Consider the following 268,059-nt stretch of genomic DNA (forward strand, 5'->3'; position numbering starts at 1 on the left):
CCCCATGCACATATCTAGACAACAACCATCCAACAGAGCAGCATCACAGACATAACAAAATAAACTGTCAACACTACAACACACAACTCAAAACCAGATTATATAATTGATAATAAAAACTCTAATAATAATCAAATGACCAAATGTTTTAGTATAGGGAGACAGGGCCTAGTGAAAAAGGGAGAGGAAGCAACTTTTCACACTGTGAGTTAGATGAGAAAATAGTTTCTACTCTCTTATGCTTTTACGTGTACAATTCAAGATATAATATGTTACAATTCTTCATTAAAATGTCTAAAAACGTCCTGTGTTATAAATTGTATTGACTGGTTCAATGTTCAAACCCAGAGAAATCCACAATTTTATTCAAGGTAACGGGATGTTTACTGGTTGCCTTCTAATTGCATCATATCCACTTTACCTGCGGCTTCGCCCGTCTCTCACTCCAGGGCAAACAACACATGACAAAAGAAAAACACACAGTTAACCATTCAGCTGTTTTTTCCTTCTACTGTTTCTATTGGTCACTTGTAATGGATCATTCATTTCAATTTGCTGCATAATGTGAACAAAACTTTAATACATTTCCTCATATGATTTGTGGTTGAGTCTTGTCAGTTAGATTTTCATCGGCTTTGGAGGTGAAGACATCAACTCCCATGTGTTTTTGTGCAGAGTACCTGTAAGTGTGATATGGTATGGTAATCAGTGAGCTTTATGCAAAGCTGAGCTAAGTGGCTCCAACCGGAGGCTTACATTGATTATACAGCCCTTAGAGCTGTAATCCTCTCATTTAACTTTCAGCTGTAGCACACGTGTCCTACTTAAAGATAACTTGCAAAAAATATGAAGTAACGTGATGAAAGTCACAAAATTCAGCTCAGGTGCAGTTACTATTCATCTTTTGACAGCAGGTTGTTTCTCTTTTAGAAATGTGTAAATGTTGTGTTGCAGACCACGGAACAAACTGAGGTGCATCAGCTGACATCGTGTTGTGCCTGTGTGTTTTTTTTTTTAGATCTCACATCTTACTTTTTTTCTGCCCATTAATCCCCCCCTGCCCTTTTGTAATCTCTCGCAGCCAGCCCGATTTCCTGGCTGAGGAGTGGCAGCTGTTGACATCTACAATGAAATAGATTTGACTCTGATTTGAGAGGGTTGCTTCTTTTTTAACTGTAGGTCACAAGGATGGAGCACAGCTGTCGTATGGTATAGGATCCGGGTTTGCATTTCCTCCAAAATGCCCCCCCGCCTCTGTGCTCCTGACGAACTCTCTCCCATCTAACAAGCAATCAATACCACTAATATGCCATCCCATCTGGCCTCATCCTGTCTGCAGAATGTCTTGCGCTGGGTCAATGGCTGCTCAGGTAGAGGGAGATAAGCCGGCTAAGTGAGCAGGATGAGGCACCAGATCCACACCAGGTGAGGTCGGTTACGTACCTCAGACCTGTACGATGTGGGCTGGTGGGAGGCTAATGGGAAAACCTGACGCTGTGCCCTCCTTAAACCCTCTCAGATCAGAGCACAGCTGGGATGTGAGGGCACAGACGCATGTGCTCTCTGGTAAGAATGAAAAAGACAAAACTGAATATTCAATATATGGTAACTCTACAACCGCTCTTAGACACTGATAAGAGTGTCAATTACTTTCTTCAGTTGCTGGAATTGCCAATCGCCCATTATAAACTTTCTTTTTTTCATAATTGTTCACGTTCCCTAATGGTATAACAGGAGAAGGAGCCAGGCTGGCAGCCAGTGAGCTCTTATCCAGCTCCCAATGCAGAACAAAGTATTGTCGTACACTGCTTCTCATCGTGTCACTGCAGCAGGAGTTGGTCCTGGATGACTCTCTGTAATGAAGCTTCACACCTCTGGATTTCAGAATGTGACTTATCACTGTACGCTGTTGAATTTATGAAGCATCCAGACTTTCTCCATTTGAAAAGATTCCTTGTTACTACAAAAGGATATCCTGGGTGACGGGTTCAATTAGGAGAAAAGGGATTTTTCCCTTCTATAGCAAAAGGACTCGTGCATTAGAGACTTCCGCAGGAAAACTCTAAGATTCCCTTACAACTAACAATGTTTGCCATATTGTTGTCGTACAGAACAGTCATATTTCAAGGCGGTAATATGACCTGAATACTATCATTAGGAAAAAATAATTGCCAACATGAGGCTGCGGTTGTTGCCAATGTCGCCTCACAGCAGAAAGGTTTCTGGTTCAAATCCCTAGCTTGTGTGAGTTTTTATCTTTACACTCTGACTTCCTCGCACAGTCTTAAGACATGCAGATTTGGGTACCTTTGATTAGAGACTTCAAATGTGACCATATGGGTGTAAATGTGTGAGTGAATTGTTGTTTGACTCTATTTGTGTAACCCCCCTCTCGCCCACTGTCAGCTGGGATAATCTCCAGCTCCCTTCACTGCCCTCAAAGGATAAGTGGTATAGAAAATGGATTGATCGATGGATTATTGTTGACAGCACTGTGGGAGAATTGTAACAGGAAACAAACCCGGGTCATTAGATCTCTGTAAATTCAATTGACTTCCACACCAATCCAAGGAGGCATCAATAGTAAGAACATGGGCCAGTCTGTTACAAGTGTAATTACTTTCTCCTCTGTTTGAGCTGGCAGCCTTTAAACAGGGCCGGGGCCTAAACAGTAGCCTGTACAGGACAACTACAGCTCCAGGAGCTTCACACACATTCGGCAGCAGACAACAACAACAAAGAAGGAGGTCGACCGGAGAGTCCTCAGCATCAAAGCAGTTTATCCTGGCGCACAACACTTCTGGATACAAACACACAGAAATTCAATAGTAAAAGAATTCTTTCATAAATCCAGTGACGGTCGCACATGAAATGAAATTATCAAATATAACAATATATTTTCATACTTCTTAAAGAAATAGTGTTACATTTTGGAAATATTGCCTTTTTGATTTCATAAAAGGAAAAGATTCCTACTTCTTTTATGTCTGTGCATTAACTAGGAGGCTGTTAGCATGGGTTAGCATCCTAGACTGTAGAACAATGGCAGCACGGCTCCACTTCCTCCCACTATCCAGCAATGTAGCCAAAATATGCCGGATATGAACTGCCGCCATCTTGTGAAGATGGAGCCAGGGTCTGCGTAGCCGCAGTATTGAGGTCCCACCGATACACACACTACACCAATCATTTGGCCATTTCAAATGTCTTTTCACCCCTTTTTCACAGCACCTTTACATGTGTATAATTTAGCCGCTGATATAAACAGTCTTGACCTTTACATTTGGCAGTTTGCTGGTATTATTTAAAGCGTAGAACCAGCAAAACCAGTGAAACTTCTTTTCTGTTGTGTGTGTGTCGTGTTAGCATGTATGTTAATTAAAAAGTTGTAATTTTTGAACTCATTTATTTGTTTAGGATTTGAAGGATGCAGTTTTATTTCCCTTCCTTCAATCTGCAAAATAACTACAGCTCCAAGAATGCATTCGGGGGGGGGGAAAGCAGGAAGTGACGTGTTGCCATGCTCTGTGGGCCACCACCTGAGGACAGGTTCCTTTGACCTTATATTTTTTTATTTTTTTTTGGATTTTTACTATTTCTGTTTGAACTCTATCGATGGAGGCACAGACACCTATCACCGTATTATTTCTGTCATAGCTTGACATTACTGAAGTTGCAAGGATTGTGACAAACACTGACTAATCATCAGTGCCTTAAAATCACTGAATGAACGTTGTCCCATACAGCAGCAGCTAGGCTCTGCCCAGCTGCACAGATCGGTGTCTATAATGAGGTATAGCATGAACAGTAAGTGGATGTTTCCTGAAATTACATGCATGCTGATGATATTACTGGATCCACAGAAGCGCTGTCTATATTTGTTTCTCAGATCCGTGATGACGCTTTTCTCCGTGAGCTGTCAGGGTGGTTCCCATCACTCGCGGACCTTTGTGTCCATCAGATTGACGGCTGCTTTTGATCAGAGAGGGAGATCACACCCTTCGAGGTTGGATGAACAACAAAGAACAGAGCAGATGTAAGTAATGAAGACAAGGAATGGTGGTGTCACACCAACAGATGATTGCACGGTTTAGATCATCTTCCGAAGGGTCGTTCTGTGAATCTAATGGACTTGAAAACATCGGCAGATGACAGACACAAGTGATTCTTAATTCATTTTTTTTTAAAGCAGCACAGAGATTAGCGCTGGCCCAGGAACCCAAACTATTGAATTTGTGACCTTTAAAATGACGCTGCACTTGTTTTCTTTCATCCCACTGTCTCAAACTGACAAAAGACAATAAAAAGGTTATCAGATGAGGCACAAACAAAGCCAAATACATCAGTAAATAACAAAAGTGGCCTAAGAACAGAAATAGGTTTACTTCTTTTTTTCAGTGATTAAATCAAATGTACTCCTTGCTTCTCCTATTCTTGGGACCTTGGCACAGTTTTAATATTTTACTTCTTTCCTCTTTTTCCACACACAACCTTTTATACTGTATACGACACAGCCAGCTCAGATAATGTTTGTCATTCTTGGACTTTGACACTGAACTAATAATGCGACCCTTCGGACATACGTTGTGACCCTGTGACGTCTCCTGATCCTTAGGTTGAACGAGAGGTCTAGAAAATGTTCTACAGAAAATATAATCTACGTGTAGTAAAGCAAACAAATGTTTGTAAAAAGGATGTTTGTAACTTCAGGGTATTTTAAAGTTAAACTACAAATTTCCATATTTCTAAAGTAGCCACTTGGGGTTAGGATTATCACTATATCCCCTGATAAAACAAGCAGCAGGAATTTTGTCGGAATCCTCTGCCACTGTGGCGTCATGTGACCTTTACATTTCCAGAAAAAAATCTCCCCTAGGGACTGTGCTGTTTAAATGTCACCGGTCTCAGTGTGATCAGAGGTAAAGAAAAGCAAAGTACTGGGTGGAAGTCCTCAGACCACCTGTTGCACTGTCATCATCAGCCACATTTGGATCAGAGAGAAACTAATTATTTACATCCAGGCAACTTCCTCACGGGTTATCTGAAGCTAATTAAACCCTGGATTCAAGAGAATTAACAAACTGAGCAAATACCAACTACAAAACAAGACACAGTCAACAAGTTCAATCATGAATAAAATAATTCATTGTAGCTCTTCTCACAGCAGCATCTCGAATAAAGACTGAAAGCCAAACTAGCAACGTTTTCTCACTGCTCTTAAATCTTTCATGTCCTTTTGTCTCATCTAATCTGCCGCTTGAATTTGATTCAGATGAAATGATAAATCACGTTCAAGCTTTGGAACTTGATCCCATTCCCACAAAGGTATTTTTATATGCTTATAAGGTTTCTGAGCGGCTCACGCCCGACAGTCTAAAATCACAACGTCTTGATCAAATCATGTCATTTGTTTTGTGTGTTTTGGGGTCCATTGTGTTTATATACTATATCCAAGTGAAAGTTTAATTGTCAGGTCATATAGGCAATGTTGTGTTGAAAAAATATACCAAACATGGGCTTGGTATTCATTTCATCGAGGTAAAAAGGCTAAATCAAAAGCATTAACAATAGCCAACATAGCAGGAATCCAAAGGCTAATTGATGCTCAACTCAATTGGTATAAAAAAATGGATGGAGCCATCTGTCCTATCTGACACTATAGTTCTCGCTGCTGTCAAAACACAGTCTTGTATTAGGACCTGATGAGGACTTTGAATGTAATGAGCAGTTCACTGTTCTCTCCCCACCGACCACATGTCTAACTGACAGAGCCAAGCTGGTTTTCAGATTTTCTGATGCTGTGGTTTGATCCAAGCAGAATCAAAAGGCTTTTCGTAGAAAGGATCAAATACACACGGTCAGAGTCAATACACAGATGGTATTTGACTGCAGACTGCTGAGCTCGCTGCATTAACAGCCAAGATCTATGCGCAATGAAAGGTTTCTCTGTGCGAGTGGGGTCAGTGCTCTGTTTGAAAATAACAAGCTCCACGTCATCTCCTGGGTGACTCACAACTACCCCCTCTCCTCCGACTGAGACTTGACTGAGTGACACCAATTTGTTCACGATGCGATTTGGTCATTTCATCATATTAATTGTAATGATCTTTCATTCAGTGTTCTTAGATTATAAAATACTTTACAACAGACAAATGTCATCAGAAAATACAGAGATTTTCGGTTTCCTCAATTAAAATGATTCAAATGCATTTAAACAACATTTCCAAAAACAATCTTCATAAAGATTAAATCAGTTCATCAGACTATTGGCTGTGTATAAAGGGTTAGGGGGTTAGGATGACATGACAGCTCCCCGAAAGTGAAGCCAAATCATTTTGATCGCCCTCTGCTGGCAGGCTGCAGTATAGGCCATAAACCCTTCCTCCTCCATGTTAGCAGATGGGACCCGGACCAAAACCTAAAAAGGAAAATATATCTTTAAGAGGGTTTCTATCATTTTAGTTAATTCAGTGCAAAATTTTCCAGGAAATGAGTGCATGTATCCAAATGGCTGCAAATGACATCAAAAGAGCAAGATGGCGGCACCGTATCTGGGATATTTTGGCTTCATTTTGTACAATGGAAGAAAGTGGAGGTGCGTCATCCATCTTTATTTACAGTCTATGGTTTAGACCCAATAACCTAACAAGCAGGATATTTCTGGTTATGTAAAAAATTAAGCAAATATATAAATAGTGTAAAAACGGTCATTACATTTGTGTTGTATCAGTTGTTAGTCTGTCTCTCAGTAATCTGTGGCTGAGTTAATGAAACTATAAAATATGAATAAATGTATCTGAAAAAAACTCTTTAAATCTGATCACAAATATTTTATTTTATTTTAGTTGAAAGCGCAGTTATTTCCTGAAGCATCTGAACCCTGTGGTTTCTAGCAAATATTGCTTTAAGAAGAGTAAATAACAATGCCCTTGTTCATAATAATAAAAGACAACCAGCTTGAAAGATAAGATGGAATATGAATTTAATTCCACCACCTTTTCCTGTTCAGCAGTCCTTGCCTAAAGGGTAAGCATCACTACTTGTGAATCTACTCTGTGAATCTGACAATGTCCTTGAAAGAAGTGGCAAGAAAATTGCATTATTCTCTTCCACTTTACACTTGGCTTGAAAATATCACCTTAAGTGCCCTGGGAATCTTTTTTCATTTATTATTTTCCAGGTCACGATATCATTCGCAGGTGCTCACCGGCCCAGGCATGTGTCGTTCACTGTGTTTCACCGTAACCAATGAGCTTGAATAATTGGTTTTGAGAAGAGAGAGATCATTCAAAGGAAGAAAAGATGGAAATGCACATGCACATGCCTCTTTTGAGGCAGCTGTTATATATAACATCATATCCAAATACATTCAAAAAGTTGTTCTTTTGGTTTGAAGCTTTCATAGCATCAAAACATCTCCTGACGTCTAAGCTTTGCCTCGAGGTGGAAGCGACAGTGATTTGATTTGGATCATCTGTCAAAAAGAAACTCACCCCTCTGCATCTAAAACCATTTTTATATTTGCATTTTATATCGAGTGTGGCTTTACACTAATTTTAAGCACAGATGACAAGTCTCCACATTTTCATCCTCATCCCTGGCAACCAATATAAGGTATGATATAATACATATATAAATATATATATATTATGTTAATTTCCATAACAAAGGAAGACTCTTGGATGCCCTTGCATATTTGCAAATTAAAAGCCGTCTGCAGTGATGGAAGCTTCGTCGACCCAGTTATCTAATCAAGCTGTAACCTATAAACAAGTCCTGCAGAGGAGGCTGACATCTGTCGGAGAGGAGTCACGCAGATGTTCGATGATTGGCTTTTGCGGAAAGCTCGTATTTCTAAAGCTTTGCTCGCTGCGTCATCACCACATTGTTCTTGTTCCTGAACATGGGGACAAGTCATCGCTGCGATCACACATATTACACCACAGACTTCCTGCAAAGCTCATGCTTTATTTCTGTGCTGCTGCTGCTGACAACAGTTCCCTCTTTTAACACTGGCTCTGATGGATATCTCCTGTCTGTCAGTCTGGTGTAACTCTTCAGAGAGAGCTGGTACTTTTCACTTGATTCGAGATGCAAAATTTAAGAAAAAAATTAAAGAAAAAAGAAGCAGAGGACAGCTGTATGGTATCCCTGTTGGATGATATTGATTTAGCACGGGTTATGCAATTCCTTTCGGGGCTTCCATCATTTGCTCCAGTGTTGATTCTCCTGCTAAAAATGGAGGATGTTCAGACAGTGAACAGATAAGCAATGCAGCAAAGCTCAGAGCAAATTGGATGAAATCACCTGTGAAATCCTGTGAATAAAATGTCTTCCTTTCAATCGGATCTGAGATCTGCAGACATTTATTCCTTTTTATCTGGAAACACTGCCATGGTGATCGGATCAGCTCCTATTTTGATTTGTGGCCATAAGACTTAGCATCTCAATCTTTCCTCAGATAGTTTGCAATAACATGCAATACGTGCATCCTAATTGTTTAGAATTCGAACTAATGCAAAATTCCAGATTATTTCAAAATAATCATGAGAAAGAATCATGAGAAAGAATAGGCATTCAATGAAAACAAAAGAGAAAAGCGCATAGAGGCTTGTGCAGAAATATGAAGCGTAGATAAAGGAAAGAAAAGCCTGTTGGAATGAAAAGGCTCTGACAGCATTAGATTGAAGGTTGAGATGTAACTCAACATTGTAAGGTTTACTATGAATGGTAATTCTCTTGCGGCTACATGTGGTTATCTGTATTTTTTGCAGAGAGGTCAGTGATCACAGGCGTCCTCCCATAAAAGAGAAAACTGTGGTGGAAATTCAATGTTTCGTGAATAAACAGAACGACATCTTCACATACCTTCCTATATGGGCTTATGATTTGAATTATAGCTTACGAGCAATTTGTGTTTAAAGAGGTATTTGACATTTTTCCATCAATGTTAGACCTTACTTGCAAATATAAATGATCTCCTTGGAGTTCTTTCAGCTTAATTATTGTTGGACTGTATTTATTTTAGACTGCAAATGATACGTTTGCATCTTTTGGCTTTTGCGGAAAATGTTTCGTCAGCGTTCTTCCCAATAGAAATGTGCAAACTCAAACAAAACTAGAAACCATCATTGTCTTAATTTCATGACGGGCTTTGCATGAAATTCAAACCAGGTTTTATTCTACTTTCAGAGGATTCAGGCTGCACAGCAAAACTAAAGTATTTGTAATTACTGCCAAAAGAATATTTGAGAATTGTAGCTGCCTTTCTTTGCAGGAGTGGGTCATGTTTTTTTAAAATTGTGTTCAGGGTTAGTTGTTCCAAAAGGCGCTGCATAAAAGCACATCTTAATGTCCCCATACATGATATTACAGTCTTTGATCCAGTTCAGTGAAAAAGGCAGTAAAGTGTAAAAGAGTCTGAGCTCAACAGAGATCAAATGACTACTCTCGACTAATTTATTCAAATGAAATTGGTTTGAAAGAGTAGTTCAATATTTTTGAAAGAGGGGGAAGCTCCAACTGTGCCTGTGTTCAAAGAATAAAAAAAATCTTCTCTCAGCACTTCTAAACCTCAAGTATGAACACCTGAATCTGAGCTATTAACCAAAAACAACTATTTTACAGGGAGCTAGGGAGGGTCCAACGAGAAGTAACAAAATGTCAGCAATTCCTTTAAATAGCCGAACACTGGTAGTTTACCTGGTTACGCACAAACCATTAAGGCTGTTTACTGTCTGCCCAGGTCCAATTTATCTCTTTCTACAAAGATAAAAAAAAACATTTAAAAATAACAGCAAAATTCTGCCGAATTGCATTGGCCATTATTCTGCATGAAATGAATTGGAATCCTTTCAAATATTCTTTCATATACTATATGCTAAGGTTAAACATGAAGCATAAAAACAGTGCATCAACAAAGTGAAAGTTGTTTAATCTGCAGACCGCTTTGTCTTTGGTAGAACAAATCAACTTTAAAGACTGAAGACGAGAGGAGACTTCCAGGAAGCACAAGTCGAAGTGTCAAAAGCAGGAGCCTTTGGTTTCAATTTGAAATCCCTGCTACATCACAAAAGCACAATTTTCCTTTGATTGCACCCAAAGTATTGTGTGTGTGTGTGTGTTTGAGAGAGAGTGAGGGAAGGTTTGACTCTGTTGAGGAAAAAAGAGCTGTTAGAAATTAATTGCTTTTCCCCTGGTTGTGCAGTAATTACCTTGTATTGTAGTGCGTCAGTGTACAGAGCTGTCGCTGCAGTGCACAGCAGTTATTTGCATAACTCCACTTGATCCTGCTTTAAACTTCTGTCCAAAGCAATACACCAGTACATTAATCAAGACTATGTCTCAGACATGAGCATGTGGCTTGTTATTTGAATTTGAAGTTAGTGTGCTACTGCACTCTGTAATTCTGGCCCCTACAAAGAAAAAGCTTCTTCCCAAAACTAACCCAGCAGTGGAAAACCTGAGACTAGAGCAGTGGCTTCAAAAACCAAACCTCTGAATCTATGTGAAAACCACGAACCACAGCAAGAATTCAGTGGATTGATTCACTTTTCGAAGGGGTTACTTAGACAATCCATTACAGCTCAGGCGGAAGAGTGGGTTCTCCACCTACCAGGGGGTAGGTGGAGAACCCCACTCTACACATGGTCCTTGGTTAAGATACTGAACCCCAAATCTGTATGAATGAGTGATAAATGTATGAATATATGTTTGTGAGTATGACTTGTGTAAAGTGCAAAGAGTGGTAGATGAGGCTGAAAAGAGCGCCAAATAAATACAGTCCACTTACCAAAGTCTGTGAGAAGGAGACATACACTAACGTTATACTATTGTACATGTTGTATAAAACCTGATATTGACTATATTGAAAAGTATGTGCCACAAAATATGATATTATACTGTACACATGGAAAATGATGTTGTAAAAAAGGTAAGATTGTACATATTGAAATTACACAGTACAAAATATGATGTTGTACATATTGAAATGTATGTGGTACAAAATATTACGTTGTGATGTGTCCCGAATGAGAAGACCATTCAGAGACAATAATAGCTCAAAACTTGGTGAGAGTGTAAAAGTTCAATCTTGACTTTGTGCACCGTGAAACATTCAAAACTCAAGGTCTTTTGCTTCTTGCAAAGCTTTCTTATCCATTTACTGATGCAGGCCTTGAAATACAGAGGTTCAAAAAGGGATTTGCATTCAGAATGTTGCCCAATGTTTGGCACATGGAACAAATAGAAGAAAATTGCAGGTATCTGTGATCAGGTTCAGCGTTTCCCTCAGGTAATACAGAGAACTCTAAAATGAAAGGTCCTGGTATGTAAGGCAGCTTTTACAGGGGTGCACAGCAGCTGAGCATTTTATATTTGATGACTGTAATTTTCAAAAGAACTCATCTGGCATGACAGGTGGGAGGTTTAATGACTCCTCAAATGGGTAGATGGAGCAGCACCTCGGCTCAGACCATCGGGACACATTGAATTAGTCGGGAGGCTGCTGATCGAAAAATGTTGGCATTCGCCGTTGTCTGGCATACGTCTGGAATAAATTGAGTGCAGTGAACATTAGAAAACTCTCGTGCAAATCAGTTCTCTAAGCAATGCACTGTCAGCGACATCGTTAGCCATATGTGAGACGTGCTTAGCGTTATGTTATTGCTGTTATAACGATATCAGCAGCAGCCGCACCAGTGGCATGGCCATCACACTTAGGCCTCAGTGGGGACACAGTGTTTTTCTTTCTCATATCTTGTTTATATTTGTTTTCGCCTGACTTGCATTTGTAATTTAGCTCTTTCATCTAAATGCAGGCACATGCACAAATAGTACCCACTGTGGATTGAGCTGCAGCTTGGATAAAATAAATAATCGTTGCTATCATTAATGTTGTATTATTGCTATTGTTGTTGTTCCTGGAACTGCTATCTCATAGCAAGAAAGCTCCCATTTATGCCAAGCTATTTTAATGTCAGTCTTTCAGTAATGTGAGAAGGAACTTTCCCCTCTTTGCTTTCTTTATGTGTTTGGGTGTGAGTAACCGGATATTGGCTGCTCTCTGCAGTTGATTTACACGACAATTACAGTTTATTTTCCTGAAACTAAGATTGTACAACCTTTAAAACTTGGTTTATTCTTAAGTCCACTTGTTTATTAGGTTGTTTGGTTGGTTGGTTTGTTGGCTGGTTGTTTTGTTGGCTGTTGGTTGGTTGGTTGGTTGGTTGGTTGGTTGGTTGGTTGGTTGGTTGGCTGATTGGTTGGTTGGTTGTTCGTTGTTTGGCTGGTTGGTTGGTTGATTGGTTGGTTGGTTGGTTGGTTGGTTGGTTGGTTGGTTGGTTGGTTGACTGGTTGTTTGGTTGGTTGGTTGGTTGGTTGGTTAGTAGGCTGGTTGTTTGGTTGGTTGGTTGGTTGGTTGGTTGGTTGGTTGGTTGGTTGGTTGGTTGGTAGGCTGGTTGTTTGGTTGGTTGGTTGGTTGGTTGGTTGGTTAGTAGGTTGGTTGGTTAATTCTTTGATAGTAGTTGTTCAAATTTGCAGCAGCCTATATAAAGGCGGATCCAGAATTACTGTCTCACTTTCTTTAACATTACGTTGTTTTTCTGACTTTCTGAAAGCTCCCATTTATGCCAAGCTATTTTAATGTCAGTCTTTCAGTAAGAGAAAGAACTTTCCCCTCTTTGCTTTCTTTATGTGTTTGGGTGTGAGTAACCAGATATTGGCTGCTCTCTGAAGTTGATTTACACGACAATTACAGTTTATTTTCCTGAAACTAAGATTGTACAACCTTTAAAACTTGTTTTATTCTTAAGTCCACTTGTTTATTAGGTCGTTTGGTTGGTCGGTTTGTTGGCTGTTGGTTGGTTGGTTGGCTGTTGGTAGGTTGGTTGGTTGGTTGGTTGGTTGGTTGGTTGGTTGGTTGGTTGGTTGGTTGGTTGGTTGGTTGGTTGGTTGGTTGGTTGGCTGGTAGGTCTTACTTTCTTTTACATTACGTTGTTTTTCTGACTTTTTTAACAATTTCCCAGAAAATAATTAATGGTTCTTGATAAAAAAAAAAAAAAAATACAAACCATGTCTAGGGGAGTGATATCTATTAGCGTTTGTAATTTGGTGCCACTTGACTGAATAAAAGGGGACTGTTGGGCCTTGGGTGGAAGTCTGAACTCTACCAAGAACCATTCTAGTTGCTCTTTTCATCTTCACATTCTTATGATAAAGTTAATTAATATGAACATCTAAATGTGACACACAGTTGAGCCACTATTTATTATACGTTTCTAAAGTTAAAAGGTAATTTCAAAGAAAGTAAAGAGAAAGAGAAAATCCTGTTATTAACATTTTCTATTCTGGGCTCATATTACAAATCATACGAAGAAAATGAAATGTAGTTTTTGAATAAGATGGATAGCACTCTCAAATGCTCTGCTTTAAAACTGAAAGTAAACAGACAATGTTTTCAATGATCTTCTCCTGCGGCACCTTATGATGGATTTTCTTTGGTTCTGTGAACACCATGAGCCCTTTTACCTCAAGAAACACCAGAATGTTTTGCCTTCGCACAGCAGCGGGAACCACCCTCATCTGAACCCTGACTGATGCATATCCCCTGTTGTGGAGTCAAATTGAAAATGTATTTCTGACTCAGAATTTAATTTGAATAATGAAGCCTTTGGTCCAGATTAACTGTTGTGATGTGCTAATGAACCCCACTTTGATCTAAAATAACTCAGGAAGTCGAAGCGAGCGCTGGACCCATGCATGGAATTCAAACGGTGCTGAACTGCAGAGACTCGAGTCAGGGAGCTCCTTGCAGAGCATGCGCACATGGAACAGATAGAGATACGGGTGAGAGAAAGGAAAGAACAGTGACAGTGGTGGACAATCAAAACTACATTTTCTCTTTGTCTTTAGTCTCACAGCTTCCTTCTTTTTTTTTTCTCTGTTCATCACTCAACCTGAAAATCCTCACAACCCGTCCATTGTATTTCCATTTGGCTGAAAGGCAACACAGTCACATGGGTTGATGGTAAATTTTAGCAGCTGAAATCTGTAATGTTAAAAAAAATTCTCATTACTCAACACTTTCTTATCATAATTTAATGCTATAAATAGATAAATAAATTCTGATTCTGTTTTTTGTTCTTATAAGTACTCATTTAATTTTTCTGATTTAGAAGCAACAGTCAAAAAAAATGATTGGTTGAATTTAACATGGAAACATATTTGGAATGTGAAATTCTTGTTAGTTTACTGTTAAACATGAAATATTCATCAAAGAGCAGCATTCAGTTTCATAGGTTTTATCATATATATATGAGCCCTGTGTGCTGGCTTTGCTGGAAGCAGGGTAATTTTTTTGCCCCTGTGTGTGAATGCGCATAATAAGACACATTAATGTATAGAGCTGATAGGTCAAAATTTGGTTAAACAAAAGTGTTCGGAAAATAGATTTTCCAAGATTGTAATTTAGTGGAGTAATACATTCACTTTTTCACCAATGACATTTGACACACAATCTACAGCCTCTTTAGAAATAATAGATCATTCGATATCATAAATTATACATCATGGTATTATTGACGTATTGGTCTTTACTGTTGAATGTGTGATGTTTGTTTTTAGCATGTTTTTTTATGATATGCATGATTGTAAGGTTGTTGCTAAGGCTGTTGAACAATTTGTTCAGCATTCAATGACAGCCTTTGCTGCACATGTTCGAATGTGTTTCCTCCCACACGCCTGAAGTGTGGTGGACATTCATACTGTTCTGGGTGTAAATGTGGCTGTGAGTCAGTGATTGTTTGTAGGCTGATATCTGTGACGGACTGGTGATCCAGGGTGTTTTCCCTGCATGCATCCAATGTCTACTGATATAAAAACAACAACTGAGCAAATAATTTACCGTGCGGAGAGAAAAACCAACAAATGTCATATGTCATATATATCCTCAAATCTTATAACTGGGGGAAACTAGATCAGGCCAGGGTTGGCATGAGGGTTGCAATAAAAAAATCATCCTAACACTTAATTCTTTTGAACATTATAAGAAACAAATGCAGAAATATTTTCTCTCCAGATTGTTTTTATCTTAAAATTCATCTTAGAATACTTTATTTTGAAGGATATAACACATTTTACAGCAAAAATGTTACCATGTTAAGAATGCAACAGAGAATAATTTACAGATCCTCACATCTACCACTGTTGTGGCAGTGATCTGTACAGTTAACCATCATTGTTTTAGCCTGCAACAGGTCTGTGTGTGTGTCATCTCTTTCTGTCTTTTCTTTTGTCATATCGAGACCAAAACAGGAGGCTATAAAGTAAATTCTGAGCTTCCTGGAAATACCCAAGCAGGACATAGGACCAATATAGATTCCCAAGTATAGTGAGCTTTTCTGAGTCTTCAAGCTTTACTCAGGACAAGTATAGAGAATTCTTCGGTAAGAAAGTATCAATACAAAGCTCGAGGGCAAAACCTTTGTTTATAAATCTTACGTTACTGCTCTTCTACAACCATGAGTTTCTTTAATTTCAACGAGAGAATCTTCCTTGTAATGATGTTACTTGGCTATAATGACATAATATTTATAGACTCAGTCAAAGCTCTATACTCTGTACATTTTTAACTTACTTGTTTAACTATTAATGTGCATGTAAATAGAGCCAAACTGTTTTTGACACATGATTTAACTTCATTTTTAGGTTCTGACAGTTAATGTTTGGTAGAAATGCACAGGAGTTATGGCTCTTTTGAGTTCATGGGTCCAGCGTACAGGAACCCTTGAGCCAAATGGAATCCAGCCATCATTCAACCTTTTTTGATTTACTATCTGTCAAAAGAAGAAAAAAAAGACATTTCCCATGATCCCCAGAGAGATCAAACTCCCAAAGATAATTTTCATCCCTGTCCAAACAGAACATCTTGAGTGAGGCAGATGTATTTACCACATGAATCCCCTGCGACCTTCCCTCTGGGAGGATGCACCCGGACCCCCGCTGAGGTTACATCACTGCCTCTGCTCTATAAACACCTGATGGTCGATAATTCCACCCATGGCTCCGAGTGTAAGGGCAGTTTTTCACGTCTGTTAACAAACATAATCCGAGGCTGCTGGACAGTAAATAATTCTGCTTCTGCAGCTGAGGTGCACCAATCAACTCCCCAATTATCCACAGGCCCTGGCAGACGGAACCATGCTATTTGTGTGCAGCTGGACCCTTTCATTATTTACACTTGAAATGATAATGACATCATGCGTACACAGCTGCAGTATTTTGCATCCGCACGGCACGCGGCTGAGATTGTGTGACAGAATGGATCAGTGGCAGAGGATCCTCCTGCAATATTTACTCGCAAGAGATGGAGGTTTTCTTTCTTGTGGGATTTAATAACAGGGCGGAGATGGGCAGAAAATAGAAAGAGCATTTTTGCAAGAGTGATGCGCGAGTCAGAGCCAAGGAAAGTCCATGGTCGGGATCAGTCAGGAACTCAGACACATCGCTGTGGCCCATATTTCAATTCTGCCTGTGACGCTTCTTCTGGGCTTAAACAGATTTTGTTGAGTTGGGTTTCTGTAAAGTGTCTGGTCTCTGGAGTATAGGGCGACTCCCTTTGAAGAGTCAAAGTGCCAGTAGTTTGTCAAACTGTCCACTTTGTGCAAGAAGAAGATGGGATTACTGGCAACAGGGCTTGGGAATAACAGAGTAGAAGATTTTATTTCATCTGAACAGGTTCAACAAACACAACTCTATACCAGGAAAGCACGTACACTCACAATCATGTCATGTAAACTGCTATACGATCCTACTTGGCCAAACATGTCATCAGGCAGGTCTAGAAATCACAATGACACTGAACACTAATCGCTGCTTGTCTGCTCTTGGACGCTGCTCAATTCCAACAGCGCTGAGCCAGATGTGACTGAAACGTTGACATGCAGTTCCATGAAATAGAGATCATGGCATTTTATGGGTGGTTTCCACGCATCAGGGCCTTTGGCTGAGTGGGTCGACTCACATGATGCTCTGCCCACATAATCTCCTCTTGACATACTGTTGAGTACCAACTATTTTATGGCGTTCCTGGTGTCCCTGGTTAACCTCAGAGTGGGTTAACACTGCTACCTGGCTATTGTTGGAATAATGGGGGGTATATAAATGTTTTTGTAGTTTCTAGCCTTTTGCCAAACGTTCCCATTCAGCACAGCAGCAAATGCAACACCTTTAAAGACACCCTCCCTCTATGTCTATGCACATCAACACGACATGGGCACAGCTTTAATCCCGACAGAAGACATATTCAGTGTAGCTCGTCCAGATTTTGTCCTCGTTGGGATCATTGCTGGTGTAGGCGCAGGTGCCCGTGGAGCTGCAGGCCACCATGTGGAAGCCCGTCTCCGTCAGCTTGTCAAACGCCTGCTCCAGGAAATTATACTTCAGGTAGTAGCGGGACGTGTATCTCTCCGGGGGCCGGTCCGGGTCCCGGCTCTCGTTCAGCGTGTCCCCGAACACCTCCTTGGCCAGGGAGGTCTTCCCGCACACCGTGATGCGCGCCACCCGCCGGAACTTGGCGTCGGTCTGGATGTCCCTCCCGATGGTGTAGGAGCCGCGGTATCCTATCGTGATGTAGCCCGACTTCCTGGAGTCCAGGGACGGGGAGCGCACGGCCCCGGTGATGGACATGGCGCGTAAAGTCTCCATGCCCGGCGCGGAGGAGACGCACAGCTGCGCGCCGCCCTCCTCCGTGTCGCTGTGGGTGGTCTCCTCGCTGATGGAGTTGTCCTTACTCACCCGGGGGCTGAGCCGCTTGGCCAGGTCCCGCAGCTGGAAGAAGTCCGCCTCCCTCTGCAGCCGGCTCTTCTCCGGGAAGTAGTCCGGCAGCACCAGGTTCAGGTCCCGCAGGTAGTCGAGGATGTAGCGGAACAAGAAGCCGTCCCGGTCCAGGAAGAAGCGTCCCTTGCTGTCCCTCGCCAGCTCCTTGGGAGACTTCTTGCTGAACATGTTCCACAGGAGCGAGTCCGGCACGGCGACCAGGGTTCTGTGCCGGGTGACGTACACCTGTCCGCCGACGTTCAGCTCGATGATCTCGGTGAACGGGGAGACGGAGTCCCCGCAGCCGGAGCCGGAGCACTCGGAGTCGGCCAGTGCCATGTCGCTGAGCCGCTGCACTGATGTGGGACCAGCGGAGACTCTGAGCTGCGAGCAGGCTGCGGCTTGTTTATGAAGCCTGGGCTTACTGCGTGCGTGTGTGTGCGTGTGTCTGTGTGCGTGTGCGTGTGTGTGTGCGTGTGTGTGCGTGACGTGTTGACTGTTAAGTTAATGTTTAACTGTTACGTGGCTGAGTTGTCCTGTATGAGCCTCCAACACACACACACACACACACACGCACACGCACATAGGCATCATGCATTCCCTAGACCCTAACCTTTTTTTTTTTTTATAAATCTGTTTATTGAAACATATCATATCATGTTGCATGACCTTTACAAATAGATGCATGGTTGGTTTTTTTTAAGGCAAAAGATTGATCTCAAGTGCTTATTTTGTAATGAGTAGTGATTACAGTAGAAATGTAAGAATTGAGAAAGCACAAGGGGAGAGATAGAGAGAGAGAGAGAGAGAGAGAGAGAGAGAGAGAGAGAAAGAGAGATTTTCAACCATCAAACATACAGCCACCCCTGACACAATCCTGTTCGTCTCATTTGGATGAACTTCATCAACTTTGTGTTATTTTAGTATTAGCATATGAAAGTGCGGAATTTACCTTCTGGATGTTTAGAAGATTGTGCATGTTTGTGTTACTTTATACCAATTGTGCTCCTTGGAATTATAAGAAGTAAAGCTAGTTGTTGACACATTTAACTACATTAAAACATTTACAGTTGAGGATCAAGGCAAAAGATTGATCTCAAGTGCTTATTTTGTAATGCGTAGAAATTACAGTAGAAATGTAAGAATTGAGAAAGCACAAGGTCAAGAAGTACTTTATATAAATATTATAGTAATTGTTGCATGTGCCTGTGCACTGAAGTCCAAATATGGTATCGTCAGCTTCGTTAAAGCCAAGATGGCTCTGGTCAAATTCGAAACACTCGCCTTCAAAACGTCAGCTCACAAACCATTTGGGCCACCACTGAAGTTCACGTAAACAGAGAAGTTAAAAAAGTTAACTAGATAGTAACCGATACCTGATTTAACCTGTTAAAGCAATGGAAAAATAATTATTCTCTGAAATGAAGAAAGAATTTAATAAATTAATGAATAATGCGTTGAAATGACTGGATTGGATAAAAGAAATACGAAAGTAACTGAAGTTGCTGCTGATTTAAGACGTAATTGATGAATGGTTGAAATGTCCATCCTCTGCCATTATGTGTTGTTATAATGTACTTATAGTTCATTTTAATACGAAATATTATAATAATAATAAACTGTTGCATCATGTTGCATGACCTTTACAAATAGATGCATGTTTGGTTTTTTTTACCAAATAAACAAAACATACAAACAAACAAACCAACAAGTAGAAAACATACATAACATTATCCCACCCCCCACCCCAGTTGGTCTTCCCTTTTCAAACAGAATATCTCATCAACACCTTACATTTGTGATGTAAGAGCATAGCTGGACAAAAACAAAAAAAACAAAAAAAAACAGAACACAACAAAACAAAACAGCATAACATAATATGTTGTTCACCCCTACACCGTAGGAGTTGTAGCTACATTGTCAAAATATGAGATAAGAGGTTGCCATGTAGTATAGAATTTCTCAGTTGAACCTCGGAGTGAAAATTAGATTTTTTCAAATTTAAGGAATGACATTAGTTCAGTTTGCCAGGATTGTTCTGCCGGGGGTTTAGGCAGCTTCCAGTGTAGAAGGATACGCCTGCGGGCAATCAGAGAGGCGAATGCTAAGACATTTAATGTCTGCTTACTGAATTCTGAATAATTTGAGGGGACTTGAAAAATAGCAATGAGCGGGCAGGGAGTGATAGCTACACCTAGAACCTCCGACATGATTTTGAAAAAACTCTTCCAGAACCCTGTTAGCTTCGAGCATGACCAGAAAGTATGGGCTAAGTCAGCTGGGACAAAGGCACATCTATTGCAAGCTTCACTACTGCCAGGAAAAATCTTAGACCCTAACCTTAACCCTCACAACCAACTCCCTAAAGCTGAACCTGATTCAAATAATCATTACAATTTTATATCTCTTATTCGAAATAAATCACAATTTGTCTTATCGGGCTTAACAAGGTGCGACGTCCTCTGTTCTTAACCCTCAACAGGAGTAAAGCTACCAATTAACCCTATTAACAATAGGGAACTGCAGAGAGAGCCACATGTGAGGGATCCCTCTCCCAGGGTGGACGTGTAATTGAACACGTCAACTAAATAACAGGCTTTATAACATTGATTAGAAAAAAACAGTTTGTAACATAATGAAAAAGTGTGTCACTGTTTAAAGTATTTGTAAATAAGAGAGCAGTCTTGCTGTAATCATAGTCCACGATCAGCCGCCACCACGATCGTGGACTATGATTACACCACCACTTTAACTCTCAACTTAACCCTTAAACCAAGTCTTAACCCTCAAACAGCCCTTTGAGTTTGTGAGGACCAGACAAAATGTCCTCACAATGTCACAATGTCCTTACAATGATGGTATTGAACCCAAATTGTCCCTCATAGTCAGAACTATGGATACACACACTTTACTAAGCAATGTCCCTTTAAGCTGCTACAGCTGTCAAGTTGTATAGTTCAATTTGTTAAGATGACGGCAGCAAATTAATAACTAAACCTAATTTTAACCCTAACTGTAACAATCAAATGCTTAAACCTCACCTAAACTATAACCTGAGCATAAACCGTATTCTAATGCTAACCCTAAAAGCAAGTTTTAACCCTCAAACAGGCTTTTAACAAAGTGAGGACCGGACAAAATGTCCTCACTTTCCCTTTATGTCCTCACTCTAAATTCTATGGGCAGAATGGCCCTCACAATATAAGTACAAATACACACATGCACATACACAAACACACACTCACAGAGAGGTAGCATCAGTTTCTTCCAGCATCACAAACACCCCCATTTGATTACCTGTAATTTTATTTCATCTTGGCCTTTTCAGTATAGATATAAATCCAGCCTGCTCTTAGGTCTTTACATTATTTACTGAAACAAATCATTTACGAGAGGATTTACCTTTTTCTTCAAATCCCACAGGGACACACACGATCACAAATCATGCAGCTGGTTACAGTTATTCAGCTTTGAGCAGTGGAATGAAAATATGGAAAGAGTGACACCCATTGCAGCTCTGAGGGAAATGCAGCCTGCTTCTTACACATCACAAACACAGACACACACACAAACAGAAAGTGTGTGAGAGAGAGAGAGAGAGAGAGAGAGAGAGAGAGAGAGAGAGAGAGAGAGAGAGAGAGAGAGAGAGAGAGAGAGAGAGAGAGAGAGAGAGAGAGAGAGAGAGAGAGAGAGAGAGAGAGAGAGAGAGAGAGAGAGAGAGAGATTTTCAACCATCAAACATACAAGCCATCCCTGACAAAATCCTGTTCGTCTCATTTGGATGAACTTCAACATCAACTTTGTGTTATTTAAGTATTAGCATATGAAAGTGCGGAATTTACCTTCGGGATGTTTACAAGATTGTGCATGTTTGTGTAACTTTATACCAATTGTGCTCCTTGGAATTATAAGAAGTAAAGCTAGTTGTGAACACATTTAACTACATTAATAAATTTACAGTTGAGGATCAAGGCAAAAGATTGATCTCAAGTGCTTATTTTGTAATGAGTAGAAATTACAGAAGAAATGTAAGAATTGAGAAAGCACAAGGTAAATAAGTACTTTATATAAATATGCACTAAACCTGTCTCCTTGCACTGTGTACCCTGTACAACACTCCGCTCCATATACACTTACTTCACATCATATGTGATATGTGTTCATATAAACCATATTGATATTATATATCACTTTATACAAAAAAATTGTCTTTTGCACACTCTGTCTACATATTCTTACACTCATAGTATATTATATTACCTATTGTATAGTCAAATACTTATATTCATACCTCTACTATATATCATATATTATATCATACTCTCTGTATATTCTTTGTAAACATAAGTCTATATACACATATTTATACATGTGTACATGTTATAATTACTATTATTATATCACTATTACTATTATTATTATATATACTGTTGCTGCCATTATTACTATATACTGCTTTTATATTGGTATAATTACTATCATATATAAATGTATATTATGTTATATTATACACTATATATACTGTAATATTCTTATATACTGTCTAACAATAACATTACCATCATATCATCAGTACTATTAACATCATCCTGCCACTGCACTTTATCTGCCTATTTTATTTTATTTTATCTTGTGCTTCTGTTTTTTATTCTTTCTACCTCAATATTTTTTATTTTATTCTATTGTATTGTATTTTATTGTATTCAAATATACCGGCTGCTATGACAACTTAATTTCCCTTCGGGGATGAATAAAGTACTCTATCTATCTATCTATTACAGTAATTGTTGCATGTGCCTGTGCACTGAAGACCAAATATGGTATTGTCTGCTTCGTTAAAGCCAAGATGGCTCTGGTCAAATTCGAAACTCTCGCCTTCAAAATGTCAGCTCACAAACCATTTGGGCCACCACTGAAGTTCACGTAAACAGAGATGTAAAAAAAGTTAACTAGCTAGTAACCGATACCTGATTTAACCTGTTAAACAATGGAAAAATAATTATTCTCTGAAATGAAGAAAGAATTGAATAAAGTAATGAATAATGCGTTGAAATGCTTGGATTGGATAAAAGAAATACGAAAGTAACTGAAGTTGCTGCTGATTTAAGACGTAATTGATGAATGGTTGAAATGTCCATCTTCTGCCATTATGTGTTGTTATAATGTACTTATAGTTCATTTCAATACGAAATATTATAATAATAATAAACTGTTTGTAAAGTACTTTTCATACAAGAAACATATAAGAATAAAAATATGTGAAAATGTAATTAATTTAAAAGAACAGATTTTAAGTAACATTCAATAGAAAATTTGAAAAAATGCATAAAAACAGTAAAGAAAGAAAGTGATAAAATCATAACTGGCAAGTGCAAAATCTATGCTTTTATGTTTTCTTTTAAAGACATTTACTGGATTAGCCGTCTGATATCTAGCGGCAGTAATTTTTTTGTTATTATTCTTTTAAATGTAACTTTTACATGTTGCTTAAAATCTGTTATCTTAAATGACATACATTTTCACATCTTTTTATTTTATAAACATGAATCTAAAATCCTCAGATTTTCTTTATTCTGTTGTTGGTAAGTTACCTCTTACTATTAACTTTTAGTGTCAGATAATATATGTATATATAATAAAAGGAGGATATTTTGATACCGAAAGATTGTTTCAGTGAAGAGACAGTCATCGCAAATGTTGTGTAACATGAAGAGGTCTTGTGATGACCAGTGTGGGATTTGCTGAAAACTTGTGTAAATACCCTTTTCAGAACTTCCCATTGCAGAAAACTGAAATCCCAAAGTCTCTCGGAGCGAAACAGGATGTGAAAGGTGGCTTAGTTCCTGTCAGGGTTTTTTGTACGATCTGATGTTTTAAACACTTGAACACTCTGAAGTTAAATGTAGATTACATAATCAGACATTTAAAATCTAAACCGGATTTTCCAATACATTGTCTATACCAAGCGGTCAAAAGAAAAGAAAAAAGAAACAAAGAATCAGAGGTGATGACCTGTCATTGTGAAACTTCTCACTTCTCATCGTGGATGTTTGTACACAGTTTGGAAAGTTGGTAGTCCTGCCCTCAGACCGAGTCATGGTATATAAAAGGCATCTGTACATCCAAAATCTGGTACTTGAGGAGATTGTGGAGCTGCCACAATGCTACGCAAGGTATCACACATTTGTCTTTTCTTCTGATACAGATTGTCTCATAGTGTTCCGACATGTTTTAGACAAATACAAGCATCATATTTGAGTTTCTTAGTCTCTGAATTGCAGTTTGGTCTGTGTGAGTTTTTGGACTGACTGGCCCTGCTTCACCTCACCAGGGTATTACAGAGAGCTTTGGAGCTGCCGTCCATTCACTCAGCACCGCCCAGCTGACAGATGGAGTGATTACCAGGAGCAAAAGGATGATTCTGGACACCCTGGGTGTTGGGTTATTAGGAACCAGGACAGCTGTCTTCAACAAGGCTCTCACGCACAGCCAGGTACAGTGAACTGTTTGATTAGTAGAAAATAGAAGTTAGCGACCACAGTTAAATGATTTCTTGGGGCTGGAACGTAGAGTCACACTTAAAACTGCTGGCAGAGGGTAAATAAGATTGATAAGTAAGATTGTTATTCATGTCGGCATTAAAGACATCAGCAAAAATCAATATTGATTCGGTGTGTACATATGCAAAGACACTGTTGGACAGCATTCATCCCACGATGGTTGGAGCCGTCCGTTTAGACAGTCAACACCATGACGGTCCAGAGTTGAGACCAGGAGGCAGAGTTGCAGTCTTACATGCTTCTCTGTGTTTCTATTGGAGCCGTCACCCCCACGGTATCCTATAGAAACTGTGTCTGCCCCCCCCCCCGACCACCTGATTTAATGAAACCAAAAGTAAACAGAAAGGTAATACATTCAAACCTAATAAAAGTTATTTATCAAGAGTCATTTAAATCTTCATAATATCATTCGAGGGCCATACTAAATTGCTGTTTATTATGAATCGATCCCAATTCACGAGGTCTCGATTTGATTTGATTCAATATCTGTTCAGTTGAGGATACTTCATTGTAAAATATACGAATTTTGCTTGGACCTGTACAACTGTGAAAGGAAACCTCTAACTTGGTGCGTTGTTAACAATATGAAAGCAGGCCAGTCACAATAACAACTTTTATTGGACGATAAATTGTCCCAGTAACCATTTCATACAACTGATATGACAATTTTACAGCATAATCCCTCACCCTTTCAAAGAGCATTCAAACTAAATTCTTAAGAGTATTCAGTCTGACATTTGAATTGCATTAAAATATTCTTGATGAATAAGGATATTTAAATATAAATTAAACCTTTCTTTTACATGTTTTCTTCACTCGTCTTATTACACTTTTATCCATGGATGACAATTCATCACCTCTGCCAAGAGGGTTATGTTTTTTGTTGTTTTGTTTGTAAGCAAGATTTCACAAAAACAACTTTGTGGAGGGATGTGGTACTCGTTACATTTTCAGAAAGCCAATCCATGAACTTTTTTTCACTTTCTTTAATATTTAGGGATGGGACAACCTTTTAGCTATTTTACCCAGGAATACATTTGAGGAATTTGTTGAAAGAAAAAAAATATCTAAATTTGGTGCAGCGTGATTGCTTTAAGGAGACATTCAGGTCTTGGGAGAGTTGTGCTCTCTACTGAGGTTCATTCTTGATTCGCTATCTGCCCAGAATTGATTCCTGAAGTTGGTACACTTGTTTTTTCACATCCCTTTTTAATTGCACACTTCCTCAAATTAATTTGTGTGATTGCAGTCATTCATGTCTGAAGAGAGGAGCAGCGTCTGGGGTAAATCCAACATAACTCTGCCTCCCCACTATGCTGCATTTGTCAATGGTATCGCTGTAAGTTTTGTTCAAATGAAAGCATCATGATATACAGACAACAAAGATGTGGTGGGGTGCTGTTTTGACCTGATTAGTGTGACCACAGGTTCACTCCATGGACTTTGACGACACATGGCACCCTGCTACTCATCCCTCGGGAGCCGTGCTGCCTGCGTTGCTGGCCCTGGTGGAGACCCTGCCCTGCCGGACCTCCGGCCTCGAGCTGCTGTTGGCATTCAACGTTGGCATCGAGGTGCAGGGCCGACTCATGAGGTTCTCCAGAGAGGCGCACAACATCCCTGAAAGGTGACATAAAGACCAACACCTACCTCAGGTGGTGTCAAAAATGCAATATTTCAATGTCCCCCAGTAGATGGTGGATTGAACCACATTTTTTGTAGGATATGCACCCTCACTCATAGATGTCAGTTCCTCAAACATGCCTGATTTTTATCACCAAGATCGGTGAATTATTCTCTGAGAACTCAAGAAAGATGCTCTATTTTGCAATATTACAGAAATTGAGAATAAAAATCCTGCACCCCTAATCTGGATGAGCACCAATATTTAATGTTAACTTCCCAAGGTCATGCCCCACCATTCCACAACATGTCATGGGAACTGGTTAAGTGGTTGTTGCATAATCCTGCTGACTAACTAAACAAAAACCACAGATGGCATAAGTCATTATTCAATAAATAACCAAACCCCCAAAAACCACTGTCTACAACTTATTCTACCCAGCCTCAATCAAAGCCTCAGCTGCTATAATAAACTTGGATATATCCTCATAGTTTGCTCATCTTTCTCTCCCAGATTCCACCCCCCCAGTGTTGTTGGGGTGATGGGCAGTGCTGCAGCCTCAGCCAAGCTCCTGGGTCTGTCCCCTGCACAGTGCACTCACGCTCTGGCCATCGCGGCCTCCTCTGCCGGGGCGCCCCTGGCCAACGCTGCCACGCAGACCAAACCCCTCCACATAGGGAACGCAGCTCGCAGAGGCCTGGAGGCCGCTCAGCTGGCCCAGCTTGGACTGGAGGGGAATCCTGCCATCCTGGATCTGGACCGCGGGTTTGGGGTTTACTACAAAGACTACAGTCCCTCAGCGATGCCAGATTCTTCTTCCAGTAGCTTCAAATGGATTCTGGAAGATCAGGACGTGGCCTTCAAGCGCATTCCCGCTCACTTGGGGATGCACTGGGTGGTGGATGCAGCTCTGGCAGCCCGAGGGAAGCTTGTGAGAGCAGACAGGCACTTTGACCTCAGGCAGATCCGGCACATCACACTGCGAGTTCCTCCGTCCAAGTACATCGACTGCTCCTCACCAGCCACGGAGCACCAGGCCAGGCACTCGTTTCAGTTCAACGCCTGCTCCGCCCTGCTGGATAACCAAGTGACGGTTGCCTCCTTCAGCGAGGCTCAAATCAGCCGAACCGCTCTGAAGGAGCTCCTGTCCAGGGTGAGGGTGGAGACGCCTGAGGACAACCGGCCCAGCTTTGACGAGATGTACTGCGAGGTGGAGCTAGAAACAGTCGAGGGGCAGAGTTACACAGCCAGGTGCGATACCTTCTACGGCCACTGGAGGAAGCCACTGAGTCAAAAGGACCTGGTGGATAAGTTTAGAGTGAATGCTTCGTCGGTGTTGTGCACGAAGGGAGTGGAGGGGTTGATCGATGTGATCGGAAACATTGAGCAAGTGAGTGAATGTATGATCCTGGGGTCATATCTGAGGATGACAAGTAGTCCACACGAGCAGTTATACAGCGTAAGGTACATGTGATTGTACTGTATCTAAATTTTGAATAATCCTCGTAATATTTGAAATTCACATATCCTTGTAATTTAAAATCCTTGTAAAAATGTCTGATAAATGTTTTTAACTTGACATGTTTACGTGCACTAAATGTTTTTTCTTCTGTGGTGGAGGACTCTGAAATAAAATCAACTGAAAATGTTGACTTTTTCATTTTATTGCATTTTCTGTACAACACTCTTCCTGCTATTGATTTGCAAATATGTGATTAATACTACTGCTGCTTCAGAATAGAATCCAGTTACACAGAGTTAACAGATCTTTGTCATAGTTATAGATAATCCTGGATGATGTGCACATTTTTTCTACAAACGAGTATCTGGAAGTGCTTCTAATCGAGAGGATGCTTAAGCTTCTTAAAGATCAGCTCAGCAGGCAACCACCTCTTCTTCTTCTAAACTCTCCTTTGAGTTCCAGTCAAGTCAAGCCAGTTTGAGCACGTCCCGCACCATCGACCCGATCCCGTCGAAGATCTCGTGGATGGGAGCGTTGCACATGAAGGCGCAGGTGGTGACCAGCTTGTTCTTCTCGTCCACGTGACTCTCGCCCACGCTCTTGCTCACGTGTTTGCAGCCCAGCTGGTTGATGGCCTCTGCTGTGCCTGTTGTGTCTGGGTACCTGGCGTGAAGAGAGCAGGACCAAATAGTGTTCAGTTACAAAAACTAAGATCTTTGTTGGTTTAAAGAAATGCTTCAGTGAGGCTTTCTCATCTTTAGTTTATCCGAAAATCAACCATCTGGGAATATAGCAACATAACTAAGAAAGCTGTGAGTCTTCAGATTATCAGATAGGACGAGAACAAGTCAAAATATCTGAGAAGTAAAAATCTAAGTTTAACACAGCAAAGATGGACGACTTGACTTCCTCCCAAAAAGTAATCACATCATCGCCCCCTGGTGGCTGGCTGCAGTACAGGCCTTAAACCCTGCCTCCTCCATGTTAGTGGATCACGTGGATGTGGATTAAGTAAAGTAAATGTTTCTCAAAGATGGTTTCTGTCATTTTAGATAGAGCTTTTTTTTGTTGAAAGTTTGGTTGTAAATAGATTGATGATAATATAAAAATGGGTCATAACATCATGAGGGACAGCTGAGACTGACTCGTGATTGGTTGGTTGGCAGCACCGGACCCAAACACTGTGGCTGGATCCCTGATCGCTCTGAACTCAGAAGATCAGGTTTGGTCAGACTCACTTGTCGTCTTTCTCCACACCGACGGTGACCTCACAGCCGGGCAGCACCTTGGCAGCCAGGACAGGCGCGATGCAGCAGAGTCCGATGGGTTTGCCCTCGCCGTGGAACGCCTGCAGCGCCGCCTGGACCTCGTCGTTGACGGAGCAGTCCTTCCCCTGCACCGCCCAGGTACACAGGTTCTTCGCTGCCCCAAAACCACCTGACAAACATCAAAACAGAAGAGGTGAGAATATTCAATACAATCACAGTATAGACAGGAGTGAATTTAGACTGGAAAAGAAATCATATTGCTCGGCCACACCAGGGAAGATAATGGCGTCGTGGTCTTTGACGCTTAGTTTGGCCAGGTCCTGGATGTCTCCCCGAGCCAGGCGTGCGCTCTCCACCAACACGTTCCTCTTCTCCTGGGATGGTTCGCCCTTCAGATGATCCACCACGTGCATCTGCTCAATGTTGGGGGCAAACATCTTCACCTGCAGGAGAAAAAAGACAAAGGTCTAGACTCTCATGTCATCACCAGAAATACATAAACACATAACTCCAAACATGTCCTTCCACCAAATCTGGATTATTATGATGATCTGCACCAAATTTTACAAAAAGTTCTAAAACCCATAAATTTGTTATATCAAGTTGAACATTGTGATAAAAAATATCTGAGTCTGCTCCTTTAACCATATCCACACCAAAATGTAAGGTTTTCTTCCATCACTCCAGTCAGTTTGGTAGAAAGCAGTTCACTACATTTTGTGTAACCCTAATGATAAATAAACATTTTATGGCCATTATGGTCAAGACGAATGTTCACAGGGAGGCATCGTTTTACAACAGACTTAAAAAGGTTCAGTGTGTAAGATTTAGGGGAAAAGATTTATTGGCAGAAATCATTCCAGTGATGTTCTCAATAGTGTGTTTTATCTAAATTGTACAAATTGTTGTTTTCTTTACCCTAGAATAGACCCTTTATATTTAAGTACTTCATATTTACATCGGGAGCGGGTCCTCTCTACGGAGGCCGCCATGTTTTTCAAAGTGGAGAAACTAAAGACCTTGAGTTTTTGTGACAACTGAAGGCTTCTCTTTCATTGCAACATGCAACTATCACCACTAGATGTCACTAAACTCTTCAAACTGAACCTTTAACTACAAGTGAACCTTTACAAGTGTTTACAGCGATGCACAATGGGTTTGTGTGTGTGACAAAAGTCTGTTGATGTTTTGTGTCTTTAAACGATGTAGATGTAATGTGTTTGCTGTAGGGTTCATATTATGTTCTACTGTAGCTGTGCGTTCCACTGGGTCTAACTTCAGTTACTCTGCAGCTTCAGGCCTCTCTGACCTGAAGCTTACACCTGCAGCGTGTTTCTCCAGCTTTAAATCACACACATGCAACAAGTCAAACAACAACAACAACCACAACAACAGGAAACAACAAAACTATGCAGTAGGTTGCATTGAATCAAAGTACAGATAATCTGCTTGTAGAGGGGGTCACACACTCTGTCAGCTCCACACACGCACACACACTCAGCTCCACACGCACACACACTCAGCTCCACACTCAGCTCCACACAGACACACACGCACATACTTACAGTGGCTCCTCCTCTGCTCAGGTGAACCAGAATAGCGGAGGCTTCGTGGATCTCGCTCCCGTCGTAGACGCCACATCCCGCCAGCACCACGGCCACTCGCTTCGCCATGTGTGCGGAGTAATACGCGTGAGAGACGGAGTGAACCGGGCTGAGGGTCCGCAGGTGACGAGCACTGAGCCGCAGCACAGAAAACAGCATGGCGGAGGGACACGGAGAGGACGCCCCCTATCTGCCTCCTTCTTCTTCTGCTGCAGCTTAAACATGTGCACACAGGCGTCTGCGGTGCTGTAGCGCCACGCCGTGGTGTAAAGGTTAGACCGCACAAGCCAAAATAAAATGTAATTAAATTAAAAACTGTTTAAGCAAAATCAAGCCAATTTAACACAATATGACAAAAAGTGCAACTATACTACTTCTTACCAGACAGTTCATATTCTGCACTTCTCTTCAGAAAACTATTATTTGCCGTGATGTACATTTTATATCAAATTAAAAATATATATTTAAGAGATGAAGCCTGTTTTATTTCGTATTCATTTATTTCCCTGTTAGTTTCTTTGCATTTTCACATTTTAGTTTCTTCCGGGACTCGTGTCACGTGATGTCCTGTAATCAACAAAAGCACGTGAACGCTGATGCGGAAGTGAGGGAGAAGTGTCATGGGAAGAGAGTCGGTTGTGTCTGTAGTGAACATGTCGGGGTCGGTTGTGTGTTTGTTGAACCTGCTGCTGTTTCTTCACGTCGGGGCTGAGCTCAGGGACCATGTCCGGCAGCGGTGGCCGGTTCCCTACAGGTACCAGCTCTCCTCCATTACTACATGTTCCTCTGTGTGTGGCGAGAAGTCATGTGACTGCTGGTTCAGAACTGCTCTGGAGACTGAGGATCTTGTTCTTGGAAACTTACTCGATTTATTTTACTGTCCGCGTCAGCAACTCGGTGTAAATCGGCGTCACTTTCATCACTGCCCAATTTTACGTGTTTTACGTTTATTTAAGCTGTTTACCAGACATTTTGATCTGTGTTGTCGAGTAGTAGATATTCAACTGAGTTCAATCTTAACTTATCTACAAACTAAATTAAAGTTATTCAAACTAAAAAAGTTTTTTCTGCAACAAGAGTACCACAGAGGCCATTTGTAATGTTTAGGATGTACTTTCTATAATTATTCTGAAGTTTTACTTATGGAAGAAACAATCAATCATTTAATTCAACTAGTCTGATCTTGTTTAACTTTTTCCACAACAAGAATACTAACGGGGACATTTGTAATACTTTTCTATGGTTTTTAATGAGATATTGTATACTGATTAACACGTTGTCATTATTGAACAAAAAACAAAAATCACGTGACACAATCGTAGAAATTTCATTTGTCATTTTTATTAAATGTGACTCCAGTCCATGATGTGGAGCACAAATACATACAAAAAACAAACAATGGCTGAACAAATGGTACCTAAACAAAGTTCTTTAAAAAGCTGGTGTTCAAATAATGTTGTCTGATTTGTAATAAAAGGAAAAAAATATAAAATAACTGATCAGTCTACTCATCAGGCAAAATGTGGAGTCAAGCTCCAGCTGTCGCCAAAACAAAATCCATTTGATGTATAGACTTTTAATTCAGTTTATTTCAATTCATAAGATAGTACACTTAGTTGTCAGTTTGTTCGGTACATGAGGCAACACCACCAATTCATGTGAACTCTGGGGATTTATCCATTAAATATTTAGAAAGACAGTTTCAGGATTATTGTAAACTAGATTAAATGTTGTTATTGTTATCATAAGGAAACACCTCATGAAAAGAAAAGCCTCTGTATTGGTATAAAACCTGTGGTGTGGCTCATTCCTTATGTCCTCCCCAGACGGTTTGACCGCCGGCCTGCTGCCGACTCCTACTGTGAAGCTCTCTTCCCGTTCTGTCCCACCGGAGACAGCGATGGACGGATTCCCTCCATGAGCGACACTGACGTGATCTCAGTGTACAGACTGCAAACACCTGTGTGGGAATTCAAGTACGGAGATCTGCTGGGGAAGCTTGTAAGTACCTCGATCCTCTTGTGGTCAGACAAGCTGCTGAAAATCATTTCTCTTAAATGACAATCAATATTTCTGCAAATATTATTTTTCTAACACAAACTACAAGAAATACCCTAAATAAACACATCCTGGAAACATCTGTGCAGAAAGAAAGCGCAAAAAACAGAAATGTGCGACTATATTTACAACTGTACACACTTCCTCCTTACATAGAGCCAGTATGTTTCTGATTGGTCCACAGCATATCATGCATGATGCCATCGGGTTCAGCAGCAAAGAGACGGGGGACAACTACACCATGGAGTGGTATGAGCTGTTTCAGCTGGGAAACTGCAGCTTCCCTCACCTGCGACCCGACGTGTTCGCACCTTTCTGGTGCAACCAGGGAGCCGCCTGCTTCTACGGCGGGATCGACGACACACACTGGTCACAGAATGGCACATTGGAGAAGTTAGGAGAAGTAACTGGTGAGGAAATATGAATACGAGTGGATTTGTTTTTGATTCGATTTACGTATGAATCCACAGCTGAAAGTGGTCCCGAAAAAGTGCATAATTTTGTTTTATTTGAGATTAATTTGTTAAAAAACCCCCAGCTGTTGGAGAAATCACTCTCTAGCCTTTTGAAGAATTGAAACCGAAAGAAGGACTATCAATGTAGCATTACAAGCTGAAAATACATCTGACCACTACATGCCGCTACATCAGTCCACTTAAATCCGGTCATTGAACGGAAGTTTAACTGTGGACGGCGATAATAATATTACAAAATATTTCTTTATATTCAAATTATGTTTTTATACTTGAATGATCCCTTTGTCTCAGTACTGCCCCCTGTGGAATATGCTAAATTATCCACAGATCGAGTCTCAATCACTTCATTGTTTGTTTAGCATTTCAGATTATTTAATTTTTTTACTTTTTGGAGACACAATAGCTCAGTTGTCTAATAGCAAGAAGGTTCTAGATTTGATTTTTCTTTGGCATTAAGATGCCCACTTCTCCCAATTGCATTCTGGGAACAGCTACAAGACCTTTCATGATCCGGAAATAAGCAAGTTCAATAGCAAATCGATAGATAAATGGATAATTAGACTTTCAAATGCGAATTCTGGTTCCTTGGTGGTTATACTGACAAAATTTCTCTGGAATCCAGTATTGTGAGTTGTTTAAAATTATAAATTATTAACATACACAAAGTTTTTATTTGTGATTCCTGCTCAATACCTACTGTTTACTAGTTTTCCTTTCTCTCTCCAGGGGGCCAGTTCAATGACATGGCTCAGTGGGTCCAAGATGACAACGAGACCGGGATCTATTACGAGACGTGGACAGTCCGCTCTGACCCTGGACCAAATGCCACCGTGTGGTTCGAGTCTTACGACTGCTCCCAGTTTGTCCACCGCACGTACAGGAAACTCTCTGAGCTTGGAGCCAAACTCTCCAGTCGGTCACAAACCAACTACACCAAGATCTACCTGTACAGCGGAGAGCCCAGTTACCTTGGCAACGACAGCGCCATATTCAGTCAGCCCGCTCTGAAGAACCTGGCAACGGACATCCGTAAATTTTACCACAGGTTCCAGCCGCACCAGTCGTTTATAGACTTCGCCATCAGTCTACTGGAGGCATATAAGAAGGTTGTGCTGGACAAGAGCTTTTACCTTTACTACAACTTTGAGTACTGGCATCTGCCAATGAAACCTCCTTATGTGCAGATTACATATGAAGAGGTGCCTTTGCCTTAACCTACGAATGAATCAGTCTATTAACTGATCATCTGAAGTATTAGGAATAAATAAAAAGCTGAGAAACGGCACATCTTCACATTTGAGAAGCAGAAACCAGTAAATGTCGTTTTAGTTTTTTTGATAGTATTTAAATGATGGATTATTTAAATAATTGTCAACGCTCAAAGTAACATTTTTGATGATTAATGATGTTCATCAGCTGATTTTGCTCAGTTTAAAGTGCCTTCTGCAGTTTTCTTGTTAAGACATATATTCAGTATTTCTCAACGAAATGCAATGTATGTATCCTCGAGGCTTGTTTACTGCCATTTCTTCTTCATAAATCATTTGCAGACCTCATGTTTTGAATGTTTCACACTGTGCCTTCTTCCACACGTTTGTTTGCTGCTGACCCTTCACTTCAATCATCGGTGAAAACGTAATTATTTCTGCACTGTTGTCCAGGAGCTTGAACGCTTTCCTAACTCGCTGCTTAAATACTTTAAATATGTACAGGAAGAAACTCATTTTGACAAGAGGTTTGTAAAAATGGAGAAAAACTATTTCCATATATAGAAAAAGTGCCTGTTATGTACAGAGTGTAATAAATATCACGCTAATCAATCTCTCAGGTGGGACTAAGTCAAAGCTGAGCACATTTCCCAGCAGAGACTCTGAGATGTTTGATAATTATAGACAACTATTGTAGAGTATATGAGGATGTTCACCAACAAAACAAGGACCGTTTCACACATTTAATTTTCTGGTTTTACGGAGAAATAAAACCCTGCAATTATTTTAAATGAACAAGGATTTGTCATATGGTAATCAGGTCCAGTTTTTCATATAAACTTTTTTTTTACTTATTTACACTTGCATTTTATGTAGCATGATATTTTTATTTAATCAAGCTAATTATGTGCACTATGATGTACTTCAGTGTTTGGAAAAGAATGAAATAACAGCTGCAGAGTACATTTAGAAATGTAATTACCGGTATAAGATCACATATCCCAAAAAAATTGTCATTTCAAGACAGGTGACCAGAAAAGCAAAGTGAACAAAACATTTGCCAAACAGAAGCAACACTGAAGGACAGCATTATCAACACCAGTTTATTTATTCCTTACGGGAGGAATTGCAGAACAACTGAGGTGAAAATAACTATTACTGTGAACAGGCGTCTTTATGAAAGAGAAACGAGAAGCGCTATTAAGACACAACCTTAGTTCGAAGCTGCTGCATTAATTATTGTTAAATGCACTGCATAAATTAATAAAAATAATCCGGCGATATGTTACTGTACCGTAAAGATACTAAAGTACACAAGCATAGACAATCAGCACAGGAATCTACTTCAGTGACCAGACACCCATACAATAATAAATGTTAGCAATCCTACAACTTAAGTGTCTCAGTTTGTAGTTTGTGTTACAGTTTAGCTTCATTAAGTGTCTACATGAGAATGATTAATACAAAGGAATGCAGTCTGGCAGAAGCTGTAAAAACCAAAAATCTGGGTTTTTACATAAATCCAAATGGCATACTGCGACGTCCAAAAGTTTGTCCACTAAGTTTGACATGTTTTCAGGTGAACAGTTTGATTCCTGTAACTTTATATTACATTTAGCTAACGCTTTTATCCAAAGTGACTTACAATAAGTGCATTCCACCATGAGGTCTAGTGCTTTTCAGCTGCAAAATAAACTCTTTTATACAAATTCTTACAATTTTGGCCTTCCTCTGCATAGAGTGCAGGATAAAATTCCCTGAATGGAGTATGCTACATCTTTGTTTTAATCTCCATGTATTGATGAATTATGTTAAAACATTGTTTGGTAGTAAAGTCAGAACTTTTAAACCACCTGCCTGCAACAAAGCCACAAAGAAAGAAGTGGAACCAATAGAACCAAATCCTGCTGCTGGTCTGCTTGCTGGTTAAAATGAGTGCTTTCTTTTTATACATCTCAGAAAGTAGAAATGAATTAGAAAAGCAGTATCCTCCTCAATAAATTACACAACCTGACTTCTCTTGAGACAATAGAATGAAAATTATCCATCGAGCAAAGGACAACTTGAACTCTTATAAAAGACACAAGCCATTAAGGAAACATCAAACCCGGACAGAGGGTACATTTCAATTCATAATAATAATCAAACAGCGTTTTATATACACATGCATTTGACTTCCTTCTTAAAGGAAAAGAACATTTGTTTCACTCATCTGACTTGCCAAATCTCTTTCGACTGAAATGGTTTGGATGATATTGGGCAACGGGACCATGAAGAAAACCTGGAGAGACGGTGTTTGTAATGAGAAGGGTGAATACACCAGATCTTCAACAGGCAAATAGCAGAAGATACAAATGAAACCTACATAGGAAATATATTAATTTGATGCACCTGCAAGACAAATTGATTGTCTTTTGCATTCTCGGCGTGCACTGTGAGCAAACAGCTGCAGAGACACGTCCATCTGTTGAATAACTGCAAAGATTCAGACGTGTCTGTGCAGGGTTTGTATTTACAAAGAATAATTTCTCTCTTGCTTCATTTTTCCATCGGTAATTACAGATTTATCACTTCAATATATTGTTCTTGATGTCAAAATCCCAGTACAGCCTCAATAATCAGCATTTAAATCTGGGTCCAACTAAGGCAAATTGATAACAACAATCGTTTCATTGCTTTTCATGTCAAGCAGAAGGACTTGGTTTGTCCTAGTGATTATTTAGTGTTCACGTAAGGTGCTTAGGAAATAAATAAAAATCTATTTTTTCAAGCCAATTGATGTACACAGCTGTAAAAATATATCTGCAATTACTTTAAATAAATAAAGCCATTTGGAGATACTCCAATGGCATATATTGTTACAGACTGCAGAGTAGCTATTGTAGACTGGATTTAGGTAGGCCGAGTGGTAGTGTAACACCAGGCAACTGTGTTCCTTATTGTCCAAATATGTCAGTTTGCAGTTATAAAAATTACTCTTTTTGTCAAAAAGGTCCCCCTGCACTGGTCTGAAGAACATGTGAAGAAGCCGGCTTGTCGAGTGCTGTATTTGCGTTGGCCAAAGCAGGATCCACAGTCTGTTTTCTACTACTTGAGATTGCTGTGGTTATTGCACTTCATGACATTGTGTAGCAGGCGGTTGCTGCACTTTACATGACACAAGGGTTCAGAAGCAAGTCTATGCTCTCCACGATGGCACTAAACATTCCACTGCAGCTGAGCATTTAAAGGCTTTTCAGTGCAAACATGGAGGCCGTGTTCTACACCACACGCTTCACGTACTGAGCTGCTCTGTGGATTTGCTTCACCATGTCGGCATCATGTCTGGGAACCAGACCCGGCCCAGGTGCTTCGAAACCTCCCACTGAATCTCATCCAGGGAGTATTTGTGATCGGGAATCAGCACCTCCTCCATGATGGAGAGCTGGGAGAGTCTCCGGCCGCACATCTTCACGACCTCCACAAAAGCACTGCAGGAGACTTCACACTCCCCCAGGCCGATGGCTGACAGCTGGGTGCAGTGCTTCGCGATGCGGATCAGCTCCTCGTCCAAGGGGCGCAGGCCGTTGGCGCACACCACCAGCTCCACCAGACGGGGGCAGTGGAGGCCCACACGGCCCAAGACGTCCTTGCTGACCGAGCGGCCGAAGTAGAGGTGCGTGACAGGGGTTTCCTCGTTGAAGAAAGGACCAAACTCGTCTTCGTAGAGAAAGAAGTACATGACCAGGTTGAATTTGGGCGAGTGCCGCACCATGGCGTCCCAGCTGCTCTTCTTGATGGTGTGGAAGTTCTGGCCAGGGTTCTCGCTCACCACGTCGATACGCAGGTGTTCCAGGTGGACGTGTTTCTCCGAGGAGAGGGCCAGCAGGAGCTCGTCACTCAGGAGGTGGTAGTTCAGCGCAAGCTCTCTCAGCCCGTGACACTGGTCTGCCACACATAGGATTCCTAAAAATACAGATTGTGGTTTTAAAACACAAACAAACTTTTTTTAAGTCCTAAAAATCTATTGCAATCAGTGACCCAAACCAAAAATCCACTATATTTGCCAGAAGTTGCAGTTGAACCAGCATCATTATCTTAGCTGATTATAAAAAAAAGTTGCAGGAAAAATGCATGCGTGAGGGGGAAACTGGAAAGCAGCATAATAGTTCATTTACAATATATAATGCGATGTCTGCTGATCCACCACGTGAACTAACCACATTGTATGAGAGCAAACAAGAAAATTACACAGAGTGGAAAACACTTAAAGCCTTGTGACTCAAAGTAGGAAATAAAAAACAAATAACCCAGTGTAACGCAGGCATAGATTGAAAATCTTTGGCCACAAAAAATAAAAATCTGGACAAAGCCGCTTCATCTAATGTTGAGCAGTGAACCAGTCGTAGGAGTCTTGACTGTGACTGTACCTGCCGGGGAGACGTGAGGGCAGCTGCTCATCTTCAGCAGTTTCAGGGTTTCACTGTTATTGGCCACCAGCACCTTCAGAGACGGGTCATCGACCGGCGTGTCGTCGATCTTCAGCGAGGAGAGCGACTTGGAGTTGACGAACACCACGGTCAGAGCTGAGATGAAGTGAGACTATGGGAGGGATGAAAAATAATGTGCTGAATTATAAATCACTTAGAGGCTGACGGCACATTTTTAAAAAGTGGCAAGATGAAAACCAGGTCTCTGATTTTCATGGACAAAATGGTTGTTTTAACAATATGGATTTGAAATGAAGATGGCCAAAGCATATATTGCCGATTTTCTGTCCTTTTTTAGGTTGTCTTGATTTTTGGACTGATATCTCTTGAGCATGCAGAGGCTCTGTAGATTTAAAATGTCTAAGAAGTAGAATCTCAAAGACGACGACATGTACAGAATATTGTGAGAAAATTTATACGTGTACACTCTGTGTTAAAAGTTTCAAGCTGTGGTGATAAAAATGCTGCAAGTCATAAAATTACTCATACACACGTGAGACCTTAGTGTGCAGGGCGACAGAATAAGAATGCGAAGTAACATCCTGCGTCCTTATGAGTCTGTGGAACTAATTACAAATTTGTCCTTGGGTGTGCACAAGAACAGACGTTGCTTTTCAGCCCCGTCCTTAGATATTATGAGAATGCTAAAGTGGACTTCCCTTTCAAATCTTAAGAACAAGATACTGTAAAGTATTGGGTTAATAATACCTTTGGAACCTCCATGAAACTTGGTCTGGCTGTAGATATAAGACCCAAGGTCTTCAGTGAGCAGTTCACCAACTGTGAAAGAATGTCACATGCAGCCTCTGCAGACTCTGTACTACTGTCCACCTGGCAAGTACAAACACAGATAGAAAAACATGTGAAGAACATAAAAAAAGAATTTAATCATTCGGATGGTGCTGCCAAGATTCAAGACATTGCTTGTGTTGCATATTTCGTGGCTGCTGCTGTCTCACCTTGAAGCTGACGTACTGCAGGTGGTTGGAGTGCCTCTTTATGATCTGCTTGATGAGGTCTGGATGTGTGGCTTTCAGGTAAGAGCTCGCCGGCTGGTTGAGCTCAAACTCGAAGCATCTCCACAGCTCAGGCATGTGGAACACCTGGTTCCACCGCCGACACACCTGAGAGGCAAACGCCCGGTCCAGCAGCGGAAGGAACCGGAAGATGTGGAGCAGGAGCTCCTGAGGAAGCTGCACCCAGTCGCTCTCTGCCTCGGCCTCTGGACCCTCGGCCTCTGGACCCTCGGCCGCTGGATCCTCGACCCCTGGATCCTCGGCCTCCGGACCCTCGCTCAACTGCTTCCGAACTTTCTTGCTCTCCTCTGGTGGGCTTTTGCTAGGGGAGCCGTTGCTGCCCTCCTCAGCTCCTTTTATCCGCTTCATCCTAAAACATGGAGATGAAACAGCTTGGTAAAATCCAACATGGCAAAACAAGTTGAATACAAGTTTTCGTTATACATAGCCTGATACTATACTCAGTTTCCGTTTTTCTGTTACAGACACCGGTCCTTTCCATAAACATATGCATCTTATATTGAACAATAGATAAACATTAATTCCCCCTAGCAGGGGATTGGAAGGGATGCATTAGTGTTGGCATTTGTATTATTTTTGGCTGGGTTTAGAATTTCTCATAGTGACACAATTCTGTGTTCCCTATGGATGGGGCACTGCCTTACTGGAAAAGAACACTCCCATCAGGACCGACATGTTTCATCATAGACTGGAGGTGATAAGTGGCCCCACATCTCTGCAGACTGGTGCTTAAGGTCCTTGCACCACTGAACCCTCAAATCCTCATTGTAATGAGGGGTTGGTGCACTACAGACCTCCTCTGACATCCCTCTCTGTGTGGATGGAGTGGCTTATTATTGCAGACACAACGTGATCACATCCTGCACTGGCACTCTGAGGGAAGAGTTGCTCTGCTGCTTTTTTCAATACCCATGGCAGGTTTCTCTTTCGCCACGGTTGCTGTTAAACCACCAGTCAGCTGACTAATCTGTGCAGCTGGATCTCTTTTCCTCTGTGACCTCCCGGTGAACCCTCTTCCCCACATGAGCAGATGTTGCGATGTTGTCACTAAGTCAGACTGGAAAGGGCCTTCTGTGCATCATCAGAGGGCATTGTGGGATAATACTCGCTTAGCAGCAGCATGCAGTCACTCTGTGTGGGAGCATCTGCGTTGGATTTGTTCATATAGAAGATTGTGACACCAGGCAACGACTGTACAACTCAGATATGGTGCAAGGGGATTGATTAACACATTAATACGTCACTGGACCAACCAGACTGTCACCATTACTGCCTATGTTTATCTTTATTTGAATATATATATATAGTCTTTTTTTTATACACTTACATCTGCTGTACCATACTATGTTTACAGGCTATGCTTCAGCTATTTATCTTTGAATCTGGATTTATATTGGGCTTCAATACCTACGTGTGTCTTTCAAGCACCTGATACTTAAAACATGTGAATTGACAATATCTCCATTCATATTTCTTTACAGTGAAAGCTCTGTAGTCGTTCTGGTCGCTGGACTTCCATCTCACTGCAGGGAACTTAATGATTGTTGACTCACTTTGAAGATGTTATTCTTATGCTCCTGCGTTTGGCTATTTTGTTTATCTATATGTTTCTATATGTAGGTCGAGGCTATACGAAAGAAGTAGCAGTGTGTGAATTGAGACTAAAAGCAAGGTGGTGGGTTTAAATCAGTGTGAACCGGGTGGGTGGGTGTGCAGCTAGCTTAGTAGCATCGATGTTTGGGTTTCTGCGAATTAGCAGGAAACTGATACTTAAAGAGATACAATAAACACACATCACCGTTAGCTTGATTTGCTCTGTGAGTCAACAACAAACTAGCCTTCGTGCGATAACACAAAAACACATCATACCTTCTTGTTTACGTTAGCAGGAAAATCCGACACCTGGCCGGTTGACGCTGGAAAAGCTCCTCCGCAGCGGCCGGAGAACTAGCATGGGAGCACCGTGACCGGGCCGCCCGTTTGTAAAGCAGTGGCCGACCAAGGAGGCTCGTTTTCCGGGGAAAGAAACTGACAACTCCGCCTCGGCTGACCGACTTCATCCGCCGCACAGCTGCTGCCATAGATATATATATAAAGACTAGATGTCTCGTTCGACGGAGCCGGACGTCACCACGTGGCGGCCATCTTGCCAGAGGTTGCTCGCTCACCCATACCATTGTGTTGGTAGTGGTAAATAACCATAACTTGCCCAATTTTCAACCGATTTTGAAACGGTCTGGTTTGTTATAAACGTCAGAGATGTAGATATGACACTGCATACTTATGAATAATTATGTTATTTTCTTAAAAAATGTAATAATTTATGAAAATTTATGAAAATTGGGCAAGTTATGGTTATTTACCACTACCAACACAATGTTATGGGTGAGTGAGCTGCCTTTGGCAAGATGGCCGCCATGTGGTGACGTCCGGCTCCGTTGGCCGGCAACGCAGACGAGACATCTAGTCTTTATATATATCTATGGCTGCTGCCTCCGAAATGGCGAGATGTTGTTATGCCGGCCGCTATGCATGATGGGAAGATGCAATGTGAAATGGATGTTGGCGAAGATCGTCTCTGTCGGAGATATGAATCACCCGATGCTAAAATAAGAGTCTGCATGTTGTGTTCTGAGGTAAACTTCCTGTTCCAGACTTTGATGAGCACATGTATTTTTGTCTTTATGATGCATCCTGTCTGCTGATCAATGTTATATTAATATTCATTCATAAACTTTAAATGATAAATCAAGAGAACAATCAATGATAATCTATTTTGCATTTTACTCTTTATTTAACTTTTATGTCTTGTATATATATTTGTTTTATATACAGTTATTTCTTTCTTATGTGAAGTACTTAATGTGTTTTTTTTGCTTTATGTTAAATGTATGCACCTTTTTACAATAGAAAATTCCAGGTAGGTGTAAACCTACTTGGCAATAAATCCTTTCTGATTCTGATAATCAATGAAAAGAGAGAAAATACTGAGAAACGCCTGTAATATTTTACCACAGTCGTATGACATAAAGATAAACTAACATTTGTTTTATTTGACAAAAGCCCACATGCCCAAACCATTTTGCCTCAATGATAAGTGCCTAGAAGTGTGTGAATGTCGTCTTGCTCATTTAGGTATAAAAACAATTCCTGAAGTGTCCCCTTTGTGGAGGATGAGGCGAACACAAAATACACCTGAGGGGTCGTGAGATAATAATCAGACTATAAACCATAACAAAAAGTTAAACAACGTGACCCTCAAGTTAATTAAGGCCTACAAATCTAAATACTTTCAGGATAATTACCCTAATGATTATACATAAGTACTAGATCACTTTTCAGTTCAGTTATGCTTAACCTTTGGTAATTGACATCATTAGCTTTATCTAAGGATTTGAAGTATTGAATATTAACTATTATTTACTGAACAGTGCACTGACTCCAAATCCACGGTTCGGTTCAGACCTCGATTTTTCTTCGTTTTGATATTTTTTAAAACCTAAATATCACAAATGTGCTTTTATGTGCATTATATTCATCTTGGCCGAATACAAATAGCCTAACCTTTACTGCAGCTGTGCTTATTCAAAAATGCTTGGATCCAAATAATCATGTGAGGGCGCAGATGTAGCAGTGGGTTGGGGAATCGCATGTTAGGGACATTTGTATCACGGTTTTTGGGAGCATCATTGACACCAAATGCTGGCAGGTGACTAAATGAAAGAAAATGTGTCCTCTCATTAAGAAACCACACAGTGGATACTTCGTGAAACAGAGAACCTGGTTTATTACCATTCAACTCCATCCACCACAGATATTACAGAGCAGATTCACAAGTATTAAGCTTTTTTATATAACAGCAGCTGCTTTTTTTCCACACTCTGTTCCCCGGACCCTCACCCGACCCCCCAGTCCCCCTGCCTCCTACTTGGGGAAAAGCATTACAGGTGCACAATTTGTATTTGGTGTGACGACTGGCCCCCTTAAAATCATTCAGCTGTAATCAGTCTCACTGTGAGGTGTTTTTGTATTACCGTAGGATTTGGTACTTTCTTTTTGCATTATTTTTTTTAACAGAGTTGTAAATGGGATTTACATCCACCATCGTTCACTGCGGGTGCCAGGCTCCTCCTCCTCATTTCTAGACAACATAGGAGATCTGACATTTAGAAGAAGAGGGGGGGAAATTACGACTCTCTACTGTATAAAAATGTACAGTGGCTTTATTGACATACATTCCATAGGTTAAACAGCTGCAAAATAGGAGGCACACCCAGTATTGCACTTCATTAAAAGTTCTGGCTCAAAACATAACCCAGAATATCAAACAAAACTGAAGTGAAGAGTAGCAACTTCGGAATACAGCTATTTTTGAATAGTATCGTTATATACAAGATTAGATAAATCGTACACTACTTTCCGCCCAAATATTTTTAACAGTCTATACTCACCAACTCAGCTTTTTTTGTCCGTCAACCCACGATGCACTTGACAGTGGAGGATACTGTACAAGATTACGAAAAAGGTTTACATACAACAATATTTTAAATTTATAGTTAGGAAGCTGGGAATAGGGCCTGTTCCTTTTTTTAAACCCCACACTGATCCAGTTGCCTTTAAGCAAATTCATTTCATAGTCAATGTTTAATCTTGTATTGTTACACTTCAGGAGGTGTGCAACTTCTATAGAAGCCGAGGGAATACATCGGCCGCATGCAAACACGTCACAAGTTTTTTTCTTTTTTTTTTTTTAAATCTTCTTTTTTTAAATGCTGTTGTTCTTTTTTTCCCCTCCACCATTCATGTCTCTCTGAATTCCAAAGGAGCCACAGCCTGTCTTTGTAGAAGGGCCCGGTTACTGATGTAGGTAGAGGGGCAGACCTGAGGACTCTTGGTGTCGAGCAGAAACCTGGTCCGGTGTCCAGGGGACTCGACGGAGCAAGAGCCAAGCTTTGCGGCTGAGCCTCGGCAGCAGCCAGAAATCACAGTAGACGAACTGGTTCTCAATTTGAAGTCCCGTGTTGTTTAGAAGGTGTGGGCATTCCTGCACACCCCACAGCCCAAGGCGAACTCCTCCCCCGTTGGCGGGTGAACCACATGCAAAGGGCACTCGGTACCTTCCAGCTGTTTGCCTTTAGGGCCTGGGAGAGAAACGACAACAATAATTTTTCAAGTCAATCTGTTATTTGCAATCAGTCATTGTCTTAAAATCATTGTCACAGTCGATTGATAAATACACTCTCTAAGGTCTTTTATCACTTGTAAAATTATCTAAAATACCAACCTCTTCTTAACAATCAAAAATTGTTTTTCTTCCTCCCTGATAAACCTTAGTATTTTGATGTCGTGCTGAGGGAAAATGCAGTTATTTCTACAAACACATTTAATCCGGGGAACATCATATAAAACCACACGACACATTTAGCGAGTGTGTTCTGGTCATGGATATATGGTCTCAGTTATCAGAGCAATGCAATTAGTCTGAATGATTGTATGTCAGTTTGCAAAAACTTTAAAAATTTCCAATATAGTGTGTTTGAGGTCTATTAAATACCTATAATTTATTTGTCCCTAATCATCTTCCTCCTCCTTAATTTACAATGCAAGTAAAGGATTTGATTGAAATCCTTGGATAATGATCATATTACAAACGCTAAAGACACGAAGAGTGCCACATTACTGTGACTTCGGTGTCTGCAAGAGGGTCTGAATGTTCACTGAATTCATATTCAGTTCAGCCACTAGAATCATTGCGTACCTGCAGGACAATGGGGCAGCTCCTCCTTGGGGACACTGGTCATCCTCTGGAAGTCATCGTGGCAGGCGTTGCAGAAGTGTGTGGTGCCAAAGCAGAAGAAAACTGCCACCGAGCAGCAGTACCTGCATTTATACTCCAGGAAGTCTGTGCCGTGCTTCGAGCACATCTGGTGAGAGTAAAAAGGAAACATGGGTTTATATTTTGTTTTATAAAAACACATTGGCACCATTTTAAAGGAAAAGTTAAATTTTTGGGAAACCATTGAACTGTTCCAGCAAGTTGCTCCCAATAAAGTCACGACTCGTCCTTTAATTAGCGAGCTCATTTGACATGTTAACTATCAAGCTTTAGAGATTGTCACTTCTGAACAGAGCCAGGTTAGCTTGGCTCTGTGGCTCTAAGTTTCCAGTCTTTATACTGAGCTAAGATAGTCGCCACTGAATCCAGCTTGTCTCTAAAGTGGCAGTCATCTAATACCCACCTGTGCCCTGGAGACGTCTGAGCAGGCTCCACAGATCAGCTCACTGGGGTCGTAGTCGTCTCCCTGTCCTGCCTCCGCATCACAGCGAGCCTCTCCACCAAAGTAGGCCTGGGGGACAAATAGGATGTGATTAATTCTCTACACAAGAACATCTAACTTGACAGTTTGCATCTTTAGTTCACACGGCACCTTCTTGCACTTGAAACAGACATAGTATGCATATCTGTTCATAGCAAAGCCTGCAGGGTCGCTGTGGAATCGCGCTCCTGGTGTCGTTATTGCCTCACTCTTGTGCAGACCCTCATACTCCAGCCGCATCAGGGCCTTTCTCCTCACATCCTCATAGAGCTCCTTGATGGGGTCGAGCAGGTCCTTGATTACGGAGTGATTGATTTTGTTCTAAAGACAAACAGATGGTCATGTTCATTAGGTTGGTTCTGTTGCGTCACATTATGCGTCAACGTTATTTCACAAAGACGATAGTAAACAAAGACGTCACGGTCTGCGTCACAGTCATCTGAGTCTTTTCAACAAAGAGTGTAAGCAAGCTGAACTCAATCCTCTTTGAGGCGTGGCGGAAAGCGTTTTAAAGCTCTTTGTTGCTGAATCAATCTCTTAAATCAGACGAGCTCAGGTAACATCTTACCTTACAGATGGGACACAACATGAACCCGAACGTGATTCGGGGTCCCAGCCAGCGATTTTCAAGAACACGGCGAGTACACTGAAGGTGGAACACGTGAGTGCAGTCCAGCTGGAAACAGAACAAAGAGTCACAATGTTGAAACAAGGACAAATCGGAATCCAGGGGCGAAACTCTTACATCGAATGGACAGTAGTACCTGTACTGCAGGAGCAGCAGAGAGCGCTTCTGTGAAGCAGATCATACACATGTCGTCTGCGTCCTGCTTCAGGCAGCCGGTGCTCTTGTCACAGCCGTGCAGACATGGGAGGCAGGCCTCTTCGTTTTTAACCCCTCCACAGGGGTGACCACATACATGAGTCTTACAGCACGCCAGTTTAGCGTATTCCTAAAGGAGAACACAAGAGAAACTTGTGTTATTTCTAATTTATATAATATACAATTTACATACACAACTTTACATTGTGCTCTAGTTTTTTCACCCGATACATTATTTGTTACATTCACCAGACTTATTTTTGAGGCAATTCAAATTTCCAAGGTGGTGATGCTTCATTATAAATATTCTCAAGCGATCTTTCCACTCACCAAGAGAAGACCAAAATCTATATTTTTACTTGGGTAAAACATTTTTCTATCTTGATTAAGTACAGATATATATAATCAATCAAAAAAAAATACGATAAAACGAATTAATAATGTAGATTTCTTATTATTGCTCTTTAAGCATGTGTTTCTGTTGTGAGCATTTGTTTACATAAAAAAGTTTTCAATAAAACAACAGTTTTAATAGATACTACAAAGAGGAACAAAGATATGCAGGCAATAAGGTTTAGTTAAGTTTTGTTGTTAAAAGTTGATGTTGCGTACTTGACAATCGGGGTCTGAGCAGACGCTTCCCACTGCAGACAACTCAGTGCCATTCCTCGTTCCACAGAACCTGCAGGCGTCAGAGCTGCTGGAGGCTGGTTTACCTACAAAAATATTAAGATTCATCAGGATAGGTGTACATCTGTTAAAAGTAAGGCTTGAGGGAAATTTGTAGTCCGGAAAGAACATACTTGTTTGAATGATTCTGCAATTTAAGAAAGTTTTTACATTCACAGCGATACGTTAATCATCTCGGTTTCTCTGTTACCTGTGTGCTCTCTGAACTCCACCATAGCCTTCATAGTCTTTGAGTCAGCCAGAGCCATGAGCCAGAAGAGCTTGGTTCTCCCGCAGCCTTCATGCAGATCCACCTTTATGGCCTCCTCTTCCTCCTTGAACACCTGAAAGCAGTCATGAAAGTAAGTTATAATATCAGCCTGATCGTTAATAATCCACATTCCTTCTATAATCCGTTTCACACTATTTATATTCAAGTAAAGCAGACCTGTCTCTGGTGGGAGCGTGTGCGTCGGTGCAGATGGAGGAAGCGGTCACAGTCGGTGCAGAGGTTGCCGCACATGTTACACAGTATAATGGCTGCTGTCTCTCCGTCGTCGTGGTTGTCACACATAGGCTATGGAAAGAAGCAGAGGATGATTATTACTCATTCCTTTGATTATCTATCAATTATTTTCTCACAGAGAAACTCTTGGCCATTCTCACCATCTGCTTCTGCTGTCCGTCTTTGCCCATCCAGCGACCGGAGGACAGTCGATCTACATGGTCCTGGTCCAGCACACACAGTGATGCCAAGGCCAGCCACAGCTAAGAGGAAGAACAGGTACGGATTACCAAATGTATTTATATTTCTAACACAGGAAAATATTCTCGTATGATTAAATCTGTATTCATACCCTTGTGGTGGCGATACAGCGTACAGGAGACCGATGCTCCTCCTCCATTTTAGTCAGCGCTATAATGGTCTCAGCTATAGCATTTTTGGTGACTCTGGACCAAGCATCTGAAAGGTGGCCCTAAAAATCACAAACAACTCTATTAGAAAAACTTTTTTAGCATTAACAACATATTTTACAAAATACAAATGACTAAGATGATAGATCAATAACACCACCATGGACTTACAGCTGCCATGTCTTTAACCAGCTTTATTATGATCTCTGCGATCTGAGGAGGGGTGGAGCCTTTCATCCACCAGTGACTCTCCCCCCTGCGGATGTAGCTGAAGACAACAGGAAAGAACAATGTAAGACTTTTAGAAAATAATGTGACAAACCAAGTGAATTTGTGTTGTGACGACTCTCTGCAGAAACGCACCTTGAGTTGAAGATCATGGGCAGCGTGACGGTGGTGACCCCTTTACCAGCAGCCATGCCAGCCGTGCCAGCGATGGTGGTGCCTTTGGCTTTCAGCTGCACGGTGAGGGCTTTGGCGATGCAACCCAGAAACATGTCAAGGATGCCGAGCTTGTTCCAGTCACCTTTCTCTGTGGAGTGGATGATGTCACTGATGTCTGCCGGCGGCAGAGCCTTCACCCCGATGATGCTGGCCAGTCGCACAGGTGTGACCTCTGGAAGGACCCTTCTGAGCAAAGATGTCACCTGAGAAGAGAAAGAATCGGAGAGTAAACAAGAACTTTTAATTTGGGTTTTGTCAAGTGGTATTTACTTAAATGTATACATAGAAAAAGATCTTATAAAACAAATTCGAACTCCAAAACCACATTAATCATTGTGTAATCATGATCATTTTCTGTCTTCTATGCCAATATAAATTACATTTGTCACAGCTTTTTTAGGATTAAACATATTACCAGCCATCATCTATCAGCATTGAGAATTGAGAATCAAGTAGAACAAATAATTAATCTCATGACAACATCTAAAATAATCCCACTGCTGTAATTTCAAGTTAAATATTTACAGAGACATATTTTTCTTTATTTGACCTCCATAAACTTGTGTGTTTATTGAAAATTGAATATGTGTGCTCATTAGGACACACATCACATCACTCCTGCCAGTCTCATGCTGTTCCACTAATTGACAATAGGTGGCAGTAATGTGCCAATAAATACAGTAACGGGCCATGAAATTCAGGCAATAAGAATGACAGTGATTCGAAATGAATTTAGCTTTGAAAACATTGTGTGTGTGTGTGGTTGCCCACCTGTCTCTGTACACGTGGGGAAGCCGTGTGCAGCAGGGAGAACAGGTCTTGCATGAGTGTCAGCTGCTGAGCGAGGTACTGGCGGCCCACGTTGGAGCCACTCAGAGCCAGGACCATGGACAGCAGCTCAAAGCAGTAGGCGTCTGAGGAGGCATCATCGTCACTGGGCTGAGAGTTGGCGTTCTCTTTGCTGGAGATGGCGTGCTCCCACTCCTCTCTAACACGTGTGGCCTCCATGCGGATGGCCTGGACGATGTGGGCACACACCTGGAGGTGAGAAAACACGTGAGGTTAGAAGAGGGCAGAGGCTAAAGTTATAATTCATCCTGTTGATTGAACAGTGGAACTGCTTGTTTACCTGTTTCTGCAGGTTGGTCAGTTTGCTCCTGCTGAAAATGATTCCCACCATGTGCTCCTTAAGGTCTGCATCAGATGGAGCCTAATAATAGAAATGCAAAGTGTAAAACATTAGGGAAAATGGCCAATAAGCACGTCATTCAGACAGGTCAGTAAAACTATCCGAATTCAGACCTTATCTTCTCCCTCAGGCGACGAAAGCAGATTTTTCTCCTCCTGTTCTGGAGTCGGTTCGGCATCTCCACAGATTAGTTTCCCAAAGACCTAAGGGTACACAATACATTAGCAGGAGCACCAAAAAGGCAATTCCATTTTTAAACAGACAGGTAGTGTGATAGATAAATAACTTGTCAGGTATTTGTTTGACAGACCTGTGAGGTGATGAGGCGGAAAACCCTGAGGGTCTCAGCCTCGCAGTTCTTCTGCTGGGCCATGCTGGCTGAGATCTGTCCAGGAATCTTGATGCTTTCGCCCTCTTTCCAGCCAAGAACCTTCACCTGCCGCACCCTCAGGGTGTTTTCGGGACCTTTCAGTTCCACTTTGATCACATGATGATCTCCTCCAGGGAGCTCACTGGTCACCCAGCCCATGTGACGGGAGTCGAGGTCAACCTGGAGGGAAAAGTCATAAGGTCATTCACAGAGCTCTGTCCCAGTAGTAAATTAACCAAAGTGCATCTTATGAAACAGCTTGATAATAAAATGCACTATTGTTTCTACATCACTTGATTTAATAAGAGTCAATATAATTGAGAAAACAGACAAAGCAGCAGCAGAGGGACACCACTTTGTATTTTGAAAACAGCTTTAATGCTAGTGGCTGAACTTCAAACACTAAACTTAAACAGCATTTATAAAGCACAAATAAAAGAGTCTATACTCCATTCACATGTTCCCGGACTTAACTCACCTGTTTAATTCTGCAGAGGTCCTCTATTGCTTTTCCACACAGGAACGTTACTGCTGTGACTTTGTTCTGTGGAGAGAAAAATAAGAAACCGCATATAAATACATGATCATCATCAAATCCACACTGTTCATTTCTTGTATAGCTGAGAAGTAGTTTTTAAGCCTAAAACACTTCAGTGTCTCCTTACCCCAATGTCCCTGGAGTTGTCCACATGAACAGACACGTTGGAGGCGTTGATGCCTTTCACACAGCTGATGGTGATGCTCTTGGTTTTGTTCTTGTCCTCGTCTCCAGATTCCCAGAAGGTCTCTGTGGAGCCGTCTGTCAGGCTGCCGATCATCGCAGGACGACTGGATGTCTTGATGTCCACCACACTGGTCAGATCCTTCAGACAGGTCACCATGCAGAGATCCTATCATCACACAGGGACAGATTGGCGTCAGAGCAGTGTATGACGGATGGATAACAAAAAGACACAAACTGAAGACACAAATCTGATGTATAATTAATTCGTTTTTGTTTTGAAATAATGTGGTGAGGTGGTTTTCCTACCTGGCTCATTGCTTCGTAGCCTGACTGCACACTGATGTTGAAGCTCTCCTCGCTGTCTCCATCATCCGACTTGGACAAAATATTGTTGATGTGATGGAAAACGTTGCTCTGGTGAAGGAACTGATGGTCCGACTGCTTGAATTTAAGACTCCAGCACCTAAAAAAAAAGCGATCCACAAACGTTAACATTGCTACATAACACAAACAAAACTTTTGTTGCTCAAAATCTGGACAATTTCATTCTAGAAAATTCTACCTAAGTGCCATCTGCTGGAGCGAGCTGCCACTAGGAAGTGACATCATGAGGTCAGAGATGGTCTGAAGAAGGCGGTGGAAAGTGTGAGGGAGAGGATGAGCTGCTTCCCCAGCGATGACAATATCTGACAGAGGGTGTTCACAAACGCCAAGGTCTCTTTCCTGTTGAGCACAGAATGGAGATAATCATTATTAAAAGATACAACAACAAAGCTAAAGGTAATCAGGCATGTTTTTTGACTTTTTACCACTCGTTACCTGTTCCACAATTTCTTTGTTGCCCTTGTTCTCCTCATCTTCCTCATCCTCTGGCTCAAAGGGCGATGGAGTAAGAGATGCTACAAAATGCCAAAGGATGTCGTGCAGAGAAGTGGTCTGGATCACATTGCACAGCAGCCAGTTGAATGCCTGACAAGGACAACAAGAGTAAATCACATCAAGTAGTCGTACACACAGACAATTATATAGTCCAATTAAAAACAAATTTAGTATTTAGTCTACATGATGGAGCTCTGAGCCTGAGACAGATATAGCAGCCCAGATAGCTGTTACTGTACCTCCATGGCAAACACTCTGCAGGCCGATTTCCTCAGTGCATGCCTCATGGCCACCTCCAGGCCCTCCAGGTCATGGTGCTGGATAACAAAAGCCAACACAGGCCACTGGAAGTTCCTCTCCCCCTTACTGAGGGAGCCGTGGGCCGAGATCAGCCGAGAGAGCTCCGGAGACGGGTGCCTAAGCAGGGAGGAGCCCACCTCTGAAAGGGGGGGCAGAGGAAGTCAATGTATCAGATGATGCCATTTAACGCTAAGAGTCAGATATTATTTCTCAAAAGTTATTGATGCTTACCTGCATCACCACTTTGCACCCTGCGTCTGGGCACAGCTTTGACCCGGGCTGGAGAGGGCGAGTGTTGCTTGTCATACTCTGAGGCCACGACTGAGTAAGACCTCTGAAACACCGTACGCTTGGCCGTGTCGGTGTCTGTGATTGGACTGGTCTCGAGACTAATAGAGAGCCAATAGGGACAAAGACAGATACCTACTGTTAAACCTCAAATGCAAATATCTTTACCGATATTAAAATCAGCATCATCTGGAATTTAGTGTTAGCACATGAATGAAGTACAGTTTAAGAAATTAAGGAAATAGCACAATTAAGATGTTTCACCTGGGGGGCATTGATTTCATGTTGTTCTCAGGTTCCTCAAACACATTGGGGCAGGCATCAGGAGTGACTGAAATATAAGGTGCAGGGACAGATGTAGAGCGCAAATACCTCATCTCATCTTGGAAGAGGTTATCATCTTGGTAGGACCCAAAGTTCTCTGTGTGTTGCCTGGGGAATATAAGGAGAGTGACTCAAATCATTACACAATCAAAAGAAATAGTTGTATTTTTTTGCTTACCTATAAAAATCCAGCCTATTATTTACCTGGCTAGTGTCTGCAGGTAGAGGCAGCCCATTTTATTGGGCAGTTCGTCCGACACGCCTTCCTTGAGGCTGGGAAGCAGGTGCGAGTGCAGGGGCCGGGGAGGGTGGTGGCACAGCATGCTGGGTTCGGCCGCACTGCTCAGGGACAGCAGGAACAAAGCGTTTGCCCGAATCACCTGGTGGGCCTCAATTGTGGGCAGAACCCTCGGGGTCTTCACTTGCAGAGGTTTCTTCCTCGACTGCTTCACCTGGCAAAGACCATACAGACGGTGTGAAAAAAAGCAGACAGTGTTTCTAAATAAAATTGATGTGAGAGATTTAAATGCCAAAACCTTGATGCAGCAGTAGGGTACCTTTTCCCTGGCAGCCGTCTGTTTCTCTCTTAGGTACTTTTCACGACAGCGATCGCACACCAGGTACCAGGTGCTGCCTCCTATGCCTCCATCGCCACAGTTCCCGGCCCAACCACCACAGAAGTGGCCAATACTGTTGTAGCCCTGGCCACCTGCATAGCGTCCACACCCTGTCACAGAAACACAAATAAAAAGGCTTATAAAATATTTTCTAAATTTATGCTTTAATTAAATTTGCAGTGTGAAATTGTAATATTTAAATATTATTCAAATGGCTATTGTGCTTATACTTAAACATAAAAGGTTCCTACCTGGATGAGCCTGTCTCATGTGGTAGGTGACAGGATACGGGTGAGATTCCCCACACAGCTCGCAGATGGTGTCTTTCTCCGGTCCACCCATGGCAAGCTGTGCCATCTCTCCAAATAGATTCCCTCTCGGACGCACGTCGGATTTCTCCCTCTTCTTCTTCTCCTTCTTTGACTTTTTATTGTCTTTCTCGTGTTCCTTCTTTTTTAAGATGGCGCTGGACCCTGGGCTGGGGAAGATCATGTTCTGAGTTGCAGCCTTGATGGTGGCCATTGATATGTCCTCCCAGAAGGCAACCAAATGCTGCAACGTTAACGGTAATATCGACTTAACCCTCATAGAGGGATTAGAACTCGTCTCATAGGAAATGGCCTCCCCTTTCCCATCTTCACACTTCTCTGGCAATGGGGGTTCCTTCAACATGGACAGTACCTTGTTTTTGTTGATGCTTCCCATTTTAGAGATGTCAGGGCCGTGTGGAGCAATGTTAAACATGTTAAGTGCAGAGGAAATCTCTAAAGAGTGTCGGTTCTTTAACTTATTTTCCTTCTCCTCAGCAGCCTGTCCTCCCAGGGAGCTGCGGATTGGGGCGTGCTCTTTGGTTAAGTCTGGGTTGAACTTTAGGAAGGATGAGCAGGCCATGGCATCATGGACAATACCTTCGTGCCAAAGGAATGCTGCGAAGACTGCTCGCGCACATTCGGCCACAGAGGGCGACATGGCCTGTTTGGCAGGCTCTGTGACCCTCGATGTGCTCTCACCTTTAAAGAGGGGCCCAGATTTGTCCTTCTTCGGGCGCGTGTGTCGACTGGAGGTTTTGCGACTGACTTTAGGTGAAGAGCGACTCTCAAGTTCTTCTTTCACAGGAGCTTTGCCAATGCTAAAGTGCACCTTACCTGAGCCATCCTCTCCGTTACTGACCTCCACATTCTCATCGTTGCCCTCCTCGTTGGAGAGGAGAGCACTAGAGGTGCAAACCTCCACTACTTCACTGTGGAGGTTCTCTTGGGTCACATGAGGAGAAGGAACACGGTTCTCTGCATTACTGCTAACATCTTGGTTTGGATCTTTAGGAGATAATTTGGGTTTGGGGGAGGTAGATCGGCCTCTAAGTGGCTCTGTAAGTGGAACTTTCTTCTTTCTGAGTGTGTCCGGGTCCAGAGTGTATGAGTCTGATTTGGATCTCTCTCTGGGAGGGTCGAGTCGGGCTTTGGAAGATGGACTCACTTTAGGTGGGAGGTTCTTGTCATGGTGGGTTGAAGATGAGTGCTGGGAGGAGGTATTGGAGGGACTCAACCTGCCTGAGGCGGATACAACTTTTTGTTTGGGAGAAGAGGAGCGAGAGCCAGGGTTTGGGGACTCGGCCCGCAGTCCTGAATTTCTCCCGTCTGCCTTTAGAGCTTGCAGAGTGTTGTGATTGGGCGAATGAGAGCGACTGTGAGAGTCGGACCTCAGTTTGGCCGTGTCTGAGCGCAGGATGAGTGCTTCGCTGGCTGAGAGTCCGCCCTCACCCGTCTTGCTCCTGCTCTGTTCAGATGAACGGCTTCCCCGACTCTCCTGTTTGGGCGAGCGGTTCTCCTGACGGTGTTTGGAGGATGGGGACATGGGTCGTGCACCAGACATCAGGCCTCCTCGTTCACCTATAAGTTGCAAATTTTAACTGTTATACCACAAAACAGTGCAGCATCAGTGGTAAGAGTTTAACCATTTACTGCAACTCTAGATTGCGAAATCAACATCTGAGTGAAAAAAATGTAATGTTAAAAGGATAAGGTCAAGTGAAATGAACGGCAGAAAGACAGATAAGTCCCAAAGGTGGAGGGTGGTGAAAATAACAACTGATTCTGAAAAAAAACGTTTTGCAGTTGGGTTTTTCTGCCAACTTTGTCTATTACCAGACAAACTGATATGGATGAGAATAGCTAGTGAACCATGGAGGAGTTGATGAAAGATGAATTCCAGCCCAGTTCTTGGACCTCTCCGACTAAAATTGGATCAAGCCTTGGTCTTGACCAGAATTCAGGCATCTTGTATAGTAACTGTAAAACCTCCTAAAATTGCCTGAAAGTCAATGAGTAGCATTAAAACTCATGTCAATCGGATACTGACTTCTGTACAGTTTAGAAGGTAAACTAAGCACTAATATTTAATGCTCAAATTTTAATATTCACAAGCTCAAGTACAACAAACTCGTGTTTGGTTCTTTTTCCAGAGTTCCTGCCTACCCTCTGTTCAGTCTGAGGGAGGCATGCATGCTGTGATTACCCACCCTTTTGCCTCAGAGCGAGAGATGAGAGCGCGGTACCATGCCCAGCCACGGACGCACTGCTTTTGTGCATATGCTCACGAGAAGCGAGGCTGCGAGATGAACCATCTACAGCGGAAAACAGTGGAGCAGGTAAACAAACAAGCCATGGAATGCAAGGCCACCGCCAAGAGAAAGAAAGCACAAAGAGGCAATGGTGGTCAAGTCAAGAGGGTGAGATAAAAAAAGGCAAAGAGGACAACACGTTAAAATGAGCGAACAATCAATAGATGGGAAGGGAAACTGATAGACACGAGGAGAGAACACTTAAAGAAGAAAAAATAAATGATAGAACCCTGAGGTGTCATGGAGGAAAAGAAAATTCTCCCTACTAATAGAGGGCAGGAAACATCCTTTGGCACGATGCATTCGGTTTGTCTCGAATTTGAAGAAGACGACAAAGACATTTATAATGCTCTCCAGAACCCAAAACTTTTATTCAACATCCTCAATATGAATAGCTTTCTGGCACAATATTCTGTTATCTTGTGAATTGGTTTAAGGGATTAAAAAAATAAAACCCAAATATTTCCAGTATCTAAATCCAAAATCTTAATATAGTCAGAAAGGCAAATTGTTTACAGTAAATGTAGGCAAAATAGTAATGCTCTGATATCGATGAAATGACCATTTGTTGCCCTACAGTAACAGAATACAGATGATCTCTGCATTATTTCTTGAGAACACGCCTTATCTTGCAATGTTAAATAAAGAAAAGGAAAAATCCAGGATCAACACCTGAATTCCATGGGTTCTTCCCTGACATGTACTGCATCGTCGCACCAAGTTTTATGGTGATCTGTCCAGTAGTTATGTAATGCTGCTACCTAACAAACATATCGAGAGTGTGAATGATACAAGACAACTATGGCATGAAGGTGACAAGTTACCACCAAGATGATTTTTTACTCCATGACATCTCCGTAAGAAACAGAAACAGGTGAAGTAAATCCTACAATAGAGAGAAAATAGCAAGACATAGAAAAGATAGACTGGAAGAAAGAAAGCCCTACAGACTGAAAAAGTAGCACACAGTTTTTTGTGATTCTGTTGTTTGTTTGTGATTCTGTGTTTTTCTATTTGAAATATTCAGTGAGACAGTGAGGGTACGCAAAATTAGCTGTTTTAGATATTAAGTGTAGACGAACAGGCAACTATTCTGTCAGTGAAGCTCTGGGCTGGTTGAAGCAGGAAATGAGGGGTTTAAATTATGAAGGATGCAGATCCAAAGATAAAGCAGCGATGAAGGTAAAGAAGAGGAGGGAAAGGCCCATTGAACAAGAAAGCAAGCATTATAATAAGTATCTCAGCCTTTTACTTCAGCACATGGCAAAAAATATCCATTTTAACAAGAGGATTAGTCTAGTATTGCAGTTTAAAATCTTGTTTTAAAAAAACAAGCCAATATCACCTCACTTGTTTTTTCATAAACAAGATTCAAACATTGAATAATAGACATTTTAACTTGTTATGGATATTTCTGCATCGTGGAACATAACTGCACCGTTATGTTACACACATCGCTACTCGTCCTCCCCAGAAAAAAAACTACGAGCAAATTCAGAAAACAAAATAAAGCTGTGAAGAAAAGGAGCTACACCTGTGCAAGCGAGCGCTGTCAGAAAGCAGGACAGACTTACTCAGAAGCTGTGGTTGTGGCTGAGACAGTTGGGAGGGGGATTGTCCAAACACAAATGGGCTGTGGACAAGGGAGGAGGAGGAGGAGGAGGGAGGTTGAGCGGCTTGCTCAAATACGGAGGAGGAGGGAGCTGCTGAGAGGAAAGGCCCAGACTGAATGGAATTCAGTATGGCACTCAACCGGTCACCTGCAAACATGGAGACAGAGGAAGGGGAAAGACTACAGCTTATACTAGGGTATGAGGTTTCCATAAGGGGGGTGGGGGTCATTCACTGTTAATTTTTCTATCAATGATCCAATCTTCTCCTGTAATATAATAGATCTGCAGAATGGGAGGAGCTAATACAGCTATCCGTTGTTCTGAAAGTTAAAGCTGTGCTCATTTTCTTTGTGGACATCATTAAGTGATGGGCAACTGAAACTCTGCTGGATGGTGGAAAAACAGAAGGTGAGCAGCTATAGGAATTATCTGATTGTTTGATTTTAATCTTAAAAGATAGACGCCTGTGTGTACTTAGAAAAAACTGATAAGGATAGAACTATGACTACTTTGGCAAAAAGCATCCATCACCAAGGACACAATTCATTTGCATGCACTGCTAAAGTGTACGCAACAGAAAATAACTTGAAGAATACTTCTCATTTCATAAGATGTATAAAATTTGTTTACATTTAATTCTTATGTGATTTTAGATAAATCCAGCAGCTATGTTGTGATATCTTATTTATGCTTTTAAAAAAAGCATTCCAAGTTAGCTAAAGCTCTGATATGAACGTCTCTCCAGAGCAATGTCAGCTGTCATATTATTAACCATTTGCTATAATGAACCAATACATAATCTCTTTGAATAACTAAATATGATAGTCATTATACAAAGGTAGTAAATAGTTAAAATATCCAGAAAACTCAAAGAGTTTCTACGCCAACAATCAGGGAGAATATAACGGATAGAAAACGTACAAATAGGACTTCAGAAATAAATCCTTCAAGAACAAGCAGCTCCTCCCATTTCACAACTCCATTTGAGAAAAAGATATATTGAGGGAGGGGTAGAGAGGGGTCTACTCAGATTCTGAAAAATCTCTCTGTGTGACCACACCAGAGGATGCAAAGATACATAGTTACGTACAGGGGGGGAATAAATCAGCACTCTCCATATCCTGTATTTTAGGCTGATGCTGCACGAGTACATCTTCAAATCCAAATGTTTGGGGTTTAAATATGTCCATCTCTCCATGTCAAGTAACCGTTTAGGGTCTGTCTGTTTTAATGGCAGCCACAGTGACACTGAAATTATTAGTCACAATTTTATGTCATAAAAAAAGCAGCAACTGCAATTTTAAAATTAGTTATACGAGTTAGTATTTAACAGCATGTTAGTGTTCTGTGGAGCAAACAGATTCAGGTGTATTTTCATCAACCTGTAGACTGGAGTAAGACCGACACAGATTTAATTTAGTGTCGTAAAACAAAGGGAAAATAAATTGTATCTGGCTTTTATCCAAACGCTTGAAAGGCCAAGTGAAAATGTGGCCTTTAATCCGCGACGGCAAGCACTGTGATGGCAGATGTATTTGGATAACAAACTGTCTCACCAGATCAACCTCCTTTTTCAAGCAAAAGCGAGGAAATTTCAACACAGCGTCAGCACAGTATTCAGGCAGAAAGACAAACAGACATGTTTGGAGCGAGCCAATCTTTGATGGAGTAGCAAAACTGATGAGCTCATTCAAGTGATGTTCCCAGTAATTATGAGTACACAGTGAATGATCAAATGGCTTCTAAGAGATTGATTTCAAGACAACATGAAGTAAAGGGTGAAATCACAGAGACGTGTTCAGGGTGAGTTATCCACCAGTACCCGACTAAACAAAGTCCACAGTCCTCCAGATGAGCGGAAGCACAGTGACTGACTGTCCCATGCACATAGACACAGACATACAGTATGTCTGACACCGACGACATGTTCGGCATGAAATAACGACGGCAGACACAATAGAAAGCATGCATAAATAAAAAGACTGGATAGATCATAGACCAAGGGGCTCGTGTGATTTTCAATAGACTGGGTAGTGTTACGACGTGGACTTAGTTGTGCAATTGAAATGTGATAATGTATGAGAGTGTTTGTGAGAAAAATCTCAGTGAGAAGCATGGTGTGCAGTGAAAGTGTGAGGAACACATCTGTTATGCTAAACCATCGGTTAAAAGCTTTGACACGGCTGATGATATTAAAACTTCAAATGTAAATGAACAGAGTCAAAGGATGTGGTGATGTTAGAGGCAAAGAGAAATGCAGATTGAGATATGTATTTAAAAAACTTCTCGAGTTGACCTCACCTTTGTTGTTGGAGATGCCGTAGTCAAAGCCCTGTGCTCCGTTTGAAGTCGCGGCTCTGTTGAAGGCCTGAACGGAGAAAGGGCTTGGTGGTGGGGTCTGAGCACCGTGCTCAATCAATGCTTGTTCTATAAGAGCAAATAACATCATGTTAACTTGCAAAAACTTCATAAATTGAGGGTAAACATTTTTTTTTAAATGTAGCTTATGAGCAGTGTTGTGAAGAGAGGTCAAGCTGTGGCTTACCGTCGTCATGGCGAAGGTACTGGTTCCCGCCGCGGTCTCTGGACAGTGACCAGGCCTCTCCTTCGTCACTCTCACAGAACTCCACGACACTGTTCTTATCCAGCTGTACCCAGGTCCCCTCCGAGTTGACCACCTGATACACAAACAATGCTCTTTATCTGTACTCACACACACACACATTTAATCACCATGTCTATTAAAAAACTACCATTTTATCAACCCCCAAACACCCATGTTATTACTTTACAGACGAAACCATGACACATATTCATCTGATTGACACATCCACACCAGCAAATCACATGAAATTGATTTTGTGTATCAGTAAAAAACTGATATAAAACTTAGTAAGGTTTAAGACGGGTAAATGCATGTGTTTTTTCCTCAACCTCCCGAAATAGTAACATTTCAAAAACAAACACAGGTGGAAGTATTAGTTTTTGCAGGCTGCAAAGTCTCAGATCCAAACAGGGCATTCAGTACAGGTTCAGAACAACCTAATGAACAGCATGACACACCACAGCAGCCAATGACAGGTAATATCCCAAAAAAAGAGGATAAGCTCCACTCATCACCAGGCCAAACAAAATTTTAGACAGTATATAGATTAAGTATATTGAGAGAATAGTTCAAAGGTGTAAGAAAGATAGAGTCAAGGCACAGAGCGGCTCCAGCATTTTGTGATCAGACTTCCCCAGAGAAGTCCGAGGCAGCTGAATATGACACCCTGAAACTGCAATGGATTTATAGACAAACTGAAATTAGTAAAGTCAGGAGGCACACAGAAATGCAGCAGCCACGAGAGTTAATTAGAACCCACAAAGTGGAAAGATACAGAACAACCACCCACACCCAGAAGCAGCAGATTTATTTAGAAAGACAGATTACGTTCTTAACATCCAAAATCCATTGAGGAAAAAACAGGGAACAAATTACTGAGAATAAAGGCAAATCTACCTACATAAGTACATTACTTGATCTAAACAGACTAATGTATTCATCTCCAGCCACAGAAAACACATTGCATTGTTCGGGGTGAGTGCGTACCTCGCCTATGGCCTTGACCTTGTTGCCAAGTACTAACATTCCAATGGGGATACCCCTAAGGTTCGGACAGCTTCTGATGTTGTGACCAGAGGGGCCGGTCTTCACTACCTTATAAAGCCCCGGGCCGCCGCCCTGCCCTGCCCTGTTCTGCACCCGAATGGGGGCCTCATGGGAAGGGCAGCTGCTCACCTCCTTAACGTTCTCCTCCGATTGGCCCCTGACCTCCTGCAAGAGGTAAGAGCATGGATTAGAAGCAGAGTAACAAATCATCAAAAGGCTGCAGAAATATCAGACCAGGACAAGGCAACTAAAAGTCCTGAATTATAATGATGAAAAGTCACCATTAGAAGTGTAACAGGGTGTCGTAAAAGGGCATGTGTGCTCAGGCAACCATTGCTGTATTCTTTTTATTTTAAATATTTTGAATATTGCAATGTATTTGCCATATCAAGAAATCTAAAATCCAGGGGACCTAGACATATGCCGAATGGTTCTCAAGGTCGTAAATCGACAGTTCAACATTTGAGAAAAGACTATCCTGCCAAAACTTAAGTGAGAAGACTTAAAACACACTTACACCTGTCTGTCAAACTTAGAATAAACACGAGCACACACATTTGTTTAATCTGTAAATAATACGGAGGTAGTTAACTGTGGGGCTATTTCTTGGTTGCGCAATGTTCTTAGGGTTATCGTGATTTTCCAAAAATCTAAAACATTATCCCTGTTAACCCACATCTTTAGATCTGAACGGATAATAAACAAGACAATTGCACAGCAAGCTTTCGGCACTGATAGCCTAAGTTTCTCCCTGTCTGACAAAGCCAACTTAGCTTTCTCTCTTTGTTTCAGTCTTTATACTAAGCAAAGAGACATACTGCTGTATTATTCTTCTCATCTAACTAATATCAAAAAAGCAAATCAGCGTATTTCCGAAAATGTTGAATTTTGCAAAGCTATTTTCCTCTCAAATGATTAAACAATTCTTGTAAATTACTTGAAAACATACATAAACCTCCATCTTCAACCGCTACAAGTAAAAAACCCAAATATCAAGAATGCATGTAAATGTTTCAATTGAAGAAAGTACTCATAGTAATTAGAAAAAATAATTAAATTTCCCATTAAACGATGAATGAATGTAGTTAGCATAACGATACACAACAGACCAATTAAGAACAATGTTCACTTATTTTCTAAGGGGAGGCATGCTATTACACACGATGATACAGGACTATATTAAACAAGCTTTTCAAACAAGGCCTCATGCAACAGACTGGACATTAGTATCTTCAACCCCATGCGACAGACTCTCCAACAATTATTACTCAAAAATCTAAAATGTGAATACTGTTGTAGTCTACAAGAGAAGGGGTCGCTGACATTCAGTACTGTATCATCACTGTACACACAACCATGCAACTGTGGTTCCACCTCTTATGCCTGATTAACACTGTGGTAAAATACTAAAAAAGTCACAAGGGGTTCAAGAGGACAAGTAGCGCAACAAATAGATGATAAGCTATGGGGCAGTCAAGCTATTTATCCCTCGTTCATACAACTCACCTGTTGTGGGAATATAGTTAAGGGGGTCCACGACAAAAGGCCGATATCCCTGACTCCTTGGCTAGCGTTAAAGACAGTCTGAGCAACAGATTGTGAGACAGTCAAGAAACAGTAGACGACCCGAGAATGGAGAGAAAACAGGATGGGGTTGCTCATGTATTTTTTTGGAAGAAAATTTTTGGCCTGGCTCTTGTGGAATTTCCAGGATCAGAGGTTATTTGAGAAAGTGGAGAGGAGAAGACAGAATCTGACTGGTGGTCAGAGAGGCCGGTTAGTTGTGGAGCAGTGATAAAAGAGGCCGCAAGGAACTTCAAATGCATAATAAAATATAGAAAACCCAGTTGCAGAAAAGATTCGAGATTCACTCTAAAAACCACAGGGTCGTTATTTCCAAATCCACGACCAAATCAAATACATTTAAAGAAGAAACTTCCAAAAAAATCCCCTGCTTGGATGATGTAGTGTGTCATGCTGTTCAGACAGAGACCTTACATGGAAGCCTCCTATAGCACCTAAAGCATCCCGATGCAAAGGTGGAACTGTAGAGCAGTAGAGGTACATTTTCCCATTGAAACTTTTCATGGACCAGTTATTGCTTCATGACAGAAAACCACCTGGATATTATCACCTCTTCTTTCTGATACTTTCCTGTGACTGCAATATTCATGTCTTTTTTAATCAAGTCAAATTCCTTATTTGATACTGTTGCATATTATGGCGTTTTTTGTGTCATGAAGCAAAATACAAGAGAAATCCTTCATTAACACATGCTGTAGTGTGCAGGTCTTCATGAGTAGGGAGTGAGAGGCAACACAGAAAAGGAGACTGAACAGTGCAGACTAATGGACTCTACCACACTACATTTCTCTACCTGTCAGTTCCTGCTTAGGGGAACACTTCAGTGCACTAATATACTCCCCCAGGCATGTGAGCATTTACAAGTGTTGTGTCCAACTGAACTAAACACACAATGGTCATGTAATGGTTTCAACCTTCAAACATGAATTAATGCATGCATGCTCCCAGCTGCTGTTCTTCTGAACAGTGGGTTAGTAAAAGGCTCATACTCAGTGTTGCTTCAATAGATGTTTCATGCAGGAGAACACCCCAGTGGTTATAACCTAAGCTCTCGGTCCACCATGCTTTGAAGACATTTGTGGAGTGAGTGCCAAACACAAGCCCTTGAAAACCCATCATCATTAACCAGCAAAGGTAGTCTCTCTGAGCGTTTCCCCAAATGAAGAGCACAGGAGACTCTGCTATCAGTAAACTAAGTCCGACCGCTCAGCAGGCCGCCTTCTACTTACGTCGGCTGGGACCAGTAGGCTCCGGCCCAGGTGCTGGTTAAATGAGAGGCACCAGGCTTCAGTGTACCCATTCATGCTGGGAACATACTTCTTTACTGTTTCATCATTGAGCCTGAGCCATACACCATCATCATTGTGGATCTACGGGAAAACAAGCAACAAGAGCACAGCACAGCCATGCCGTCCTGTTACTGTGGAAGCAGGAAGGACGGCGCTCACTCAGTCAATCACACACACACACAAACACACACACACACACACACACTGAGGATGCAGGAAAGGCCATATTGGAGGACTGTAAAAAGATTTTATAATGTACTAGTAAGTGTTGATATTTTGGCAGCTGTCACAAACAAATAACTGTAAGTTCACTGACGCGCATTACATTTGATTCTTTGTGAAACTGTAGCAGGTCAGAGACGTCAGTGGAGTATATGTGGCACAGGACACGTTTGCATTTAACATTCCTGTATTTAGCGCTGTTCACCTGTGATCAGATCATTCAGTACAGATGTCGACACCAGGTCTGAATGGTATCAGAGTGTCACAAGTGTTGTGACAAAAGGGTGAGAATGCAAATGTTGTGTAGTACTGGTATATGTGTGATAGTTAAATTATTGCTAGAATTTTTATTTTGAATTTAAATGCACCTCATCCATTGGCTGTATGGTGCAGGCATTGAGGCCTTTCCTGAAGCCTCAGAACACTTTGCAAGACTATGAAGCAACATAAGGTAAGAGCAACAAATGTATAAGCTTTGAGAGAAAGTGTTATCAACACAGAAAGATGGAATAACATAATACACAGCTAAGAAAATTATTTGTACCTTATAAACTAGACAATTGATTGTGATAGTTATTACTTATTTATTTAAAGAAGAAAAACCACAGAAATAGAATAAAAGTGGATAGTGCTCCATCTAAGTCTACTGTATTCTACCTGGTCTAGAGTCAATTACCTCGTCAATGAAAGTGATGGTGCCATTGACATGCACTATGCCTATCTGTTCACTCTGCAGGGAGGGGTGACTACGCACACGCAGGCCTGCGCTGTCCTTGGACACAAATTTTCGGACCTGAGAGAGGCAGAGGGGAGATGGAGACCGTGAGCGGCAGGAGCAAAGAATAGTAAGGTTTAAAAAAGAAAAAAGACAAGAAGTGCAGCAGGAGGAGAAAGAAGAGGAAGCAGGACAAGTTGACAGTGGGAGAGTGCGTGCATTAACCCACACAGAGTTTGTTGTTGCGTAGTGCGCTCATACACACAGCAAAAGATGAGGAAACTTTAGCTGCTTGATTTTCAGTAGCACCAGCGATATAAACTGGTGCATTGAAAACCATAGAGCATACGTTAAGAAGGAATATATCCAGGGTAGATTTAAAGCGTTTTCAGATGTTGTTGCTTGTTTCCCCATTAGGGAAAGCGTGTTTTACAAAATGATGATGCACACGATATGCTGAACATTAGCTTGATGCTAATTAGCCCTTTGCATGTGTGATTTCAAAAGTAACTTCCAACCACTAATCTGAATACATGGCAATAATTTCTGCAGACTTTTTTATTGCCCTAGAACAGGTTCGACAACCCGCTGCCCCACTCACTCGCTCAGAGAGACACGCAGTGAGATCAGAGCTCGTTCACGTGAAGCAGCCGGTCAGTGACTTTGTGGAAGAACAGTGAAAACACAGCTTATCTGGTCACAGCTGCTCAGTGATCCGAGCAGAAGCTGCAGTTTGTTTGTATCTCACTTTAACTAATAAACACTCATCACTAGTTATCAGGACCTGATCACTACATGAAGTAAATTTCAGTTTGTATGATTCGCTCCAGAGTTTAAGAGACTGCATTTAAACATTATGAAAAATGAATCGTCAACATTTTGTGCTCGGTACAACACGAGACTTGACGCTCACAGTCAGCGAGAGACACACATACATAACACCATCGATTAATATCTAATAACATGATCGTACGTTTGTCATCTAAATCATCCCAATAAAAAAATGGAACAATTGAGCATGAACTACTTCATTTTTGGAACCGTGAACGTGAACTAGTTCATTTTCTTCTGCATGAACTGAACTTTGAACTAGTTCAAGTGTGAACTGGCACAACAGAGTATTACTATATATAAAACTTTATTAGCTGTGTTATCAAATATGTTTTGCGGCTCCATACTACTTTTATTTGGTGGGGGAGGGGGAAAAAAGGCTCTTTTGATCGTAAAGGTTGCTGACCCCTGCCCTACAAGGACGATCACCATATGTGATCAGAGAGTTTAAGTGTGTTTGAGTCTTGTGGTCTCTGTTCCTGTGACACCTGCCAATGAGAAATAGGTCAAACAGGAGGTATCCAGGAAATAAAGCATCTTTTACAGAATCTCCTCAAGTTACGAAGGGAAATTATTAAGATGCATGTCTCTTTTCCTTGCTAAATGTCTGACTTTCTTCACTGGTTTATGTTAGATCCCCACCATCTTGTATGAGACCGATATCCTACCTCCAGACTACATTGCTTTCTGTGGACTAGCTTTTGTTTGGCTCTTCCAACTAGCAAAAAAAGGAGGTGAAAACAACTTAAAGCTGCACAGAGGTGCAGACGGAAATGTTGAAACTCAGTGCAATTAGAAATGGCAATGTAACAATCCTTTTGCACTAATGGAACTGCATTATTTAATTATTATATTGATAGTTCTTGTTAAATGTGGCATTTACGGAAAGAGTTTTGTTAAAGGTAACGGGTACAAGGGAGGACAAACTGTTTCTGGTCTGTTGAGTTGTATATGATGGGTGAGTGCAAGCACACGTGCATTTTATCTGTGTATTTATGTTCATGCTCCTGTTGGTAAAGAAAAAGCTCACCTTGCTAGGCTGAGGTTCGGCCTTCGGTTTCACCATCTGAGTTCCAGGGGGTATCATTCCTTTGGGAGGATCTTTGACTTCGACCTCCATACCAGCATCTATACAAAAAGATAATTTACAGTGCATGGGGTCTTTGTAAAAGATGTAATCTTGTTCAAATAAAGGCTATTTCTAACAGACTTTTACATTTCCTTACCTATTTCAATGCCGTCAATGGTGACGTGGATTGTGTAGAGGCCTACTGCTCCTGGAGTCCAGTTGGCGCTGTAGGTTCCATCAGTGTTGGCACGAATCAGCATGTTCTCACTGGGTCTGTGTAAGGAAATGATCAGTAAGTACAGACTGTAACTCGCTGGTCAGTGAGTTTTGTTTCTGCATAACCTCACCTACCTCTTTGGAGTGGGGGAAGCAAAACGCAGCTCCTCAAAAGAGTAGTTTTCATACGCCTAAAAGAGACACAGCACAACTATAAGGCTAATAAATGAAACCATGTTAGCACCACAAAAAGCCGAACAATATTTGGCAATTTCACAGTTACGGAAGTAATTTTTGGTGAGAACTCATTACTTGCTTTACAAAGACTCATTGTGTTTGGCTTCTTTAATGTTATCTGACAGTAAATTAGCCATTCCCAACTATGTCTTTACTTAGTGAGTTTAATGTTTTGTTTTATTTTTCTTGGCCAATTTACTTAATTTTCCATAAATTGTTTTTCTTTTACTAGATGATTTGTATTAACGGATAAAATATCCTTCCTATTGAAAGGTTCAGTGGTGCAAATGTTTATGCTAATAACATATTTTTTGCTTATTTGACAAGAATAAATTGTTTACATCTTCAGGACTGCAATTCCATTTCCTATAGGTAACTACTCCCCCCCCTTGGAGAATCTGCAACCAACTAAATGTAAACAAGTGACTTTGTGAGCCATTACACAAGGCTGACCTTCATCATGGTAATGGCAATGTATCGAGCTTCTTTCACGATCATGGGCTCGTACGTAGCCTCCAGCTTTGGCATTGGTAGACCTCCAAAGGTAAGGTCAGGACCAGAGGACGAAGGGGAGGAGCTTCCAGGTAGCCGCTGCAGCTTCTTCACATTCTCGGGATGCATTGACTTTTTTTGTGAAACGGGTACAGCCTTCACCTCCACCTGGACATGAGACCAAGGAAAAGCTAAATCAAAAAGGTGCAACACCTTTGAATTGCAAATAACAATTTTTACAATCTTGATTTGACTTTACAGACAAAATTATACAGTCAGTTCATTTCAGGTAGACGCAGAAAAGCCAAAGGAGCTATCCCGACCTTCATGTTGGGAACATGCACCACATCTCCATACTGGTCTTTTGTCTGTACGACCACGGTGGTTGGCCAACCACAGCGTATGTCATCTTTGTTCAGGATCAGAGAAGTTTTCTGAGGGTCTGCGTAAGAGTCTGGCTGCAGCCACCTACATGTGACGAAATAAGAAAGGGAGAGAGGCAGGGACGGAAATGACTGGAATTTCTAAAGCAGAGGAATCGCCAAATCAAAACCTAATCTATATCAAGCAATTTGCAATGAAGAGACAGCCAGAGCTCCAGCAGGCTGGTCACAAAATCTCACCTGGCCAGACGTCCTCCACTTGAGGTCTGTAAACAGGTGATGAAGTCCTCAAGGAAAGAGTGCTCGTTGGTTTGGAGGTGAAGGGGCAGGTTCCCCTCCAGGGCCTCCAGGATGGTTGGGGAGTGAGACAAGGCCAGACCCTTTCCAAGGATCCCTGAGTGAGACTTACACACCTGGTGAAAGGGGCAAAGGAAATAACAATGAGATATAGTGCTCTTTTCACAAGACAAAAACAAGTCTTAAAGAAAATCCCTGAATTTAACAGATAACATACCTGTAATGATGCTTCCTCTAGAATCTCAAGATCCTCCTCCAATTCATTGCCTTAAAAATATTTAAAAAACAGAGGTTTGTTTTACTCAAGATGTCGCACAAGATTAATCTGCTCCCAGCAGTGAGTAGGGCAAGCAAATTCTATTATCCACAGTTTCCCATACCTATAGGGAGGGCCAGGTCTTTCTTCATCAGGGCTGCAGCACAAACGCTGCCCAGGTAGGCCAACTCCTTCTCTAGTTGGATAATACCCTCTTCAGGACCAGTGTTGAATTCATATCCCACTGCCACACACTTGAAGCCGTAGAAGCAAGCCTTCTCATCTTTAACATAATCTGAGGCCGTTTCCAGTGAGAACAAAACTTCATTTCCTGAAGTTGGGAGAAAAGAAAATAATGGATGAAAAGAGAGGTTGGTAGAGATCTGTAAGCAGCTACTGGTAAACTAATGGCTGCCTGTTGTGACAGGTGGCACACCAAAGCACCATTAAGCAGATTAAAACACTCATGAGAACCATTAAGATCAATGAACAACCAACTGGGCTTCAAGAATAACCGTTGAGTGTGGAACCATGTCTATAATTAATTGCTGCTTATTTATGCTTAATCGTGCAACATCATTAATACTGTAAGTGCTGTCAAAATTAACAAATAGTGCCACTACCATAATAAACAATATATGTTGGCCTGCTTATCCTATTACAGATTTCTGGTCACTACTGTACAGGCAACTTTGGGAATTTCCTGTTCCTCAATTTGCCCAGTAACACATCATCCCGTTTATGATTAATGTTTGACTGCTTTCAGCTTCAAGTCTAGCAAGCACCTAAAATGACAACTGATGAAGGCATTATTTTATATATAAGACATTAAAAGAAGAAAGCAAATTTGTGATGTGCAATTATCTGTCTTCCAAAGGTAACTTTCTTGATTTTAAAGTCTTCAAAATTGGCAAACAACTGTGCTTCATATTAACATTTCTATATTAACTTGAAGTAAAATTTGGTAGACATATTATTGCATTTCACTATTCTACTACTGAGTTGTAGCGCATGTCTTTGTTTTTGCAACCATTTCATCATAACATTTTAAGCTGCGTGTCCAATAAAAGTTGACCAGCCAAGCTATTCATACCTGGCAGCACAAGGACAGTTGTTGGCCAGCCTGTGGAGCCTGAGAACTTCTTCAGCTCAGTCCAGGTGTTGATGGTGTCATGTATCAGAGGTTTGCCGCCTACACCGGCCAGGTGGAGGGTTCGGCTGGGGATGAGCAGGCGTAGGACGTCCTCTGGCTGTGCAGTGCCACATTGAGGATCAAACTCAATGGTGGTCCAACGGACGCAGTCTGGGAATGATACCTGAGGGAAGGTGAGAGAGAACAAGATTCATTTTAACTTAAATTGTATGCATGTCTCTGGTTTTTTTTTAAATTGTAGTAGTAGTAGTAGTAACCATCTTACTCTGTATTGTGTTACACCTGCTTGCTTGTAAGGGTGATCACTCTCCATTACTGAGTAGTGGTTTGAGGTTGTACATGCTGACAGGCCTTGCTCAGGCTGGTTTCCTGTCGTGCTGTCTGTTGATTGGTTGGGATTGAAAGTGGGTGGTGCGTATTTTTGGTTGAGGGCCGATACGGCAGGCAACAGCTCCTGAACCAGTCCAAAGACCTCTACAGCAGCCTGGTTGAAGAAGAGGAGTGGTTTTATTACGAAGCCAGCAATATTCCATTCAGGACTAGAAGACAAAGGGTTTGCTTTGACCTCTTACCTTAGGTACAGATGCTGCCACAGGGCCAATGTAGGCCAGGATAAGGGGCAGGAGCATGGAGAACAGGCTGGAGGAACTTAATAACTCAGGAATGTCCTCCACTGTAGAGAGCAAAGGACAAAGATAAAACTGAAGAGAGGCTGAACATATCTGATCTAAATTCAAACAAAGAATTACCAGTGGCTTTCTACAACAGGTGCAGGTTTGCTGTGCTCACCATCAACAGCAAATGCTCTATGAAGCAGGTCCTTTGCAGCTCTGACCACAGCACTGACAACAGATAGGGATCTGCTGCAGTTCTTATCCTCCTCATTGGCTTTGCTCAGCAGCTGAGACTGCAGGTCCCCATCATACTCACTCCTTCCACCAGAAAAACAAATTGGAGTCAGAAAAAACACTTCAAGTTGAAACATTACAAAAAGCTTCATAATCATCAATAAAAAAAGAGTTTTAAATGGATACCTGTAGTAGAGAATCTGTGGGATCTGTCCTCTGGTCTGATTGGTCCCATTGCTACTCAAGCTGCAGGTGCTGAAGGTGAAGGCCACACCGTCCGAGCACTGGACCGTGGTCATACCTCCGTCCCCATTAGCTGTCCTACTGCCATAGTTTCGCAACCGTACAGCATACTTTACCCCTTCCTGCAACACAATAAATTCATCAGTGATAGTTTGCATTTAGAACAAACCAGAATCAGCAGCTGCAGTAACAGCTGGGTATCAACACAAAACCATGTATTTTCTAACAGCGTATATACCTTGAGTGGCACAGCCTTGTCCAAGCGAATCTCAGCAATATCACTGGGAGAGTCATCGGTGCTGTAGGTGCCCTTCACCAGCTCAAGAGATGTCCACCTGTGAGAATGTGCCGAGTCCCCTGGATGCTCTGTTTGAGCCTGAAGGAACAAAACAATGAGGTAAACGTGTTGATGACATGTCAAATATAAATAATTGTTTACCTCATAATCTTTCCCAATCACTTACATCATCAGCCAACACCTCTAGTTCATACTCATGGATGCCCCCTCCTCCGTACACACAGACGCCCACCAGCACAATGCCTGGCTTGTCCACTGTCAGACAGATGGCATCCGGCGAACCGTTCCCCGTATTCCAACTCCGGCCCTGGCTCGTTTTCGTGAAGCGGTTGGGAGACGCTTTCACAGAGTGGAGTGAGTTCAGTCCATCAACCTTAAGAGCATGAACATATAGCCCAGGTTATTATATAAACATAAAAGGCAGGAAGGATCTTTTTATTAAAAACAAACAATGAACTTCTGAACATAAAAGCATTTTCTGTATCTGTTTAACCATCAGCTTACACTTTTAAGACTATTATATATACCACCAGGTGGCAATAGTGAGGGCAAAGCATAAAACTAATACATTTCAAATAATACTTTAGATCAAAAGATCTCATAGATGTCTGTATAATGACTGTTACCTAACTGTGAAGGCCAGCAATGTTTTATATTTATAGACCAAGACAGTGCAGAGAGAAAATGGATAGTCTGTAAAAAATGATATGAACTGAAAAAAGACCATCTCATATTTGGCCTGTGGTAGTTAAAATAAACTACTTCTATTTATATCGGCCTGCCGACTAAAGAGAGCCAGACAGAGCCGCAGAGGGACTTATCTGGGTGCTTTTGGGAGGAAGACTTGTTTCCCTGACAACAGACTGAGGGGCACAACAGTGATGTCAAGGGCTGTCGTAGAATGACCGTTACTATGACAACCAGAGCTAAAGAGTGTTGATTGCAGCATACGGATATGCATGTGAGCTGGCGGATTGATGATAATAACAAAAGGAGTGTGAAATAGGCAGAATGACAGACGTCGGTCCCACCCTTTGAATGACTCAGTATATTATAAAAACAAAACCCTTTCTGTTCGGTTTTGTAGTGATAGAAGACAGCACTTCGCCCAAAGAAAGACCTGTCACTGTGAAAAATTACTTCAGTAAGGACAGAGTGAAGGGGAAGAAGTAAGATGATAAGAGTAAGAGTGATTAAGAGGGTATGGCATGAGGAAATAAAGAGAGAAAAAATGTGGAGAGACATGTAGTCTAGTTGATGGATAGTATCTACAGCTCTTCAAGCTGTATAACAACTTTGACTTCAACAGAACGGGAAGTGGATGCGATTATGACGCAGGCTGTATGCAAAAATAAAAAAGATGTGACACCAACAACTCTGATCCATCCAAATAACAAAGGGCATTCATTGTGAATATCCAGGACAAAAACAAGTGAGTTTATTTTTAAAAAGCCTATCAGAACTTGGATTTATGTTTGCTCAGCCATGTCCCACGTCTCAATACATATGCCTTATGTATGTGTTTGTTTGGGGCATCTGAGTGTTGTTACCTCAGAGCCAAGGGCAGAGGCCGTGAGCTCCGAGACGATGGAGGCCAGCAGACCACAGGTGTTGGAGACAAGGTGTGGAGAGAAGAGCTCCACCTCCTTCCTCAAACTCTTCCTCACTGGCAACACCACAATCACCAACATCTTCTCCAGTACCTCTCGAAAACTGGTCATGCCCATCAGGTTCTCCTCCGTCTGTAGGAGCAAAAAGATATTCAAAGTTTTTCACATGCAAACAGTATACCACATAGTTCCAGCAATAATACCAACCACCATTTTGAAATGAAGATACCTGAAGTACATTTATGACATGGACCACTCACATGGCTTAGCTTCTCCATATGTGCCACCAGCAGGGGGAAGCGGTGAGCGAGTGCAGAGTCGTTCTCTGTGCTGACTTGTTTGACGAGTGAACGCAGCAGCACTTCTCCATCATACGCGATGGGCAGGATGGACGTCAGCTTGACGGAGGTGTTGCATAGAGCTGACATTACGGCTGCCAGCAGACGACTGCTGGATGTGCGGAAGTTTGCTTCGGCAATGTCCTGAAATAAAAGGGGAACAAAATCGAAATGCTTATACTTATCGTTTTTTACTTTTCGGATGTTCTTCCATCAACCAAGGAAATACTTTCATGGATGTATGATTTTCAGGCTTAGGAAAGTTGAAGTAGATATGAATATCGTACCTGGTCGAGGCAGTTGAGCAGGTCACAGAGGCATGCCCACTGCAGAGCCGGGGTCGGGTAGAAGGAGTGGAAGCAGGCAGTGAAGGTGTTGTGACACTCCTGAAGCACAGCTTCCAGCAGGGTAAGAGGCTGAGACAAGTAGCCCTCGGGGTCATTGTCCAGCTTGGTCAGGCAGTTGTCCATGCCTTCTGACAGGATCTTCTTCAGCAGGCTGCGAGTCTTTCCCACGCACTCTGCCAGCTTGCTCGACTCCTCCACCACAGCTTTGGTGCTTGCTGGAAATCAAACAACAGTCAAACAACAAAATCTTTCAAAAGATGCCCTCTATGATTTCATTGAAATGTTCTCTGTGAAATAAAAAAGATGTTACTATTTTATGTGCATGAAATATAAACACAGGAAAAAGAAACTAGAATGTGACATTATCTAAATATGGTTGTTGTCTTTCATTCAGAAAGATCTTCTTGACTCTATAGGAAAATATCCTATACATGCATATTTTTAATTCAAAGCCCCACTGTGGTTCTTTTTGCAAAGATCACACCACTATGAAGACATTTAAACAATAATTTCAGGTTCTCTGTGTTCCTACCCGCAATAGGGAAGATCTCACAGATGTAGACCCTGAGCAGGCGAAGGCAGCATGTGCCAACGAAGCGCAGTCTCTCTAGGTCCAGCAGGGTGGCTGTGTACTGGAAGCCCTTCAGCCCTCGCAGCTCCTCCACACCCAAAACTAGGGTGGTCCAGCTCCAGTGAAGGACACTCAGCAGAGACTCAAAACACTCCTGCAAAGAGATGGAAGAAGACAGTTATACAAAATGATCTGTTCAGACCCAGGGTGAAACAGATAAGAGGCATGACACATGAAACCATGGAGACGGTACTCACTACGGACACTGTGCGAGCAAATGAGCGTTTCAGGATATGGACTGGTTCACTGGTCTGCTGTTTCCCTTTCGATGCATTGCCATCATTAGAAGGAAGCCTAATCGTAAAATATAAAAGAATATTTTGATAAATAATTAGTTGACAAGTCTCTAAACAGAAGCTTTCATTTGGTAAGAAAGTGTGAGGATCTTTACTAGCCTGTAAAGTAGCTGAGGTATTTGACCCGCGTTAACATCGGTACCGTTGTTTGACTTCTTGGAGCTTTTGAACTGAAAGACAACGCTGTAGAGGGGAAAAACAATCAATGGCTTTGACCAAAATTCAAACATTATTAAAATGTGATCAAATGACAGTAGGTTTACCCATCATCAGAAGTAATGGTAGCCTGTCCGTGCGAGCCACAGTCACTGCTGGGACCAGACACTCGGGCCCAGGCCACATACCACCAGCCAAGCTGCAGCAGCACGGGCTCGTCAAACATCATGGCATATTTCTCCCTAGGAGTAAAAACACCATCATTTATAGCAATCAAATATAAAGACTGTATCGTTCCATATTTTTCTCCTTATGTTAATACTTGTGAGAACAGAAGGGAAACATAAACGGTACCTGGCAGCACAGTCATAAGCCAGGACGTCTGTCTCAGCCAGCAGATCACCATCTGTCTCATGGTCACCCCCATCAGGTCCCAGCTCAAAAAGCTGCACAAGAAGAATGAGTCAATATATTTTAAAAGCATGTGTATTATCCTCCAGTGGTAATTAATACATGTCTTTTGCAATTAAATTTTTCTAGCTTTGGGAACTGAATAGGGTCCAGAAACTTAATGTTTCTGAGGAAGCTCTGACAATCAACTGACAAACCAGTTGAACTTGCTTTAATTTAGCATAAAAATACATTCAAAAGACCAAGATGGAAACTGAACAAGGGCTTAAAATCCAATAGAACTTTGTGCCACAGAACCGCTCACCTTGATCTTGGCAGTGTACTCCCCTCGACCCCCAAACAGCCCCAGCCCACCCAGCAGGATGTCAGCATCAGCACAAAAGCGAATGGCCTCCACTGAGTGAGCAGAGTAACCCCAACCACCGCCGTGACCTATAACATCACACATGGGATCAATAGGATCAATTAAAAAGGAACAGAATCTTCAGGGTATGTTGTTCATCTACAATGACAATTTAAATGCAGGTTTTTGACTTACAGTAATCAAATCAAAGCTTACTGTAACCAGAAGCATCTCCCAGTATGCTGTATCATGCATCGCTCATGTATTCTGAGAGAAGCCACTTACTCTCAAAGCGGTTCACCACACTGTAGTCTTCCTTGGAGTAGACCTTCATCACTGCCTGGGTCTCTTCCTCTGCGCTGGCTACACCCATCTTTAGCTCCTGCATGGCTGCCAACGTATCAAGGCAACCTAAATGGACAACGCAGTATATTTATTAGCGTTAAATGTGGATAGTAATGAAAAGCTCATAACGTACTGTAATTACTCCTGCAAGCAGAATGTATACCTGTATGTCTGGGTATTATCTAAGAGATATCAACTTTTCCCCCCAAACTGATTGAAAACTAGTTCTAGATGCCCAAATGAATGGCATGTGCAGAGGATTACCAAGGATGTGCAGGGCTCCGTGAGAGCGTGTGGTAGTTGCATTTGATCCTGATGGCAAAGCCAGCTCTGGACTGAGGATGCTGCAGCGAGCCTGTAGATCTGTGGCAGAGGGCATCCTGGCATCAGCTATCACTGCGTTGTAGCACCACATCTCTTTTGAGGCTGGCAAGAATCTGGGAGGACACAGGGATAGCACACAGAGGGGGTTAAAAAATCAGTACATTACAGTATGTGTTACAGAACTATTCCCAGAAATGTATCCCTGGACTGACCTCCATATGACATCGTACACAGGATCCAGACACAGGCCAAATCCCTGCAGGTCCTCCTGCTCTGAGTCATTGAAGGTTCGGCAGCTTCCATCCATTTTGTTGATAAGCAAGCATTTAAATGGAGCTGGCTCAGTCAAAGAGGAGGGCACGAGTCCAATGATGTGTTTGCTGGCAAAGATCTCTGAAGTAGCCAGGACATGGGAGTTGATAAGAGCCTCATCGATCCGTAGGAACGTCTGGTCTCCACTGGCGCCAATCCAGGTGGCCTTTCGTCCATATTTGGCACCGATGTTGGGCATGGGGGATGGCTTGGCATTCCAGTAGGGCATGTCTAGGATAGGCCGGCCAAGCTGCCCTTTCTGGACAAGAAGAAGACATTTACATCTCAAGTGTAACCTCCAATTTGTATGAACAAGGAAGTTTGGGATTTTAAAGAATTGCTCTTTCATTGAGGAACATCATTTGTCTTACCGAGAAGCTTCCAAATGTGAAGACCTGTCCATCCATGAGGAGAACGGCAGTGTGGTTACTCCCTGCTGTCACCTGGACGCTCGGACCCGGAAGAGACTGCACCAGAGTTGGGGAACCCCTGGCGGATAGAAAAGTGCAGTTTAAATGTTTGTGGTTATAATGCGATTTCCAAAATCTGTGACAATTTGGTTGAATTTACTATATTTGTAAATGGGAATGAAACACTGCATTTTATTTTCTCCAATTGACAATTATATATATCATGATTAATTAATGTAATTCCAATAGGAATTGCATTAAAGTCCAAAAAAATCAACATAGGCTGTACCTGGAGTTGACATCTCCATGTCCAAGCTGCCCATGTTGTCCATAACCGAATGTGTAGACGTCTCCATTTTCCATCAACACCACTGTAAAGCAGCATAATCAAGACTCTAATTACTCATGATTACTTTCCCCACTTTCTTTACCTCAACGTCAGACCACTCATGTTAAATGTTTTTCCATGTAACATTTTCCTTTAAGTAAGGTAGACTGGAAGTACCTGACCTGAAGTAGCAAGAGAAAGTGAACGTACCTGAGTGGTGAAAACCGCAGCTGACCTGTACAGCTCGTAGCTCGCTGTCGAACCTCACTGCCCCCGGGGGGTAGGTGGTGATTTTGCTGGCGTCTTTCTCTCCTCGCTCGCTGCTACCATCTATAAGGCAAACACTCACGTCAGCACATTTGAGGAGAGAGAGAGGTGTTTAGTAGCGACTTCAGACCGCTGAGGTTGATGTCTCTGCACAGTCCTGGAAAAGGGGAGCTGGAGGGAAAAGAAGACTCAAAAGAAAAAGTAGGGAGAAAAGGGAAGTGCATGCCAAAATAGGGAGGAGGGGACAACACCTCTTTAACATAGAGGCTTTTGGCAACCAGAACCATTAAAACAAATATTTTTGCAAATGATTTCTTATCTTTTAAACATTTCACTGTATTTATTGAGTGAGGAAATCTGGTTTACCTAGAGCCCTGTGTAAGAGGTCAAAGTTGTGGTGTGGTAGTGGCAGAAGTTGGACAGAGACCCATGCATTACTTTTAACATAATGACTGTCAATAATTTTGGGACCAGGAACCAGCTCATTGTGGTGTCCCTCTGTAACTGAGGCCCGCCGGATCAGAAAACAGCTTGGTTTTAATACTTGAACTTTCCAATTAATGTGGAATAAATGCTTCAGGAACATCTGCATTGTAGGTGGGGGGATTAGAACATCCATTCCTCTTCATAAGTGGAACACCATGAAGAAGGATGCTCAGGGGAGGTACCACAAATCATCAAGCCTTACAGCTGAGCATCAACCACAACGGAAGAAGTTATTCAGCAAAGTAGGACAGCCTCAGTTTCTTAACTAACATAAAGGGGGAAACCCTTCTGCTCGGAAATATAATACCCTTGTGACGTCGATCTTTCCTATTTAAAAGAGTGACATGAAAACAAGCCATTTATCACAAACAAAAGAGTTTCTATTTGATAAGGCTTTCAAATTGTGCAGGTTCAGGGGGCGGTCAACAAGGGCACACTTTCATGAAAGCTAGTCCCCAAATACCAGCCCCAACCAATGACATCCAACTCAAGTGTCAGAGCAACCTGCGTTAGTAAGAAAATAGGCTTTTGTGCAGTGATAAGTACTCTTGGTGTTTCTTTGACCTTTAATATTTTACAAATTAATATTTTAACTGAAGCTTATATGCCTCTTAAAACTGATAACATTCATTGGACAGTTTATCATTGCGTGTCCTCCGTCCTGATCCCTTTAGAAAGGTAAGAAAAATACACCTACACAACCATTTTTTGCCACATTTTCCAAAGCACAAAAGAGGCTGAGACTCCAAGGCCAAAACAAACAAAACAAAAGAAAAATTTATAAGAATAAAAGGATGACCCTGTACTGTCCTTTCTGCTCAATATTTGAATAATTAATGCAGCTATTATTCAAATCATATTGGTTGATACTTATTTCTCCAGTGAGTTTAAACTTGCACTAACTTGTCTGAAGGTCAAGGGCCTGAAAAGCTTAATATTAGATCCACAGATGTCTGCTTACTTCTTACTGCGTCGTGTTTGTCAACTTGTTATTTATCAAAGTTTTTCTCTCTCCAGTGCTTCTGTTTGGTTTGCTTGTATGCTGTAGCTGTAGTCACAAAGTGACAAATCAGCTGCTATGGGAGTGATGGCAAATCCAGTTAGACAAGGACGTTGGTTTATATTTAGGTCTGTACAACAGCAGTGGGCAGAGCAGGCATCCTACTCTGAGGATAAGAGCTGTAAAACCAGAAATCAGCCCAAATCTTAATTTTACATTGGTTCTCTTCAACATGAAGAGTATAGCACAACTTAAAATAATCAATAATCAAACACAAAAGGGAACCAGCCTTTTAAAAGAGACTGGACTTTACCCTTGCCTAAAAGCCCAGTAATTTCTCCACTGTGAGTCACAGTGAGTCCTTCTTGCTAAAAGGCTACAATTGTTTGTTACCATGAAACCTGGTGAAGACACAAGAGTCCTGCACTCAGAGAGTGAGAGAGGAGGTGGGCGGGACAGCCAGATTGGGAGATGAGTCAAGTGGGTGTCTCTGCACCCGTTGAGTTAGTGAAGACCGTAGTACCTTTGTGCTTGTCCCGTTTATGCCTTAGTGCCTGAAGGGGTCTTATTCTGGCTAGGGCCTGCTCACGCTGGTTCATAAAAATGGGACCAGGAAAAACAAGGGGGCCTGGGGGAGAAAGAAACTTTCACATGCATGCACAATGCTCACAAATGGGAAAGAACACATGAAAAAATACTTCACCACAACTATTCACACACACTGAAAAATTATAAAAAGACACAAGCAAGGGGAAAGTCACCAAGGCACAACACCCAAGCTCAGAGCCCTTGAGAGTTATCTGAAACTAAGCAGGAGGGTATAATGTTAGCTTCACCCTCTTCTCTAAGTCCCACTTCCCTGTGCCTATGTTAAATGGTCTACCCTAGAAAAAGTAACCTTTTTAAGCCAATAAAAAACGCAAAGCCCTTCCCTTCACAATCATATTCCGTCTAGCCCTGCTCCATACCTCTGCCCTCCTCCAGCCTGTGCCGGCGGTTGATCCTCTGCCGTTTCTCCTCCTGGCGGATCTGAATGTGTTCCTCAATGTTCACTCCTGGGGGGGGAGGGACAGGCACAGCTGAAAACACAAAAGGCCCCGGGTACAGGCAGCCCAGACAGGATGCAGGAGTAGGAGGCGGAAAGATGGAGCAGAACAAAACAAGACACACATCAATGAAAGATGGAGAGAGGTGATGGAGAAGCAATGACTCTGCACAGCACAACAACAAAATGAAGGCCAGGCAAAGGCAGGTGCGCAAAAATACTACATCCAAGCAAATGCAACAGACAGGGTGATATTTGCAGCATAAGCAGCAACCTGGCACAGCTCAGGACAGATAGCTTACACAAGACGCGTTCTCAAGACAGTCAATTATTTTGATCAATTATATAGAATCAAAGATACCGCAAACCACCAACAAATATCCACTAGAGTCTGACTGATGAGTTTTCTGGGGGCTGAGGCTTGATTCCAATTATGGGGTGTAAAATATTTCCTATACTGATATATATAAATATATATAAATATATTATAATTAAGAAATTGGCAATTATTCCTAAGATGTTATCAAACCCTTATGACAAAAATGTACTTGAGGGTATAAATGTTACAGTTTAACCATAAACTTTACATAAATATCAATATATATAAAGAAAACACCAACACAACCAAATATAGAGCTTGAATTGATCAAATAAACATACTTGTTTTTTTTTTTACATAAATTGTAAACATAAATCTCTTCTCAGCAAACATAAGCTACATAACAAATACGTCTGTACAAGGCGCATATCTACCGTTTTTATTAATCGAATGATAAATCGATCGGGCTTCAATGTCATCACCATGAATGTATGCAATGGGTACATGTAGATTCCAACATGCTTACGACTTTCAGAATTTGTAGTTTTGAACTAAATGTAAGCAACAGAAGTGGTGATACAGATGAGATGTAAATGGTCCATGAATGACAGAGAAAAAGAGGGGGAACATGAAGTCATTAGAAAGCTTTTCTACCTAGCAGCAGGTCCAGTGGAATCATCTCCTTCACAGCATCAAAGATGCCTCTCTGTCTTGCCTCCTGACCATCGAGCTCCCGGGCACAGGCCTTGCAGCAGCCACACGCTGAGCAGCCAGACTCTCCAGACCCACAGCCACAGATACTGGTTGATGAAGAAACAATGTTATCCTCAACTCAGATAAACATTTTTGATTCTACTACAACGTGTGTGTGTCTCCTCTTACCCTCCTGGTACTCTGTCTGGCCGACCACTGCTGACACAGCTGGCACCATAGCCAGTGCAGTCTCCACATACTGTGCAGACCATGCATTGGTCCAACTTCCACTTGTGCATGCCCGGCTGGCACATCATACTCTTCTCTTCCTTCTCCTCCAGCTCATCCTCCAGGTCTTCATCCATGGCTGTGGCCATGCTCTCCACACCAAACGCTACACAGAGCATACACACCAACATGTAAGGCAGGAGAATGAATGTACTACAGAGTCAATATACAATACTAAAGTGTAAGATAAAATATATTGTGTATTGTAATGTGTAATTGTTTATTTTTATTATCTCACCTTTCCCTGTCTGGCTCATAGATCCAGTGTCTCTGCCACATTGGCCCTTGTTGTTCACACCAAATGTCCACACCTCACCGATCTTGGTCAGGACACACGTATGGGCTTTTCCCATGGCAACCTGAGTTACAAAGTGACCTTTCAGGTCTGTCACCTGGCCTGTGGAGCGGAAAGAGTGGGTTTAGAATAGAGATATATTTATAGTCAAATAAATTGTTTATTCTTAGAACAGTATTCCTCAGAAAAACTCCCAGAATCGTAGCATTTTTAAATGTCCCAGTCAACTTACAGGTACTGTCACTGTAAATGGCATCTTTGCCAAACATGTAGAGCTCTCCATCCTTGGTGACAATACTGCTGCTGCCATTGTTACACCCTGTATACACTGCCGTCTTGGTCTCTAGTTTGATCATCTTCTTGGGCTTGTACGGCTTGGGCTGTCTGCGACTTTTAGCTGCAGAGGAAAATAGCAAACATCAACTATAGACCTTCAGCTGAGATAATTTTGATTCTGTGTTTACTGAAGGTTGAGCCAACTGTTGAATTTTTGTAGACAGTTTAAAGTTGTCTTACTGGACTCTCCATCCTCTCCCTTGCTGGCAGAGCCTGTGAAGAACACACTTCCGTCCTCAGCCACTAGCAGAGCATGAGAACCATCATGGCCAACTGAGAATTGAATTATCTTGGGAGACTTTGTAACAGGCAGTTCCACCCATTTTCCTGCTGACGGACCACCCTGCTTTATACCCAGGCTCTGGTACTTTCCTGTGTAGTAGACCTGTGAGAAGAGGAAAGACAGTCAAACACAGTGAAAGAGAGGAAACCGATCAAATGAAAATGAAAAAATATTTATATTAGACGCCATTATTGAGGAGAAGAGAATGTATGACTGATGTGACGTGACCAAGGTTGAGCAGACAACCCTGGGCAAATATAATACAACATATTTACGTTTGCGTTAATAACTTAATAACAGAGCATCATTCGAACTAAGTTACATGTAATCATTAACCAATGTTTGTATAGTTTAGTATAAATGTAGTATGCTATAATAACCAGGATCTGTTAGCCATCTCTAATGAGGTCCTGGTGTTTTTAATGCACTGCAGACCCATTTATTTGTTTTACTCATTCAGAGGCAGCTTGTGATGATACATGTATAATGGCTGCTGCTACTGTGGGCGAGATCATTTTTATTACTCAAATCTTCTGACACAAAACATTGCATGCAGACAGATCGGGAGCTCTTTTGATGTTTTAAGTGGTATCACATGCTTGGCACAATGTCCAGCCCAAGTGATGAGTGACCTTTGTGCCAAGACACAAGTCAGCTGCTCCTATTTTTACCCAACCAGTCGCTCTGGGTTAGGGTAATCTGTAGATAGAGTGCTCTATGAGATTAGGCCTCAACACAGACACAGAAATGTACAACAGGCGACGACACTGCGCTGCTATCTACAAAAGAAGCATGCTGCACCACACCTTAAGTAAAGAGACAAACAACCACACCCGCTACACACCCCAACAACATACATATTTAGCATTCTCTTGTGCGTGAGACTGTTCGCGTAAAAATGTGAAATATCTTCTTCAACATAGCAATGCCTCCCAACAATGATTGGCCCTACTTTGCTTGATAACCAGGAATATAAAGATCCCAATAGTCAATAGTAACAGTTTAAGTAATATAAACTACTAGCCTGGGTGCCAGACGAACTTAGCCCCGCCCACAACATTTGTTGTTCGGGAAGTTCGGTCTGGAGTCGCTCCGTTGGGGAGAAACTATGGCCGATCAGGAGCTGATCGGACCAATCAAATCGTCAGGGCGGGCTTTATACGATGATTGACAGATGATCTACAGTGACGTAATCAACCACGTCACCAGAGAGCGCTGCCTGCAGAGCTGAGATGTGTCAATGCTGCCATCGAGTCTGTCCCAGCAGACATCGACAGCGCATTCATTTTGAAAGAGGAACAGAGGAACGTGATCAAGGCATTTGTAGATCGAAAAGATGTTTTCGCCGTCCTCCTACGTGATTCATAAAAAGTTTAATTTATAAGCTGGCCCCGATGCTGCGGCCACACAAGCAGTCATATAAATAAAAAGAGAGTGGGGGGGGGGGACGGACATGTATCGTCCTCTTGTAATTATGCTTTGCTAGAAATCGGTATTAGGAAAATATGTTGAAAACAAATTTTGGTATTTCGTAGGGAAAGCAGCATATAACAAGTAAAATATAACTTTACTCATTACTTTATTACATTCATATACAAACCACTACAGTGAACGTGAATACAATATTAAAATTGTATTCATTTTTTTTATTGCCTTTTTTATTCACGTCTCTCTCATTCTGTCCTGCCTGCTACTGTAACAACTGAATTGCCAAGGTGTGTGGATCAATAAAGTTTTATCTTATCTTAACCACACATGAATATGAGAAGGGCTAAGATGAAATTCCATCACAAAAATCTGACTACAACCAATTATCTACAGATGCTCTGAACAAAGAGTTAATTTGTATAATGGGCTTCGTGTGGCCAGTGTAGAAGGAACATAAATCATTTGGACCTTTCCCCCAGGTTCACTCTCTAAATTTCCCGGCAAGTCATTAGCAAGAGAGAAGTTGTTAAGAGCTCAGCAGTTGAACTCGTTCCAACATTAAGCAGTTAAGGCACACCACCACCACAGAAGAGTTTTCGTCTCACCTTTCCTGAGGCAGTTTTCATCAGAGCGAACTCCCTGCCTGCTCCAAGCAACGCTGCCTCTTCATCAAAGCCGGTGCCTGAGAGAACAACATACTATTTAGGGCCAAATACACAAGGAGACAAGGTTACAAAGTACTTTTTTTTATTCCTCTGGGTTTTGAGCAACTTCTGACAAATGTGCAACCTTGTAGACACACATACAGTATGTAGTAGCAGGTGTAAAGAGAACATATGGGAATCACTTTCCACAAGCTCCTACAGATTATAGCATATTTAATATCACTTACTGATGATGTGCAGATCCTTCTCTAGGTCAAAGAGAGAGATGCCACAGGCGTGCAGACATTTCCTTGCCAGCTTCAGCTGCAGTTCCTGCTGCAGGGCCGGGTCTAAGCTCATAGTATAGATCCGCACCACAAAACCATCCTGCGGGAGTCAGGGCCGAGAGGAGGAATCACCGTTAAGTGTCAGGACTCTACATTACATTACGTCACAGTGTGGTATTAAGAGTCCATCTGATTGATGACAAACATATCCCTGCTTCAGCTGACTGAATGCCACAATCAAAATAAATGAACGAACGGTTCAGAATTATTTGTACATTTATTTTATGTATTGCCTAAAGAAAGAAAATCAACACCACTTAAATAGAAGCACAAAAAATATGAATATTAAGTGTACTGCCATGAGAGTGACATTGATAAATATGTGTATATATAACACAGATGTGAAGATAGCAAGAAAGCTAATAAGCAAATTTATCAAAATCACGTCATTTTCCAATATTTTGCTCAGGGGACATAGACGTGATTGTTTGGACATCAAATCATTTGTGTAACTGGTGTTAAAGTGTGCATTTTGGTGCAGTGGGAAATTAGGCATGTTGTCCTGGATGCTGTTTGGATTAACACATGGATTACAACCATAATGGATTATGGCATGGATACATTTATCAGCAGGAGGTCAGTCTACTGAGGATGTGTCAGTCATTTTTGTTATTTAGTAGTTAAAACCTAGGCCATGTCAGTATTAATAGTATATCCATATATCTTAAAACACCATGGAGGGTGTGACATCTAGCCACAGCCCACAAACTCAATGTAGGTCACATAACAAATGATACAGCTGCAGGAGATGCAGGTTAGACATACTACAGGGGACGTGGATGAAAAGTGACATGAACAGGACGGGAACAGAGTTTAGAAAGGACGACAACAGGAATTTAATATTAGGATGAGGGGTAGTGTGTGGATGATCTGGTTTCCACTGTGCGATAATGATGACCGGCTCATCTATATAGTGCTACGACTCCTGCTGAGCAGAGCACATGTGGCACTCAAATCATTAAGTAAGCGCCTCTATCCTTGCGTGTTACCTTCATCCTCATCATCCTCTTCCTCCTTTCCCCCACATCTGCTATTGCTGGCTGACCAGTAAAATACATACAGCTTCTGAGGACCCCACCCCCCTTGATTAACCAGGAAGCTGCTGTCCAGGAGGGAGGCTGGAGTGACAGCAAATGTGTCTATTTCTCATCTTCCCCCTCCCCCACCCACTATACAGGGTGCTTATGCTGATGACTACTGCTTGTGAGATTAAGCTCTCTGGAGAAGGGCCACATATGGTACCACTGCCTTCACTGCCACACCCACATATGCATAACTTATATACACTCATACAGAGCTGCAAACTGTGTGGCACAGCTGGTCATCATGAGGGTCCCTAAAGTGAGGCTGGGGCCTCTACATCTGAGGAGGTGACAGAACAATTTATTTTATTTAAACTAACAAAAGATTCGGAAAATGGAACATCTGCACAAGATTGAAACATTGATTGTACTGATGCATATAAATAAATTATCACTTGGAAATGTTGTTATTAATACCTCTTTAACAACAACATTTGCAGGAATATTGATGATAAAAAGGCAATTGACTCTTTTCCCATTGCCAGTACAAGAGTTTCTCTTCCCTTTCTGCGTCACGTTCAACACCACAAACGCACTGAAAACTGAGACACTCTCTCACCTCTCTGTTTGCCAAATTAGCGCGTTCACCTGGGTGTCATATTTTCATTACTGGCGCTCAGAGACATTTCGACAGCATTTGAGTGGATGCTGATTGTATCCATTCCAATTGCAGACATAGACCAGATGTGCGTGTTAGTGGGTTTTGTGACCAGTGGAAAAGGGGCTTAAGTTAGTAGGACAACAGCTGACATTACTATGTGGCATTTGCTCTGTCAGACCATAACTTAGCCCCTGTGATAAAGCAAGTCAGTGGTTTCTGTTATGCATCAAGAGGAACTCTGAAGTCTGCCCCTAATGAAAGTGATTCAATTATTTCACATTTCAGTCTTGTTTTTTTAAAGAGCTTTAGCTGGAATATTTAACTTACATCTTTGCAAGCAGCGATCTGGTTGATGTACTCTCCATCTGTGAAGATGATGTTCTGCCCGTCTGAGTGTTGCCCTGAGAGCACCACAAAAAGTATTTCAATATTTAGTTAGTTAATATTTTGATGATCAACCCCCATGAGGTGTTTTTTTTGTGTGTCTTCTCAGCACCTGGCATGGTGACAGTCCCCTCATGCTCCAAGGTCTCTGGGTTGATCTTGAGGGCCGACATACTGTTGTTACTTGTGTCCTGATACAACAAGTATCCCTAAATAGACAACACAGTCATTACTACTTATCTGCAATCAGAAAGGAAAATTCATAACATAATATTTACTTATACTTGTGTAAGTGACAGTGTAGCGTATGTACTAACTTGGATAGACTGTCAATAATGGTTAAGATGAGTGTGTATTCAAACAAGTTGGATATTTAAAAAGTATTGTACGTCTTGAGAAAAGAAGTTTTCAAATGAAGTGTATGTGGGGAGCATCTTAATGACAGCTCCACTACCTACCTGAGCAAAGCCAAGCCATGATCTCTTCTCCTTCCGATTCCTGATTCGGGATGTGGAGTTGTACACGTGGCCCTGTAAGGCATCGTTAACACATGAGCAGACGATCACAAACACGGAAAAACTTTTAAGAAAAATCTGTGTCATAAACCTCTTCAAAGCCAGAAAAATGGCTACAATAAATAATAAACTCCTAAAATTAATATTATAGAATGCTGAGTTCATCTTAATCTGTAAGGGGCATATAATGTACATACTCTTAGCTACTGATTGCTCTTTGTTGCACACATCAGACAACTGTGTAAATGAAAAGGAGAGTATCTTTTCAACCCATAAAGAAACACCCTATTTATCGGAAAAAGTCTTAACACCAAATTTATAGATAAATATAGTTTTACTAAACATTGCAAATATGCTGCTGTACGTGTTACATACCCTGACAGTGCCACTGTATCCAGAGCCCACTTTGTACAGTCCATCTTTGCAGAGCAAGTACAGAAAGGAGCCGTCGGTCTGCAGAAGACAGCGCTCATCCTCGTCGATGGACACCTCTTTCAGCACCCACTTGTTCATCAGGGCCGCGCGTTTGATGCCGTTCCCAAACCAGTCTTGAATTTGGATCTTTCCCACCAGGACAGCCTGTACGCTTCTCTGTAGCGCGTTCAGTATGGTGGGCACCTGGTAAGATTCAGGAAGAAAAAGAGGGTGGTGAGGGTGATTTAATTTAATTTAATTTGCTTATTTAGTCTGTCTGCACAAGGTGGAAACAGACACAGGGAAGTGTCTCTGTTGCTGATTGAATGAAAAAGTACAAAAAATATAACTGGGACTATAGTAAGTGTGGATTTGCATTTTCTCGCCATTCACACACACATGCACATAAACACAAACACACGTAAGCCCCCGCTTCCCTTCAGCTTGCCTGCCATTGTGATGAATCACAGTCCATTCACTATCTGAAAAGTGATGAAATGGGAGGAAAGGAAAAAAAAAACACATCTGTGGGGGATAAAATGTGTGAATAAACACCCCTCTGCAACCCTGGTCAAGTATTGGACTTGCAGGTAAATGTGACACATTTGCACTGATAAACAGAACTGAAATAAGTAGTTACTGTTCTCCCAACATTTTACAACAGCTGTTTTGATATAAGGCAGAAGCAAAGAGGAATAAACAAAGTAGAGAGAGAAGACAAACTAGAGATCCAAGCAAACAGAAGATCAGCTAATTGGCGGAAGAATGCAGGCAGGGTAACATAATCAAACAGAAGAATCAGAGAGGCTTGGCCTTTTCCCGAAACTTAATTTGTGCTGTCCAGACACTGCTCTGAGTCTCTCACTCCACAAAGGAAATGCTTAGAGGAGCCAGAGGTTACTACATCCACCCAAAAGCTTCTTTGGTGGTCTGATGCACTGCTACTTATCTGGCAGAAATACATGGATAAATAATAAAAAGGTCGAGATCTCTTGGTGGAGGACGTGGTTAAGAAAACATACCAGGTCAAATTCAACCAATATGAGAAAATAATGTCTTTTCAATTTTTGCAGGCATCAGGACCACCTGGAATTCCCTTGTGTTTGTTTAGTCTGAAACAGTCTGAACAGGTGATCAGTACAAAGAATAGATGATGACACCTGATTATGCAAAGTTATTTGTGCCAGTAAAGCCTCACATAACAAAATACACTGACTGACTCTTGTGTCTTATTACCTCTGCCAAGGAGGTTTTGTTTTCATTATCTGTCAGCATGGTTACTCAAGAACTACTTGACCGATTTCCATTAAATGCTGTATAGGGGTGGGGCATAACATGGCAAGATAGTGGGTTAGCCTTAGTAGAGATATGTGCTCTCCTAGCACCCCCAGTTCTATTTGAGTTTTTCATATGAATTTTGAGAGTTGTGTAAAGAACAAATAAAATAGTGCAGTCTGATTTGCTTGATGTAAACTGGTGAATTACCTGTATCGTCTGACAGGCATGGCTGCCGTTGTTGGTGAGGATGGCAGACACAGCCTGCAAGATTTTACCGGTGTCTCCCCAGGCCACCACCAGACTGAAGAGGCAGGCGCAGGACAGGGCAGTGATGGCCTGTCCTGTCGGGTCATTGGGCCCTGTGCTCCGGACTGTGGTTTCCAACAAAAGCTGGAAAAGAGACTCTGAGGAAGCATACAAGGGGAGGAGAGTTTAGAGATATGTGCAGAGAAAAACAAAAATATGACCGTGATTCAGGCAGAACAAAAACATAGATATGCACCTAATAAAACTCTTTTTGTTATACATTTTCAGCCTTACCTAGCACATCAGGAGGCTCAGTCTGAAAGCCCTCAGGCTGTTGTCCCTGTAGCATGTCCAACAAAGCTTGCAGGCTGCGCAGGCACAGTGAGGGGTGAGAGAACCGGGTCTCTTTTATCAGTTCAAATACCCCACACAGGCCAATGCCAATGATCTGCAGAAACAAACATAGACAAAAAGCAGATTGCTATGAGCTACTGAACCCCATGCTAACATTCCCCAACCAATATCGAGCTAGACTAGCTGTGATACTACTTTATGGAGTATATGAAGACTAAACATGCTGACGTTGTGCAGAGAAGAAGATGTATGGCAGGACTATAATGAAATGGAACTGCTTAACAGCAGCTTGGAGTGGATGTTTTCTTTGAAAAGCCTGATCTCATCCTGCTACACTAGAGCAGCCTCCATTTATCTAGGGGCTGGTAGTGCAGTTACTAACACCGACTTCAGCATTCACCATTAACTTTGTTTACAATGAGAGACCCACTTGAGTGTGTGGAGAGGGGAGGTAGTCAAAGCAGTTTGGCCTAGAAAAGGATGCCGTTCTCTCTCTCTCTCTCTCTCTCTCTCTCTCTCTCTCTCTCTCTCTCTCTCTCTCTCTCTCTCTCTCTCTCTCTCTCTCTCTCTCTCTCTCTCTCTCTCTCTCTCTCTCTCTCTCTCTCTCTCTCTCTCTCTCTCTCTCTCTCTCTCTCTCTCTCTCTCTCTCTCTCTCTCTCTCTCTCTCTCTCTCTCTCTCTCTCTCTCTCTCTCTCTCTCTCTCTCTCTCTCTCTCTCTCTCTCTCTCTCTCTCTCTCTCTCTCTCTCTCTCTCTCTCTGTATGTCTTGTTATTGAATCAAATAATGATCCAATGTTCTCTCCAGTCTCAGTAAAGAACTTGTTGTGTAACAGTAAAAAATAAAGCTTAGCATGAGCGTGTAAGTACAACACATTTAAATAATGTTGTTGTGTCAAATAACACACACAAGATCCTAAACACATTGATCGATATGTAATTAAGCAGGAATGAGAATGAAATCCCCTTAAATATAGTGTAATCAGCAGTTGTTTTAATTTGACTTTCAATTAGGAGGATAAAACTGAACAGACTTCCTTATTCACTCTGATGACCTAAGTCCTTCTCAGCATTTACCTGATATTACCAAAATATTCAGAGGGCAGACAATGCAACTTAGAATCAACATACAATTCTCTAAAAATCTAAAAAAATATTCAAAAACTGGGCTGTCATTCTATATACATCATTTATTGTTCCCCTGCTGCCTCAAATATGCCTCATTTAGACAACACGACTTTCAAAGTTGTCAGATCGCTGTGCCGTTCACAATACATGACTTGCTGTCTTGTGTTTGGGAGTCTTGCAGTCGTTGTCATACTGTATCACAGACTGGCAACTGGGGGTCACACACAGAAATCTAGACAGCGCTGTGTCTTCGAGCCTCCGGAATCATGTCTTTGAGGACTTCGTACATAGAGTTTGGCCTCTGCCAATCGAGCACCAATTTGGCTCTGATATGGGACATATCAGTGGTGTGACTTGGATGACACCACCGATCATAAAAGTCCACCAGAAATTGCTAAGCTAGCGGACGTTAGCATTTCTCGACAGTCACTGAATGCACCTTGTAGGAAGATATCGGAGGACATTTAGGCTTAAAACACGATGTAAATTATGCTGTTTCAAGTCGAATATAAATGTTTTTTCTGTTGTTTGTTTACGTCTGAAGAAAAGACCCTATTATCTTCAGTTATATTGGATTCAGCTGCTACTCTGTTTAACCCTGAAACTCCAGAAGTGTTTTTTGTGGACTCAAACACCTCGTCCACCCCTCCATCAGCATGGGCTTGAGAAGATAATGAGTGAAGTATCATTTTTGGGTGAACTATTCCCTTAACTTTACTGCTCTTATTTGAGCTCGACAAAATCATTTGACACTTTGCTTTTCAGATGCTTTAGTGTTGTAATTTCACTGTTCATTGTGGCTTGATAGTTGTTTCCATTTTAAGTTATCAAAGAAGACATCAATAGCAAAGTTTACTGACATATTAATAAGGATACCTAAGGTACGTGTCAAACTGCAAATTTAAGTCTGGCAGCCACTTTTAGAAGAGATCTTTACAGATAAATATTTTTAATTTTGGTCCCACAATTAAAGGATGGTTCACAATAAAAATAAAGAGACTGCCCTGATCCAGCAGTTGCTGAGCAGAGGGCAGAGTTGGAGGAAATAGTGCAGGACTAGCTGTATTCCTCCAACATAGGAGTTTCAGACCTCAGGCAAAGTGTAAATTATCACAACATTAAAAGTGATGAGCCCTACATACAAACCCCAGGGGATAAAGGATTGGTGCAACCGTCAGATAAAGAGCACAGGCTGGCTCACCCCTTGAAGCCAAGCGCTGCTACCACCATGTAAGCAGCCAATGCTACCCTGTGCTTGCTCATACCTTTGGCAGCTTGATGATTGGCTCGCGGTACTCCTCTTCCTCCTCGCTGTCTGAGTCGCCACTCTGCGCCGAGCTCCTGGAGGCCAGCGCGAGGGAGGCCTCTCTCTGCTGCCAGTCCAGCACACAGTGCCGCACATTGCAGTAGACATTGAATGCAGATGGGTTGCTGTGCAGCTTGATGTCCGGCACACAGAGGGCTCCATCTATACTCTCGGCCTGTGGAAAAAAACAGGAAGTGGAGGTAGTCAGCAAGGTCAATAAAAACCTTTTTCTTATTGACCACAAGTACTGATAGTCAATACAGCAAACCCCCAATGTCAATTCTTTATGAGCAGGCCTATTTATGAAGAGGATGAAAGCCTAAGGTTGATCCTTGACAAGTCACCTTTCTGGATTTTTTAATTGTTTTGTTGAAACATAATTTGTAACATTGCCTTCAAGAAACAATCATAAAATATATAAAATAAAACATTAAAACATGACAGATCATTTTTGAAGAAAATGTAAATACATTTTAAGATATCTCCAAGGTGTGGGCAATTTTTGGGGAAATAATTGGAGCTTTCAGTGACAGAAGCAGCTATTTTTGGTCTCGACCAAAACTGTCAAATTTTTTGCTATAATACACAATGTCAAACAGACTGGCTGGTAGTTAGTAAAATTGATTAGTGTCCAGAATTTTAATGAGTCATGCTGTTACTTAAGAAGCAATGATGATAACGATCATGATTCTCCTGACCAAAGCAGATGCCAACTGACCACAAAAGGTGCAGCATTTCTGATCTGGCTTTGCGAGGCCCATCCTAAAACTATATTTATTTTGTTATGTAATACATTTTTTGGTGATTTTGGAGTCAGTACAGTGAACTGTGAGATATTTGTGATATTGAGTCAAGCTGAATTAGGTATAAATGAGCTGGAAAGCCATCCGGGAAAATGTACATTAAAACCGTTACAGAAAAGCTCAAACGCTTACGTACAAATAATCATTATGATTACAGGAAGTACACTCCACAGAGAAACTTGATAAACTAACTAATTGATAAGCTTTTCCCTATCAGGCCACACAAGGCCTTTTTTAACTACAGCCCTGGGGCAACCTCTAGAGAACCGTATTGATCGATTGTGCCTCCCTTTCAGTGCTGCGCTTTTGGCATCACAATCATCAGAGAGTGATGTCATCTATTTGGGGGAGAGGGGTTATTCATTCTCAACTCAAACCACCAGGGAGGATATTAGCTTCCCTCTCATCTAACAGTGCAGTCTACCGCTCTCTTGCTTGCTGTTAATGTAGCATTTGTGACAAAGTGATTGTACAGCATTCACAGAGGAGCGGATTTCCCTGAAAGAGCACTTAAATCTAAAATGTAGAAATGCTTTATAAACCCAAAGCAGCAATAGAGTACAGACCAAAGTACTAAGATAGGAAGATCAGTCATTTTTATCCGACACATACCGGGGGGGGGGGGCCTACTAAGATCCTATGTGCTTGGTTTTTTCAATATTTTGGTTTTATCCATTTTTTGAAAGCATTTAAAGCTAAAATCCGTAGTCGATTTTTACGTGTGTTCAAATAAATAATCACTGAGCTGCTGTGGAATGACCTCAGGAGAGCATTTCAGAGCAGACATCCTGAGAATATGGATGAGCTGACGAGGTTCTGTGAGGAGGAACGGTACAAAATTGCTATTAGCTGCAGAAGGAGCTTGGTTGAGGTTTTTGCTGCCAAGAGGTTTTGACCAGTAACTAAATCCAAGTCTTCATTTGCTTTTTCCACCAGCACTGACGGTTTAAGGAATGTATTCAGTAAAGAAACAGAACATTGCCGTTACACAACTGTTTGTGCTTTATTAAGTTCAGACTAATGTGTTTGTCAATACTTCTTATTTAGATCATCAGATTGCATTTTATGACCCAGTTAATTCAGAAAACTACATAATTGCACAGAGTTCAATTTCTTTTCTTACTACTGCTCATCTGATCGTTTCTTTTGTGTTTCTGCCTGTGCTGAAATGATTATTTAATGGCCATCTAAAAGCTTTGGGAAAGGACTGGCATGAAGCCCCTGACCGCACTTAAGACATCTTCAGCAGCTCGCTACTCTCCATATGTTCAAGTCAAGTTTGTCATAATTTCCTCTGAAAGATAAAGAGGTAATGTAGGTTCATTTCTCAAAGACAAAGAAGCTATGTTCCTCAAGTGTTATGTTGAAGCTGTATATGCACACAATGACTTCTACCCCTCATATGTAAAGAATTTTCCAGATACTACAACAAAAAAACCTAACTCAGAAGTTAGAGTGTATATATCCATATAGACATACAGTTGTATACCATTTTATTTTATTTAACTTGTCTTATTCATGTGTTTCTCTATCTAGTATAGTCTGTCCTAAATGTGCTTAGCTTAGACGGTTGCCATGGTAATCGAGGTCCAAATCAGTATTCAAATGCAGCGTTATTTTTTATCATTATTTATGCATTACCACAAAAATACAAATAGCCCATAAAAGAAATAATAAATCAATAATACTCATTATCCATTAACCTTATTCAGTTATTGCAGTTACTACTACGCAAGCATGATGTTTAAAATTCAATTCTGCTGTCATTTTCCAATTTGTGACAAGACCCCCAATAAATCGAGCACAAGATATGCCGAAGGAAACTGGGATTACTGGCACAACAACAAATTTTGCAAATCACGTGAAAACTGCATGTGAGCCATCTTGCAACAGCTAAACTTCTGCATTGCTATCAAATTATAATGATGAAATCCGATTTAGTTCCTTATCTTTTTCTGGCATCCCCTTCCTTATGACTTAATAATAGCGGTTTGTGCCAAACCATGTTGAAAGAGAACCAGCCAATCAAGTCTAACAGTCGTCGGGCAAACCAGTGGTCATCCGACGAGTTCTTCTATTAGATGTATAATTTTGTAGAATTACATTAATATGATAATTATAGTTTATGAAGAAAGAGATTTCCATCATGTCCCTGTACACTAGACGTTACATCACCACCTTCATTGGGATGATAAGTGTTTATGCGCTGTCTTTTGTTCTGTCTCCACTTTCAGATGTGTGGAGACACAGAGGCAGACAGAAAAGGTGGAGAGGAGGCACTTTGAAATCACACTCTTGTCTGACTGTGTCGGAGTGAGAGGCATGACAGAGCAAGAGTGAGGACAAGACATACAAATACTGCATGACAGCCTGTGTAACTACCCATGTTTTATGCCTGGTTGCCTGCCTTGTCTCGGGCTCTATTCTCTGCCCCTAAAAAATAATATCTGATAATGTTCAACTCACTGAGCAAGTCAATCTGAAGAGAAAATAGCTGACTAGCTCACTCTACAGTGAATCACTGTCCTTTTCTGTTACTATCTAATATCACATCTCTCTAGCATCTGTCTGCAAGCTGCTGGGAAAAATATATATAATAAGGTTAAATGCAAGCAGTGACTAACAACATTACAGAGCAACCATAGGGCAGGCTGCTCTCTCACTCTGAAAAAAACAACGGGATGAGTCAATGTAATCTTAGTGGATAATGTTGACATAAATTGGGGATCGACGATTCAACCTATGTATTCCATGCCAGGTATACAGCAGAGGTAAAAAAAATACAACCACATCCTCTGACAGAGACTACGGCTCCCGCTTCGGATGGGGGAGATGGGGGCCGGTAGCTGTTGCCGTGGAAACGTGGAACACGTTAGGTCGCTCGGCAACAGGACATCGTGCACAAGCCAGAGCCACTCCCATTTGTCTCATTTTGTGTCTGTCCAAATCTCTGGCTTCATGTGTGCATGAGCTTCCTGCCACCTGACCAATGCCACCAAAAAAAGAAAATGACTCTGCCAGACACCTTTGAGATTTATGATTATCTAACTTCATCTTTAATCTTATTCCAATCAGTTAAATTCATGAAATAGTCTGACCAGCTCAAAGGAATAACCAATGCATACCTACAGCTTGGAAAGTTGCGGATCAAACCATTTATGTTATCATTTTCAAAAAGCGAAATACTACAATCGACATTTATCAAAGATTATTCCATGATATGGTTTAAATCCTGAGAATGTTGAATAATGTTCCCATTTGTGATTTAACTTTGCAATCGTTACCTCCATGGTTTTTAAGGGCCTTGTACAGTGTAGCCTTGGCCTTACAAGCCATCAAAATACATAATTTATTAATATCTGAATGTAAATATAGCAATTGTATACCATTACAGAGAAGCATTAGTGTTGAATTGTGTAATATATTTGACAGTTAATCATGTCTTACCTTTGTTCTTGATTTCACTTTTGACTTGACTTTCTGTCGCCTCTTCAGTTTCTTCTTACTCAAAGCCTTTTTTCCCCTGGAAGTAAAAGGTGATCATTAACTCTTTCAATTTAAAATGCATGTTTAAAGTAACACGTAAAACAATTACAACGATTAAAAGCTTGTGATGAGGTAATGGTCGACACATTTTTCTTTGAGCTGGTCATGATTACGGGAAAAAACATTTATCATTTTATTTTTTGGGATTATCTTTCACTTAGATCAGTTCCATTGTTTTTCATCACAATTAAATGTGTTAATACAGTTTAATAATGTTGTGACTGGAAATATCAATAAATCCATCAGTGAATATAAAACTGGCACTCATTTATATGAAATGGCTCCCAAATTAATTCCCTAAATATTCTATTTATCTGACCTAGGCTGCAACTTTTTTCTTCAGTTCATCTATAAAATGTGAAAATGAAAGTTTTCTAAATCTGATTCAACAGTCTAAGACTATTCCATTAAATCCATCACAGAAAGATTGCTATGAAACAAGATGGATGTTGATTAAGACTGCAGCTGGTTATGGAAAACAGTGGGCCAAAGGAACAGTTAATCACTTTATTATGATGGAATGATATTAAATAAAATGTAATATCCAAATGGGAGGTGCTGCAATTTCATAATACAGGAACATTTTGTCACAACGTATCATAATGAACGAAGCATTGTGCTGCTAGATAGTTGCCCCTGCCAAGTCTGCAGACCATTGATAAAAGCAATTTAATGACGCTTATGACAGACCCCAGGATATCACCCCAGGACAATTTGCATATTTTGTTGATTTCTGGCAGATGTCGCAGCTTGCAAACCCATTCTGTAGTAGAAGCCTCTTTATTCTTGATTTAGGATTTTTCGCCCACTCCTTCGTCGTGCAGATCAATTCAAGAGCTGAGATATTTTTAGGCCGTCTTGCACACACATCATGTTTAATATCTATCCGAGTCCAGGAACTGCGAGGGTCATCCCTATACTTTCGGCTTGTAAACCTTGGTGTAGCTCATGGTGGATTATGAGGTGTGCTGTGATTTATTGCCTCGTTGAAGAAGCTTCGGTTTCGTTTTTGACGAATTGCTCCATAACATTTGCATCACAAATGCACAGATAGCTGGTGGCCTCCTTTCTTCCCTCCATCTGTGCAGATGTTTCCTGTGCCGGTAGCTGTCACACAAACCCCAAAACTGAAGATTTCCACCCACACACTTAGCAAGGTGCCCAAACTTAGTCTCCCACGTGTCCCAATTACGGTTTGTGTTTCTCTTTCTCAAGATCATTAATTATAATAAGAGTGCATTTTGCCACAGGGATTGTGCCAACTGTTCAGCTACAATCAAAAATCTAGGTGATAGGCAAAGAGGACTATCCTTCCCTTCGGATCATCTACGTTTCTGTGGCGAGACACTCACACAGGATCCTTAATGACCCATCACAGATTCTGTTTGTCTGATTTTGACTGGATACCTTCAGGTAGACGTTACAGAGCCTTTAAGAGTGAGACACAACGTCCATCACATAAAGTACCTCAGTAACCTTTGCACTTTGTCTGGCACATTTTACACTCTGGTTTTTAGATTTTAATACCAGTTTTGTTTATCAACTTTTATGCGTTTTATCATTTTAGTGTGCTATCTTTTGTATTGTATTTAGGGCAGGTGCTATATTCAACTCACTTTTACTCTGCATTATTTTATATGCAGAGTATATGATACGATATGTCCTTGTTTGCTGTTGTTTGTTGCCCAATGCACTGTTCTGCAGCTTTCTCCATGAGGACAATTGAGTATATTTGATAGGATTGGATTGGTCTCTGTGCCCAAACTTGTTCTTTTTGCATGTGGATGTGAGAGTGCTGGCCCACGTTTTGAAGCAGGCATTTTACACTCTGGTTTTTAGATTTTAATACCAGTTTTGTTTATCATCTTTTATGCGTTATATCCTTTTAGTGTGCTATCTTTTGTATTGTATTTAGGGCAGGTGCTATATTCAACTCACTTTTACTCTGCATTATTTTCCTGGGTCTTACACGATTAGTCCTTGTTTGCTGTTGTTTGTTGCCCAATGTACTGTTCTGCAGCTTTCTCCATGAGGATATTAAGTATATTTGATAGGATTGCATTGGTCTCCTTGGCCCAAACTTGTTCTTTTTGCATGTGGACGTGAGAGTGCTGGCCCACGTTTTGAAGCAGGCTTTGTAAATGGCTGGCTGAGGCAAAACAGATCTGTTTGTGAGGGAGGAGGAGGATGCTGCACCGACCCAGCTACTCAACACTACAACCTGACTGACAATGACGTAACTGCATTTACCGCTTGTGTCGTAAAAAACAAATGAGTTTACCCTCCTCCAAACACATGGCTATAACATGTAAAAAGCAGCATGTTGTATGAGCTCTGCTTTAAAAACACATTGTTTTACTTCCCAAGTAAAACGTTAGCATAACCTGGGGAAGGGCTGATGCGAACGGCTAGCTGTCGAAACCTCACCGGGTAGTGGGCCTGAATATACACCGCTAAAATTACATTAAAGTCCCAGTAAGGTTGTGAACAGTGTGATGACAATGTTAGCAATGTGAGTTTGCAATGGCTAACAAGCTAATTTAAGTATTGCCCTAGCCATACGTTTGTTTACGTTTAGCTAGGTAGCAGCTATTTACCCAAAACAAATTGTCAACCAGCTGTCATGACAGATAGCCAGCTAGCTTGTTCCGGCTATATGGCGATATATGAATGAATGCACATTTTCCTTTGCAGTTTATTACAGTGTGTCGGTGGATGTTAGGCAGAAACACGGTGTACGGACAGAGAGCAGCCGTGGTGTAGACCCCCCGGCGCAGGGGTTAACTAAAGCAACGTTAGCTTAGATGACACGGATAAGCTAGGGAAGTCAAAGCCCAAATGCTACCTAGCAAAGCCGACCCTCGTAGAACGGCTCGTCCAAACCGTGGAGCCCCTGGTGTGCAGATAACATTTCAAACAATGTCTGCAGTGACACGTGTTAATATTACTCATTAGCCATGAATATGTTTAAATGTGAGTGTTGCTGGTGCTCCGACGTGCCGCCTAGCAAGGGTTAATGCTAGCCTACGGTCGTTAGCTCGGCTAGCAGCCCAAATGACAGACCAGCTCCGGCAGACATCTCTGCCTTTTCCCACGTAAATCACTCACCTTCCTTGATTCAACCCCTGCTCTTTATCGTTGATCGCGGTGGTGTAAATCCGCCGGTACCTCTCGGCCAGGGCTCGTCCAGAGAGGAGCAGCTGGTACCGAGTCCGACAGTCCGACTGGGCTCCGGACGGCGGGCAGGAACCCATGCCCGCACCGATGGTTGAAAGCTCGGCTCCTGCTCCAGAAGTGACCCGGACGCCCAGCCCCATGGACGGGGATGCGGAGGGCAGGATCCCACCGCCGGCGGCCGCTGCCGCAGCAGCACACATCATCGTCTCGGAGAACAATGCATATATCACTCAAAACACGACACGACCAGGTGACATCCAGCCATCAGAAGCGGGTCCGCTCGGTGGTTAAATCCGCCACATGTCACATCGTCTGCTCGCTCCGAGTTGCGGGGAAAAACCACAATTAGCATCCACGGTTATTAGCGCAAATTGAAGCCAATCCGGTGGCGCAACCACGGTCTTCCGATCCAGCCTCAGCGTCAACACGGTGCCCGTCGTCCCCGAAGAATGAGTCTCATCGAGCCATCACCAAAATATCTGGTGGGATAAACAGAACCGCTATTTTCCAGGGGGGTAAAAAAAACCTCCCTATGGTTGTTTGGGTCTCAGTCGCTGCTTGATTATTTCTTGACCCCGGAGAGGCAGCACCCTCAGCTGGGCTGCCATCTTAGCTCCATCATCCCTCCCCTCCCTGGCGGAGTCTTGCGTCGCTAGCATGCCAGGATATTTTCATTCGAGCAAATCCGAGCTCTCATTGATTTCTACCCCGAAATTTATGATCATGTTTCTTGTTTCTTGACAATCCGTGGAAGTGGACGACAGCACTGCAGACACGTGGTAGCCTATAAACCTACGCTGCTGTTTTCTATGTTGCATGACACTTTTGATTGTGCCCATTTAATTTGCAGAGGGTTCATCCACAGCCCCTCCCAGTTTGGTCTAAAATTGGCACAGTGTGATGCTTAAAAAGCGATGAAATGCAGTCACACTTACAATCAATTAACAGCAGCTTCCTGAAATAATAGTAATAATGAAAACAATAATGATAATGCTCAGTGTTTTCGTTGTGCTTCATCCCCCAGTGAGAGAAACTGCGAGGTGTTGCCCTTTGAACTCATTAGTTTTGCACAAGTGCTGCAGCCTCCTTCACATTCAATCATCCTGAGTGTTATAGTGGTCTTCACTATGCAGACCTCAGTCGAGGCCCACACATACACTACTGTGCTTTTAAAAACAGTAAGATAAGATAAGGTAGACAAGATTATCTTTTATTATTCCCACAATGGGGACATTTGCCACATTACAGCAGAAAAGAGGACAATAATGACACCAATGAAGGTAATAAACAAGTAAACACGCACAAGCCTATAAGCAAAAGGAGCTATTAAGAATGTATAAAATAGAAATATATTTACAATGGCAACAAACTCTGTAGAATACTGAGGATATGGTTCACACAGCGATACAACAAACACATTACATGTTCATTATAGTTCACTATATTTGTGTCACAGCAGTAAAGAGGACAGTCAAAATAGAGACATCAGTAAAAGTAACGAATAAGAAAACACACAAAAGACCATAAGTAGAAAATAGAGACAATATATACAATGTAAACAGAATATATAGACTGTAGATGATGTGGTTCACACTCAGGGAAATACAAAATGTACAATATTTTGAGGGTTAATGCATAAAATATCTAATGACAGGGGGATACTGAAGTGCCTCAGCAATGCAAGATGCTGATTATGATGATGACAGTACCTGTATTTTTCCTTTTCTGTTCTGACGAGGGTCAGTATGGAAAACAACAGTGCAGAAGAAGCTGAAACACTGCAGGAGGGGGGGGGCACCAGGAGACACTGTGAGTTTGGCGACATCAGTCAAAATGTCAGTCAACACCAAAATACCCCGCAAAGTTACACAGGAAACAGGCACAGATTCCACGGGAATACATATAACATGATACACAGATGCTCTACGTCTGACTGAGAACATGTATGAACGTGTGAGTGGATTTTTCAAATGCTTTAATCAACTGGATATTCCTATATTCAAATTCAAATCTAATATAGTCTCTTTTAAAAGGTGGTTTATGTGGATGTGTATGTGGAAGCATATATTTTAAGAGAGAGAGGGAAAGAGAGAGAGAGAGAGAGAGTGAGAGATTTACACAGGCCCTAGTGGTGCTTTATTGGCTGCAAGGCTTTGCAATAGTCCAATGACGAGAGAGGGGTCGGTCCACAGTCTCTCCTCATAGCAACCCAGGAAGCATTCACAGATTATCATGCGCAGTATCAGAGCACGAGCATGTATCAGTGATGACAACTGAGTCTCCAACAGCAGAACTTATGAGCATAAAAACTGAGGGGTCGCACCATTAGATGTTCAGTGTGAAACATGAGAGGTGAAGAGGAGTTTAAGTTGAGTGTGCAGTAATAATCAGTAAGCATCATAAATACGCTGGATAACAAACTGCTGACATTCATCACCTCTCCCTCCCTCAGTGGCCTTTTAGATAGAGGGTTATAAAACGAGGAGGATTTGGCGTTGAGCTGGTGGAGATGCAGCTCTCAGCGTTCAGAGGCGGCTCACTGTTAACCCCTGGTTGTCACAGCTCTGTCCAGTTGCAGGAGGGAGGATGGAGGGAGGATTGGCGGTGTATGTGGGCCAAAATGATGTCATCATGGGTCAGGACACAAACATGAGCTGAAGTGGTGGAGAGGAAATCAAGTTGACATGAACACATCCAGGAATGAGGGCTGGTAAAAATCTATTTAGGTTTGATTTATCAATACAAGTAGTTGTCCTGATATAACACCTCCCTTCCAGTCACCATGATAAAACAGTTTAAAATTATTTATATTTAATTATCAGTATTGTTAGCGCCACCTTTATGGATCTGGCACCACCCAGTGTCAGTGATCTCCCCTGGTGTTTATAAAGCTGTATTGTACAGAGCTGCAGATTATTATTGACTGATGAATGAATGAATGAATGACAGTCATGCCAATAAGTTTCATTGCGGTAGTTTGTGGTTGACTTTTCCCCTTTAATTCTATGAACATGCTTTATTCACCGGATGACACACACATTCATTCCTCTTGATCAGTTAAAGGCAAGGGATTGATCATGTGGTGTTTCCCCCTCGTAGTTCTGGTACTGTGAGAAGTCTGCATTCCTTTGGTGCTGTCATCGTGACTAGGAGGGGCGCACTTATCAGTCCTGTGTATTGTCGCACCCTGGCATGCTATGCACCTTTCATACCTTTGATCGCACAAAGCATGGCACTCCCAGACAACTTGACATGCAGGTATGGGCCCGGTTGTCGTTTGAGTTTTACAACCACTGCTGATTATTTAGACCTGTGCTTTTGAAAAATAGCCTGTTATATCCTAAAACTCTCAATGTCTTGTAATTATCATTATTTGTGGTATTACATGAAGATTCATTCAAAGTCGAGGATATTATGAATCCTTGGACTTCAACCTAACCTTTAACCCGAGCGTGAAAATCAAGTTGAAAGCGCCTTATCTCGCGGTACTTTTATTAGTGTGTGTGTGTAAAAGGCCGCTGTAAACCAGGTAGTGTGTTCAAAAAGTCAGAAGAAGACCCTTACCCTTATACACAGGGTAATACTTTAACAGTGGTCCATCTTATGTTAAATTCAAGGTAGTATGAGCGTAACCTCAATACACAGTATCTAATCGTTTTACTTGGAGAATATAGAAAGCATCTTTTTATTTAATTATGTCTTAATTCATATTCCCTTACATTCAATGAGGAAGTCGTAAATAATCCTAATGCATTTTTCAGTTCCGCTTCCTTGACACCTAAGTTGAATTGCAGGTCCTTCAGCACCACACCCATGTAGATGTCAATTTTCTAAACACGCACAGAAAGCAGAGCAGGTAACGAGGCATGAATGATGATGACGGACAGAGAAACATCCAGAGTGGCACAACGAGAGAGTATTCTTTGATTCGCTATGTGAAGCCACACCCTTGCGTGTCAGAGGAATCTCCTCCCTCAGCATTAAAGCAGACGGAGTGACAAGGGTGGGATTGCACACTGCGGATAGATCAACAGGTGTCCGGACATCAACTCTAGTGAGAGCCTACTAAGTCTCTTCAGCGAGTCCCCCCGTGGAGGTGAGTGCAGAATACTTTTTCAGTCACACTCAGTCAGTTTCCGTTAATGTGCCTGTGATTTACAATAATGTGACAATGTGGTTTACAAAATACAGATGATTTTATCTCTGGTAATGATTTTGGAAAAATAAAAATTTGAAACACAGGTGTAACGTATGAGGATCATGTACTAATGCAACGATGATGATAATACGATAGAATGTACTTCTATAGTGACTTTATTTTGAGTTTGTAAATGTCTTACACTTGACATAAGGACATGACACAATCAAACACATAATTAGGATTTCCTGTCCAAACCTCCTTACGTGACTTAAAATGAATCTCATTATTGCTGTCGAGTTTAATTATATGAAACATTTTTCTAACATGTTGAGTTGAAAACATGTTCTGTCTTGAATACGTTTTCAAGTTACCAAACCAGATTATAATTTGCCACGCAGAATTGTGGAGATCAAGGACGATTTCTGAATCGAAAAGGGCATTTGAGTTATAACTGTATAATTGTCAGGAGCAACTTTCTTTTCTTACAAACCATAAAATCTTGAAACCAGAGATTTAACTGAATCCGTCTCAAAATCATATATACATTTTTCCCAAATAGCCATTAATCTCAGTCAAAAGGATCCAGGGGAAGTTCCGATTCAGGCCCTGTTACATGGCCCTCATACACATTACAACAAGAATTTCACAACTACTTCTGACAGGTCAAAATGATACAGCCAACCCAACACTATACAGTCCTTTAAATTGATAGATAGTAAATTGTGCGTCTGATAAACAGACAAACGTTGCATTTACAGTTTACAACTTTCCACATGACTGTACATGTCTGTCATCAGGCCTCTGCCACGAAGGTATTCGTGCGAAAGTGTGCATGTAGTCAAATCCTGATTCTTATCATCAATAGTTAATGGCATGTTACGGGTACACCCCTGTGTTTTGCTGACAATGGTCTGTTTAGAGAAGGTGTGTTACGGAGGAGGTGGAGAGGGTGGGTGTCTTCATGTGGGTTCAGGTCATGACAAACCTGTTCTGTCCTTAATCATTGTGAGTGTGGGGTTGAGCAGAGTTTAGGTTCATACACTGCCGCCACCGTGACAACCCGCCACAGCGTGACTAAGCGCCTGAAAATGTGAACCCGGTGCATGTGAGGAGACGAAAATCATACTGAGAAACTGCGGAGGAAAAACATGGATTCCCAAAGCGTTTTTTGACCTCAGGTTAAACTTCAACACAGAGCTGGCGTTATATTGTATAAATGCAGGACCCAGGCCACAGTACCACCTAGTGGATAATGTGCTGCAGTATTATTATGTGATGAATTCACCTCTTGTTCTTTCTCTCTTACAGGTGAAGTAACAAAATGAGCAAGTACTCGTATCAGACTCGTAAGTACTGATAAATATCAATTATTAAAACTTCATGTAGTACCAATAATTTAGGAAAAAGACTTAAAATACAAACACATATATATATATATATATATATATATATATATATATATAGCAGAGCCCGATGTTAATTATGATATATGTATTTACGATATGTAATAGATCTCATGTTCCCATTGTGTTTGCAGCAAAGTCTCTGCTGAAAGACGGCAGCTGGATCAAAAAAGACGAGGAAGAGGATGAAGATGTCGAGTAAGTCAATGGAATCGCACAGCACAGACACTCCATGCATTCCACACGTTGAACTGACCTTACACAAACATTCAAAAACTATTGGGTGTGCCTCGCAGTTCATCTCGGTTGACACCTTAAATAAAAGAAGACCTGCTACATTCCTTTTGCAAGTCGAAGTGTTGAATCATCTCTGAATGTATGAGTGAATTATTGTTTTTGTTCTCCTCCCTCAGCCGAGACCCAAACTTTGGCAAATCTATTCTGGGCCGTACCAAAACCAGTGAGACTGTTACTGTGAGGTAAAAACACTATTCCTCAAAAATCTATATCTATAGGTAGAATAATTATGCTTAAATTATGTCTGTTTGTTTGTTTGTTTGTTTGTGAGCAAGATTACACAGGGATGAGGTCGTTTTGTCATATTTTTAGATTTCCCAGGGAAGTATTGATGGATCTTGATGGAAAGCAAATTAGGCACATTTAGGGAACTGATATTTAAGAGTGTGAAGTATAGTGTAGCTTGATTGAATTCAAGGGGACTGTTGGACTTTGGCAGAGGAATGTGCTCCACTGAGTTCTTTGTTTAATGTCATTCATTGTCTTTGCTCACAGTGGAGGCAGTGAAGTAAAAACCACCAAAACCCTAAGCACGACAACATCTGTGAATGCTCTCAGCCAGAGGTAACGTTTCTTTAAATGTACTTGTCGTCTGATACCTATTTGTTTATATATATGTCATTACTATTTCTATGCAAACGTCATGTGATTAGATTGTGAAAAGAAACATTGATTGTGATCTCGTTATTTCAGATTCAGTGGAGGTATGGAGGAGCCGAAGAGCAGGTTGGTACACAATGCAAACAGTATTATGGTATTTTTGCCAATCAATGCACTTGCAGTTATTTGAATCTGTACTGTTACTTAATAATATCTCTCTCTCTCCCACTGTAGCACCCTCCCTTCCAGCACGTCCACATACACCAGAAGGTACATTTCCACAATAACACAAATATTCCTGCTAAATCTGGTGATTTTATTTTTGTATGCAAAGCTCCACGTATCACTATAGTGTGTAACATTGTTTTTTTTTATCATGTCACCACAGAACCAGTTCTTCTACACTGGAACCAAAATCAAGGTACGCAACAGATATCTGAAAACAGCAAGGAAACGTACAGAAAATACACTGAGGCATTTTGTAACTTTAGCTTTGTGTGTCTCTTCCTTCAGCACCACAACCACGACCACCTCCAAGGATGGCAAAACCTCTGAGACCATCACCACCACCACCTCCCAGAGTGTCAGGTAAAAAGCACTGCAGCGTCACACAGATTATTTTACTGCACTTTATATCAGATAAATAAAAAATTGGTTGTTATTGTTATTTTGCAGTTCTCCTGTGATGAAATCTCCCACTAAGACTGAGACGTTCACCGAGCGAGTCAAATCCTCAAGCCAAGGGTGAAAACATGTGTGCCATTATATTTTGGGGGGGATAGAATACGTCAAATTACCACTGCATGCATGCTCCACCCTCTGTGAGCTTCTTGCTGTTCTGTTACAGTGCTGGAAAATATTGATTGATCATCTAATGTTGAATTAAAGATAAGTTTCAACATCTTCTCTACACAGGGCTCTTTACTCAAACTTCACACCTAGCAGAACTTCAAAAGTGACTGAGACGACTGTTACCACCCATAAGGGGTAAGATCTTTTCAGATTTTTACAAAAGTTATCATTGAATAACATTTAAATTTCAAATCTATACATGACACTAGAATTGAAGCGGTCTTTAATATATTTCTGTGCAGTGCGGAGGAGAAACTTTACGACACCCTCCTGCCCTCTGGCATCAAGGATGATTACTCACCTACAGAGAGGTGATACTTTTACAAATCCATCAATTATATTGATCATGACATCAGGCAATTAGTAGTTTTAAACTGTACTAATCATCTGTACTATTTTCTTCTTTACAGCAAAAGTACAATCTCCACAACTCGGACTTCGATTGTGAAAAGCAGCAATGACACCGAGTGAGTTTCATCCTGTAGTAACGATAATAACGGGAAAATTATTCATTGTTATTATTGACACTAACGATTCATTATTCACACTTGGCTGAATTTATTTCTCTGCAGTGCTGAAGACCTACTCTACGGTACACTGATCCCAAGCGCTATCAAGAACGATGTCTCAGACAGGTAACGTTTGCACTCAATAATAAAACCAGAGAGATCCTGCTTATTCTCATCGACAACACTTTACTTTAACTTGCCCATATTGTGTAATTTTATCCATTAGCCCCAAACTTATAATAAACAATTATACAATAAAGGTTTAATACACACGTTTTAAAACATGATAGAATATTATATACGAAAATAAAAATGCAATTATTAATGTATTTCTTGACAGCTAAGTGCCTCCTCTGGACATGAATAGTAGGGGGTGTTGTATAAACAGATAATAACATAACAACAGTCGAAATCACTGTTATGAACTATTTGATTAAATAAATCTTAATTGATAAGTAAAGTACTAATGTTTTTAAATAATGTATATCAATAAGCACTTAAATGTACTTACAGCTCTATACTAATTAAGATGAATAACTCGTAACAAAACCAGTATGTAATTATTCTGTCAGTGAACTCAAAACCCTGTTTCAGTTACAGAAGTTCCAGCGTCACGAGGAGGGAGATTGTCACAGTGGAGAGCAGCAGAGGGTGAGTGATGGAAATGGATGTTGGAGAATGTGCTGCTTCTTTCTATTTACAGTAGATTTACTACATTATCAGGTTTCCTCTGACATTTTCCTTTGTGTCATTTAGAAGCAACAGCCCAACTCTGACATCACCCTCCTTCACAGGAAGACTAAGCAGGTAAACATGTTGCAGTTAAAGCAGTTAAAGATAATATAGTTAAACAAAGCATTTTATTTAAAAATTGCACCTTTCATACATAAAAATCCAGTTCAAATTGTCAAGTATGAGTCGAAAAACATAGCTCAGGCCCCTATCTAGGAACCACCAGGGGGCGTTTTGCCACATATGTAATTCTGATAATTCCAAATTTAAGTAATTTAGAATTATCAGAAAAATGCTTTGAATATTTTGCTCATTAATCGGCCAAAATACTCATATCAAGGCTAAATTAGATAAAGTTACTTTAAATCGTTTTGTTGTGCAAAACCAAGTAAGATGATCTTAAGCTTCACTGGCATTTGTATGTTTTACCCTCTTATCCATATAATCAACTTCAATAACTTTCCTTTCTTCTGTCACTTTTGAACCAACACTGCTGCAACACTGATTTCATGAACATGAACTCAGATCAATACAAATAAATATCCAGCTTGTACCCAACTCATTCCTTTGCCTCTGACACACAGTTACAAAGAGTACTCTGATGATTCCCCCACCACCCGCACCTCCTCCCACACCGTCAGCACCACGCCCAGGTACTCATTTGTCTACTCTCACACACACACACACCCGATGACACTATGGATGCTGACTTTGTATTATTCCTAATCTGGTCTGTGATTGCACACACAGTGACCTATACAGCGACCGTCCATCCTACTCCAGAACCAGTAGCAGGTAGGAGGACACAGAACCGTCCAGCACCTCATGTCATTATGTTCATATTCATTCTCCTTTTGTATTGATTAAATCTTATGTGTGGTTTGTGCTTCACTTTGTCTTTGTATAGCTATGACCGCAGCAGCGTCAGCAGCCCCACTACCTACTCACCATCCTACAGAAGCAGCAGGTATTAGATGATATGGGTTTAATGTGGGATGTATGTTATACATTATATGAGAGTAAAGTAAGACTCCAGCTGATAACGGTGATTCTCACAGCAGGTCAGATGACAATGCAGGAGATTCACCCTACTCCAGGTCCTCCACCAAGAGTTTGTACGGATCTTCTGACAGGTAGGAAAAGTCCAACGTCTTTCCTAATGTTGGACGAGTTGGTTTTGCTAAAATGTATTCCCAGTTAGTAAAGACACAAATTACACTTGAGGCTGACGGCTGTTGCATTAGTTTATCTCGTATTTGTTCACAAACTAAAGTTTCAGGCTAATTGAGATTTTGACCTGATGATGGTGTTTCATAAAAAGTTAGTAAGTGATCACTAATGTCATAACAACAAATCCTGTATTAGTGCAGAGTATCTTCCTAGAGAAAAGTCTTTCAGATTCCTCATCTCGGAGACATGAATGCCTGAACCAAATTTTTGCACCAGTTCAATTAATAATTGTCATGATATTTAACTGAAAGCCAAAAATGTCAACCTGCCAGTGGCACTAAAGGAAAAGGCATAGGATCACTATAGTTAGATGGGTTTAACTCTAGGAACTATGAATATGAGTTCTTCAGATCTGTCTGAATCTACCAGACTCGTGTATAATTGGGTAGGCTGGCTTTTGTTTTGCCAAACCACTGCTTCTCCGGAGTCAAGAATTAACTATCCTCACTACTCTTTTGATAGATATAAACTAAATAACTTTATTTACCTCTGCTCCACACAGGCTGGTGCATGAGAAAGACTTGTGCACTTCTTGCCGTAAGCCGTTCACTGGGGACGCCAAGATGGTCCTGGATGACCTGAAGATCAACTGCCACGCTACCTGCTTCAAAGTGAGCAGATTAAAGACACACGTAAATCAGCAATGTGTAGCGGTTGTAGAACGACGTATTTAGATAATTTACAAAAGCAAACGTTGCAATACCGCACTGTCAAAATACTTTAATGCAAGTTGACTTAAAGCACTATTTATGCATAGGAGGTGGATGCTCTAGTTTTGAAATATGTTACTATTGATGCATTAATGTGTACACAGTGGCATTTTTATGTTTCTGGTTAAGATAAAAACTAATTCTAGTTAATCATCATAATGTTCAGTAGTTCTATGAGTGATGAAGACACATTTGCACAAAATAAAAATACTAAGGTAAAAGAGTACTTGAGTATTGAGTATTCAGTTACATTCTGCCGCTGGCAACAAGATGTTATGAGGGACTGTGCAGCTGAACGGTGGCTCAGTGTGTATCTCAACCCTCATGTGTGTGTTTGTTTGTGTGTGAACAGTGTCAGGTGTGTAACAACAATCTGGGTTATATGAAGGCCGGGGACAGCATGTGGATCTACAACCGCAAGGTGCACTGCGAGAGCTGCTTTGAGGTCACCAGAGGTAAGGAAATATAAAAAATAGAGTTTTTAATATTCAAAGTCCAAATGATGAATACCTTTCAACAGGTAACATTATTCTTTCCTCCCTTACAGATAAATGGCGTCGTTGAGTTTCTCGCTAGCTTTCAGTGGACATTCAGCCTCCGGATCAATAATGATGAATCACTGTTTATCAACATGGGCGTGATACTGGTTCTCCTGTACTTTAGGTTTTAACAAGCTGACAGATCTTTCTATGGGTGTTTTGGCAAAAGACAGTTTCAATTATACAAACATAACTTTGTATCTTAAAACTGCATTGCAGCTACTGGTTACTGTGTTTTGGACATCGTGGTATTTTATGTCTCTGTATCAATAATAACATAGTTTGAAGATGTGCATTTCTGATACTCTCTAAGTTCTGCTGCCTTTATGGGGACTCTTATGTGGAACCTGACAAGGGATATTGCAAAAAATTAGGGCCGGGGGATTTTTCTGTGTGCAATAAAGATCACGAATGCATCTTTATCAAAAACGTAGTACAATGTGTAGGTTCTTGTGTGTTTGAAGAATAGTTATAATTCTGCAGGTAATATATATATTACAGTGAAAGTTCTGCAGAAATATAGAAAATAATTATTTTACATTAATTACAGAATGTTCAATTATTAATCTAGTTGGTACAGTCTTATGATAACCCATCAGCTATTTACAGAATGACAATGGTGCTCTACAGTTTTCTATATATTTTTATCCCATTGAATATATTTTACTGATTCTGTAATAAACAAAGATAAAATATTCTTCTCATGTCCTTCTTTTGATATTTAGAAATCTGTCACAAATTTGCTTGAATGTTCATGTGTATTTATGAGGTAGTTTCTACATCATCAAATTCATCTGAAGAGATAAGATTTTATTAATCCCAAAGGAAAATCTTGTTCCATCCTGCTCCAAGATTACAGTACAATATAAAACAGTGAATTTAGCAATAGATTATTAAGACTTGTTAATAAAATAAAAGTACATAGTAATGTTGAGCCAGTGATATTTAAATAATCAAGATATATAAGACAGTCAAACTAATAGTAAACAAAAGCTCAAGTAAGCAGAAATGATAAATAGAAAATAATATGGTATTTTGCACGATATTGAGACATGATTGGAAAAAAACTAATATAACACATAGTGCAAATTAATAGTATTATTGCACGAGTGGTCAAATTGCACATGAAAAAGAAATACTTATTTTGTATATATTGTTAGTATTATTTTCCAAGTGTCTGATTATCAGTGGTCCTCCCTGCAGAAGGGGGAGGAGTCGTACAGTTTGATGGCCACAGTTGCTCTCCGTCCACCACTGAAGCTGCTGCAGTAGGACAACCAGTGTGGCATGAATGGGTGGAGAGGCATTGTCTATAATACTGAGTAGTTTCCTCAGCATCCTCCTCTGTCCCCTCCAACCAAGTCTGAAGTTCCGCTCCCAGGACAGAACCAGCTGTTCTGAAGAGCTTGTTGAGTCTGTTAAGCTGAACTCTGGAGATTGTCCAGACATTCTCAAGAGGGACTCTGTATGTGTGAACGCACCTGTCCGTGACAGCTTCTGCAGTCTTTCACCAGCCAGTCCCCTGGTAAAGAGTCTGCAGACTGTCCGAAGGAGCAGATGTGGGAATACAGCAGGAGATTCAAAAGGTGCCAAACATAGAAGGCACTGACAAAGAAGACCAGAGAGCTTTAGGTTAAAGGGCCAATGGAGTCAATGTCCTGTAAACCAGAACGTGATCTATGCAGCGGATCCTGCCTTTGCCTGCAGCACCACCGCGTCTGAGAATCTCCCGCTGCATTGTGCATGTGTGGAACGGAACCTCCCAAGAAAGTTCAGACGCAAATAATTCTCTGGCCATCCTTCAGAGGTCGAGTCTAAAAACGGCTTCAGTGTCGGCAGACCACAGCGTAGGAAAGGGCGCCAGCCACCACAGAGTGATAAGACATCTGCTAAATCAGTGGATCTGCAGACATGAGCCAGAGAAAAACAGGCGACTCTGACGTCTCTTACACAGCATGTGTGTCCAGCTAAGTGTCTATCTGGACGCCCAGGTACGTGTACTCCTGGACAACATCCAGCTCTGATCCCTTGATGATGACTGGGTACGAGACCTTTGCTTCCTAAACTCCACCTCCGACTCCTTAGTCAGTGACATTAAGACTGCAGGAGGTTCAGTCTCCAGCACACAAATGTGTACTAGTACTACTCAGTGGCAGATATCCAGGAGGTTATAGATGCAACATAGAGCAGATAAAACCCCCTCTCATTTGCCTGGCAGTGGTTTGCTCCAGTGTCCTTCCCACATACACAGTGGTCAGTGGTTACACACATCCAGTTAGTCGCAACTCTGCAACTAAAAACAAAGAGTGTGTCAGACATGTTGCTTTAATTCTACCCCTCAGCAGAATGAAACACATTTAATTCAACCTGGCAGCATCATGTTGCTGGTTTACCTCACAGTTGAATTTTAAATCTAACCCAGGTCACCTTGGTACGTGTGCAGCCACGTCTCTTATAGCACATGTAAGGCAGGTGCTTTACCAATGAGACGAAATATCCACCCCTGGTACTACTGGACATAACCCAAGCATAAAGGGATATAAATGTGGAACAAAGCCAGTTTTTATCACTTCATGGGTGAAGAAATGTGGTCAGCACACGTCGCACCCGTTTCCCCTCAGCTTCATAGTCTTCTGCTCTCACGTTACTACACGTGCTGGGTGGCTGAGAGTCCCTGTCGTACTGCAGAGCAGCTTTCATGCTCTCCTCATCCACAGGCTGTCCCTGCAGCTCACAGTAGTTGTGCAGCACGAAGCAAGCGTAGATGACAAAAGGCAGATCGTTCATGTTGATGTCCATGGCCCTCCTCAAGGCGGCAAACCGGGCTTTCAAGCGGGCAAACGAACACTGGATCACCATGTTGGCCTTGCACAGTGTGAGCCCGTAGGACTGCTCCTGTGGGGTCACTCCGCCGTCCGGGTACTCCTTCATGAGGAAGGGCATCAGTGGATAAGCTGGATCACCCACGAGAAACACAGGGACGGCCTCTTCGCCCTCCACCAGCACTTTGGGACAGGAAGGGATCGTCCCGTCCTTCAGGTCGCTGCACAGCTTGGAGTTGGCGAACACACGCGCCTCGTGCACACCACCGGGCCATTTCACAACCACGTCCATGAAGCAGTACCTGTGGTCGCACAGGGCTTGCACATTCAAAGAGTAGGCCCCCTTGGTGTTGATGTAGTCAGTGGAGTTCGCTGTGGGTTGTTTCACTTCGATGTGGGTGCAGGCGACGGCCCCCAGGCACTGTGGGAGACCGTGTGTCTCCTGGAAGTGGAGGACGAGATCCTCCACCTCCGGCTCCGTGCTCGGCTTCCTGACGTAGTCCGGGCCCAGGAAGACGGTGACGGCCTTGCAGACGCGTCGGATGATGACCGACACCACCTGCCGGGACAACCCGAACGCGTTGGCGGTCTTCCGGAGCCTCCCCTCGTCGTTCAGATAGAACAGCGTGCACGCCACCTTGGTGAGCACGTCCACGGGCGCACGCATTTTGGTGGCGGCCCCCTCCACATGGGGCCGCAGCCTCTCGCTCAGGTGCATCAGGGCCGACCTGGACATCCCGAAGTTCTCTCGCCATTCCTCCGGAGCCACGACCCCGCTGGTGAAGTTGTCCCACCAGGCGCTGGTCCTCCCCGGTCTCACCCAGAAGCGGCGCTCCGCTGCGGGGGGCTGGAAGCGCCGCGGGGCCCGGGGGCTGTCGCACAGGGCTCGGATGATGGCTCGTCTCCGGCGCATGTACGCGGTGGTGGCGTGGTAGAAGGCCGAGTTCAACTGCACGACGGCTGTCAGCAGAGACAACAGAGTCAGCAGCGCCTGGGTTTGGTTATCCATGTTGGTTTTCTGCCTTCATCCTTGTTTTCTTCCGGGATGGACGTCATGTGACAGGAGTTGGCGAATCAGAGTACGAAGAGTACGTCATGACAGAAAAGACCCAATAAGCCAGCGTTCAGACTAAAAACGCGTGTGTATGGAAGCCCATTTCTGCCACTGTGATGAAGAAAAAAATTATTTGTAGCTCATAATTATGACTTACATCTCATAATTATGACTCAGGATCTCATTATTATGAGATAGTATATCATTATTATGACTTTTTTAGTATCTAAGATATATGAGATGCTAAGTCATAATTATGAGATACGGTCTAATAATAATGAGATACTAAGTCATAATTATGAGATACTATCTAAAAATAATGAGATACTAAGTCATGTTTATGATATACGATCTCAAAATAATGAGATTTTATCTCATTATAATGAGATACTAAGTCATAATAAGGAGATACTATCTCATAATAATGAGATGCTAAGTCATAACTATGAGATACTATCTCATAATAATGAGATGCTAAGTCATAACTAATATATATTATCTCATAATAATGAGATACTAAGTCATAATTATGAGATACAAATTTCACAGTCACAGTGGCTTTTTGTTTAGTCTTAATCAGTTATTTGATGTTATATAAACTTCGATTGTTGCAGTTATTTGAATTAATCCTGAATGTCAACAGTTATTCCAGACATTTTCCTCCAAACCCAAAATGTCTACCTCACTGTTGCACAAGAGGAAAAGTCTTGGATAATAATAAATATATTAATAATACATGTTATGTATACAGCACCTTTCATACATTAAATACAGCTCAGAGTGCTTAACAATAAAATTAGAAACATTAAATGAGATTAATGATAATCACTGAAGTCGTTGAGATTCCTCATCTGGGGACCATGAATGTCTGGAGCCAAATATTTCTGCCAGTTCATCCAATTAATACACTGGCTGCATTCGGAAAGTCAAAATAATATTCTTTGCTAACCGCTATTCCTTGACCTCGATAGAATAAAATATATAATATCTTTTGAAAAATATTTAATTTGAGGAAATTATGAGGAAAAGTAGTAACTTTGCCTTTAATTTTCTCAGAAATTCTTCAGTACAATCTTCTGAAACTTGACATACAGACAGTGGGGGTCACCATGAATAAGAGTGAGGTGAAATATCTGTGTCACCTCTAATATTTAATATGAGCAAGTTATTATAATCTTTTTTATTTGCAGTAAAATATTATATTAATTATATATTTGGACTCATGGTGTCTATTTTTTGTACTTAAATGAATGCCGAAGGGTATTTCTTTCTAAGGTGTAATTCATTAGAGATTTGTAGTGTATTTTTTTGTCAGGTGTGTTTTGAATTGGCAAAACAAATTGCATTAGTTTGTTAGTGGAGTTTTTTATTTGTAAACTACACTGTGTTTGCAAGTGAAACATGTTTTGTTTGTGTGTTGACTTTTGAATGAATTTAGCTCAATACCTCTGTCTCATTATGAGTTTGGTTCATCTTTTGTGCACCTGCTACCAAATATCAGCTGGCATCGCAAATAAAATAATAAATAGCACCTCTTTATTTATATATGCATTTTATTTGTGATTTTATTAAAATATTTTTGGGTTGTACAGGAATATTTCCTGGCCACTGAGATCTAGAACTGTGCAAATATAAACATAAACATTCTAAAGGGTGCAAACAGCCTCAATAGTGTTTTTTTTTAATAATAAACACTTCCTCCTCAGCAGTGGTGTGATGGGAGTTGAACTCCAGGCTGCTGACCAATGAGATGCAAGATGTGCAGTCTCACCAGCAGCAGCATCAGTGTGTGTGAGTGTGTGTGTAGTAGTAGTAGCTCCGAACAGGGGGGATCTGGACACCCTCTCTGATTTGAATAGGACCCTCTGCAGCGGCAGGCCTCTCTCTCTCCGCCTCTCCCTCCCTCTCAATGTGCTTTAAACCAGATGGAAGCAGAAGTGTTGAGCCCCCAGATGATGGCAGACGTCAATGGCAACAATAAGATCACCAACGCGGAGCTGGAGGTGCTGAAGCTGCAGGAGCTGGTGCGGAAATTGGAGAAGCAGAACGAACAATTGCGGAGCCGAGCGAACGCTGTAAACAATTGCTCCGTCGGCCCTCACCATCACCACCAGCTCCAGACGTCTCTGGCGGGGCTGCGCGGCGGTGGCACGCCGTTTCCCAGCGAGGATTACCAGGCGAAACACGGCGTCTCCAGCCCCACGCAGCAGCATCCCGGAGCCCCCGGAGCCCGGAGTCCGACCGAGGAGCTGTTTGCATATTTCCAGCCGAGCTCTGCGTCTCCTGATGCCGCCGCGGAGGAGGAGGAGGAGGACAGGGACGCCGCCGGAGCCTGGACTGTCCTGGATGAGGTGGATGTCTTGGACCTGAACGCCGTGCTCCCTGTCGGAGAGCCTGATAGCTGGTAACTGTACCAACCACTTGACTGCACACATGCATGTTCAGTGTGTGGCTGTGATGTTGCATTTTAAAATCAGTGTTTTTGTTTGTGTGGCTGTGCAGATTGTGTACAGGCCACAGCGGTGTTGTGAGACATCATGTGTAATACTGCCTGGCATGTGTCCTCTATTGATTATATTATTGATTCTCATCCAGGAGGTGTAGACTTACAGGCTCTGGTAAACATATTACTACTATACTACTAATATAATAATTATAATATTCATAATAATAATAACTTAATTCATAGAGAGATTGGTCAAAAGAGTAGGAGCCCTGAGACAAAAGGTCCACCTTTGGTCCGAGTTGGGCCTTCGCTGTGGACCTCAGATTATGACCAAGCACATATTGTTATGGACGTTTTCTGGAAGCTGGTGAAAGGAGAACTCAGGCAGCAGCTGATGTCTTATGCAGACTATTTTAATGTAGACTTGATGCCTCAAGGAGAAGTCACCCCCAAGTCTGAAGATGTCTTCCACAGCATCCCAGTATATCTTCCTCTACTTGCGTCACCCATTCCAACAGCACATCCATGAATGGCTAGAATGGCTGTCACTCTCTTTGTTATATGTAGGTGTTCGCAAACTATTGGATAGTTGAGTCTAAATATCCATTTTCGCTGATGAAATATGCAACAGAGTTGAAGTTGGTGAAAGTTGAAATTGGTGCTTCCCTGTCTGGAGAATCTGAATTAGATCTGAAAGTCCCTAAGTGTAAACGCTACGATGAACTGTTGGAAGGGAGTATCTGTGGAACAAAATAGGTCCCACTCTCTGAATGGTGTACAGAAATAATATACACTATATACATAATACACAGTGGCATACACATTGTGTGAGGATGGTCAAAAATTCCTCAACACATGTTTTGGACGAGTTGAGATCTATGTTGACTCAGTCCGCTCAAGCAGGTGAAAGAGAATTGCAATAAACCAAACGAGAGATAACAAAGTGATGATGATGATGATGCTGATCTTAGAGAGTTTCCTGAGCTGCAAAACACACAACTAGTCGACTGTGTTGACATGCTTGCATTGTGAGTTTTTACAGTAAGAAAGAAGAATAGGGAGAACTAAGGCTTTGACACAAGCTCTGTGCATCCCAGCATGCACCGTGTGAGCAGCACAGGTACCAGCTCGGAGGAAGACAGCGCTGGGATGAAATTAGAAACAATGACCCGCTTCAGCCTGGGATCAAACAGCTCGTCTTTGTATGCAGCAGCATGAGCCCCGGGCTGAACTACTTTGAAACGCTGTATCTGCAGACTCGGGAAGCACAAAGACACACACACGCACACACACACACGCACACTGCTGAAGCGTTTATAGCTTTATGCATCTGATGCAATCATGTGGAAGAATGTAGCACACAGCTGGATGCAGCAGGGATGGGATCCAGCATCCAGCAACCATGGAGAGTGTCAGTGTCTCCTCAGTCCATTTAACAGAGCAAACTGACCCCCCCGAGTCAGCGCTTAACTCTGTGGCCTCGTTTCAAATGACAACTCGGCCCTGCACGGTATATAATCTTCTTCTCCTTGGACGCAGAAGTGACACATTAAGAATCTGTCATTCACATAGTCATTCACATTTTTATATGGATTATCGTGTCATTGCTAGCAAGATTCAGAATCAGGCGGTTTGATTATTAACTCCGCCAAGGATATTGTGTTTGCACCCTTGTCCGTTTTTTTGTTTGCTTATGTGCAAGATTATGCAAAAACAGCGGAGTTAATAACTGTGAAACTTGGTGGAAGGATGTGGTATATGCCCAGGTAGCACCTACTACATTTCAAGATGCATTTTTCAACATCTTCACTGTTTTACCAGTAAATAATTTATAGATCTTGAAAATTGGGCGTGTTAAAGGGACTGATTTTTCTGAGAGTGTGAAATTTAGTTTAGCCTCATTACATTTACTCTTGGGCCTTTGGTGGATGAATGTGCTTTAGTACTGTGGGCCATTCTAGTTTTAATGTCTTTATTCAGTCGTCAGATACTCTCGACGGATGAATAGCAACAATAAAATGGGGACGTATATACCAGTTTCTTTCAGTTTTTTTCTGGCTTAGGGACAAATATCAAGAGATGCAAGATCATGCAATCAGTGATGACTTTAACTTGATTATTTCCTTGATTCATCATTTGGTGGGAAAAAAGCAGCACGTTTTAAAAGTTGCAACCAGAAAATATTTGTTTTCTGCATAAAATTGACTGAAATTATTCATGGATTATCCAGATAGCTGATTAACCTTTAGTTCGACGATTTCAAGTATCCACATTTCACAATGAGAAGCGAAAATATTGCAATCCTTGCAGTTGCAACAGTTATACACTTGCATCCTGTGCATCACTTCACTGAATGAAGCTGTCGCCACTCTAACATTTATTGGACACTGTTGGTTTCAGAGCTCAGGTTGTTGCCAATAAAATTGAAATTGCTCTTTGTGGAGATTTGAACTTTACGGGTGTATTGGCATTTGGATTTCATGATCCATTACACAACCACTGGTTTACTTAAGCTATAAAAAAAAAGGCTTTACTGCTCTGTGTTGCATATCTGAGAAATATCACCACTGTAAAACTCAACTCCAGTTCTTATTCTGTGTGGGTACTGGTAACATGTTTGTGCTAAACTGTGGCTTTTTTCTGTGTGTTGCAGGCTGTATGTTAGTCACAAAGCCAAGCTGCAGGGTGAGAGTGTCCTCGGTCCTCTACAGTGGTGCAGGCAGGTACTGGACCACCCGGGGCCTGAGGTGGCGCTGGCGAAGATGAACCTCTGTCACAGACTGGACCAAGGTACAGTGTGTTCGCCAGTGAGATTAACAGCCCTCATCCGCAGCAACATCAGCCACATCTGTCTCACTGGCTGCTGACATGTGACTATAAGCTTCAGCAGCAAAATGTTTCCACGTGCAGCAGGATTTTAGCCACAGTTTCCTGAGCCGTGGGAGCGTTTCACTTCACACAGCTCAGTCATTCCAACAAATCGACCATTTAACTCACTCGCTTTATATTTATGTCTTTTAAAGTACATCAGCTAACTTTTCCACTGAGTGATTATTTCTGTGTTAGTGAAGCTGGATGGACTTTTCATTTCACGGCCTTCACACAGACATTTTGCGAACCCTGCAGATAGAAAAACAATTACTTTGGAGGAGAGGTTACATTGTGTTAATGAACAACAGTATAGAGATGATTAGAAAGTGCTGGTCGAATGCTGCAACCCCAAAAGTAGTTTATCCACCCCTCCGTTCATCAATCAGCTATAACACGGATCCTAGGGCGAGAAGACAAATCGCTAACATAGACTGTGTCTAAGGATGCACAACACGTCTCTTCTTCCTCCCACTCCCGTGAAATTAAGCCCAAATATCTTGAGCCAAAGACGAAATTTGGAGCCAGAGTCTGAGCAGTAGTGATCAGGGGATGAAGTGGCTGCTACAGAGTCTTTTTAAATTCACACTTGTGCCCTGGATTCGAGTCTTGTCCTGGTTTTGATTATATTTAGAATGTACTTGAAAATGGGCTGGGATCATATTAAATTCAGTTTTCAGCTCTCTATATTCATTCAGTAGTGAGGGCATTTCAAAAGAAGTTGAACTTACTAAATTTTGGCTTGTTATTTTTCTTCATTTAATAATCTTGAGTGCTGGAGAGAGGATTCAATTCATCCGCCACATTATTATTCAATTTAATTTGTCACATTCTTTTTTCTGACTTAATATTTTTCTGACTAATAAAGAAATAATAAGACAAATCAAATTGAGGATGCACCAACTCTCTTGGTCGACCTGGATATGTTATTTGTTCTCATCCTGTGTTTCTCAGTGCGCTGCTGTTTCTACATTAAGGACATGATATTAAGATGCACTAAGATATAACTATGATATAACAAACCCCCCTTATATATCAGGATATAGTGTGCTAGTAAACAACATTATTGCTGCTGGACCCTGTTTCAGATTTGGTGCTTTACTGTTCCCACACTTACGTAAGGGGATATGGTTGCCATAGAAACCATGCTTACATTAGCTGGGTTTTAGAGTCAGATTTGCCCTACCCCGCCTGTATAAGAGACTCTTGTGCTGTTAGAGTGCACACTGCTGCACACATCGGCTTATGCTGTGGGCATGCATGATGTATGTGCTTGGATTTTTCAGATTTATATGTTATCCTCGTATTCTTCGTCCAAGCTGTGATAAAATTCAACATATTTATTTGTTTGAGGTTTGTTCTTTAGTGTGTAATGTCCTCCTCTCTCACCAGAGCTGTATTCAGTGAAGGTTGGCTCCCCTCCTGGGGGTCATGAATACATCCTTGTCGCCGAGCTCCAGCAGCCGTTGTTTGTGTAACTTGCTGTGAATGTGAGTTTTATCCAGTAGCGTTCGAGGCTAATTGCATGGTGAATGCAAAATGCGCTGCTCTGTCGGGCGTGCAACGCTCTGACTACCAATCAGGGAGGGAACCCAGTGTTTACACATTGAAGACAGTTTATCTCCAGTCAGTCGTGTCATTTCAGGTCAAATCTACTTACTGCTAATCAGCAAGACAGTGAAAAAGTACAGTAACACTTTCCTATGAAGTGCTTATAAACTGATTTCAATTTAATAAGCCAACATCAGAGCTGATGGACTGTATATAAAGATGGAAATATATAGTGTAATAAACACTATCTAGAAATAAGGCTAAAATATTCTGATTAAGAATACTTCCACTTGAGCCAAAGATTTTCATCTGGAGCCAGCGCAATTTAATGTGGGAACCAATCACAAGTCAGTCTCAGCTGTCAATCATGATGTTTATATAACATCAAATAACTAATTAAGACCAAATTTACTAGAAAAATTCACAATTAAACAAACATCACTGTGATAAGAACTACCTAAAATGTCAGAATCCACACTGTTTGTTTGGGTCACTTGTCATGTGTCATGGATAGTCATCGCCATTTGCTGCGTAACATGAATAAAACTTTGCACCTGAGTCACGTCAGGTATATTTTTCCTCGCCAATGATGGTGAAGACAACAACTCCCATGATCCGACACTGCTTCAAGACATCATCAGACTAGGTGTTTTTGTAATATTTTTGAATGAGAGACTCCTAGCCGCTGAAATTACAAATTACATGTGTAACACATCAAGAAGCATTGCATTTTAGCAGTTTAAATGTAACCTCCTCACGCAAATGTTGCACATAAAGTGGATCCAATTCTGATTTTGGGAATGAGATGTAACCTACATGCACAATCCCTGCTTATCCCAAGATCCCTCCAAAAAACCTCTAGTTTAGCCCAATAAGCCTCGGTGGTAAGCTAACCCTCATCTCACTGTATCAGCCTCCTCCATCTGAGCTGTGTCCCAATCATTTAAAACATCAATACTGATCTGTAAAAAAGCGGATTAACATTTGGCTGGAGTGTGTCTGAATATGGTCAATGTCCTGTATGAGTTTGTGTATTTGTGTTATATGGTGAAGCAATCAAACTTACTTGTCCTTCGCTGCGTTCCTGTGTGCAGCGAAGCGGTGGAGAGGAGTCTCCCCCGTCCGTCCATACAGCTGCATCGAGGGGCTGTCCACACTCAGCTGCCCCGTCCTGCCTTACACTAAATCTGCTGCACTAACCGAGTCCCCAGGTAACACAACTACACCACAACCATACTACACATGCATATGTAACTCATGCTAACACAACTTAACAGTCACTCTAACTTCTGATGGCCTCTGAGGATTGTTTATTTATTCATGACCAAATCATTGAACCCACACTGATCTAACCTTGCGTCTGACCTCAAGTTGTTGATGTTTGTCCATTGTCAAAGAGACCAGTAAAAACAAGATGACTGTTTGATTAAATGTGATCTTTGCTGCTGAATCTTACACTTGACTTGGTACAGCAGCAATACATTTAAATGGAAAAATTACCATTCATTATAATCGATTATTATTTGAGTAATTTATACATCAGAAATGTAAAATATTATGTTTTTTATGTCTATCATCTTCTCATTAGTAGTCTTGGTATCATTGTGGTTCAAGGGATGGCAGGGTTAGTAGTATTAGTTCACTGATTTGCTCCAGACTAAAAGATCTTCAAAACTATTTGATTTATTGCCATTAATATGTTGCATAAAATTTGTCCAGACATTGACGTTCCCAAGAGGATAAATCCTCAAGACTTAGGGGATTTTTTCCCCCTGGTGCCATCAGCAGATCAAGATCTTTAACGATCCTGTAAAAAATCGATGGGAACAAATAAATTGCCCAGAGGATTAATTGTTATGACTTAAGTGACCTCTTTTTTTGAGTTGGACATCATTTTTTTTCAATTTAAATATCTTGATGAGTGTTGAATACATTGGCACAAACCTTTGTACAGACTGTTATGTCCCCTTCAGGATGAAAATTGATCTGTCAATGTTTTATCCAGCTCCACCTTCAGGCCAATGTGTACATTTGTCGTGTGCAATCAATAACCAGAGCTTTACTTTGTGTTAAATGGTAATTACATACCTTATCATTCTGCTAAAGTGTGATAATGTTAGCTTTTAGCTCAAATCACCACTAGTACTGCCTTATGGAACCATTAGCCATTAACATAAATAACCTTTATTCCAGCAGTTTTACTTTGCCAGTTTGGAGACTCTGGTGAACTTTTCGAACCTTCAGGCCATCACAGCCCTCATTTTAAGATCTAAAGTGAATTAACAGAAATTGCCGGTGAATGTGCAAATGAAGGCTGATTAGCCTCCCTTTGGGCCTGACATTTAAAGATAAACGCCTGTTTATCTTTCGAATCAATGCTCAATTAAATTTGGTTTGTTAATGTGGTTGCATTCACTGCTCAGATGAAAACCTCTTAGTCCTCGCTCAGTTTCACATCAGTAGTAATAAGATCCCATCAACCGCTCCCAGAGTTTTGGGAGCTTGTGGTATAAACGTAACCCAGATCCTCCAACAACCTGTCGCTTGCAGTTTACAATCAGATTACAGCGAATCGAAGGGACGAGATTATTCGGTCATGCTCGGAGACAGATGGTGAAAGCTTGAATTCTGCCAGAAAATAAATCCTTGTGGATGTTTATCCATATCTGACATGAACATGGTTGAGCGCGCAGGCTGACTTTGGATTTGCATGTTACGTGTGTGAATCATCTCTGCTGTGTTTCTCACCCCTCAAGCCCCGTTGCCGTCAACTGCTCAGTCCTTCCTCCAGCCAAATCTCCCTCTCAGGACAAGTTCTGGCCTCAGTGACAGAGTGCCCACCTTCCTGTCGAACTCTGCTCTCCACAGTAAGAAAATCTGTATTTTCTGATGTGTCAAACCATCCACCTGTGTAGATTAAACGCCACATGCCTTATCTATTGTGCACTTGCCCTTTGTCCCTGGATGAGGCTAAAATATCTTGATGAGACTGATGAGTTTCTCTTGTGTGTGTGTTCTTTTTAGACCTGGGTCGCCGGCATGCAGCCATCAGCCCGCAGTCCTCCCTGGACAGTGAGGTGGGTGTGTCGGAGCTTGAGGACGAGTCCGTCTCCATGAGCTACAAACTGCAGGACATGACAGATGTGGAGGTCATGGCACGACTTCAGGAGGAGAGTGAGTTGCCCGTCTAAATGTCTTGTTGGCGTTAGAAGGGGGAGGGGGAGAAAACAAAACATACAGTACCTTTAATGAAAGAGGACTTAAAGTTTAGTCATGTCCTGTGGAGGATCTCAGGAGAATTGGGCACAGACTTTCTCTGCAGTTTCTTTTCACGCATGCACAACGCAGCATTGACGTCTTCACAACATCAAAAATCCTCGGGACTTTCTGAGGACTTTAGACTAGTGGGCCAGGGGGAGAAGCTCCATAGGCTTTCACTTTGACATTTAAATTCACACATTTTAAAAGTCGTAAATTGAATTGAAAGTGAATATATCACAGTGTTCAGTGCCTTGCCTCTATTTCTGAAACCAATTCACATTACTCATAGGAAGCATCTTCATAACTGTGCTTATAGTCCTGATTTTATACTTCCACCACCACAGTAGCAGTGGGTTCAACCGATTCAGAGAAATGGATGAGGAGGTGCTCCACAACTAAATGTATCATCATTGTACATGTTTTCCTCAGATTAAAGCATTGATCCGTCTCCTTGCAGGTCTCCGACAGGACTACGCCACTACCTCATCCACGGCCAGCCGCCGCAGCTCCAGCTTCTCCCTTCACTCCCTAAGGCGCAGCGAGATGGATCTGGAGGAGGAGGATGAGGATGAGGATGAAGGGTACGACCAGCTCCCTCCTCCCCAGCCTCGACTGTTCCGCACAGGATCTATGCAGAGGGGAGGCCTACCCCACTCCCACACCTTCTCCAGTATCAGAGACTGCAGACGCATGACGACCACCCCTCAGTTTTCACTAAGTGGACTCTCCCAGTACTCTGGACCCTGCAGCCTGAGCACAGAACTACAGACAGCATACAGGAATAGCACAGGTGAGCATCTCATGAATCACTTTTCCACTTGCAGCTCTACTCTGGTCACTAAATATCCTCGTGAATAACAACATCACCACAAGGGTTTAGATTTTATCTGTGAAACGGACATAAATGTCCCAATTCAGGCTGAAAGCTCCTTTACAGAATTACCTACATTTGAGATCTCCCGAATTTCTGACCAGACGATTTCTGTTTGTGCCAAGATGGATTTAAAGAGAGCTCTTGGTCGCAGGATTTGAAAAGCGCCCCCAGCTGGGTCACTTTAGCATCAGTTGCATGATGTTGCTTGATTTTTGCCATCTTATTTGAAACTGAGCAAATCTGAAAATATTTTACTTTCACATGCTGCGTCCAGTTTTAAGTGAATCATAATTCTTAGAGGAATAGTATTACATTTTGGTATATCTAATAATAATTCAGAAATCTCATGCTTGGAAGCATGAGATAAGCAGATTGGTACCACTCTGATGTCTTTATGGTAAATATAAAAGCTACAACCAGCAGCCAGTTAGCATAGCTTAGCCTTACGGCTGGAAACAAACTTGCTTTTCCCAAAGGTCACAAAATCCACTTCCTTGTACCTTTTTAGCTCACTAATTAAATTGTCATATCTTATCATGTTATATCTATAAATATATGAACCTAACCAATATGAGCCTTTCTCAGACATATCAGTAGAAGCGTTTATATTTTCTAATATATGCCAGTATAAAAACTTTTATTTTACAGGATCAACAATTTATTAGAGAAGTGCATTTATGTATCTCTTTATTCATGCTTTATATTACTATTATTATTTTTATTTTTTTAGAACACATATTATGTATATAGCGTTTTTAACAACGCTCAGAGATACATTACATAGGTTTTCTTTCTATCTTAAGTTATTTTAACAATGTTTATGTTTAAACTGTAAAATATCAAATCCCATTACATAATGATGATGATATCTAAGGAATCATTGTCATTTATCTATTAACATATATGAATCACTGGCTTCTAAAAATCATTACAGGTTATCATTATACAGTATAACTAATATACCTAAGAAAAGACTAGTTATGGTTTTTAGGAGGTTATGTGCAGGATTAGTCTTAAGCATTCCCCAAAAAATCAAACTATCAATTTGTTTTGAACTGTGACTCCAAATCTCCTGCAAAACCCAATCTGGTTTATTGATGTGGTTGCATAGACAAGCTACGGAGAAGCATGCCCAACCTCCTCCGAGTTCCCAGCATGCCCAGTGTTCCCAGCATTCCAAGCCTGGCTTCCCCTGTCAACCCACCCTCCCACAGCCCTTCCTCCCTGCCAACGATATCTTCCTCCATGCGGAACAGCCAGAGCTTTGACTCGTCCACCGGGCTCGCACGACTCCAATCCTCCAGTAAGACTCTTTCCCTCACGTCTATGAATGAACCAGCTTTTCCAAGCTCATTTTTGTTCATGGTTTGCTATAGAGCACTGTTTTTCTGCAGGCATGACACTTTCAAATGCAGCACTATCAATATTGCTACTGAAGTGAAAGTTGACCTCTTGCCGTGTGTTTCAGTTCCTTCCCCAGGCCAGCTCAGTCAGAGAGTCCAGAGCATGGCGAACTTTCCCACCATGCCCCGGCATCCTCTGAAAGCCACAGCCTACGTGAGCCCCACGGTGCAGCAAGGCCCCGCCTCCACCCCTCTGACCACCTCTGCCAGCCTGCACTCCATCCCGAGCGGCATCGCACTGCCTCAGCCCCTGAAACCCAGCAACAGTTTGGTACCACAGCCCCTGAAAGCTGGCGCCAACCATCGCAGCTCCCTCCCTCGTCCGGCCTCATTCGTAGGGACAAGTGGAGTCCCACGTCTGAGCAAAATCCCCCCAGCTACACGCAGGTAAGAAAAGTCCCACTGATCCAATTTTATGCATCAAGGTCTGAAAACCCCAGAAGCAGTAATGTCACTTGAGTCAGGAAATAGAAAATTAAACAAAAAGGGAGGTGTGAGAAAGAAGTGAGCTTAGACCTCTGTCAGCTGACTGCTTGGGTTTAAATGGGAAGAAGCATTCATGGAACAAAAAAATATATTTATTTTATTTGTTAATAATGTTAAATCTGTATGTGTTTATACAGAAGGGACATTTGTATTTGTAGTACTGTCAATGTGCAGCAACAAGCTTAATCTATCATTTTAAAAACAAAACATTGGACACAAGTTCGGTCCGACCTCAAACATGTATTTTTTATATTTGAGCCATTAAAAAAACTATTGTCAAATTATTTGATTATGAAGATAATTGTTACTTGCAGCTCTATGTGACACGATTAATGTACAGTGTGGACATAGACACGGCACGTGTTAAAACATTTACATGGTTTGTCCAGAGTGAGGCGCTGTCAGTAAAGTTCAAAAACTGCTGCGGTAGAGATTCCATTGACTCGTTCCTCTGTGTCTGCAGTTTACTGACACCCCCAAAGACCATGGCTGCCCTGAGCGCCCTGAGGGACGTTAACTGGAGAGACGGCTGCTACTGACCCCAAGGAAACAGAAGCTCCCGACGTGCACACAGGGTAATGCTGCAATGGGACCCCGATGATTGAAGGGTCCCCACTTTTGGGCTGAGACCCAAGAGAGAGTGACTGTTAACATTTCTTTGAAAGCACTTGTCTTCACTGAAGGACAAAGTAGAGACTGAAGGAGTTTGGGTCCAGCGGGCTGGATCACTACTCAACGATCTGCTGAAACACAGAGTGACTCACAATGTTGCAATATTCTAATAATCAGATGTTAAATGTGAACTGGATCTTCTTTAATGTTGTGGATACTTTCATTGGACAGAATGAACATTTTTGTGTCCAGTTGAAAGGTTATAACAGTTAGCTCATGCTTTTGTACATGCTTCTAATGATTTCCTCTGACCACGTTTTGTAATTATTATATTTTATTTGTCAGCCTGTGACCACAGATATGAAAATGCACCCGGATTTGGAATTAAGTGACTTCCTGTGCCTGTTTAAAAACTGTGTAATTCACGACACTTGTATCTATTGGCTGGACCTTGTCGCACTTTTGATCAGAATAATGATTAACAAATAAAATAAATCTAAGTTAAAGTGAAGTATGACATTTGTAAATGTGAGCGTGATCGTTTTATCAGTGTTATGTTCGGCCAGTTTCTTTTCATTATTGTTTACATTACATGCTGTGATTTTTTCAATGGTATTTGATAAAAACATAATCGCTGCAATGATATTGCACATATGACCCTGATGCTTTTTATGGATGAGAAGAATTTAAAAAGGAGGTGACTTTTTTAAGTGAATAAAAGCCTCTCACAAGGATGTCTGTGTCTGTCTTAATTAAATATAACCTGTATTGAAGTTGTGTATCAAGGAAATTGGAAAATAAGTGAAAGAGATGGCAGATAGCTCAACTATGCGCAGCAATATACTGACATGTATATGTTTTGATATTTATTTATAATGTTTTTGAATGACTGTGACATCTTTGTGTTTATATGAAAGGGACAGTTCACATTTTATTTTTATTACTGTAAATGTGCAGCAAGCAGCTAAATCTTTTATTTTAAAAAAACAACATTGGTCACAAGTTTGTCACCACAGACCAACGTTAGGATCCAGGAACATGATCCTCAACTAAAAATATATATGTATATATATATATATATATATATATTGTTTTTATATATTTCAAAAAATAATCTGAATATGGTGGTGCAAAACGAAAGTTGGTGATAAAGTAGGGCGCAACACAACTTATTTGATAATCTTTTTGATATTTAAATTAATTATTTTTATATTTTGGTGTAAATCCAGATCTGGGGGATGCACATGTGTTTTTATCACTGTCTTTAACATTGCAAGATAGGGTGTTTTTTAAATATATTCAGAAATCTTCCCAGTAAATGATCCATGGATCATGATGGGGAAAAAATCTTGCACATTTAGGGAACTCATATCTTTGAAATTCTGTGCTGCTTGTTTGAATTTAAGGGAACTGTTGCATCTTGGTGGAGGAATGCGCACTACTGAGTGCCAATTCTGGAAATCCACTCTACATGTGCCAAACATGTAAAACAGGAGTCACATTGTTGTTGTCCATTAAACTACCCTGGCAAAACAAAGATCATAAGATAAGATAATCCTTTATTTGTCTCACAATGGGGAGATTTGCAATGTGACAGCAGCAAGAGTCAAAATAGGCATCAGTAAGTAATAATAAGTAAAACTTAGGTGTATGTGTAATATATAATTAAGTACTATACATACAAACTACAGCTCATATATTCCCTCCATGTATTTAGGCCACCTTTAACAGAGTACACTTGCTTACCTGGATGCAGAAGGAGGCAGTTTAACCTGACAGTTAACATCTTGACCCTGGGGCTAAAGTGATTAATGTTTAACAGGTCAGTGTGTTGATGTTGAATCTCCACAGTAACTCTCAGACCACACTCGTTTGAATGCACATAACAAGGTAAGTGAATCATGGAGCTTATGACCACATACATATGTTTAATCATTTTCACAAAATTAAATTGAGTTGTATTTTTGAAAACAGGAAAGGAGAAAGTGACTTGCACTGTTGATCTTCAGGAATTTGAGATAATGCCTAACAAAGCTCAGGAGGTAAGTGTAATATGTTTTCGTTGTCACTTCCATGTATTTGAAATCAGCAAAGATACTTAATTTTACGCCTTTCTTTAAGGTTTTTAAATCCTCACCAATTGATTTTGCATGTCGTTGTTTTAAGGATGCTGTGATTAACCTGAAGACGCTGCAGGAGATTTCCACTCAGCTTGGTTTTGAGTGGACCATTCTAGCGTCTGAGCTTGGCTTCAACAGATCTGAGATCAGCCGGTTCCACACCAGGTCAACAGAGAAGAGTGTGCATGCCAGGGCCATGTTGGAGAGCTGGTACAGTGTGTGTGCATGTATTTAACACTGCTGTGGTCAGGTTGTCAGCCTGCAGATACTGTTGATTAGTGTCATTATTATGCTATAGAGGATATATATCCCATTGTATTTTTTTTTTTGACCAGTTATAATCAGAATCAGAATTCTTTTAATTGCCAAGTATATTTACACATACAGGAAATTGCCTTGGTGTGGTTGGTGCATTTGACATAAAACAACAATATATACATTAAGAACAATAAGTTATGGGCAATGTATGTATAATGTATAATGTTATGTACAATTCTCAAAGATATACACACTCAGGAGTTTTCCTAAGTTAAGTATTGTCAGTTTGTCGTCTTTGACTTTTGGACCTTCTTCAGACCGCACTTGATCTGATACAAATGCATCCCATTTTATTCACCATGCAGGTATGAGAAGTCATGGGACAAGCCTAATAAGACCAAGTTGCTTCAGGATGGTCTGGAGCAAGCAGGCAGACGGGACCTGGCTGAGAGGCTGCGCTGTCTCCACTGGGGCCACCAGAAGCTGAGCCGCAGGGTGGAGCTGCCCTCCGCCTTCCCCTTCCTCATCACAGTCCACAAGACCATCCACAACCAGGACGCCCTGAACAGGATCAACGAGCTCAACCGCAGATAGACCTGAGTTTGAGTGACCATGCGATGCATAATTTTCACTTTGACAGATTAATCTGAAATAAAACATCTGAATGTCAGGGGATGTGTAGGACTTGTGATGTATGAAATTAAAGCTTTGCAATAATGGGGAAAAACTCCTTCCTATTATTCCATTAATGACACTTTGTCCTGAAAATCTTGAATCTTAAAAATAATAGCACCTAGCACAAACACTATGTAGTTTCCCATTGAGGAAACATTTGTTAAAGCCCTTAAAATATGTTGATGAGAAGTGCCAGAAAAAGTGCAAAAATGATACTGGGGGGTGTAATATAGTTAAGTGAGATCTAGTACTAATACATAAATATATACAATATAATACAGTAGTATGGCTTAGTATTTTGTTATCGATAGGCTCAACAATAAATGTGAATATGTCATTATAATATACCTTACATTGTACTGTTGACCCTACGTTAACCTGCATAATAAAAATAAAACCTGAAATTTGAGAACTACTTCTACTACTACCACTAATAATAATAATAATAATAATAATATATACACCCTTATTTCAACCAGAAGCCATTTAAAGAGAATTCCTTCTTCTTTTTAATGTTTTTGATTCAATGATTTAATCAACAACAACCAATCCTAAATTGACCTAGTTAAACAGACCAATCAGAAGCGTGTTAGCAAGGTTGTGTGAAAGAGCAGTGACCCCCAGCGGAAGCCGGGGGAGGACACCTTTCAAAATAAAAGACAACACTTTCTTCATTTTGAAAGTACCAGACTAATATAGCTCATAGAAATACTTCAAACGCTTAGAATGGCTTCAAAATTCACTAAAATTAGTTTTCATCGGAATTGGAGCGAAACCAATCAAAATGCGTGCCACACAAAATGGAATTGAGTTTTAATTTTGAAAATATTTATTCCGGAAAATGTGGTTCCAGCCTTATCTATTGACACATTTTTCTGTCTTGATGACTTCAGCTCTGAGGACAGAAAACAACAGTGAATAGTAGAAATATTCACAGAAACCTGACTCTGCGGTTCCACAGGAACGAACCGGCGGAACCTGTCTCCGGTTTAAAAGACACATTATGAGCGTGTGGAGCCCGGAGAGTGTCCGGAGCCGCGGCGGAGCCTCCAGCCGCTGATGTGTGATTTCCACCCGGGAGCAGCATGTGTCATTACCCGGATCATGTCATTTGAAGGTAAACACCGAACCCCCCAGTGAAGCCCCCCGCAGCCATGGCTTCGTCTCTGAGCTGCTTCAGCGGACCCGAGGTGCTGGAGGACGCGGATCACGCCCGGGGCTTGGTGACCGAGCTCAAGCTGCTGTTCGACTGTCGCCTGCTCGGGGACGTCACCATCGGCGTCGAGTGCGAGGAGGAGTCGCTGGAGCCCGGCGGAGGCTCCACCGGGGGCTCGACCGGGGGCGACCCGGACCGAGTGTTCCTCTGCAGCCGCAACGTCCTCTCCGCCGCCAGCCCCTACTTCAAGAGCATGTTCACCGGCGGCCTGAACGAGAGCGGCCGGGAGCGAGTGCTCATCCGCGGCGTGGACCCGGAGAGCATGTCGGTGATCGTGGAGTACTGCTACACGGGCCGGGTGACCGTCACCGAGGGCAACGTGCAGCGGCTGTACGCGGCCGCCAACATGCTCCAGCTGGAGTACATCCGCCGGGCCTGCTCCAGCTTCATGACCCGCAGGCTGGACCTCTCCAACTGCGTGGGGATGCTGAAGTTCGCGGACACCTACGACAACGCGGAGCTGAAGGAGAGCGCCCGGGCTTTCATCGCCAGGAACTTCAGCCAGCTGTGCAGCGGGGGGGGGGACCTGTGCGAGCTGGACCTGCTGCAGCTCCGGGACCTGCTGTCTCTGGACGCCCTGGACGTGGACTGCGAGAGGAAGGTGTGCTCGGCGGCTCTGCAGTGGGTGGAGGCCAATGCCCCGCAGCGGAGGGAGGATGCTCTGCAGGCGCTCAGGTGTGTTCGCTGGAGCCTGTTCACCGAAAAGGACAAGCTCTACCTGGAGGGCCTCATGGCCAGGCCGGTCATTGAGAAGTACCTCGCCTGCTTTTTCAACAGGACCACAGAGGACAGCTGTGGCATGTCTGAGGCACAGCAGGTGGCCAAACACAGAATAGGGGTCAGCGCCAAAGAGATGATCCTGTTCTTCGGCCTGCCCAACGACAACATCATGTGCTGTGACCCGTACTCCGAGGACCTGTACTTCATGGCTCCCCCTTTGGAAGACCTCAGCAGTCAGGATTACAAACGCTCCACCATGGAGTCACTAATCGCCTGTGCCACACCTGAGAACCACCTGTACCTGGCCTCCCACCTCTCTAAACACTTCTGGCTGTACAACCCGGTGCTCAACAGCTGGCAGGAGCTGGCAGAGAGACCCCTGGGGAGGATCCACTCGGGGATGGGCTACCTCAACGGTCACGTGTACCTTCTGGGAGGGAGGAACCCGGTGACGGACACCAGACTGAAGGAGGTGGAGTGTTACAGCGTCCAGAGGAACCAGTGGACGTTTGTGGCTCCTCTGCCTCACTCTCTGGGTAAGATGCAGGTGGTGGCGTTGAACGACCACCTCTACGTGGTGAACAAGAGGAGGATGCTCTGCTACGACCCCAAGAGGAACCGCTGGCGTCACTGCGGGTCACTGAGACGAGACAAGCTTCACAAGGCCTGCGTGTTCCAGGACCAGATCATCTGCGTGTGTGACATCCCCGTGGTGAAAGCCTACAGCCCCACCAGGGGGGAGTGGAAGAGGTTGGGCGACATTCCTATCGACAGTCGAGCTCTGAACTACCAGGTGATCCAGCACAACAGCAAACTGCTGCTCCTCACTCAGACTTTACTGCAGCACAACAAAAACAGGGTCCTCATCCACGAGTACGACCCAGGCAGAGACACCTGGAAGAACGTCATGGCGGTGTACGTGTCCACGCTGGGGCCCGTGTGCGTTTCCACACGCGTGTACCCAGCGTGCCTGGGCTCGGCTCACAGCTTCTCCACAGAGGAGGATGACGACAGTGGCTCCAGTGCGGACTGGGACTTTGATGGGTTGACAGACGCAGATTCGGACTCTGGTAGCTCGAGCTCCTTCTCAGATGAGAACTGGTAGCGAAATGCATCACTGTGTCAAAGGAAGGTCAAATGTATTTGTGATTCAAAGGATATTTACAGGGTTCTGTCTCAGATCCAGTTTAAAGGCAGTATTGAAACCAGCCATTGAGAGTAGAAGCACAAGCTGTTTTGAAGAGGACATTTTTTTTTCTATCTTTTTTTACAAATCTTGGTCCTGACTAATTCACTGGAGGAGGGAGGGGAAAGAAGCAGGAATGGTTTCATTCGTTGTTTTCAGTATTTTTCACACAGTGTGAACAAGAGCGAATGGCTTTGTTCCTCAGTTTGTACCATGATCTGCAGGCTGGAGGGACAGCGTGACGTCTAGTAGTGTCACACACATAACTGTCTAAAAATAGTCTCCTCTATAGAGTAGAGTAGAGGATCTACCATCATTATTTAGCACATGCATAAGGGCAGTTGAATGGAGGCTGCTCGTAAGATGTGTGGCATTACACTTCCATAGTAGAAAGGTGCTTGTTGCAGTTATTGAGATCAGGTCCCAACATCACATATTTAAACATTTTCTGAAATTTACAAAATTAAAAAAAAGAGTATCTTGCCTTGTGAAAGGCAGTAGAAAAAAGTGGCCCGATCTGCCCGTTTATCTTGAGATGTTCCAAAATTGGATGGGGTTCTTCCTTGGGTCACACCTCCATAAAAGAAAAAAAATATTCCCCAGGATATAGGTCAAAATGTCCCCCAAGAAAAGAGAAAAATAAATCCTGGATCCACACAGATCTGTTTTCTTGTTTTGTCTCATCCTTCCACCAAGTTTAATGAAAATCCGTTTTGTAGTTCTCTGAAATCCCGCTGACAAACAAACCAAAGGAGAAGGATGAAAATGAGGTACTCATAATAACTCATTTATGAAGCAAAATTACTTTAAAACATAAGTTTAACAGACTCCCTTGGAAAAGTAACAACAGGTGATGCCCAGTAAGTTCGTCCTTGCTCCTGAGTTCATTTCAGTTTAGCGAGGAAGCCTTGTGGCTTTATTGTGAAGAATTCGATGGCAAACAAGCAACTTAACTGCATCTTTCATCACATACTTTGTGCTGGAATTTAACAGTTTGAACAAAACTACAAAAGACTTTAAATATGTCAAACTGTTTGCACATTTAGAGTAGTACTCCCCATGATAAGTAAATGGCCATGTTTGTGTTGAACCAGTGGAGGGCTCCTTTAATGCTTTAAGACAGCTAGTGCTGTGTTATATTTAGACTGGAATATGCTAATAACATGACAACAAACATAATACTTAGCTGGAATGCAGGAGCAGTCCTGCTTATGATCGATGAAAAATCGTGACTGTGACTTTTGGAACATATGGCAGCTCCAGTGGCTCATGTTCATGGCTCTGAACACTAACGGTCATTTACAGGGCTTAAGAATTTGCCGTTCTTGTAACGTTGGTGGTGCACGTCCCGATGTCGCACACGGTGAAAACTGCTGTATGAAATGTAAAAGCCATTGTACTATGCTCACTCAGGTTTTGGCTTTAAACAAAAGCCTGTGTGCCATGATTGACTTGGATGTTGTGAAATTGTGAAAGATGTTATCAAATTATAAATTTTATTGAATTTATTTTAAACTATTTTATTGTGTGTATGATTTTGTATCTATGATTTTTTTTTTTTACCTAACATTTATGTTACAATCAAATGAACTCACAAGGTGATTTGAGTTGTACTGTTAAGTCCTGATTAATTATTTTATGTGAGGAAGTTTTGTCTGCATGTTTCCAACCGTCGCGTAGCCATTGGCCTCAACAACTGCCCCGTACACTCACTTACCAGTTTAATATCTGTCTTGAATCACATTAAAGTGTTTGAATCTGTCTAACCTCATTAATATAAATGTTGTAGACAGAATATTAGAGACAATGCAGCCTCCAAAATATTGATTAAGTTGAGTTAAAACCTCAGAAACATATTTATGAGTGTTGTGGTTTGAGACTGTTAGTTAGTTGTACCTAATAAACTGGTAAATGAGTGTAGATCTTCTTGTCTATGATGGGAGGTTGAAGTGATAGCGTGTGTGTGTCTGTTTGTGTTTGCGTGCGAGAGGAGGGAGGGTTGGGTGTGGTAACAGGTGGTCTGGATAATAAAGCTGTTTTAGTGTTTGTCAATTAAACATCTGTGTCTGATGCAGAAGAATATGTGAGTGTGTTTTAGTTTTTTAAGCACATGAGGTTAAAACACACAGGTACACGACACAAGATTCAATTGTGATCTAATTTTATTTTTCAACATTGTAGTAAGTAAAAGTATTTATATGGCAACAGCAGGGTGAAAATGAAGGTAACACTCAATAATGTCATAATTTGCGACAAACAGAAAATGGAAATAATTGAAAAGCTGTATGAATATTTTTAAATACATATTTGACTTCCATTGCTGGATGTTTTAGTTTGGTTAAATGTTGACATTTTTTAAATATAGTCAAATCAATATGTAGGAAAAAAAATTTAAAATAGATAATCAGCAACGCGAGTTAGATGTCAACAATTCATTTTAGCTCCAACCTGTAGCTTGGTTTACAGCAACTGCTTAGTGTGTTCAAGTTATGGTGAGCATGCAGCATGACACTGAATTTAACTTAAGCTCATCTTTTATCAAACATATTTCTAGAATGTTTTACGAACCTGTTACTAAACATGGAGAAGTTTGGTTGGCTCCCCCGAAATGTGAGTTATTTTAAATCAATCCTGCAAACTTTCTAAATAATTACATTTCTTACACTATACGTTATTTTCACTCCTTTATCTGTTATTTAAATTTGCTATCTGTATCTAGCTCTTAATTTATTTTTGAATGCCTCTTTTTCCTGTAGTCTTGTGTCCTGTACTATTTGTCACAATGAATTTTATATTTTATGTTTATTGTTGAAATGTGCTTTACAAATAAAACTGACATTTGAATCAGCTATTTGATAAACTCATTAATTAAACAAATTCATTACAAGGAGGGAAAGAGGTTTAGCAGCCAAATTAAATATTTTTTTGTGCTGAATTATTCGCATTCAAGAAGAATAAGTGATACATGTATTGAAATGTATGTAAAGTGGTGAATAACCTTAAATACAGTCTCTGTGAATAACGGTGCAGACAACACTCGTCCATCTGCGGTCTCTCCAACTCTCGCGTTGTTTGAGCGCAGTTCGCCACCAGACGCGAGATGAGGAGAAATGGCAAAAGACAACAAAGCTGAGGAGGAATTTGACACAGTTTTCAGCAGAAACGATTCTCTGGAGCTTTCTGCACAGCACGACCATGACCCCACACAGGCCCGGACCTTTAAGATCATCGTGATCGGAGACTCCAACGTGGGGAAGACGTGTCTGACGTACCGGTTCTGCGGAGGCACCTTCCTGAAGAACCCCGAGGCGACGATCGGGGTCGATTTCAGAGAGAGGTCGGTGGAGCTGGATGGAGAGAGTGTCAAGGTGAGAGGAAACACACACAAACACAAACGCACACAGCCACACACTTCACACATTTCATGCTCCTGCTAAAGTAATCTCTCTGAGCCGTGGTCCATATGTGGACATGGAGGAGAGTCTGTGCTGGAGCTGTATGGAGACAGTATCAAGACGAGAGGAAACACACAAACACACACCGTCACACACAAAACACACTTTATTCTCCTGCTGAATGAACACAACCACCTCTGAGCCGTGGTCCATATAAAAACATGGAGGAGTTTAACCTGGAGCTGACTGGAGGGTGTCAAGGTGAAAGGAAACACACAAACACACACTTCATTCTACTGCTAAATGATCACAACCATCTTTGAGTCGTGGTCCATATGTGAACATGGAGGAGAGTCTGACCAGCAGCTGGATGCAGATGGTGGGTGACCTGTCCTGCATCTACCAATAAGTTTATCACTTCAGATAAGGAAAAGCCGGAGAACATCTCTGTCGGCTTTTCTTTATTTTGTTTGCAATATATCTTTTGAATCTGAATATTAGATCAACCTTTTCCACCTCACTGCACCCTAATCTTCCCACAGTCATATATCGGGTTAAAAGATAAATGTATTCATATGTTTGAGTTAATTTACATATTTATCTTTACACATGACCCTTTTAGAAATATACATTGGCATCATAAGAACAGTAATAATAATGTGGACTCTGTGGTTCTCTCACATTTACCTGTCTGAGGCCTCCGTGGTCTCAATCTGTGTGTGTGTCCTACTCTCTCCAACTAGGCCTAATTTTTGTTGGAAAATAGAGCATATTGCACTGTTGAACTGGGTGAAATGTACCTTCATTACTACACTGTTATTAAAGCCTATATAGACTATAGATCTGTGACCCAGTGTTAAGTATTAATATCTTCAGCAGGAACAAATAGGCTTGGAGCGGAGAAACCAGAGAGGGTCTGGATGTCAGAGTATTGAGGGATGTTGTTGGTTTCAGTGTTTCCTTAGTGTTGGTTGATGATGTGGAGAATCTCCAGTAACACCGCTGTTTGACTGTTATAATTTAATATTATATCCCTGTTTGTTTCTGTTGTGCCAGTTGCAGATCTGGGACACGGCCGGTCAGGAGCGTTTCAGGAAGAGCATGGTGGAGCACTACTACCGCAACGTCCACGCCGTCATCTTTGTGTACGACGTGACCAGCCTCTCATCCTTCGACAGCATCCCCGAGTGGATTGAGGAATGCAGCCGACACTGTGTGGGGCCCCTTGTGCCGCGCATCATGGTGGGAAACAAGTGTGATCTGAGGGAGTGCAGGGAGGTCCCCACGGCGGCCGCCCAGTGTCTCGCTGACAGATACAACTTCCCGTTGTTTGAGACCTCGGCCAAAGACGCTGCCGAGAAGGAGCACGTCGATGCCATTTTTCTGACGATCGCTTATAGGCTGAAGAGTCACAAACCTCTGAGACTGAAGCAGCTGCGTGAGAGTGGTGCGAGTAATCAGTGGAGCCAGAGAGAGCAGGAAGAAGCAGCTTGTCAATGCTAAGGTCAAGTCCATCTTATATGGATTTTTATGGTCACCCCGGCCGTCTGGAACAATCACGATGCTGAGAAACGCAGCGTTGAGTTGAGCTTCCAGACATTAACGTCTGAAAGGACAGAAGCTTCTTATGATTTTTGCACTTTCCCCTTCCTACTGTAAGGCACAGCTTGTGACAGTATGGGTAATGTATATCTAAGTTTGCACAACATTGAATCAACATTTCAATGAAATGCACAAATCGATTTGGAGTTATGACGAGTATATGTTTATCAAACTTCACATGAAATCATTCACAGCATTGCAGAGTACATTTTATTATGCACATGAATTATATGCAATCAGCCGTCTAGTAGCACTACAACTATCAGAATCCAAAGCAGACAGTAAGTAAAGGGAAAAACAGATTTCCCTGTGCATAAAGGGACCCGTGAGATAAACTGTGAAGTAAACATTCTCTATAAATGTTTTACAGTGACATGCAATTCCTAAAACTGTAAGTTTTGGTGCTGTTATTACATGTTAATCTCTCAAATTTCAAGCTTTATGATGTCAGAACTATCCATATTTGACTGGTACTTTCTTGCATGTGTTCAATAATGCAAATGTTTAACAGCAGCCCGAAGAATTGGAACAATATAAAGCTGCAAATCAATAAAAGTGATTTGAAAAATGGCACGATTTTCCTTTGGATTGAGCAACAGTGCATGTTTCAGTCTCGTTTACAGATTTTTAATCGGTATGAGAACTTAAACATGGTAAATATGTTGACATTTTTTCCCATAAGAATACATTAGAATAAATATATCATCACAACACCAACACAGACATATCTGTAGTGTCAGGTTAGGTATGGAGCAGCAGACAGATAAGGACATAATGATCAATTGTTTTCGTTAACATCAGAACACCAGTGTCGGCCGTTATCACCAAACGCTCTCAACAACATCGATGTCTTCTCTGCTTTTTCATCCTGACAAATTAGTTTCCTTTTGACTTTTTACATCGTGGCTCGTGGGGAATCCTTAAAGGCAGTCATTCCCAAAGTGTGGGCCGTGAGAGGTCATCAGAAAATGCAGAATTAAAAAAGTTTCAGATTTGTAAGTAACCATTAAATTACCACAAAACATTTATGGTTGACGAAACAAAGCCATGAGATTTAAATTCCACGTTGTTCTTATTTTATATGACCTATATAGCAGGTGTCATTGTATCTGAACGCATCATTAGGGAATCATAGGTGAGGGAGAACTTTGTTATGAGCTGGGTCGAGCAGGATGGAGCCGAGGAATTGTGCCGTGCGCTGCGATGCTAGCGAGACCCTGGGACCATGTAAAGTGCGCCGCCATTCAGAAACTAAACATAGACAATATTTATCCAAGCTTCGAGAATCTTTTTAAAAATACGCTTAGTGTATCGGAGCCAGCTATGCGGCAACATCACCCTTTAAATTTGGTGAGTTACAGGAGACACAATGTCACTTTACGCAATATTTGGTTCAATATCAAATATATGGAGAAAAACTGCCTGAGGTCTCAGGCTGGAGGAATGTTGTGTACATATAAAATCGTATACAAATTTCTAATTATTTGATTTTATTGTTTTTTTTAATAATGTAGTTAACTTATTTTACACAAAATTTATAAAAATCTTTAAAAAGTACCATTTATTTAAGCATACTGTATCCATAATTAATATTTCAGCCACAGAAATTCTATAAATTATACTTTAAATTTAATACAGGTCTTGGTATTATTGGTCACACCACATGAGAAGTGGCTCCAAACTCTATGAAAACCTATCATCTAAAGAGATCAATAAAAAACAAATCACATACAAAAAATTGATTTAAACCAGATTTTATTAAAATTTCATAGAATTTTCATAAACACAAACGTTTCCTAAACATCTTTTAAAATAAAAATCTCATCAAGAACATTTAAGTGCGGCACACATTGTCGTGAACAAACATTTCATTAAACTTGACGTTTGAAAGTGGGGAACGTTGCATGTGCATCTTGTGGCTGCTTTTGTGCTTCATCGACATCAACCAGAACCGGTGGAACGTTCTCCATAGATGGCGGCGTAAGATCTAACACAGCGTTTGCCATATTTTAACTTTCTCTGTAAGCACTGGATGCAGCCCCCCTCCTCTCTCTCTGTCAACTCACTTGACTTGGCTTATGGAATCTTTCCCTGCTGTTTATTTCTCTGGTAGCTGAAAAAGAGATGTAGTGTCATGCCATAAATCAAGAAGTTATTTTAGGACTAATGAAATATGAACCTATTAATGAAAATATGCATTTCATCCAGGTAATGAAAAACACAAGAGCAATATTTACTTCATGTTGCGTTATTTGTAGTTTTAATTTTTTATATATTTTAGCATACCTTTCTACCTTTGCTGCAGGGTCAGAATTAACACGCTGCATGTGGCGAACGGTTTTTATTTTGCTTGGAAGGGGCATCTGGTAAAAAAAATTTAAACAGTTATACACACACACACTCACGCTTTCTTACATACTTGATGACTAAGAAATCACATCACATCAATAGAGGCAAGCGTTTCATCATTTCATAGTGCTGTGTTCAGACCTAGCTTAAAATTTTGAACCCTGGTAGCTGCTGACATTTGAACACCCAGCTGTGTGGCAGTGAAAGCTGTTAACACACCAACCATAGTCGTAGTAATGTGACTCCTGCAGCCTGTTTCAACAGCTGCACAGACATTCTGTGTAAAGTTTACACCCTCACAGTCATAGTTTGAAAAGTAGTCGCAGACCATGCTGTTTCACTTGGATCATCATTGAGTTCAGGACAGGTAAACAATATAAAAGAGACATACGATGGACTGATTCAATTAAACAGGAGACAGTAATGCCTGCAGTGACATGTGGACCTACACGTGTATTGCAGATTCAGCATAAATCTAAACAATAATGTTTTAAAAATGTGCAGATTAAAATTCTAGTTATTTCTTCCTCTGGTCCAAGTAAGGGAACAGTAAGAGTCCTGGTCAGTGTCATCATAAATATAAATGAATGACGCCTTTGGCAGGAGTTTGGTTCCTGTTTCCATCATAAATCTCGTCTTCCAAATCGTTTCCATGACAACGGTTCATAAAAAATTACTCACACCCTAACTATCTCCTAGCTCAGGTGTCTGGTGCAACTCCCACACTATAATCAAACTGGACAGCATTATTTTGAACCTAGCATGACAGGCAGCAGTTTTTTTCTTTCAAACATGAACACAAATGTTTATCCTGCTTTAAGTTCACAACGTCAGAGGGCCTCTACATGACTAAAAGACCACTTTATTTTTTCCTCTAACAGCCTGATTGTTACTTTATCATGTGAGGTCTCCTCCCCTCAGGCCTGTCATGTGTGGATCAACACTTTTACAGCAGCACAGTGCTCTCAACTTTTTCTGATATATGCAACATTGAACTTTTTACTCAGTATAAATAGATATCTTTTTTCAGATATCGGATTTAGACAACTATATAAGGTACATTTTTAGTTTTTAATATTTCATGATTGTTTTCCGGGCACACAGAAAGACTGAAGGTATTAGTTTCATTATAACTGACGTTTAGTATAGAGCACTGTGCTCCTGGTTAGGGCTGTGCAATTAATCAAATTTACAATCGTGATTTCGATTTTTGGGTCAATCGATCTCCAAACTACTATAGTCGAGTTGAAACGATTAATTTGGCATTTTTTTCGAAAGAGACACGCATGCGCAATTCAGTCCTTCCCCCAAAGCATTCAACGCGGTCCTGCTGACTGACACTCACTCTCGAGCAGCTGTAAAGTGAAGGAGGCGAGTTGTGTGTGTGGTGACTGCAGTATTTAAAAAACAGCGCAAGGGGAAATGGCGAGGGAGGGCAGCCCCATTTGATAGACAAAAAGGGTAGAAAAAGTTCTCTTTTATGGGAACACTCCAAATTCGAAGAATCCGACGAGGAGCTGCACCACACAATGCGCAAGATTTGCTACAAAGTAACTGTCTGCTAAAACCTGCCAGTTTATGTTTTATTCTGTTGTTTTGGGTTGGGCTTATTTTGTTTTTATGTTCAACTAGGTTTTGGGTCATTTCAGTTAGTATTTTGTTGTCTTTTTACACGTTGCGACCCCCCTCGCATAAATACCTGTAGTTTAAGGAGTGGACCGTTTTAATAAACGCACCAGATCCCTCGCTTCCGGACCGGTGCTAATAAGACACCTGCCGTTCATCCCCGGCACAAGGATATTAGCAGGAACGACGACCGGATGCCAGCTGTGCGGCATTTCCCGAAACCTTACCGACCGAACAAGTATAGTTTTAACACCCCTTGCCAGCGGAACGAGGCAAGGAAGCTGGTTCCATTTACTTTGCGCAGAATGGGAGTCACTAAGTCACGTTAACTCAGAATTGTCTCAAATATGGTGTACGTAATGTTTTTCTAGTTTTACGGCCCCACGATGAGGTGGAATGAATAAAGAGCCGTGTGACATCAGTTGAGAAACTCTGCGTTGTGTTTGGAGAAGCCGGGGGACTTTTACAGTAATATCTGCACCACTTGGCAACACAACAAATCTATTCAACCATCAGAAACTAAGAGTATAATGCCGGGTTTACACCGGCGCTGGAGCGCCGCGCAGCGTCCATTCTCAAGCGCGCAGCCGCCTGGCTGTTCACACCGGACCCGCATTTCTCCGTGCCAGTCAGCCCGCTCCCTGGATCCAGATGAACTCTACTTCAGGTCCTACTCACCTTCGAAGCCCCCACCTCTGCCTGTCCTAGCTTTTTATCAGAAAATTGCAGAACTCTCGCAACATTCGATTGGGCTGTAGCTTTTAGAACAATAGCTCTCTGATTGGCTGGCTACCGAGGTAGAATTTGCTGGGCAGGAGGTTGTTCATTCTGCTAATAAACTTCAGCAAAGACACATCTAACGGGAGAATAAAGTGCATAATACCAAGCGAGATATGAGTAGCGCATGTTTAATGTTCTTTTTACTGCCATTTGCTTGTTTCTGTCGTGTGTCACGGTTAGATAATGCATGTACAGTGAGGTCATGTAATGTCAGCGCCTTATTCTGGCGTTATTCCCCCGTGAAAAGGCTGTGTCTCACAGGGGGACATTGTAACTATAGAACACTGATGTCGGCTCCGTCGCAACGTACTTTTCCCCCGTGACAAGGCAGTTTTTCACGGTAAATAATATCTGTACAGAACGCTAGCTTCGTTCGCTCCAAGTACTTTTCCGCCGGGGAAAGGCATGCTTTTCCCTGAGGAGGAATGTGACCACAGGCCGCTGACATCAGCGCCGGCTCAATGTACTTTTGCGCTAGGAAAAGGTTGTGTTTAACTGTCAATACTGTCTGTACACTACGCTGACATGAGCCAGGCATCTCTCTCACCCTCAAGGCCTCAGCTTCTGCACTTGTGGTGGCCCAACGTAAGGGCCACTGCGGCATACGCCATGAAGGGACCAGAGGCGGTGAGGGAGGAGGCCAAGGCCCACATCCTCCAGGCAGGAGGAGACCCCGAGTGCTGGCAGCTGGTGCTCAGTGGGAGCCGAGCTCCAGTTTGGCAAGTACCGGGGTCAAACCTTCAAGTGGCTCCTCAGCAACGATGTGGGCTACGCCTGTGGGATCCTGGTGTCCCACATGCAGGATAGGGAAGCCGAGGACACCTCCCAGTCGCCTCTCGCCGTCCACAAGGACGCCCTCGCCTCTTAAGCCCCGCTGGCCCCACAGATGGTGCAGGTGATAAAGTGGCGTCGGCTGCGCGAGGGCTTTGTGTTGGTGAGGGGCATGGACCAGACGCCGGTGGGGTGCGGAGCGCAGGCCCACATGTCGCTCCAAGCCCTGTACGAGGCCACAAGCACAGTGTCAAACGTAAGTATTTCGGCCGCAGGTGCAGTTGAGGATGCAAGCTGACGCGTGTTGAAACGATACTTTGTTCCTTTTCCCGTCTGCAGCTACGGGCTGGACCCTACCTGGCTGGGTCCAGCCGGCCTGGACCCAACTGGGTTGGACCTTTGGGCGATGCACCGCATCATCCCCCACTGCTGGTCACCGGCTCACAGGTAAAGTGCGGAAACGACTTGTGTGTAGTTGTTGAGAAGTTTCCTTCTCCCACTACAAAGAGGGAGCTTTCCAGGTTTCTTGGTATGGTGGGTTATTATCGGGGGTTCTGTCCAAACTTGTCAGCAGTTGTTGCTCCTTTGACTGACCTGATGAGCAAAAAGGTTAAATTCCAGTGGTCAGATCGGTGTCAGGAAGCCTTTAATGATGTGAAAACATTGCTAACTTGTGCTCCTGTGCTTGCAGCTCCACAGTTGGAAAAACCGGTCCAGCTGAAGGTGGATGCCAGCAATTTGGGTGCTGGTGCTGTGTTGTTGCAGCAAGATGCAACAGGGATTGAGAGGCCAGTCAGCTTTTTCTCTCGCAAGTTTAACTCTTACCAGTTGAATTACTCTTATTATTATAGAGAAAGAAGCCCTGGCATTAATTTGGGCCTTGCAGCACTTTGAGGTGTACATCGGTCAAGGATGTAGGCCTTTAGTGGTGTACACTGACCACAATCCTTTAACTTTTCTGCATTCGCTACAGAACCCAAACCAACGCTTAATGAGATGGTGTTTGTTTTTACAACCATACCATCTGGAGATACGTCATATTAAGGGGTCTAAAAATGTGATGGCTGATGCCTTGTCAATAGCTTTACCTTAAAGACATAAGCTGTTTGTCCAATTATTGGTTCCTTCTCCCAAATCTTAAAAACATTGCTGCCTAGGTACCGAGTTGCTGATAAGGAGTCTGTGAACGGGGGATTAGGTACTCAACATTCCGGTAAGCAATTTAAAATTGGTATCAATTGGCATAGTTGTTATAATGCAGTGTAAATGTGTTACATGTGAGACTTCAATAGACGGATGGACCTTTGAACTCCACCTAGAAGAAGCCTGTTCTTATGGGGGGGAATGTGACAACCCTGGAATTGTCTCCTGTGCTTGGGTGTGTTTTCAGGCTCCTGTGGGCGTAGTCGGACCGATGATCAGTGGGAATGCAGCACACCTGGGGAACCACTACATGGGAGCCCTGCAGACTGGGCTCTGTCTCACTCATTCACCGGGTCTACCTCCACAGGGGCATGTGGAGGGTTCTTTGTAATTATTCTTGATATATAAAGACTATGACTACAAAACTTTGTGGCCTTCTGTGGTTCTTGTTGCACCACCTGAGCCAAGGTGTAACACTGACCGTCTCTCGTTAAGCAGGAGACGAAAAAGGAGCCGAGGGAGGAGAGGCTGCAAGGAGAGGGAGAAGGAGAAGGAGAAGGCGCAGGGAGTTAAAAGATGTACGTTAAAGTATTCTCCTCTTTTACTCTGCGTGCGTGTGTGTTTTCTTCATGTTTCTCTCAATGACACTCCCTAACAACTGTAAATCACTGCTGGTATTAGCTATTTTTCAAACTTGACACTTGTGGCTTTCTATATATTTACGAGTTAAACAGCAGTGTGGTGTAGAGCTCCTTCACCTACACCACAGAGAATCAATCAGCACAGGTGAGAGCTGTTAGCTGAGACGCTCTCAGACACTCAGGACGGAGCAGACAGAGGACTGACGGACTATACAAAGGACTGAGCAGCAAAGCGAGTCGCTTTAAGTTAAACTTTATTTCTGTTTGTTCTACTGTGTGTTTTGAAGAGAATAAAGCATGCTGAAAACCGGAATGGTTTGTCTCTTGCTGCTGTGGTGAGAGCCCTGTGGCATGGTCTACTGCCACAAGCAGTAAGTTGTTCCTTATTTGCAAATGATCGTATCGCACTGTTTGTCACTGAAAATTACAACACAGAACAACTGGAGTATGATGTAATCTGTTGATTTTCAGTCATATGGGAGCAGATGAAGCCTTTTCTTGTTCATCAGCCTTGTCAGTGCTGCACATCCGTACTCTTTGCACATTCCAAAGTTATCAGGGTAACTGAAGTGAATACACTTTTCTTACAGCAGCAGGAGATAGTTCAACATGTCTGTCAGTGTTATGTTAATATAAGTTGTCACTGTGGCTGTGAGTGTTAGAAGTTGTTGTCTGTGTACCTTTGGTCCTGCTCAACAACAGTGTGTTTGTTTCAGGGTGTGTTAAAGGTCAAAGCTGTAGACACAGATTGTGGGACTACGTTCTTCAACGTTTCCTTCTCCACCATTACCTCCAAATTCAGGGGCGAGTCTCAAAAACTTAGGGTTACAAAGTTAAGATCCTAGGATGACAGGCAAAATGACAGAGCTGAAAGTCAGATCAGGGGACAGTGAATTTGGGAGACTTGTTAGCAGAGAGAAGTTTCCACTCCTCACTCCATGTGCACTAAGATTGAATGCCTACTTTGGATCAACTTATATCTTTGAAATGGCACTTTCACAAATGAAAATTATCAAATCAAAGTTCAGGAGCCGGCTTACTGACAGACACCCCACAGACTGCCTCTGACTGGCTGTCTGTAGCTATGAGCCAAACTACAAAGCACTCAGAGACAATATTCAGTCACAGCCATTACATTCAATAAAATGAGAAACTAAGATGACAAACCGCTGTGTTGCTTGGTCCAGACTCAGTAGGCAGAGTGAGTAGCGATAGAACATAGATTGATGTTACAACAGAACAATTTTCTTTACACACCCACTCAGCAAGTAACATTACTTATTTATGACCTTTTTGTAATTAATTGCATAATTTGTGTGTTGAACGCTAAGCACAACCACAATGAAACATAACTTATGATATAATTTGTTAAATTTGGATAGATTCAATGGATTTCCAATCATTTAAAAATGTTTGACAGTATATACATGAACGCCTAACGCATATTGCATGTGAGTTTCCAGAGGCTCTAATATTTGGCACTGTGACGGAGCGCAAGCGCTCATCACTGCAGTAGTCCACTGCTCCGTGTACACGTGTGTGCGGGTGCGCATGGCTACCGTCGCGGCCTGCAATAAACTGCCCGTTGACACGTGTTGTGCTGTATAAATTTTTTCTATGTGTGATACCTGTCTGTTGTGAACCCGTGAACCCACGGTGTTCCAATTTTGTTCCAATATGTTTGTTAGTAGGCTATGCCTTCATGGAACAATTGTGTGTATATATGTTGCTGGTTATGTTACCAGCCATATGTAGTTTTATTGTATAAGCTGTTGAAGCTTTGTAGATGGCTTTACCTGGGACACCCCTGTAGATAATGTAATATTGGAATGTTCCAATTGTACGGGGTGTGGCTAGGTCTATTTAAGCCGGGCTGTTCATTGAGTCAGGAGGACGGGACATGGGAGGACGTAAGTCTGAGAGAGCTGCTATGAGAAAGACATGAGTCTGAGAACTCTCCCCAGAACTGCTTGCTTAGACAGTATATTGTTATTGTAATTATTTGTGTGGCCATCGTGCCTATTTATTTTCTTATTTCAAAGTGTTTGGTTTTGTTGCTCTTGTTTGATGTTATATTTACTTTGATAAACTCTGCCTTGTAAGCTTTATATTGGGAATAATAAAATTCCTGCTTACACCGACATCTCTAAAATACTCCTGAGAGTTATTTCCACCAAGCTCAGCCGCTCATCGTCATCCTTACCTTTAACAGGCACCACAAATGAAATCTGCCAGTAAAAATCCTATTGCCCTTGACTGTACTAGCTGTTTTCCAAGGTAATTTAATGTGTTATGGCTGTTTCATCTCTCTCTAGGAAAATGTGTCCACTAGGGTGACCCTGCCCACACCTGGGCCAAATGTCCAGAGTCCTGAAAAAGAGACCACACCACCTGTGGAGGTAACACAAGAAATAAATCTTTCAGTAGTAAAGACAGAAATACAGAGATGGGTGTTATGATACATGAAAAATAACTGAGTGTCTTACATTATTTAACATTCAAAGTGCAGTAATATAAATGATCAGCCTTAAAAAGAATAACTCATATTTTAATTGTTTCATTGCTATTTGCAGATTGGATCCACAGCCGCTTCAGATGAAGAAAAATCATCTAGTGAAGAGTACTTCACCCATTCATTGCCGCCGCCACCTTGTTTTTTCTTCATTGACCAGAAGGATTGGACCAAACGGCCCAAAAAAGAACACTGCCGTAGATTCAAAACACTGAGCTGGACCTCTGTAATGGCCAAAGGAATACGGAGTGTTCATCCTTACTGCAGTTTTGGATGTCAAATCCATCGGCTCTAAAAGAAGTGGCCCAGTCTTCACATGTTCTGGCTACTGTACTTTTGATGACTGCCCTGTAGAGGTGGAAATAAAGTTTCAAGAAGAGTCGTCTCTGAAGGCTGAGGTCATCTTCAGTGGTGATTTGGTCTGCCACCGATGGGACCAAATAAAAAGACGGCCGGTGCGAGGTGAGGAAAGGGATGCCCTGTCCCATACGCTTTCAACCAAAATGCAGAGGACTGTCTTCTTGGGGAGCATTGAGAGGCTGGATGAAACTGTTGTGGCATCAGGGTGCAGGGAAAACGTCCCTGCAACTGGTGTCATGAAAACAGTGTCATGGAGCAAGAAAAAACAAAAAAGAAGACACAACAATGAGATGATCAGCCTCCAGAAGATGGTGGCTGACGAGGAGGCAGAGGCCTCGCACCACCGTAGCCCGGAGCCATCGTGTAGCCCGGAGCCCGGCGCCACCACCGGAGCCCGGCAGGCCACCACCGGAGCCCGGCAGGCCACCACCGGAGCCCGGCAGCCACCACCGGAGCCCGGCAGCCACCACCGGAGCCCGGGAGCCGCAAGCCAGCAGCGCGAACCCGGGAGACACCGCGAGCTGTTGGTGTTTTTTCCAGGTAGGAGCTGCGGAGCTTCGGAGCTGTGTTGATGCTGGGGACTATGTGCCTCTGCTACCTCAACTGGCTGTGACTTGTTGGTGTCAGTGTGTGTTTACGGGAGCTGTATTTGCTGTTTCTGATTGCTGTAGTACTTGCCGATGGTTGGCTTTTACTTGCTACGGGTTATTTGTTGACATTTTACATTATAGCGAATGAGGATGCAATGAATAGTCTCAAATATTCACCAAAAATCAATGGAAATACATTTTCGCATTCTGATTGCTGTAGTACTTGCCAATGGTTGGCTTTTACTTACTACGGGTCATTATTTGTTGAAATTGTGCATTATAGCGAATGAGGATGTAATTAATAGTTTCAAATATTCACCAAAAATCAATAAAACTAAATTTTTTCAATCTGATTGCTGTATTACTTGCCAATGGTTGGCTTTTACTTACTACGGGTTATTATTTGTTGACATTTTACATTATAGCGAATGAGGATGCAATGAATAGTTTCAAATATTCACCAAAAATCAATGGAAATACATTTTCGCATTCTGATTGCTGTAGTACTTGCCAATGGTTGGCTTTTACTTACTACGGGTCATTATTTGTTGAAATTGTGCATTATAGCGAATGAGGATGCAATTAATAGTTTCAAATATTCACCAAAAATCAATGGAAATACATTTTTTCAATCTGATTGCTGTAGTACTTGCCAATGGTTGGCTTTTACTTACTACGGGTCATTATTTGTTGAAATTTTGCATTATAGCGAATGAGGATGCAATGAATAGTTTCAAATATTCACCAAAAATCAATGGAAATACATTTTCGCATTCTGATTGCTGTAGTACTTGCCAATGGTTGGCTTTTACTTACTACGGGTCATTATTTGTTGAAATTGTGCATTATAGCGAATGAGGATGCAATTAATAGTTTCAAATATTCACCAAAAATCAATGGAAATACATTTTTTCAATCTGATTGCTGTAGTACTTGCCAATGGTTGGCTTTTACTTACTACGGGTCATTATTTGTTGAAATTGTGCATTATAGCGAATGAGGATGTAATTAATAGTTTCACATATTCACCAAAAATCAATAAAACTACATTTTTTCATTATGATCACTGTAGTACTTGCCAATGGTGGGCTTTTACCTACTACGGGTCATCATTTGTTGACATTTTGCATTATAGCAAATGAGGATGAAATTAATAGTTTTGAATATTCACCAAATTTAATGATTCAAAACAATTAGTCAAGGGAATTTCAATAGAAAGATTAAAATACATCCGTCTTTGGAACGCATCATGATAGAGACATGCCGTTTTTTTTGCGTTTCAAACCTCTAAAGAAAACTAGGGATAGGTTCAATCATAACCTTTGAAACCTACACCACAAACCTGCATTTTGGAGCCCTATCAAGACTTCACCTTGAACAGCAACTCCAATTTGAGGGGAAAGAAGGTCATAGCTAAGGTAAGAACTTATATTGGATACTGTCATATCAGTGCCTTTGTTAATCTTTCAATGTGACTATTGTGTCTGTGTTTTGGAATTTTTGAACTCACTTGAGTCCAAGCTTGGTCAGGGATAACACAGATATTCATAAGTTGAATTTAATACCTTTTTAGGGAAGCTTATTGCATTCACTTGAGTGAAAAAAATATTAATTTTATCTCATAATTATGCGATACTTATCTTGTAATTACGAGAAAAGTATTGCATAATTACGTGATAGTATGTCATTATCATGAGATAGTACCTCATAATTACGAGAAAGTCACTCATAAATATCACTGCAAGATAATTACGAGATAATAGAAATGACAAAATAGTATCTCGTTATTGTGAAATAATTACAAGATAATATTAATTATGACATGTTACCTCATTAGTATTTACGAGATAATAGTAATTATGAGATATTGTCTCATACTTATGAGATTATTATTAAATATTTTTTATACTCATGTGAATGCAATGAGCTTCCGTACCTTTTAATACCTTCACACCCCCCTCACCGCCCATCAGAACCACTTGTTTAGAGGGCCCAGAATTTGGTGTTACGGCCCTGCCCACGCATTGGTTAATTGACGACGGTTTTGGCGCGGCAACCCCAGGGCACATCGTTGGTTGTTGGTCTTCTTGTGGTTCTAGTCGTCGCTATGATTCATTACTCTAGCAAAATTCCGAGCAAAGAACATTACCTCCTCACTGCTAATCAATCAACCCAATCATAGCAAGTAAGTTTTCAACCAAGTTTGTTGTAGGGTGATTTTCAAACAGTGATGGACTGGGATTAAAAACGGCCCTGGCATTTTCACCCACCAGCGTGTGCCGTGTGGGCCCACACGACTTGCATGGAAATAACACGCACTTTTGTAGCCCCATTGGTGATGAACCCTCTAACTTTAATATGCATGAAGACTGACTGTCCTCACTGTTACTCCCTGCACTTGGCAGCTTAAAAAACAAATCGGTCAGTTCCGCGCATTTTTCACAGTCAGCAAACAGTAATTTCCTGGATTTCGCTCTCTTTTCTCCGATCCTCCCTTCTGTCGCTTAATTCCTCGATTCATAGTTCATACTCATAGTAACCTCAGCAGACTGGTGGTATCTTCCAACTTTCAACAACCCCCTATACGCAGACACGGTCTGATTCGGTTTTGAAATTCCTAGAAGTCATTGCTTCATATAACTTTTGTAAACCAATAATACATTTAAAAATACAGGCAGATTTGTTGTATTTCAATTTCAAACCATGCACTTTTTAAACATCTGATTGAATAAGGCTACAAAATAATGTAGACCGATGTAAACATTAAGGGCAACCATGGTGTGGTAGTATATAGACACTCATATCTGGTATAAATACTGATTCGTTTCCTATTATATAGCATGGATAGGGATTTAGTGACAAAGGGCTAATTTGAAGCTTTGATAGTGGGCCAAGATAATGTGGGGCCGCGTTGCGACGAAGCGGACGCGCGAACACGACAAGCATGCCGCCCCGTGATTTGCCGGCCCGGCCCAAAGGGCCAACGAGAGTCCGCGGCCCCTCTGGCATCTGCCCGAATGCCAGACCGTCACTGGTGTCAAATGAGTGTTCTTAGGAAATTTGAATTTGAAATAATTGATCATTGTTTTGCTTTAGGTAAAGGCATCATGCAAATGAATAATCTTTAATAATACAGTATTCTTTCAATTTAGAAAATGACGAAACAAAAAAAGAGAAAGATAGCATCCCAAAGAGACTTATGGGAGGTAGCAGGCGGCTTGGAGGCCGTGGTGAGTGAATTTTCCCTGGTTAACCTGCACGGGGCCACCTACAGTTCAGATGTTTGGTCAGAGTTATGCCTAAAACTCTTTGGAAATGAAGATAAATCCCCAAAACACTGGTTGTGGGTGATATGGAACAACAATAGAAGGGGACTCAGAGATAGAGTCCGTGATCATACCAATATGAAAGGCCTAGATTCAACTGCCAAAGATCAAAAGACGGAAAACAAAGAGGTAGCGTCACATGGGTCGCATGGGTTTGAGGCAGTGATTCAAACATCCAGGTCAATATCGGAATTGGACAATCTGGATGAGGCAATAGATCTGCCTGAGCCCAACCACAATATTTCCTCTCCGTCTGCCTCCCCATCCTCCAATCCGACGTCCCGATTTGACCATCCTGGGAGAGAAAGGGAAATCCAGATTGTGGCCGAGATTTTTTTCTGGTCATTCAGATACAGAAATGCACGGACACCTAGAAGACAGGATTGAAGGCAGTCATCATAGTTCAGAAGATTCTTCTGTGGTTAAAACATCCAAGGCAATGACTGACTTCAACAATCTGGAAGAGGAGCCCAAATACAATGCTGCCTCTCCATCGTCTTCTGAAAGACAGAGGAAAATCCGAAGGGTCGGCACTGTCCCGAGAAGATTTCGAATCAGTTTGGATAACAAATCCTGGAAAAAAATTAGACCACAGAAAGGGTATCACAAATTGAAACAGTCTTGGACACATGTTTTGTATGATAAATTCCACAAACAAAATCATTGCTGTGTACCTGCTTTTAAATACCAACACATTAGACCGGCAAATAGCAGAAAAAGAAATTGTCCATACTTTCATGCAAAAGCGGTGTGCACATTTCCTTCCTGCAAAGCAGTTTATACTTTCACAATGGCTAAAAAACCCTCAATAAAAGAAAATAAAGTGTTTTTGACAGTGTGCCGCCATGGAAATGTGTGTCACCTGAAACACCACACCAGGAAAAGACAGGCGTCAAACGTTAGGAGAGGGAAAATTGCTCAAAAAATCAAAGGTGGGCTCAGTAACACCTACTACAAACTCCTTAGCCAAACCCCTCACGAGGATATAAGGGCTGGGAACATGACTAGATGTCTTAATAGAGGCATCTTAAATGCAATTTCTTGCGAAGTCAGGAAAAGTCTGACCTTACATGATAATGTTGTGATGGAGGTGCTTCTCACTCAGAACATTATGAGAGAATGTGACACAGACTTTGTTAATTTCCCTGGATACATCCAGAACTTTCAAGCCGACCCATTTGCCACTCATATGTACAGTGAGACAGGGTTAGGGATTTTGGTTGCACATATGAGGAGGAAGGAACCAGTAAAACTGTACCTGGACGCCACAGGGAGTGTGGTATCCAAGATCCCAGACCAGAAGAAGCGTGTTTTATACTATGCACTTGTTTTACCTGGACATGGTCGTGGTGCACCCCCCTTGCCTGTGGCAGAGATGCTAACCAACGACCACACTGTACCCTCGATTGCCTACTGGCTCTTGCAGTTTCTCCACACTGTTCGTAAATTCACTGTGCTGACAGTTCGCCAAGTGGAGACAGACTTCAGCTGGGCGCTGATGCAGGCTGTTCTCCTATCCTTTAACAAGGAAAATATTTGCACCTATTTGAGGAGATGCTTCGCCATCAGCCAGGGCAAACGGCAGATGAAGGCCATCCAGAAGTATACTGTGCTCCACCTTTGCTCGGCGCATGTGCTCAAGGCCATTAGTGGAATCATTGCTAAGCACGTGACTGATAGAGGTCACAGAGAATTTTTGACTTTTGTGTTTGCCAGGCTGCAGAACACACAAAGTCTGAATGAGGCCATCCAGGTGTTCAGGGCCCTGTGCATCATTTTGTTTGCAAAAAGGAATTTACCTGTTGTAATAAACAGTGATCTGTCACGCCATGCCCCACGCCCAAACAATCCAGGGACAAAGGAGAAGGAGACGAGAGACACAAATTGCCACGTGGAGGCATGGTTCGGGATTGTGAAGAACCACATCCTTTTAAAAAAGAAACGAATGCGTCCTGGAGCGTTCCTCAGAAAAATGCACACATCCCTTCATGGCAGGTATGTGGAGCACAGGCTAGGAAATGAACTGCCAGATCAGCTGATTTCCATAAAGGGCAAAATAAACGACATCAGCCTTTCAGAAGAGGCATGGGCCAAAAAAAATCACATGGAAGCAAGTACCAGCTCTAAATCCAGGTCAAAATATTATGCTGCCCCTACCTCAATGCCTACACCAAGAAAAACAAAAAAAAGACGTTGCAGAATAGGTCCAGTTCCAGGACCTGGTGAAAACTCGGACAAGGAACTCTCTGGCAATGCTGAGGAGCCATCAGAAGATGCCAGTGAAGATGGTGAAGGCAGTCATGAAGCCACATCAAGCGCAAAAGCACAAGAGTCAGAGGTATGTTTTTAAAATATATGTATCTTTTTAAATCATCTTAATTTATATTTATTTTGATGTATTTCTCCACACTGTGTGTGTAATTTCCACTCATGAAGTAATTTGCTTCGTTGATTTTATGGGAGTAATTTGTGATTAGTGCTTGCAAAATAGTTTGATTGTATTTAATGAATAAGTGGTTTGTTGACATTGTCCTATTACCTGACCTGACCTGACTGTTAGGACAAACAATGGTAACTCAATAATTTGCCTGAGGCATAATGACCTCATCTCACTAAGGCCACACAATCTGCTTAATGGTGATGTAGGTGAACATGCTTTTTTCACACACATTAATATGCAAAAAAAATATTCCTAGTGTCCATAAAAGGGAATTTATTTCTCAAATGCATTTCTAGGCAATGGAGTTTTTCATTCAAGCCACTCTTTCAAGGATGGGGGGTGTGCGCCGACTGTATGTGTTACATCACTTCGTCATTGGTGTAATTTTGTTCGGAGAAACCTCACAAATCTCAAGGCAAAGTTTAAAGACCGTAAGTACAGAATGACTATGAATATGTGAACTCAGAACAATGATAACATTGTTCTGAAGAATTTCAAAATTTGAAACTAATTTGTTATCAAATAATGTCATAGGTGGACTTTGATCAGTACGATGGTGTGATTGGATTTGTTAATGTAAACAACAACCACTGGAAGTTTGTGGTGAGTAAAATAAGTTGACAAACCAAAGTTAAATGTAATAGGCGGGTCATTCTTTCATGTATGTATTGTGAACGATTTTTTATGTGTATCCCTTGGCAGTACCTTCATGCTCCAACAAGCCAAATATTCATCATTGATCCTGCTGACCCTGAGATTGATCTGGAAGAGACCAGGAAAGCAGCAAAACGCTTCCGGTAAAATATTTGTATTTACATCTTCCTCTCTCCGTTGACAGTACCCATAGTATTATTTTCAGATAATTACGGCACCCATTTTATCAGTCACTATGGCCCACACAATGGTCACACTTCTGTTTTTTAACAGCAAATACTTTAGGACAAGGTTTAATCTAAACGGACAAAAGGATTGGTTGACCTTGGCATGGAAACCTGCCACCATTTCCCACACAACACAGAGAGATGGAACTAGCTGTGGAGTCTTTGTCATGGAGGTGAAGTAAACCATCTCAAACCACCACCTTTTGTTTTATCCCCATGAACCTTCATGTGTCAGATTCTTCCATTTCAATAATCATGACTGTCTTTAAAGGCTGTTAATATATTCACAAATATTGTTATTTTCTGTTAAGATGGCAAGACAAATAATCCAAAGCTTTCCAGCAATTCCAGAGGAACTCAACATTGATTCTCAATGCAAAAACATTGCACGTTTAAGAGAAGATATGGCAGAGGAGATGCTTCTTGCCGCAGGTAATGTAAAGAAGTTGTTACTATACAATGTCTAATTAATGATACATTTAAAATGTATCAATGTGTAAATTACACACGCTATCTGTTCACAGATTAATTTCTGCTCTTTTATAATGTGAAAAAAATTTCAGAGTCCAAAATGGATTTCTGCTGTCAATGCGGAATGAAAGCTCCTTTGGCCTTCGAAATCCAAACAAAAGACATTCTTTGGGTAAGTATCACAAGTTCAGTGATAAAATATCAATTGCATGAAAAAACCGTGCAGTTAATGTGCCTGGGTTTGTGGTTTCTACAGATCGAATGCGGAAAATGCAACAGATGGTTCCATGCATCTTGCCTTGGAATGACAGCTGCCAGTGTTCCAGAGAAAGACACTGCATGGTATTGTGAAATTTGCCTCTAAGATAATAGGGGTATACATATTGGAATAGTCATGAATGTTTGAAGATTCAATCAAAAAAATGTCTAAGTCTATTGGTCATATGCTATTCATGACAGTTCTTGTTCTATATTGTTCATGTTTATCCTACAAAGTTGGATCATTTTGGGGCCATACTACCCTCTAGGGTTTGAAAAAACGAAAGAAAGCGAATAAGAAAATTAAGCTCAACAAAATTAAAAGGGGAAAAAATACAAAGTAAGGGGACATTATTTAACCACGGACATGGGGTTACCAAAACAGGGGAATGTCTATTTTGACAACGAATTTTTGAGAAATTATACCATAATGTTATAAGAAATACGGTCACTGGCAGCTACATCAAAGCATAAGAAAATGTATTTTTATTCATCACTGGGCTTTGTTTTTGTTTAAGAGATAGCCTACAGCCATATTTACTAATCTGTTATTAAAAAATGTCTTGTTAACAATGCCTTTTGTGTGTTTTTCATAATTACTCCCATCCTATTTCACAAAAAAGGTCACCCATAATAAATGTGAAAATTTCCTTTTGGTGAATATTTCAAACCATTAATTGCATCCCCATTCGCTATAATGCAAAATGTCAAAAAATAATGACCCGTAGTAAGTAAAAGCCAACCATTGGCAAGTACTACATCAATCAGAATGAAAAAATGTAGTTTTATTGATTTTTGGTGAATATTTGAAACTATTAATTGCATCCTCATTCGCTATAATGCAAAATTTCAACAAATAATGACCCGTAGTAAGTAAAAGCCCCCCACTGGCAAGTACTACAGCAATCAGAATGAGAATGTGTTTTTATTGATTATTGGTGATTTCTTTCCTGAAACAATTCCATGGTGACGTCTATGTCACCAGTCCGTGGGGTGTAATTTGTGGACGGTCCCTAAAACAGATTGCAGCCGGACCGTAGATTACAGCGCTGTTCTTGCACAGATATCGATAGCAACAACTAATTTCGGTGTGATTTTTTGTCAATACGCTGTCCTATACTGTCCTCAACATACTACACCCGTAATATAGTGCAATTGTGTTGATTAAGCCGATTGCTGGATTAATCCGATTGCAAAACTGAATATCCGGCGTATATCCAACCTGCTGCTAACTTTTACCCGCCGTTTACGGGTGTGTGTGTTTTGGCCCGGTAGAAGCAGCATGAATAAATAGAAACAGCTTTTTGTCGGGAGCGTTAGCTTGCTGCTAGCGTTAGCCCCGGCACCTCCGTGCACCTCCGGAGACGTCCCGGTGTTGTGGACCTTGTCTCTGCCGCTGTGGCCACTTAGATGCTTTACGTGTATCAGCAGGGAGCTAACGGTAGCTAGCTGCTAGTTTGTGTTTAGAGCTCCAGCACTTTCTGGAATGGTTGCTTGTGAACGTATTTACAGCAGTATTGCATGTGGCCCCCCACCCGGGAAGCATCGCACTGGGAGGTGGGGGGAGAGATCCCATTTCGGGTCCTGAGTGGAGGACGATGCTCTCGGAGTCTAGCTTGTGTGTGTGTGGCGTCCCGGGCATGCCGCACGTTTACATAGAAAACAGTGCACTCGGAGGCTAACCCGACTCGTAGCTTCTGTGTGTGTCTGTCTTTGTTAGAAACTAGCACCGGAACGTGTTCAAGGACCCCCCCCGGTCTCCGGTTGCATTGTACCGGTGCCGGGGGCTCGCTCAGCGCCCCGGGTGGCGGAGCGGAGGAGGAGGAGGAGGGGGGGAGAGAGCTGTGCATTATAACTTTTGTGGCTCTTACAGATTTGCTCCACGCAGCCCGAGCTGCACGAACCGGTGCTCGTTGCCGCCTCCGTCGCTCGCTTTAAAATAGACTCATACCCAGGGTTTTAAGTGCATTTCACTGCAAAAGTTGCAGCAGTGTTAGCTTCCAAAGCTAGCCCCCACATCCCTTTGCCTGTGTGTGTCTGTGTGTGTGCGTGTGTTTGTCTGTGTCTATCTGTGTGTGTCTGTGTATGTGCGTGTGTGTGTGTGTGTATATATGCCCTGTATGAATAAATATACTCATACAATTAAATACTGTATACACACATATCTAATGCATGTATTTAAATAAATGTACATCCTTATCAGAAGGTGTTGTAGTTTTAAAATTGTAGCTTCAATGAAGAAACACAACAAACAAATACAGAAATATATGTGTAGGACAGTGACTTAAAATTATTTTAACAACCTTAAATATGCTAAGGAGAGATTTAAGACGTGAAAGTGGATGTGTGTGTGTGTGATTGACAGGGGGGGCGGGGTGGTGAGAGGGGGGCGGGGCGAGGAGAGGGGGGGGGCGGGGGGACTCAAAACAGGTCAATCTGAAGAGGGCTGTTTTAGACAGGGTAAGAAGGCTGCTGTTTTAAATGATCCTTGTGGTATTTTGACCAAAAAATGTTACAGACATTTCATTAAGACCCCAAGGAACCATATCAACTTGTGGTAAAATGGGCATAATAGGTCTCCTTTAAACGAGTCTACTTCAACTTCGACTTCAAAATGTCAGGTCGCAGAGAGGCAGTTAGAAAGCCGGAACAAACGGGCCAACCACGAGCCCAGCCACCCAGGGTGGTCAAAAAGAGGCGTGAGGCCCCAAAACCGGAGGCCAACCCAAATTTCACCGTACAAGTCCAACCGTGTGTGGTTAAAGGGCCCACCCAGGCCGAGATTGCGCAGGCCGCCGAGGCGGCGGACGCCGCTGAGAAGGCCATCGCCGTGGAGCAAAGACCAAGAAACAGGAGGACTCGAGCTGCGCTGAAGGCCGCCAAGGACGCCTTCGACTTGGCGGCCTACAAAGCTACGAAGGCCAAAGAAAAAATTACGGCCAAAGCCGCTGCCAAAGCGGAAAAGCAGCCGTGGAAGCAGTGACCTACTAAAGTTTATGTGTATGTTCAGTGTAATCAGCATAATTCAACTTTTCATTGTTGCAGTCTTAAAACAGTGACAGTCTTTTAGCTTTAGACAGTGTTTGTTTTTCTGTTGCCTGCACGCACACATTATGTCGTTCCCTGTTGCTTATAGGCTCCACTGTAATTGGTGCCCAATGAGTTAACCTGCCCGTGAAGTAGTCTGTGCTTGTTCATTCAATATTAATAATTACAACAGTTAGAGCAGTTACATTAACATTACGAGCAATTTTATCACAGGAGGATGTTTCCTTTTTACTAAAAGGAAGAATATGTTCCAAACAATCTTGTATAACACCCAGAAATTGACACGATGCCACTGTATTTGTAATGTGGAAACAAAAACTTGCATTCATTCATGCACACCGGATGTTTTATATAGAGGCTACGTCTGAATTCATAACATCCTCCTAATTTCCTGACAAACGTAAGTCAACAGTGTTTGTTTTGCGTCTTCCTGTCACATTCAAAATTTTTTTCTGTACATGCAAAGAGAAGAGATGACTATTGTCCTTTATCCAGAGAAAGTTATTAGGTTACACTTTGTTTACTGTTGTATAGTTCTTGTGTAATTTGTTATGGTATCATAGATCAAGGTTTCATCTTTGATATGCTATATCTCAAAGAATAAAGATTGATATTTTTATTGTTTAAAGTCAAAAAAAAAAAAAAAAAAAAGTTTAGTCTTAAACATATTTTAGTGTAATATTACATAACATATGTTTTATTTTTAATGTCAGGAAGACAACCTGGGGCCAAACACCCCTCGCAGAGATGGAGAGTGCAGCTGCTGAGGTCATGCAAGGAAAGAAGTCGTTAAGAAAAGCTGGAAGGGATATCAATATTGACAAGACAACCCTCAAAAGATTAATTAAGAAAAAAGAGAAGGGGGGAAGTCAAATCAGTAGCATGGGTTGCAGTAGCTGAGGCAAAAAGAATATTGACAGATGAGATGGAGGAGGAGCTTGCCAAACACTTAAAACAACTAGCTGACCAGTTCCATGGCCATGCTCCAGTTAAGTGCCGTGAACTGGCATTTGAATACGCAGAGAAGAACAACATCCCTGTCCCTGCAAATTGGACAGAGAAACAAAGTGCAGGTAAGCTAGGGTGTGCAAGATATCACATGATTCTGTAGGTTAAATTAGACCAACTGATGTTGCCAAAAAGCTAAATCTTATAATAATGAATTCTCTACTCTCTAGGAGTAGAGTGGTTAGGCAGCTTCCTAGCACGTCGCCATCTCTCTGTCCGAACTCCGGAGGCAACATCCCTGGGAAGAGCTACAGCCTTCAATAAAACTACAGTGGGGGAGTTCTTTGAGAATCTGGCTGTAGTGATGGACAGGTGACAATATTAATTCTTTAGTTGCAAATGTTTTATGGAGGCTTTACCTGTAAGATTTGGTTTTGATTCTGATAAGGTTTTTCTCTTTGCAGGCACACATTCCCTCCACACATGATTTACAATGTGGATGAAACAGGCGTCTGTATAGTAGGGCTGAACGATTAATTGCATTTGCTATAATATCGCGATATGATAAAACACGATTTGCTAATCGCAACGTGCGCGACGCTACACTACGAACTTGTTACAGCACTTAAAAAAATACCATAAAACAAGTTATGACAGATGTTTGGACAAAATGCCGAGCACGAGTGCGCAAGACAAAGCAAGAACCTCAAGACAGGGATCAGTGACGGAGATGTTTGATAGTGTCACGCCGTATGAGCGCAATTCAAAAGGGCACGGAGAAATCACTCGGGCGGTTACAGAGTTCATAGCAAAAGATATGGTGCCTGTCAGCACGGTGACCAAGCCTGGGTTCACGGCATTGATTAATACGATAGATAAACGGTACAGTATACCCTCCCGGACATTCTTCAGTCAGACTGCCATACCGGAGCTTTACAAAAAGTGCAAAGAGAGAGTCGCCGCGGAGCTTAAAACGGTGGAGTTTTTTGCTACGACTACTGATATGTGGTCAAGCCGCACATCTGAGCCTTACCAGAGTCTAACGGTCCATTTTATTGGTGAAGATTTCAACCTAAAAGCTCGCTGCCTACAAGCTGCCTACTTCCCAGACGACCACACAGGTGAAAATATTGCAGCCGACCTGAGAGAGGGGCTTTCCAGCTGGGATCTCCTTGAGGAGAAACACGTCTGCATCACGACGGACAACGCGTCAAATATGGTGCTGGCTGCACGGCTTAATGAATGGACGAGGCTCCAGTGTTTTGCACACAGATAACATCTTGCCATTGGAAAGTTAACATGTCGTTCGTGTGTGTGCAAGAGAGAGATTTTCACCAATTTACAGAAATCAGTGTAGGCCTATAGTATTGTAACGTCCCCGCCTCACAGATGACACGGGACTTCTTCTCTGTTTAGTTAATTTATTACAGTTAACACGAACATGTCACATGTCCTACTCGGTCACTTCCACACATCAACAACGTCCTCCACTTCAATTCCTCATACTGTGTGTGTGAGCCTGACATCACACACAACCCCACCCCATTGGTCCAGAACAATCACATGTCCCACCCCCGACCCCTTCACTGAGCCTACGGACATCTCAAACTGTTCATGTGGTGTGTGTGTGTGTGTGTGTGTGAGATAGAGAGGACAGGGGTGTGGATGTGTGCATTTCAGAATGACAGAATGTGAGTTTGTAATGTTGATAGCCCTGTATCATAAAACTTTAATTGTTTGTAATACACTACTTTTTATTTCTTTTAGAAAATGCACTCAAAGATAACAGAGTTTCAAGGGCAACAGCACTGTGCAGGAAGCTGGTGGGGCACTTTTCCCACAGTTGGAAGAAGAAGGCAGCACTGACGGAGGCACAGAGGGATCTCAAACTCCCTGAGCACAACCTCATAACTGAGTGCTCAACAAGATGGGGATCTAAAGAAATGATGATTGCCAGAGTGCTTGAACAGGCCAAAGCCATTTCTCAGGTATTGTCTGGTGACCGATATGCACGCTCCCTCATCCCAACCTGGCAGGATATTGACGTGTTGAAGTCAATCCACAAGGCACTGCATCCTCTACTGGAATTTACAGATGCTCTTTCTGGAGAGGAATATGTGAGCATCTCCTACCTCAAGCCAGTTCTCCACCTTTTTGCCACATCAGTCCTGGCTGAAGATGCTGAGGACACTGACCTCACTAAATCAATAAAAACCAAAGTCCTAGCATACCTAAATAACAAATATGCAGACCCAAACATCCAGGAACTTTTGGATGTTGCCTGTTTCCTGGACCCTAGGTTCAAAACACAGTTCATCAGTACTGACAACATCCCTGCCATCAAGACCCGACTGAAGACAGATCGTAGACTTAGCAAAACGTACATATCATCGGGTAAATGATAATTATGTATTTCACAAAAACACAATTTTTCTGTAAAATCTAACTGGAAAACTAATGGCTGTTTTTTTTCATCTAATAGGACAAGAGGTCTCGCACTGAAGCTGTTCCTCAAAGTGCACAGCCCTTGGGGGAAAAGGTGAAGAGGTCTCTTGGCAGTTTTTTCAAGACCAGTGCGGCCTCTCCGTCTTTGCCTGTACAACCTGAAGATGTCGCAGAGGCAGAGATGAACAGTTACCTGATGTCTCCTGCCATTGATGGAGAAGATGATCCCTTGGTCTGGTGGAGGCTGCACGAGATCAGCTACACACAATTGTCCACCATGGCCCGCAAGTATCTTTGTGTACCTGCCACAAGTGCTCCCTCAGAGCGTCTTTTTAGCACAGGAGGGAATATTGTGACTTGCATTCGCTCATCGTTGAAGCCAGCAAAAGTTAATATGCTGGTTTTCTTAGCAAAAAACCTCTGAGCCACTGTGAAAAAAACTGTTGGATCATTATGGCTGGCAGTGCCATACTCATTGTGAAATTTAGTCTTTGTGGTGTGTTATTGTTGTATATTTTAGATAAGTGAGGTTGATCTGTATTATAATATTCAAATTGTTTTTTATTGTCTCATTTACAAAGTTTCTGTAATGAGCAGTTCAATAAAAATGTAAAATGTATCTAATATTGTGTCGGTCATATTTAAATCATTCATTACATTTTTTTGGGGAAAAAAAATAGGAACAAAAAAAAAATCGCATATTAAATCGCAATCGCAATATTAGGGGAAATAATCGCAATTAGATTATTTTCCCAAATCGTTCAGCCCTACTTTACAGTACAAAAGCCACGGCAGGTAAGCTACACATGATACACTAGAGAGCACCAGACTGATACTGAGTGGCGTGTGATAATGACCAGCTAGCTATTGGCAGAATGCTGAAACTAATGCTATTAGTAATGTTGTGAACCTGTGAACTGGAAAAAAATTAATGGACTGAAACGAAATACAATGTACCTTAAGACCAATAGTAGCCTACTGATTTCACATGCCATTGATTCTAAACTTTCTATTTTATTCAGGTTGTGACAGAGAAAGGAAAAAAGCAAGTTGGTGCAATCACATCGGCTGAGAGAGAACTGGTGACTGTGGTGTGTGCAGTGAATGCTGCTGGGAATGCCATACCTCCCATGTTTGTCTTCCCCAGAGTTAGGTTTAAGGACGACTTCATGATAGAAGCACCTCCAGGAGCCAAAGGTGCCCTTGACTGACGGATGAGATCTAACCCTGGCAAAACAGTCTCCATCTACCAGATTGCAGGACTTGTGAATGAGGCCTTCTTGTCAGCAGTGACACCTAGGAATATCACTTCTGGATTCAAGTCTACTGGGATTTTCCCATATAACCGAGATATTTTCCCTGAGGAAGCGTTTGCACTATCCGTGGTGTCAGACCGGCCAAATCCTGACTTGCAGCCTGCAACCACTGTTCCGTCCACTTCAGAGGATCCGGATGGTCCACTCCTTGCAGATGAACCACCTGCAGATTAACCAACTGCTGCAGATGATCCACTCTCTGATGCTAATCTATCCACTGCGCCTGGTCAACATGGATGTGCCTCGCCAGCTGACTCAGATGTGCAACGTGTTCCCAGCCAACCTGGATATGTGTCTCCTCGTGAAATCCAACCACTTCCCAAATGTCCCCCCAGAGCACAAACCAAAAGGAAGCGTGTGAAGACAGCCATCCTAACTGATACTCCTGAGAAGCAGACAATAGAAAAGGATTATGAAGAGCGACAAAAGAAACTGGCAGGGAAAAAGCAAAATAGCAAAGTAAAGGGAAAACCGAAAAAGGAAAAGAAAGCACCCAAAAAGAAAATCATAGATAGCAGCTCTGAGGAGAGTGATGTCTGTGTCCCACTTGATGATGCGTCTGACAAAGAGAGCTCTGAGGATGAGAGCAGTGATCCTGGAAACACAGATCTGTCCGTGGGTGACTTTGTCCTAGTTAACTTTGCAACCAAACACAGGAGTCTCCGTTACGTTGGCATGGTTGAGAAAGTTGAGGACGAAATACTTACACAATTCCTCAGAAGAATCCAGGGAAGCAAGAAAGCGTGGGAGAGACCCATGTTTGCTATAAAAGAAAATGATGTGGCACATGTTCCTAAAGGTGATGTGGTGAAGAAGCTGCCTCAACCTAAGAGGCCTGGAGGAACCACACGGAGAGAGCAACTCTTCACCTTTCCCTGTAACTTTCAGGGCTGGAATGTAGAGTAGGCCTCGTAATAGACTATGAGGCTTCTGTTCTAAGCCAGGTGGGTCTCGTCCTGTGTTCTGAGTCCCAGGCTGTTCTAGCTGGTTATGGTTCCATGACTGTGTTCTTATCTAACTGGTTCTGTCATTTGAATGTTAATTAAAAATTTTTGAATTATATTATGTTGTATATGATTTTGTTCGGAGTGACTTTCAGGTGTTTAAATAAATCTGCTTAATTGACCAATCCCCATGATTCTGTTACTAGTCCGATATTAGTTTTGGAATGTGTGGTTGTCAATCTAGCTGTCAGGATTTTTACTATTACAACATGTGTTGTTATGGTAGTTTTAAAGTGTAAAAAGTAAGTGAATCAGTTTACCCCCAGCTGGTTCACTTTACCCCCTTGATTTCTCTGGTCTGTCTCACTTTACCCCATTTGCAAGGTACACCACACCAGTTGTTCAATGTTATTTAGACATTTGAAGTTTGAGCATGGATTGTATCCGGGAAGGTCTCTGCGCTTGAACTGTGGAGAGCCTGGTTGTTCATTTGTTTTTTGTACATATTCTGGTTACCAACGTCAACTATCTCGAGCACATAAAGACTGTCTTGATCCAGATCCCGTCAGCAGTTTTGAATTTGAGCCTGTAGCTGGACCTTCCTCACCAGTGAATGTGGATCCTCCTTTGAGGGTCACTACACATGTTCCAGTTGAAAAGAAGAATATACTGGACATGTGCAGCTCTGTTATTGCTCAGGTTCAAGCCTCAGGTGTTCCAGAGAGTACTGTGCAGTGTTTCGTTGGCTCAATGGAGGAAGTGGTTTATGGCATCCATGCTCACACAAAGGAAGCTGTTGTTAATTGTTTGTCTTCTGATGCATCTAGAGAAACTTTGGATAGAGTTGAGGGTTGTTTTGATCAACTAGAAAACCCATGTTCATGTCTTAACACAGAATATAAAAGGATGAGGCATTTTGAAAAGAAATGGAATATAGCAGAACCTGTAGAGCATGTTCTGGGTGTCCGTTTTGATGTAAGAAGAGATAGAATAACAGGCACGTATAGACAAGTTCCGGTCAATGATAAGTTCATGTATGTACCTATCCGGGGGTCTCTCTCATCTATGTTTAGTAACAGTGAACTTTGTAACAGTTTTCAAGAAGTAAAACCACACCAGGAGGGATTTTACAGAGATATAAGTGATGGGTCCTACTTTAAAAATCATAGTTTATTTTCTCAGCAAGAACCCGCTCTTCAGATCCAGCTCTACTATGACGATTTTGAAACTGCCAATCCATTGGGCTCAAAAAAGGGAGTGCACAAACTTGGATGTGTTTATTTTGTTTTGAGAAATTTATCACCAAAGCTCAATTCTGTGTTAATGAATATTCATCTTGTCGCTCTCTTTCACTCAGAGGATCTTAAGAAATAGGGGTTTGAGCCAATTCTGAAGCCACTTATTGATGATCTTAAGATTTTGGAGACTGAAGGAATACAGTTGCCCTTTTCAGCTACACCTGTGAAGGGTTCAGTCATTCAGGTTACAGGAGGCAATTTAGCTCTACATGCACTTTTTGGTTTTGTTGAATCATTCAGTGCGACGTACTGCTGTAGGTTATGTTTAACTGATAAAAGTGAATATCAGTCAGTTTTCCGTGAAGATCACCAAGGTTTAACTCTACGTTCAAAAGACCTTCATGTTGAGCATGTTCGTGTCATCCAGGAAAATCCTGCTTTGAAATCAACATTTGGTGTCAAACGAGACTGTCCACTCAATTCCCTCCAGTTTTTCCATTCATCAAACAATTACGCTGTAGACATAATACATGACCTGCTAGAAGGAGTGGTGCAATATGAGTTAAAGCTTGTGTTTCAGTAATTGATCAAGAATTCAATATCCCTGAGTTCATTGTCTGAAACAATTGTTGGCTTTAATTATGGATACACACAGAGAAAGAACAGGCCAGGTGGGCTTAAGCTGGATGACAACAGCAAAGATCTTGGACTTAATGCTATCCAGTCTTGGTGCCTCCTACACAATGTCCCGCTGATATTAGGAAATTTAATTAAAAGAGAGTATACCTGTTGGCAATTGTTACTCCTTTTAATTCAAATTGTAAACATTGTGTTTTCACCAACTGTAACTCATGGTATGACTTATTTGAAACATTTAATTTTTGAACATCACAAACTTTTTAAATCAATCTTCCCAGAGCACAATCTCATTCCAAAACATCACCATATGATCCACTACCCAAGTTGTATTAGAAGAATTGGACCACTCATACACATTTGGTGCATGCGATTTGAAGGAAAACATAATTTCTTCAAGAAATCTGTGAAAAACTTCAAAAATATTGCTAAGACTCTGGTTAAGAAACATCAGGCTCAGTTAGCATTTTATTTTGAGAACTTTTATTTTCAAAGATTACAGTTTGGTCCAATCTCCGAAGTCCTGGTCAGCAGTATAGAGGGTGGAGAGGTGCTGAATGAAGCTTTTAATGCGTCATCAGTTTCCACCCATCCTGGGTCAAAAACTATGGCACAGAGTATAAAGTTGGGATGTATGTGGTTACTGGAGGTGAAAATTAGATGCCTTTGTTCAACAGGATTGACAGTATAATTGTTAAAGACAACAATGCCTATCTTTTGATTTGTAAAGTCTCGAATATTTTTTTTGATGATCATTTAAATGCATTTGGTATTAAGGAGAAAAATGAGGTTTTTACAGTGATCTGTGTAAATGACCTGGTATATTACAGAACTTGTGATAGGCAATTTTCATATGACACAGATGACCAAGTGTACCTTGTTCCATACTGTAATTATATGTGAATCCATGCACTGCTAACTGTTAATGTGGTGTGGTGTCCATTTAATAAGACTATTTTTCTAAAGAAGTGTTTGCCTTGTGTATTTTTTGTGATGGGTTTGGTGGGTGGTTGTGGTGGTAAAGGGTGGGTGGGTTTATTGGTAGTCAAATTTTACACCCATTGGTCTGAATGCATTGGTAGTCAGTGTAGCATTTTCAACTGCAGTCAGTGTAACATTTTATTATAATGACACTAGTGTAGAGTACTATTGACACTACACATATTAGCTAGTGTTAATTTTGAACTCCCTAAAGTGTTGAAATAACTATAGATGAGTGTAAAAACACTAACACTAGTGTTAGTGTTAAATTAACACTGAAAAGAGTGGACGCATATACACACTTTCTTGGTGTTAAATTTAACACTCTCGGAGTTGATTTAACACTGGCTTTTTTGCTGTGCGCCGATGCTTGAGCCACATCATGAAAAATGCTAAGGAGCTTTGCAGAAAACAGTACGTGGTCGGTATATAAATATGCTTAAGATTTCAGACATAACAGCATTATGACATCTCTGATAATGTTTTTTTTTAATTATCCTTTGTAGTGCCTCCAAACATTACCACTTAACAATGTATGTGTTTGGAATCATGACCCGAGCATCAACCCATGAAGTTGTCACCAGTGCTAACGTGGTCTTCTCCAGTTCTCACAGTGGTCAAAATGTTGAGAAACATTTTAAAAATCTACAAATGCTTCTGACCAAAGCAGGACCATGTGCTGAGGATACTTCCATCAAAGAGCAAGACTATGAGGTATCTTTTCCTTAACTGCAACTGTTACATTCTTGCTTTGGATTTAGGTGTATGCTGTACCTGACTAAGAAATGTGTCATTTCAAACACATTTGGCTTTCTAAATTCAAGCTCTAAAGGGCACAACACTGGACACAGATACAGCTGTGAACAGCATAACTCAAAAGTGTATGATGTATACACAGCTGGTTATAAAAAACATGCTCCACGACACTCCATTCATCAGCTGTTTGGGTCAGACTCTTGCAGTGTGTGGACCCAGCGTTATGTCTGACTTGTGGAGAGGAGAGCGCTGTCAACTACAGATATATACTTAGGGGGTCATTACGGCCTCATACAACCACACTTAAAAACTTAACTATCCCTTTAAAGCTTTGTTCTTTTTTTTACTTCTTTGCTAAACTAAACTCTTGTGTAGGCATGCATAAATGTTTTATGTTTCATCTGTGATGTGTGAAAAACATATTTCCACACACTCTGCCAGCCACTGTAGTGTCACCTGCCCTGCACACACTCTTTCTTAAACAGTCTTATAGATTAGTTAATTTTTTTTCTAGAACGATGTTGGAACAACGCCTTTCACGCAGCACTTTGAAGAAGTCATTGAGACGGAAGAATGTGACCAGGAAGGTGATTCAAACATCTACTTCTGTCAAACCTTCATCCCGACGTTGATGAAGTACTTTCTACCTCAGGCTGCCCTATGGTCTGGCTTACTCCTGGGTTAGTCCTGTTTAATTGTTGTTATTAATCTATATGCTTATTTTAATATATTTAAGTAAATTAAATAAAAAATTAATGTTCCATCTTCTGCCAGGTGATCTAGGTCGTCATGGATCAGGCCCAGTATATAACAGTCTGACAAAAAAGTACAGTAGAGCTGCCTGTACATCACAACAGGCACAATAAAGCTGAACATCTGTTAATGAAACTGAATATTACTTGCACGTTTTCATGCTGGATATTACACATGATAAAATAAACCAAATGAATGAAGACATTTCGATTTGATGCAATGTTTATGTTGAACCCTAGAATTACACTCTGGACAACTAAACGCAGGGAATAATGGAGAAAAGCCAATGGGACCTGAAACAGATCCGTTTCAAACGTAAAAAATTAACCAGACTCGATGACTTTGTGGACACCTACAAAGTCACACTAAAGGCCCTATTGAGGGAGTATGCTGACTCCCAGAGGAGAAAGAAAAAGGTAAGAAGTGCATATGCTGATTATAAATACTTCAATTACTAGTATTTTAGAAATTTGTGATTGTGCACCAACCATTGCTATCCCAATTTCTAATAAAAGTAATCCCTCCCTCATGCCAAACAACTACACAAAAAGTACAGTCCACAAAATGTAATGCTTACACTATGGCTACAATAATCAAAATCATGATAATTTTCCATTCAAAGTCACATGAAAAATAAGAAAAAAAAATTTGTAGTTAAATCTAATAATGTAGCATGGAACAATGCAAAATTGTGCTTCAAGAATACTACTATTAAATTAATTTGATATTGACAATATTTTGTTGATTTACTTTAGACACATCGGGTGGACGTGGAACGCTGGAAGAGCAGGAAACAGAGAAAACGAGGGGTGTATGTGTCTCGACTGAACAAGCCTTTTGTTTATAAACAACAGAAGAAGAAGGTAAGTGTTTTTGAGAGATTCATTGGAATTTCACAAGTGGATACAGAATATGGTCATATTCCACATTACACTAACACAATACCATACACAGTCCTCTATATTTATCTATATTCATCCTCCATACAGTTCTCTACATTTATTTTATCTGATCCTATTTCCCTTGAATCTAACTTTATATATTTAGTTAGAGTTTACTGCTTACTGTTAAGAGTTTATTGTTTTACTGTTCACTTATATATATATTTAGCTAAGAGTCTATTGTTTATCTTATATTGTATTTTTTATACCTCCTTTATTTTGTGTCTGTCTGTATGCTACTGGAAATTCAATTTCCTTGAGGGAGTCATCCCAAAGTGATCAATAAAGTGCAGTCTAAGTCTAAGAATAATGTACTGTGTCTGTCTATTTTAGAGAACATTGGCCAAAAAACCCTCTAAAGCATCTGAAGATCATTCTCTGCACTTTAATATTTGAGCCTTTGTTTACTTTTTTTTTTTGTGCTGCATTATACGATGACATACAGTTTGTTGTTATCAAAATAAAATTAACTGAATTGAAATGGTCAATTTGATTTTTTTTGGAGGAAAATTAATCGTTTAGATTAATCGACTAATCGATAAAATAGTCGTCAGATTAATCGATAGAAAAATAGTCGTTAGTGGCAGCCCTACTTAATATTAAAAAAGATTCAAGTTTGCTGTGAACATAGCAGTCAGGCCTCTTATTTCAGAAACAATGAACCGTAACAGTTTGGTTACCAATAAAAGGTAAGCCTGCTACTTCTTTGCTTTCAGCCAGCTACTCAAACAGACAAGCAACAAAATAACAAACAAACAAAATACACAGGCAAGTGTCGGCCTACTTTGAAATAAATTAAACACAAAACTTTGTAGGGCTATTTGAGTCCTCCCCATTTTTGTGGAAAATGTATGAAATAAGAAGTACCCTATTTTTAAATAAATAAAACCAAATAGCTGCAGCCTAATAGTGTAACGGACTAGGTTTATGTTTATGTTTGGTTTTGACTTATGTTCAGTAAAACACTGTGTTGAAGGAGCGCTCTGATGTCCGAGGGTCAGTGAATGGGTCGGGGTGGGACATGTGACTGTTTGGACCAATAGGATGGGGTTGCTTGGGGATCGGGGCTCAATGAGGAAGTGAAGTGTTGTTGATGTGTGCGAGTGACGGATTTTTTTTTTTTTTTTTTTTAAATTAAAAAAACAAGCGACGCTTAGCCTGGCGGGGGGGGGGGGAGAAAAGCCTGGTGGCCCGCCAGGCCTATACAGCACTGGGGGAAACCCTGCACAGGTATGTCCAACATAGCGTAATTGTCTGTTATATTTCTTAATTATATTTTATATATTTTATTAAATTAACTTTAGGATGGAAAAAAAATTGGTTAATTGTCGCCGATTTAATATTCCAATTGATGTATATAATCCCTGATAATATTGTTATGTTGATTAATGATGTATCGCTGTGGCTTCAGGTGATTATTAGTTGTCACGGCAGTGTACACTCCAAAAAATGAAATCTCCCTATTGTTGGGTTTAAAGAATCCATTTTCATCGGATTTACCAAACAAGTGCGGTTTGCTCAGTTTAATTGAGTCAGTTGTGGTGTTTGAATGAAATAATGCTTTATGGCAGGTTTACCCACGGCTTTTCATTGTGTAAACACTACATTCTTGAATAAAACGCAAAAGACTCTCCGTTTATTGAAGATTGTCCCTCTTTTGACACCGTACTGCGCAGTACTTCAACCAGGTGTTCCGCCATTTTTGCTCTCTTTTCGCACAAGGACTGGTCGAGAAGCATGTAAGTATTTTACTTCTACAATTTCTTTGTTGTTAGTTATAAATTGTGCTGCTAAAGCATTTAAAAACATAGAAAGTCAGCATAACATCAGCATTGTGTTTTAGAATCATCACTTCATTAGATTTTATGAGTAAATCTGCAAACCGAAGTAGATTTGTCTCGAGCCCTGTGTGTTTTACAAAGCTGCGTGTTCATTTCATCGGGTTTCAGAGAGTTGTGCGAGAGGACCAGTGTTGTGCATTGAACACGTTCATATGTTTTGTGAACGCTGAAGTTACGAATCCGTTTACGAATGATGAACGTGAGCGGCGTTCACTCCAGTCGACTCCACATAGTGGTCGGGGCTATCGGGGGGGCCATGCCCCCCCGACAGCCTTACTGTGCCCCCCCAAGTCATGCCCTGTGTTGTATTAATTAATTATTGTTATTATAGTAAAAGTTAGACATTTTCCTTTATAAATAGGCTATATAGGCTATTATTAAACGAAATCAAACAAAAATAATCTTAAAAGAAGTGTGTGTGTGTGTGATTGTTGATTGGTGTGTTTGAATTTATAATTACAATTGCGTCACGGTTGAGATGACGGCTGTAGTCAGAGCGGAAGTTAGAGCGATAAGCGGTGCCTCCACAGCAATGTGCGAGAACTCATTCTCGACTCTACGAAACGTTTTTTCGGACCACAGACGCACAATGCTGCACAAACGAAAGTTTGCCAGGTGAACCCAGTTGGTTCACCTGGCGTTTGAAAAAGACTTTACGGGAAAATGTACAACTGAGTGGAAAGACACTGTCTTGAGGAGGTTCAGTTCCAACACTCGCCGCCTTCAACTCTTCTGATGGTAAGTCATATGTTTAATTTACGTTATTCTTTGTATACTGTATAGGCCTGGGAATTGGCGGTTTCTCCTAATTGTGTAGTGTTTGGGATTCCACGTGACGTACGTAATGCTGAGAGAGAGAGAAAGAGAGAGAGAACCTGAGGGACAGCCAGTAAGGCCACAGAATGCCAAACTAACTGTATGTTTGTTGTTATTTTTGGAATGTTCTTTTGTTGATTTGTTGATTCTCTTTTATTTTTAATCAACTCTGTTCATTTTATTTTGTCCTTCTGCATGTTTATGTAATATGTATGTGTTGAATCAGCTTTGGCAACAGTGTTGAACAACATTCATGCTAATAAAGCTTCTTTGAATTGAATTGAGAACTTGTGTGTGCGCATGTTTTGTTTTGAGATCGGGGCGGGCGTGTTTGTGTAGGCGCTATTAGAAACATGGCTGCATTGACTGTGATCATATATTTATTGATGCAATAGTGATAGTTGTACTGTAACATGACCTACTTAATTATTCGTAGGCTTGTCACTTGGACGGAGAGGGAGAGAGAGAGAGAGAGAGAGAGAGAGAGACACTGTCTTACGTGCACTCATGTTTTGAGATTGGAGGTTAGTGTGTTTTGTGTGTTGGTTTGCGGAAAATTCGTTTATGTCACTGTCAATTAAATGGGAATTTATGCCCCTCCGCTGTGAGCCTATGCCCCCCCATTAGATTGGTTCTGACGCCGACTCTGGGGAGAACCGGCCTTGCCATACACGAGCGCACAGCATGCGCACACACGGCCCGGGGGTCCGCCGGCACAACCGACTCAACGCGACAGACATGTGGAGAGCAGGACGCGGTCACGTGAAGCAGCCGGTGAGTGACTTCGTTAAAGAACAGTAGAAACAAGCGGTGAAAATACAGAGTTTGTCCGCAGCTGCACAATGATTAGACGGTGGGTTTGTACCGTGCTGGAGTTTCTGTTTCCTCCTCCGCTCTGACCTGCGCTCACTTTAACCTACAAACACCTGATCAGTTCATGAAGTGAATTAGAGTTTGTGTGATTCACTTCAGAGTTAATGAGGCAACATTTAAACTGTAATGTGCGCTCTCATTGTAAAACGAGACGTGACGCGCCATCAGGACCGGTCTACACGTACTTCCACACAGCACTGATGGAACGGAAGGACAGAATTTTAGAAATGTGCATGAAGACGAAAAACACAAATAAGGAGAGTGAACGTGACAAGGCATGGATGCACACAGAGAGGGCCCTGAAGAGACAGACGGCCGATTAAAACTTTATTCTCACAATGTCAGTGCATGAGAGTTGGCAGCGCTGCCTTTTACTCATTACCTTTTATTTTTCATACAATTATACTTTATATTTACATGTTTAATTAAAGATTTGCACAAATGTTTTAAATAAAATGAGAAAAATAAGCAAAAATGAGTCAATACTTGTATTGGTCATTTATTTAGTCATTTAATTCAAAATGTAATAAGCCTTTCATTTTGATCCTTTTATATAGACTATTCATTCATTAAATTGACTGCAAAAATGTGCTACAGCATTATATATATTACCTGGATAAGAAATGACCTATATCAGGATATGAGATTTTGAGGAAAAATCGCACTATTTGGTTTCAAGTTTATACATGTGGTCAAACCTTTTGGTTGGTATGAGTGATTAATTTCTCTTTCTCTTTCCCTCACAGAAATTCATGTGGCAGTGCAAACAGTGCAGGACAGCAGTGTCAATAAGGTTTCTACTATTGAAGCATTACAGGTTAGCTCATGGCCATTTTGGCCACAGGAACCAGTACCCATGTGCATATTCTCATTGCCCTTGTGTTTTCAAAACATGGAATGCTCTTCATAGTCACTTAAGCAGATATCATGCTAATCACACTTTGCAAAAATCTGTGAATGGGGTAACCTTTAACTGTCATTTGTGTACATGCAGTTCTCTTGATGAACTTTTGATGCTTTTAATCAGATGATTCAGACTTTTCTATACAAATGGGGAGACAAGACCAATCGCCCTCATTTATTACCATGTACCTTTCAAAGTAAAAAAAACTGTCGGTGGCAATGCACACAAAAATTGGTGTCTATTGAGATTGCTTCCACTAATTGTTGGAAATTTGATACCAGAGAAGGAACCAGCCTGGCAACTCATACTAGACTTGAATGATATTGTTGATTTGGTAGTTTGCCCCATCCATACCAATGAGTCCATTGCATACTTGGAGAGTAAAATATCAGATCACCGATATAGGTTCCAAGAACTTTTCCCAGAAAGAAGGCTGCTGCCAAAACATCACTTTCTAGAACATTATCCATCAATGATTCGCCATTTTGGTCCAGAAATGGCATGGTAATAGCACATGGGTCAGTTGGTGGCCTGCCGGAGTTTGCAGAAATTGTTAGAATTTATAGTGAAAAAGTTACCCTCATGGTACAGGGAACACTACCGGGCCTTCCAATTGGATCCATCTCCAACCAATGTTTCTCTGATTGAGTTAAGTGAACTGGCAGATCGTTACCCCCTATTTGACTACAGAATTGGAGCCCTTCGCATGGTGACTTTGAAAAGATACATACATTCCTCAGGTAATATATGGCAAAGCAACAGTTACACATACTTTGATGCTGACATTTTCATTGGTTGTTAGCTGCTCTGTTGCCAGATGATGTCATCACCTGTTGTACTTTAAAGGTGGTCACATCACCTGGTACCACAGACCAGCCAATAACAGGTGGCCAGCTCAGTTCTACAGATCTGATTTGAGGTTTAGTTGATAACCATTTTGTAGGGTTTTCACACATTTGTATTCACTCACATCAGTGTATGATGCTTGCCACAGAGGTATTGTGAGACTTGTATAATTAGTATATTATATAGTTTTGCTCTCCAGGCTCTGTCTAAATCTGTTTTGTACTTTTTTTTTATATATAGAGTAAGAGTTGGATTGGACCAGGATGACAGACCCATTAAAGCTTCGGATTCTCCTGGGAGAAAACGCTGAAAAATTGATCCTGCCTTTTGGCATACCAGAGTCAGTAGACGACCTTAAACTGGAGATCAAAAGACAATGTGCCGTTGCAGAGGACTTTAGATTGCAGTACAAGGACGTTGATTTCGGGCGAGTTTTTTAATCTGATCTCAACAGCTGATCTCCAACACTTAGGCACTGTTAAAGTGATAACTGCGCAGGAAGCAACTAGTGCAGTGACTCTCTCCAGTGCAGGTAGTACTCCTCTCTTTGAGGGATCCAGCTCCTTTTCTTCTTCGGACACCGACATACTCTCTTCACCTGCGTCAACGTCCTCAACCACTACAATGAGATCTCAAGCCTGGCCAGCAAGCTTCTCTATACCACAGTTCTCTTATGAAGTAGAGCTGCAACTGGTGAAGGCCAATCAAGAATATTCGAAAAATGGCACCTTCCTGAACCTGAGCCCCAACTCAAGTCTTCCATTTTAGAGTCATTGGCTTCAGAGATAATTAAGTACAAAGCTTACCCTACAAGTGCAGAGTTCGATAATGTAGCAGAAGCTCTTATTAAAAAGCATGCATGCCTAAAGGAGCAAGGTTCGGTCACTGGATACTATGGTTCGAAGATCAGTTTGAAGTACAAGATGGCGAATTATCGCACTAGTCTAAGATATATAACCTCTGAATTAAGCATCAATTCCCTGAAACGCAGACGAGGCAACACGCATACAAGTCCAAACCAAGTTAAAAAACCCAGGAGAGCCGAAGTAAATTACTTACCAGACTATCCAGCTGGAGAAGACAAAGAGAGTCTGGAGAAAGAGAGGTTGGAGCTGCTATCTGAGTTCACCAAGAGCGACAACCATCAGATGATTAGAGTTAAGATGGACAAAACCTTTGCCCACAGGAGGCATGAGGTTGTTATCGACATGCCCTCCATTGCAGAATTTAAGAGCAGATGGCCAGCTCTTTTTTCTGAACGTGAGGTAAGTCAAAATTAAGTGTCCAACTCTTAACACAACTCACACATAATTATTATTGAAAGAAAATTGTATCAGAATTTGCAATGTAAATTTTTCTTATATTTCCACTATTTGAGCCCTACTGAAGATACAAATTGTCTTTATGCAGCTTTTTGTTATTTCTGTATTGTCAAATTGCTAAAAGTTGTTTTCTGTCTCCCCTCCCCAACTCTTCTTTCCAGATATGCGCAGAATTCACACGTATTACCACCATCGCACAAATGTCCATTTACGTCAGAACTTGACCACCACTCCACCAAGCTGTCCAGAGTTTGCCGTAAGAAGGGGGGTGCAGCAGGACGCGGAGATCATGGCTGTCATTGATGAGGTTTGTGATTAGTTGTTTTGTGGAGTTTTTCAGTCTTGCTGCTTTTACACTAGAGACGATATCTGTAAAGATATTACAGTTTTTGACGAATGTCTGGGTCAGGATAAAACCACCCCATAATCTATGAGCTCCTGTTACCACAGTTAATGGAAACTGTAAAACTCTCACTCATTATGACAATTAGGGGCAAAAATTGAAAATGTCTAAAAATACTAGTGCATGTGTCAAATCTGGCATCAATTAATCTGCTTTTTACTGTTTTGATTTGAGAAAAAGGACTCCTCAGAAGACAGAGTCTAGCTGGCCATTCTTTACATCGGGATGTTGTGGGGCATCCCTAACGTTTTACCGCTGTCTTTGGATTATGTCAATCCACAAGGGGCAAAGATTCAGCGTTTCTCAAGGGATTTGGGGTTTAAAGATGAGCGTGAAGCCGAAACCCCGACAGGATTATGGTAATCGGGTCAGAGGAATGTTTTATCTCATCATATGGTTCCTCTGAGAAAGTGCATTGGCACCTACTACTGAGTCTTTGGTATCGTGACACCCCTAGTAGTCTGGTACACTCTCACTGTGCCCACTCCCTCCTCCCCCTTGCCTAACATCTCTCCATCTTCTCAAGGCCTCCCCCACCGAAGACTCCAGGAGATCCGAGCAAGCTGTTCTTGGAAGGCACAAGGATAAACATACAAGGTAGGGCTGCTCAATTAATCGAAATATAATCGTGATTACGATTATTGGGTCAAACGATCTCCAAACTACTATAATCGAGTTGAAACGATTATTTGGCATTTTTTTCGAAAGCGACGAGCATGCGCAATTCAGTCCCTCCCCCGGAGCATTCAGCGCGGCCCCGCTGACTGGCACTCACTCTCAAGCAGCTGTGAAGTGAAGGAGGCGAGTTGTGTGCGTGGGGACCGGAGGTATTTAAAAAACAGCGCGAGTGGAAAATCGCAGAGGGAGGGCAGCCCCGTCGAGGAACCCCTGGCTGCAGCTCGCAGATCGAGGAGGAGCTTAATTTTCCCTAAATGTGGGCTGGTCTAAACGTTTAAGCAAAAAAGCGGGAGATCGTATTTCCGTCTGAGTCCATAATACTGCGCGCTTTTCTGCCTAGAGGTAAGTTGCCGCTCTCTGTTAGTGTACATTGTAAACTAATGTATGGATAGACCAACAAGTTGATAATTAAAATATTCATGCAAGTAACATGCATAGGCCTAATGTTTATGTCATGAGGTCGTTTGAATAATAGCATTTAGGCAGTGTTTTTCCAGCTTTTTTAACCCTTTTGTGCATGGCGTCCACATATGACGACAATTAAATAAACTCCAATATTTTGGGCTTATCATGGTAATATTCTCTAAAACCACATTGGTGAAATATATTTCGTGAAACATTGAAACCTGATTTAAATTTTGCTTTTCCCCTCCAGATTTGCCTACAATGTATCGCCATTGTATCGCCATCCTACCACAGCTCGCACACGCACACGCACACTGCACAACCACATTGCACCACATTGCACCACATAACACACACATTACAAAACCAACAGTTCTTTTAAGAACTACTGTCTGTCTGTCTGCCTGTGTGTCTGTCTGACTGTCTGTCTGTCAGACAATAACGAAGGACAGATTTTTGGCCTGTCAGTGTATCGATGGCACACATGGTGTGTTTGCAGTTGAAAAATCTTTTTGTGGTCCTGCAACACCCATACATGTAATCAAGAATATGTGGGGGCCAGCACAGAAGATCATCTGTGAGGTCGACCAGTGTCGTTTGAATGCTGACTTTGCTCAAAGGAGCGGGATGTTGCCTTTCGAGTGCCACCACATCCAATCATTATTGTATTGCCCACGCACTGACGGTCAAACCGTGACACTTCCAGGTGAGGCCTTGGAAAGAATGGTGGAAAACAAGTGGTTTGGTGAGGAGCGTAAGGCCGGCCTCTTGCGTTTCCAAAAAAATGCTGATGCTGAGGGTGTGCCTCTGTCTGTGCACTTGACTGTAGGTGGTCCACCATCTAAATTTCATATATCTGTTTATGAAAAAAAGGTAACATACCACAGCAGGTTGGGAAGAGTTATTGTGGCATATGATGCAAAGCAAAACACCTGGCATTGTCCCTGCTCTAAAGCGAGACAATCCTGTATCCATAAAGCTGTTGCTAAATGGCATCTGTTTGTAACAAAGAGGGAGCTTTTTAGGAAGGTGAAGAGCACAGAGGAAGAGACACTTAATCTTACCGAGATCAGCACAGTCCAATACGACAGCGACTCTGAGGACAGTTATCCACCAGATGACAGAAAAATCGCAAGGATGCTTAAATACCTCCTCAACAACAAAAAGCTCCCGGCAAATATACCCCAGGCTCTCATAGAGCAGTCGAGAGAGGGGTGCTAATTAACAGCCAGTGTTTCAGGGATGAGAAAAAACAACTACTTTTTAAATCAGACAACCCCATCAACACACATTTGAATTTGAATTGGAATTCATGGAATTGAATAAGTATGCACATTTGTCGTCTTCATCTACTTTAGACAATAAAGTTTGTTGTATGTTTTTCCTATAGCTCACTCCCCATCAGCTGCGATGTCAACTGGGTCAAATGGGAAAGAACAAGAAGACTCTCATGAGTATGAGTCAGAAGTAGAAATGCAGTGTGACACCCTTGGAATGGTAGTCTTAGGTATGGGATTGAATATTTATGCACATTTGTCGTCTTCATCTACTTTAGACAATAAAGTTTGTTGCATGTTTTTCCTATAGCTCACTCCCCATCAGCCGTGATGTCAACTGGGTCATCAGGGAAAGAACAAGAAGATTCTCAAGAGTGTGAGTCATGGCTCTATTTTGCACATCAATCAAATGAGAAATGTGACATTTCACACTTAATTTAATTTTTCGGTTGTTTCTTTCTACACTAGTAAATGATGACAGTGAGCAGAGACCTCATGGACACTTCCCTAGTCTCCACAAGTTTTCAGCACACAGAGCATACTGGGGACAGAAACTCCAAGACAGCCAGGAACAACTGGTAAAGTTAACCATTGTGCCACTGTGGTTTTCTTGCACTAGCTGTCTCATGTCTTGGATGAGACCAAAAGTCACACTCAGCACCTTGCAATGGTGAATAACATCATCCTGACCCGCTTTGACTTTTGGACTCTGGGTTTGCAGCAGGACATGGAGGGAACGGTAGGCATAGAGAATGTGCTGTGCTGATATGGTTTATGTAATATTTTTCAAAATCTTTCAATAATTTGTGTTTATGTGTTCTACTAGATCCTGAACTCTTGTCTCAAAATGATTGAGAAGGTAGTGTAACTCCAGTGAAATATTTAATTCAAAATGATTGGATAGTCTAGTTCAACAGTCAATATATTTTGAGAGTAAGAGATTTAGCAAACTTTCTCTGTTATAGAGAGTAGAGAACCTGTTTGCTGCAGACAGCTATGTCATTTCCTCTTGCTTCCCACCATCATCGAGGAACCCCATGGATCACCTTCCGGTAATTTGTTTAAAAGTTTTGCTTTATTGAGTGAAGTTTGAGCATTTAATATTCAGCTATTGTTGTCTTTTTACAGGATAATGCAGCCAGTCTGCAGTGGATTATTTTCCCAGTGTCCGTACCTGGACATTGGATACTCTGTGTAAATACCTTTTTTTATTTTCTTCCTTTTTTTTCTTTACACAACAAGTTGCTCATTGCTGATTTGAATGTTTTTCTATAATTAAATCCATGTGAGTTCTGCTGGGATTCCAGGAACATTACACAACTCACTGCAACTGGTTTTATTTGAATTGAAATATTTAACAGATACTGAGGCCACAGGCTAGGGAGATTTTCTTCCTAGATTCCCTCTGGGGCAGCGGTTGGAGAGATGAGAGTAGAACCAGTCTATTCAGGTTTTTAGGGCAACTCACATAATCCCATCTGGACAGTGGTAGTTCTGTTTTAAACCACTTGTCCTTTTGTTGGTTTTAATCAATGGTTCTGTTTTTATTTGATCTAAAATATTCCATTCCATATTCCAACCATTTTCATTCCTTAAACAGATGGAAACAGAACTATTTATCTTTTTGAGTTGGGCAGTTCTGTTTAAGCCCGTTATGAAAACTTTTTTATTTGAAGTTCCAACCTCTTCCTTCTTCAGTTCAAGCTTTGTTCCAAGCGTTTATGCATGCTTTTCAATCAAAAGTTGATTGAAGTTGAGTTACTTTTATTTACTTCGCTTATTATTTGTACAGACACGTAGCTCACAGCCTCTCTTCTGGCCCCTGGAGAGAGCTTGGTGTGGATGATGTCCAGGTGAGACATTACATAATAGCATTTGCTAACTTTTTACTATTTTCTTGCCATACTTTTATTAAAATACATTGTTCACACCTCAGGGCCTAACAAAGCAAGAGTTCTCCAACAACTGCGGCGTGTTTGTTTTGATGGTAAGACCTAATCAGCATGTTATAGCATTGCTGTAAAAATGTTTGCTTGCTACATTAAAACCACATTAATTTGTATTGAAAAAAATGTATCATTGGGAATACGCCTGACATTATATTAACCAGTACCTCTTGACTTACAGTACACTCTGTACATTGTAATGGGGGCCAAGTGCGATTTCAGCGAGGTATGTGTAAATCGTAACACATTATGCTTAGTGTACAAGGTGTTATTTTTTTTTTTTACAACATATTAACATCTTCCTGCATTTCCTTCTTCAAAGGAAAACATGCTGCAAATTAGGATATGGTGGTGTCTCACTCTCCTGCAGAACTTCCCCATGCCGTAAGTGCCCTGAATATCACACTTTTGAATCAAATCACAAAAAAAAACAGTTTTACTCACTGTCAACAGACCAACATGAATGTTTTCATAGTGAATGTATGTTGTCATTAAATCACTAAGGTCTGAAGAAGACCGATTGCAGGACAGGAAACGGCGACGAGTGGAAGGAGGGCTACAGGTGAGAGGTCATGTGATTAATTAGTCTTGTAGTCAACTATTGCTAGACCAAATCGTAATCCCTCCACTTATTTCAATTATCTGTTTTACATCTTGCATTGTTATTGTGCCTATAAGAACTGTAATCTGTTTCCTTTATAGACGCTGGGAAATTGACAAACTGCAAACCGGGAACAGGGTTGGAAGGATGGTGAAAATAAAAAAAAATCAATGATGCAAAGTCTTCTGTCTGGTTTATTTGACTTAGCTAATATAATTGAGTGTTCAAAATAATATGTGTCTGGTTTTTATATACATTTATTTATTCATTTTTCATACTAAAAAAAGACATTTGACAAGTTAAAAGTATGTCTCTAAGTCATTGTGCTGTGCTGTATTGACGTTTGAGAATGTGCTGCCGGATTTGCGCCACAAGATGGCCCCCCAGAGCTCGAGCGAAACGTTTAGACCAGCCCACATTTAGGGAAATTTAAGCTCCTCCTCGATCTGCGAGCTGCAGCCAGGGGCACTTGGCCCCGTCTGATCGACTCTTCGAATCCGACGAGCAGCAGCACCACACAGTGTAGCGGCCTCGCAGCGTCCATTCTCCAGCGTGCAGCCGCCCGGCTGCTCACACCGGACCCGCGCGGGTGAGCTCGCGATTCTCCCCTTGTTGTTGTATGGAACCCGGGCACATATTAATAATCGTCTGAATAACCGTGATTTCGTTTTTGTCCAAAATAATCGTGATTATGATTTTTTCCATAATCGAGCAGCCCTACCTACTACTTCTTTGCTTTCAGCCAGCTACTCAAACAGACAAGCAACAAAATAACAAACAAACAAAATACACAGGCAAGTGTCGGTCTACTTTAAAATAAATTAAACAAAGAACTTTGTAGGGCCATTTGAGTCCGCCCCATATTTGTGGAAAATGTATGAAATAAGAAGTACCCTATTTTAAAATTAATAAAACCATATAGCTGCAGCCTAATAGTGTAACGGACTGGGTTTATGTTTGGTTTTGACGTATGTTCAGTAAAACACTGTGTTGAAGGAGCGTTCTGATGTCTGAGGGTCAGTGAAGGGGTCGGGGTGGAACATGTGACTGTTGGGACCAATAGGATGGGGTTGCTTTGGGATCGGGGCTCAATGAGGAAGTGAAGTGTTGTTGATGTGTGCGAGTGAGAAGTGCACATGTCCGTGTAGAGGATTATAAAAGCTACTAAACCACAAAGAAGTTCCGTGTCCTGTGTAAGCGGGGACACTACAATAGCTTAAAAATAAATATTTTAGCTGGTGAAATATTAAAACAAAAAGCGAGAGCAGGTCAGACTGGATCCAAACACAGATACTGAAGCTGCAGCTCTGCTCTAACTTGCGTTAAAAAAATTGACGGCGTTAAAATGGGTTTGCATTAACGCCGTTAATAACGCGTTAACTGACAGCTCTACTATACACTAAAACAAGTAAATCATTATTTTATTTATTATAAGTACAATTGTTAGTGGTGGCAGTAGTGGTAAATCTAATATTTTCAACTTTCTGTTAGTGTTTAACACAGAGACCAGCTATGCCATGTGCTCAGCAGTCAAACCACCACTTAAAGGGCCTGACTTAACAAACTGAGTAACTATATCTACAGTCTATATTCATCCTGCTCCCACATCCACATTTGACTAGAGAATGATGTTAGTTGTTCCCCAAATGTGGAGCTGAGACATGGAGGGTTTGTAATGATGTTTTCAGTTTTCAACTGAGTTTAGTTTTTCCTCTGTGTTTGGAGTTTAAACCTCTTGATTTGTTCATCTTCATTCTTATTTTCAACAAATAAACAAAACTGATATTTAAAAAAAATAAATAAGGAATCTCCCTTTACAAAGCAAAAATGTGAACTTTGAGGCTGAATTTCTCAACAGGCAGGGTGGTCCTGAGATCAAGTGTACAACCCTTTGTCAGAAATTATGGATCGAAGAGATTTTACAGTAGAGTAAATATTGCGCATAATGCCTTTTTCAACAAAAAAAAAGGAACTTTGTGGCTGAGTTTCTCCAAAATGATACAGTAAATATGCTTGATACTGAGTGAGTGAACAGTTAGGATGGTCTTGAGTTAAATTGTATCAGCCTTTGTCAGAAATTATGGAATAAAGGGATTTTACAGTAGCATAAAAGATTGGCTCGCTCCGTATCATGGACTACCTGCATTTGCCATACATTCTGTAATACGGGCGCACTTGAAATCAGGAAAAGAGGAACGTCTGCTCACTTGACCGCAGTCAATCCTGACACCTATACAAACACCATAACCAAAATAGAACATGCTGGTAATCAATAAGGCACCGACAAATCTCAGGGAGAACTAGCCGGTCTTAAGTCAAATTAAACATCACTTGACGACTCAAACTGCATAAAAAAGTAAGGATTACTAAAGTTGTACCCAACGAAGTACAAACTTTAACTCACCAAATTTATCAAATCACTCACTGGTGAGCACAGTGAGCAGGCCTCTGAGTGCAGTGACAGTTTAAGCAAACCCCCTGGTTCCTGCCTAACTTTCACTAAACCTAAGTGTCTTCAGAGGCGTGCCGGGCTCGAGGCGTCTTTAAAAGCGAAACTTCAGTGAACCTCAGTCATACGACCAAGGACCTGAAATGCTTACCCCCGCCAGAGAAACAGGTCTCCACCCAGGATTACCTCCAAAAATAACAAAGGCAAAAAAACAAATGAGTACACCGATGGAAGGACAGATAAATCAGTCCAGCTGGCACACTCCCCTATCTAACCAGGGAGATCACTGACATATTCAAATCAACAACACTCAGACACTATACTCGCCATATACTCACCAGGAGTCACACCGAAGCCTACAGCCAAGTTCTGTCCAGACCTGTGCAACATAGATGCAGTGAAGTCTGTCATCCATCTTTTTAAAATCAAAGCTCATGTTTGAGAGGAAGTATACTGTTTTTCACTGAATGATGGTGTAGGGGGAGCATCGGAGAATGAAGACCCCTACAAGATGGTTATGGTCCTCGCCGCCACCAACTTCCCCTGGGAAATTGACGAGGCCTTACGACGCATGCAGAAGTGGATCTACATCTAGCTGCCCACAGGTGACTTCATCGGCCTCAAGCCAAAAGCACAACAAACTAGAGCAAAGGTCACTGTAGTAAAACTAACAGAGGCTGTACCCAGCAGTGAAGCTAATATAAGAGTAATGGATATTGATTCACACTGGGGAAATTCATCAATTTTTAACAGTATTTATTGTCGTGTTCTGTCATTTTAGTTTGTTTATTTCAGTCTCTAAGTGTTTTCTGTTTTAGTAAATATCTCTGTTGTGTGTGTTCTAGTTGTTTTCATGTTTGCACACTCTGTTTCTGTTTTATTTTGTAGTCTGTTCCTTGTGTGTTGTTTCCGTCTTCACTTCCTGTCTTTGATTGTCAGCCCTGCCCTAATGTGTTTCACCTGTGTTCAGTTGCCCCTGCCTTCCCTGTGTATTTAAGCCTCTGAGTTTCCCTTTGTCCTCTGTCAGATTGTTTGTTCTTATACCCGCTGTCTTCCATGGTGCTTGCCTGTCCTGCGTTCCTGTCTTGCCTTGATCTCCTGAGGCTCTTCACCTTAGTATCCCCACGTAAGCTTTGTTGTTTTTTCCCCTTTAGTTTTCATGTTTGTTTTGTTAGTTAAAGAGCTTCTTTAATAATTACCTTTTATTTTAAAATCTCTGCATCTGGGTCCATCTTCATCTAAACCGTAACAATTTATAGAGCATTTCAAGGAAAATAATGTTCAGATGCATCATCATTATAACTGTTATTGTGTGAGTGTGTGTTTGTTGGTGCATTAAGCTCTGGGTCGTGTGGAGGTTCTTAAAATCAACCTGAAGGAGAGGAAGGTAACTGCTGACGTAGACCTGGACCTCACTGCAGAACGAGTTAAAATATACATTCAGATAGGGATGCACCCTACAGTCCAAAACTGGGCTCATGTACTCGTATAACAAACTATGCTATATTGTCAAAAGAGGGTTGAAAAGTAATTCCTTTAAGACAAGCAATTTGATAAAGCATCTAAAAAAACAACACAACGCCGAGTTTGCTAATGCTAGCAGCGTCAGACAGCAACACACAACTTTGCAGCAAACGCTGAAGCGAGAGAAGATGTCCAGAGAGTACCTACGTGCAGTAACAATAACAGAACCTCTAACCCAGTTCATTGCTCTTGATGACCAGCTGTTTTCGGTTGTACATAATATGGGATTTCGCCGTCTTTTCAGTGTACTGGAGCTGAAGTATAAGATCACATCACAGAAACCATATTACCAAAGCTGCGTGAAAAAGCACGTCAACAGCCTGTTACAGGACATTTCGGGCTTCAGCTTCACCACTGATATTTGGACTAGCAGTGTCAGCCCACTGTCTCTCATCAGTCAGGAATTCCCAGAGGCCAACGAGATGGTGATGCTGGAGCTGCAGAAGGTGTCTGGAGGACAGGCAGACAAGCAGGAGGATCTGGGGGAACCACCTACCAGAAAGCTACACAAGGCCTAGGCCAGCAGCAGTCCAGACAGTGTGTTTGAATAGATAGCAGATGAGCAAGCATCAACATCACTGAGCATTTCACCAGTGGATGCTGCTATTTAGTTACAGACATACCTAGCAGAGTCCACAACTTCTCGGGAAGATAAACCACTGCAGTACTTGGTGGTTAACAAAGTGTGGTTTCCCACTCTTGCCCACAAGGTCCTGCACCTTGTTTTTACTTTAGCTCGCAACCATACAACACAAGCTACATACACTTGCTCTTCACTACATTCCACACCACCACACACTGACAACTGACTTGACATTGAAACATTTTGTTATTCTGTTGATTATATTGAAACATTTTACTTTGATTCAAGCTCTGCATAGACCTCCCTTAATTGGTGGCCTAAAATGAGCTGGTCATAACAGTGGTTTATTCAGTGAACTCGTTCCATGTGCGTTTAGTAACAGTCGTCTGTCTACTGCTCCCCTCTGCTCCAGTCTTTCAATGTAAAACAGGGATGCATCCATGTTGGCAATGCAACATCGCATCTAAGGCCTGAGCCCCGAGGAGATAGTTGCATTGTCGAAAAACGAGCTGCAGATGCCTGTGACTACGGAAGACGTCAACCTCACGCTCCAGAAGATCTCTAAGTACACATCTGCTACCTACCTGGAAAAATATGCCTGGACGGCTGAATTTGGGTCAGTGTGTAGCAGTGTTAATTTTGGCAGCTATTTTTGATTTAGTCTTAGTCTTTTGACGAAAATGCATATTAGTTTTAGTCACATTTAGTCATTTTTATCCTTCTTAGTTTTAGTCTAGTTTTAGTCGACGAAAACGAATTACATTTTAGTCTAGTTTTAGTCACATTTAATAGCCACATTAAACTCCTTATCTTCCCTTCTCAGGTCCAGGGACCCCCTGTGTCTACAACTGCGTACTAGTCTAGCTTTCAGTACTTAGGTTGTCCATTAGATGTCCCTCCTATAGATCTATAGCAGGGGTCGCCAACCTTTACTATCAAAGAGCCATTTTGCCCCCTCTTCCCCCAAATAAAATTTGTCTGGAGCCGCAAAACATATTTGCTAACAAAGCTGATAAAATTTTATATAAAGTTATACAATACTAATCTGTAGATTATTGCATTTATGAAATTATAGAATAATAACGAAAACATTTTATTTATTTTTACCTTTTACAACAAAGGGAAACACCAAAAGCTTATGAAGAGAAGAAAATACACAGGCAAGTGTAGGCCTACTTTGAAATAAATTAAACGCAGAACTATGTAGGGTTATTGAGTCATCCCCATATTTGTGGGAAATGTATGAAATAAGAAGTACCCTATTTTGAAATAAATAAAAACATATAGCTGCAGCCTATATATTTTAGTTGGCGTTGGCGAAATGTGAAAACAAAAAGTGAAAGCAGATCAGACCGGAGGAGGAAACTGAAGCTCGGTAGAAACCAGCTGCAGCTTCTGCTCTTCTGCTCTGATCCAGAAGCTGCGGCGCTGATCTCAGAGCAGCTGAGACCAGAGAAACTCTGTATTTTCACTGTTTCCATAGTTAAGAAGCAGCCGGTGAGTCAGTGACCGGCCTGCTTCACCTGAACGAGCTCTGATCTCACTGTGTCTCTCTGAGCGACTGCGCGGGGGCGGAGCCTCGGGACCGGTGCGCTGTCTGGGAGAACACACACACACACACACACACACAGACACACACACTCGCCGCTTCGGGTACTTCATGACGGCCTGATACGATTAGGTTTTTAAAAATTGTTGTGACTTAGTCAACCGCCAACATTTTCTTTTCGTCTCGTCTCGTTAACAAAAATTAAAATAGATTTCGTCAGTTTTTATTTTCAAAGATCCGTTTCGTTATGTCTTCGTCTCGTCTTAGTCATGGGATAAGGGGCGTTAACGAATATTTTTCGTTATCGTCAACGAAATTAACACTGGTGTGTAGACAACGGTACCAGTGAGACCAAGAGGGACCAGCACCTTGAAAGGAGGACTAATAGTTTTGAAAATGATGAAAAGGAGGGACAAGCTTTCAACCCTACCTATGTTCTCCGCACAAGGCAGGTGCGTATGTGAGCACATGAAGCATTTTTCCCCCTATTTTCCATTCCTACAGTGTTCTCGTCTTTTCTTTAGGCTTTGAAAGCGATGGTGGACAGATATAAGGAGTCCAAGGAGAAAGTCAAAGCCATTGTATCGAAGGCTTCCGCAGTTGCTTTAACATCAGATATATGGATCTCTATCAACACAGATACCTATCTAGCTGTGACATGCCATTTTATAGATGAAACCACCTCATTGCATTCTGTTTTAGGGGTGCTGCATTTCCCTGAGGCACATACTGCTGCAAATTTGGCCGGTCAGGGACAGAGTAAAACTTAATAAATATATTGTTAAAAAAAAGAAAGTGTTTTTCTCACACCAAAAAATCATAAAAAAGCATGCATACGGCCACACCCGTAGAATCTCGGCCACCCCATTGGCCACCCCAAGCACCACATCAGAGCGGTCAAAAGTTTTGACGGCTGTGGAAAAATGCGGAACCTTTCTCGCACCGCTAGTACACTGTCGGACCCTTTAGCCACGCGCAGCGCGCACACATCCTGTATTTGAATTAAACGGCTCAAGCATGGCCTGAGAATGCCTGTTACCACCTGACGCTTCGACCGGCACCTGCGGCTAAGTGAAGAAACCCAAAACAGAAAGGTATGATATCATAATGGATGTTGTTTTTGTCTTCTAATAACTGTGACTATCCCACCCATGACTATCTATTTTGCGAAGTTTAGAAGCAAGCTAGATCGGAGAACATAGTAAACTGTTAAAATTGCTATATGCTATGCTGTATTTGATAACTACGTTGCGAGATTGTGTACAGTGTTTTAATATACTCTCTCTCTTGTCTCTACACACATTTGTTTTTGCAACTTCGGATCGACTTTCGATCTAGTTATTTGCTGTTAACTGCTATTGTTGCCAGAACGTGTTATGATTGTGTCAGGTATATACAGTATGCATTTTGGATAGGTGTCATTAAAGAGGGAAAAATAATGAAGAGGAAGAAGGCAGACATAGCGTCCTTCTTCAGGGCAAGTGGAAAGAAGACAGCTAAGGCAAAGAATGAGGATGAGATGGAGAAAAAACAGGCAGAGAGCGAGGATGAGGAGCCCCCAGAGAGCAGCAACTTAAATGGACCTCCAGGTATACAGTATAGAGACTCACATATAGTACAGCTTGGTATGAGGTTATCTTATTTACAATTGGCTTAAAGTGTGTCTATTCATATACAGGTCAGGTTGAAAGTGCATTGTAAAACATATCAGTTAGTTTTTTGATTACATTAAAGTATGGCATATTTGTATTTGCTACCCAGAGACACTTTCACTAATATTATACTTTAGCTTATAGTGTGTTTGTTAAACACTATATAGCATGCATTATAAAACCTTTAGGAAAATTACCTGTACACCTTATTGTAATTATTTTAGATGTTTCTGAAAGATTGATTGAGAGCAGGACAGAAGAGTCCTCCCTGAGGAGTGGCCCCAGTGGATCCCCAGGTAAATTGTCAATCTTACATTGTATGTTGTACTCTTCTGCTAACTTTTCCATCGATATTGTCCACAAGTTTATATTGAATATGTTTAATGCTGTAGAAAATGAATTTTAATCTTTTGTATCTGTGAAATTGGATAGTGGATCATTACACCTTGTGGAAAATACTTTAAACACCTATTAATGTTTTTAATATATATATTTAGATTCCCACAGAGAAGATTCAGACAGCGAGAGAGAGGAGCCTCCAACAACGAGTGGCGGCCTAAGTGGACCTCCAGGTATACTCACTCTTTCACACATACTGGACACTTTAATTCCACTTCAGTTTTGCCCAATCTGATACAGTGGCCTGATAATTCATAAACAGGTATGAGTCATACCACTCACCTCAACTGGAGTAGAGTTGGATGAATGGCCTCAAATCTATAACGTTTTTAAGAAGATTATAGTGTTCAGATAATCCATTAGATGTAAGATGGGATAGTACACTCCAATGTATGAGTTTATCTTGATTATTAATCTCTGCTGTAATTCAATAATTGAATATGCCTTTTTTTCCATTTTTAAACAGACATTTCCAAATCAAGAACTGATAGTCCAGTCCAGCCACGTCTGAAACTCTATCCGAGGACACTCCAGGGCGACAGGCGCAGACACTTTCAGGCATCGTGGTACTCTATCCACACATGGCTTGAATATTCACTGTCACAAGACTCAGCATACTGTTATGCATGCAGGCATTTTGGCCTCCCACACACAGAGTCAGTGTTTACGTCAGCCTTGGGTTTTAAAAACTGGAAAAAGGCAACATTCAGAGATGGAGGGTTTTGTGGACATGCAAAGGGAGAGGGTCACACAAATGCAATGATTGCTTGGAAAGAATATGAGAGAGCAGATAAAGCTGATGCCTTGTTAATGAGTACTTTAAGTAAAGAACATCATAAGCAGATAGAGGAAAATCGTGCCTACATAAAAAGTTTAGCAGAAGTCCTACTGTTAACTGCAACCCAGAATATTTCACAGAGAGGACACAAGGAGACAGTAGATGCAGACAACAGGGGAAACTTCTTGGCTATATTGGACATGATTGCTAAACATGACCCAGTTGTTAAAAAGAAAATGACAGGGCCTCGCAATGCAAAATACACGAGCCACCAAATTCAAAATGAAATTTTGGATACATTAGCTGAAATGGTACGCGCTTCCATCATAAACGAAGTCAAGGAGAGTGAAGTCTTATTCTTATGGCAGATGAAACTAAAGACCTTAAAAAAAAGGAGCAGATCTCTTTAGTGTTAAGATATTATTATGCAGGAGCCGTAAAAGAGAGCTTTTTGCACTTTGAATCTGCAGACCGCCTAGATGCTGCAGGCCTGACGCATAAAATAATACAGGTACTTGAGAGATGTGGCTTGGAATACAAAAGTAACCTGATAGGGCAATCATATGATGGGGCTTCTGTCATGAGTGGCAAGCACTCAGGCGTTCAGGCTCGTATTAAAGAGGTGGCAAAACAGGCCTTTTATGTACATTGTAATGCCCATTGTCTTAATCTTGTTCTTGTGGACACAGTTAAGGCAGTACCACAAGCTGAATGTTTTTTCGCATTGTTGCAGAGACTCTATGTATTTGTGTCTGGCTCGTACATTCACAACAAGTGGCTGAACATACAGAAAGAAATGTATCCTGGAGCACCCAGAGAACTTCAGCGATTGAGTGAAACAAGGTGGGCTTGCCGGCATATAGCTTGCCACACTGTTCTTGATAGACTACCTGCCATCATGCGTCTCCTTGTAGAAGTGGCTTCAGAAAACAGTGGCGATAGAAGCATTGATGCACGAGGCCTGCTCGCTCAATTTGACCTGCAGTTCATTGGACTTTTGGTGATATGCAATAAGGTTTTTGGTGATGCAAGGTGTCTCTCTGACATGCTACAGTCTCCCTCTCTTGATTTGTGTTCAGCTGTGGATCTAGTTCAAGCCCTTGTGCAAAATGTTCAAGCTTACAGGGATGAATCCTACTTTGAAGGACTCTGGAGAGAAATCTTAAATACTGCTGAAAAATGTGATGTAGAGGTGGAACCTACTTCAAAAAGAAAGACAAAACAGAGCCGGTGGCTAGATGGACATGCTGTCATGTCCTCAACGGGTGAGCGTTCAGAGCAGAGTATGGACACTTTCCGTACCAGCATATTTTACCCTGTGCTGGATAACATGCTCAGTGAGCTAAACAGACGATTTGCTAAACCAAATTGTGAAATAATGTTGGGAATCCAAGCCTTAAATCCGTCAAGTAATACATTTTGCCAAGAGCAAGCTCTATTTGCATTTGCTTCTTTTTATGAATGTAACACAGATGACCTCAAACACGAGTTACACCAAATGAAAAGAATCCTAGAGAGAAAAGTCAAATCTGGCATACAGAAGCCCTCTAGCCTAGTAGAACTCACTAAATTCGTTGAACCCTTTAAAGAGGTATTCCATGAGCTCTTCAGGTTATGCAAAATTGCTATTGCCATACCAGTCAGTACTGCCTCCTGTGAACGCAGCTTTTCCACACTCAAGTTAATAAAGACACACTTGAGATCCACTATGGATGATGATCGACTGAGCAGTCTGGGTATTTTAAGTGTGGAGTCCAGACGAGCAAAGTCCCTGGACTTGGATGAATTTGTTAATCGATTTGCTGCTAATCACAATAACCGCAGAATACGTCTGAAATGAGTGTGTAAACAATGATATGATGAAGTGATGATGTAAATAGTTTCAATAGTGCAGTTAGAAGTTCTGCATTGGAAGATTCCATGTAAATAATCCCCAAGGGCTTCGAGGCAATTGTTTTTTTAAGAGGCACTATTTTTTATAACACAAAGGAAAGTATCAAAGTGTTCAATGCCTCTGTTATATACAGGAGGCTAATCTTTAGATCTTTAAGGACAGTCATTGAAGTGTTCAGTTTTCATGAGATGTCACTGTTTGGATTCTCTGTCTGATATGTGTAAATGTGGCTCAAACTTGAATCATTCTTGCAGACTCCGCCTAATACCCATTGTGAATATGATGTTTGTTATTATGTGTTTGATAGATGTTTATGGATCGAATTGAAGAAAAATTGACACTGCTTATTTAAACAGGCTGTTAATGCTTGTCATATTTACATTTGTTGTAATTCAGCAAATTGTATTCAGGATGTTATTTTATTTATTTTCATATTTCTATACATTAGCTCAGTATTTTATACTTTGTTATTTAAAGATAAATCCAAATTGTGATCAGACTTGATTAAAAAAACATTGCACTTCTAATTTTGCATCCTTGTTTTGTATTCCTGATGATACACTGAGAGAATTGACTTGGCTTGTCGCCATAAACTGAGGACATCTCTACTATAAAATAGAGTACCTTACTGTCATTGCATATCTCTACAACCATTGTTCGACTCAGTCGTACAATACAAATAAAAACACAAATAGCAATCGGTAAATCAACACAGTTTAAAACCAAGTATGAATACAGAATAAGTGTATTCTTTTTTTTCACCTGAATTCCGAATAATGTTGAGATGTTTCCAATGTGTGTCTTAAATAGCTCTGCATCGCCTGGTGAGACACATGCTTGCCACCCAAAAATTATCACTGGCCCCATCCTGGCCACCCCAATGGAAATTCCCTGGCTCCGCCACTGGTGGTGCGGTTAGCTTAATCAGGTGAGTGCAAGTAAGCTAACGCTAGCGACGACATTTCAGCTTGTTTATTATCCATCATGCTTAAAAGATGTGGAAAAACTGCTCTCAGAAATGTAAATCCTATTTGTCCTTCGATATTTTGCTTTTTTCTAACGAGGCGTTCTGAGTGTACTTGTAAAGGAGTTAGGGGACATTTCTGGGAGCAGTATTTGACATCTTTTCAGTATGACTGACTGAAAGTGGATAAACTTGTGTGTGAAGTCAGTTAAATCAGTTACTGTCTGTGCTGTTTATGTTGTGCAACACTTTTCATATTACTCTACATAATCTAGGTTGCATAATTATGTCCTCTGCTTGTCTATTTGTTTCTTGCTCTGTTAGAATGTAAATGAGAATGGACTACACAGTCAAACTGCAGTGGGAATTCTCTGGATGGATGAGGAAAACTCAACTCAACCCATCCACAGTAGGGATCATCTTGGAAGGGAGCGTGGTGATGGACAACCTGGCAAACCTACCTCAGGCCTTTTTGGACATATTTATGCCCTGCACCTCGATTACCCTAGGTATATGAAAAACACTTTCAACTTTGTTCAGCAGATAATGCTCGACCTTTGAAGAAGTGCGCTGACACCGAAAATTCAAACGTTGAAAAATATGCTTGCATTGTATAACTGTTTTTTTGTGCTACGTAGATGTAAATGTTTAAATGTTGCACATGCAGGAATACATGTTTGCAGTTTTATGGCATTTTGTACAGTTTTATGGCATTACCACTGTTTTGATGGTATTTGCACTATTTACGGTGCTTGTTTTTTGCTATTTGCACTGACCTCAGACTTTCACCTTTGCTACAGACTTCCATGTAAAATCATTTCAGTAGTTCTCGGTTAAATGCACTTATCGGTAGCATCAAACCGGGAGCTCCCATCATTGTTAAGTTCACTGAGATATGTCACAGACCACATTGAAATGTTGTCTGGTGCGCATGTGCACGCATTTTTCTCATGTGTGAAGGAAAATGCGTCATGGGCCAAATAGGAAGGACCTACTCAGCGGACGTCCTCTAACCCGCTGGTGTGAGAATTTTGCCATGAATCTAAATATTTTTAAATGTTCATTTGCGCTAAGGCGTACAAAGTTGTACTTTTTTTGTTGTAATTCATGGTAATTCCATTTTCTGCGGTTGTTCTAGCTACCAGCAGTTCTGTTAGGCTTTAAAAGGTAAAGCTTACCTTTTTTATTGTATGTTCAAATGAATAAAACTGAAAAATGTTGCATTTGTCATTAAATTATTTTATTCTAGTTTAACAAATTATAAAAGAAAAGAAAAAATATCTCACTTTAACGTAACAAAACTAAGTAGAGTAATAAGGAAGAGTATTTGATATTACAAATGATTTAAAGTTAAATCAACTCATTTTTTCAATGCACACAACTTAACATTTTCAGGCCTATTTTCCCAAATATTTTAAGTATATAAAACTACAACTGTTGTTAAGTTAAATCAATTTGGCATTCAGTGCATTGAACTTAAAAAAACAACTCTAGCCTTCAAAGCTTGTAAGTTAAATCAACTCAAGTTTTAATTTTCCATTACTAATTACTAACCATTATTAATTTTTTAGGGCAACCTATTTCCTTAAATGTAAACTCTACTTGTCCGGGCTTACAGTGTGAGTGAACCAATTGGATGGAAAGCTATAATGCTTCATGAAGCTTCATCGCCATCCCTTCTCTATTTGTGAAAATAATCAAGTTTTGGGATTATTTATGTAGTTTTTCATACTTATTGTTCCTGTGTTAGTTCACTGAACGTTTACGCGGAGAGATCTCGAGCAGCAGTGTAACAAAGCACCAGTGTGCAGGTAACTCAACTATCTGACGTGCAGCAATAGAACCGAGTCACCGTGTTGACAAAATACTAAACATATATGGATTTAGTAGCCCTATACTTCATATGGTTTACACCCTCCCCACTTGACATTGCATGAGTCCCTTTATGCACAGATCTAGGGCTCAACAGGGAACTATCAGTCACTGAAGGCCTCAATTGCTTTATTAAAGTGGTTTTCCCAACTGAGGGTAGTGAAAACACCCAGGTGGTCGCCCGAATCTCAGATTTGTATGTGGAGTCCGTCTGTAACATTTTCACCGTTCGTCTCCTTTTAATTACTTTATTTGATTTGTCAGTCAGTTTCTGACTTCATACAGACATTGACATGACTACTAGGCTACTTCAACAACTATATTAATCAACTAATAAAAGATCGTTAGATTAATCGCTAAATAAAAAAATCTATGTTGCAGTACTTGATGTGATTCTCTACATCAACAGCCATGAAATCTTGATCTGATCATGTCAAGAGTTTCCATATCTGCATGGAGACATGTGAGAATGGTGGACCTTAGAGACTTGGGAACCACGAACTGGAAGCCTGTAAAAAATGTTTCTGCTACCAGGGTAGGCTTTGTGTGTATATCTGCTTATCTGTCATCAATTGAGATCGAGCCAGCCAGTGGTCTCCTATGGGCAGGTACATGGCTGTCCACACCGTGTCCACCACCGTCCATTGCTCTGCTGGGCTGGGCTCGCCATCTATAGAATCTTCACTCTTTTTCGTTCAAAAAAAAAACAACCTGCACAGATAGTGCAGAGAAGTAAATCATTCTGTTCTAATATGACATCACATTAAGTCTTATTTTAAAATATTCTCCTAACACAACCATTTAATTAGGATATTCTGTTTACCCTGAGATGGATCGCTATACATCACAGCAACATTTGTTACAGCAGTGATAACAAATTATTTACGATGAAATGAAACTGCTATGTATCACAGCATTCAATATTTTTAACCTTTACACTGTAAATAGTTACATTCACTTATTGTCAGTGACCAGGAGTTATTTATTCCTACAATTTTAACCGTAACATATTCTTTATAACCAATTTTAGACATTATGTAATCATTTTAACCTTGAACACAGTCATGGAATCAATTAAAGGCCCTTCACTCAGGTACCTTCTAATAATTAAAGTACAATAAAATTCTATTGGAAATTGAAACCATTCAAAATAGTTAAACCTCTACACATAGCAGGTTAAAAAACAATAAAGTGAGCGGAATGCTACTTTAAACGTCACCTCTCATTATGCCGCTTTATCAGCCTTGTGGGCCGTTAGCGAACCGTTGGTGCTAGCTAGTGATTAGCAATAGAGATTAGCCTTAGCACGTTTTCAGAACATGAAACATAATAAACACGACATGAACCAAAGCATAACTGAAGCATCAAGCACATCCACATAACTCCCGATTGATTTTACAAATAGCATCTCAGCTAAAACAGTTAGCGGTGGCTAGCAACAGACTAGCAAGACACGTGGTCACACTCACCGGGGTTTCTGTAAACGATAGTTCAGGAGGGGAAGTCGCCTTCGGGCTCAGAGCCAGCTCTCTGATAATATAACACCACATTAGTCTCTGTATGTGAACGATTTGGGATTATTTATGGCTTTTGTCAAACCTTTTGTTCCTGTGTTAGTTCACTGCACGCTTCCACGGAGAGATCTTGAGCAGCACTACTTCGCAGGTGACTCTCTCACCTATTTGACTTGCAGCAGCACCGTGTGGACACAATACGCAACTACATCTTCAAGATTCAAGATTCAAGATTTTTTATTGTCAAATGAACAGAGATAACATGAAGTAGTCACTGTCAATGAAATGCTTGGGTCACACACTCTCTTTAAGCAATGCTCAGTAATTTCAACCCCAAAAAATAAAATAAAAATAGAAATAGTATAAAATAGAATAAAATAGAATAAAATAGAATAAAAAAGAATAAAATAGAATAACAATGAAATAGAATATCAAAAATTTAAAATAGAAAATAAAATATATACATCTAAATATATATCTTTACAGATGAATATATATCTTTACAGATACAGACATCATATATAGGTTCAGTAGCCTTATGTTTCATATGGGTTACATAGAAGCATATTTGAACAGGTGAAAGAAAAAAAGATGAATGCAAAGTCGAACCTTTAGAGGAAGTACATTTAAAAATTAGAAAGTGAGTCATACACCGAGGCCCGGGACCCCCACCTGACTTGGACTTTTATTCCGCCCCAACACCTCAAGGATGTGTTAAATTAACACATGTTATATTATATTATATTATACTGCATTACATTGCATACTGCAATTTGACACTGTTCACTGTTTTGTATTTTGCATTTCACTTTTTACTTAACTTTTTATATCTTTTATATATTTGTATATAGATATGTTTATGTCTAAATAAATGTTACTTTGTATAAATATTAGAAAAAGTGAGTAAATAAGAAGTAAATAGTGAGTAAATGTAAATATATATTTTTTATTGAGTTTCTTATGTGTGGTGTATTTATTGTGTTTTTATGTTTCTATGTTCATTGTATGCACCAATAACCAGAGTAAATTCCAGGTAGGTATAAACCTACTTGGCAATAAATACCTTCTGATTCTGATTCTGATTCTGACTTATTAGACTAGAAATCATTATTTTGACTTCCTAAGTGATTTCAGTATTTTTTTTTTAAATCGCTAGAAATGGGCTTCCATGCAGATGTGTGTTGCAACTGACCACATGAACAACAACTTCATAATAATAATCATAATAAACTTTATTACTATAGCACCCTCCAACACCAGAGTTACTTAACAAAATAAAATACAATTGCATAGGTAGCAGATCATAGAAAAGCCAGTTCATACTTCGCAATAAAACAGAGCAGATAAAAGAACAACATTAAAACTTAATACACACAAGAAATATTAATGGTTCTGATTCAAATTATTACATCACCGCTCACTGGGTAACTGACTGACTTCAACTGATAATAATGATGAAGATCATGATGATCATGATGATTATGATGCGTTGCTCCAGTGACGCTGTGTGGCTGCATCAGCACGTTTACTCAAACACATTCTGTGCACGTTGGGTTGTTTCATACATTCTGAAAGGGACAATGTATCCTTTGTATTTACTCATATATAGACGTTGTCAAAATGTAACAAAAAATAGTTGTTAATACCTGTGAATTTCCTACTGTGATATATTACACACATTTACGTAAGACCACCATAAAATTGACTGAAACTATTCATGGATCATCCAAATAGCTGATAAACCTTTAGTCGAATGTATAATATACTAATTGACGATTGGAAGTATCCACATTTCACAATCCTTGCAGTTGCAACAGTTATACACTCGCATCCTGTACATCACTGCACTGAATGAAGCTGTCGCCGCTTAAGTTTTATTTGACACTGTTGGTTTCAGAGCTCAGGTTGTTGCCAATAAAATGGAAATGGCTCTTTGTGGAGATCTGAACTTTACGGGTGTATTGGCATTTGGATTTCATGATCCTTTACACAACCACTGGTTTACTTGCTGTAAAAAGGCTTTACTGCACAACTGTTGCACATCTGAGAAATATCACCACTGTAAAACTCAACTCAACCTCCAGCTCATGTCACTGTAAAATATTTGTGCTAAACTGTGGCTTTTTTTCTGTGTGTTGCAGGCTGTATGTTAGTCACAAAGCCAAGCTGCAGGGTGAGAGTGTCCTCGGTCCTCTACAGTGGTGCAGGCAGGTACTGGACCACCCGGGGCCTGAGGTGGCGCTGGCAAAGATGAACCTCTGTCACAGACTGGACCAAGGTACAGTGTGTTTGCCAGTGAGATTACCAGCCCTCATCTGCAGCCACATCAGCCACATCTGTCTCACTGGCTGCTGACATGTGACTATAAGCTTCAGCAGCAAAATGTTTCCACATGCAGCAGGATTTTAGCCACAGTTTCCTGAGCTGTGGGAGCGTTTCACTTCACACAGCTCAGTCATTCCAACAAATCGACCATTTAACTCACTAACTTTATATTAATGTCTTTTAAAGTACATCAGCTAACTTTTCCATGGAGTGATTATTTCTGTGTTAGTGAAGCTGGATGGACTTTTCATTTCACGGCCCGCAACCCTGTAGATATTTAAAAAACTGATAACTTTGGAGGTATAGGTGAACAACAGTATGGAGATGATTAGAAAGCGCTGGTTTATCACTGCAACCCTAAAAGTAGTTTATCCATGCCGCCTTCCATCAATCAACTATAACACGGATCCTTGGGCGAGAGGACAAATTGCTTACATAGACTGTATCTAAGGATGCACAACACGTCTCCACTTCCTCCCACTACCCAGAAATGAAGCCAAAATATCTTGAACCAAAGACAGAAGGAGCCAGAGTCTGAGCAGTAGTGATCAGGGGAGGAAGTGGCCGCTACAGAGTATTTTTATTCTATTCTATTCTAATTCTACCATCTATAGAATTACAATCTAATTTATTTGTTTGGGGTTTGTTCTTGAGTATGTAATGTCGTTCTCTCTCACCAGAGCTGTATTCAGTGAGGGTTGGCTCCCCTCCTGGGGGGTCATGAATACATCCTTGTCACTGAGCTCCAGCAGCCCTGGTTTGTGTAACTTGCTGTGAATGTGAGTTTTATCCAGTTGCGTTCGAGGCTAATTGCATGGTGAATGCAAAATGCGCTGCTCTATCGGGCGTGCAACGCTCTGACTACCAATCAGGGGTGAGAACTCAGTGTTTACACATTAATCAAGTTTATCTCAAGTCAGTTGTGTAATTTGAGGTCAAATCTACTCACTGCTAATCAGCAAGACAATGAAAGAGCACAGTACCAATATAGTGCAAGTTTGTTTGTGGTGTGCCAGTTGCAGATATGGGACTCGGCAGGACAGGAGCGTTTCAGGAAGAGCATATATGTATATATATATATATTTGAAACGTGTGCTGCTCCACTGAAACAAACAACAAGTCTGCAGAGGTGTCAAGTAACGAAGTACAAATACTTCGTTACCTTACTTAAGTAGAAATGTTGGGTATCTATACTTAACTGGAGTATTTATTTTTCAGACGACTTTTTACTTCTACTTCTTACATTTTCACGCAAATAATTGTACTTTCTACTCCTTACATTTAAAAAATAGCCTCGTAACTCCTATTTAATTTTGGCTTGTTTTCATTCCGGTTTGTCATCGTTCAAAAACACACACAAAAAAAGGCAACACAACCTTGTTATGACTTTTACTTCCTCTAGATAGTCAAGTTTGATTATTGGTAGTGTTGAGTCCAAAGGTCTCCTCCAACAATATATGTATTTGCATTGTAATAAAATTTTATAATTTTCAACGGGCATTTTTGCAGTTCAAACGGGTAGCCTAGTGCATCACACATTTTTCAACATAACAATTTTCATATATAACATTATAGTCATAGTGGCCTTTAGAAAAATGTGTTTTTTGGAGGAGGCGGGGTAGTGCACTATAGGCCCCTGAGACGCGGCTTAAGAGTTTGTCCTTAATGGAATTTTTTTTTACCTTACATTACTTTTACTTTTATACTTTAAGTAGTTTTGAAACCAGTACTTTTACACTTTTACTTAAGTAAAAAGCTTGAGTTGATACTTCAACTTCTACAGAAGTCTTTTTAAACACTAGTATCTATACTTCTACTTGAGTAATAAATGTGTATACTTTTAACACCCCTGCAAGTCTGTTCGCTGCTTGCTACCTGCGGTGACCTCCTCGACCTGTGAACCGCGCACAGTGCTGATGTTTCCGAGCTTGTGTCGGGCCAGTGAACGCAGCGCGGTCTGTATTCCTCACGGCGTCTCTCCGCGGCCATGGTAACACTTCCCCCGGCTCCGGAGCCACAGTCCACAGACACAACACGCCAGCGCTGTTCATGCAGGTACGAGCTCCACCTTCCCTCCAACTATGTGAGTTATAGCCTGGCCTGGTTGTATTTAGTCTGGTTAACCTCCGGAGAGGATTAGCCACGTGTATGTGCCGCTTTGCCGCGTCTCGTTGTGTGTCTGTGGCCTAGCCGCGGTTAGCTAGCAGAAGCTAACGTGTCTGAGGCGACTGCATACAACAGGAGGAGCTGAACAGTGATGGTGTCTGGTCTGAAGGTTTATCATCTAACACACTGCTATCAGCTAGCTTAGCCTTAGCGTAGCCTCCATGCTTCAAACCGGGTGGAGCAGGTTTCATTGCAGCTGCAGTACAGAAAGTATACAAAAAGAAGAAAGAAAACAATTAAGAAACAGTTAAATTGGCCAAACAGGAATAACAAGAGCAAAAGCAAAAGCCTTAGCAATGACAAAATTACATTAAATTGAATTCAAAGGAAATTATCAATCAAAACAAAGGGATTTACTAAAATAAGAACTGCAGGTGAAACGAGAGACAGCAGCTCAAATCGTAGAGGCACTTTTCACAGTACATTTCACTTTATCTGAACAGGAGGAACCAGCCTGTATAAATAATGCTGCCCATGGATTTATTATCTGTTAACTGAGTTCATATAAATACTGAAGACATAAAACTTGGTTAAAAAGGAGTAGGTCATTAGCGGTTTGTTTTGCCCAGCTTCTTTTGTCATTTGTTTAGTATATTTTACACTATGGGAAGTTCATAACTCATACAAATATGTTGAAGTTGAAGGACTAACAATAAGTCTATTTTAAATGTTCTTATGGATGTTGGTGTGTTTAACTAAGAGTCCTTGGAGAATCAATCAATTCCTATGAGATCCCGTCGTAAGGAAAACATTTGGTCCAAAGTCAAGTTATGACAGTAAATCAAACTGTAAATGGTCTGAATACATTTATTCAGCCTAGAGAGAACATAAATATAAAAGTTGAGTGTTTGAAGTTTAGCAGCAGTGTGGCATCAGAGCCATCTGACTTTAATCAGTGTTGAAACAAAGGCTTTAATGTCAGTTTGTGACAACGGCCCCCAAACACTTGCTGCCCAAGTGTTTATTAACTTGTGTTGACCCCTGAATGCCTCTTCGAGATGACGCTGCCACAGTTTGAACCTTCCCTTACTGGGTATAACAAGGTGAGATTATCAATTTAAATTGCCTTAAGCCTTAAAAATTTGCTTTAGCTTGTTCTGGAGGTTATTCCATGTTGCAGGTGCATATTTTCTGTAGTTTGAATCCTCATGAATGTGATACACTTATTATGAAATATACACAAATTAAACTTGCAACCAAGCAGCATCTATTATGGTTTCAGTCAAACTAATCACTTGTTTTTTTCCTCATCATGTAGCTATTATTCAGCATGAATCTGGCAGAGATATGTGACAACGCCAAGAAAGGCCGCGAGTACGCCCTGCTTGGAAACTATGACTCCTCCCTTGTGTACTACCAGGGCGTCATTCAACAGATCCACAGGCACTGTCAGACCTTCAGAGACCCTGCACTTAAAGTCCGATGGCAACAGGTATGTTCCCCAAATCCGTGATCGCTCCTTTTAAACAAGTTACTGAAGAGTCGTTGAAGGAGAAGCCACAGCCCTGCAATTCAGCAGTACAAATATTTAGAAAGCTGTATTGTAAGTACATTTATTCAAGTTTTGGACTCTTCAGCTACTTGCAATGGATTCTTTCCGACATTCTGCTACATTACACGTCTATTTCACTGCAGTTCAATGGCAAATGTCGCACTGTTTTTACTCCATTACACTGGTTTAATAACTTAAATGTCATCACAACTTTAGTGTGATAACATCAAACATGATAAATTATGATATAGTAGCGAATAAGGCACCCAGGATTATATAAAGTGGTTGAAGTTAATCTCACCATTATCAGCTGTATCATTATTTGATTAATAATTATGAATTAATACAATGTGTTTTTTGTGAAAGGGGCCATTCTGCAATGAAAATACTGGTGTGTTAAATTTGCTTCCATCAGAATGGATTTTTTACCGTAGCATTAACAGGTGTGTGTTATTTTATTCTGTCAGCTCTTGTATTTTGAGAATCTACTTCACTAGCTGTGAATGCAACAAGATGGTCCTCTAGTGTCTGGCTCCTTTCTCTGAATGGTTCGGAGACAAGTAGACAAGAGTTGTTTTTAATCCATTGCTTATTGTCCACAAGCAGTGATGCAGTGCTGATATTATACATTTTCCTCTGTTTGTGTTCAGGTCAGGCAGGAGCTCACTGAGGAGTACGAGCAGGTGAAAGGCATCATGGGAATGCTAGAGAGCTTAAAGTTAGAGAAGCCAAACGACATCTTTGCACCTCATGCTCCTCAGTCCAACGACAGACCCGAGGATCCAGCAGTTTGGCCCCCTCCCATCCCTGCTGAACACAGGTGTGTGTGTGTCTGATTCTTTGTTTGTTTTTTACAATTTGGCTAAATGAAAGATAATGATATCTTGTTTTTTACTCAACATTTTATTGTCCTATAAAACACTTTTTATATAATAACACAACCAAAAAAGCTGAAAAAACTTCAGTTATTATTTGATTCCATTCAGCATAAAAGAACAGGGACCACAACTGCAGTATCTGTGCAGTGTTTTTATTTTATTTTATAATATTTTTGTGTGGTTTTTATTGGCCTGAATGGATCCAGGAGATTTATTGAGTTTCTGGCAGAACTGATTATTACTGATACCATCCAGAAAGTCTGTGGGATAAGATAACTTTATAAGGAAGCACTTTGAAGTGCACACAGATCTCATCTGTTCCATCTCATTCAGCACGTTGTGACTCATCATGTTGGATTTTAATTTTAATTTCTGTTCATTAAAATGGACATATCAGGCTTTGCCATCACAGAAGCAGAGCTGGTTTACAGTTACTGCCTTCCCCTGTTGCAAATTATCCGAGGCAAGTCCTGCTTTTATCTTAGTATATCATTTTAATCCTGTGTCTGAGTAGGAATCCTGTAGCACTGAAGCGGCCCAGCAGTGCAGGGAAGCAGCAGAGTAAGGAGTCCCTCGGTCTGACTATAAGAGTGGGGAGGCCAGGAGGCCGCAGATTGAAACCAGACCAGCATGGATCGAAAGACACACGTGGCACAAAGGCCAAAGACGAGAAGGTGAGACCGCAGTTAATGATTAGTTGTTGAGTGGATGGACACGGTTTTAGAGGAATGAGTATATCATTTTTTCTTAACAGGCAAAGAAAGGGGCGGGAGATGCACCAGGAGATGTAGAGCTGAATAAATTTGACGGCACAGGGTATGACAGTAACCTGGTGGACTCACTGGAGAAAGACATCGTGTCCCGTAACCCTAACGTTCACTGGTATGGTAGCACACAGATCCATCTAAACTCCTTCACACTGCAGAGGCTCGTTTCTTGAGCTCTGCTGACTGAATTCTCTTGGTGAACCGCAGGGGGGATATTGCTGATCTTGAAGATGCGAAGAAGCTGCTGAGAGAAGCTGTGGTGTTACCCATGTGGATGCCTGACTTTTTCAAGGGCATTCGTCGCCCCTGGAAGGTACTCACATACACACACACACTCACACACTCACGCTTGCTTTCTTACATACTTGATGACTAAGAAACCACATAGATCAATAGAGGCAAGCGTTTCATCATTTCACATAGTTCTGTGTCCAGACCTAACTTACAACTCTGAACCCTGGTAGCTGGTGACATTTGAACACCCAGCTGTGTGGCAGTGAAAGCTTGTAACACACCAACCATAGTCGGAGTAATGTGACTCCTGCAGCCTGTTTCAACAGCTGCACAGACATGCTGTGTAAAGTCAACACCCTCACACTAGTTTGAAATGTAGTCGCAGACCATGCTGTTTCACCAGGATCATCATTCAGTTCAGAAGGGTAAACAATGCACTGACACTTTTATCCAAAGCGACTTACAATACGTGCATTCGACCAGGAAGGTTATTTTTGTTTCTGCTCTAGTTTATGTTTTCTTTACTTAGGTGAAGATGGCTGTGTCACACGTACACCAACACCAACAATAGAAAACTTAAATCTTAGCATTTAAGATTTAGTCTCAACAAAGTTGTGCGCTGGTCAGCGTTATCATAAATATAAAGGGGTGTGTTTTCATCATAAATCTCTCATCTTTCAAATGGTTTCTAGGACAACAGTTCTTAAGGTATAACTCGCACTCTAACTACTCCTAACTTAGGTGTCTGGTGCAACTCCCACACTATAATCAAACCAGACTGCAATATTTTTGAACCTAGTATGACAGGCAGCTGTTATTTTTTGTACAAACATGAACGCAAACGTTTATCCTGTCTTACGTTCACAACGTCTTTCGTTAGTGGACCTCCTCAGCTGCCATACTTCACAGTATCTACATGACTAAATGACCACTTTATCTTTTCTGTAACAGCCTGATTGTTCCTTTATCATGTGAGGTCTCCTCCCCTCAGGCCTGTCATGTGTGGATCAACACTTTTAAAGAAGCACAGTGCTTTCCACTTTTTCTGATACATACAACATTGAACTTTTTACTCTGTATAAATAGATGCGGATTTTTTAGATATCAGATTTATACAACTACAGAAAATACATTTTTAGTTTTTAATATTTCATTTCGTGATTCTTTTCCGGGCACACAGAAGGTATTAGTTTCATTATAACTGACACTTAGTATAGAGCGCTGTGCTCCTGGTGAGATTCTGGTAAATCTCGTCTTAATCCGTTTTTTGTGTTATAAATCTGTCCGCCCCATCCTGCTGGGAATATAAACCACAGTGTATGGCTGCGGAGGCAGTAAGGATTACAAGTACATGAAAAAAGAAAACATAATCATCATAGCAGATGCAGAAATGTCAGATATCAGAGCGGCAGTGACGTCTGACTGAAATCACCAAGGGAGATTTGCATCAGAGACATGAACATAACTGTTAATCAGTGCTGGTATTTGACTTCTCTTTCAAACTTTCATGAATCAGTGCTAAAAACACTGCTTGAATTTTACTTAATCTACCTGCTTTATTTGATTCTATGTTATCTTATCTCATATTATTTTTATTTATTTTATATTTATTTTATTGTTCATTGTATTACTGTAATTTGTTATTTGATGTCTTTCAGTTGTTAATTGTTATCCACCTTGAATTACAACTTTGCAAGAAAGGGACTTTCATTACCATTTAAAAAACATACATATATCGACAGATATATTAGTGTGTGATTTTTTTTTTACTCCCTCATATCGCTATTTGCCTTGTCGCCCAAACATCCATATAAGTTACGCTGTAATTAGCAGTGACACTTGTGGCTTTCTTTCTATTTACCAGTTAAACAGAAGTAACTTGTTTGCTTATTTGCAAGTGATTGTATCGACAGTGTTTGTCACTGAAAATTACAACACAGAGCAACTGGAGTAGGATCAGATCTGTTGATTTTCAGTCACATGGGATCAGATGAAGCCTTTTCTTGTTCGTCAGCCTCGTGCATGTCAGTGCTGCACATCCGTACTCTTTGCACATTCCAAGGTTTTCAGGGTAACTGAAGTGAATACACTTTTCTTACAGCAGCAAGAGATAGTTCAACATGTCCGTCAGTGTTATGTAAATATAAGTCGTCGGAGTGACTGAAGCGGTGAGTGTTAGAAGTTGTTTTCTGTGTACCTTTGGTCTTGCTCAACAATAGTGTGTTTGTTTCAGGGTGTGTTAATGGTCGGCCCTCCAGGGACGGGGAAGACCATGTTGGCCAAAGCTGTAGCTACAGAATGTGGGACTACTTTCTTCAACGTGTCCTCCTCCACGCTTAGCTCCAAATACAGGGGCGAGTCAGAAAAACTTGTTCGTCTGCTGTTTGAAATGGTAAGTAAATACGGTGTGTACAAGTGTATATGGGGTCAACCACACATCAAGTTATTTGAGTTATTTTCCAATGGCAAACGTTTGTTTAATATTTTTTTTTTCTTAGGCCAGATTTTATGCACCGACAACCATCTTCATCGATGAGATTGACTCAATCTGTGGCAGAAGAGGAACATCTGATGAACATGAAGCCAGTCGCAGGGTCAAATCAGAGCTTCTGATCCAGATGGATGGTGAGTGAAATAGAGAAGTGGAAAGGTGAAGCTAAGGTATCTTAATTTTAAAAATACTAACAAAATTGCTCAGCAAAACCTGAAATTGTTCTGTCAAGAGTAAAGACCTGTGCAACATAGATGCAGTGAAGTCTGTCCTCCATCTTTTTTAAATGAAAGCTAATGTTTGGGACGAAATCTACCTTTTTTTTATACTGAATGAAGGTGTGGGGGGAGCATCAGAGAATGACGACCCCTCCAAGATGGTTATGGTCCTCGCCGCCACCAACTTCCCCTGGGACATTGACGAGGCCTTACGACGCCGCCTGGAGAAGCGGATCTACATCTCCCTTCCCACAGGTGACTTCATCAGCCTCAGGCCAACAGCACAACAAACTAGAGCGAAGGTCACTGTAGTAAAAGTAACAGAGGCTGTACCCAGCAGTGAAGCTAAGATAAGAGTGATTGATATTGATTCACACTGGGGAGAATTATCAAGAATTGATTTAATTCACTCAGTATTTATAGAGCATTTCTAGGAAAATTATGTTCAAACGTGTCATCATTATATCTGACAATACTCTTATTGTGTGTGTGTGTGTGTGTGTCTGTTTGTTTGTTCGTTTAGTTGTGGGTCGTGTCGAGCTTCTTAAAATCAACCTGAGGGAGGTGGAGGTGGCTGCTGACGTTGACCTGGACCTCATTGCTGAGAAGATTGAGGGCTACTCAGGAGCAGATATCACCAACGTCTGCAGGTGTGTGTGTGCGTATGTGTGTGTGTGTTATTGTATCTAATAGTATGTTATACAATCTCTATCTCAGCTTTCTCAAAGGTCATCCCTGCCCGCTGAATACCAATCAACCAGGTTTCTTTGTCTATCACCAATCAGATCTAACCCAACATAATCACCAGAGTAAAGGCTGCTATTCAGCAAAGACTCAAACCTGATATCTATACATTTACAAAGAGTAATTACATTCAAAACAATTATTTAATCATCTATTTCTATTGCTGTCTGTTCTTGTCAAGACTGTAGCGTGTGCATTCCTTAAAGCAGTTACACAAACATACACAAGCTCGTATACACATTCAGATAGATCAGTAATGCATGTAGATAATACATAGTACACATAGAATAGAGCAATTAATAATATAAACTGTGAGTGATCATCAGACTACTGTCTATGTCTCCTGGTGTAGACATTATTCATCCTTTCTCCTGTAGCTATGCTGAGAATGACAGGTATTTTAAGTTGCCGGAGTTGTCTCTGCTCATCTCAGTAATGGCTTTGTTTTGTTAACCTTGGATGTGTGTTTATCATCTACATACAGCATGTAGCCTGCAGGACTTATTCACAGCGTAAACTCATCCCCTTTGACAGGAGAAAAATTCTTCAAATGTCGAATTCAAACCTGTGGAAATTCTACGTGACGTGTTTTATTCAGTGAATTTGTTCCATGTGTGTATAGTAACAGTCGTCTGTCTGCTGCTCCCGTCTTTCCACGTATAACAGGGATGCATCCATGATGGCAATGCGGCGTCGCATCCAAGGCCTGAGCCCTGAGGAGATCAGAGCTTTGTCCAAAGACGAGCTGCAGATGCCTGTGACTATGGAAGACTTCACCCTCACGCTCAAGAAGATGTCCAAGTCCGTCTCCGCTACAGACCTGGAGAAATATGTTGCCTGGATGGCTGAGTTTGGGTCAGTGTAGACAACGGTACCAGTGAGACCCAGAGGGACCAGCACCTTAAAAGGAGGACTAACAGTTTTGAAAATGATGAAGAGCACGGACTTAGGGGTGTTTACAGAGCCGAGGGAACTGTAGCACGTGAACCAGGCGGCACATCAGGGATCAAGAAAACACAGAGGCTCAAGTTCACATCAGATGACTGGTGCCTTTGGTGATGTGAACTTTCAGTGGCTTCACGCTTCTCCTCGCTTTTCCTTCATGTCCTGGTAGTGGGCGTCAATCATCCAGCTGCTGACTGATTTAAGTGACCTGAGGAAGAATGAGGTGAACTTTTCTCACAACAGGACATTTTAGTGTGTAACTAATACTAGACACAGGTAGACCAGGGAATGCACACTAGTTTCAATTAGATATCAGGCCTCATGCAAGAATTCAGATCATCAGCCTAAACCTCTTACTTTTTACCTACTATTTATTAGTGTGGTGAGTTTGTCACCACACTAATCCAAATCTCTAAAAGAAATCCAAATCTCATGAGGGGACTGTTGGGCCTTGGCTGAGGTCTTTGCTTGACAAATTTATCATAAATAGCAAATTTCCAAAAGATGAATTTTAGCTGTCAGCATTTGTGAGAGTTGGACAATCGATCGCTGCTTTTATATTTGCTGAATTCCTGTCCCAATTCTCCTCAATTTGTGGGTAAGTTTCACAAAATATTACCAAAGAGTGAAACTGCCATTTTATCAGTATAAGTCTATTTTAGGAGAATAGAAACTCTTAAAGGCAACTCTTAGAAAATCTTCAAGGGTCAGTGTGTAGAATTTAGTGACATCTAGTGGTGAAGTTGCATAATGCAGCTAAATACCTACCACCTTACTCTCCTCTTCCGAACATTACAGAGAACCTGTGGTAACCTTCAGTTGGCATAAAATCTCAAAAGGTGTAAGTTTGTCCAGAATGGGCTTCTGTAAAAAAAAAACATGGCGGCCTCGGAAGAGAGGACCCGCTCCTGATGTAAATATAAAGTATTAAGATATAAAGGGTATATGGGGTAAAGATAACAATTTAGACGAAACACACTGTGAAAACATCCCTAGGATTATTTTATATTAAATTTCTGCCCTTAGATTCCTTTCACCTAAATCTTAAAAATGGACCTTTTATAGAAAATTCTGCTCAATTCTGTCAGCTTTGTGCTGTCAGCTCATTGTGATTCTTGCATGAGGCCCATTGTCTGTATGTTCGAGCACTTTCGATGTATCTCCTTGTGGAGCTCATGTATTTACTACTGACTGAACACACTTGAAGAAACACAATGTCTGTTGTGAGGTGAGAGATTGTATTTGTGTTTTCATGTTTGTTTTTAAATCTATTTCAGTTTAATTTAATTGAAACAAACAAATGTCGTCAAACTAGAAAAGAGAACGACCACATGGATTGTGTATTAAATGATGCAGACAATTAATTCTCATCTATATGTACTGGTTCCTGTTTTATATGTAGTCTATTAAATATCCCTAAACTCAGTCAGGTTTTGTTTTGTATTGACCTAGTGTTGGATGAGTTGAATAATAAGATAAATACATTGTGAACTAATGGTGAACTCGATCTATTCTCGATGATTGTTTTATTGTCCTCCCCTGTTCCAAACGTTTACAGCATTCTGCTTCAGGGCACTAAAAGCTCCATTCGGTGTATAATTTGCATTGTCTTTTATTTTAATACCAAAAAATAAACTTGACCTTAAATCTTTCAGGATTCACCAACAACACACCGTTTGGTTTTGAATTTCTTTATTAAATCCCTGTCTCCAATAGCAGTGTTAATATTTTAGCAGTGTGACCAGATGTGAAGCTAAGAAACCAAAAAGGGTTTGTGCAGAAAAGATATCAACCCACAATAGCACATATTGTTTTAACCTAATGTACCCTGGTGTCTCCTGTCTACTAAAGAAAGATGTGATAACCAACTTGTTCTCTCATTTTTAAGGAAGAGGTATTTCTATAATCTTCTATTATCTATTAGCTTCCAGAAATAATGGAAACACCTGAAACACACTTGCAGATGATGTCCCACTTTCAGAGAAACTCCCTGTGACCATCCAAATGACTCCTGTTGGTCTTTAAACCTCATTTTTTGAGTCAATGCGATCAATAATTTCTAAAGCAGTGAAAGGCTTTTTCACAAGTAGATCTTTCAAAGCGTCCTCAGCGTATATGGAATAAAAACATGGACAAACAGTCCTCCTTGCTGTTCTGTGTTCGTTATTTAGTCCTGAACATTGACCCAGCAACAGCAAGCGTCTGTAGTTAAATATTTAATCAGATGACATTTTTGTTTCAGATGATATAACAGGGACATGTCGCACAATATATAAAACTGTTTCCACTGTACGCCTCAGCAGCATCCATGGGTCTGCACCTGTGCCTGCGAGGAGGGGTGGACCTTGGCTCCATGATAAAGACTTAAGGAGTAATGGTGTACGCACCGGCAACTTCAGCATGCACTAACAGAGCATGGCAGGGAAGCTTCTCCATACTCAGGACTGCAAAGGGGGAGAGAAGTGGACGCTGGGGTGGGCCTGTCTTGACGGCTAGTGAGTATTTATAGAGGTTACAGGAGCTGTAATAGGCCACATATGCAGGAGCCATTGTACTCCTGCTGCTGTGACACTTACGTTTCTGTGTGGTCGGATCAATGAAGCTGATCCTATCTTAACCAATCAATGAAACCCTCTTTAATTAAGAATTAGGCCTGTATCATTCAGGGGTAGATTGATATTCTTTAAATAGAAATTTGGTGCTCCACTTATAAATAAAAATAAGGTTGGTCTTCTAATCCAAAGAAATCTTTGGTTACCAGAGAAACGCTGGAATTGTTGCAACCGTCCCCACTCCACCCTATATTTAATATAACACTTTTATATAAGTTTAGTCTACGGAAGCCTATTTGTAGAGGTGAAGGAAAAAAAGATCAATGCAAAGTTGCAACATTTTAGATAGTGAGTCACACTTGGTCATTATTCTGAGATACGAGGTGACTCATTTGAGAATGTTTCTTATTGTAATGCCTTCCAGCATTTTCAGTTCTTTTAACAAAGCGCTAAAAATGGGCTTTCATGTAGATGTGTGTTGCAACTGACTGCAGAAACTGCAACAACAAAAATAACAATAATAATAGTAACAATAATAACAAAAATTATAATAACAAAAACGCCCTCTAAAACCAGAGGTACTTCACAAAATGAAAAAACAAGTGCAAAGATAGCAGATCATAGAAAAGCCAGATCATAAAAACAGAGCAGATAAAATATAAAACATATTTATTCCACCCCCACTCCTCTAGGATGTGTTAAATTAACACATTATATCATATCATATTATATTATACTGCATTACATTGCATATTGCAATATGACACTGTTAACTGTTTTGCATTTAGCATTTCACTTGTTACTTCACTTTTTATATTTTTAATATATTTTTATTCAGAAATGTTTATCTCAAAATAAATGTTACTTTGTATAAATATTGGTAAAAAGTGAGTAAATATATACTGGTTTCCCATTTTTTATTGCTCTCCTATGCATGTTGTATTTATGCGTTTTTATGTTTCAATGTTCATTGTTTGCACCAATAACCAGAGCAAATTCCTTGTATGTGTGAACGTACTTGGCAATAAAATACTTCTGATTCTGATTCTGATATTACATTAAAACATAATGCACACATGTATCTTTGTGTGTGTGTGGTTCTGATTCATATTATCACATCGTCCAGGGAGGTTATTATCAGTATCATTATGTGTTATCACTGATGATGATGATGATGATGATGATGATGATGAAGATGATGATGATGCTGCGTTGCTCCAGTGACGCCGTGTGGCTGCATCAGCGTGTGGTTGCAACGCGACAGCTCTAGCGGAGACGTGTTTCTCTTCTTCCTCCTCCTCCTCCTCCTCTTCCTCCTCCTGCTCCTCCACCACCTCCTCCTCCTCCTCGGCTGCTGTTATTATCACACTGGTTCCACAATGGAGACCAAACCGGTCATCACCTGCCTTAAAACCCTCCTCATCGTCTACTCCTTCGTCTTCTGGGTACGTAGCATTTCTCTGTGTCCCTGGTGTTTGCGGTGCGTGATGAAGGTCTGGACGGATCCAGCATCACCGACGGATCCATCGTGTTTTTTCGGGACAAACCTCGAAAGGATCGACGGGTCTCGCCCAACGACGCAGCGTTTAGGGCGCGGGCGTGTGCGTGTGGGTATTGTGATCGTGGTGTGTTATGTAAGTTGCGTTTGGGTTGCACGTATGTTGTCTGCTGGGCGTCAGTGGTGTCGGTGCAGTGTACTCACACACCCGCACACGCACGCACCCAGCATCATGGTCGGTGTCAGTGAGGAGCTGGAGGATGTTAAAATCCAAAATGTCTGATAAGATCAACACGAAAGACCGGATCTGTTTGATAAAAGCATTTAAAAGCATTTACTCAAACACACACTGAACATGTTGGTTGGTTTCATACATTCAAAAAGAGACATTGTATCCTTTGTATATACTCATATATAGATGTTGTCAAAATGTAACAAAAATTGTTAAAACAATATCTACCAATACATTTTAGGTGGTTTCTTTACATTCTTAAAGGGACATTACACGTGTATTATATATGCTATACTGCCTTATAAATATTGTCAAAATGTAACAAAAATACTTGATGATCATCAGGTGTTAAAGTGCCCACATGTATATAAAGAATATTACATAATTATAATAATTATCAATATAATATATGGCCATATTGCCCAGCCCAATACCAATTTTATCAATATCTATTCATATACTTACTCAGGTGCTACAGTACAATTTTAAGCTCCTTGAACTTTATTGGTGTATTCCACTGTATGTTATTTCTGCTTCACCACATTTCAAAAATATAATGTTACAGTTTTTTACATTCTAACATTAAATTGTACAAACCCAGCTCATAAAATATGAATAAGCCTATTCATTGTTAAAAAAGCAACCCCACCCAACTGTAAATGAATAATTGATCGTCCTGTCCACAAGCTTTAAATGAAAATGGTGCTCACATATTAATGCACAAGTAATAAACATCAAATGTGTATATGTAATATTTTGCTCTTTATTAGTAAATATAAATATAAGACTATATATGTCACTATAGCACTATACTTTTTTATATTTTGATTTCATTTTGATGATTTCAAAATATTGGAGTTGTACTTCACATTGGTGTTAAATATGGTTGCAGCTCATAAAAGTTAAGGAATAGAAAATGGCTAAAAGGGTGAACATCACAGTTTTAGTTTACTTTTTTGTCTTTTTCTAATTGTGACCAACTGTCTTAAAGCCCAATGATGTTCAGTTAAATATAATGTAAGAGGGCGAAAAGCTGGAAGCAGAGATGCTTTGGTGGTCTTGCTGGATAAATTATATTTACTTGATTATTTCAGCTCTTGCTTCGAAACCAGTCTAAATAACTTCAGTTTCAATCAAATTTACTTTATTGCTCCGTAGGGAAATTTGTCTTGGCCCAAAGTGATACAGCAGCTGCAGAACAGTACATTGTACATCAAACAACAACAACAACAACAAAAACCGTACACAAGGACATATCACGAAAGAACCAGAATAATAATGCAGAATAAAAGTGAGTTTAATATTGCACCTGCCCTAAAAACACTTTAAAGGATAATACACTAACAGGATATAACAAGATAGGCAAGATAAAAAAACAGAAACTGGCAAAAGCACTTGAAAACCAAAGTTCAAAATGTGCCAGACAGGGTACCAATGTTATTGAGATAAATGATGGAAGGTTGATAGACGTTGGGATGAATGAGAGCATGAGGCAGTTGGTTTTACACGTATAAGCTCAGTAAGGTCTACCTGAAGGTAACCGCTCAAACTCTGGGATCGGTGTGTGTGTCGGTTCATTAAAGATCCTGTGTGCCAGTCTGACCACAGAACCGTCGGAGATGGTCTGAAGGGAGGCATACTCCTTTTTCCCATCACCTTCATAGCCGTTTTTTACTATGCTCTCAATTCTGGATTTGAGCTGGACTGTGAAAGTGGCGAACCATGGAGCCATTCCATATCTCATTATGCTTTCTTGCACCGCAGCATCAAGTATCGACATGACGTTGGTGCTCACCCCGAACAGTCTAAGCCCGTGGAGGAAGTGCAGCCTTTGAGCTTACTTCCCACACAGAAAGTCTACATGGGCACTCCATTTCAGATTACAGTCCAGCTGTATGCCCAGATTTTTAACAGCGCTAACCTGCTCCATAACTTTGTCTTTGGTCATGGACTCTCACCTCTGTGTGGTCAAATGTCATCTGCTTCGTCTTTTTGAAGTTAAAAATTAGATGATGACTGTCACACCAGTCTTTCAAGGTGTCAATCTCATCCACGTACATTGCAGGGCAGTCATCAAGCTTAAAATCACTGTATCATCGAAAATGATACAAATAATCACATCATCAAAATTTGATGATGTGATTATTTGTCCAGCTGCTCCTGCATTCGTTAATGTACAGTGTGTAGAGGAAAGAAGAGCTAATGCAGCCTTGTGGTTCCCATGTGTTACAGTACTTGTCCCAGGAAATTGAGCTATTTACCTTCATGGGCTGGGATCTGCTGGTTAGTAAAGAATAACACCATTTTATGATGAAAGCATTTACGTGCATGTCCTTTAACATCTGGACCAATAGGTAAGGTAAGGTGTTAAAAGCTGAGGAGAAGTGTACAAATAGGACCTGAGCGTAACTCTTGGGGTTCTCTAAATAATTACTGACTGGATGCGTCACACTTGCGACTGCCACCTCCGTCCTCCGCCCCTGTCTGTAGGCAAATTGGAGGGGGTCCAAACTTGAAACAACATCCGGACATGATGTTTTTGATACTGGAGGGATAATAGATTTCTTGCAGTGTGACGTTACAGAGATTATTGGAAGATAGGACACCAAGCAGCAGGGAGTTCCAATGCACAGCTCTTGAGGAGGATGGCAGGCAGGCCATCCATCAGAACCTGTAGGTTTCTTATAAGAGACTCTGCTAAAGACACAATGTACCTGCTGTGCTCGATTATCAAGACAGTGGGAAACATTACAGGCGGTTATAGTGTCTTAGCCTTATGCCCCCTTCTGAGAGAGGTCCAGAGTCTCAAACCTGAGGAAAAAGTAATTTAGTTCATCAGCTCTGCCATGGTCGGGTTTACTGTTTGTTGACACTGAATTTAGAGACTGGGGTTTGTGATGGTGTCGTATTATCCAACAATGTATCGATATTAGAGCATATTTTCCGTTTTGTTCATCTGTAATTTGATTTCAAAGATCTAGAGATTTGTTGGTATATTTCCTTGGTGATCAGAGTAGTTCAGAGTGTTTCTAATATTTTGTCAATTCAAATACAAGAGTTTGAATTTATGTAAAGCTGCATTCACAATACTAACCAAGCATTAGGCTCATTTGAAGAATGAATTCTGCCTTTTCACTGTAGTTAAAGCTCCTGACCTCAGGATTGTAGGACGCAGATCACTCAGAATCCTCCCAGCTACTCAAACCAAATCGATTTAGTCGAGACTGCAACCAATTGTGGGACTAAATACTTTGAGATAAACAAGAGCGTTTTTCCGTCGTTTCCAGGTGCTTTTGTTTAGCTTTTACCAGTTGAATCTGCAAATATGATCAAGCAACTATATAATACTATGATCCACATATTAGCCACAGCACCAAGTGACTGAATTTATTATGTTATTGGCCATAATTTGTGACCACAGCCGAACGTTATAGGCTCATTCCTGTGTGTTTTCTGATAGCTGCCAGAAATAGCTGGGTTAGATTATCTAATAAGAACACGTGGAAGCGGTTTATCTGGTCATAACGTGTTTAGGACCTGAAAAGGGCTTTCTCTGCTTTCATGGAGAAAATAGCCTCAATGCTGATGCTTTTAATGAAGAGAAAAACTGATTTAACTTGCTTTCAGTTTAGATCTGTAGCCACTGAGGATCAAGAAGCAGAACTGTGCTGATATGCAGACATGGGCCGGTGTCACATACCAGCTTTTATATTTAGTCCGGATTGAATGGTCTTGTCGCTCTCCCTAACGTCTGCAGCGTCGGGTTTCAGATGTCTGAAGAGCACAAGTGTCTCACAGGTCAGTGGCTCTCTTCAGGCCCGAGGCCGAGGCATGGAGAGGGCGCTGGCAGTGGCACCGAGTTCGAAGCGGGGAGACGTGCCTCAATGTCAGGCCTCCGTTTCACTGTCATCAGCTTGTCCCGGCCAATAATGTCTGGAGTGTGAATGTCTGCGCTGCTGTAGTTTGACGCGCAGGACGGGGAAAATGCGGAGCAGGTGGCGGAGTCTGTGTGGTGGCCTCGGCATATTTTGTCATCACACCTTCCGTTTCTCTATTAGGCCGGGGAGGAGGGGATAGGGGGGGTGGGGGGGGTCAAGGAGCGACCTGTTTTAAACTCTGTGCTGTAACCAGGGTGGCCGGGACAGGCATTGAATTTCAAACAAAACGTGCAGATGGAGGAGGAGTGTGCAACGGGCATGAATTCCAGATGACTCGTCCCTGCTCCTTGGACTTGATTTCCCCACTGGCTCTAAAATGAACTCTTAAGCATCGTGAGAAGATGGGTCCTTATTTGTATGTGGAAGCAGCCGTTAGGGGGGGAGAGACATTTTGTGTCGCTGTTGAAGTCGGCCATAAACGGTGAGTGCATCGTCATCAAGGGGACGAATGCCTGAAATGACTCAGGCTGTGAGATACTCTGTTCAGGGAAGGAGTAGATGTCCTTAGCGACAAATCATGAGCCTCCACTTCTTCTCTTCAAAATACATGCACACTGTATAGAAGTGAGAATAAGTCTTAGCTGTGGTGAACCAGCAGCCACAGTCTTTGAACATGTATTCCGTGTTGTTGCCTTGTTTTATTTTCTATTTTAAAAGAGGGAAAAGAAGAACATTTTCTGCAAGTACGCCTACGTGGGCATTTTCAACCGAGAGACAGAGCAACAGTAATAGCTACAACACCAACTACTGAATACATAATAAGTCATATATATATATAATTTATATATTGTCTGGTTGCATTAGGCAGTCATTCGATTCTCTGCACACAAATTAGCGAATAAATGCATCCATCTGTATTTATTACGCTTGTCCTTCGAGGGTCACAGGGGATCTGGAGCTAATCCCAGTTGATCACGAGAGATGGGATACAGGTCACCAGCAGATCACAGGGCCAATTCACCCCTACGCTGAATTCATGGCCCGAATAACATGCAAACTCCAACAGAACCAAGAACCTTCTTTCCGAGAGGAGACAGCTTTAACCACTGCGCTACTGCCGCCACCTGAATAAATGCAAATACATCGATACATACTTAAGACATTAGGTTTATGTGGCAGGTAAATCAATACAGTTCGTCCTGTAGAAAACTGCATGTGAGCACATGGCAGCTACTGTCCTACAGGGTGAGGATTGAGATAAAGAGATAACAAAATCATTAAATAGTCATGACTTAAAATCTATTTATATACAAAATGTAATGGGTCTCACTTCAGCATCAAATGCAGAGCAACCGCCTACAGGTCGTCAATAATACCCATTTTTACAAGTTTTGCTTATGTAATAGAAAGCAACAAGTTTAAGTCATAAATACAGAGATAGACAGTGAAAACTTGTATTATTATTTGATGACTCGATTCCCTTGATCAGCAGATAAGGATTCGATAATGATTCTGACTGAATTTACCGTGTTATTAGTTTTTTGAGCAATAAATGCCAAGATTTTTTTCCTTTTTAGAATTCTAAATGGCAGTAAACTGAATATGTTTGCGGATAGAATAAAGATATATTTTTTTAATATATTTATATATATATATTTCAACATTGGCTTAAGAAAACTATGATTATTGATGATTAAGAAAAACAAACATCAGGTGATCATGATCAGGTTTCGCCATGTGCATATTCTCTAACTATTTTCACTGTAATTGGGTCTTAAAAAAAAACAACAACATGCAGCAAACAGGCATTTGGAGGCCTGGGATTTGTCAAGGTGAAAAATTTTCCCAATCATTGAGTGCCCCAATATGCCAATGGGGCAAAGTGTGAATGTAGTTAACACAGTCATTAAACTGCAGAGGCTGGTTGAAGGTGTAATCAGAGACAGAACACAGCAGCCTCATTTTATAAAATATATAAAATATTTTTGTATGGTTGTTAATCGCTTCTGTTATTATGTCGTATTTTCATAACACGACCTACAGGCTTGAGGACATCGTCACCTAATACAGCTCAGAAACGTGTTTCCGAAAGTAAAAGTCCCATATATTTCTGAATTGTCTGTGAGCCATAATATGTTCCTACCATCCAAGGTAGACTTATACCACAAGCTACGAGATAGTGAAATGATGCTTGACGCTCCTGGAGAGGCCACAAGTCTGCATGACATCAACTGTGTTTACACAAAATGTTCTATTCTACCCACAATCCTCAGGTGTAATAGCACCGACTGTGATCGGTGGAGCTCGTTGTTACCATGGAAATGTTCACCGAAACCGCAAAACATCATGTCGGCTTTGATCAGATTGGTCAGGGTTACATAACGTTTACCACAAGGCAACCGTGATTTCTCTCTCGAACACTTTCCAATATTGTTTGGTTCTTATACGGATTTTCTGAATCACCGATGGAAATTTGCATTTGGAACCAGAGACGTTCTATAAGTGGGCGGCCGCTGTTGCTAAGAGGGAACTTTCCTTCTCAAGTCTCAGCTCACTTTCTGCTGAGAGAAAGCCGAGTGTATTCTTCCTCATCAGTTTCCCGGGTGCACAGAGACATTTTGTGCCGGCCGTTCCCTCTCTCTATTCAGAGGGCCTGGCAGCAGGACGGCGAGCGGCCTCCTCTTGGAAGGAAAGCGGGTTAGGAGGATGACTTGGCCCTCGCTCCAGTCGGATCGTCAACAGCCGTTCCCACACCCCGCTCCCTCTCCGATGCCAGTGAGACGTACCCAGCTGAGACACACGCTGCTTCAGCTGCCTCGTACAGCACGCTCTTTTATCTGCGGCCTTCATTTGAAATGCAAAGAGATGCGCAACAGGAGGAAGCGTCTCGCCTCGCATCAAAGAGCTTCTATGATTTGTCCCCTTTCATTTGTGTCCTCCGTCTGCAGTCTCCACCTCCTTACTCAAATCGCTTTTTTCTTGTTCCACCGTGATCCTTTTTCTCCTCCTCCCACTTGGTACGCTGCTAAAACAGATTTATTGTAATGAGTGCAGAAATAAGGGCCTGTTCCCTGCTTTAATTTTGTTCCTCTCTCACTCTGTTTTCTCCTTGTTTCTGCCCTGTAGATAACAGGAGCCATCCTGCTGGCCGTGGGAGTATGGGGGAAGTTGATGCTTGGCCCGTACATCTCTCTGATAGCCGACAACTCCACCAACGCCCCGTATGTCCTCATTGGCACCGGCACCGTCATCATCGTCTTCGGCCTGTTCGGATGCTTCGCCACCTGCAGAGGAAGCCCATGGATGCTGAAGCTGGTGAGAGACGGAGGTGTAGTGATATGTCGCAGAGAGAGAGAGAGAGGTGTGTTGTATGTGCTGATTAATTAGCCTCAGGTCGCACGACAAAGGGAATAATGGCTGACCTCTATCACGAGAAGGGGGATCAGAAATCCAATAGATTCTGCAGGGCACGTTGGTCTGTTAACGGTGGATATGTGTGTGTGTGTGTGTGTGTGTGTGTGTGTATGTGTGTATGTGTGTGTGTGTGTGTGTGTGTGTGTGTGTGTGTGTGTGTGTGTGTGTGTGTGTGTGTGTGTGTGAGAGAGAGTTTCTGTTGACAGGACAGGCATGTGTGTGTGTGTGCAAGCATATGTAAATGATTAACACCTGAAGCAGAAAGTATTGATGAAAACTATCCAAATCTTCCTCTTCCTTCCTCTCTCTCTGTAGTACGCCATGTTTCTGTCGCTCGTCTTCCTTGCCGAGTTGGTGGCCGGGATCTCTGGATTCGTGTTTCGCCATGAGGTCAGCGAGCAGTGCACCTTATAAAATCCAAAACATCAGAGGTTTATCATACCGTTAACACGTGTTATTATGTGCATATGTCGGCCTGCTGCAGATAAAGGGAACCTTTCACAGGACGTACAATGACGCAGTCCTGAACTACAATGCTGAGGACGAGGCGAGCCGCGCTGTGGACAACTTGCAGCACAAGGTAAGTTGCTAATGTCAATGTTGTTCAACAGCCAATAAATACAATGGATGTGTCAAGTGTCAATTTTTTTTTTTTTCCATGAAAATATCTAAATCAACAATCCCAAAAACTGTTAAAGACACAACATTTACATGTGCCTTTACTAGAATAAACAGGAGCACTTTAGTTTATTTTAAGTCTTTATTTACAAACTATTAATACTATCCAGCATGTCAAATAGGCGTTTTCTTATGACTACAACGCCCAAGATGTTTGAGGAATTCTCTCTTGAGAATTTTTTTTTTATGAAACTTCGAGTGAGTGAGGTCTTGAAGTTTGGTTCTGGAGAGCAGAGCAGGCAGATGAGCAGAGCTTGACCGTATTCAGATTCAACAGATTCGGGACTGACAGGTTAGCGGAAGATTGATTCTGATCCGGGGGTCAGGGTTAGAGAGATGGGGGAAAAACTGGACTAAAAAAGAGCTGGCGAGCAGATGGATGGTGGACATGAGGATCAGGCTGACAGGTATTAGTACAAACAGTACAAAAGCAACATATTAAAGTTTTATAATGTAGAGATTGTCCGCAGCGTTTCTGTAGGTGACAGTTGTGTTGAATGAGTCAGGGGTAATGCTGCCTTCTAGTGGTTAAATCATGATAAACACTACTGCTAGGCCCTAGCAGCATGGATGCTAATATTAACTTTATCTAGAAACCATATAGCAAACTAGCAGTTGGGTAACGTAAAGAGAGAAATGGAACCATAACATTGTCCTCATTTTCCAAAACTATACGACTACAACATGAGAATTCAGAGCTTTCAGAAGAAGAAATCCGAGGTCGGAGTTCGTAAAAGACATAAGAGTGTGACGTTTGTTTGGACATGGGAAACATGGCCCCATTCCAAGGCAGCATAAGTAAAATAGCAGGCTTGTGGAGCCGATCGCAGGGTGAATCTCTGCTGGGCAGGTGAGTTGGCAGAGAGCGGTAGGTGTTGGCAGGACGATGCCCAGCAGGAACGCACACAAAATACACACTCAGACAAGAACAGGGACAAACAACACACAAAAGGGCAACGAAAACACACACAGTGGAAACATGAATTATAGTTTGGGATCGAAAGGGGTTAAGTCTCCACAGACAAGGACGACAACTGAGAGTGTTGCACATCGTTGGTTGTGATTATTAAGGTTTTGTTCACAATAACAAAAATGTAGAATGAGTCCATGAATTCTAATCTGCTCTCGGTCTTCTGTCTGTTTTCAGCTGCGTTGCTGTGGAGTGTACAACTACACCAGCTGGTTGGCCAGTGTGTATTATCCCTCCAACGGTATTCCTGCCAGCTGCTGCTTTAACTCCTCCGACTGCAACCAAGAAGACCTCCGCAACGCAACCATAGCCCCGAGCAAGGTCTTCCACCAGGTCAGTACGGTGCTTTTCTATGTCCTTGACTTTCTGCTGTTTACGTGTTGTAAAGCCCATGAATGCACGTCTCATCTGTCGTCCTCCTACAATTTTTCACACCATCTCCCTCATCCATCTCTCCAACCACCGTCTCAGATAATCTCCCAGATACCCATCTTACCCCTAACGTGCACATATAACATGTCCCTCTACCCGGTTCAAACTAACCTGCCCCCTGTGTTACAGGGCTGCTATGAGCTGGTCACTTCATTCATGGAAACCAACATGGCCATTATTGCAGGAGTGACGTTTGGGATCGCCTTCTCACAGGTAACAGTTAACAGAAGGGCTTCTCTGCTGTACAAATAAAAGGTGGCTGGTGTGTTGTGAAGTGTAAATAGATCTACGATATGATTCAAATTAGAGATGTAATTACTCACAACAAGCAAGGCGGTTGCTAAGGAGATCAACAGACAGAGGTAATGTTGCGTTTTGTGCTGACAGATGTGATTTGACAGGAAATTACTGACTAAGTTGACTGGAAAATTGTAAGTAATGTGAAGTAGTATACTTTGCAAGGAATAGACATCTTTATTCATTGCTTGTTCAAATTTAACGTTATTGTTTATCTGTATTGTCTTCATTATATTGTTATTGTTATTGATACAGCAATGGGACAGAATAGACTATACGGGGAATGGAGAATTCTATAAAACGTCAATTGTACTTTTTCTACCCTTTTAACCCCTTTTCTATGTATCTTTCAGCTGATTGGCATGTTGCTGGCCTGCTGTCTGTCCAGGATCATCACAGCCAATCAGTATGAGATGGTCTAGCTGACGTGACGTGGCAGGTAAAGAAACACAAAGAGACATGAGAAACCAAACACGTTTAGAGTTAAAGCTGATACAATCAATATTGTCATAATGAGCAATTAAATATCTCTATACAATGTGACGGGTGTTACTCACATAGTTATTATCACAAACTCCACACATCGCCATGGAGCATCTTAGCACCTTTCAGCATTTTATTTTGTAAGCAACTAGCTAGTGAACATAAAGGAGCATTTAGCTGCTAAAGTGACAAGTATTTAAATATTCGATATCTAATACTTGGTGGAGACCAAAGCGCAACAAAAGGGAAAGTGAATATCAAGCATATGTTTGTCACACCACTCCAAATACATGATATAAATAAAACAATACTCGTTGTGTTTTTGCTGTTTCTTCTCAAGTGGCCATAAAAACATTACATACGTTAATATTATTTATTTTATGTCTTTATCTTTTTAGCGCAATGAAAGAATTATATGTGTTACTCGTAGTAGTTATCAGCAACTCCTCATTTCCAGTCGTCTCTATGAAGCATTTTAGCACCTTTCAGTACATTGTTTAGATTTTTAGATGTTTTTGGTTCACACTCACCGCTCTGGGCAGCTGGTTTCACCTCCTTGCACGTCTTCTGCTTGACAACACAACAAATAAACATAGTTACCAACTAGCTTGTGAAGATAAAGACGCATTTAGCACCTGAAGAGACAGTTATAACAAAGCAGAGCATCGGATATCAGGCTTAGGTTTGTCAAATGGCCAGAAACAACACTACATATATACACAAATGTTTTGTAATTGTGAACAATTCTTCCATAACACCTCTCTCGGGTAATAATATGTGAATGTATCAGTTTATGTTGCTTCTTCCCTAGTGGCCAAAACGAAAAATGTAAATTCTCTTCTTTGTGTTTTCATCTTTTTAGGGAGATGAAGAGAAGAAGCAACAACGACGCTCAACACACGACAAGAGTAAATTCCCCGAAACACTCTCACACGTCTGAATTGGAATTTACGTCCCTCCGTCTCTCTGCCTGTGATCTTAATGTAATATCTTCATGTATCTTATTGTAAAGCACCATTCCTTGACTCACTGCTGTTGCATCAACGCTTTCTGCATCACACACCGCTCTGCTGCTTGATGTTTATAGTTGCTCATTAGCACATATCTTAGATCGGCACGGCCCACATCCAGCAGGTAGACCCGACCTGTCTCGAGGTCGACGGCGGTGTTGGTCCCAGATACATGACCGGGTGCTACTTGGCTTCTCAGCTGGACGCAGCATGCTCGACCGATCGCCAGCAGAAGACCACCACACATCTTTGTACAGAATGACATGACTAAAGCTTGAAGTAATACTTTAATAGATTGGTTTAGTTTTGCATTTTGCCTTTGCTATCGCTCACCATTGTAATATTCCTGCGGTTGTGACATTTTGTGAACCGATTATGTGTACTGACGATGATATTTTAATAAGAAAATTGACAACTGAAAGAAGAGGGGGAGCTTTTAGAGAGTATTTTTTATCTGTAGATATGTTTTTGACCCGAGTATTTAATTTTTAACTTAAAGGCGCAGTAGGAGATAAGTTACATTTTCAATTGTTATTCAGTATTTTGAGTTAAATCTTAACAACAAGAAATGTGAATATTTGCTGTTAAACGCCCACATTAACTTAAAATAACAGTAGATATTACTTGATTTTGCCGCTTTTTAACACACTTTTAATTATGTTTAATATCAATTAATTAGTTTTAATAGGAAGAGAAATATATTCATATATAGGAAATATGAAGGCCCTGTCACACCAGACAGTGACAAACTCACAGGAACACGACTTCACACAGTGACAATTTATGCATAAGTGGGATTCGTACCATCAACCCCTGTCTTATAAGTGAGAAACTAACTAAAACTGGACTGACAAAATCAGCTACAACAGACATGTTTAACTTGTGGGTGTTGGAACGTTTACAGGTGTAATCTAGAAGAGCCCAGGGCCCGACAGTCCCATCTAATTCAATCAAGCTGCACCAAAATTCACACACCCAAAGAAATCAGTTCCCCGAATGTGCCTGTTTTTTCCCCATCGAAATTCATGAATTATTCCCTGGGGAAAGTGAAAGTGAAAAAAATCTATCCTGGATTCATCCTCCGATCCAGATCAGCACCAAAATGGAATGGGTTCTTTCCTGACCCCCAACCACATCGTCCCCCCTTCATTAGAGGAAATCTTTTAAGTTGATTTTTTTGGTGTTATCTAGCTTACAACCCAATAAACGGACAGGGGTGAAAACATAACCTCATTAGCAGAGGTAATGCAATTAACCAAGGCACCATTAACCACGGCGCTATTACTATTAAGTGTCCCAATAGTGAGATGGCATGGACGGTGCGAGGACCATGAAACTGCCTCACCTAAATCAAACGCTGCCGTTATTTATGTCATTAAGTTCACCTGCTTTGACAAGTCAAGATATCTGCCATTAAAATGAACTACAGCTCTTTATACTCTTGACTCCCTAAAAGAGCAGTTATCCGCTGTCAAGACGACTTTCCATTGGTCAAGGACAAAAATGTACGTGTCAAGGCTAAACAAAGTGGAATTTGACGTGAAGTGTTGGCACGGATTTGACATTAAGTAGTTTCAAATGCTGGTGTGACAGGGCTCTGAATTATGCCTCTAACACCCAATCACCTTTAATGCTTCAGTGGGCATCAAACAGCATAATTTGAATGAACGCGTTTCAAGCTTAAAAAACAGCAGAACACGCGAAGGTGGATCAAAAAGAATCGAGGAGTCGACGTCCGAGGTTCACGGGATTTCAACAGTGTTCATCTAGTATTTACAGTATTCTATGTAGTGCATCACCACGCCTCCATTACCACCACCATCTGTAGATATGTATTGGAAATGTACTTTGTATAATGAAATGTTTCTCATTCTGATATGCTAATTAGATAAATGTCGTGTCAAGAGTTTTGATTCCACACAGTTTGTGATGTTAATCTGTATTTGTTTGATAGTTTATAGGAAACTTGCACCTAAGGAAACAACAACTTGTGGCCGATGTTTTGACAGTAACATGTAATCTTTTGAATTCAGCTGTATATTTATTCTGATTTGATTGGCATTAAGTTTACAGGATCACCGAGAGATTTTCTATCGCTCTTTCAGTATATGTGTGTTTGTGTGTGTGTGTGTGTGAGGATGACCCTTCTGACCTGGTGTTGGCGTACGTCTCGGGTGATCTGAGTGCACGAGTCTAATTTAAGCATTTGAGATCAGATCGCTCAGAGCACACTCGGAGGTGGCGTGGGATGAACGTGGCCACAGTGTTTTTGCATGCGTGAATGCAAATGCGTCCTGGAACACACTGAGGGATCGTCGACTCAGCTGACGTCCTCTGGCTCTTCCTCTCCTCGTCTGAAACACACTGACGATGGAACAAATTGTATAGTCAGCGAAAAAAATCATTGTTATTTGATCTTTGCGAACAGAAATTATAGAAGCTCCATGTTTATTAGGTCCGATCACTCCCTCCAGACACCTCCTGATGCCAGGTGTGAAACCACGTGGATCAGATGACCTGAGACAGATGTTAAAACCCAGTTTGTGTGTTTGTGTGAGAGAGCGTCTTGATTTCGTTGATCCTGCCGTGATCAGTTTTGGTCAGTATTTGGTTGTGGCTTCTAAACAAAACAAAAACCTTGTTGCTTTTAAAGCTGTAAATTTATTTAGTGAATGTATGTTTTCCTGACGCCACTCTGAAACTTATTTTTCCTTTTCTCGAGCTGATATTGTCCTGTAAATACTAAATTGTAATACCATCTAGCGTACACAGGGGGTCATTAGACACTCAAAAAGAAATTGCACCATCTACTATTGACTAAGTCACCATCAGTGGTCTTATTATCATTAAATATACAGAAAACACTTGTGTTCGGCGTGTGTTTATTGTGCTATGATGGAAACTGCTCTCTATATGTTAAATATGGAGATAAACATGTATAATAGCAGGTGTGTTTAAAGCTGAGTGCGAGAAGTACAAACTGTGCTTTGTTAGTAAGTCTCTAAAACTCCACCTCAGACATTGTCAGCTTTATTGTTACTTCTGCCAAATGCACAGGGGATTGAAATGTAGTTATTTTCTATTTGAAACAAATTAGTAGATAGATAGAACAGTGCAAGAATATATCATGAACAGCCCTTCTCATGCTCAAATCGGGACCAATCATATTTTTAGCTTCAGGATTATAGTCGGAAGAGGTCAGGCCAAAGGTCAAAGGGCCCTGTGATTGTGCCGTACACCTCTGGATACAAAGTGTCTTATCTGTCAAAAACCTAAGTTTTAATGGTTAGAAAAGTGAGCAAAGGAGTTACAGCAGCAATACGAGTTGGACCAAAAGAATATTTTGAGTTTTCATTGGCTCTTCGAGTATACTCATGCACTCTTTCTAAAAGTAAGTCCTGCAATAAACTTCATGAGGGGTGTAATGTTCTGTTTTTGTCTAAACTGATTTGGAGAAATGAGACCATTTTAGAGGATGTACTTTGTGCTGCATCTACCCTCGTTGAGTTAAATGGGAAGGACCTGGTGATTCAATGCAAACCTGATGTAAATCAAAAGCATTGCAACTCCTCCAGACTGGTCGTAAAGCTGAATCTGTGTAGCTTCAGTATGGTGCCCATGAAGTGCAAATCACTGAGGCAAATAAAACAACACAACAACAAGTCACAAAACATAACAACAAGCCACAAAACACAACTGCAAATCACAAAAAACTATAAAAATAGGAAAACACAACGGCCGATAAAGAGACAGAGCAACAAAAAGGAAGCAGCCTTGTCCTTTGCAGGTATCGTTAACTCCGTTGTCTGTTGTTATTTGTCGTTGTGTTTCCTTATACACCATTTTCTTGTCTTATTTTCCGTTTAATTTTCTTATTTGTTTTCCGGTTTTCTTATTTGTCATTTTGTTATATTATTTGTGGTTGTATTTTCTCATTTGACATTTTCTTCTCTTGTACCGGTTGTGTTTTCTTATTTGTTGTTTTCTCATTTGTCACTTTGTTTTATCTTATTTGTCTTTGTCTTAGGGTTGCGTTTTGCACTTCAGGCCCACTGTACTCAAGGTTTTCTATTGGAGTCACTTGGTATATGGGAACATTATAAACTTTATATAGTGTATATATTCATTTAAAATGTTCAATACTTGTATTGCCAAAAGTCTATCCTACAAAATGTTACATAAAAGAAAAAGGAAAGACAAACTTTATTTTCATTTTCTGTGACTGACAGTTTTGATGAACATCCACCTTGATCACATACTGGATGTACCATCCTCGTCCACGTGGGGGCGCTTGGGTATCAGTGGAAAACGGAACTCTGGGTAGAGAAGAGGAGGAGGGGGAGGAGGGGGAGGAGGAGGAGGAGGAGGAGGAGGAGGAGGAGGAGGAGGAGGAGGAGGAGGAGGAGGAGGAGGAGGAGGAGGAGGAGGAGGAGGCAGCTGCTGTTTGTGTGGAAGATGGAGCTCGACGCACTCACACATCCTCCTCCTCTCCCGCTGCGCTGCCTCCGTGCGCTGCATCCGGAACGAGACCGGAGCAGCGGCGGGGAGGAGGAGGAGGAGGAGGAGGAAGAGGAGGAGGAGGAGGAGGAGGAGGAGATGCTGCTCGGGGAGAAACGCGCTAACCAGCCGCTCTCCGGTCTCGTTACGCAAATTACCGACAGAGCGGCGCGGCAGTGGGTCCGTTAATGGAGCGTGTGCGCGCCCGGCGGTGGCCTCCTCCTCCTCCTCCTCCCCCCTCCTCCTCCTCCCCCTCCTCTCTCCTCCGCCTCCCGGAAACACTTAATGGGATGGAGGCTGCGGGGAGACGCCGCCTGGGAGGTGCTATTACTCACACGGACGCACACCGAGGAGCGCGCACACTCGTTCAAGAGCAGACAGAAATGTCACGATCACGGATAAACATCGGGCACCAAGCTTATAAAACAAAAAAGGCTGGAGATACTGGTTGTGATCAAACATTTTTTTTTAAACCCAAATAGATTTCAGTCAGACTAATTATTTTATTTATTTTTCTAACCCACCAGGCAAAGTGGGCTAATTGCCCAAGGGTCACAATCCGACTTATCTCGTTTTCTATTTCATTGTTGTTCCAGAGTGATAACTCTCAGTGTACGTCCTGTATATATTATTTTTGTTCTCATTTGTTTTCTGTAATGTGTGCATCTGTGTTGACTGTAACTGTAAGACAAATTGGCCCTCAGGGATACTATAGACAATTAGTTCATCCATTCATCTTCCATCCATCCATCATTCTTCCATCCAACTATCCATCATCCATCCATTCATCCTGTTCCACATCATTTGCGTCTCCATAATTTCATCAAGTGAAATATTTGTCAGCATTACGTAACACTTACGTCTCAACTATGTCCTTCAGCTTGTGACCCTGCTTCTGAAGACGGACATTGTCAAAAAACTGGTTTGAAGACCTAGTGTTAAATCTGACAGTGCATGGAAAAATCCGTGTATATTTTTTTTGGTCATTTTCCGGCCAACGGACACCGACTCAAGTGACATCACCTGAGGCAAAGACGTCACAGCTCCCTCTAGAGGTGTTAAACCGCTAGTCTCCCATGTTGGCTCACAGTAGTAATAATATGTGTTAACAGGTCATTATGTGTCTAATGACAGTTCCAGGTTAGCGTGAGGCCTTTTGGCAAGAGCACAGGTGTAAATTATGAAATGACTGATGGCTGAAAATTCCATTTAGCTGCTACTTTTCTACAGACCTGTTTCTGTTCGCGCTGGATCACTGTCACACTGTTGTGGCTCACTGTGACACTCGAATAGAACAGAGCCGTCGTTAAAGTTATTATAGTAACGCCGGTGCTTTTCCAACTATGACAAGCAGAAGTCTCTCCTGTTAAAAAGGCCTCTTAAACTCTTCTGATTATTCAGTGTAATTTAGGAGGTAATTATGAGGCGAAGTCTCTTCTTTAACACAAATGACACTTGATAGCATAAATACATATTTTTTAATCTAGCGTTATTATTGCTAAAAGTTTAGCTTAAACTCTAGTCTGTCGATGTGGAGAGACTGTTAACACCAATCCAAATATTGTGTGTCTTAAAACACACTCTATGTTCTTCTGCTGCCTTAAACATTTGAGTTAATTTAACTTGAGTTGAATAACTGAAGTTGATGTAGGATCAACTCTGTTAATGAAATGAGCAACCACGCCTGTTGAATAATAAGATATGGACTGAATTCAATCACACACACGTTGTTTTGCAGTGTACAAATGTAAGTACTTTGAGCTGTAAAATACAAAACTTGAACAAGGAAGCTGCGAGTCCATGTATTTATTTGGTTTTCCTTTCACATTAAATAACCTGAACAACCGAACATTGTGGAAAGTCCTGGAAATCACCCCCATCATCTAAGATTCATCCCATGCGTGATGTTGATCGGACGGGGAATTCCTGGTTTTGATGACAGAGATTAGAACCAACTTCAAATCTTGAGTAGCTTAGTGATGTGTTTTTACATGGAAGTTTAATTTAGACTGAAAACCTCATTAGAATCTATGACAGGAACTTTACTGCTTTAATCTGACCTTCTTATGCATGTGCTTTTCACCAACTTGCAGAGGGAGCACTTCCACCGCACAAACAGAGCCTCCCTCTTTGAATCCACAGTGACGCCTCATTTATTACCTTATAAAGTAATATAGCCGGCCTGTCCCACTCCACCCGTTTGTTTGGGATACGAGCCGCTGCTCCTGCCGCTGCTGTTGTTATAATTGCGGCTGCTGCCTCGCCTCCAGCTTCCCTGCTCAACCCAGACACACCTGCCTCACACTTTTCAGTAACATGCAGTCGTGTTGACAACTACAAGAGTTCCCACTCGAGCTGCCTGTTCCTTTAGTGCAGCCACCAACGCTCCCTCACTCCCTCCCTCCCCAGCCTCTCCGTTGCTTCCTCCTCTCCCTCACTCTCTGAGGCCTTGTGGGATGATGATGACACCCGCCGTAATCGGTGGAGGCTCCGCTTCTGACATGACACACAATCGAGAAAAAAACGCCTTTTCCGGACTGATCCAGGTCTTATTGTTGCATTCGAGCACAGTGCGTCCTCTGACAAGTGGAGAGGGCCTTTTTTCACGGGAGAATAGGAGAAGTCAGCGAGGTGGGGCCTTTGATTGACAGCCCTGTTGAGAAGGCACAGCCCGCTCCTGCTCCTATCTGATCTCCGCTCAGCAGTGGTACACATTTGCTCTGCTGACCTGCTTTTTTCCCCTAAATGGCTCTAGAATCAGCTAATCTTCACAGGGGGGATCAGATTAGTCCATTTGTGTGTGTGTAGCTTTGCTTCCAAGGCAGTTTTGCGAGGTGGGGGGGGGTGTGGGGGCAGTGGGACCCGACCACAGGCAGTGAGGGAGATTGACGTATAGTAAATATATACTGAAGTATTGCAGTTAAGTATAATTCTAAGGTCCTTGTACTTTACCCGAGTTGTTCAATTTCACACTACATGTATTTGTTTTTATAGTTACTAGAGAGTAGTAATATACATTTAAAACCTATCGGCATGAAAAATAAAGTTCGCTGATAATGGTTTAGCTCACTAACATTATATAACATATAACAAGTGTTGCTTACATGTTCATGCATCATTGATAGTAATCCAATCTTTTGTATAATAATATAACACTGACTAAGTATTCTGCACAATTTGCTAATAATACTGACACAAAATTGAGGATTTTTACTTATATTTGTATTAAAGGATTCCAACGATTCTACAAGACTTTGTTCCTACTCAGCATAGTTCTGAAGTTCCAGTGTTTTATGTGAGTATTTCAATTTGATTCTGTAATTTTACTCCTCGTCTCCTAAGTGTATACTTTTTGATTAAAAAGTAAAAATTAGCTTTAATACTACAAGTTACAACACATACGCACAAAACATGTACCAAAACATGTGCCTTTACCCATCCCTTTGACTTTAACTATAACTTCACCTATACTCTACGTAAATATCTGTACCTATATCTGTAGCTATACATATACCTGTACTTATACAGTACCTTTAACATACACATTTAACTATAACTATATCAACTACACCTGTACCTATGCCTGTACATATCTGTAATTATACCTTTAACAATGCATGTACTTATACATATTCCAATAACTATACCTATACATGTACCTACTGTATACCTCTACCTTTAACAATAGCCTATAACTGAAATTATACATATAAATATACCTGTACCTACATATTTATCGATACTGTATACCTAAATCTGTACAAGTGCCTTTACCTATGAGGGGTACCAGAGACAGAGGAAGAGAGAGAGAGAGAGAGAGAGAGAGAGAGAGAGAGAGAGAGAGAGAGAGGGGCGTGGTAGAAACTAATCCAGCAGGTTTTCCCATCCTTGTTCACATTCTCTCCATTCTTGCTGAGCAACAATTTTTTTTAATGAGTGATTCCTTTGTGAGTATCTGGAACAAACTGTGCCCGAAAGAAACCTCTTCCTGGAGTTTCACTCAGGCCTCTTCAGTATGTCCGCTTGCAATGAGCCTATTCTCCGAAGCAATGTGAGCCTATTTTAAAATGCATACATGCAAATTCATCAAACATGTTTCTCATGTTGACAGCCGGGCGGCAGTAAACATGTTTATGGCTAAAGTTTCAGTCTGACCAGAAGTGTTTACAAAAGCTCAGATTTCAAGCTGAGCACTGCACCAGAGCATGTACAGCACATGTGCATGGAGTGCTTCTGGTCGGCTGCTTCTGAGGCTGAGGCAATGTGGGAGTCCCCCCCCCCCCTGTTTACTAGCAGCTGTAGATAGAAGAGTGGAGGGAAATCAGCAATCCTCCGTCACTGCTGGAAACTGGATGGTGCAACCGTTTGGTTTTAAGTGTAATCTGAAAAGCTTGTCAGTAACTGCAATGGGCTTAGCCTAAAGTTACCCCGAGGGGAGATAACCAGGCCTGTAATACTTCTGTAGAGACTTCTGGATGTGTATGCGGTGCTCATTAAAGAATGAATTTGTGGTTTTATGACATTTTCATTTCCCGTTTCATCAATGTAATTGTGCGTTTTCTATTTTATAAACCACTAATCATCTCACAACCACCCGGAAATCTCCTGTGATCATTTGGAGACACACAAGGACCCATTGAAGTACAATATGAGTGTACGTGAAGAAGTTTAAACATGCTCCACCTCTACCTACAAAAGCAACAAAAAAAAAAGTCTATACGTTCTGTCGCTTTATTATCAGGGGGCGTTTCTTTCCCCAGAAAGAAACGCTTCACAGCGAGGTTACATTAGTTCAAATTATGTCGTTTTCCACAGCAGGAACCTGAATGCAGGCAAAGTGAGTGTGCTACTTTTATCTGAGTATAGAATCCGAATTATTCTTCCAATGTTCGGGCTGACATGGTGAAAGGCAAATCTCTGAATTTAATTAAAAAAACATTCAAAAGGCTCCAGAGCTGGACCACGTGTTGCCTTTGCATTCTGCAAATGAGCGGGCCTCGCCATTGGCCCCAGCACAGATTGGTCCCGCCTCGGAAGCGCAAGGGGCCACCGGATTGGCTCCACCGGCAGCACCAGCAGTGGGCTGATGGCTTAATGAATATTCATCGCTGGGCCTCTCTCTGCATGGCTCCCTGTGTCTGGCTCACTGGAAGAGAATGTGATGATGTAATGTAAGCGACTTCTTTCAGGAGAAATCACAGAACAAACTCGCATTGTAAGCTCATGAGTGAAGTTTGGGATCAGAGAGTTGAGACAGTGGAGTGACAGCCGCTGTGCGTAATTACGGTAAATAAATCTTAAAACTGATTAGAGAGCATGAGATTTTAGTTTGTTTTTCCCTGTCACTGTGGAGCCACACCTCTTCTAGAAAAAGTGCCGAGCCCCCTCTGCTCCTGCACGGTGCTATTACAGGTCATTTGGGTCCGGTTTCAGTGGCAGTGGGAGAACCTGACAAACAGGTCATTTGGCACCGCCTTCGAATCCTGAAGCGTATAAAGGATCACCCGTCTTCCCACAAAATTGAAAAGAACACGCAAGACATTCAAGGAAACAGATCACGAAGAGCGGAAACTGAAGAACCGTGCCCGTCGACAAGCGCAGCTCTCCTGATTCACCGGACAGCCAATCCCCGCAGAGGCTTCCCAGACGCTCCTCTAAGCCGATCAGCTCAGATTTAAAGCAGGGCACTCACACAGGAGCAATAACAAGACAGGAGACGCTGATCCTCTATTTCACTTCTGTGGCTGAGTCGGAGAAAAGAAGCGTCGCCAAGATGATGATGATGCAGCAGCTGTCAGAGACGAACATCCAGAAGAACTCCCTCTTCACCGCCATGAACCGCTTCCTCGGCGCCGTGAACAACATGGACCAGACCGTCATGGTCCCCAGTCTGCTGCGGGACGTCCCGCTGGACGAGGACCGGGAGCTGAGCGCCATGAAGGCGGACCTGGACGAGGGGGACATGTACGGCTACTACCAGCTGCTCAAGTCCATCCGCACGGACATGGAGTGGGGCGTCCGGTGCGCCACGGCCAGCGAGAGGCGAGAGGAGTCCATGAAGCTCAGCCGCATGAACTCCACCACGTCCACCTACTCCTCCATCTCCTCCGAATCATCATCGTCGTCGTACGAGGAGGAGGAAGAAGAGGAGGAGGACGAGGACCTGGAGAAGCAGTTCCAGTACCACCTCACCGGGCTGCAGGGGGTCCTGTCCAAGCTCACACAGCAGGCCGACTCCCTCACCAAGCGCTACAAGAAGGAGATTGGCATCGGAGGATGCGGCCAGTAATAGAAACTGAGTGAAAACCTCTTTTTAAAATTCATGGCTGACTTTTCAATAGGCCTTATTACTGCTGCCATGGCTTCTAATTACATGTACTGACAAATAGAAACGACTGGTAGAGAACGGGGGCAGTTTATTCCTCTCTACCAGCCCACATGGTGTTGGTCTGCTCTGTGGTATATGAACTGTCGATGTGTTGATCTTGAAGAAAGCATCATGTGTACTCAACACCAAACCCCTTACGTATTGCACTCTGCGTGTTGTGCACATGATGCCTTTCAGTTCTTGTGATACGCGGATGAAACACATATTTAAACCTTTTTTATTTAATGTATTATTTATTACCTTACACTGGAGTCATGTTTAAGAGGCAGATGTCATTTGAAAGTTGGAGGACCATTCATGTTAGCCACCCCTCTATCTCTCTCCCACTCTCTCTCTGTGTGGGTGTAGTGAGGGGATACCGACATAAGACTCAGCTTCCTCCACTGTGAAGCTGATGATGTCAGTGTGTTCACATGTATTTGTGCTTCTCCAAATTGAATGCATCTGTTTCTTTAAATTGTATTTCGCATGGAAGGAGGCATATGCTTACGCTACTGCAGCTGCCTGTGATCTCCCACTGTCCTACATGGTCGATGAACTGGAATCAACTGATAATTCTTTTAGCACAAAGAATAATGAAGAGTTTCCATGAGATGAAATGTTGTTATTGTCATTTATGTTGTCATTACTGAGGTATTACCGGATATGTCCATCTGTCGGAGTGAGTGAACGATTTTTGTATGCACCTTCTGCGCCAATTTTGTACTGAAAAATATAAGTTTTTACAAAATAAAACTTTTATTTAAACATACTTTGTTTGTTGTGTGCGGTTGTTTTTCATGGATTCAAAAAATGGGAGTAAACATCACAAAAACAAAGACCAAAACCACATTTACATCACAGGCTTATGCTTGCAGGGTTATTCAAGGGTGCACCTGCCATTTAACATTTTTTCTACCTCCAACCCCAAATTCATGCTAGACAAACACCATCTTTAAATATTGTTAGGTTTCTTTACATAAAGTCTTCACATTCTTTTTTTTAATACATATAATTAAGATAACTTTACAATAACTATAAGGGGCAATTCGTGGGTTCAGTATCTTGCCTAAGGACACTTCGTCATGCAGATGGGAAAGACTGAGATCCATGACGTGCTGGTTTGGGGACGGCCGCTCTACCACTGAGCCACAGTCACCCTATTTCTAACTTGCCCCTTAGCAAAGCGGATATCACTGCCAAGGCCAAACAACCTTAAATAGGACCGATTTTTTACCATATAATTACATTATTTCTTGAGATATAATGTCTCACAATGACTAATGAAAATGAGAAACATTCCTTGGTGAGCCAGATCTCACGCCTCGTCCCATCCACCAAGTTCGGTTTATATCAGTTGTTTTAAGTCTAATCCAGCTGCAGACAAGCAAACCCAAAAACCAGACATAGCTGAAAACATAACCTTGTTGGCGGAGGTATAAAACACTGTTATATACGTTTTCTTGGAAGTTTAATAATAGAAAGAACAATCATTTCACTGCAGAAAAACAATCTGAGATGTGGCCAGCAATTCAGAGATTCACAGAGAACAAGGTTCTAAAGAATAAACTAACAAAATGTCAGACAGATCAGGACGGAAACATGATTGTCTGTATCTCTTCTCTGCCGTGTCTCTGAATCCATTGTGTAACACAGGTGATGAAAAGATTGCTGTGTAGAGACGGAACATAAACACATACAAAGAGTCTGTCACAACTGTTGCTGCAGGGCTGTTATTCTAATGCACATTTCACCTCCAGAAGCTTACTTTCAGGATATGATTCTTGGATTCTGTGTTGGTATTACCTCTGCAATGGAGGAGATGTTTTCACCTCCGTCCATTGGTTTGTTTGTGAACAAGATGACACAAAAACAACTGAATGGATGACTAAGAGGATTGGTGGAAGGATGCGAGAATGACTCAGCAGAGAACGCATTTCATTTTGGAGTGGATCAGGATCAGCGGTGGATCCAAGACTTTAGACATTTGTCTTTAACATTGCGAGATGTGCGATGTTTTTCGACATTGGCTCAGATTTTACAGGGAACACTTCAGGATTCAGGCATATTCAGGGGATTCATATCTATGGTTGAGCAGTTTGTTGCAGCTGGGTACTAGAAGTCAAGGGGTCTGTTGTACCTTGGTGGAGGTATTTGGTCTTCTGAGTGTCCTTGTCATTATGAGTGGTTGAACAGCATTCTGTTGAAGGCGCAAAAAGCTCATAAAAACAAAGTTGTCTTGGCTGAGGGTGAACTTCAGAGGGTGGAAGGGTTCAAGAGCCTGCGGGTGAGGAATGTTACCTGTCAGTTAAGTTTCAGAGACAATACCTTAAACCACTTGAACTTTCTTACTAAACTAAGAAAGAGAAACTGTTGAACTTGGTTATCTTTTCGATTCATTTTCATCCAGCTCCACATTATTGTATATTCTTTAGGCTGGGAATACATATGACAGTGTATATAATTGCAAGTGTGCACGGCACCCAATAATTCTGCTTTTTATTTTTGCATTTATATAGAATTTTAAAGTGAGGGCAGAGAAGGAAGACTATTTCAGTTGTGTGCATGCATGCATGTCTGGTTTTATGTAATATCTCGCCAAGTGGAAAACAGAAAATAACAGACATTCATTTTTACTGACAGTGACAGACTCAAAGGCCACCGAGGGAAATGGATGCAGCCGGAGTCTCGGTTCGACAAACGGTCCAGGTTGCTCTTTACGGGCGAAAGACGATTACAGAGGAAATAAAAATAATTTTAATGCATTTATCACAGAGATCACTTGGCCCAAGTTTATTTAAAATGTAGATTTTTTTAGATGTAGATTTTTGATTTTTTTTACAGTTTCCTTATCAGGCTAAAGCTGTTTCACAAGGTGTGTTCAAAATCAAGTCGGAGAAGAATATTTCAAGTCAAGCAAAACTTCTCAACCATCGTCAAAGCGACACACCTTCTAAATTCCTTTTTCTATCTGATTGCGACTCTTCTCAGGCAGTGCAGCCACACTGCTATTGGCATTTTGAGAAACATGCCTTGTTGTTTTCGACTTTCAAGAAGTTACTAGTTTCAAAAAACAAAACATAGAGAATAGTTTGTCTTATCAGTAACCTAAGGTGAATACCTGAGGCTATTGCTTTGTTTCAGTATCCAGTGTGTTTTGCTCATAGAAACACTGCTGCCGCCTGGATTTGTCACAAAGCCTTGTGTGTTATTGTTTCCATCGACAAGATATTATTCAAGTTGGAACACTGTGATTTTTGAAGCTTTTAAGCAGCCGATCACTGGACAATGAACTGGGGCTTTGGTATTAGTAAGAAATAAACCAATATAGGTGCAACAAATGTTTGTAAAAAAGTAGGCGTTGTTAAAATATGTATTTTTTTTAACTATTATTCATTGTACAGCAGAATGAGCGAAGTGATATTGTTATCATTCGTATGATGAGTATTTTATAGATTTAAATTTTGTATGCATGATATTTTATTATATTGTACTGAGTACAAAGAGTATTAAATGTTACAGTGAGTGGAGGTCAACACACTGTTGACCTTTAATCGGTATCATTGCCTTGATAGTTTGTGGAATTGAAAGTAGTGTCAAGTAACAATAAAGTAGCTATAATATTTCCCTCTGGTTGTAGAGGTATACAGCAGCAAAACAAAGGAATACACAAGTAACACAAAAATAAATCCAATAATAATCAAATAAAAAATATGTCCTAGTAGAATTGCTATCTGTAACACTCCTTCATATTTCATAAAATCATCAATACATCATCCGTTTGTAAAGTGTAAAGTAGTGTGAAGTAACTATAGCAACAATATTTCCCTCTCAATTTAGTTGAGTAAATAAAATGAAATGAAATAAATGATGATAAAGTATTAAGAAATATTTCACAACTTGTAAAAGCTTGTTTTTTTAATAGACAACCTCTGGATATAACTTTTTTTATACAGCCTATTTATACAACTCAAGCCTCTGACTCGCGAACGACACTTCGACTCAAACGCGCAACTGTTCTATTTTGTCCCTGCGTGCGCGCCGTAGAAACAGGAAATACAAGTGAACCTACAGCAAAACAAAAGCAAACTGATGCGAAATCATCTAAAATAGATAACTCTGACTAAAAATGGACACTGTAGATACACGGTCAACAAGTAACGATTCGCGCTGCGTATTTTTTAACACACATTCCGAAGACTATCGATGCGTAAGTAGCCAACGTCACTGTGTGCTCTGTTTTCTCATTAGCTTCGGGGCTAATTAGCTAGTTAGCTTCACAACGTGTCACTGTTAACTCCCCGCAGGGCTATTGCTGGAATTGGTCATTAGTGACTGCGCCTGACGGGTTAATACATGATCGATAGATTTAGTGATAATTAGCCATTAGCTTGTTTCCCGGGCTCATCTGTCACCATGCAGTAATCAACAGGCTCACTAGCTGTTAGCCTGTTGAATATGAGATAACGTTATGTTTTCCCTATGACACAGTAGCTTGCTGACAGCTAACCAAAACTTTAACATTAAACCAACAACCTCACGTCTTTTGAGCCACTTGTTTTCCCCACATGTGTGTTAGAAGCCTTGGTAATGTTTTGCATCCATCTTTTACATGAATTGCTTTTCCTCTTTGGATTGCATTCAATTTACAGGTGGTTTAGTCTCCATCTTTTGCATTAGTGTAAAAAGGTGATTATTAAATTGCTGAATTCTTCCCTTATGTTCCGAATAACATTGTTAGGAAACACACCGATTGGATCAATGATTGCTGAATGAAGTTTTTCAGATTAGAGTGACACAGTCCTGTTCATGTGAGGAGGAGTATATTTGCATATTAGCATCTTGAGGCTTAGTGTCATCATCCCTTCTGTGGGCTCAAATATCACAGGAGGAATGCTGCAGTAATGTTGTTTTGCTAAGGGCCCAAATATCATCTTAAGTGACAAACAATCCATCACAAGCGCAAGCAATAAATCAGTGTTTTACACTCTCCGACTCTGCTAGATACCGGTTTTGCATCTCACTTCTTGTGAAATTTAAAGATGAAATGTTCAGGCATGAATCCACCGTCCTTATTGTCCCACATGTGTTTGGAGTATCGGCCAAATAGGAATGCTCATTCATTCAAGTGAAGATTACTAAGTAAATCAAACACTTAAACTCAAATGAAGGTAAACTAGTCAGCTGATAACATCCTTTTTTCTTTGTAAATTGAGCTAAGATTTAAGTTGAGTTTCAGGATTCATGTTTATATATCTATACTGAGTTCACCAAGACCAAGATGATGAATTACTAAGTTCAATAGTCAATCTCCAAAATACTGTAAAATCTGTTAAAATTTAAAATTTATAAACCACTTCATTATGTGCAACATTTTCATATTGTGCCTGCAACTTTGAGCTTTTTAATTGTGGGGATTTGTTCTTTTTTTTAAATTTTAAATGTGAAAATGAATTGAATCTCTTTGGGTTTAGATTAATGGATGGACTAAACAAGCAATTTGATCATATTACGTCAACCTTTAAAAATTTAAATCTGGAATTATTTTCAGGAATTTCGGAAATTAAGAAGAAATTAGTAGATAATAGGTAGATTAATTGAGTTCTGTACATGCAGCCCCAATACTTAACTCATTTGAAATTGACAGTCAAATCTTCATTTACACTATAAGATGACACAAGGTGGTCATTGCTTCTTCTTTGGATCATCTTGTATTAATACTGTATATATTGCCCAAGATCAATATGATCCATTTCTGTGACATGAGGAAAAAACCTCTTCCAAAAGTCACAGAATAAACAATTCAAAAGGCAAGATCACTAATGCACTATTCATGAAAACATTTTATACCAAAGTGTGAAAAGTTAGAACCTTTTTATCACCCCCGCTGCTCCATATTGGAAACAATCAATTCAAAAGTACTTAAAACAGTCATACACTGGTTAAAGGTGGGATACTCTCTTCAGTGAGTCAGATTTTACACCAGATTTGTCCTGTTCTAGTCGGTAGATGTCCCTGATTTCTACAGACAACAGCATCTGTTCTCACAAAGTTAATTGCAGGTCACCAGACAAATCACAGGTAGCTCTTTGTTGTGACTTTGTTCTTCCTTTCATTCCTTCTTTTGTTTTACTTTTCTTTTCTCATATCCCCTCCGAGTTAAGTTGTTCGATCAGTTTCAGGTTGGATGTAGCTCTGCACAAAATATGTTGTGTGTCAGGTTCTAGCCCGGTAAACACACAGGCATGTCAGTGTATCATCATCCCTTCAGCTTTCTCATAACAGCAGTCTGTGTTATCTATGTAGAGTGTTGGAATGGGTGAAATGCATGTAGAGGTGATTCAACAACACCTCAGATGTCTGAGGTTCTACTACATTGTGAATCCTTTACATTGCAAATGCTGTCGGTTTTCCATATATGTACGCAAATCAGGAAGTATTTTTGTAATAATGCTTCCTTTAACTTCACGTGTGCTGTCAGGCACGCACACAAAAAAACCCCACAACACATCAAGAGGCAGTCCTGTCAATCATGTTATTTCTAAACTTATTTAAATAATTACACTTTCAAATTTCCACAGCTCTTGTCGGACAGAAATATCACACAGTATGTATACGTCTGTTGTTTTTATTAATAATGTGTTGTTTCTGATTTACAGGTGGTGATTTTAACAGTAAAACGAGCCACAGGCACCATCTCCTTAGCAGGATGGTAAATATTTCCTCATCGTATTTCTTTGTTTTGACATGTGTCCTTCGCTTTTATTTTACATCAGAACAAAGTATAATTTGGGGATATGTTGACATATTGTATATCTGACTAATTCTTGTCAACGATGAGTTGCATTCAATCGTTCACTGAACTCTGGACATTAGGATTGGGCGATGTTAATGTATCGTGGAAATGGTCCTTTACACTAACCCTGTGAATAAGGATAAGAGGCCGTGTCTCTGATGTGCTCTTTCAAGTCTGTTTTTAGTTTTAGCGTCTGGGGTTTGCAGTGTTTTTTTATTGGCCGCACCTTGTCCTGATAGAAATGTTTGTCCTGTAAATGAAATCTATTTTTGGTCTAGCCGGTTTATCCAAAGTGGTGAATGTAACTACAGAATGATCTGCTTAAGATTTGCATTTAAAAGCTAGTTTTCTACTGAAACTCAATGAAGTGTCTTTAACTCAGGCCCAAGGCTATCGACTACAGAATGACATTCTCCATCAGCTTAATGGAATATTAATTTTAAAAAAACTTGCAAGGGAAATTATTATCTCTGCTGGTAAACGTTTATTCATTATTGCAAAGAAATCCTCTGAGGGTTCTCATTTGTTTCAACCATCAGTTGTTATTCTGGACGTACCATCTAATAGACATTTGATAAAGTGCACGTCAACACGCTGGCTTCGATATCTTCCCGTGCAGGTTACCTTCTGGCAGAAAATCAGCCTTCACATAAAGGCTAAGCAGGTCTTTGGCAGGATTTCTGACACACGTACACGTTTCATTAGTTTCAGTCAAAACAGGCAGACTAGAGATCTTACTGCAAACTAAAGAATAGCAATAGAGTTTGTAAGGGAGCCTGAAGGTGTTAATGTCTTAGGTCTTATGATACATTTATGTGCAATAAGTAAACCAGCAGTTAACACCCTGTCCTGCTCAGATTGTTACCTCTGCTGTGGAGGTTTTCAGCCCTGTCTGTTTGTTTGTTGGTTTGTAAGCATGATTGCACAAAAAAATCTGAACTGATTTCCACGAAACTTAGTGGAAGGATGTTTTACAGGTGGGGCAAGAACCAATTAAATTTTGGTGCAGATCAAGGAATATTTTCCACTGTCTTTTTAACTTTGCAAGATCGGACGTTTTCAATTTTGTTTTACTACTTTCACAGTGAATAATTAATGAATCTTGATTGAAAAAGGCAGGCACATTCAGGGCACTGATATCTATGTGAACAATTAGGTGCAGCCTGATGGGTTTAAAGGGGACTTATGGGCCGTGGCCGAGATATCAACTCTACTGAGTGACATTCTACTGACCCCTGCAATTAACAAGAAACATTTCATTGCTGTCGTCTTTTCTCCTCAGTCTCTTCATGCTGTTTGTGATCTGGCTGCTTCGCAGATATCACTCTTTGGCTCAGGTAAAGTTGCACACTACAATGTACAGTATGTTTTCCTTCTTGTTTGAAATTTATCAAAACTTATCAAAAAAAGGAAATGTGTTAAATTAGCATTGGTAAATCTTGGTACAATTGAACCCAATTAAAATGTACAGATTGATCAGTTGTGAAGTGAATTCTGTGGTAATGACTTCCGTCCTCTGCCTTTTCCTCTGAAGAGATTTACACTAGTTTTTTTTTGTTGTTGATAATTGTCCTGTCCTACATTACATACCATACATGTCAGTGTGGGGTTGAGTGTGCACTGTGGGAACTGTGGGGCTGGTTTCTGTTTTTGAAGCCGGTCCAGCAGGTCTGTCAGGTTTAGCAGCGCCTCGCGTTATCCTCCTAATCAGAAAGTAAGTGACAGCTTAACACAGGGCTCTGATGGATCCTATTACCTTCAGACCAGGTTGAAAGCAGTGGCCTTTCCTTCCTCCTCTCTCCTCTTCCTCCTCCACCTCCTCCTCTTGCACCACACAAACCCTCTCCTTACCTCCACTCCACACAAAGGTTATCTGTCAGTCAATAGTCTTTAGCGCCCTGTGGCCCTCCCGTGCTCTTCTCCTCCTCCTCGCCCTCCATCTAAGCGCTTCCTCTGCAGCCTTGCCAGGGTCATTACTGCAGGACAGAAATTGACACAAAGCTCCGTGTGTCTCTTTATGCACCTACCACATCCACCTCTATAGTCACAGTCAAGTGGAAAAGTGACAGCTGGCATTCATAGCACATACCCTTTTAAAATTCTGAAGCAGGCAGATTATCGATTTATTCCATAAAAACCTACTGAGTTCGGTTTGTACAGAGGGAATTAAGAAGACTCTCCCCTCTGTGATATGTTCAGCGAGTTGTCACCAGGGACGTCGTATCCCAAGCTGTCAGCCACATCAGTGATCATTTGATCTGTGATTTGCCCTTCCAGCTCTGTGTGAATATAAATGCACTGGCATCCCTTTTCATGTCGTTCTCTCATTTTCTCTGTACAGAAGATGATTCTCAGCCTGACTGTCGCCGCCTTTTTCGACAGCGTAGCATATGTCATGGTGAGTTTCTCCCGTCGGTTTCAGTAATTGCGCAAATCTTCTTTTTTTTTTATTATTTGGAGGTTGGTGAAAAATGTCTCTCTGTCTGTGCTCTTCTGTCCTTCCTTCACCCAGGGCGATTCACATCCAGAGGGGTCTCTTTGTGACTTCCAGGCCTGGTGGCTAACTTACTTTGGTAAGTCCTAATTTAATTAATTACTCACTAGCAAACTTTGCACAATAGAGACGAGTACGCCAGCAAAGACATCTGCTGAGGAGCTCGTATATCACAGTGGAAAAAAAATACAGCTTTGTCGGTTGGGTTTATTGGCTTGGGAACAAAAAGCGTCTCGACACTGATTGTTCCAGCTTCGAACATCTTTCATCCAGAGCTTTTTGGAATGTAAGGTGTGGAGTTGTTTCCAGTTCATTTCAGTTTTATTTGTATGGCGCCCAAATCAACAACATACGTAATTATCAAAACACTGCAGATAGGGTTTCCACAGAAGTGGAGATAAGGGCAAGGAACTAAGGTTTTGAAATCCCCAACATTTTCATGAATCCACAGTTTTGAGTTCACCACTTTTCGTCTAGTGGATTTACATTTCATAAGGGATTAGGCTTCAATTTGGTTCGTATTTTTTTCTTTTATCAACATTCATTTTTCCACACTTCCTGATCTACATTTTGTTTTTGGCTTAGCTGTAAGGCGGGGCCTTGGTGGATGGTTTGGGCATTCAAGTTCAAATTGCATTTACTGTATGTCACCAACTCAACCTATGCGTCCTATTCAAAATAAAGGAGTGTATATTTGCTTTTGATTTGATACTGTTCACTAGCTGACGATGCTGGCAGTTAAACCTGTTCATCATTTAGGAAAATTCCCACACAACACACCCACCGTAAGGAAACCACACCCATAGTGATGGTGTAACACTTGGGAGTCAAACACTGGTGTTTACTCATTGGCAGCTCATAGGGTTGCCCTCAAACCAGATTCCTCAGTGTGTCATCACCGTCTCCTGTATGAGGAGATCATTTTCCTCCAATGACAAGACAGGACTGCAGCATTTCATTATAGTTAATCATAGTCAATTATATTGTGTTTATTTGTACTGATGAGACAGGGTTGTTTTTTTTTACATGAGAAATCCTGGTTTTATTTGCATTGCTGGCATTTACTGTAATTACAGCTCCTTTAGCCTTAATTAGCACCAAGATTCTTAGTTAAGACCGGTTGCTAATACGACACTTAACCAGGCTTGTTTTCGCCTGTGTTGCTTTTGCTCCGCAGACAGACACACAAGTGCCGAGACACACACACACACACACACACACACACACACACACACACACACACACACACACACACACACACACACACACACACACACACACACACACACACACACACACACACACACACACACACACACACACACACACACTCTCTCTCTCTCTCTCTCTCTCTCTCTCTCTCTCTCTCTCTCTCTCTCTCTCTCTCTCTCTCTCTCTCTCTCTCTCTCTCTCTGTCTCTGTCTCTGTCTCTGTCTCTCTCTCTCTCTCACACACACACACACACACACTCAGATGGGTAGAGGGTAATGGGCAGTGAGTTACTGCCGCGGGGTTTGTGCGTGTCACCTCGGTTTATCATGAGGATCCTCACGCCGAGGACAAACGGCTGTACATAAACAGTGGCTGAACAGGCACTCTGTTCTGTTGCGAGGCGTCAGGTCCAGCGGGAGCCGGAGAAGCACAGCTCTGCTTTTAACTCCGGCCAATAAAATTTTATGAAATGTGTTTGAAACGGAGGAAGACGACGGTAGCAGGGGCAGCGGCAGGACAGGTGGTGTTTTCGACTGCTTCCTGGTTATATAAGACGGCTTCGCTACCACGGTGACAGTGATTTATTGTGTTGATGACATTGACGGCCAGCCTCCTTCTTTCTTAGTCACTGAGAGCTCTTCCTAAAGGTTCCCTGAGTGTAAGAAGAGTGTGTGTGCTTTGTATATTTGTGTGTTTGTGTGTGTGTGTGTATGTGTGTGTGGGGTGGGTGTGTTGTGAAACTGAGTAAACTGAGTATGCGACTCAAAGAATCCATCATTGTGACTACCGGCCCTGCCTGTCCTGTCAACAGAAACTCTCTCTCACACACACACATACACACACTCATATACACACACACACACACACACACACACACACACACACACACACACACACACACACACACACACACTCACACACACACACAGGAAAGGGACTGAATACGAGGGCAGAAAAAGCAAAGCGATCCTTCTCCACTTTCCTCCTTGTCTCTGTAAAATACATTCATATATTTTTTGCCCCTCTGCTGACTGCACCTTCCTTTCCCTTTCTTCATTTCATCTTTTCTTCCCGGCGTCTTTACATCCTCGGATCTCCTCCACTCCGTTGGTCCCCACACACCCCCGCCTCCCGCGGCTCACTCTATTCCTCCTCTTTCCCTTCCTTTCTCTCTCTCGCCCCCACTCCGGCGCTATCTCCCTTCTGCCTTTCCACAGTTCATCATTATCTCTCTCGGAGCTCCCCCCTCTCATCCATCACCCTGAGCCACAGGTTTCCCTCATATTACTGCAGAATGGACCTTCATTTATCAAAACTTGGGCCACATGCACACACAGATACACACACACACACACACACACACACACACACACACACACACACACACACACACACACACACACGCACACCCTCACACATTGGATGCACATTTGCAGGTGCATGCTGGGTGGCGGGGGCCAGTGTTGTAATTTGACCTTGTGGTTTTTGTGTGTGTGTGTGTGTCTGCAGACTGGAGCTCCTTGGCCTGGGTTTGCCTCATCACTTTGAACCTGTACCTCAACCTGGTCCGAGAAATAAGCACCAACAGATTTGAGATGTGAGTAGGAAACTTGGCGTTTTTTCATGAATATGTTTTCTTCCCCCCCATCCTCCCCCTGATATTTAAAATGTATTATATATGCTCAATAAAATATCAGGAAAAAAATTCATCAGATACTTGGTTTAGTAACTAACTAAAAGTGGATCAAAAATTATGATAAAGACATGCACTGACAAACAATAAGACAAAAACTCGATAAGAACATAAACGCATAAAAACAGCATAAAAGAGCTGATCATTTCTTTTGAGCTAAAGTGAGATTTATTTGAAAATACTTAAAGTTATAAAAAGAAACGAACATTCACAATGTTTTAAGGATCAGTTATTAAATGACCTGCTCATTTTATTGTGTTGATCCACTGATTGACTAATTATTTAAAAATTCCCTGTAACACGTCTGCTTGCAAGTCCTCCTCCGAATGCACATTTGTCTTTTGTTTTGTTGTGGCCACTCTGTGTGTTTATGTGTGTGCATGTGTTTGGTCTGCCGGAGCATGTGTCTCCCCGCGGAGCATTGACAGCCCCCCTCCTTCCTCCCCCCCCTCCTCCTCCCTCCTCCTCCTCCTCCCCCTCCTCCTATTCTGTTCCAGCCAGCCGACGCTCTAATTGAAAAGGGAGTGGGTTTCAGCCGTTCAGAGCGAGCGAGCGAGTGTGTGTGTGTGTGTGTGTGTGTGTGTGTGTGTGTGTGTGTGTGTGTGTGTGTGTGTGTGTGTGTGTGTGTGTGTGTGTGTGTGTGTGTGTGTGTGTGTGTGTGTGTGTGTGTGTGTGTGTGTGTGTGTGTGTGTGTGTGTGTGTGTGTGTGTGTGTGTGTGTGCACCCATCTTCACGCTTTGCAGCGCTGTGTTGCTGTCGCTCAAACTCCCATGAGCAGTCTCCACAGTGCGAGTGTGAATTTGCTTGTGTTGGTGTGAGCTGTTTTCTCATTTTCCATTCCTAGCACGGGAGCTTTTCTGACACAAACATGCAGCCTGAAAAAAAAAAAGCGCTCCGTGGGCGAAAGACGAGGCAGCTTTAAGAAGTTTGCAGCACCGCGGTGTGCTAAGTCCAGGCGATCGTTCGTGGCTGTGTGTCTGCTCCCCCGCCCATCCCCATCCCCATCCCGTGGGGGGTTCCCGGCAGTGATTAGCAATAAGCCAGACGATATAATAGTACTATAACTCAGAAGAAGACGTCCTTATAGGTGAGGGGAAGGGGGCAGGCCACATTCAGCTCACTTCACAGGCTTACGAGCTGCACACCTCTTGTAGCACCGGAGAGAGTCAGGTGGGAGGATGATAAGTCTTTATCTTCGTGGCTGGTCGCACATGACGTGGCGAGAAAAAAACCCCCACCGCACTTAATAGGTTAGAGCGAAGCGCGGACGAGGCGTCAGGGGGGCTGTCGGGTTTTGACTGCACAGAGATAAGCTGTGTGTGTGTTTCGGCAGGCGGGTATGTGGCTTTGCATGCATGCGCAATTACCCCTCAGCCCCCAGTACACAACCTCCCGTCCTCCCTCTCGCACGCACGCACACACACACACACACACGCACGCACACACACGCACGCACACACACACAGTGACGGCACAGTGTGATGGTTTATGAATGAACAAACAAAAAAAATCGCCAGAGGAGATGGAGAAGGGAGACGGGATGATCTAAGAGTGATTGAAGAGGATGCAAGAGAGGATGGGAAGTGCGTTTGTGCGTCTTTGTGTGTGTGTGTGCGCGCGTGTGCATCTATTTTTACGTATTTGATGGATGGATTCAGGCAAACTGAATCTGCCGTGCGCTGAGGGCACAGAGAGATAGCGGCAGAGCTGAAGACGGAGGGTGAGAGGAAGCGGTGTGAGCTGGTGAGAAATGAGATTGAGCCTCTGGAGAGATTTCCTAGTGAGCTTGCACGTGTGTGTGTGTGTGCGTGTGTGCGTGTGTGCGTGTGTGCGTGTGTGCGTGTGTGTGTGTGTGTGTGTGTGTGTGTGTGCACGTTGGCGTGCGTGCAGGTGTGTGAAATGCAGAGCGCAGAGCAGCCCTGCTGTGCCTCATTAGGCTCATGTTGTGCGCTGCTCCAGACCTCGGCATCTCCCTCTCAAAGTGTGTGTGCGTGTGCGTGTGTGTGTGCGTGTGCGTGTGCGTGCGTCTGCGAGCTCTCCACATTGATTTCCTGACAAGCCCCCCCTCCCTGCACCGATCGTCACGCCGTGAACTGGAAGCACTGATTTCACCATTTGTATCCCTCCTCCCACCACCACACACTCTTTCTCTCCCTCCCGCTATCTCTCCTTTTCTCTGTCTTTCTCTCGCTCCCTCCCTCGCTGTCCTCTTTGCTCTTTTGCCCGCTCCGCCGCCCGATTGCGTCCTCGTTTTTAGGTCTTCCACTCTTTCCCTTTTCTCCCCCTTCGTCTACCTTGTTTTTCACTCTCTCTCACACTTGCTCGTGTTCGATCTAAGCGCACTCTCTCTCTCTCTGGATCTATACATTTCCTATGTCTCTTTCCCACCCACCATTCTGTTCTATTTAAACCACCAGCCATCTCCTTTCCTCCACCACCTCCCACACACTCGCACTGCTGTCCATCAGATGGGGGGGCATAAAGGAGGGGGGTACACTGTGTGTGTGTGTTTGTGTGTGTGTGTGTGTGTGTGCACGACTCGAGAGGGATTGAGCATGTCTCAGCTGTGTCGGCACCGCTCGATTGACCGCACTTGGAACGAGTCAGGGCAGGACTTCCACTCTATTGACCAGGCGACACTCTTCGCTCTATAAAGTATCGACGCCCACACTGACGCCCGAGACACTGGAGCACACACACCTCATGTATCAGACACACACCGTCACATTATTGAGATTTTTCAAACTTCTTAAATGGCAAATCGCCGATATAAATGTTTTTCAGACTTCTACTTGTGTTCTCTATGACCTTAGTCTATTTTATAACATATATGCATATTTTAATGCCACAATTTACACAGCCTGGTGAGAATTTGCCTCCTTTTTGTTTCAAACAGCTTCTCTGCAAATTAGGGCTGAACGATTAATTGCATTTGCGATAAAATCGCTGCACGACCACCCGGACATGAACGGCATGCTCGAGGTCTTTACACCGCCTCATGTCTGCTGTGTTGTGGCTCCACACACACACACACACACACACACACACACACACACACACACACACACACACACACACACACACACACACACACACACACTCTGTCTGTTGAGTGACTTGAGTTCGAAAGGGTTAAAAATCAGAGTCTGAGGAGTGGGACCATTTCATTAGCTTCAGGAAACTGTTCATACATGCAGTTGTACTGTTTGACTCTGTGGCCTGTGCATTTCTCCGTTTTTTATTTAAAACTTTATTGGCTTTGATTTTACAAAATATTTTCAAGTATAGTAGAGGCAAATTCTATGTTTCAGCTGTGTGAAATGTTACTGGCTTGGGAGCAGTAAGACACCTATAATTTTAAAGAATATTTTACACTCAATGTATCTTATATTGTGTTGGTCATATTTAAATCATTCATTACGTTTTGTTGGGGAAAAAAAGAGGATCAAATAAAAAAATCACATATTAAATCGCAATATTGGGGGGGGGAAAAAATCGCAATTAGATTATTTTCCCAAATCGTTCAGCCCTACTGCAAATCATGTTTTCTCCACAACAGTGAGGATAGTTATGGTTTATATTACCATGAGTAATTGGCAGTCTGGCTGTATCGGGGATCTGCACCTTAAAAGTGATCCCGATGTGAGTGCCAACAGAGAGGGATGAACTGAAGTAGAAAAGAATTGATTTAGTCACAGGGCTTTTTCTCCGGGGCATAGCTCCCTGTACTCGGTGCTCATAATGAAATAAATGTCTCCCCCTTTATCAGGTTTTACCATCTGGTGGCGTGGGGGGTCCCTCTGGTCATGGCCTCTTTACCCCTGCTGAAGGGTTACTACGGCCCCGCGGGAGCCTGGTGGTGAGTACGGCCAACAGTCCGGCCACAGCATCCATGTTTTTTGTGAGCCAGCGACCGTATATATCTGTTAAATGTCTTCACGCTGCAAGAAGGCCACAGCTCTCTGGCCTCGTTCCAGCTCCAGCCGAGCTTTGTCCCTCACATGGTTTTATTTGATAAAAATTGCCAATTATCAGCACATCCTTGAACAGCAAAAAAAGCCCCCCCCCCCCCCCCCCTCTCTCTCTCTCTCTCGCCCCCCCAGTTCTTACGGTGAATAGGAAAGGCATTGTTTGTTTGGAGGGTAGTTCAGGGGGTGAGGAAAAAGGGGAAGAGGCCGAGCAGAGGAGGAGGTGGAATGAGAATTGGGACAGAGCCTTAATCTCCCGGCTCGGCTCTCTCTCTCTTTCCACTCGCGGCTTATTAATAGCTGCAGCGGCACAGCTTTTCCCCTCCGCAGCCACACAAGTCTCTCTTCCGCTCGCACTCTTCCTTTCTTTTGTAACCCTCTCCCCCTCTCTCCCTCCCTCTCTCTCCCTCCCTCTCCCTCTCTCTCTCTCTCCCTCTTCCCCCAGCTGGATCACAGACGATCACGTAGCCTGGAGATTTGGGATGTAAGTAGACCCTCTCAGCGCTGCCATCAAAGCTTCCCCTACTGGGGGAGGGAGGGAGGGGGGGAGGGCTGTCTCCACGGGGAAATGTGAAGGGTTGCATGTCAGGGGAGCCTGCAGGGTTTTTTCCCTCCTGGTGTAAGGCCAAGATGTGTGTGTGTGTTCGTGTGTGTGTGTTTGGTGCGTGCGCACGTGTGGATGTGTCTGTATCTGCCTCTGCCTTGTCAGATTTAGGGGAGTTGCTGCACTGTGTATTTAAGTGTTTAGGACGGCTATGAAGGATTATGCCTGTCTGCTGCTTTCTGCAACTGGCCCTAAGTCTGCAAGGGCTCCTCCAATCCCCCGGCGCAGACTTTTAAACACACACGCACGCACGTACCCCCCCCCCGTGCCGGCGCACACGGCGATACCTCACCACGAGCCAAGGTAATCGCGTTGCCGCTCACAGTTTCAGTAGGGAATCAATCTTTCTAAAACAAATAAGTGCGCACTTAGACGCGCATGCAGAACAACACATAGCTATCAGCTGTGCTAAACGAGCCTGTGTCTCTTTTATCAGCGCTCCTTTGCTCTGCGGCTCTTTCTAGTTCTTTCCATGCTGTCGTGGCCCAGGGGGACGAGCTGCTCACAGGATCAGGGAATCTTCATTAGCTCTAATTACATCAAACCAGACACGAGATTAGAGGCCAAGGCAGCACCCGTGGAGGAAAGGGAAAAAAAAACCACTCCAACACACACACACACACCCTGCTGACTGCTCGCGGGAGGGCAGAGGTTGTAGCATTAAAGGTGAAAAGTGGAAAAGGTGGGAGGAGAGACATAAGGGGTGTAGTTAGAGAGATGGAGGATTACTCATCACGAGCAGGAACGCGGCACACTGGCACGGGAAGCCGAAGGAGAGTCGGAGAAATAAATTGCCCTCGTCTCTGCCCACGCCCCGTAGTGTGTCTTCATCAGAGTTCAGCGGAGCGCGCAGACAGGACAGAGGAGGCGGGGGGGTAAGGCTCGGATGAGGAGGAAGAGGATGTGAAGGAGGATGAAAGAGGAAGGAGAGTGGAAAGCAGAGGACAACGCTGTGTGACCGAGGTGCGGAATTTCAGGGTTTGAGTCAGCAGTTGGAAGCGCTCGGGCTCAGCTGAGTCACAGCTCTTAGAGGTCCCACGTCCCGGGAGAGAAGATGACGCTCACAAGCGATTAACATAATTAGCAGAAAGGCTCTGTGTGCAGGGATGGCAGAGTCGGCGTTTGGTTCAACACTCACGCCTCTGTTGGACGGGTGGCATGAAATTGTGTGCAGACATTCGTTGTCCCCAGAACCTGAATCCTATACCTTCCTTACACCTCATTGTCTAAACACCAACGTGCGTGAAAACAGGTTTTGTAAACCGTGGAAAGAAGCGTTATGGCAATTACATTTCTACACCAATTGAACAGTGCTGGAACCAGGCTTGACATGGAGGATAATTGTGAAAATGGCAAAGACTCCAGCAGAAGAAACATCGCTGACTCCGTGATGTGTGTCATAGCATCACGTCAGGAAAGGGGCCAAAATGTGCGTGTCCACCAGATAGTAAACACCTGGGAGTTCTCCAGAGTCATTCGCACACATGAGCCTTTGTCTCTGAGCGGAATGGCCAAATCCTCGCGGGTTTGTGTCCAGTTTGAAAGGACAAACATAATTTTGGGTCTCCCCAGACAACTTAATGACAGAGCACAGAGATTCCCAGATGGCTCTCAGAGGGAAATTGTATTGCATTGTGGTGGAAGAAGAAGCGCACACAAGCAGTTTGCCCAAAGTAAACAAACCAGTATCAAACTGTTCTGTTTGTGTTTCGTCTTTTTCTATACTTGTTTTAGCCAGCAGTGTGGTTGTATTTTTAATCAGTTGTCACGACTATCATTTAGGAACGGACTGCACGAGGCATTGCACCTCAAGTGCATTAATGAAAGGGATAGGATTTGTGTCGCAGTTGACCGATCCATCAAGCAAAACAGCAGTTTGACGCCCACTTGCGTTTTCCATAATTGTCACCATAAGTTTGACATTTTTGGTTCCAAACACTCTTGTTCCCCTCAGGATGAATTGATGTAACTTTGGTGGCCCATATAACCTTTCATCCAACACCATCATTTGGCCAACATTCCACATGACCACCAGGTGGTGAAGACTAAAGGCCGGCGCATGCTTCTGCAACGGCGTCTGCGGCTTTTCAAGCAGTTGTGACGCAGGACTCGTTGTCCTTCATGGTTTTCCAAGCGTTGCGCGTGTTGCCATGCAATTCCCCGTCAGAACACTAGGCGGAGTAATGTTTTTTGTCGAAGTCGGCTCTTCTTTGTATGTGGCACGAAGAAGAGCGGTTTATTTACATCGCCACGGCGGCTCCTCAGAGCCTTTTTCTGGCAGACAAATCCGCCGGTCAGTGACGGGTTATACTAGTGGTCATAGTTTCGGATCTCTTCTGCCAAGTGCTCTTCTATTTGGTCCATATTCGTTCTTCTAAATCTTCCGTGGTTTCCGCCGGTATTATCGGGCATGAACCGGAAATGCGACTCCGGAAATGATGTAGTTAGCAGACCAATCACAGCCTTGCCGGCTACGTGACGCTTGCGGAGCTTTGCCGTCTAGTTAGAGAAATTGGGCGACGTACGTAAGCACGTAAGAAGGGATACGTAAGTACTTAAGGGGCCCGGAAAGGCTCTTACGCTTGCGGGCCCCTGATAACGCAGAAGCATGCGCCTAAACATCTCTCTGCCGCTTTGCGTTGAGTGTAAGATTGACCCATTTCTCTTGCCCTGTCTCCTTTTTAACTTTTACATTTCTGCATCTGTAGAGCCAGACCCCCAAAACACCATGTTCTTTCTTATCTTTCTGTATCCTCCCTTTCTCCCCTGTCCCTGTCGAGTGGTTGAACAGGTAGATCGTGGTCTTTCACTCAGCAGTAGGATCTTGTGGGTCAAAGTTGCAGTTGAGCACTAACCCTGCACAGTTGGATCTCTACCCGCACTCTCATCTCCCACCGAGCACTTCAATTAAAGCCTCTTTCATCCAAGCCTCATTCTTCACTTCAGAGCAGCACCAGGGGGAAGGCCGTGCTCGGGCAGGGAGATTGAATCTGTGCTGATCTTTCTTTCTGCCAGTTTCAGGCTTTCCACCTTTGCTGGCTGTCGTACTTTCCTCCAGATCTCGGAGCCCCCTCTGTATTTATCCACCTTTCTATCTATCCGTCCGTAGTCGATCTATTGGCTGCAGCCTTTTTCTGCTTTTCCTTTCCTTCTCTCTGTGACCTTATCCCTCTCCCCCGTCTTTTAATCACCCAGCACTTCTTTCTTATTTCTGCTTTCTGGTCCTGACCCACAATCTGCCATCATCCATCCATCCTCACCTCTATTCTCGTTTCGCCTTTATCATCTGCCTACTCCGAATCCTTTCTCTCTCTCTCTCTCTGCCGCGATTTAATTCCTTCTCTCTCTCACTCTCGCTTTCTCTCTCTCTCTAATTCGCTCCCTCCCTCTTGCTCTCTCTCTGTCTCCGGGTAGTGCTCAGCTGTAGAGCACAGCGGACTCTAATGGCAGATCGTTATCATGCTAATTAGAGCACTTTGTAGCTGCCGCCCGTCATTCTCTCCTCCTTGCAGCCCCTCCACGCTATTGTTAAAAAGGCCACCCCCCTCCTTTCCCCTATCCGCCAACCCCCCCGCACCCCGTCTCTCCATCATTAACGGGACGTGCGCTGGCGTAATTGGACGCTGTTTATTCCGTTGATCAGGTTATTAAATCACACCGAGGTGACGCCTGCACAGGTCTCCCCTGAAACGCTTTCATCATTGTCCCATGCCATTATTGAACCTGTGTGGACACGCACACGCATGTGCACTCACACACGTGCACTCTCACACATGTTCAAAGAGGGTTGTGTATATCGACATCCCCTACAAGACGTGAAGGAACATGATGTGTAAAGCAGCCGTTCCCCATTTCCTGCTGTGAACAAGCGGGTACCATCACAGATTCCCCTGCCAATAAAACGTTTCATTTATAACACTAAGTGAGTTTCTTTCGACCCGGAGGCTTCGATGACAAGTGTGAGCGAAGTTGAATTAGGCCAAGCACCTAATATTTGACTATTGAGATTCTGCTAAAAGATGCAATTTTTAGCACTTTTCAGTTGCAGCGGTGACATTCCCCCCCCCCGATCCATTTTCCTGTGGAACTAAGGGCGTCCCTGTATTCATGGGTCAGAGACAGACTTAGACTCTGTTTTAAATGTCAGATTTTGTTCCCCTCCTGGATCATGATCAGGCCTATAATTACTCTCGGTGTTGTTCCTCTGCACAATCCATTATGCTCATCACGTAGGTGCATTCCGTGCCAGGTGCTCAGGAGGAATTGGGGTGACTTCACCGAGTTACTGAGGCTGAACAGAGAAGTGGTGGCCAGGAACTTGTCGATCAAAGTGAGACAAAGGCTTGTTTCGTGATTACAAGGAGAGGCTGACACTCCTCCGAGCTTACATCACCTCCCCGGAGGTTGCATAACACAAGGCTCCCATTCCAACAAAGCCATCACCCATCACCCTGTTTCCCTCGCTCGTCTTGCTCGCTTTCATCTGCTCAGAAATACCTGACATGTTACTCTTCCGCCGTGCCTCTCCTCATTGTCAGCCCTTCATCCCATAGGAATGCCATGCATTTCGGGTGTTGTGACTTTCCATTATCTTTTGTTTTTTGTCGGCCTCTCATCTATACTCGCTGAGGTGCAAGGTCCAGAGGTTCTGAGCCACGTCTGATTGTGTGCCTTTGCTGCTCATCCGCCAGCTAGAATAATTCAACACCAGTGTTAAACAGTCTCATCTATACGTAAATACCAATTACCATTACATAAATAAGTTAGTATTTATATCAGCAGTTTAGTTTATTGTCAATCGGATTTTTCCTAAATAGAATAAGAGTTTTTAGAAACTTCAAGAGAAATGTGGGGGTTGTTTTGTGTTTAAAACCGCAGAGAAAGGTGTTTTAATGTCAGGGTTACAACAGCTACAGTGAAGCAGCATATCAAAACAAGCTGCTGTCCCAGTCTAGAACAAATCACATCTAACAACAATAGCCTCCTCAGGTTATGATCCTGATGGGGGAATCTTATTCAATGAGTTTCTGTGGTCTGATCTCTTTGCCCAGACACCTGGTATGCCTTTACATTTCATTATGTTATAGACTGCATTTGGATGTATGACTCTGTATTTCATCAATTGTGTTTTCTTCCTCATTTTTATATTTTCTATTCAAAAGCAAAATTTCCATTTGGTCTTCTCCAAACTTTCTGTTCCTGTAACAGGACAAAAGAAAAACAACCATCACAGACAAAACAACAGCAATGGTCTGATCTTCTGATAACACTCAGTTATCTTACTTCCTATTTCTGTCTTTGCTTCGCAGATGGTACGTGCCGCTGTTCTGCCTCATCTTTCTGATGATCAGCTGCTACGCCAGGATCATCTGCGTGGCCAATCAGAGGGTAAGTGATCCTCCTGCGTCCGGTTGGCAGCGGCGGAAACCCAACACAGTGGCAATTAAGCTGAATCCAAACGCATTGTGACCTTTTTAGAAAACTGACATCAGTGAAAGCTGAGACAGCATTGCCACTTGCCTGTTTTTATGTCTGTGCCTGGGAGGGAGGGTCTCCGAAACAAATTTACGTGTGAGATCTATTTTTACAGTTGGCACCAGGGTGAGAACCAAAAAATAAAATTTTCTATCATCTGTTGCCATATAATTAAATGACAGTAACGAGTGGAGATCCTCACAAATGATACTGATGAGAATCCACTGTCGCTGAGATTTATGATCATGGTGACCTTGCAAAACAACAACACACACACACACACACACACACACACACACACACACACACACACACACACACACACACACACACACACACACAGAGTTTAGATAACAGGTTTTAAACAGACAGGTTGTCTGAGCAACTTACATTTCAGGTAAATTACACAGGTAAAGACACACAAGTAGGTCAAAGTAGAACCAGGTAGTTGGCTTGTGAACTGTAATACGTATCTACAGTAAGTTTGAGTAATGGCTGACCTAGTGATTGGCTTTAAAACCTGTCTGACCTCAACTTAACTGCATTTCCAGCTCTTTGCAATTAACTTGTACAGGACAACGACCAAAGGGAATGCAAGCCACAGCTATGAAACTAAGATTGCCTGTAATAACCATAGGTAATAACATGTTTGTATGTCGTCTTTCATGCCACTGGGTGGAAGCAAATTTGGAAATGATAATTCTATGTCTTTACATATCATCCATCACCTTTCAAATTAATTATTTTAATATTTTGACAGATTGTGTGTGCAAAGTAAGAGTGTGGCTTCTTTAACTTAAACTCAATACCTTTTATTTTTGGATTATTTTCAAAGAATTTCACCGTGGCTTTTTTTGTTGTTGTGACGGATACTTTTCACTATTTTGACATTTCAATCACTTAAGTGTCGTCCAGAGCAACTAATCTGCTGATTAATCAATTAACCACTTAGTTGATGTCACCGTGTTGGCTCCGAGCTCAGCAGAAGCCCAGAGGCAGCACTCCATAAAAGCTCACATTGCTGCCGTTCCCCCCCCCCCCCGATCTTACACCACCACAATGTAGCCAGAAAGCCACTGGAGGGGGCACCAGCAGACTAACGTTACAACACTGTGTGTGTGTGGGATTTTGAAATTATAAATCAATTACAGAAAGAGAGGAAGAGAGAACGAGGCTGAAGCCACACTCAGAATAAAGTGGTGAACATTGACATTCTCTGTTTGAGCGTCGAGCCGTGAAACAGATTTTTGCAGATAGCCGGGCTGCAGACGGGCGACGTCAGCGACAGAACGCAGGTAGCTAGAGGGAAGGGGGGAAAGAAAAGAGAGGACTCAGCTCTTTATCATGAATGTGATAAAAAAGAAAGGATGAGTGAATGTAGCTGGTTTTGAACCCGCATCTCATAACTCATTCAGCTCACATATTCAGCCGTCTCTCCCTCTTCCTCTTGTCTCTCTCTATCTCTGTTTTCCACCTTTCTCATTTTCACCCTCCTCCTCTTTTTCCCTTTCGAACTCCATTTATCTCTCTGTCTGTCTCTGACTCCTTCCCCCTCTCATTTTTCCCCTTACCCCCCCCCCCCCTATTCTCCAGCCCCCACGTCTGTCTCCCTCTCTCCGCCTTCACTCTGCCGTTTTGCTTTCTCTATCATATTTATGAAGAGCTCTAGCCTTATCTCTTTTTCAGCTGCAGGCTGTCTCACTTGAAAGAGTTTCAAAAAGCTTTGAAAGGCAGGGTAGGTGGCGATGCAACGAGGAAAGGGATAAAGAGGAGGCGGCTGAGCGAGGAGAGGCAGGATGTTAACCGGACGGAGAAGTTTGTCGGCTCTCCGGAGTCAGAGAGGGGATCGCAGGATCATGGGTGGAAACGAATCCGTAGCGTGGGAATCCGTTTAGAGAGAGCACGTCTCACACGGCAGTGAAACCCTCTGAGTGACGTTGTGAGCTTGTAGTAACTTGAGAGGCTTGAAAGTTAATGAGTCATGATCATGGCAGACAGAGATGTCTCAGAGTGTGTTGACGTGTTTGTCTCACGGAAAGGGTTGCAAAATTCCGGGAATATTCAAAGTTGGAAACTTGCCATGGGAATTAACGGGAATTAACAGGAATATACGGGAATAAACTGGAAATGTTGTGGGTAATTTATACTAACTGTATTTACCTTGGCATATACAGACATAAATATAAACATTTTGTTTTGTCATAGGCTGATTTGAGCCCTGAGGAAACTTTGGGCACTTGACTATAGGCCTCTGCATCTTTGTGTCATTCTTAACACAGGTCTTTGCACAGTATTTGCAAATGTACACAGCCTTTCCTTCTACATTGGATGGGGTGAAATGTCTCCACACATGAGATCGTGCACGTGGCATTGTTCTGTAGAATAAGATGAGAAAAAAGTTTGTAAAAAAACACTAATGCAATGCCAGAGATATAAATAGTTAGCCAAACAATTGGAATCGTCTGTAAAAATATTTTAAAATTGATGGATAAATGAATGGAAATAGGCTAGATGAACAGATGAACAATCCTCAATCAGCATGCTAATATATTTTCCCCAGTGATATCATCGAAACTTACCCGACTAGTCCTGCACACTACAGCAGGCCTCAATAGCCCTCCTGTAGTGTGCAGGATGCTGGGAGTTATCTGTGCATGTGATGGAAGAATGTACAGTGGAGGGTTGAAACTCAACGTGCAGTGTGTGCTTCATTCCATACATCTTTAAAATAGAGTTTTAAATGATGTTTTTATTGCTCAGTGTTTAATTTGCTTATTTTTTTTTTTTTTTCAAAATTCCCAAATTCCCGAGTTTAACTTCCCATGGAAACTTTCCGCCCCTTTGCAACCCTACTCACGGATGTAATTTTTTTGTACATGCCGACTTCTTCCCTCCCGGAGCCTCGTGCCTCGACACCTCACTGGCTTGCACGCACGCTTGCAACAAAAGCCGGGCACACACTCCCGAGACCTGGCCGAAGCTCTAATGATATTGCCACTTATTATCAGTGTTTGTTGATTTTGATGGATCGCGGTGCTCAGCTGGAAAGCGGAGGGCCGCTCTGGAACAAGTTTGATCTAATGGCCAAATGGCTGTGGCCGTTTTCCTTTTCTTGCGGCGCACACAAACAGACCACGTAGTCACACACGGATTTACAATGACAATCACATCAGCGCACCGAAACCATGGCAACGTTGAGTTAATAAATAGCAGAAGAGCAGAGCCGCTAGTGCGTGTCGTTTACACTGCCATGTTGTGCGTGTGCGTGTGAAGCTCACGCAGGCCCTCCGGAGATTTTGTCTGTGATGTCTTGGGTTACGTAAACCTTCTGGCTTCACACACACACACACACACACACACACACACCCCTCCCCCCCTCCATCCGCCACCTCTGTCCCACCATTACAAATCCCAGTCTTGTGCACGGGCGTGTGAGTGCATGTGAGCGAGCGTGTGTTCCTGTTCGTGTCTGTTGACATTTTCCGCGCGTTCCCCTGAGAGCGGAGTCAGAGGAAGAGCGGAAAGTATTCCCACGTCGTCTCCAGAGATTTCAGATCTGCCATGTTTGTTCCACTTTTTTTCTTTTTTTCGTTCACGCTTTCACACAATTTCTCTCCCCCTTTCTCTACACAGCCGCCGCCTCTCCTTCTTCTCCCTCCTGTCATATTGTGAGCACTTAAAGCTGATCAGTTCCCTCTTTTGTGAAACGTCGGGAGCTCCCTCCTGCCTCTCGACTCTACACCCTGCTGTGAATTAGACAATTGTGCAGGGATGAGGGAGAATTGGAACGAATTAGTGTTGGGATCGTAGCCAATGTAATAGTTATTCCAGCTTGTCGCTCCAGGCCCTGACCTCTACATCTAAGGCCAGTCCTTGGGAATACCAAATTAAATATAACTATATACTCTTCTTATGTTTCTCCGTATTTGTTTATTTTGACCAAAATAACTGAACTGACCTTTTCTTTCCATTTTTTTTGTCTCTTCTGAGCAGTTGCAGTCATGGCTGGGAACCTTCAACCCGGAGAGGGAGAGACGAAAGGTAATGGCCTGTCTGATCATCACATTTCTCAACACACACATTCACATATACACACACCAGACACACACACACACACACACACGGAGCGTGAGGATTAAACTGTGTGCCGGATTAGCTCTTGCGGTCACGCTGGGTAGGTGTCAAACCCAGCAGGGAGAAATTTGCCCTCTTGACTCTCTTCATGTGTGTGTGCTTGAGCGTGCACTTACGCACATGTTCCTGGCGTTACTTAATTAAAAGTGAACAGAGGAGGAAAAATAAGGACAACGTGAAGACGAGAAGACCCTTCATTATGTCGGCTCTGCTTGTTTACACCGAACCAAACAGAGCCATCTAAATGCCGCCACAGGGTGTGATGTTTAGATAACATACCGGCGTTAAGGAATCGGAGGCGTGACGTGTAACACAACAGCCCGTGTGTCTCCCACCATGAAGCCTCTCACTTTTACACAGACATCCATCCAGCACCAACCAACACCATGGCCAGCTTATCACCAGAACACCAGTCCCCCCCTCCACCCCCCATCTGTACCTTTTTTTTATAGAATGGGATGGCAGAATAAATGTACATCATTCCTGCCTTGAACATTAAAGGGATGAGATTGAGAAACCTGAGGAGTTTGGGGGGGGGGGGGATGTAACCAGCAAGAAAAAATTAATTTTGGGTATGCTGCTGTGAGCGCAACACTGCAGTGTTTCCCATGAATTACCTTGACTGTGGTGGCCTGCCATAGTTTAATTTGTCTAACCACAGTTTAATACAAAATTTTAATGTTTTATACATTCTCATATGAACATAAAAGTTCTCTAACTTAGTGTTTTACGCCATAGAGCTGAATGCAGTGATCTTTACACATTGACCTTTCTGTCAGAGGCGCACTGGCCATTGGCAGCACCAGCGCAATTGCTGGACCATCAAAACATCCGTAAAGCTTTTGCCATTCTCAGCAGACAGGCAGAATTCATAACATCAGTTGCTTCCCCTTTATCTTTGCACCTTCCCATCAATGGCATTCAGCTGTTAACAGGCGGGTCGACCTCAGCACAACATATGACCTCTCCCTGTACCTGTAACTCAGTTGCGCTTGAAAGCATTTGTATATGTTCATTGTTCAGTTACAACAGTCAACCCTCATTGACCGGAGTAATTGTACGTTTCTGACAAACACCTTCCAGGAGAGACTTGCTTTAAATGCGAGAGGTTATAAATGTATTCAAATAATATTATGCCCCCCCAGCAGCTCATATGGTCGGACAAAACTCATACAAACTGGTTATTTGAGGATACTTATTCTGGTGCTTCTTGAAAGTCATGACGTTATAACAGAGGGTTATCTTGACATGGACTTTGAGAAAACATACGTAGCAGAAAAAGAAAACCTGCGTTACATTTAGGGTTTTACAAAAGGGAGTAATAGTCTCTATTATGGGAATTGTAAACTCAAGTATTTTTAGAACATGACCCTACTTCGGCATAAAAGTCAGGATATCTCAATGTTTACTGCTGTTGTTTTAAAAATGTGTCTCTAGTAAGTCCCTTAACTTTAAGTTGATTGCTAAGTTGTTTCAGTAAATCAAGGATTTGTTGTCGTGGGAAGTAGTTCTTCACTCTCACTCAAAGCTTCTTGTTATGTTTGTTCCACTCGGCTCCTGGCTACAGACATTGAAGTGTCCTCCAGCAAGACACCAAACCCTCACTTGCTCAACCATCGCTTTGGAGATGCCAAATCGTTAAAATGAATCATAGCTTCCCCAAACTGAGGTGGTCAGTGTTGCTGCACGACTCCGGAAAAGTTGAATATGTAATAGCAGCAGTCCCTGGCTGATCCGCCTTGAGTTACCTGCTCCCTGTCTCCTCTGCTCTGCTGCCGCTGCTCAGCCCTGCAGGGCGAGGCGTGGAGGGCAGGTTGGGGTTAAGGTTATGTAGATGCTGCCCCTAAGTGGCAGATGTAATCACTGCACACTGAACTGGCGTAACCCTCAACCATGACAGTAGAGGCTGCAACACAAACCCACCGTTCATAAAGGCTGATTGCTATGTGTTGCACAGGGTGTAAATAAGTCGGCAGTGGTTTTAATGTCCCCCCCTTTTCCTTGTATTTCTCTTTCCTAGATTCTCTCCTCTTTTCAATCGTTTTTTCTTTCTAGCCTTTCACTTTACAGACTCTCTCTCCCCTCTTTCTTTTTTCCCTCACTCCCTTCCTCTCTCTCTAACTCTTGTTCTCATACCCAGCATGAATAAAGCAGCAAGCCAGGTTCATGGACATGAATATTTAGGAGAGTTTATGCACGCGCTGCGATGCTTTAAAACAACAACAGCCTCCCTGATTGTGCTTGCCAAGCAGGCGACCACTGGTTCCTGTGTGTGTGTGTGTGTGTGTGTATGTGTGTGTGTGTGTGAGAGAGAGAACGAGAGAAAATGATTCCTGCTGGGCGTCTAAAGACCACTGGCTCTGGTGATTTCCATTTTCTTCCTCAAATTTCCGTCCGTCTGCCCTCACATGTTCTCCTCTGCTGTGACTCGCACACACCCATGCACACACACACAGACACATCTCTCGTGTTTTGTGCTGTCACTTGTAGCTCGCTACGTTCGCCATTCTTGATCTTTTTTTATTCTCCCCCCTCTCTCCCTGACTCGGCTTGCACCATCCCCCTCACTCAATATGTATCTGTGTGTATCTGGCTGCAGCCGTGACGTACATAACGTGTTTCGACAGTTATCGGGGCCGTCAGTCACATGGTTGTGACACATCTGTGCGTTTCGTGAGCGATTTGTTTGTCGTCACGCATGACCACATGCATCCAGTGAGCATCACAAGATCTTCGCAGCAGCACCGGTCACCGAGGGGATGTACAGAAGAGGGGTATTTAAGTTAGACAGACACACACTCCTTCTATAGTTGTGAGGACGCTCATTGACATAATGCCGAATCCCAACCTTATCCATCACAAATCAATGCGTAGACCTAATCAAAACTCCTAAACCTCATGTCTTGACCATGAAACGGCCCTTTCAATTAGTGAGGACTGGTCAGAATGTCCACACAATGCTGGTGTCAATCCAAAATTGTCCCCAGTCCCGGAACTGTAGAGCGATATCTAAACACACACACACACACACACACACACACACACACACACACACACAAACACACACACACACACACCTTTAAACACATTTGCACAACTGCACACACATCCTCTCAGTCCTGTCGGGTAGCAACAAAGCTGCCTAAGCAAACAGCCAGCCTCTTGTCCGTTATCTTCCCGGGGAGTTTGTTTACCGAGCCACACAAGCCTTGCCTTGAGTCGTGAGGTGTGTGTGTGTGTGTGCGTGTGCGTGTACTTGCATACGCAACCTTGTATCTTGTTGAGCATTACCTCGGCACTTGCGTATCCACCGTATTGTGATTTTACATGTCACCAAACATCCTACAGAATAAGCTGCAAGGACAGTTGGGTTTGTCAAGAGCTCTTAACATTCAGCTTCTTTTGTGGGGATGGACTCTGCAGCTGCTATATAATCAGCGACACTTCCTGCTGCTTACGGGTTTTGATTGTCCCTGAAAATCTTTTTGGGTTCAAGAAAACTCATTAGGCAGTAATAGTATTCGATTTTTACCTCCGCCAAAGTCCATTTGTGGGTTTGTGTTTGAGTTTACACAAACAGTACTTGACAGATTTTCATGAAACTTGGTGGATGTAGTATGGGTAAGGGAAGAGGCCAGACCATGCTGCTGTGGATCCAGAATTGTCTTCTTTGTTCTCTAACATAAGATTTGGATGTTTCCGTTTTTTACATTTCCACTGTTTTCCCAGGGAATCATTCAAGGATATTGAGGAAAGAAATCTGGCAGATTAGGGAAAGGCTTTCTATCAGTGTGTGAAGTTTGGTGCTGCCTGATTTCATTTAGGGGGCTTGGTGGAGGTATAAAGTCTACTGAGTGCCATTCTAGTTTAAAATTGTTTTATTAGCCCTTTAAGGATTTTTAATGAATGTTGGCTTAAAAACTAAGATGGAAAGTTGTCTTAACAATATCACATACAACATTTTAATTTTACTAATACACTATCAACGTGAATATACTGGAAATGTTGTAGGTAATTTATACTAACTGTATTTACCTTGTCATATACAGACATAAATATAAACATTTTATTTTGTCATAGGCTGATTTGAGCCCTGAGGAAACTTTGGGCACTTGACTATATGCTTCTGCATCGTTGTGTCATTCTTAACATAGGTCTTTGCACAGTATTTTGCAAATGTACACAGCCTTTCCTTCTACATTGGATGGGGTGAAATGTCTCCACACATGAGATTCTGTAGAATAAGATGAGAAAAAAGTTTGTAAAAAAACACTAATGCAATGCCAGAGATATAAATAGTTAGCCAAACAATTGGAATCGTCTGTAAAAATATTTTACAATTGATGGATAAATTAATGGAAATAGGCTAGATGAACAAATGAACAATCCTCAATCAGCATGCTATGCTGAATGGAACTTACCTGACTAGTCCTGCACACTACAGCAGGCCTCAGTAGCCCTGCTGTAGAGTGAAGGATGCTGGGAATTATCTGTGCATGTGATGGAAGAATGCACAGTGGAGGGTTGAAATTCAACGTGAAGCGTGTGCTGCATTCCATACATCTTTTCAATAGAGCTTTGAATGATATTTTTATTGCTCAGCGTTTAGTTTGCCTATTTATTTATTTTTTTCAAAATTCCCCAAATTCATGAGCTTAACTTCCCATGGAAAGTTTCCGGAAAGTTTCCGGAAATTTACCGGAAACTTTCCGCCCCTTTGCAATTCTAGCCATGTCTCAT

At 41.7% G+C, this 268,059-nt stretch overlaps 16 protein-coding genes across 18 annotated transcripts in view; 11 read left to right on the forward strand and 5 right to left on the reverse strand.

The window, feature by feature from the left end:
- Positions 1-16,514: 16,514 nt before the first annotated feature.
- kctd12.1 (potassium channel tetramerisation domain containing 12.1) lies at positions 16,515-18,153 on the reverse strand. The gene has a single exon (XM_061088963.1). It carries the CDS (start codon positions 18,151-18,153, stop codon positions 17,281-17,283), a length of 873 nt encoding a protein of 290 aa, XP_060944946.1. The 3' UTR covers positions 16,515-17,280.
- Positions 18,154-23,962: 5,809 nt separating this feature from the next.
- On the forward strand, positions 23,963-27,612 carry acod1 (aconitate decarboxylase 1). The gene is made up of 5 exons (XM_061088297.1): positions 23,963-23,987; positions 24,146-24,307; positions 25,624-25,713; positions 25,802-26,001; positions 26,512-27,612. Exons 1-5 carry the CDS (start codon positions 23,976-23,978, stop codon positions 27,470-27,472), a joined length of 1,425 nt encoding a protein of 474 aa, XP_060944280.1. The 5' UTR covers positions 23,963-23,975; the 3' UTR covers positions 27,473-27,612.
- A 34-nt stretch (positions 27,613-27,646) lies between these two features.
- Positions 27,647-30,524, reverse strand: zgc:162944 (uncharacterized protein LOC569993 homolog). The gene is made up of 4 exons (XM_061088298.1): positions 30,294-30,524; positions 29,000-29,171; positions 28,699-28,897; positions 27,647-28,123 (listed from the first exon to the last, which is right to left on the reverse strand). Exons 1-4 carry the CDS (start codon positions 30,489-30,491, stop codon positions 27,928-27,930), a joined length of 765 nt encoding a protein of 254 aa, XP_060944281.1. The 5' UTR covers positions 30,492-30,524; the 3' UTR covers positions 27,647-27,927.
- A 391-nt stretch (positions 30,525-30,915) lies between these two features.
- On the forward strand, positions 30,916-34,422 carry cln5 (CLN5 intracellular trafficking protein). Its single transcript, XM_061088349.1, has 4 exons — positions 30,916-31,086; positions 32,159-32,333; positions 32,575-32,800; positions 33,593-34,422. Exons 1-4 carry the CDS (start codon positions 30,953-30,955, stop codon positions 34,078-34,080), a joined length of 1,023 nt encoding a protein of 340 aa, XP_060944332.1. The 5' UTR covers positions 30,916-30,952; the 3' UTR covers positions 34,081-34,422.
- A 612-nt stretch (positions 34,423-35,034) lies between these two features.
- Positions 35,035-41,610, reverse strand: fbxl3a (F-box and leucine-rich repeat protein 3a). Its single transcript, XM_061088490.1, has 5 exons — positions 41,450-41,610; positions 39,503-39,929; positions 39,252-39,374; positions 38,484-38,655; positions 35,035-38,019 (listed from the first exon to the last, which is right to left on the reverse strand). The coding sequence occupies exons 2-5, from the start codon at positions 39,926-39,928 to the stop codon at positions 37,379-37,381; spliced, it is 1,362 nt and encodes a 453-aa protein (XP_060944473.1). The 5' UTR covers position 39,929; positions 41,450-41,610; the 3' UTR covers positions 35,035-37,378.
- Positions 41,611-43,340: 1,730 nt separating this feature from the next.
- mycbp2 (MYC binding protein 2) lies at positions 43,341-100,192 on the reverse strand. 2 transcript variants are annotated; one of them, XM_061088876.1, is made up of 82 exons: positions 99,501-100,192; positions 96,294-96,369; positions 92,003-92,218; positions 89,554-89,707; positions 89,221-89,417; positions 87,697-87,939; positions 87,265-87,336; positions 86,919-87,015; positions 86,750-86,823; positions 84,641-84,779; positions 84,354-84,430; positions 82,218-82,422; positions 81,934-82,098; positions 81,645-81,803; positions 81,308-81,512; positions 81,080-81,225; positions 80,030-80,116; positions 79,585-79,689; positions 77,519-77,638; positions 77,270-77,351; positions 76,942-77,059; positions 76,471-76,829; positions 76,199-76,371; positions 75,875-76,000; positions 75,551-75,678; positions 75,190-75,281; positions 74,943-75,077; positions 74,779-74,862; positions 74,581-74,677; positions 74,285-74,477; positions 73,693-73,967; positions 73,328-73,549; positions 73,008-73,199; positions 71,624-71,830; positions 71,398-71,535; positions 71,103-71,281; positions 70,858-71,000; positions 70,641-70,741; positions 70,334-70,552; positions 70,009-70,231; positions 69,040-69,246; positions 68,877-68,926; positions 68,603-68,775; positions 68,303-68,447; positions 67,941-68,147; positions 67,386-67,441; positions 67,192-67,307; positions 66,996-67,093; positions 65,096-65,212; positions 64,138-64,278; positions 61,265-61,489; positions 60,218-60,350; positions 59,974-60,099; positions 57,634-57,819; positions 53,691-55,328; positions 53,359-53,549; positions 53,027-53,274; positions 52,763-52,930; positions 52,442-52,599; positions 52,150-52,349; positions 51,851-52,000; positions 51,594-51,754; positions 51,338-51,494; positions 50,973-51,197; positions 50,786-50,851; positions 50,248-50,487; positions 50,051-50,140; positions 49,878-49,958; positions 49,520-49,786; positions 48,668-48,951; positions 48,476-48,572; positions 48,247-48,366; positions 48,056-48,157; positions 47,838-47,966; positions 47,601-47,733; positions 47,333-47,436; positions 46,662-46,850; positions 46,466-46,573; positions 46,009-46,218; positions 45,820-45,927; positions 45,339-45,504; positions 43,341-44,721 (listed from the first exon to the last, which is right to left on the reverse strand). In XM_061088876.1, the coding sequence occupies exons 1-82, from the start codon at positions 99,770-99,772 to the stop codon at positions 44,606-44,608; spliced, it is 14,181 nt and encodes a 4,726-aa protein (XP_060944859.1). In that variant the 5' UTR covers positions 99,773-100,192; the 3' UTR covers positions 43,341-44,605. The 2 variants fall into 2 exon arrangements, with proteins under 2 accessions (XP_060944859.1, XP_060944860.1); XM_061088877.1 differs by lacking the exons at positions 57,634-57,819; positions 61,265-61,489 and having other exon boundaries at positions 53,380-53,549.
- A 4,424-nt stretch (positions 100,193-104,616) lies between these two features.
- On the forward strand, positions 104,617-110,607 carry scel (sciellin). Its single transcript, XM_061089105.1, has 22 exons — positions 104,617-104,659; positions 105,248-105,311; positions 105,527-105,592; positions 105,906-105,974; positions 106,104-106,136; positions 106,245-106,280; positions 106,399-106,431; positions 106,524-106,598; positions 106,686-106,754; positions 106,926-106,997; positions 107,105-107,173; positions 107,273-107,329; positions 107,435-107,497; positions 107,966-108,022; positions 108,128-108,178; positions 108,688-108,756; positions 108,854-108,898; positions 109,011-109,070; positions 109,162-109,236; positions 109,836-109,944; positions 110,396-110,498; positions 110,591-110,607. The coding sequence occupies exons 1-22, from the start codon at positions 104,617-104,619 to the stop codon at positions 110,605-110,607; spliced, it is 1,335 nt and encodes a 444-aa protein (XP_060945088.1).
- A 2,546-nt stretch (positions 110,608-113,153) lies between these two features.
- Positions 113,154-114,413, reverse strand: LOC133022095 (putative nuclease HARBI1). The gene has a single exon (XM_061089106.1). It carries the CDS (start codon positions 114,411-114,413, stop codon positions 113,154-113,156), a length of 1,260 nt encoding a protein of 419 aa, XP_060945089.1.
- A 1,970-nt stretch (positions 114,414-116,383) lies between these two features.
- Positions 116,384-127,886, forward strand: slain1a (SLAIN motif family, member 1a). Its single transcript, XM_061089120.1, has 9 exons — positions 116,384-116,862; positions 119,558-119,694; positions 122,418-122,534; positions 124,080-124,190; positions 124,348-124,497; positions 125,042-125,374; positions 126,570-126,761; positions 126,927-127,248; positions 127,811-127,886. The coding sequence occupies exons 1-9, from the start codon at positions 116,384-116,386 to the stop codon at positions 127,884-127,886; spliced, it is 1,917 nt and encodes a 638-aa protein (XP_060945103.1).
- A 2,094-nt stretch (positions 127,887-129,980) lies between these two features.
- wu:fc50b12 (uncharacterized protein LOC103911624 homolog) lies at positions 129,981-130,931 on the forward strand. Its single transcript, XM_061089107.1, has 3 exons — positions 129,981-130,001; positions 130,126-130,289; positions 130,703-130,931. The coding sequence occupies exons 1-3, from the start codon at positions 129,981-129,983 to the stop codon at positions 130,929-130,931; spliced, it is 414 nt and encodes a 137-aa protein (XP_060945090.1).
- A 971-nt stretch (positions 130,932-131,902) lies between these two features.
- On the forward strand, positions 131,903-135,649 carry kbtbd7 (kelch repeat and BTB (POZ) domain containing 7). Its single transcript, XM_061088510.1, has one exon. The coding sequence runs from the start codon at positions 132,167-132,169 to the stop codon at positions 134,051-134,053; it is 1,887 nt and encodes a 628-aa protein (XP_060944493.1). The 5' UTR covers positions 131,903-132,166; the 3' UTR covers positions 134,054-135,649.
- Positions 135,650-137,229: 1,580 nt separating this feature from the next.
- On the forward strand, positions 137,230-139,668 carry zgc:101559 (Ras-related protein Rab-33B-like). Its single transcript, XM_061088672.1, has 2 exons — positions 137,230-137,502; positions 138,586-139,668. The coding sequence occupies exons 1-2, from the start codon at positions 137,245-137,247 to the stop codon at positions 139,030-139,032; spliced, it is 705 nt and encodes a 234-aa protein (XP_060944655.1). The 5' UTR covers positions 137,230-137,244; the 3' UTR covers positions 139,033-139,668.
- Positions 139,669-204,130: 64,462 nt separating this feature from the next.
- On the forward strand, positions 204,131-212,223 carry katnal1 (katanin p60 subunit A-like 1). Of its 2 annotated transcripts, none has more exons than XM_061088894.1 (10): positions 204,131-204,298; positions 205,009-205,178; positions 205,751-205,910; positions 205,991-206,118; positions 206,211-206,316; positions 208,471-208,629; positions 208,736-208,862; positions 209,067-209,201; positions 209,470-209,596; positions 210,357-212,223. In XM_061088894.1, exons 1-10 carry the CDS (start codon positions 204,137-204,139, stop codon positions 210,553-210,555), a joined length of 1,473 nt encoding a protein of 490 aa, XP_060944877.1. In that variant the 5' UTR covers positions 204,131-204,136; the 3' UTR covers positions 210,556-212,223. The 2 variants fall into 2 exon arrangements, with proteins under 2 accessions (XP_060944877.1, XP_060944876.1); XM_061088893.1 differs by having other exon boundaries at positions 204,137-204,298; positions 205,997-206,118.
- Positions 212,224-214,566: 2,343 nt separating this feature from the next.
- tspan7b (tetraspanin 7b) lies at positions 214,567-226,667 on the forward strand. The gene is made up of 8 exons (XM_061088764.1): positions 214,567-214,632; positions 221,922-222,110; positions 222,525-222,599; positions 222,694-222,789; positions 224,035-224,190; positions 224,419-224,502; positions 224,940-225,025; positions 225,932-226,667. The coding sequence occupies exons 1-7, from the start codon at positions 214,567-214,569 to the stop codon at positions 225,006-225,008; spliced, it is 735 nt and encodes a 244-aa protein (XP_060944747.1). The 3' UTR covers positions 225,009-225,025; positions 225,932-226,667.
- A 9,328-nt stretch (positions 226,668-235,995) lies between these two features.
- LOC133021381 (mid1-interacting protein 1-B-like) lies at positions 235,996-237,715 on the forward strand. Its single transcript, XM_061088210.1, has one exon. It carries the CDS (start codon positions 236,350-236,352, stop codon positions 236,863-236,865), a length of 516 nt encoding a protein of 171 aa, XP_060944193.1. The 5' UTR covers positions 235,996-236,349; the 3' UTR covers positions 236,866-237,715.
- Positions 237,716-240,992: 3,277 nt separating this feature from the next.
- si:dkey-100n23.5 overlaps positions 240,993-268,059 on the forward strand; it is a 53,618-nt gene continuing 26,551 nt past the window's right edge. Inside the window, exons 1-10 of the mRNA XM_061088519.1 lie at positions 240,993-241,153; positions 243,603-243,655; positions 245,022-245,076; positions 246,081-246,137; positions 246,252-246,312; positions 248,955-249,042; positions 252,908-252,997; positions 253,552-253,590; positions 259,020-259,098; positions 263,179-263,226. Coding sequence (XP_060944502.1) covers positions 241,073-241,153; positions 243,603-243,655; positions 245,022-245,076; positions 246,081-246,137; positions 246,252-246,312; positions 248,955-249,042; positions 252,908-252,997; positions 253,552-253,590; positions 259,020-259,098; positions 263,179-263,226 — 651 coding nt within the window. The 5' untranslated portion in view covers positions 240,993-241,072. The remainder of the gene's footprint in view (positions 241,154-243,602; positions 243,656-245,021; positions 245,077-246,080; positions 246,138-246,251; positions 246,313-248,954; positions 249,043-252,907; positions 252,998-253,551; positions 253,591-259,019; positions 259,099-263,178; positions 263,227-268,059) is intronic.

Source organism: Limanda limanda, chromosome 16 (assembly GCF_963576545.1).
Source record: "Limanda limanda chromosome 16, fLimLim1.1, whole genome shotgun sequence".
Taxonomy (NCBI): Eukaryota; Metazoa; Chordata; class Actinopteri; order Pleuronectiformes; family Pleuronectidae; genus Limanda; species Limanda limanda.

Bases quoted from the DNA above. Each gene is read 5' to 3' on its own strand.
- kctd12.1 (XM_061088963.1), bottom strand. From the start codon at position 18,153: ATGGCACTGGCCGACTCCGAGTGCTCCGGCTCCGGCTGCGGGGACTCC.
- acod1 (XM_061088297.1), top strand. The intron at 25,714-25,801 runs GTAAGTTTTGTT...GTGTGACCACAG, and splicing joins CATTTGTCAATGGTATCGCT to GTTCACTCCATGGACTTTGA. The intron at 26,002-26,511 runs GTGACATAAAGA...TTTCTCTCCCAG, and splicing joins GCGCACAACATCCCTGAAAG to ATTCCACCCCCCCAGTGTTG.
- zgc:162944 (XM_061088298.1), bottom strand. From the start codon at position 30,491: ATGCTGTTTTCTGTGCTGCGGCTCAGTGCTCGTCACCTGCGGACCCTC. The intron at 28,898-28,999 runs GTGTGGCCGAGC...GATGTTTGTCAG, and splicing joins CGACGCCATTATCTTCCCTG to GTGGTTTTGGGGCAGCGAAG. The intron at 28,124-28,698 runs GTGAGTCTGACC...TCTTCACGCCAG, and splicing joins GGTGTGGAGAAAGACGACAA to GTACCCAGACACAACAGGCA.
- cln5 (XM_061088349.1), top strand. From the start codon at position 30,953: ATGGGAAGAGAGTCGGTTGTGTCTGTAGTGAACATGTCGGGGTCGGTT. The intron at 31,087-32,158 runs GTACCAGCTCTC...TGTCCTCCCCAG, and splicing joins CGGTGGCCGGTTCCCTACAG to ACGGTTTGACCGCCGGCCTG. The intron at 32,334-32,574 runs GTAAGTACCTCG...ATTGGTCCACAG, and splicing joins GAGATCTGCTGGGGAAGCTT to CATATCATGCATGATGCCAT.
- fbxl3a (XM_061088490.1), bottom strand. From the start codon at position 39,928: ATGAAGCGGATAAAAGGAGCTGAGGAGGGCAGCAACGGCTCCCCTAGC. The intron at 39,375-39,502 runs GTGAGACAGCAG...TGTACTTGCCAG, and splicing joins TGCAGTACGTCAGCTTCAAG to GTGGACAGTAGTACAGAGTC. The intron at 38,656-39,251 runs GTATTATTAACC...TCCCTCCCATAG, and splicing joins GTTTCATGGAGGTTCCAAAG to TCTCACTTCATCTCAGCTCT.
- mycbp2 (XM_061088876.1), bottom strand. From the start codon at position 99,772: ATGATGTGTGCTGCTGCGGCAGCGGCCGCCGGCGGTGGGATCCTGCCC. The intron at 52,931-53,026 runs GTAAATAATAGG...TATATTCCCCAG, and splicing joins TACCTGCAGACACTAGCCAG to GCAACACACAGAGAACTTTG. The intron at 50,488-50,785 runs GTGAGTTAAGTC...TTTTCCCTCCAG, and splicing joins ACCTCTGCAGAATTAAACAG to GTTGACCTCGACTCCCGTCA.
- scel (XM_061089105.1), top strand. From the start codon at position 104,617: ATGGTCTGTTTAGAGAAGGTGTGTTACGGAGGAGGTGGAGAGG. The intron at 106,998-107,104 runs GTAAGATCTTTT...ATTTCTGTGCAG, and splicing joins ACTGTTACCACCCATAAGGG to TGCGGAGGAGAAACTTTACG. The intron at 107,174-107,272 runs GTGATACTTTTA...TCTTCTTTACAG, and splicing joins GATTACTCACCTACAGAGAG to CAAAAGTACAATCTCCACAA.
- LOC133022095 (XM_061089106.1), bottom strand. From the start codon at position 114,413: ATGGATAACCAAACCCAGGCGCTGCTGACTCTGTTGTCTCTGCTGACA.
- slain1a (XM_061089120.1), top strand. From the start codon at position 116,384: ATGGAAGCAGAAGTGTTGAGCCCCCAGATGATGGCAGACGTCAATGGC. The intron at 122,535-124,079 runs GTAACACAACTA...TCACCCCTCAAG, and splicing joins TGCACTAACCGAGTCCCCAG to CCCCGTTGCCGTCAACTGCT. The intron at 126,762-126,926 runs GTAAGACTCTTT...CGTGTGTTTCAG, and splicing joins CGCACGACTCCAATCCTCCA to TTCCTTCCCCAGGCCAGCTC.
- wu:fc50b12 (XM_061089107.1), top strand. From the start codon at position 129,981: ATGCCTAACAAAGCTCAGGAG. The intron at 130,002-130,125 runs GTAAGTGTAATA...CGTTGTTTTAAG, and splicing joins TGCCTAACAAAGCTCAGGAG to GATGCTGTGATTAACCTGAA. The intron at 130,290-130,702 runs GTACAGTGTGTG...TTCACCATGCAG, and splicing joins AGGGCCATGTTGGAGAGCTG to GTATGAGAAGTCATGGGACA.
- kbtbd7 (XM_061088510.1), top strand. From the start codon at position 132,167: ATGGCTTCGTCTCTGAGCTGCTTCAGCGGACCCGAGGTGCTGGAGGAC.
- zgc:101559 (XM_061088672.1), top strand. From the start codon at position 137,245: ATGGCAAAAGACAACAAAGCTGAGGAGGAATTTGACACAGTTTTCAGC. The intron at 137,503-138,585 runs GTGAGAGGAAAC...CTGTTGTGCCAG, and splicing joins TGGATGGAGAGAGTGTCAAG to TTGCAGATCTGGGACACGGC.
- katnal1 (XM_061088894.1), top strand. From the start codon at position 204,137: ATGAATCTGGCAGAGATATGTGACAACGCCAAGAAAGGCCGCGAGTAC. The intron at 206,317-208,470 runs GTACTCACATAC...TGTTTGTTTCAG, and splicing joins GCATTCGTCGCCCCTGGAAG to GGTGTGTTAATGGTCGGCCC. The intron at 208,863-209,066 runs GTGAGTGAAATA...TACTGAATGAAG, and splicing joins GCTTCTGATCCAGATGGATG to GTGTGGGGGGAGCATCAGAG.
- tspan7b (XM_061088764.1), top strand. From the start codon at position 214,567: ATGGAGACCAAACCGGTCATCACCTGCCTTAAAACCCTCCTCATCGTC. The intron at 222,111-222,524 runs GTGAGAGACGGA...CTCTCTCTGTAG, and splicing joins GCCCATGGATGCTGAAGCTG to TACGCCATGTTTCTGTCGCT. The intron at 224,503-224,939 runs GTAACAGTTAAC...TGTATCTTTCAG, and splicing joins TTGGGATCGCCTTCTCACAG to CTGATTGGCATGTTGCTGGC.
- LOC133021381 (XM_061088210.1), top strand. From the start codon at position 236,350: ATGATGATGATGCAGCAGCTGTCAGAGACGAACATCCAGAAGAACTCC.